General features: G+C 42.8%; 8 protein-coding genes and 1 long non-coding RNA gene across 17 annotated transcripts; 7 read left to right on the top strand and 2 right to left on the bottom strand.

Moving 5' to 3' along the window:
- Positions 1-73666: 73666 nt before the first annotated feature.
- On the bottom strand, positions 73667-94816 carry epm2a (EPM2A glucan phosphatase, laforin). 2 transcript variants are annotated; one of them, XM_029741908.1, is made up of 4 exons: positions 94292-94816; positions 81796-81970; positions 75029-75278; positions 73667-74861 (listed from the first exon to the last, which is right to left on the bottom strand). In XM_029741908.1, the coding sequence occupies exons 1-4, from the start codon at positions 94536-94538 to the stop codon at positions 74691-74693; spliced, it is 843 nt and encodes a 280-aa protein (XP_029597768.1). In that variant the 5' UTR covers positions 94539-94816; the 3' UTR covers positions 73667-74690. The 2 variants fall into 2 exon arrangements, with proteins under 2 accessions (XP_029597768.1, XP_029597680.1); XM_029741820.1 differs by having other exon boundaries at positions 75034-75278; positions 94292-94813.
- LOC115180078 (uncharacterized) lies at positions 92482-93752 on the top strand. Its single transcript, XR_003873039.1, has 2 exons — positions 92482-93459; positions 93597-93752. It is a non-coding gene; the product is annotated as an uncharacterized LOC115180078 (long non-coding RNA).
- Positions 94817-104357: 9541 nt separating the features above from the next.
- LOC115179646 (hydroperoxide isomerase ALOXE3) lies at positions 104358-119335 on the top strand. Its single transcript, XM_029741330.1, has 15 exons — positions 104358-104796; positions 105210-105374; positions 114228-114432; positions 114538-114619; positions 114751-114873; positions 115200-115303; positions 115417-115589; positions 116057-116200; positions 116466-116669; positions 116832-116918; positions 117009-117175; positions 117300-117421; positions 117524-117624; positions 117811-117981; positions 118169-119335. Exons 2-15 carry the CDS (start codon positions 105228-105230, stop codon positions 118346-118348), a joined length of 2010 nt encoding a protein of 669 aa, XP_029597190.1. The 5' UTR covers positions 104358-104796; positions 105210-105227; the 3' UTR covers positions 118349-119335.
- Positions 119336-119384: 49 nt separating this feature from the next.
- LOC115206553 (hydroperoxide isomerase ALOXE3-like) lies at positions 119385-122764 on the top strand. The gene is made up of 8 exons (XM_029774014.1): positions 119385-119857; positions 120738-120942; positions 121125-121206; positions 121353-121475; positions 121648-121751; positions 122007-122179; positions 122525-122668; positions 122753-122764. The coding sequence occupies exons 1-8, from the start codon at positions 119696-119698 to the stop codon at positions 122762-122764; spliced, it is 1005 nt and encodes a 334-aa protein (XP_029629874.1). The 5' UTR covers positions 119385-119695.
- A 661-nt stretch (positions 122765-123425) lies between these two features.
- On the top strand, positions 123426-129476 carry LOC115179723 (hydroperoxide isomerase ALOXE3). The gene is made up of 6 exons (XM_029741450.1): positions 123426-123656; positions 126601-126986; positions 127111-127232; positions 127327-127427; positions 127594-127764; positions 128965-129476. Exons 1-6 carry the CDS (start codon positions 123528-123530, stop codon positions 129157-129159), a joined length of 1104 nt encoding a protein of 367 aa, XP_029597310.1. The 5' UTR covers positions 123426-123527; the 3' UTR covers positions 129160-129476.
- A 64-nt stretch (positions 129477-129540) lies between these two features.
- On the bottom strand, positions 129541-134334 carry LOC115179517 (F-box only protein 30). Of its 2 annotated transcripts, none has more exons than XM_029741165.1 (3): positions 134143-134334; positions 130810-133562; positions 129541-130492 (listed from the first exon to the last, which is right to left on the bottom strand). In XM_029741165.1, exons 2-3 carry the CDS (start codon positions 133477-133479, stop codon positions 130292-130294), a joined length of 2871 nt encoding a protein of 956 aa, XP_029597025.1. In that variant the 5' UTR covers positions 133480-133562; positions 134143-134334; the 3' UTR covers positions 129541-130291. The 2 variants fall into 2 exon arrangements, with proteins under 2 accessions (XP_029597025.1, XP_029597072.1); XM_029741212.1 differs by lacking the exon at positions 134143-134334 and adding an exon at positions 133944-134009.
- Positions 134335-134346: 12 nt separating this feature from the next.
- LOC115179780 (protein DEK) lies at positions 134347-145350 on the top strand. 4 transcript variants are annotated; one of them, XM_029741668.1, is made up of 5 exons: positions 134347-134658; positions 139118-139289; positions 139409-139484; positions 144118-144269; positions 145025-145350. In XM_029741668.1, exons 2-5 carry the CDS (start codon positions 139242-139244, stop codon positions 145136-145138), a joined length of 390 nt encoding a protein of 129 aa, XP_029597528.1. In that variant the 5' UTR covers positions 134347-134658; positions 139118-139241; the 3' UTR covers positions 145139-145350. The 4 variants fall into 4 exon arrangements, 2 of the variants coding, with proteins under 2 accessions (XP_029597528.1, XP_029597441.1); XM_029741581.1 differs by lacking the exon at positions 134347-134658 and adding an exon at positions 137336-138775; XR_003873009.1 differs by lacking the exon at positions 134347-134658 and having other exon boundaries at positions 137336-139289; positions 139409-139544.
- Positions 145351-159391: 14041 nt separating this feature from the next.
- Positions 159392-203636, top strand: LOC115179270 (metabotropic glutamate receptor 1). 4 transcript variants are annotated; one of them, XM_029740687.1, is made up of 10 exons: positions 159392-159623; positions 160660-161527; positions 166241-166493; positions 189451-189686; positions 189980-189988; positions 191348-191594; positions 192476-192644; positions 194356-194482; positions 197912-198842; positions 200155-203636. In XM_029740687.1, exons 2-10 carry the CDS (start codon positions 160801-160803, stop codon positions 200984-200986), a joined length of 3531 nt encoding a protein of 1176 aa, XP_029596547.1. In that variant the 5' UTR covers positions 159392-159623; positions 160660-160800; the 3' UTR covers positions 200987-203636. The 4 variants fall into 4 exon arrangements, with proteins under 4 accessions (XP_029596547.1, XP_029596711.1, XP_029596789.1 ...); XM_029740929.1 differs by having other exon boundaries at positions 159393-159623; positions 200190-200445; XM_029740770.1 differs by lacking the exon at positions 159392-159623 and adding an exon at positions 159710-159799.
- Positions 203637-203966: 330 nt separating this feature from the next.
- Positions 203967-254613, top strand: LOC115179463 (ras-related protein Rab-32). The gene is made up of 3 exons (XM_029741042.1): positions 203967-204372; positions 239441-239718; positions 253369-254613. The coding sequence occupies exons 1-3, from the start codon at positions 204159-204161 to the stop codon at positions 253516-253518; spliced, it is 642 nt and encodes a 213-aa protein (XP_029596902.1). The 5' UTR covers positions 203967-204158; the 3' UTR covers positions 253519-254613.
- Positions 254614-288358: the final 33745 nt, after the last annotated feature.

The raw sequence follows: 288358 nt of genomic DNA, 5'->3' as shown, positions 1-288358 counted from the left end.
GCAGTGAGGCAGGCTGTTGTGTGTTGAGAGAGTGCTGTAGTCAGCAGGCTGCTGAGTGAGTGAGAGGAGAGCAGCGCCAGCACGTGCGCCTGTTGTGACAAGTGATGTGGGAACAATGAACTAGCAGCACTAGCTCGCTAAAGTGCCTTCAGAAAGTATTCATACCCCTTGACTTATTCCACATTTTGTTGTGTTACAGCCTGAATTCAAAATTGATTAAATTGTTGTTGTTTTTCACCGCTCTACACACACTACCCCATAATTACAAAGTGAAAACATGTTTTTAAACAGTTATTTCCTCCCTCGCTGGCTACTGAGCTAGGAATGAAGCCTGTATCTTTGTAGTGACTGGGTGTATTGATACACCATCCAAAGTGTCATGGGGCGGCAGCGTGGCCTAGTGGTTAGAGCGTTGGACTAGTAACCGAAAGGTTCCAAGTTCAAATCCCTGAGCTGGCAAGGTACAAATCTGTCGTTCTGCCCTTGAACAAAGCAGTTAACCCACTGTTCCTAGGCCGTCATTGTAAATAAGAATTTGTTCTTAACTGACTTGCCTAGTTAAATAAAGGTAAAAAACATATATATATAACTTCACAAGGCTCAAAGGAATTTTCAGTATCTGTGTTTCTTTTTTTACAGATCTACCCTTCTTTGTGTTTGAAATGTACAGCTCAACTGAGGGACCTTACAGATAATTGTATGTGTAGGGTACAGAGCTAAGGTAGTCATTCAAAAACATGTTAAACACTATAATTGGACACAGTGAGTCCATGCAACTTACAGTTTTATGTGACTTGTTAAGCACATGTTTACTCCTGAACTTGCCATAACAAAGGGTCTGAATACTTATTGACTCAAGACATTTCAGGTTTTGAATTATTTTGTAAAAATGTGTAAAAACATAATTCCACATTGACATTATGTCAGTTTAATCCATTTTAAAATCAGGCTGTAACACAACAAAATGTGGAAAATGTCAAGGTGTCTTCAGAAAGTATTCACACACCTCTACTTCATGTGGCAACTCCTCTCTTGCTGGGCTAGTTTCCTGGCCTTGTGGGTGGGTTTTGAGTTGTCATTGTATTAGGAATTTTAGCTTGACCTGGCAACCCTGAATAGAGCCGTTAAACGGAGAGAGCATGAACATTATGCATAAAGATGGAGCCGTCTTGAATGCACCACCAGTACAATTTCACACAAGCCACACACAGAAGGAAGAAGAAAAAAACCACTCCACATCTCTCCCATTTCTCACTTTTCTCGTGCCTTTTCTTGTACTCCCAGTTTGCTCAGCTTTCTATTATTCAAATGACGACACAGACACATGAATCATTGTAATTCAAATTCACAAACGCCTCCACTAAACAATACAGTGTATTCAAAACAAATGATGGAGAGCGTCTGCTAAATTATTGCTTAGAATTTCTGCCAGTGTCGAATCAATTCCTTTTAAACCCAAATTCCGAGGGTTCAGAAGTTCAAAGTTATTGTGGTGATACCGCTTACAGACTCCCCTTTTGTTTTGGATCACTTTAATATAACAAGTGATGCATTTTGGAGAACATATGAGATGGGACCTATGAGGTTAGGTCTGTAGGGAAGAGAGCGCTTTCTGGAAACCCTGAGGTATAACCCTAACAATCCAATTTACTGTGGTGGATCAGCGCCAAACTACGTGCTACGCAAAACACTGATTGCTTTGTGTCATTTTGTTTCTCTCTCCCCTCCTCCTCTCTCTTAGTCTTCCCTTTCATCACAATAATGAGGATTTTATCCGCACAGCCTCAGATCCAACATTTGTTGACAGTGTATTACAGTCTCTAAAACAATAATTCCAAATCACTCTGTTTTGTGGGAATCTACGCACTGTTTCTCTAAACTTCGTGGACATTTTCTGTCTTTAACCCCAGCTGGCAAACCATGTAATGGGCTGTCACTGTCTAAAACAGGCAGCCAGGCGGAGACCTCAGAACAATCCTCCATCTTGCCCAAGGCAGACAAACCTAGGGAGACAGCACCCCTGCATTTCTTTAAAACAGGCACATTACACACAGGACAGTTTTAGCCAGTTGTTATTCCAACCAATCTGTGACTCAGAGCTCCAATGCTTTGACTTCATATTTATTCTGCAGTGCAAGCTTATCTTCTCTATGTCCTCCAATCCTCCGCCACCTGCTTCTGATAGCATGGTTAAGTTGATCACGGTGTGTGAGATTACTGTGCTCTGAACTCAGCCTTTTAAACAGGGGTTGATGGTTTCATGTTAGCCTTCACAGCGCAAATCCCCCAGACTCCTCTAACATTCCAGTGATAGATGCTGTTTTTATGGCCTCCTCAAACCCTGTAGAATCCCACAGTGCTCTTCAGACTGTACAAATTAATCTCTCAAGCCATTACTCTTGATGTACTAAAGCATACCGTTTTATTGTGGGTCAATAGTGTGCTAGCTACATCATGTAAACAAACTTCAGTTAGTGCTAAATACGACTGCTAGAATCCTGACTAGAACCCAAAAATTTGATCATATTACTCCAGTGCTAGCCTCCCTACACTGGCTTCCTGTTAAGGCAAGGGCTGATTTCAAGGTTTTACTGCTAACCTACAAAGCATTACATGGGCTTGCTCCTACCTATCTTTCCGATTTGGTCCTGCCGTACATACCTACACGTACGCTACGGTCACAAGACACAGGCCTCCTAATTGTCCCTAGAATTTCTAAGCAAACGGCTGGAGGTAGGGCTTTCTCCTATAGAGCTCCATTTTTATGGAATGGTCTGCCTACCCATGTGAGAGACGCAGACTCAGTCTCAACCTTTAAGTCTTTACTGAAGACTTATCTCTTCAGTAGGTCCTATGATTAAGTGTAGTCTGGCCCAGGAGTGTGAAGGTGAACGGAAAGGCTGGAGCAACGAACCGCCCTTGCTGTCTCTGCCTTGCCGGTTCCCCTCTTTCCACTGGGATTCTCTGCCTCTAACCCTATTACAGGGGCTGAGTCACTGACTTACTGGTGTTCTTCCATGCCGTCCATGGGAGGGGTGCGTCACTTGAGTGGGTTGAGTCACTGACGTGGTCTTCCTGTCTGGGTTGGCGCCCCCCCCCCTTGGGTTGTGCCATGGCGGAGATTTTGTGGGCTATACTCGGCCTTGTCTTCGGACGGTAAGTTGGTGGTTGTAGACATCCCTCTAGTGGTGTGGGGGCTGTGCTTTGGCAAAGTGGGTGGGGTTATATACTGCCTGTTTGGCCCTGTCCGGGGGTATCATCGGATGGGGCCACAGTGTCTTCTGATCCCTCCTGTCTCAGCCTCCAGTATTTATGCTGCAGTAGTTTATGTGCCGGGGGGCTAGGGTCAGTCTGTTTCATCTGGAGTATTCTCTTGTCTTATCCGGTGTCCTGTGTGAATTTAAATATGCTCTCTCTAATTCTCTCTCTCTTTCTCTCTTTCTTTCTTTCTCTCGGAGGACCTGAGCCCTAGGACCATGCCTCGGGACTACCTGGCATGATGACTCCTTGCTGTCCCCAGTCCACCTGGCCATGCTGCTGCTCCAGTTTCAACTGTTCTGCCTGCGGCTACGGAACCCTGACCTGTTCACCGGACGTGCTTGTTGCACCCTCGACAACTACAATGATTATTATTATTTGACCATGCTGGTCATTTATGAACATTTTAACATCTTGACCATGTTCTGTTATAATATCCACCCGGCACAGCCAGAAGAGGACTGGCCACCCCTCATAGCCTGGTTCCTCTCTAGGTTTCTTCCTAGGTTTTTGGCCTTTCTAGGGAGTTTTTCCTAGGGAGTTTTTCCTAGCCACCGTGCCTCTTTCACATGCATTGCTTGCTGTTTGGGGTTTTAGGCTGGGTTTCTGTACAGCACTTTGAGATTTCAGCTGATATACGAAGGGCTATATAAATAAATTTGATTTGATTTGATTTGATGTAGTGTCTTTGTTTTTGACCCAAAGCGAAGGCAGGATAGCGTTAGATCTATGTAGAAATGGTTGTGCCTAGTGCCTACACACTGGACAGAACACATCATTTCAACGTGGATAATTGGGTAATATTTTGTTGAGAGTTGATCAATGAGATTACAAGCTATATTCACCCAGTCAAAAATACAGCCAAAAGTTAGTTGAATGTCCACTGTGTTATCACTATGCTTTCAACCGGTTAAAAGCACAGCAAAGTTCAAATGGGAATACAATGTCAGATATTTTGTTTATTTATTGAACAATTAATGTGTTATCACTGCTCTAATAGCAGAACCAAATGACCTGGATTGCAGTTGAGATTCCATTAAAATGACATGGTGCAGGTGATCAATGCCGTTCGAGATTCTGCGCAGATTATTACAGCACTGGTGAAGATCTCCACAGACATGTGACGACCTATGCATGCTATCTTGAACATGATATGATTACATAACAAGATATTTAAAGTTACAGTAACCTCAAAATGTGGCCATGGATGTGTTACTCATTTTAAGGTCGAATGCTACATTATCTTGTATTACAAAAGTAAAATTGAATTGTATTTGGTTGACAACGCCTTAACTTTAGGCTATTTACTGTACTACAAAAGTAATATTGAATTGTGCTTGGTTGACAATGCAACCGAATATCAACATTTAAAGGAGATATATCTTTTGCTTGAATAGTTCCATCTGTGCCACTGATTTAGTCGGGCTTTAATTCCAGTTTGTCTACAAATTAATAATTGATATGTTAGATTCAAGTCTCCATCTCAACCAAAAATGGAAGTTAAAGAATAGGACTAAATTAAGTTAAATCATACTTAAAATGGACTTTCAATAAAGTTTGTTTTGATTTAGTCCTATTCTTTTACTTTGATTTTTGGTTGAGATGGAGACATTAATCCAACATATCAATTATTAATTGATCACCAAGCACAATTCAATATCACTAAATATGATTCCATTTGAAATCAACCAGAGCCTGAAACCCTAGGCCTATGTGTTAATATGATTCCATTTGAAATCAACCAGAGCCTGAAACCCTAGGCCTATGTGTTAATATCATTCCATTTGAAATCAACCAGAGCCTGAAACCCTGGGCCTATGTGTTAATATGATTCCATTTGAAATCAACCAGAGCCTGAAACCCTGGGCCTATGTGTTAATATGATTCCATTTGAAATCAACCAGAGCCTGAAACCCTGGGCCTATGTGTTAATATCATTCCATTTGAAATCAACCAGAGCCTGAAACCCTGGGCCTATGTGTTAATATCATTCCATTTGAAATCAACCAGAGCCTGAAACCCTGTGTTGTCTATTTTTAGTTGGATCCTGGGTTGAATTGAAATAATAGCTGGTGATGACTTTGTAACTGCTATATAGGCCTTAACAGCATCATTGATAACAGATGAGTGAGAAAGTATCATCACATTTAATTTGCTCAGTTAAACCTACCCTTTGTAAGGACTTCCATAGCAACAGTGAATCTACTTAGATTTCTCAACAATCATTGTCACAATAGCACATTGGTAATAGTCAGTGACCAATATCATGGCTAGGCTTGGTTAAAACCCATGGATGGGAGACCAAAGGGTAGCTGTAGATAGATACATACATTCTCCAGAAGGAGGTGCTGGCCAGCCTATAGTTTTTTTTCTTCTAATAGTGTTTATAATGTTGTTATAAAGGTACAAATTCAACATATTTTATACAAGCTTTGTTTATGTTGAAATTTGGTTACCATGATGACATAATCCTGTGGTTGAAATGTCAGTTGACGTTGATTACTTTTCTCAAATCCAATGTACATTTTCCATGTATTTTCCACGTCCCAATACATTGACAAATTACGTTGAATAACATTGAATCAACCAGTTTGTGCCCAGTGGGTAGTGCCTACAACAACTTGATACCACGAAATCAGGAAAACCAATGTGATCCATTTAATATGATAATGTACCTTCAAACACAACAAAGGGACACATAATAATGCTCTCAAAATGTCTACCCTCCAGAATGACTGTTTACCTGTCATTTCCTGTTGAAAAGGCCACTGCTTTGTCCTCAGAGTTAAGTATGTACCGCAGGGTGGACGGTCGATAACTGACACAAACAAAAACAAAGGTAAATGTCTTCTGCTTCTGTCCACTCCCTTTATTGAGCCGTTTGAAGCCATTTTTCATCTGTTTAAGCCCTTCAATGTCCCTCATCATCTACTGAAGCGCTGGCATTACCATACACTTAAAGAAAATATTTTTCTGTTTACGTCTGGTCGTATTTATTTCTATATAAATCCTCGGCAGCCATTTTATTAGATGTGGGAGAGTGGATGAATTGCTTCCATTAGATTTCATGAATAAATAATTAGGTTTGATGGTGCTGTGCTGGAGGTTTCCTCAGGAAATTGGATAAACATGAGTGTGTTCACCATGCACGTACACACACACACACACACACACACACACACACACACACACACACACACACACACACACACACACACACACACACACACACACACACACACACACACACACACACACACACACACACACACACAGCAGGTTATTACCAGTCTAGGGTTATGGTTAGGGGACATCGCCTTAGGTTTAGGGCTATGGGTTAGAGTTAGGACTAAGGTTAGGTTTAGAATTAGGATTTAGGGTTGTTACTGTGTTATTTCCATGTTGATGATCACTATGTTGTTGGTAATCCTAACCATATGATTGGCCTTAACTCTAACCCTAAACCTAGATTCATGTCCACATCCTGGCTCAACCCTAACCCTATCACACACACACACACACACACACACACACACACACACACACACACACACACACACACACACACACACACACACACACACACACACACACACACACACACACACACACACACACACACACACACTGCCCCACAGTAAGAGGCCTACTAGAGTGGAGATAATCAAAAGACCTTGTGACGGAGCACACGTCACTCTCACCAACGACAGCATCTCTCACATCTCTAACAGATATTAGGAAAAGCTAGAGACAAATGTCACCCAGTGGTGTTCTCCATTTCAGGGCCAAAAGTAGACCATCTGACAACTTAACGAGATTCCCATGGATTGGCTCCACTGGGGCTAGACAGGGTCGTCCACCCCTGTCACCTAGCGTCTGGCCAGGGATGGGGTGAGGCAGAGAAATAAAGACTGGGGGTTTTCACAAATAGAATGAAACCTTTTTTGCTGTGACTGCCAGCCATTTGGATGAACGGAATTAGATTAGCGTGTCAGTGGGCTGTAACAAGAGCGTGTGTGTGTGTCTCACAGCAGATGCTCCTGCCCCAACCATGGCCAAATAAAGTCAGTTCCTACCCCATATGAATCATATGAATGCTCTCACACACCAATCTGATATTCATGTTCATATTCATCATATTCATAGGATGAAAACCAGCCAAGACTAGAGCAACAAAAAAAACTAAAAGGAAATGTCAGCCAGTGCTGAATTCAATTTACTTAAGGTGGTAAAGGCCAGATGAAAAACAGAGCAGCAGTGTATTAAATAAAACAATAACCATTTGTTTTGGTTGCAGTTTTTTTCCTCTTCCTTGATTAGGAAATTGGGACATTTCAGTGGTGGAAAATTGTGAGATGAATGATGTCGAAAACATGTAACATGATTCCTTGGAAACAGTGGAAGCAACAGGTGTTTTCCAGCTTATGCTAATGAATGCTTAAGGCTGATGAATGCTTAAGGCTGATGAATGCTTAAGGCTGATGAATGCTTACTGTAATGTTACACACCTCTTTAGGGCCCTAATTTAGATATTATAGATTATTCAGGTTTTTTCATCTCCAATATTGTGTGCGTGTGGATCTGTGTTGTGTTTTGGCTGCGCCCGTATATAAACAGTAGATGTGTCTATGTCCATATAATGCTAGATTTGGTTGTGGTTCATAGAGAATGAATACGATGTCATTGAAGTATCTCTGGTCCGAAACAAATAAGAAATAGATTTTTTGTTAACTTCTTATGGATGGTGGCAGTATTGAGTAGCTTGGATGACTGACGTGCCCAGAGTAAACTGCCTGCTACTCACTCCCAGAAACTAAGATATGCATATTATTAGTAGAGTTGGATAGACCAGAGCCTGAAACCCTAGGCCTATGTGTTAATATGATTCCATTTGAAATCAACCAGAGCCTGAAACCCTGGGCCTATGTGTTAATATCATTCCATTTGAAATCAACCAGAGCCTGAAACCCTGGGCCTATGTGTTAATATCATTCCATTTGAAATCAACCAGAGCCTGAAACCCTGGGCCTATGTGTTAATATCATTCCATTTGAAATCAACCAGAGCCTGAAACCCTGGGCCTATGTGTTAATATCATTCCATTTGAAATCAACCAGAGCCTGAAACCCTGTGTTGTCTATTTTTAGTTGGATCCTGGGTTGAATTGAAATAATAGCTGGTGATGACTTTGTAACTGCTATATAGGCCTTAACAGCATCATTGATAATAGATGAGTGAGAAAGTATCATCACATTTAATTTGCTCAGTTAAACCTACCCTTTGTAAGGACTTCCATAGCAACAGTGAATCTACTTAGATTTCTCAACAATCATTGTCACAATAGCACATTGGTAATAGTCAGTGACCAATATCATGGCTAGGCTTGGTTAAAACCCATGGATGGGAGACCAAAGGGTAGCTGTAGATAGATACATACATTCTCCAGAAGGAGGTGCTGGCCAGCCTATAGTTTTTTTTCTTCTAATAGTGTTTATAATGTTGTTATAAAGGTACAAATTCAACATATTTTATACAAGCTTTGTTTATGTTGAAATTTGGTTACCATGATAAAGGATGGACATAAAGGATGGACTTTATCGAACAAAACAAACATTTATTGTGGACCTGGGATTCCTGGGTGTGCATTCTGATGAAGATCATCAAAGGTAAGTGAATATTTATAATGCTATTTCTGTCTATTGTTGACTCCAACATGGCGGATATATTGTTTGGCATGTTTTTGTGTCTGAGCGCCGTACTCAGATTATTGCTTTTTCGGTAAAGCTTTTTTGTATTCTGACACAGCGGTTTCATTAAGGAGAAGTTTAACTAAAGTTCCATGTATAACACTTGTATTTTCATGAACATTTATGATGAGTATTTCTGTAAATTGATGTGGCTCTCTGCAAAATCACCGGATGTTTTGGAGGCAAAACATTACTGAACATAACGCGCCAATGTAAACTGAGATTTTTGGTTATAAATATGAACTTTATCGAACGAAACATACATGTATTGTGTAACATGAAGTCCTATGAGTGTCATCTGATGAAGATCATCAAAGGTTAGTGATTCATTTTCTCTCTATTTCCGCTTTTTGTGACTCCTCTCTTTGGCTGGAAAATGGCTGTGTTTGTTTTGTGTTTAGGCGCTAACCTAACATAATCATATGGTTTGCTTTCGCCGTAAAGCCTTTTTGAAAACAGACACTGTGGCTGGATGTCACGCCCTGACCTGAGAGAGACGGTTTATTTCTCTAGGTTGTTAGGTCAGGGTGTGGGGTGGGCATTCTATGGTTTATATTTCTTTGTGTTGAGCCGAGTATGGTTCCTAATCAGAGGCAGCTGTCTATCGTTGTCTCTGATTAGGAATCATACTTAGGCAGCCCTTTTTTCCACCTTTTAGTTGTGGGATCTTGTTTTTGTGCAGCTGCCTTTGAGAAGCCCCAGTTCTTTCTGTTTAACCTGTTTATTGTTTGGTACAGTTTTCCTTTAATAAAGTATGTCGAATTACCGGCACGCTGCTCCTTGGCTTATTTACGACAGGGAGTTTGAGGACAGTGACCGTGACATTGGATTAACAAGAAGTAAAGCTTTAAAATGGTGTATAATACTTGTATGTTTGAGGAATTTTAATTATGAGATTTTTGTTGTTTTGAATTTGCCGCCCTGCACTTTCACTGGCTGTCGTCATATCGATCCCGCTAACGGGATTCAAGCCATAAGAAGTAGGTCATTTACTGTACCTCCAGAGTGGTATTGGATTTCTCCTGGAACTTGTCCTTTCCTACAACAATAACAAAACCTCACCAACATCTGGTAAGCAAATATAGTGTAGCCTTAACACAAGCCCTCAAGACTTATCATGTACAATATTTTAGTAGAAGATATGGGTAGTGAATACTACGTGCACACGCACGCACATTTAATGGATGTCACGCTGCTTGCTTAGCGAGTACCACTTCCTCCTGATCCGACTCACTCTGAGGCTCAAACTCAGGACCTCTGCCTTGCTAGCACACGTGACCACTCTCCCAAAGTGTCTTACCAGTCAGCTGTGCAAGTGGCGAAACTGCAGGCTGAGGAGTAAGTTTCACACATCCCCATGTGCCACACACACACACACACACACACACACACACACACACACACACACACACACACACACACACACACACACACACACACACACACACACACACACACACACACACACACACGTCTTCTGTCTAAGATACATTTACAGCAAAGCACCTGTACGTATTTCTATTAAAAGTGACAATGTCAACTCTCACTCTGACTTGGTCTGGCTCTGAGGCAGATGTCAGTTTGAACAGGGAGAGAATATCAAATGAGTCAGGGACATTGCCATGATGAATACTGGTGACAGCAGGAGCTGGAGGGGAGAGCAGGGAGAATTGAAAGTGTAAACTCTGGAAGTGGAAAATCTTAAGTCTTTCCCACGATGTGGTCCTGCTGCTGGAGAGGATGCTATGCTATGATGAGGTAGGCAGATCACACGGAAGAGTTGGGCCCTTTTTAATCAATCTGTTTCTCTCTCTCTGTCTATCACTGTGCTTTGGTCTGTCTCTCCCATCACTTACTCTGGATCTGGCCATCTGTCTCTCCCATCACTTACTCTGGATCTGGCCATCTGTCTCTCCCATCACTTACTCTGGATCTGGCCGTCTGTCTCTCCCATCACTTACTCTGGATCTGGCCATCTGTCTCTCCCATCACTTTCTCTGGATCTGCCCGTCTGTCTCTCCCATCACTTACTCTGGATCTGCCCATCTGTCTCTCCCATCACTTTCTCTGGATCTGCCCGTCTGTCTCTCCCATCACTTACTCTGGATCTGCCCGTCTGTCTCTCCCATCACTTACTCTGGATCTGCCCGTCTGTCTCTCCCATCACTTACTCTGGATCTGCCCGTCTGTCTCTCCCATCACTTACTCTGGATCTGCCCGTCTGTCTCTCCCATCACTTACTCTGGATCTGCCCGTCTGTCTCTCCCATCACTTTCTCTGGATCTGCCCGTCTGTCTCTCCCATCACTTACTCTGGATCTGCCCGTCTGTCTCTCCATTACTTCCTTTCCTCTGTCCTTCTCTGTCTCAGTCTACATTTTTCCCGTTGGTGTGAGGGCAGTGTGAGGAAGTAACCCCAATGCCATCCATCTGCCCCCTCTCATAGCGATCCTCTCTTAATGAACACGACCACTCGTTAAATCTTGAGAAATGGAGGCTCCAGCTCTTAACGAGGAGAGGGGTCCGCATTCATTACCGGCCGCGCATATTCACTGAGCTAATGCTGATATGAAGAAGGCTTTAATGAGGGTTGTCTTGACAACTTAAAGGCTGTTATACAGCGTCCAATAGCCCGACATGAATTCATAACAAGGCTGATCCCCTCTCTCTTTTTCTCTCTCTCTCTCTCTCTCTCTCTCTCTCTCTCTCTCTCTCTCTCTTTCTCTTTCTCTCAGGTTCATCTTGTGTGAAATAAAGACAATCGTGCAAAAAGCACAACCAATGCATGTCATTTTCTCTCCATCTATGCCATGAAGCAGCATTTCATACAAACCAACCCACTTTACCTTCATGATTAAAAGTCAAGCTCACAGGGTCATACCGCCCTGAATCCTTCACACCCACACAAAGCCCTGACCCACACAGTTATTCAGGATGAAATTAATTAAAGTGGCCCTCTGATGAAACTGGCACAGGGTTTGAGCCAAGATGATAATCGCTGGTACGGAATGAGAAGTAGGGCAGCAGCTGGACGGAGGGAGAGGACTAGAATAACAAGATCCTGCTCTGGGTCCCGGGGAGGAGAATGGATCCACCCTCCCTGAATGGAAAAGCTGCCAGGGGGACGGGAAGCCCCCTTCTCCTCTCATTTGGGTGTTGAGAGATGGGGAATGGACAAGGACAGAGAGTCCGGGATAGAGACTTGAAAGGGACCTGTCAAATGGGGGCCATAACACCAACTTCTCCCTAACTAACAAAGAGAGTCACCTAGCTATATCATCTCTAATTAAATAGCACTCCAACCACTCATACTGAACATTAGTGATTCATACTGATCAGTCCTTTAAATACAGGACCTTAATTACAGCAACTGGCATTTTCTCTCTGCTACCCACACTGTCTAAAAATGAGCTTTTAGTCACTGAAGTCATGGGTTTTTAATGAGTGACTGTAATTCCACTGGCCTTAATATTTATCTCAAACATCACCTTATCAGCCCTATCAGACAGGACTGTTTAATCTAGTAATTACTTGAAGTTGTAGCTGCTTTTTAAGAATTCTGCAGCCAGGAAACAAGGACTAAATTACCATTTTAACCTATTGTAATATATTCATAAAACTGCCTTGAGCAAATGAGCACTGATAGCCTTAGGGCCCCTCTACCTCTGTGAGGCGCTCTACCCTTGCCTGCCGGTAACATCACAATGAACCCAGTGTGGAAGGGACAGCAGCCAATTAGAAAACAGTATTATGTATCTCTAAGGCCTTTTAAAAGATAGAGAGAGTCAGAGGGAGAAAGAGAGGAGGAGAGAGAGAGTCAGAGGGAGAAAGAGAGGAGGAGAGAGAGAGTCAGAGGGAGAAAGAGAGGAGGAGAGAGAAAGAGTCAGAGGGAGAAAGAGAGGAGGAGAGAGAGAGTCAGAGGGAGAAAGAGAGGAGGAGAGAGAAAGAGTCAGAGGGAGAAAGAGAGGAGGAGAGAGAGAGTCAGAGGGAGAAAGAGAGGAGGAGAGAGAGAGTCAGAGGGAGAAAGAGAGGAGGAGAGAGAGAGTCAGAGGGAGAAAGAGAGGAGGAGAGAGAAAGAGTCGGAGGGAGAAAGAGAGGAGGAGAGAGAGAGAGAGTCAGAGGGAGAAAGAGAGGAGGAGAGAGAGAGTCAGAGGGAGAAAGAGAGGAGGAGAGAGAGAGTCAGAGGGAGAAAGAGAGGAGGAGAGAGAGAGTCAGAGGGAGAAAGAGAGGAGGAGAGAGAGAGTCAGAGGGAGAAAGAGAGGAGGAGAGAGAGAGTCAGAGGGAGAAAGAGAGGAGGAGAGAGAGAGTCAGAGGGAGAAAGAGAGGAGGAGAGAGAGAGAAAGAGGGAGAAAGAGAGGAGGAGAGAGAGAGAAAGAGAGCAGCAACATTTGTGTCTTGTTGCCATGAGAAAAGGGCAACCAGTGGAGCACAAACAACATTGTAAATACAAATTATATTTATCTGTTTATTTAACTACTTGCAAATTGTTACAACACTGTACATAGCCAATAATATAACATTTGAAATATCTATATTCTTTTAAAACTTTTGTGGGTGTAATGTTGACTAATGTTTCCCTTGTTTATTTCCCTTTCGTTTATTGTCTATTCCATTTGCTTTGGCAATGTAAACAGATGTTTCCCATGTCAATACACCCCTTTGAATTGAACTGCTATAAGTGGTACAGTGTGTTGTTCCTTCCAGCTGTTGTAATGATTCAGCAGGAAGTACTCTGAGTCTCTTATGTACTGAGACCACTTAATGCAGACGGAGAGACTTGCTGTGTAATGGTGTCTCTTTATGATGTATGAGAATAATGGTGGGTAGGTTATGTCTCTAAGGTAAATAACACAGTAGGACACTAATCTTTTTTTGTATCCACACTACAAAATGGGTAGATCAGTGTAGCAGTGAAGCAGTGTACAGTAGCATAACTTGTAGCTTGAAGTGATATTAAAGGCAGTAGAGAAATAGCAGGTTTAACGTTATAATTTTTTCCGTTGATTGATAATGTAAATCAGTAGAGATTGGTGTGACTTGTTAACTTCCCTAGCTATTCATGAGGGCAGTACAGTAAACTCACATCCAAAACCCTAATTGCTCCTCGTAAGTTGCTCTGGATACGAGTGTCTGCTAAATGACGTAAATCACAGGAGGTTGGTGACACATTAATTGGGGAGAACAGGCTCGTGGCAATGACTGGAGCGGAATTAATGGAAGGCTAAAAAATACATCAAACACATGGTTTCCAGGTGTTTGATGCCATTCAATTTGCGCAGTTCCAGATATTATAATGAACCATTCTCTCCTCAGCAACCTCCTGTGATGTAAATGGAAAAATACTTATTCTGCAAATGGTAAAAGTGGGGAATACTAGATGCAGAAGAACATATGCAAACATTGGATCAGCTCAGTTGAATGTCCCCTCATAAATAACCCAGGCAGTGCAGTAATGATAATTGTCCATTACTCTGCACAACACAAAAGGTAGATCGATGTCTTGTATGATGTCATAATTGACGCCTATCGACCGGGTGCGGACTCAGAGCAGTGTCATTAGGACAGAATCCCTGGTAGGGGCCCAATCGCAATACCATTAAAACGCAATTGTCCTAAATTAAAATGGGAAATCCAAAGCTGCAGTAGCCAAATAGGCCTGTCTAGCAGACAACAATCTGAATTGGATGCCTCCCTGAAGATAAGACATTTTACTGCAGAACATGATGATGTCTTTATCGGCGTGACGATAAACAATAGGCTTTTCACAGCCAGGGGACGCAGACTAATTCAAGTCTTGAAGAAACATCAGGAAGATGTGCAGTGCTGCAAATCCCACAGGGACCAGAGGGAAGGGCCTTTAAAGGGGCTCTGCAAGTGAACATGAAAACAAGGATATGGCCCAGGCAAAACAAAGGTGACATTCACTGTCGTTGTGTACAATTTACTATCGTTGTTGTCGTGTCTTTGGGCACCATTAACTTGAAGACATGTTTATCAAAATAACTCCCTGTAATTATTATCACGCGATTAAACTGATTAATCGTTTAACTGTAATTAACTAGGAGATCAGGGCACCAAGGAAAATATTCAGATTACAAAGTTATAATTTTCCTAATATAACGTTCCTATATTATAACATTATATATTATATTATAGTATAGGCCGATTATCTTCTGGTTTAAATGGTGTATTTTACCTCGCGTCCAGTCTCATTCCAAACATCGTAAATTGTTGTATCTGCACAAACCCAGTCTTCACTATGTCATCCATACATCAACTGTCTTAATAAAATCATTTATTTACTAAACAAAGTAATTCACATAAAGCATAAAAACAGTTATCGTTACAAAGAAATGGTGGAGGAATGTGCCCTAGTGAGCTAAATCGGCATGGCTGGTGTCTTGTTAAAACAAAGGGTCATAAAGGGCAGCTGAGAAGACCCTACAGAGTTGATAAATATTAACAATTGATATGCTAATCCTTTGCACATGAACGCTCACTCATTCGGGAACAATTGCAATCAATATTTATATTTACTCTCAGTGTGTCGTTGGGATCCTTGTTGGAGAGTTTTTGTCCTGTTGGAGAGTTCTCTCTCTCTCTCTCTCTCTCTCTCTCTCTCTCTCTCTCTCTCTCTCTCTCTCTCTCTCTCTCTCTCTCTCTCTCTCTCTCTCTCTCTCTCTCTCTCTCTCTCTCTCTCTCTCTCTCTCTCTCTCTCTCTCTTGGTTAGAATGGATCTTTCAAAGCGCCATTCATTAATGCCGTTATAGAATGGATGTTTCGTCGGTCTTCGCATTCAATGATACCGAATTCTAGCTGCAGACTAGTACTTAATATCAAAGACTTGTTCTTATTCTGTATCGATAGTTTAACCACGTGGTATGGTTAAAGTTCAGTAGAGGAATGTATGGTCAAACCTATTGGCCAACTCGTAATGGAGTGGAGGCCTGGTCTGAAGAAAGTAACCCTGGGTGGGGGTTTTATTCGGAATGACAGAAAAAGGCTGTCTCATGACGCCAGGTCTTGTCTGTGTCCCTGGGGGCGTGCCGATGACTGAGTTAAGCTTTGAACAGAAATACAATTCTATCACATTAACATCAGTACATAGCCTCTCAACATATTCCAAATAGCTTTAATCTTATTAAATCATTTTATACAACCATTTAGATGCAAGTCCCATAGCTGAGGCTATTATATAAACCTTAGTATGGTAATATGGTACTATTGTCTCCAATGGGTATCACAAAATTGTACCAAGCGGACCAGTTCGTAGCTGGATTCTTCACCGATCTTTTATACCTTCTCCAGAACATAAATGTCGTTTGGTTCCCCAATTCTGTGAGTTGGAAGAATTTCCTTTGTCTCTCTATGAAACCCCTCTCTGTCTCAACTGGGCCATGCGGCAGGACATTCTCCTTTAGAATTTTATGACCACCTTCACAAGGCCTGGGTAGGGAGAGGTAGGTAGGGGGATGGTGCAAGGGGGAGGGGGTCAACTGTGCTCCCTGTTCCCAGAGAGAGGGCAACGTCATGACATTGTGTTTTGCCTATTTTTGTTTCCCCAGCATTGCAGTTATCATGTAAAGTATGTACAGTCCTTGGGAGAACAGTCTCAGAGTATGTTTATTCTCGCACTGAGACCAAGTATCTCTTCAAGGAGACCAAGAGCAGTGCTGAACAATAAAATATGTTTAGTGGTAAATTGCACGGTTTGTGTTAAATCCACTCTCCACTCCTTTAAAGAAGAAAAAGTTCCTTCCTTTCTTGTCTGTTCTTTCCCCACCATGGTCAATTGTTTCTGTGAAGTGATGTTATGCCATTGTTCAGCCATTGTTTCCTTGTACTGTGCCTTCCACTGAATCCCTTCAGTACATTTTTCGGTGACATTTAAACCACAATGATAGATAGAATCCTCGGGGTTGTCTTGATGACATGTCTGTTCAGATCTATTCAACTCTTGACAGGTACAGAATATGAGTACCAATAGAACAAATAAATTGCACCGTTGTGGTGACGTGGTTGTATTGTGAGGTCTGTCTTTAACCTCTCTCGGGCCGGCGGGACGAAATCGTCCCACCTACGTAACAGCCAGTGGAATCCTGTGGCGCGTTATTCAAATACCTTAGAAATGCTATTACTTCAATTTCTCAAACATATGACTATTTTACAGCATTTTAAAGACAAGACTCGTTAATCTAACCACACTGTCCGATTTCAAAAAGGCTTTACAACGAAAGCAAAACATTAGATTATGTCAGCAGAGTACCCAGCCAGAAATAATCAGACACCCATTTTTCAAGCTAGCATATAATGTCACATAAACCCAGAAGACAGCTAAATGCAGCACTAACCTTTGATGATCTTCATCAGATGACAACCCTAGGACATTATGTTATACAATACATGCATGTTTTGTTCAATCAAGTTCATATTTATATCAAAAACCAGCTTTTTACATTAGCATGTGACGTTCAGAACTAGCATACCCCCCGCAAACTTCCGGCGAATTTACTAACAATTTACTAAATTTCTCACGATAAACGTTCACAAAAAGCATAATTATTTTAAGAATTATAGATAGAGAACTCCTCTATGCACTCGATATGTCCGATTTTAAAATAGCTTTTTGGTGAAAGCACATTTTGCAATATTCTAAGTAGATAGCCCAGCATCACAGGGCTAGCTATTTAGACACCCAGCAAGTTTAGCCTTCACCAAACTCCGATTTACTATTAGAAAAGTTTGATTACCTTTGGTGTTCTTCGTCAGAATGCACTCCCAGGACTTCTACTTCAATAACAAATGTTGGTTTGGTCCCAAATAATCCATAGTTATGTTCTAACAGCGGCGTTTTGTTTGTGCGTTCAAGACACTATCCGAATGGTAAATAAGGGTCATGCGCACGGCGCATTTCGTGACAAAAAAATTCTAAATATCCCATTACCGTACTTCAAAGCATGTCAACCGCTGTTTAAAATACATTTTTATGCCATTTTTCTCGTAAAAAAGCGATAATATTCCGACCGGGAATCTGCAATTAGGTAAACAGACGAAAGAAAATAAAGCACAGGTCGACTCGGGCACGCGCCTAAGCCCATTGTCCTCTGATCGGCCACTTGTCAAAGGCGATAATATGTTTCAGCCAGAGGCTGCCTTGATATCGTTCAGCTTTTTCCCGGGCTCTGAGAGCCTATGGGAGCCGTAGGAAGTGTCACGTTACAGCAAAGATCCTCAGTCTTCAATAAACAGAGGCAAGAAGAACAACACCTTGTCAGACAGGCCACTTCCTGCATGAAATCTTCTCAGGTTTATGCCTGCCATATGAGTTCTGTTATACTCACAGACACCATTCAAACAGTTTTAGAAACTTTAGGGTGTTTTCTATCCAAAGCCAATAATTATATGCATATTCTAGTTACTGGGCAGGAGTAGTAACCAGATTAAATCGGGTACGTTTTTTATCCGGCCGTGTAAATACTGCCCCCTAGCCCTAACAGGTTAAGAAGAAGTTCTCATCCATCCGACCAGGTTTCATGCTTTGTAAGCACTTCAATTAAGTAGTACAGGCTTTGTTTTTCTTAATCCTCTTCCTCTTCCACCATCTCTTTTCTGCTTACTTTGTAAAATTCGATTCTCGTTTTGGAAGCCTCTTGCTAAGTACTCTTGTGAAATGCTATCAGCCAAAGATAAGTTTGGCGAAGGGAGAGTATTTGGAGGGGGAGGGGGGTTGTTGGCGTACAAAAACAGTGATAAAGGCAAAAAGCACTGTTTGTGTGTGGTCCAACTTCATGAGATGAAATAGGGGGTTGGAGGAGGAGTGGTGCATGTGTGTACTTGTGTGTGTTTGTTGCAGGCTGTGTTATACATTGGTAATGGCCAGTCTAGTAATGGGTAGCTGCTTATGTGGTGTATTTTGGGGCCTTTTCTCCTGAGGCCATTTGGTCTGTGTAATTAAAGAGCCCTGTGCTCAGAGCACCTAAGTGGAACGCTTTGCCATATCCAAAGTCAGGTGCCATTAATCTTGCTGCTTCGCTCTCAGACGGTGTATGTGTGTGTATGCTCATTGGTGTGTGTTTAGTATCATGCTGTAGAAGACTAGCCCGTGACACCCCCCCTTCCCCTCCTCACACACATAGATACAACAATACCATTAAGCAGACTCTCATTACGCACATACACAGACACACTCTCTCACACACACAATCACGCATGCACGCACACAATCACACGCACGCACGCACGCACGCACGCGCGAGCACACACACACACACACACACACACACACACACACACACACACACACACACACACACACACACACACACACACACACACACACACAATCCTCCTGAAGTTATTACACCTCTACGGCCAGATGGTCTCAGTAAGGGTGACCTTCCTCCCAGCAGATACAATTAGGATTAAATGGATTTCTCATCTTCCTCGCCTTGCTCTTGCAAGCAGAATCACTTTGCTACCACAAACAGAATATTTACAATATTGGTTTACTTCCACAGATATTTCTTTCACAAATTGTAGAGTTATACATTTTCTCTCTTTTTCCATCTCTTGCAGATTAGTGATCTCATTGTATATTTCATAATTGTTTTTACATCTGTGCTGTTGTTTCTCAGCACAAACTAATTATTCCCCTTTCTATACGAAACTGTATTTTTTTGTGAAATGAAGACAGTGAATTGTATTCCGCCTGTATGTTTCAGTTAATTGTGCCATGTTACATTTAATTATGCAAGTCAGCCAAGTGGAATTTCGTTTTTTAGAATAAATCCATGTTTGTGTGTTGGTGCTTTGCAGTGCTTGGTTCTGATACTAGATGTGTCCGTAACAGTGCATATTAACACAGTTACAACAACATGTAGGCCTGTAATTATTTATAGACACACATATGATCCAGTCACACAGAATTATAGCAGCCAATGGGTGTAAGGTGGGTTTGAATGTATACTAGTAGTGGGGTTAGCGTAGTGAATCCCAGGTCTGACGGTAAAAGTCTTGTGGGAAGTGAGCTGGCAACCGGGAGTGAGCTGGTAACTGGAGGGTTGCTCGTATCCAAGATGCCATTTCCTGCTGTTGTGCTCTCGAACAAGGCATTTAAGCCCCACAACAACAGCCCCCTGGGCGCCCAGTGTGGCAGCCCTTTGTACCTCTCCACCCCGCAAAAACCAAAAAATCCATCCTGGTTGGACAATAAAGTTCTATTCTATTCTATTCTATTCTATATGTAAGTATCTGTACAGTAAGTCTCAAGCCTGTCTCAAGACTGTCTCAAGACAGAAAAAAAGCTCTTTACCTGACTCGTTTTCAAAGAACGCCTAGAAATGTACATGTTTGTGCTCTTGTAGGAGGCAATCACTCCCCTATTGCTGACTACAAATGATCTATAACTAGGTTAATAACTCATTAACTGCACAGGATATGAACAAAATGTGCACAGGTGGCTACATGCAGGTCTCGCTTTGATCTCAAAACAAGCGCATCTACTCACAACCACTCATGCTGTAAACACAGTCCAGTTCAAAGTAAATGGCACAGATCCATATATGGCAATGGTCTATTTGCATATAGGCCTACTGCAGCTCTGATTGTTTATACTGCACCGATCTGTGTAGAATATGAGCTGAGTAGTGCGTGACAATGCAATAGAATCCTACTCCGATGCCAGGTAGGTAGGACTGGCCCGCCAGCCAGCCAGGTAGGTAGGTCCGGCCAGCTGGACAACCAGGTAGGTAGGTTTGGCTAGATAGGACCGACTGGCCGGCCAGATGGGATGGGCAGGCCGACTGGCCAGGTAGGCGGGTCCGGCCGCTGGCCTGCCAAGTAGATCCAAATGTCCGATTTGCCAAGTAGGTAGGTCTAGCTGGCTGACTGGCCCAATCTGGTCGGTTGGGCCAATCTACCAACCTGACCTAATATACCTGGCCAGCCGGCCGGAACCAATTGGCCAGCTAAGTAGGCAGGTCCGGCAGGCCAGCCAGCCAGGTATTTAGGTCCAGCCGGCCAGCCAGAGAGCTATGTCCGGCAGTCCGGCAGGCCTGAGAGCTAGGCCCGGATGGCCGGCCAGAGAGCCTGGTCCGGCCGGCTAGCAAGATAACTAGGCTAGGTCCGGCCAGAGAGCTAGGTCCGGCTGGCTGGCCAGATAGCTAGGTCCGTCCGTCCTGAACTACCCGTCTGGCCGGCCTGCCAGATCTACCTGTCTGGCCGGCAAGACAGGTAGGTCCATCCGGCCGGTCAGATAGCTAGGTACAGCCAGCCGGCAAAAACACTTAGGTCTGGCCAGCTGGTCAAAAAGGGCATTGAGCATGGTGATCTAAGGCTTGTGTGCGGCTGCTTGGTCATGGAAATCCATTGTATGAAGCTCCCGACGAACAGTTCTTGTGCTGACATTGCTTCCAGGGGCTGTTTGGAACTCGGTAGTGAGTATTGCAATGTGATGTGAGCTTGTGTGGCCTACCACTTTCCGGCTGAGCTGTTATTGCTCCTAGACTTTTCCACTTAACAATAACAGCACTTACAATTGACCGGGGCAGCTTTAGCAGGGCAGAAATTTGATGAACTGACTTTTTGGAAAGGTGCCACGTTGAAAGTCACTGAGGTATTCAGCCATTTTACTGCCAATGTTTGTCTATGGAGATAGCATGGCTGTGTGCTCGATTTTATACACCTGTCAGCAAAGGGTGTGGCTGAAATAGTTGAATCCACTAATTTGAAGGGGTGTCCACATACTTTTGTATATATAATGTATATTGTGTGCCAGTAAAAAGAGCTCTACAGTACTATTAGGCCTATGATATGAATTACGGTGCCCTCTGTCATTATTGGGACAGTGAAGCATTTTGTATTCTTTTGGCTCTATACTTCAGAAGTTTGGATTGGAAATCAATGAATGACTATGAAGTTAAAGTGCAGACTGTCAACTTTAATTTTAAGGTATTTTCATCCATGTCAGGTGAACCATTTAGCAATTACTGCATTTCATTGTACATAGTCCCCCATTTTAGGGGAGCAAAAGTATTGGGACAAATTCGCTGTTCGTTTTGGTTGTGTTTCAGATTATTTTGTACCCAATAAAAATGAATGGTAAATGATTTATTGTGTCATTTTAATTGTACTTAAGAATAAATTATATGTTTTTAAACACTTCTACATTAATGTGGATGCTACCATGATTACGGATAACCTGAATGAATCGTGAATAATGATGAGTGAGAAACTCAAAGAAATGCTAACCTCGACTGTTATTGTAATGGTGAGAGGTTAGTTTAATTCTTTCAGGTGGGAGGTAACAGAGCTAGCTATGGGAGCACTGCCTCAGCTAGGTAATGATAGGGGAAACAGTGCTTGTTGCGGGTGGGATGCCTTTGAGAGCTGGCATTCTTCTTCACCAGATCCAGGACTTCATTGGTGAGCAAGAAGAGCTCGGGACGACAGTGAGGATATGTTCATCATGGGTCAACGTTAAATAATATACAGTATGTGCAGGAATGAAGTACAGTACACTGAGTATGTTTCCTCAGTAATTGTCCCAGTAAGCATGGTGTGGTACTTTAAATACCACACACTCAAAATACAACATTTGGTTGGTGTAACGCCCTGGCCATAGAGAGGGGTTTTTAGTTCTCTATTTTGGTTAGGCCAGGGTGTTACATGGGTGGGCGTTCTATGTTTATTTTCTATGTTGGTTTGTTTCTTTGGTTGGCCGTGTGTGGCTCTCAATCAGGAACAGCTGTAGATCGTTGTTGCTGATTGAGAGTCATACATAGGCAGCCTGTTTTTCCTTTGGGGTTTGTGGGTGATTGTTTTCTGTTTAGTTTGTTTCCTGACAGAACAGTGGCTGGTCGTTTTTTGGTTTGGTTTTGTATAGTGTTCTCTTTTTTCATAAAATTCTTGTAAGATGAACACATCCTCTGCTGCACCTTGGTCTCATTTGAACGACGGCCGTTACAGAATCACCCACCAAAAAACGGACCAAGCAGCGGAGGAAGGAGAAGCACCAGGAGAGGAGCTATCGGGAGTCGTGGACATGGGAGGAATTACTGGACGGTAAAGGACCATGGGCTCAAGCTGGGGAGTATCGCCGCCCGCAGTGGGAGATCGAGGCGGCGATAGCTGAGAGGCGCTGGCATGAGGCAAGGGAGCGCAACAGGCACGAGAGGCAGCCCCCCCAAAAGAATTTGGGGGGGCATCAGGGGAGTGTGGCAGAGTTAGGTTGGAGACCTGAGCCAACTCCCCGTGCTTACAGGAGGCAGCGCAGTACTGGCTGGTCAGGCACCATGTTATGCGGTAAAGCGCACGGTGTCCCCAGTACACGTTGATAGCCCGGAGCGCTACATGCCAGCCCCCCGCAAGTGCCATGCGAGAGTGGGCATCGAGCCAGGTCGGATTGTTCCAGCTCAGCGCATCTGGTCTCCAGTGCGCTGTCTCGGTCCAGGCTATCCTGCACCGGCGCTGCGCACTGTGTCTCCGGGGCGCTGGGAGGGCTCAGTTCGGCCTATGCCTGCGCTCCGCCCGTGCCGGGCAAAAGTGGGCATTCAGCCTGGAGTTTGGGTGGCAAGCCTACGCACCAGAACTCCAGTGCTCCCCCACAGCCCGGTTTATCCTGTGCCTCCTCCTCGGACCAGGCCTCCAGTGGGTCTCTCCAGCCTGGTTTATCCTGTGCCTCCTCCTCGGACCAGGCCCCCAGTGGGTCTCTCCAGCCTGGTCTATCCTGTGCCTCCTCCCAGGACCAGGCCTCCAGTGGGTCGCTCCAGCCTGGTTTATCCTGTGCCTCCTCCCAGGACCAGGCCTCCAGTGGGTCTCTCCAGCCTGGTCTATCCTGTACCTCCACCCAGGACCAGGCCTCCTGTGGGTCTCCCCAGCCTGGTGAGTCCTGTGCCTGCGCCCAGGGCCAGGCCTCCTGCATGTCTCCCCAGCCTGGTGAATCCTGGGCCAGAGCCGCCCGCCAGTCCGGAGCCGCCAGAGCCGCCCGCCAGTTCGGAGCCGCCAGAGCCGCCCGCCAGTCCGGAGCCACCAGAGCCGCCCGCCAGTCCGGAGCCGTCAGAGCCGCCCGCCAGTCCGGAGCCGCCAGAACGCAGCCAGGGTCGCCCGCCAGCCGGGCGCAGCCAGGGTTGCCCGCCAGTCCTCCGGCACAGCTAGGGGCGCCACCTAAGTGGGCTAAGCCAAGGGTGGAGCGGGGTCCACGGCCCACACCAGAGCCGCCGCCGTAGGAAGGCCCACCCGGACCCTCCCCTTTAGTGTCAGGTTTTGCGGCCGGAGTCCGCACCTTTGGGGGGGGGGGTACTGTAACACCCTGGCCATAGGTTTTTAGTTCTCTATTTTGGTTAGGCCAGAGTTTTACATGGGTGGGCGTTCTATGTTTATTTTTCTATGTTGGTTTGTTTCTTTGGTTGGCCGTGTGTGGCTCTCAATCAGGAACAGCTGTAGATCGTTGTTGCTGATTGAGAGTCATACATAGGCAGCCTGTTTTTCCTTTGGGGTTTGTGGGTGATTGTTTTCTGTTTAGTTTGTTTCCTGACAGAACAGTGGCTGGTCGTTTTTTGGTTTGGTTTTGTATAGTGTTCTCTTTTTTCATAAAATTCTTGTAAGATGAACACATCCTCTGCTGCACCTTGGTGTCATTTGAACGACGGCCGTTACAGTTGGGTGTAACTCTGTAACTAAAAATGCGATTGGTTGCGTGTAACTCTGTAAAAAAACATGCCATTGGTTGGGTGTAACTCTGTAACTAAACATGCCATTGATTGAGTGTAACTCTGTAACTAAACATACCATTGGTTGGGTGTTACTCTGTAACTAAACATGCCATTGGTTGCGTGTAACTCTGTAACTAAACATGCCATTGGTTGGGTGTAACTCTGTAACGTAACATGCCATTGTAGTGAACATGCAGTACATGTGATTGATGTCGTGGAATGGTCTGAGGAGTTTGAGGGAACCTGTCTGAATTATAGTGTGTATGTGATTGTTTGTGTATAAGGTGTATGAGTAAGCTGTGTTAGCTAGCCCTCATTCCCTTCACCTTCTGCAGAGCCTCATCCATAGTCTTCTGGCTGTACTCTACACTCTTACTGACGTCCAGAAAGACCCATACAAGGTCAAAAGTTCATCACGATAACATATTACAGGCCCACGCCATGCACATTTGAATATTTTCCCTATTTATTTTTGGGCCGGCCGACTGGTCCCATCTAGCCGGCCAGGCGACTGGTACTATCTGACCGGATGACTGGTACTATCTGGCCTGCTGATTGGTCCTTTCTGGCTGGCCGATTGGTCCTTTCTGGCTGGCCAACTGGTCTTATCTGGGATGCCAACTGGTTCTATCTGGCCTGCCGACTGGTCCAATCTGGCCTGCCGACTGGTACTATCTGGCCTGCCGACTGGTACTATCTGGCCTGCCGACTGGTACTATCTGGCCTGCCGACTGGTACTATCTGGCCTGCCGATTGGTCCTTTCTGGCCTGCCGACTGGTACTATCTGGCCTGCCGATTGGTCCTTTCTGGCCGGCCAACTGGTCCTATCTGGCCTGCCGACTGGTGCTATCTGGCCTGCCGACTGGTGCTATCTGGCCTGCCGACTGGTGCTATCTGGCCTGCCGACTGGTCCTATCTGGCCTGCCGACTGGTACTATCTGGCCTGCGGACTGGTACTATCTGGCCTGCGGACTGGTACTATCTGGCCTGCCGACTGGTCCTATCTGGCCTGCCGACTGGTACTATCTGGCCTGCCGACTGGTACTATCTGGCCGGCCAACCGGCAATGTTCCCTCTAATTTTTCAGACACTGAGCGAATTTCAGGTCTGCTGAGCGCAAACTTGAACATTGTGAAAATTCTGTGCAACTTCCAGAGCGCGTTTACTGTGAACACTGAGGCTGTACCCGCTTTAAATTATAGCTGTTCTATCATTCCGCCTACAGTAGCAGCCAATGTGTGGTGTTCAATGTAGGCTTACATTCCATGAGACTTTTGAAAAAAAACATGCAGGGCTTGACATTAAGCTGTTTATTCACTTGTCCTTCAGACAAGGAGTTGACTGAAAATGTTTTTGTGTTGTTTGATGCAAGAAACCAATTTGGAAAATAAAATACATTATTGTTCCCATGCCATTATTACAGAGAATCGGACAAAGTATGTTACCCTCTGCCCATTTCCAATTCCCCATATATATTCTTTGTAAATATACAGTGCCTTAGGAAAGTATTCAGACCCCTTGATTTTTTTCCACATTTTATGTTACAGGCATATTCTAAAATTGATTAAAAACATTTTTTTCAGCAATCTACACACAATACCCCATAATGACAAAGAAAAGATAGCTTTTTAGAAATGTTTGCAAAAAAACAAAAAACAAGTTGAAATAACTTATTTACATAACTATTCAGACCCTTTGCTATGAGACTTGAAATTGTGCTCTGGTGCTTTCTGTTTCCAATGATCATCCTTAAGATGTTTCTACAACTTCATTGGAGTCCACCTGTGGGAAATTCAATTGATTGGACATGATTTGGAAAGGCACACATCTGTCTATATAAGGTCCCACAGTTGAAAGTGCAGGTCAGAGCAAAAACCAAGCCATAAAGTCGAAGGAATTGTCCGTAGATTGTGTCGAATTACAGATCTGGGGTAGGGTACCAAAAAATACCTGCAGCATTGAAGGTCCCCAAGAACACAGTGGCCTCCGTCATTCTTAAATGGAAGAAGTTTGGAACCAACAAGACTCTTCCTAGAACTGGCCGCCCGGCCAAACTGAGCAATCGGAGAGAAGGGCCTTGGTCAGGGAGGTAACCAAAAACCTGATGGTCACTGTGACAGAGCTCTAGAGTTCCACTGTGGAGATGGGAATACCTTCCAGAAGGACAACCATCTCTGCAGCACTCCACCAATCATGCCTTTATGGTAGAGTGGCCAGACAGAAGCCACTCCTCAGTAAAAGGCACAACAGCCCACTTGGAGTTTGCCAAAAGGCACCTACAGTACTCTCAGACCACGAGAAAGAAGATTATCTGGTCTGATGAAACCAAGATTGAACTCTTTGGCCTGAATGCCAAGCGTCACAACTGGAGAAAACCTGGCACCATCCCTACGGTGAAGCATGGTGGTGGTAGCATCATGCTGTGGGGATGTTTTTCAGTGGCAGGGACTGGGAGATTAGTCAGGATCGGGAGAAAGATGCACGGAGCAAAGTACTGAGAGATCCTTGATGAAAACCTGCTCCAGAGCACTCAGGACCTCAGACTGGGTCGAAGGTTCACCTTCCAACAGGACAGCAACCCTTAGCACACAGCCAAGACAACGCAGTAGTGGCTTCGGGACAAGTCTCTGAATGTCCTTGAGTGGCCCAGCAAGAGCCCGGACTTGAACCCGATCGAACATCTCTGGAGCGTCTTTCTTCATTATTTGGACTGTATAGATTAATGAGCCAAACAACATATTTAAAATAATCCTTCTACCTTGCGGATCTGTTTCAACTATTTGCACATCCAGATCAAAATGATTGTTCATTAATATCGTCACACTTTTTTTGTTTTTTTGCCCATGGGATCACTTGATGTGCGAATGCATATACAGTTGTAGCTGTTTGAGAAAGAATGCAAAATTAAGCAAGAATGGGGAGATTTGATTAACCAATGTCAAGTCCAATGTCAAGTCCTGCTCAGATACAGTGAGGGAAAAAAGTATTTGATCCCCTGCTGATTTTGTACGTTTGCCCACTGACAAAGAAATGATCAGTCTATAATTTTAATGGTAGGTTTATTTGAACAGTGAGAGACAGAATAACTACAAAAATATCGAGAAAAACGCATGTCAAAAATTGTATAAATTGATTTGCATTTTAATGAGGGAAATAAGTATTTCACCCCCTCTCAATCCAGGGCCACAATCATTTGCCCCCTCTCTGATTGTCCGAGTGTGACCTTCTCCCCATGGGTTACTGCAGCTAGTGTTGCTAGTACTGCCATTACCTGGGTGGGGGCACTAGATATAAGGTCATCAAGGTTCTCATTAGCAGCTTTGAGAAATCCCTTGTATATTATGCTCACCCATCTGGGTGCTTTGGCTTTGTTGGACCAACCCTGCCAGGCAGGCTGAGGCTCTTGAGGGGGCAGTGCTGCTTTAGTGGGTCTCTGACCACATTAATCTTTCTGTCTTGGCTGCATATAAGCTACTTGCAGTAGGACTATAAAACAGATAAGGACTTCTCCTTAGTGTGTGGGTCGCTCAGGTGGGTGTCTAGGGTATATGTTTGGGGACCCGTTCCATCATGATAGGACAATAAATAAATAAACTATATTTATAATCTATTTTAAAATGTATATTCCATATCTGGCTCCCGAGTGACACAGCGGTCTAAGGCACTGCATCTCAGTGCAAGAGGCGTCGTACAGTCCCTGATTCGATTCTAGGCTGTATCACATCCAGACATGATTGGGAGTCTCATAGGGCAGCGCACAATTGGCCCAGCATTGTCTGGGTTTGGCCAGGGTAGGCCGTCGTTGTAAATAAGAATTTGTTCTTAACTGACTTGCCTATTTAAAAAGTTAAATAAAAAATCTGCACAAAATGTAAAGCTCTCTCTGTCACAACTCCTGCTCGCAGAGACACACACATGGGCTCTGGCATTTGCAACCATTTTCCCTTTTCACTCACTTAACTCCACACTTTTCCAAACACAAAAACACACCCCACATTCCATCACAATACACCCGCACATACCCACATACTGTGCCTTCTATGTCTTCTCTTTGCTGTGTTTCCGCCGAAGTCGGCTTCTCTCCTTTTATCTTGTTCAGGCGGCGCTCGGCGTCGCCGGTCTTCTAGCCATCATCGATCCACTTTTCATTTTCCATTTGTTTTGCCTTGTCTTCTCACACCTGGTCTCAATTTCCCTCATTACATGTTGCGTATTTAACCCTCTGTTCCCCCCATGTCTTTGTGCGGAATTGTTTATTGTGCATGTGCACGTTTTTTCTGGTGCTCGACGGGTTTTGTACCCATGTGTTTATTGTTCTGGTTTCCGGTGGTTTTATTATTAAAAATGCTCCGTTGATTACCCAGTTTTGCTCTCCTGCGTCTGACTTCCCTGCCGCCAGCTACGCACTCCCTTACAGTTTCTATCCATATCATGTTGATTCCTATCTAATTTCCAGCTTTTAAGTACTTTTGTGTTCCAGTTCCTTATATTTGAAGATGTACTGTATTATTTCAATCATTATCCTTTCTTCTAATGCTGTCTTTTATCTATTTATAAATACTATGAATAGAAAGTCGAGTACTAATTATTTTACAACATTCCCAATCTTGAATGCTATAGTGTATTTGTAGTTTATTTCCTTAATAACTGTTGTATTTTATTGTTTTCCTGTTTTTTTTTTATTACAATCCCTACCATGTATAGTATTGGGTGTTCCGTTATTCAACTACTCTATGGAAACTTTGTTTTATTTAGAATAACCATGGAGTAGTCTTTGTGTCTCGGAACAGTTGGTTATCAATGTACAGTTTATTGACTAGGAGAGCTACACGTTTCCCTTTAAGTCTATTCACCTTGAAGAGTGGCTACAGAACTTTCATTCATTGTTATTTTGTGCCAGCGAGTCTTTTGCCCAGGCTTTTGCCCATTATTTTATCTTTAAAGAACGCAAATTTGCCAACGATTGGGCGCTCATATCGCTGTACTCTCTGTCCGAAACGGTGTACACGTTCAAGTTTGATTCAATTTTGATTTTGTCGACAGTGTCGTCTGGGATCTGTTGCGCTTTAAAGAGGAATTCTTTCACCATGCTTTCAGGATCTTCACCCTCATTTTCTTCAATACTAGTAACTACCAGTTTTCTCTTGGAGTTTGGTTCTCCATTTTTTCCCTGGTTCCACTCCTACATGTTTTGGCCTTGACTGTGTTCCTAATATTTATCAATGAACTTCTGTAGCCTTATATGTTTTTGGGGGTTATTATCCAGCTTGAATGTTATTGCCCACGAGTAAATGGAAATGCTACTATTTAGTCCGATTTAGAGATAATTAATAGTGCGATTTCTCATGAGGCATTCTGCACCACCATCTTCAGTCCTCCAACACATTTTCTCTTCCTCTCCGTCTGTTGGCTACTTAGCTTATTTAAGCGTTTCTCAAAATACAACACTGCCCCTTTAAGACAAAAAAAAGCTCTTTACCTGACTCGCTTTTCAAAGATGTCTAGAAATGTACACGTTTTGTGCTTTTGTAGGAAGTAATCACTCCACCATTGCTGACTACAAATGATCTATAACTGGGATATTAACTCACTAACTAGCAAAGGATATGAACAAAATGTGCACACGTGGCTACATGCAACTCTTGCTTTGATCTTAAAACAAAGGCATCTACACAAGAACACAGCTGTAAACACAGTCCATTTGAAAGTAAATGGCACAGATCCATAAATGGCAATGGTCGATTTGCATATAGCCATACTGCATCTCTGATTGGTAATGCTGCACCGGTTTGTGTAGAGTACAGGCTGAGTCCTGTCCAATAGAATCCTACTCCGATGTGTTTTGCCTACAACAAAATCTGTTGCATAGTTTGTTTTGTTTCGGTATGTTGAAAGTGGCTAACACTGTGTTGATTCGATCACAATTGCCACAGCAGAGGGAAACATTGATAGTGTTGTTAACTAACAGGGAAAACTCTAGAAAGTTGAGTGAAGTTTAATCTTGTGCTTCTCTCCATGGGCTGATATTTCTTCTGCGCTCTGCACGGCAGTCTTGGGAGCTGCATGGCATCCTCAGGTTACTGCTTGCCCAAGCACGCAAGCAGCTTAGAGGGAACATTGCCTATCTGGCAAGCCGACTGGTCCTATCTGGTCAGATGACTGGTCCTATCTGGCCTGCCGACTGGCCTTATCTGGCCAGCCAGCCAACCAGTCATATCTGTTTGGCCGACTGGTCCCATCTGATAGAACCAGTTGGCTGGCCAGATAGGACGAAGACTGGGTTGTCGCTCCACTGTTATTACCTGAGTCATCTGTGATATTATATTCAACTGATTTCCTTCATTCATACAACTTCCTCTGCACCTCTCACGATGGCTGTGTAGCTTGTAAGTCTTCTTTGCAAAATAGATCACTCAGTCAAGTAAGAATCAAATACAACTTAATTAAATATCACAGAAGCTTTTGTATTTGAGTGTTATCTCAGTGAACGTCGCTACTCGCTAGCACTGTCACGTAACAATGTTATTGTCATATCTCTCTTGTTACAGATGTCCTGCTTAAGCCTGATATTAACATATGGTGTCTCAGTGACGCGACTCATGTTGCCATGTGAGAGATGGCGGCTAGAACTGTTACATGCTGATGTTATTGTCATATCTATAGGAAACTTGTTGAAGAGGTTTTCCTGTTCTCTTGTATTGTTACAGATCTCCTGGTCCAGCCTGATATCTCCCTGACTCAATGGGAGGGGTCTCCAGGGGCCACCTGGAGCCTGAGGTGTTCAGGGGCCACAGCTTCACCCTCACTTATTCCACTCAGCCACAGTACCCAGGAGGCTCCTTCCACCTCACGTTCACCAGCTCCAACAGAACCCAGACAGCTGTAAATCACTCTGCTGCCTTCCTCTTCCCTGCTGTAGATGACTCCCACCAAAGGAATTACAGCTGTGTTTATGAGAATTATGTTTTCTCTCATAACTTCTACTCTGAGAGTGAGTTCCTCTCCCTCACAGGTAACTGAATTTGAATCAGACTTATAACTTTTTCATTGACAGTTTTCCCACAGACCTATCTGATGATGATCAGTCCCTTCATCAAACATGCTTCCGTTTGCAGCCTCTCCTCTGCCCACCTTCATCATCAGACATGTTGTAGTGCTGCTGATCCTACTGACAGCCATCACTGCCTTCTACCTGTACTTCAAGGTAATGACATTTACTCAGACAAGTCATTTGAACTAGAAGGGGGGGGGGGGCATGGGGAGGGGGAGAGGGAGAATGAGAGGGAGAGGTCTGACTCTTGGTGCTGTGTCTCCCTAAACCACCAGAAGGCAGAAGAGTGAGTGACTCACAGCAAGGTCTGACCAACACAGGAGGGAAAAACAGAATACACAAATACCAAAAAGTTCTATTTTTTTATTTTGTTTGTTTTTTAATACAAAAATCCAATAGAAATCACATTGGAACCCAAATAAGAGAGGGGAAAAAAATATGTAAAGGGTTAACCCTAAAAAGAAGAAAAAACAGAAAACCGAAAACATTTGCCACTCATACTGCACTCCTGGTAACCTTTTGACCTCTTGTCACCGTGGGCAACAGGCTTCATCTGATCTTTTAAGGAGCTCTTCTGATTGGCTGAGACAGAGCCCAAGCAAAGAGAAAGCATGAAGTATGGACCAATTCCATATCGAGATGAGTCCCAAGATGGCGGTTACGCCCGAATGGTTGTTGGACTTAGAGATGGAGTCAGGGGAACCCAGAGAGCACGGTAAGAAGGTGGGAGGAAAAAAGGAAGAAAGTGGAACATAATAAGAGTAAATAGAGTGCTGCAGAAGGAAATTGAACATAACGAGAGAGAGGATGAATTAACTGCGGTGGCAGGTGCGTTGAATAACGCTGAGTTTGAGCCTCATTTAGATGGTGATAAATATGTTTTTTTCCCCAGTGGGAGTGAGATTTTTGGAGAGAATGGGTCTCTGCCTTCTGGCTGATCTATATGTGGTGTCAGGTTGGTTGGGGAATGTTGGGTCGGTGAAAGTGACTCGAAGTGGAATCGTGTCGATTTTTTGCATTTCTGCCATCCAGAGGGAGTATGTACTCTGCACCACACCACTGGGGAACTGTGACTTGCTTTCCTCTCCGGAGCAGGGCACCATTGAAAACACTGATAACTCGAGTGGCGTTAAAGGGGTATATCACCCTGGGGGAATCTGGCCTTTTTTCATCATATTTGAGGCATTTCTAGGTCAGTGAAAAGTGTTTCACACATAATTGCCCAGGAGGAAGGCAGGTCTGGGCTTTGCGCACTGAATGATACACCATATGCGGCTTCTGGTGTATTGATGGGAGGCTTTTTTGAAAGGGAGGGGGACACTAACAACACAATCCATTGGGAAAAACTGAAAGAACTGACCAGACCACAATGGCTTCAAGTGATACCTCTCATCAACACAAATTCGAAGATGACATTCAACCATACATGTTTCAACCTGAATATAGCGAAGAAGATTCGAAACAAAGAATTGGATTTAGCTAGAAGCTCAGCTAAAGCTGATGCCAGTACCTAGAAGGCAGATGACAAATAAGGTGGCTAGCTAAGTACGTTATTTTTCCTGGAAGCCACCTAGATAGCTAGCTAACTTTAGTTTATTTACTGAAACCTATATGGTGTATTGCTGGCTAACATACTACTGTGTTACAGTGGGGATAAATCTAATTCTAAGTAGCTAGCTAGCTAGTCTGGCTAAGTTAGCTAAACAACTACAGGTAGCCATATCTAGGCCAAAAAATAGAAGGGGTTTTACAATCAGAGATATATTGTATCTTGATTGTAAAACCTCTTCTGTTTTTAATTGTAGATATGGCTATTAAACAGCAAGCTATAATGTTACAACCAGCCACCTAAAGCTAGGTTACCAGTAAATGTTAGCACATGACTGGTGTTGGCTAGCTAGTTAGCCTGTGTCAGGCCTCCTATTTGTAACTTTTTAGCAAATGCAAATAGTCAGCAACTGTAAATAGTTTTACTAGCTAGCTATGTAACATAATTGACAAGGGTTGACATTGATTATGATTATGACCGTGGATGCATTTCAAAATCACAAAATTATAGGCATGACGCAATATAGGATTCCAAACAGATGTAAATAACAATGATTGACTATCCAGCAAGCTAGCTAGCTAAGTTAACCATCTAACAGTGAGGAGAAACAATATACAAACATTTAACTGTTTGAAAATCCCTAAAACTGATAAGCTAGTTTTACTATAAAATATTTACTTATGCATGCCTGTTAGACATGGCTGTAGCTAGATATTGTCTGCCTATCTACCTAGGTACATATGTACAGCCTGATCACTGTGCAAAGCTTGAGGGTTATGCCATATTTCTTTCTATTAGGCTAGATATTGTTCTAAACGTCATCTCACATGTATGCATGTTCAACTAGTCTACCCTTCAACTAGTCTACTGCTGGCACAGTTCAACTGTCGTTCAAACCTTGCAATGAATATCATTTCTATTTTTTTGTCTTACAGACAATAATGTTGGAAGTGAAAAATAAACTTGGAGTGAAAAATAATTCCTTTACCTACGTGTCATTGTAGTAGAACTGTGAATTTAGAAAATGCTCCGTTATTAAAATAAATGTTTTTCTCCATGAAGTAATCCATCAGTGCACCCCACCATCTTATCTGTTTCTTCTCTCAATGATCAAGACAGGTGAGTGTCCACCCCAAAGTGCTGCATGTCATGATGATAGACACCTGTCTCGATCAATAAAATACTTGAAATAGACAAGATGGCGGCATACTTGGATTACTTCTTGTAGCAAAAAACTTTATTTCTAAATTCAAACTGACCCCCTGCAACTGGACACAGACATTTTATGAGACTCCTGTTTCCAAGACAGTGTTGCCAAGCTAAAGTTGGTCAAATTCTCTGTGCTACACCCAACAGTAACCATCCTGTAACTCCCATTAATGGATACAAAAAAATCGTAGTTTTTTTTTAGTCCTTTTTCCGGCAATGGTGGGGTGTGGAAGCAGAGTGCTTGTGGCAAATGCTCATGTCACTTCTGAGGTGTACAGCCACCTGGATAAGACTGCCGAAAGCGGTGTAGGGCTCGTAGAACTTAACCACCAACTGTTTGGACCTCTTCCAGAAGATTTGCTGGTACTGCACATGTCCTGGAAAGACATGGTTGTGGTGTTACTATTTTACACTTTTTGTGGTAGGGTCGTAGGGCAACACATCTTTGTTGGTAAAGATGTCAACCGATTGGGACCTAAGTGTTTTGATAGACTAGTGCATTGTTTAGGGACAATGAGGGACATTGGGAGCTGCTTTTGAGAAGAAAGATTAGTCAACAAAGCAAATAGGCTGGGGGACTGCAGAAGTCATGAAAAGTCTTAGGAGGGCAGTTCTTACACATTATGTATTTCTGTGTATGGAACATTTAGATTAAATGGCACCTTTAAATTGTCCTCATACACAACAATATACTTACTATCTCTAAGCACAACCCCCTTCCTCATCTCAAAGACCTATCTGTAAACCTCCCCCAGCCCATTGGCTTTGATAGATCATTCTTGTCAATAGTAGCAGGGGATTTTTGTAGACGTGTCTTTGTATTGTCTTTTGAGAATCTGCAGAGAAAATAATGAAGTGGTTGTGTCATTACTGTGTCTTGATTTTATACCTTTTGTGTCGCTCTTGTTTTTGTCTCCATAACAGCAAGGTGGGTCACCTCCCTCATGCCACCACTTTGGGGTATTTTTCAGCAGGGCCTGTGGAAGGACTCCAGATAACCTGAGTGTTACAAAGGGAAAAGGTAAGAAGAGAAAAGGTTTAAACTAAATTGATTACATGTTCTGGAAGGTACTCTGTGGTCCTCAGGCTACATCTAACCCCCTGTAACCCCATAACACAAAAAAACTACTTACAAATACTACCCAAATCACATTTATGCCATGCTTACAGTAAATGGAGCTATTTTAACCGTCAGCTTGTAAACATTTTTACCAACTTACCTTCACCTTGTGCATTGCTTCAGGTTGGAAACATGCTGGTTGAATCAGATTATGTACCACCTCCAGTACAACAAAACACACAACAATACACAATTTAAGCACCCTACTAATTGTATTGATCTCTATTAGACTAGCTAGCTTAGCACATCTAACATGGACATTTCAATATTGCCAGCTTGCTGTTAGCTAGTTAGCGTCACTAAATTAGCAACAAGATTGCTAGCCAGCTGAGAACCAACTAACCAACCATAGACAATATATACAGATTCATCATTACTACCGTCATACCGAGAGTGTCACACCCTGATCTGTTTCACCTGTCTTTGTGCTTGTCCACCCCCTCCAGGTGTCACCCATCTTCCCCATTATCCCCTGTGCATTTATACCTGTGTTCTCTGTTTGTCTGTTGCCAATTCATCTTGTCTTGTCAAGCCTACCAGCGTGTTTTTCGTACTCCTGTTTCCTTGAGCCCCTGTTTTCTAGTTATCCCGGTTTTGATCATTCTGCCTGCCCTGAGCCTGCCTGCTGTTCTGTACCTTTTGCCACTGTCTTGGATTGCTGACCTCTACCTGAGCCTGCCTGCTGTTCTGTACCTTTTGCCACTGTCTTGGATTGCTGACCTCTACCTGAGCCTGCCTGCCGCCTGCCTGCCGCTCTGTACCTTACGGACTCTGCCCTGGACTACCGATCCCTGCCTGCCCTTGACCTGTCCGTTGCCTGCCCCTGCTTATATAATAAACGTCCGTTATTCGAACTGTCTGCATCTGGGTCTTTTCCTAAGCCGTGATAGAGAGGGAGTTAGATTTTTAGTAACAGTGTTTTCCAGACAAGCGTGAATAGATGGCTACCAGATTGTGTTAGTCATATTTGCTAACATTAGCCAGCTTATGTTAGCTAACGTTTGTCAACGTTATAACAAACAGACAAACATGTTTACTCTGCTGAAGGTAGCTACTGTACCAATCTAGCAGTGACTACCAGGACTGTAACATTAGCTAACATATCTAATTTACCTAGTCCAGCTAACATTGTTACATCTAACTGAGAATTGCGTCACTTCTCAGCTGTCATTGTTAATAATTAGCACAGCCAAACAGAACACCACACAGGCATGATGACAAACATTACTGAAAAACAAACATTTTAAAAATAAATTGCTTAGAGAAATTATGAGATTACTATGTGCTGGTCATTTGAACTAAACAATGCCATGAACCAAGTTTGTGGTTGATGGCAAACTGGCTCTCATTAGGATCACCACAGGAAAATAAGACCCAGAGTTACCTCTGCTGCAGAGGATAAGTTCATTAGAGTTACCAGCCTCAGAAACTGCAGCCCAAATAAATGCTTCACAGAGTTCAAGTAACAGACACATCTTAACATCAACTGTTCAGAGGAGACTGTGTGAATCAGGCCTTCAATTGCTGCAAAGAAACCACTACTAAAGGACACCAATAATAAGAATAGACTTGGTTGGGCCAAGAAACACGAGCAATGGACATTAGACCGGTGGAAATTTGTCCTTTGCTCTGGAGTCCAAATTTGAGATTTTTGCTTCCAACCACCGTGTCTTTGTGAGACGCGGTGTGGGTGAATGGATGATATCTCCATGTGTATTTCCCACCATAAAGCATGGAGGAGGAGGTGTTATGGTGTGGGGGTGCGTTGCTGTTGGCAATGTCTGTGATTTATTTAGAATTCAAGGCACACTTAACCAGCATGGCTACCACAGTATTCTTTTTTGGTTACTACATGTGTTATTTAATAGTTTTGATGTCTTCACTACTATTCTACAATGTAGAAAACAGTAAAAATAAAGAAAAACCCTTGAATTATTAGGTGTTCTAAAACTTTTGACCGGTAGTGTATGTGTTGTGATAATTGCGTTGTTTGCAGTATAACAGGGGTTCCCAGACTTTTTTGGCCTACGACCCCATTTTTATATCTGAACATTTTCGCGACCCCAACCACAGCTCCGTGGGTGCCCAGTGTGGCAGCCCTCCGCACCTCTCCAAAAAAAAGAATGTATCTGTGTCTTTCGGAGGGGTTGGGTTAGAAGCGGAAGTCAAATTTGTTTCGACCTGTGTGCAATTGACTAATGAAGTAATCTTAGTGTTCGTTGTAGAACTGCTGAGCAATGTTAAATGGGTGTTTGTTGTTGGTCTTCCTATACTAAGAGCTATTCAAAGACATACCAACCACTGATGGTTATTTACATTTAGAGCAAAAACACTTGTTAACCCTGGTATTGTACTAATAAGGAAACAGTCCCCAGGTTGCTAAATATACAATTATCTCTAAATTATCTCATTTGAAAATTATAATATTCATACACACCTTTGGGTACAACCCACTGGGCACACACTGGTTGAACCAATGTGGAATAGAAGTTGAATTGTCTGTGCCCAGTGGGAAGGTAGACTACATCAGACTGCAATAACTGTATCAGACATGGACTGGCTAGCTGTCTGGCTGTCTGTCTGGCTGTCTGGCTGTCTGTCTGGCTAGCTGTCTGGCTAGCTGTCTGGCTAGCTGTCTGGCTAGCTGTCTAGCTAGCTGTCTGGCTGGCTGTCTGGCTGTCAGTTGTTCTGGTATGGAGTAATATACACTGCTCAAAAAAATAAAGGGAACACTTTAACAACACAATGTAACTCCAAGTCAATCACACTTCTGTGAAATCAAACTCTCCACTTAGGAAGCAACACTGATTGACAATAAATGTCACATGCTGTTGTGCAAATGGAATAGACAACAGGTGGAAATTATAGGCAATTAGCAAGACACCCCCAATAAAGGAGTGGTTCTGCAGGTGGGGACCACAGACCACTTCTCAGTTCCTATGCTTCCTGGCTGATGTTTTGGTCACTTTTGAATGCTGGCGGTGCTTTCACTCTAGTGGTTGCATGAGACGGAGTCTACAACCCACACAAGAGCCTCATTTTGACTTGTTTTAAGGACATTACATCGAAGTTGGATCAGCCTGTAGTGTGGTTTTCCACTTTAATTTTGAGTGTGACTCCAAATCCAGACCTCCATGGGTTGGTAAATTGGATTTCCATTGATTATTTTTGTGTGATTTTGTTGTCAGCACATTCAACTATGTAAAGAAAAAAGTATTTAATAAGATTATTTCATTCATTCAGATCTAGGATGTGTTATTTTAGTGTTCCCTTTATTTTTTTGAGCAGTGTATATGCTGACCAACGACTGCACATGATGTTAAATCTACTCTTTTAATCTCTCTTATGCACGTTACACTGTTTTAAAGAGTCGATTGACCATCCCGCAAGTCAATCTAATGAACATAATTACAAAAATTCCCATTGAAATCCATCTGATTAGCTAGAGATATGTTTATTTGTATAGGCTGCATCTCAAGGCCTATGTTGGCCTACCACGTCTCTGGCGGAAGGTGGCAGAACCAGCCTAGAGCTCTTTTTGTCAGACCAGTAGACATCCCGGAAATCCGTCTTCTCATGAAAACCTCTGTAACATCTGAACGGTTAATACTACACACTAATATGACCACTCTATGGAAAGATGAGACTGTCACGAACACGATGGTGTTCTTTGTTTTGCTCCCCACACGGGACTCTGAAGTTCTGAAGGTCAGTAGCGGTACGTGGGTAAAATCACTTGGGATACCAAGGCAGAAAATATTGTCATATTACAACCTATGTGTTGTGATAATTGCGTTGTTTGCTCAATAACAGAGGTTCCCAGATTGATTTGGCCCATGACCCCATTTTGACATCTGAAAATTCTTGCGACCGCAACCATGTGAAAAAAATGATGTAATTAACAGCCAATGTTTAATTTCTTATTTGGTGTTATGGCAGTCAATTGAAAACCCTTCTAACAGCATTTCTGACTGACTTCTCAACTCACCATCACATGCTTTTAATGTGGGGCTATGACAATCACTGAAGGGGCTTTCAATACAACTGGGAACTCTGAAAAATACGAGGTCAAATCATGACATGATCTTCAGGTCGGAAAGTTGGCGCTCTAGAAAGAGGCCCGAGTTCCCGAGTTGGAATTCCGAGTTGGATGACCGTTCAAAACAAGTGACCAGTTGTCTCGAACGCACTGAAGTTGAAAGTCTGAGATTTCCAAGTTCCCAGTTGTTTTAAAGGCAGCATTAATGCTCAGAGGGAAACGGCAGGAACCAAAAATCCTCCGCAGTGACCCTTGAATTCACTTGGTCACATGACAGCTCGATCAGCTTTTCGATTTCACTTACCGCCATGTCAGCTGAGCCAGGATCAGTCAAACAAATCAAATCAATCAGATTTTGGTTTGGGAAGTAGTAGTGCTCTTCCAAGCGTTGGAGGTGAGTAGTCATCCCTCGTGTGGGACACTTACTGATGCTGTTATCTGTTAGAAACATGCACAGCCGAGGGAAGTGGGCATGGTTCGCTTTTGAAAGACCCTCTCCAATAAGACTTTTTTCATCTGGATGTACTGATTTGGTCACTCATCTGTAGAATGTTTTTGTATTTGCCCTGCATGTTTGTGTTCAGTTCGTTCAGATTCCCAAGCACGTTTATTACATAGGTAAGGAGACACATTTTCTGTTCATTACACAGTAAGTCAATCAAGTCTGTTTTTTTTAGATATTTTTTTTACATCCATTGTGAATGACAACAGCTTCTATCTCAATGCGAAAAATCTTTCCAACACTCCCCCTCGATAACCACCAACCCTTGGTGTGAAAGAGAACAGTTATTTTGCCTCCAGTTGCTCTCAGTGTATCATACAATAGAGAGGGAGACACATTCATAACCAGAGTGCAGAGGCATGCCCGCCGTCTCTCACTCCCACCCTCTCTCACCCCTGTCTAATCATCACTCCCACCCTCTCTCACCCCTGTCTAATCATCACTCCCACCCTCTCTCACCCCTGTCTAATCATCACTCACACCCTCTCTCACCCCTGTCTAATCATCACTCCCACCCTCTCTCACCCCTGTCTAATCATCACTCCCACCCTCTCTCACCCCTGTCTAATCATCACTCCCACCCTCTCTCACCCGTCTAATCATCACTCCCACCCTCTCTCACCCCTGTCTAATCATCACTCCCACCCTCTCTCACCCCTGTCTAATCATCACTCCCACCCTCTCTCACCCCTGTCTAATCATCACTCCCACCCTCTCTCACCCCTGTCTAATCATCACTCCCACCCTCTCTCACCCCTGTCTAATCATCATCTCTCGTCCAGATGACTGAAATCAATCAGGGGGCTTGTTCAAGAGATCTCCTCTCTGGACTCATATCACCATCACCACCACCACCACACAGATGGGTCTCACTCTTTCTATACTACCTTACTGTGTAACTCTATATGAACCATCCCACAGATACATGTTGCAGTTCAAGTCAATAAATACATTTTCAAGTGTGGTAATTCATAACCGTGTAATACTTTTTGACACTTTTATAGTGGCATATTTGTTATGAGAGATGTCATCCTACGTACATCAACAGAACTTCTGATACACTCAAGACGTCACAACTCGAGTTTATCTCCCATCAATCTCTCTCCCCGCACAATACATTAAGTAATTGAAAGCTTCATAGAAAGTAGTCAACAGGCTTCAGCTGTAAACTCCAGATAAAGATCTGTGCTCAGCTCACCCACTCTACACCTACGGTGTCTATCTAATTGGAAAGAGGAGGCGACAGCGGCAGCATGCTTTTAATATAGCCTAAAACGTTGTCTCTTATCGAACGCTGCTCTGTTCTGTTTCTATACATCCCTCTCTTAGAGAGACATATAGTTGTGATTAAAGACTCCATTGTGCTTCTGAATACAGCAGCATGGGGAATACAATCACTTACAGTGCTGTCTGGGTCTGAAGCATGGGGCTGCATAGGCGTCTGGTCTGGTTACATTCGGCTGTATATTAAATAAAGAGAGACGGAGTAGAGGCCTGTTCATGATGGTTATATAAGGCCTTGGATCTCCAGAGCTCTTGTTTAAGTGCCCAGGGCTCTGGGCTGTAAAGGGCTGAGGAGCTTCTTCCTCTAATGTGTTCGTGACGTTGTCACAAACTCTCTCTGTCTCTCTCTCTCGGGGTGGGGGCGTTAGATTGGAGGAGCTGGAAGAAGGGCCATTGGTGAGCAGAGAGAGGATGAGAAAGAGAAGTGGCTGTCAGTGCAGGGCACTGAACCAGCCAAACCATTCCTCAGCGCTGGAAAGGAGATGGCTATTAGAGTGAATAAGTGCCAGGTCACTGCTGAACTGTGACAGGCGTGCGGGAGGGCTGAAGTGTTTACTGGCCTTTATAGTCAGGACCACTCACTGGACGCTCCGGGGTCCTCACAGGGATGACTGTTCAAATTATAAGAGACAGATTTACTACGTGTTTACACTGGGCAAAGTTCTCACCTGGATTTTTCGGTTGGGAATATATCAAATTTGTCATTCTAAAATGATATATTAAGGCTAAGAGAAGGATTGAGACCTCAAATGGAGGTAAGACTAAAGAATGGTTTGGCTTTGTTTTTTCATTATTTTTCATCTCTGAAAACAAACTTTGGACTGGTGCAAAAGCTTAATGTTCCTATTGGTAGTTTGGAAGAGAGATGATTTTGGACAGGGAGTGTTCTGAGAGTACTTTGAGCTTACTTTGAGTCTTCTTAAACTTGGCTCTCAAAGGTCTTCCGCTCAGAACAATCATTAATGGCTGAAGTAAACAAATCTATTTTCTTACAGTTCTTGTCAGGGAGCTTCAGTTGGGTGCAAATTATTTTTGGGCACCAAAGATTGACAGGCAGGCTTTTATAAAGAACCACAGTGGATATATCTAGCCCTCAGAAAGGGATAGGATATTGTGCCAAAACATTGCATAAGAGACAAGGAAAGGAAAACATGTTTATTGATGTTGAAATGTTTGGGACCGATTGATATTGGTGGAATATCAAAATTGTATGTACAAGCTGGTAGTAGAATTCTAAGTGTTGTTTTCCATTAGTTTACTCCAATTAGGGGAAGGGTGGTAGGGTTAGGGGGATATATATATATATATATATATATATATATATATATATATATATATATGGAGGATAGGACATTATGCAGACAATTACATTGATGGAAGCCACAATCTATCTGTAATATTAAAGCTGATCTACACCCTAAAATAGATTTTGTGTTATTCCTCCACCATGAAAGAACAACGGGGCCCCCACACTCATGGTTTCATATCCGAACACTGAGCTGAGGTCTCTATTCATACTCCTTTCATTTGCTACACATCACTGTTTTAATCTCTCTCTTCCCCCCATTAGTTAACGAGTTCAAACACAGCCTCTCTCTTGGCAAAATTGCAATAGTTTTTTTTGCATCACAGCCCTTTCTTTTCTGAGTGTGCCAAAGCGTAAAGGCTTTATCGGCTTCTACGATCACGTGTCCTACGGCCCATTGTGTGAGGAAGATGTGCCATTTATCGTGCCCGCTGAAGCATGGCACCAAACACATTCTAATTTTCTGCCTGTGGCGATGCCAAACTAAATTAACCGCAAATACACAAAACAAGACAGTCATCAGCCGAGCCATTTTCTAAAGCAACCAGCGTTCTTGTGTTTCCTCTTTGTGGCTCTGCTCACCACTAATATGCTTTATAAATCATGGTTGTTTTCAGAATACACTCTGAGAACAGAGAAGCCAACAGCCAAACATTCAGAGTAGAAAATGGAGTGAAGTACACCAGAGATGGAGAGGAAAGAAGGAGTGAGAGAAGGACTTAAAAGGAGAGAGCCAGGATAGAGAGAGTGAGAAGAAGAAGAGAGGATGAGGGTATGTTAAGAGTGAAGGGGAAGGAGAGGTTAGAGAGGATGAGGGCATGTTAAGAGTGAAGGGGAGGTTAGAGAGGCTGAGGGAAGGAGAGGTTAGAGAGGATGAGGTGATGTGAAGGGGAAGGAGAGGTTAGAGAGGATGAGGGGATGTGAAGGGGAAGGAGAGGTTAGAGAGGATGAGGGGATGTGAAGAGTGAAGAGGAAGGAGAGGTTAGAGAGGATGAGGGGATGTGAAGGGGAAGGAGAGGTTAGAGAGGATGAGGGGATGTTAAGAGGAAGGAGAGGTTAGAGAGGATGAGGGGATGTGAAGGGGAAGGAGAGGTTAGAGAGGATGAGGGGATGTGAAGAGTGAAGAGGAAGGAGAGGTTAGAGAGGATGAGGGGATGTGAAGGGGAAGGAGAGGTTAGAGAGGATGAGGTGATGTGAAGGGGAAGGAGAGGTTAGAGAGGATGAGGGGATGTGAAGGGGAAGGAGAGGTTAGAGAGGATGAGGGGATGTGAAGGGGAAGGAGAGGTTAGAGAGGATGAGGGGATGTGAAGAGTGAAGAGGAAGGAGAGGTTAGAGAGGATGATGGGATGTGAAGGGGAAGGAGAGGTTAGAGAGGATGAGGGGATGTGAAGGGGAAGGAGAGGTTAGAGAGGATGAGGGGATGTGAAGGGGAAGGAGAGGTTAGAGAGGATGATGGGATGTGAAGAGGAAGGAGAGGTTAGAGAGGATGAGGGGATGTGAAGGGGAAGGAGAGGTTAGAGAGGATGAGGGGATGTTAAGGGGAAGGAGAGGTTAGAGAGGATGAGGGGATGTGAAGAGGAAGGAGAGGTTAGAGAGGATGAGGGGATGTTAAGGGGAAGGAGAGGTTAGAGAGGATGAGGGGATGTGAAGAGGAAGGAGAGGTTAGAGAGGATGATGGGATGTGAAGAGGAAGGAGAGGTTAGAGAGGATGAGGGGATGTGAAGGGGAAGGAGAGGTTAGAGAGGATGAGGGGATGTTAAGGGGAAGGAGAGGTTAGAGAGGATGAGGGGATGTGAAGAGGAAGGAGAGGTTAGAGAGGATGAGGGGATGTTAAGGGGAAGGAGAGGTTAGAGAGGATGAGGGGATGTGAAGAGGAAGGAGAGGTTAGAGAGGATGAGGGGATGTTAAGGGGAAGGAGAGGTTAGAGAGGATGAGGGGATGTGAAGGGGAAGGAGAGGTTAGAGAGGATGAGGGGATGTTAAGAGGAAGGAGAGGTTAGAGAGGATGATGGGATGTGAAGAGGAAGGAGAGGTTAGAGAGGATGATGGGATGTGAAGAGGAAGGAGAGGTTAGAGAGGATGAGGGGATGTGAAGGGGAAGGAGAGGTTAGAGAGGATGAGGGGATGTTAAGGGGAAGGAGAGGTTAGAGAGGATGAGGTGATGTGAAGGGGAAGGAGAGGTTAGAGAGGATGAGGGGATGTGAAGGGGAAGGAGAGGTTAGAGAGGATGAGGTGATGTGAAGAGGAAGGAGAGGTTAGAGAGGATGAGGGGATGTTAAGAGTGAAGGGGAGGTTAGAGAGGATGAGAGCATGTTAAGGGGGAGGAGGGGTTAGAGAGGATGATGGGATGTGAAGAGGAAGGAGAGGTTAGAGAGGATGAGGGGATGTGAAGGGGAAGGAGAGGTTAGAGAGGATGAGGTGATGTGAAGAGGAAGGAGAGGTTAGAGAGGATGAGGGGATGTTAAGAGTGAAGATGAAGGAGAGATTAGAGAGGATGAGGGGATGTGAAGGGGAAGGAGAGGTTAGAGAGGATGAGAGCATGTTAAGGAGAAGGAGAGGTTAGATAGGATGAGGTGATGTGAAGGGGAAGGAGAGGTTAGAGAGGATGAGGGGATATTAAGAGTGAAGATGAAGGAGAGATTAGAGAGGATGAGGGGATGTGAAGGGGAAGGAGAGGTTAGAGAGGATGAGGGGATGTTAAGGGGAAGGAGAGGTTAGAGAGGATGAGGGGATGTGAAGAGGAAGGAGAGGTTAGAGAGGATGATGGGATGTGAAGGGGAAGGAGAGGGAGAGGTTAGAGAGGATGAGGGGATGTTAAGGGGAAGGAGAGGTTAGAGAGGATGAGGGGATGTGAAGAGGAAGGAGAGGTTAGAGAGGATGAGGGGATGTTAAGAGTGAAGTTGAAGGAGAGATTAGAGAGGATGAGGGGATGTGAAGGGGAAGGAGAGGTTAGAGAGGATGAGGGGATGTTAAGGGGAAGGAGAGGTTAGAGAGGATGAGGGCATGTTAAAACCTCTTTGGACTAGGGGGCAGTATTCGGAAGTTTGGATGACTGATGTGCCCAAAGTAAACTGCCTATTACTCAGGCCCAGAAGCTAGGATATGCATATAATTGGTAGCATTGGATAGAAAACACTCTGATGTTTCTCAAACTGTTAAGATAATGTATGTGAGTATAACAGAACTGATATGGCAGGCAAAAACCCGAGGAGAATCCATCTGGAAAATTTTGTTTTTGAGGTCACAGGCCATTTTAATGCTTGTCTATGGGATATTCAAAGAAATTCCTCCCAGATTGCAGTTCCTATGGCTTCCACTAGATGTCAACAGTCTTTAGAAAGGGTTTCAGGCTTTCTTTTTGAAAAATGAGCAAGTAGTTGTAGGTTTTCAAGGTGTCTCTCATTTGGACTCTAGTCTTGTCGCGTGCGTGGATGAGTGCACGCACTTCGTTATTTATCTCCGGAATTGAACATACTACATTCCGTCTTAAATTTGATCATTTATTTACATATTAGGGTACCTGAGGATTGATTAGAAACATTGTTTGACTTGTTTGGACAAAGTTTACCGGTAACCTTTGGGATTCCTTTGTCTGCATGTTGAACGAGTGTAACGGTGGATTAATGAATCAAATGCGCCAACTAAACTGACTTTTTTGTGATTTAAAGAAGGACTTTGTTGAACAAAACGACCATTTGTTGTGTAGCTGGGACCGTTGGGATTGCAAACAGAGGAAGATCTTCAAAGGTAAGTGATTTATTTTATCGCCATTTCTGATTTTTGTGACGCCTCTGCTGATTTAAAAAATATTTTAATGCTGGTGTATGCTGGGCGCTGTCCTCAGATAATTGCATGGTATGCTTTCACCGTAAAGCCTTTTTGAAATCTGACAACGTGGTTGGATTAAAAAGAAGTTACGCTTTTAAACGATGTAAGACACTTGTATTTTCATGAATGTTTAATGTTACGGTTTTTGTATTTTGAATTTCGCGCTCTGCAATTTCACCGGATGTTGTCAAGGTGGGACGCTAGCGGTGTCAAGGTGACCCAAGGACACAAAAACACCACAGAGAAAGATTCCAATCACCCCTATTAGATAGTCATGAAAAATGTTGTCTAAATGTACACAAAGTAATCCATGCAAGGCTCAAGATGTAGTGACAGTGTGTTATTGGCTAACGTGGCTGAAACAGTCAAGCCAGGACGAAAAAAAGCAGTAGAATTCAGAGAAAGGTGTAATTTCCTTCCTCGTATTCAGATTTGTTGAACGTGAAACAAATCTAAATATCTCTGAGCAAATTCGCGATTAAAAAAATTACACAGAACAAAAATATAAAGTCAACATGTAAAGTGTTGATCCCATGTTTCATGAGCTAAAATAAAAGATCCCAGAAATGTTCCATATGCACAAAAAGCTTATTCTTCCTAAATTGTGTGCACAAATTTGTTTATATCCCTGTTAGTGAGCATTTCTCCTTTGTCAAGATAATCCATCCACCTGACAGGTGTGGCATATCAAGAAGCTGATTAAACAGCATGATCATTACACAGGTGCACCTTGTGCTGGGGACAATAAAAGGCCAAATTGCATGCTGACTGCAGGAATGTCCACCAGAGCTGTTGCCAGAGGATTTAATGTTAATTTCTCTACCTTAAGCCGTCTCCAACATCGTTTTAGAGAATTTAACAGTATGTCCAACCGGACTCACACCCGCAGATCATGTGTAACCACGCCAGCCCAGGACCTCCACATCCGGCTTCTTCACCTGCGGGATCGTCTGAGAACAGCCACCCGGACAGCTGATGAAACTGTGAGTTTGCGCAACCGAAGAATGTCTGCACAAACTGTCAGAAACCATCTCAGTGAAGCTCATCTGAGTGCTCGTTGTCCTCACCAGGGTCTTGACCTGACTGAAGTTCGGCGTCATAACCGACTTCAGTGGACAAATGCTCACCTTCAATGGCCACTGGCACACTAGCAAAGTGTGCTCTTACCGGTTTCAACTGTACCGGGCAGGTGGCAGACAGCGTGTATGGCGTTGTGTGAGCGAGCGGTTTACTGATGTCAACGTTGAGAACAGAGTGCCTCATGGTGGAGGTGGGGTTATGGTATGGACAGGCATAAGCTACAGCAACGAACACAATAGCATTTTATCAATGGCAATTTGAATGCACAGAGATACCCATTGAGGCCCATTGTGTGTGTGACGGTATACCCTCCCCTATGTTCATGCAGTGATGAACTGACTTTAAAAGTCAGCAGGGAATGGAACATTCTCTCCGGAGTGATTGAGCATAACTGCAGACCTCTCTTTACAGGCTGATTTGCAAGGGGGTGATGGACTCCTTACATATTTGCAGAGTGATTGGCAGGGTAAGTAACTTGTACTTTTATGAAATACTTTATGAACTTTGTGAACAGATTTATTCTCTCAACTTAGTCTGACAGAAAGCATCACACTATCCATGGTAGAAGTATACCTGACCGGGTATCAAGCCTGTTGAGCTAAAGCCTCTAGAAGCTTACAAGTTTCAGGACTCAGGAAAGGTTGTCATATCAAGAGAACATTGCCCAGTAAGTTACTTCCACCACAGAAGCTTGAAAGACTGACTGGTGTCCGATGGGCATGGAGTAGATGGATGAGTTTGTGTTGTGACTGGATATTGAAGACATACTTGGTCCCCAGCAGTGGTGGAAAAAGTACCCAATTGTCATACTAAAAGTAAAGATACCTTAATAGAAAATTACTCAAGTAAAATACTATGTGAGAAAAAGTCTAAAAGTATTTGGTTGTAAATATACTTATGTATCAAAAGCAAAAGTAAAAGTATAAATCATTTCAAAATCCTTATATTAAGCAAGCCAGACAGCACCATTTTCTTGTTTATTTAATTTACTGATAGCCAGGGGCTATCTCCAACACTCAGACATCATTTACAAATGAAGCATCTGTTTAGTGAGTTCGCCAGATTAGAGGCAGTAGGGGTGACAAGGGAAGTTCTATTGATAACTGCATGAATTGGTAAATTTTCCTGTCCTGCTAAGCATTCAAAATACAAAGAGTACTTTTGGGTGTCAGGGAAAATATATGGAGTAAAAAGTAAATAATTTTCATTATGAATGTAGTGAAGTAAAATTAAAAGTAGTAAAACATATAAATAGTAAAGTACAGATACTACAAAAAACTACTTAAATTGTACTTTAAAGTATTTTTACTTACTTTACACAACTGGTCCCCAGCCTCTGGATGAGCCTCATCTCCCTTCATCTGTCTGTGTGTGACGGGCCAGATGTGCTGTGGATGGATGATTATGAAGGGTAGAACAGATAGAGAGATAGCTTAGCAACAAAAGCTCCCAGAGAGATACAGTGCTTTCGGAAAGTATTCAGACCACTTGACTTTTTCCACATTTTGTTACGTTACAGCCTTATTCTAAAATAAATTAAATTGTTTTTTCACTCATCAATCTACACACAATACCCCATAATGACAAAGCGAAAACAGATTTTTACAAATTTTTCTAATTTATTAAAAATAGACAACAGAAAGACCTTATTTACATTAGTATTCAGACTCTTTGCTATGAGACTTGAAATTGAGCTCAGGTGCATTCTGTTTCCATTTACCATCATTGAGATGTTCCTACAACTTGATTGGAGTCCACCTGTGGTACATTCAACTGATTGGATATCATTTTGGAAAGGCATATCCCTGTCTATATATTGTCCCACAGTTGACAATGCATGTCAGAACAAAAACCAAGCCATGAGGTCAAAGAAATTGTCCGTAGAGCTCCAAGACAGGATCGTGTCAAGGCATGGGTCCGGGAAAGGCTACCAAAACATTCAAGGTCCCCAAGAACACAGCGGCCTCTATTATTCTTACATTTAAGAAGTTTGGAACCACCAAGACTACTTCTAGAGCTGGCCGCCCGGCCAAAATGAGCAATCGGGAGAGAAGAGCCTTGGTCAGGGAGGTAATCAAGAATCCAATGGTCACTCAGACAGAGCTCCAGAGTTCCTCTGTGGAGATGGGAGAACCTTCCAGAAGGACAACCATTTCTACAGCACTCCTCCAATCAGGCCTTTATGGTAGAGTGGCCAGACGGAAGCCACTCCTCAGTAAAAGGCACATGACAGTCCGCTTGGAGTTTGCCAAAAGTTAGCTAAAGGACTCTCAGACCATGAAAAACAAGATTCTCTGGTCTGATGAAACCAAGATTGAACTCTTTGGCCTGAATGCCAAGCGTCACGTCTGGAGGAAACTTGGCACCATCCCTACGGTGAAGCATGGGTGTGGCAGCATCATGCTGTGGGGATGTCTTTCAGCGGTAGAAACTGGGAGACTAGTCAGGATTGAGGGAAAGATGAGCAGAGCAAAGTATAGAGAGATCCTTGATGAAAACCTGCTCCAGAGCGCTCAGGACCTCAGACTGGGGTGAAGGTTCATCTTCCAACAGGACAACGACCCTAAGCACACAGCCAAGACAACGCAGGAGTGGCTTCGGGACAAGTCTCTGAATGTCCTTGAGTGGCCCAGCCAGGGCCCGGACTTGAACCCGATCGAACATCTCTAGAGAGACCTGAAAATAGATGTGCAGCAACGCTCCCCATCCAACCTGACAGAGCTTGAGAGGATCTGTAGAGAAGAATGGGAGAAACTCCCCAAATACAGGTGTGCCAAGCTTGTAACATCATACCCAAGAAGATTCAAGGCTGTAATCGCTGCTCAAGGTTGTAAAGGTGCTTCAACAAAGTACTGAGTCAAGGGTCTCAATACTTATGTAAATGTCATATTTATTTATTTTTTTTGTGAAATTTGCAAAAAGCTGTTTTTGTGCTGTCAAAATGGGGTATCGTGTGTAGATTGATGAGGGGAACGTAACGTAACAAAATGTGGAAAAAGTCAAGAGGACTGAATACATTGTGAATGCACTGTAGGTGCAAAAAATAAGGCTGTGTCTAGACTTGATAGTTCATGCAGCTATTGTATTGCTGATAATGGAGTTCTGATCATGGAATTCCAAACACGTCATGCATCTACATTTACTGTAGCTCTGTAGCTAGCTAGCAAGCAATGCTAAAGGGATTGCAAACGATTTAGCAAAAGTCTAACCAAACATTTTTTTAGGACAAATTTTTATTCGCTTGCTGGCTAGCATTTATGATGCACCCAATGCATCCCTGACCCCCTCCTGAAGTGGTCAGACAGATCTGAACACAATCAGACCACAAAGCGACTTTTGTGCGTCTAGACCCGTCTTTTCAGTGTTAGCTTCGTATTCTGATAGCAGAAGTCGCATGTACTGTAAGTGTCAAGTGTAGACACAACTTTAGAGACCAGAGTTTCCTTGACAGGCAACCATATCCCTACCCCACCTTTGTTCCTATTCCTAACCTTGATAATGTTACCTATTAAGCAGTGGCAGCTGCTGATTGGCTGAATACCCGGGACGTGAGGTGGTTGGAGTTGTCAACAAAGCAGTGTAGCCAGTGCAGATTGCCTCTGCATTGTGTTTTGATCGGCGTACATACTGAATGACCAAAGGATCAAGGTTGGTGTTGATCTTTAATTCTCTGATAGAGAAACAAACAACATCCATAAATGAAATGTTGTGCTGCCCTAATGCATCAACTCCTCTCTTCCACATGGATACAGTAGACAGGACAAAAATAAGAATACCAATCGTCTTGTTTGAAAATGATACAATTAGCGGAGGCTCCGATGAGGAAGGGGAGGATTATCCTCAGCGAATTTCATAATAATAGTGAAACATTAAAAAACAGTTATAATTTTTAGATAAAACTATACTAAATATATTCACGTCACCAAATAATTGATTAAAACACTGGTTTGCAATAAAGGTCTATAGTAGCCTTGTCAATGGTGTGCGTACTGGGAGCGGAGTCAGGTGCAGGAGAGCAGAGAGTTGTGAACAGGCGCACACTTTATTTAGACAGGAGAAACCAACAGACGGACGCCACTGCGTCAAAACCTCCAGCCAATATGCCAAAGTGCAAAACGCACAAACAGTCACAATAATATGTACAAGCGGAAGTCGGCAGAAGTCGTGACAAGCCTCAACAGCAGTCTGTAGGGTAGCACCATGGTGTGGGCGGAGGACAGCTAGTTTCCGTCCTCCTCTGGGTACATTGACAATAGTTCAACAGTTTCAAACAAACAAATTTATTTCAAAAATAAGGAGAAGGAAGAGAGAGAGAGAGAGAGAAAGAGAAAGAGAGAGAGAGAATGTACATGTGCACTTGCTAACTAACAGTAAAACATAGTCAAAATATTCTAACAAACAAAAACACATGACAAAGAAAATGCCTATCCCAACGTCCCAACACTGGGACCTGCTTGATTATTGGATGCATCATCCAAAGACACATTAAATATTCCAAATCAACTTTTAATGGCATCGACTATGAAATATTCCTCAGTTTCTCTCCTGACTCATCCGACATTACTCACCTAGCAAAACCCACAAGATGATGATTTGGAAGCAAATAAGCTATGTGTAGCAATTCTCTGGGCCTATTGCACTTCCCAAACTGCAACACAAAAAATGCCTTTTCGCTTTTCTGTGTTGAGCGTCCGCCAGCTTTGTATCAGATCATGTTAATGTAGTTATCACATTACACCTGAAGACGCCCATTCAGCTGGGACCACTCTCAATATTTCTCCCATTATGTTCAGTGGTTCATTATCTGTTTAGCCCCTTGCATACCATGGAGATGGTTAGCTGCACAGCATCAGGTTTGGGATTTCTCTGTGCTGATGTCTATAGCCCCGTTTATACCTGGTGCCAACACACGTCCCGTGTCCTGATCTTGTCCACATTCTGATTGTGCCCACATTTTCAGAAATGTGTCTACACATGGCATTAACATGTGTCTCATATCCGTCCACTGTGTCTGCACCGTGACCATATTTCCTGGTCCCTCCCTGTATGTGAATTATTTAACAGCTATTCTTTCATAATCATATTTAATTATTTATCTTAAAACACATATTGATTCTCATAAGTCAATGGTGTCACCTGCCAATGATTTTAGAGGGCGGGGTAATGATGATTTAAATTGTTTTACTGTCCAGATCCATCTACACACAATGCGTGCCTGACTACCTCCAGAGGTGGTCAGGAAGATCTGATCACAATCAGATAACAATGCGTCTTTTTATCATCTAAGCCTGTGTAAAAATGAGGGCACAATCAGAATGTGGACAAAATCAAGACAACGTTTGCAGGTTAGCACCAAGTATAAACGGGGCTTATGTGTCAGTGGCCCAGAAAACAACATTGACAGTGCTACCTCCTGTGAAGCGGTGCTGTGCTCATCTCTACTGTGCAGAGTGTTATCAGCATTGGCAGGGTCTCTGTGTTTAACACACTGACGGTGAGAAGGGTGAAGGAGAGGGGTGAGTAGGGTGAAAGAGGGTGGTAAGTAGGGTAAGGGGGAGGAGGGAGGGTGAGGAAGCTCCAAGTCCACTCTCTGTCCCTGTCAGGGTTCCTTACATCTCACTGTCTCTGCGGCCTCCCAACTCCATCACTGACAGAACAGGACAGGAAGGCAGGGAGAACATTGGGACATCAGACTGACTGGGGTCACAAGGTGGGCATGTTAGTTCCCTGAGGCTCTATCTCTGTGTGACACACATCCTGCTTGACAGGAAGTAGGTAGGTGTTGAGGGAAGAGAGACTACACTTTGCTTTGTGTGTGAGATAAGACTCTGGATAAGAATATGACAGAATATTGGATAGATAAATGCACTTTTCAAATCTAACCAGGATCAGAGGTCAATGCTCATTTCATTCAGTAGGACGTGTGTATACTTTATAGTAACTATTTTTAGTGTATTATGAACATTCAATAGGACGTGTGTATACTTTATAGTAGCTATTATTAGTGCATTATGAACATTCAATAGGACGTGTGTATACTTTATAGTAGCTATTATTAGTGTATTATGAACATTCAATAGGACGTGTGTATACTTTATAGTAGCTATTATTAGTGTATTATGAACATTCAATCACTTAACAGAAGCTCCTCCTAACCAGTGGTACTTTAAAGCTAGGACAATTGCCTTTTTTAAATCATATAAATGCTAATGTTTTAAAAGACTCCATGCTGACTATGATATACAGTGCATTTTGGAAGTATTCAGACCCCTTGACTTTTTCCACATTTTGTTACATTACAGCCTTATTCTAAAATTGATTAACTTGTTTTTTCCCCCTAGCAAAAACAGGTTTTTAGAATTTTTTGCAAATTTATAAAAACATGAAAACTTAAATATCACATATACATAAGTATTCAGAAGTATTGGACAGTCCAACCAATTGAATTTACCACAGGTGGACTCCAATCAAGTTGTAGAATCATCTCAAGGATGATCAATGGAAACAGGATGCACTTGACCTTAATTTCGAGGTTCATTACAAAGGGTCTGAATACTTATGTAAATAAGATATTTCTGTTTTTATTTTTAATACATTTGCAAAAATGTCTAAGAACTTGTTTTCACTTTGTCATTATGTTGTATTGTGTGTAGATTGATGGGGTAAATGTTTTATATTATCCACTTTAGAAGAACGCTGTAACGTAACAAAATGTGGAAAAAGTCAAGGGGTCTGAATAGTTTCCAAATGCACTGTATATCTTATTTTAGCTATCCCCTATGGAACTATAGCAGGATGATGGACGTCTCTCTCATTGAATTGTTTAGCTCCCATTGATCTCATGATTACCATATTAACTGAGCTGTCAGCTCTGGCATCTGGCGTCAGTGCAGGACCGTGTACAAAGCTTTCAGAGGGCAGGTGCTCAAAATGAAAATATTTCGAAATTCATAACACACTAACTGCCTCTGTAGTGAACATGTTATACTTTTTAACATAGGTCTATTTATTTATGCAACAACACACTCACTCATCACAAATTGTAAGCAAGCTAGTTCTGGTGCTTTCTAAAGACATGATTGACATCGGGAAAAGGGGGCAGGCTGTCAGTTGATCATTGATGTTCATGAGTGATGTAAATCCGCTAGTTAGCTAGCTCGTTTTTTTTTTGTTACTGATTGTGATTTATCTTCAATGCTCTTAAATAATAACTTCAAAGTCATAATTTTCTAACTCACCATATATCGCTAGTGGCTTGTGTGGATATTTTAGTATATGGTGGTTAGCTAGAGTCTACAGTGATTCAGCCAGGGAGAAAGAAAGAAGAGAGGTAAACACTTATCATGCACAGCCATGCAGCCTCTCTCCTTCCTCTCCTCTGTTTCTATACCTCAGCCAGCTCAATTACCTGGTCAAAACAAGCTAATGCTCCCAGAATACATGTCTGTCCAATTGTAATGTTCACTCTTTCATTTCTAAACTATTGTAGGGCCTAGCTGAACATTGAACAATGTGGAAAACCTCTGAAACACACACACACACACACACACACACACACACACACACACACACACACACACACACACACACTAGCATTTTAGTCATTTAGCAGAAGCTTTTATCCAGAGCGACTTACAAGAGCAATGAGTTAAGTGCCTTGCTCAAGAAAGCGAGAGTTAGCGAGAGAGAAAGCAAGAGTGAGTCCACCCACACCCTTGAGACTGTTTAATATGTCATTAAGATCCTGTGTGATGTTCCCAGCCATTGTGTTCCTTCCCAGGAAGGAGAGTGATGGATCAGCGGGACAGACAGGCCACAATATACCAAAATTAAGTGCAAAATTAAAATGCGAGAACTGATTTAGAGAAACATGACTGATGTGTTTTGATAAACCTGTCAAACGTCCGCCTCTCTCTCTCGCCGGGGCGGATGAGGCGAGGAGTTGTTTGGATTGGTAGCAGCAATAACAGTTTAATGATACCAACTTATAGCATCCAGGGTTTGGGATTTACACAGTAGTAAATCCAAAAGACTTGAAAATTCTCAAGGCCTACAGAGAGCTAGCACCTGATTCATTAAAACATCTTTAAGGCAGCCCTATTTGATTAATATTACTGTAATTTAAAGCCAGCTTTTAGTTGGATTAAAATGCAGAAAACAATGCACGTGGTTTGCTGTAATTTTGTCAAATTGCCCTTCACTGGAGCCCAGTGTTTTGTTCTCTGAAACACAGTATGAGATAAAAGCAACAGAGTATTTCATTAAAATAATTACCTTCTCCTCCCTCAGCTAATGTTTTTCTCTCAAGCCAATGTTCCAGCCGGCACCATTTCCGCTACTCTCTGGCTACTGAGCTGCTCGCTTTCAAAATAGAAAACAATGAATAATTCACTTCAAAATTTTTATAGGAACAAAACGCTTCGCCTTTTGAAAATAAAACACCATCATCCCATGCTTGAAATTTTAATTTGTTTCAAGTAAATAACTGATAAGGATTACCTAAGAAATCAAATCCCAAAGCACTTTGAGGACGCATATAAACTTTAAAAAAAAAATGTGTTACCTGTTTCATTCATTTAATTGATTACAAAAACATGGACTGCATCACATCCAAAGATAGATCTTTGATAGAAGATTGCGTGCCATTGAGCATTGTGTTTCACAGTTGCCCTTACAGGTCTCAGTTCTCTCTGAACACTCCATTAAGGTCAACTGGAGGTCAAGGTAATAATTTCTGAGGTCACCCTTTATCTCTACTTCCCTGTCTGTCTCTGACTGGCTATTTAGCCTTTTCCACCACTCAGGTCACAGAGAGAGAGCAGTGACTCAGCTGTACCATAGTCAACAACATCAGCAGCAAGCTTTCATCAGTTTATGGCCCTTCTTTTACAGGAGAAATTCAATAGCTTTGATAAACACCGGGCGGCCTTACGATCCACAGGGAGCAGAAGATGTAACGTAAGACAATAATAAACAGAGGACTCTGGGTCGTATAAACTGTACAGGGAGAGGAAGAGCTAGGACACTTATTGGATGATGCCAAATACAGTTATGGCTCCCAGGTAAGAAAAGGAATTCATCGATTCTTGATACATCTTTATTTTTAGAGACCAAGGTCAATGAACTGCAGCACAACCTGCAAAGTGAGAGTGCTGTCTAATCTGGCTTGGTGAGGACAAATGACATGTCAGCCAGAGTGAATGAAAACGTGATTCAACATAGCATAATTTCATTTCACATGCAAACTGTATACAGCAGGGGAAGGGTGATTTATCTAAATCTAGAATACCTGTCAAACTCATTCCACGGAGTTCCAAATGTCTGCGCTCCACCCATGTACTTGTTTGATGAATTAAGGTCAGTAATTAGCAAGGAACCCCTCTCCTGGTTGTCTAGGTCTTAATTGAAAGAAAAAAACCTGCAGACACTCGGCCCTCCATGGAATGAGTTTGACACCCCTGATCTAGACACTTGTTTTTGTAAATTCACATACACATCACACTCGAAATACACATTTAAGCCAACACATAAAGAATCTCTCTCCTAAAAACACACATACACGCACACACTCTCACACACCTACCTCTACGTAGGCACAACACAAACACACTAGTCACTGAAAACTGCAAGGATCAGTCAGTCGCCTCTCACGTCCATATAGGACATTTTGTGTAAGACGAAGAGAACCACAGACAGCTATTGAAGCACACACAGCTATTGACAAGACAGATTCTCCACAGGAGCCTAGCTGGGACTAACAGCAGTCAGCCACTGATTGGGGTAGACGCTTGTCAAAGAAAATGACTTGCTCTATTTATCCCCCCATTCTACCACACTCTTTCATTTTCCTTTGATGAACAGTTATGCACTTCAAATGAGCTGAGCACTTAAGCAATGAAAATAATCTTGGCAGCATAAAAATTCTGAAAACCTTCAAGAAAAGGTATTTTTCAACAATGCATCCTTTGTGTTGGACTATTTGCTGTAATATTTTTCACAAATGGTCCTCTTTAGAAAACAGGTCCTGTCATTTGTTCTGCAGAAGAGAAATGCATTTTGAAGTTCCTAGGCAGAAAGACAGAATATTATGTGCCTGGGCCCGGTTTCCCAAAAGCATCTTGAGGTTAAGTTAATCTTAGAACCATGTTTCTAAAATGAACTTAGAGGCTTTTGGGAAACCGGGCCCTGAACTTGTCATCTCCAGCTGTCCACAATAAAAAAAATTAAGTATTTGGATCTACTTAGTTCAGTTTTAGACAGTAGTTACCAGAGGTGTGGACTCGAGTCACATGACTTGGACTCGAGTCAGATTCGAGTCACAAATATGATGACTTGCAACTCGACTTTGACACCAATGACTCGTGACTTGACTTGGACTTGAGCCTTATGACTCGACCTGACTTGATACCCTCCCCAAGCCCAAATATAAAAAATGATGCTATTAAAAACAGTCTGCAGCGCATCAACTCTTCATTTAACGGATTACAGTTTGAATCGGACAGCAGCCAATCAAATTGTGCCAGCTGAGAAAACTCCGTCTGTAATTTTCTTCCCCCATGTTTTGCAAGTTGCCATCCGTTTTTTTGTTGATACGGCGTCGTCTTTATATCCGAAAATAATAATTTTGGGTATCATCTTTCCAAGGGCTCCATCTGAATTCATCCGCCGACGTTCCTCTGCACTGCCACGTACAACTTTTCTCAGCTGGCACAATGAAGAATTGATGCGCTGCACAGTTTTTTTAATAGCATCATTTTAATATTTGGGCTTGGGGAGGGTATCAAGTCAGGTCGAGTCATAAGGCTCAAGTCCAAGTCAAGTCACGAGTCATTGGTGTTAAAGTCAAAGTCGAGTTGCAAGTCATCATATTTGTGACTCGAGTCCAAGTCATGTGACTCGAGACCACATTGCCAGGCGGTGAGGCAACCGGTCAGGTTACTCTCGATGGTGCAGCTGTATAACTTTTTAAGGATCTGGGGATCCATGGTAAATCTCCTGAGGGGGGAAATGTGTTGTCGTGCCCTCTTCATGGCTGTCTTGGTGTGTTTGGACCATGATAGTTTGTTGGTGATGTGGACACCAAGGAACTTGAAGCTCTCGACCCACTCCACTACAGCTCTGTTGATGTTAATGGGGGCCTTCTTTTCCTGTTGTCCACTATCAGATTATTTTTATTGCTTACATTGAGGGAGAGGTTGTTGTCCTGGCACCACACTGCCAGGTCATTGACCTCCTCCCTATAGGCTGTCTCATCGTTATCGGTGATCAGGCCTACCACTGTTGTGTCGTCAGCAAACTTAATGATGGTGTTGGAGTCGTGCTTCTCCACTCAGTTGTGGATAAACAGGGAGTACAGGAGGGGACTAAGCACGCACCCCTGAGGGGCCTCAGTGTTGAAGATCATATTGGCAGATGTGTTGTTGCCTACCCTTACCACCTGGGAGTGGCCCGTCAGGAAGTCCAGGATTCAGTTGCAGAGGGAGGTGTTTAGTCCCAAGGTCCTTAGCTTAGTGATGAGCTTTGTGGGCACTATGCTGTTGAACACTGAGCTGTAGTCAATGAACAGCATTCTCACATAGGTGTTCCTTTTGTCCAGGTGGGAAAGAGCAGTATGGAGTGCAATTGAGATTGCGTCATCTGTGGATCTGTTTGGGCGGTATGCGAATTGGAGTGAGTCTAGGGTTTCCAGGATTATGGTGTTGATGTGAGTCATGACCAGCCTTTCAAAGCAATTCATGGCTACTGACACGAGTGCTACAGGGCAGTAGTCATTTGGGCAGGTTATCTTCATTTGCGAGCCCTGCCACATCCGACGAGCATCAGAGCCGGTGTAGTAGGATTCAATCTTAGTCTTGTATTGACGCTTTGCCTGTTTGATGGTTTGTCTAAGGGTATAGCAGGATTTCTTATAAGCATCTGGATTAGTGTCCAGCTCCTTGAAAGCAGCAGCTCTAGCCTTTAGCTTGTTGCGGTTGTTGCCTGTCATCCATGGCTTCTGGTTGGTATATGTACGTACAGTCACTGTGGGGACGAAGTCGTCTATGAACTTATTGCTGAAGCCAGTGACTGAGGTGTACTCCTCAATGCCATTGGATGCATCCCGGAACATATTCCAGTCTGTGCTAGCAAAACAGTCCTGTAGTGTAGCATCTGCGTCTTCTGATCACTTCCGTATTAAGCGAGTCACTGGTACTTCCTGCTTAAGTTTTTGCTTGTAAGCAGGAGGATAGAATTACGGTCAGATTTGCCATGGAGGGCAAGGGACAGCTTTGTATGCGTCTCTGTGTGTGGAGTAAAGGTGGTCTAGAGTTATTTTTCCTCTGGTTGAACATGTAACATGCTGGTAGAAATTAGGTAAAACAGATTTAAGTTTGCAATACACAATCAAATGAGGTACTATATCTACCCACCCCCCTCATGTCAATTGATCACGCATAGTAACCTTAACACACAAAACCCACCCCCAACAGATACCAGTCAATCACCCACACCGTTCCCTCCTTACCAATACCTCCTTTTCGCCAATTTAGACTTAAAGCCTTACATGAACAATTGTTGATGGGATCTGACTCTAAATAGAACACATAGTCAAGTTAGCCTCTGCGGTAGTTAGTTACCTAGCTAGCTAACAGTTTGCTAATGTAACCTAATGAAACTAACGTTAGCTTGCAAACTTACAAATCATATTCCCAGATAGCAGCTGGCTAATTACATTGCTATGCTTTAGAATGTCTAGCCAGCATATTATGAAAGCTAGCTAGCTAGATTTTGGTTTAGATAAACAAAATGTAGTTTGCTAGATAGCTAGTTAGATAGGTAACATTAGCTACGTTACCTCAGCTTGACTTCTTTTCTGTTGCTCTGATGTTGGCTGATTGGATGCCTTCCTCTTTGAAGTGAAGGGGGATAATAGATTGAATAGCATCCCTTTTTAACAGTCGACGACATGGCAACCCTATCAGTTGAGACTTCAGTTCGGTTTCGAAATCCTCTGGATGACAATGCTGGCTACAAACACAGACATGTTGATATTTCTCACATCCATGGGGCAGTACAACATCCTGAAATCACTATGAATTCTGGTTATTGTGGTTTGCTTACAACCAGGAAATGTAGCTGGCCCTTTCCTACCGGTGAGATGCAGAAATGCTCGTATTTGCATGTAGTGAGGAAATCCAAAATTGTTATGACACATGTTAATAACATATTAATGGACATATAGTGAAATAGAGCAGTGTTGAAATTTCCCTTTAAGGTAGGAAGGAGCGAACTAACCAACAGATCAGTATAACTAGGCCTACAATAACAAAACCACGTTTTACATGTGGTTGTTTATCTACCTTATCTAGTTGAATGCACTGACTGAAGTCGCTCTTGATAAAACTGTCTGCTAAATTACCAGAATGTAAATGTAAACAGGGCTGCCAGAAAACGTGTGGCGAGGCGGCACTTGCCACAGCACTTTTCAAATCAGGTGTGGCACACACTTTTGATTTAGATTCATAAAATATATAGATGCAAAGCCGGTATGAAGCATTTTGCAACATATGATGCTATGTTTTGAGCTGCATCATATGACGCAAAATGCATCATACCAGCTTTATTTCTGTATTTTGAAGTTATACATCTTGAAAACTTGATTACTGACATGCAAAACATTTTGGGACTATAAAACAATGGACTAATGAAACAAATACCAAAATAACGTTTTTGGGTGGAGTTTTCCTTTAAGGGCAGCCAAAATATTTTTAGGGAGTGGAGTCAGATTTGCAATTACGAGGCCTGCTTGTAAACTAAAGCATTCGATGGCTTTCATTACTACTCCGAATTATTGAAAATTAAGAACACATTACTTTCCTTAATTAAATTTCAGTATGGTTTAATGACAGTTACCCGAGCTTGCAGGTTCTTTGGCAGGATATCAAGCAAAGGGTGTCGCCTGTAACCTGCTGTAGCCTGTGCCTATGGAAAGTGGTCAAAGGGAAGCTATGAAAGAGAACAGAATCAAACAGGGCCACACATGACCGTGTGTCCATGAGATAAAAAGACAGACACATCGACACGTTTTGGATGCATTTTGAATGAGAACCGTCAACAGAAAGCAGGCAGTCTCTGTGTGAGGGTGATAATTTGCAGCAGGTCTTAAAGGGAAATGTCACAATTTTTCAACTTCATATTCATTTATATGTTTTGTAGTCAAATAGATATGAGGAAAATAAGGGTTTCCAATTACATCAACAAATTACAATTAGTAGGGAATACCTACTCATAATTGGTTAAAATCACATGATATCATTGGAAACACTTACCTCCCTCTATCTTTTTTTCCACAAAACATAGAAACGCTGTGAAAAACCTTTTGGTTACTAGCCCAAAGCTCTTAACCACTAGGCAACCTATCGCCCCATAGCTAGGCTTTTCATGGGTTAACTTATGTGACAAATACAGTATGACTTTATTTTCATAACCAGGCAGTAATGCAGCTACAGTATATTATGTCTTTTCAGTCCATGAACAGCTTTCCAAACTAAACCTAATACCTTTCTGTATGCAATATCTATTAGTGTAATAATGTGCCTCCTGCAGCCATTGTCTCCTCATCTCATAGCTCACTGACAATAATTGCATGTACAGTAGGCTACATCATCATGACGTGTCATAGCTGACGCACCAGCCTATTAATTAGACATAAAATAAACATGGATTTGCGTGTTTTCCTCAAGGAAGCAATGTCGACGTTATCTGACAATATAATTATTAATAATTCTCAGCTGTCATTTAACCTGGTCTCAGAGCATTTCGTATTATTTTGTACGTAAATCTGAGATGCTCCATTTACTATGATAGACTACATGACCAAAAGCATGTGGACACCTGCACGTTGAACATCTCATTCCAAAATCATGGGCATTAATATGGAGTTGGTCCCCCCTTTGCTGCTATAACAGCCTCCAGTCTTCTGGTAAGGCTTTCTACTAGATGTTGGAACATTGCTGCAGGGACTTGCTTCCATTCAGCCACAAGAGCATTAGTGAGGTCGGGTACTGATGTTGGGCGATTAGGCCTGGCTCGCAGTCAGCGTTCCAATTCATCCCTCTGTGCAGCCCAGCCAAGTTCTTCCACAACGATCTCGACAAAACATTTCTGTATGGACCTCGTTTGTGCATGGCGGCATTGTGGCGTTCTGCATTAGCATCGAACAGCCTCCGTGATATGCAACTTTTCAGGGAAGTTAGAAACCAATAAACACAGCCAGTTAGAAAAGCCAAGGCTAGCTTTTTCAAGCAGAAATTTGCTTCCTGTAACACAAACTCAAAAAAGTTCTGGGACACTGTAAAGTCCATGGAGAATAAGAACACCTCTCAGCTGCCCACTGCACCGAGGATAGGAAACTCTGTCACCTCTGATAAATCCACTATAATTGAGAATTTCAATAAGCATTTTTCTACGGCTGGCCATGCTTTCCACCAAGCTACCCCTACCGCGGTCAATAGCACTGCACCCCCCACAGCTACTCGCCCAAGCCTTCCCCTTCTCCCAAATCCAGTCAGCTGATGTTCTGAAAGAGCTGTAAAATCTGGACCCCTACAAATCAGCCGGGCTAGACAATCTGGACCCTTTCTTTCTAAAATTATCTGCCGAAATTGTTGCAACCCCTATTACTAGTCTGTTCAACCTCTCTTTCGTGTCGTCTGAGATTCCAAAAGATTGGAAAGCAGCTGCTGTCATCCCCCTCTTCAAAGGAGGGGACACTCTTGACCCAAACTGCTACAGACCTATATCTATCCTACCCTGCCTTTCTAAGGTCTTCAAAAGTCAAGTCAACAAACAAATTACCGACCATTTCCGAATCCCACTGCACCTTCTCTGCTATGTCATCTGGTTTCAGAGCTGGTCATGGGTGCACCTCAGTCACGCTCAAGGTCCTAAATGATATCGTAACCGCCATTGTTAAGAAACAATACTGTGCTGTCGTATTCATTGACCTGGCCAAGGCTTTTGACTCTGTCAATCACCACATCCTCATTGGCAGACTCAATAGCCTCGGTTTCTCAAATGATTGTCTCGCCTGGTTCACCAACTACTTCTCTGATAGAGTTCACCGTGTCAAATCGGAGGGCCTGTTGTCCGGGCCTCTGGTAGTCTATATGGGGGTGCCACAGGGTTCAATTCTTGGGCCAACTCTTTTCTCTGTATACATCAATGATGTCGCACTTGCTGCTGGTGAGTCTCTGATCCACCTCTATGCAGACGACACCATTCTGTATACTTCTGGCCCTTCTTTGGACACTGTGTTAACAACCATACAACTCTCCTTCCGTAGCCTCCAACTGCTCTTAAATACAAGTAAAACTAAATGCATGCTCTTCAACTGATTGCTGCCCGCACCTGCCCGCCCGTCCAGCATCACTACTCTGGATGGTTCTTACTTAGAATATGTGGACAACTACAAATACCTAGGTGTCTGGTTAGACTGTAGGCTCTCCTTCCAGACTCACATCAAACATCTCAAATCTAAAGTTAAATCTAGAATTGGCTTCCTATTTCGCAACAAAGCATCCTTCACTCATGCTGCCAAACATACCCTAGTAAAACTGACCATCCTCCCGATCCTCGACTTCGGCGATGTCATTTACAAAATAGCCTCCAATACCCTACTCAATAAACTGGATGCAGTCTATCACAGTGCCATCCGTTTTGTCACCAAAGCCCCATATACTACCCACCACTGCGACCTGTACGCTCTCGTTGGCTGGCCCTCGCTTCATACTCGTCGCCAAACCCACTGGCTCCAAGTCACCTACAAGACTCTGCTAGGTAAAGTCCCCCCTTATCTCAGCTCACTGGTCACCATAGCAGCACCCACCTGTAGTACGCGCTCCAGCAGATATATCTCTCTGGTCACCCCCAAAGCCAATTCCTCCTTTGGCCGTCTCTCCATCCAGTTCTCCGCTGCCAATGACTGGAACGAACTACAAAAATCTCTGAAACTGGAAACACTTATCTCCCTCACTAGCTTTAAGCACCAGCTGTCAGAGCAGCTCACAGGTCACTGCACCTGTACATAGCCCATCTATAATTTAGCCCAAACAACTACCTCTTCCCCTACTGTATTTATTTATTTATTTTGCTCCTTTGCACCCCATTATTTCTATTTATACTTTGCACTTTACCATTCTAATGTTTTACTTGCTATATTGTATTTACTTTGCCACCATGGCCTTTTTTGCCTTTACCAATGGCGGTGAACTTTACATCACTCCAGCCAAAGCTTGGAATTGTGCATGGTGATCTTAGGTTTGTGTGCGGCTCCTCAGCCATGGAAACCCATTTCATGAAGCTCCAGACAAACAGTTCTTGTGCTGATGTTGCTTCCAGAGGCAGTTTGGAACTCAATAGTGAGTGTTGAAACCGAGGACAGATGATTTTTACCCACTACACGCTTCAGCACCGTTCTGGAAGCTTGTGTGGCCTACCACTTCGCGTCTGAGCCGTTGTTGCTCCTAGACGTTTCCACGTAAAAAAAACAGCTCTTACAGTTGACTGGCGCAGCTCTAGCAGGGCAGAAATTTGACGAACTGAATTGTTGAAAAGGTGGCGTCCTATGACGGTCCCATGTTGAATGTCACTGAGCTCTTCACTAAGGCCATTCTACTGCCAATGTTTGTCTATGGAGATTGCATGGCTGTGTGCTCGATTTTATACACCCGTCAGTAACGGATGTGGTTGAAATAGCCGAAACCACTAATTTGAAGGGGTGTCCACATACTTTTGTATATATAGTGTATGTTTAGTTTCGTATGGTATGTATTCATGTGGATGTCCATCACCCATTTCGTATGATATGTTATGAATTACAATTTGTATTATATGTTACTAATTTGCAAAATGCGTTATACAGTGCATTTGGAAAGTATTCAGACCCCTTGACTTTTTCCACATTTTGTTACGTTACAGCCTTAGTCTAAAACGGATTAAATAGTTCATTTTCCTCATCAATCTACACACAATACCCCATAATGACAAAGCAAAAACAAATTTAGACATTTTTGCAAATTTACTGCAAATAAAAAACTTAAATATCATATTTACATAAGTATTCACACCCTTTACTCAGTACTTTGTTGAAGCCAATTTGGCAGCGATTACAGCTTTGAGTCTTCTTGGGTATGATGCTGCAAGCTTCTCACACCTTTATTTGGGGGGTCTCTACCATTTTTCTCTGCAGAACCTCTCAAGCTCTGTCAGGTTGGATGGGGAGCATCACTGCACAGCAATTTTTTTGGTCTCTCCAGAGATGTTCGATCGGGTTCAAGTCTGGGCTCTGGCTGGGCCACTCAAGGACATTCAAAGAGACTTGTCCCGAAGCCACTCCTGTGTTGTCTTGGCTGTGTGCTTAGGGTCATTGTCCTGTTGGAAGGTGAACCGTCGCCCCAGTCTGAGGTCCTGAGCACTCTGGAGCAGGTTTTCATCAAGGATCTCTCTATACTTTGCTTCATATTTCCCTCGATCCTGACTAGTCTCCCCACAGCATGATGCTGCCACACCCATGCTTCACCGTAGGGATGGTGTAAGGTTTCCTGCAGATGTGACGCTTGGCATTCAGGCCAAAGAGTTCAATCTTGGTTTCATCGGACCAGAGAATCTTGATTCTCATTGTCTAAGAGTCCTTTAGGTGCCTTTTGGCAAACCCCAAGCGGGCTGTCATATGCCTTTTACTGAGGAGTGGCTTCCGTCTGGCCACTCTACCATAAAGGCCTGATTGGTGGAGTGCTGCAGAGATGGGAGAACCTTCCAGAAGGACAACCATCTCCACACAGGAACTCTGAAGCTCTGTCAGATTGACCATCAGGTTCTTGGTCACCTCCCTTACCAAGGCCCTTCTCCCCTGATTACTCAGTTTGGCCGGGCGGCCAGCTCTAGGAAGACTGTTGGTGGTTGTTCTTGGGGACCTTCAATGCTGCAGAATTTGTTTGGTACTCTACCCCAGATCTTTGCCTTGACACAATCTTGTCTCGGAGCTCTACGGACAATTCCTTATATAGTGTATGTTGAATGTCCAATCAATTGAATTTACCACAGGTGGACTCCAATCAAGTTGAAACATCTCAAGGATGATCAATGGAAACAAGATGCACCTGAGCTCAATTTCAAGTCTCATAGCAAAGGGTCTGAATATTTATGTAAATAAGATATGTTTTTTATTTTGTGGAAAAAGGGAATGGCTCTGAATACTTTCCGAATGTACTGTATATTATGAATTTGCAAAACAAACAATATGTTAAGAATTTGATAACCGTGAAACGCTTACTTACAAGCCTTTAACAAAACAATGCAGTTCAAGAAATAGAGTTACGAAAATATTTACTAAATAAACTAAAGTTAAAAATAAAATAAAAAGTAACAATAACGGGGCTATATACCTGTACTGAGTCAGTGTGCGGGGGTACAGGTCAGTCGAGGTAATTTGTCCATGTAGGTAGGGGTAAAGTGACTATGCATAGACAATAAACAGCGAGTAGCAGCAGTGTAAAAACAAAGTGGGGGGGGGGGGGGGGGGTGTTAATGTAAATATTTTGGGTGGTCATTTTATTAATTGTTCAGCACTCTTATGGCTTGGGGGTGGAAGCCATAAGCCTTTTGGACCCAGACTTGGTGCTCCGGTACCGCTTGCCATGCGGAAGCAGAGAGAATAGTCTATGACTTGGGTGACTGGAGTCTGACAATTTTTCGGGCTTTCCTCTGACCGCCTAGTATATAGGTCCTGAATGGCAGGAATCTTGGCCCCAGTGCTGTACTGGGCCGTACGCAATACTCTCTGTAGTGCCTTACAGTCGGATGCCGAGCAGTTGCCATACCAGGCGGTGATGCAAACAGTCAGTATGCTCTCGATGGTGCAGCTGTATAACTTTTTGAGGATCTGGGGACCCATGCCAAATCTTTTCAGATCTCCTGAGGGGGCTTTTCCTTTAGTCCACGATCAGCTCTTTTGTCTTGCTCACGTTGAGGGAGAGGTTGTTGTCCTGGCACCGCACTTCCAGGTCTTTGACTTCCTCCCTATATGCTGTCTTATTGTTGTCGGTGATCAGGCCTACCACTGTTGTGTCGTCAGCAAACTTAATGATGGTGTTGGAGTCGTGCTTGGCCACGCAGTCGTGGGTGAACAGGGAGTACAGGAGGGGACTAAGCACACACCCCCGAGGGGCCCCCGTTAAGTCCCAGGGTCCTTAGCTTAGTGATGAGCTTTGTGGGCACTACCCGTCTGGTAGGCTCACGTCACTGGGCATGATGAAGCTGGTGACTGGGGTGGTAAACTCCTCAATGCCATTGGATGAATTCCGGAACATATTCCGGTCTGTGCTAGCAAAACTGTCCTGTAGCGTAGTATCCGCGACCACTTCCGTATTGAGTGAGTCACTGGTACTTTCTGCTTTAGTTTTTGCTGGTAAGCAGGAATAAGGAGAATATAATTATGGTCAGATTGCCAAATGGAGGGCGAGGGAGAACTTTGTATGCGTCTGTGTGTGGAGTAAAGGTAGTCTTGATTTTTTTCCCTCTGGTTGCACATGTGACATGATGGTATAAATTAGGTAAAACAGATTTAAGTTTGCCTGCATTAAATCAATCAATCAAATGTATTTATAAAGCCCTTTTTACATCAGCCGATGTCACAAAGTGCTATACAGAAACCCAGCCTAAAACCCCAAACAGCAAGCAATGCAGATGTAGAAGCACAAAGTCCTCAGCCACTAGGAGCGCCACCGTTTCTGGATGAGCATTTCCTTGTTTGCTTATAGCCTTTTTCATCTGTAAAAAAATATATATATTTATCCTTTCCGTGCGGCCCGGCAGCTAATGTGCCCGGTGGTTGGGGACCGCTGCTGTAGACTACACTATCTACCGAGAGGGTTTTCATCTATATTTTTCGTAGCTGTCTATTTAACACCACAAACCGATGCTGGGACTAAAACCGCACTCAACGAGCTGTATAAGGATATATATATATATATATATATATATATATATATATATACACATACACATACACACACACACACACACACACTTATAGGCTATTTGTGCAGTAATTACATTGAACTTGGTGCAGTCTGTTGGTCCTTTTCTCACCACTCTGATATCTCACGCCCACAACAGTTTACAGATTTTGAACTTGAGTAATGTGCACGCCGCGAGTTCATCACAGTCTGCGTTAGCTGTGTTACCTGACAACTTTGTACTAGCTTTGTACTAGCTATGTTAGGTGACATGAATAAAAACAAACAAACGTCACTGGAGAGTTTCTTCGGGAAGGGGTAAGGGAGATAAAAGGCCCAACAACGATGTCGATAATGCAGAGACAGCAGAGCCCAAAACTGCAACAAAAAAAAGAAAGCCTCATTCAAATATGATGAGTCCTACCTAAAATATGGCTTTATTGCAACAGGTGACTTGCATGCTCCAAGCCCCCTGTGCGGAGTATGTGGAGATAGGCAATCTAACGAGGCAATGAAGCCCTCAAAACTGTTTCGGCACATCGAATCCAAGCACCCTGCACTTAAAGACAAACCTGATGAATTCTTTGAGCGAAGAAAACGTGAACAAGAAGAACAGAAGCAAGTCTTGAAAGCCACCGCATCAACAAACGTGGCTGCACTGAGAGTGTCATACATAGTGGCTAGCCATATTGCTAAGGCCAAGAAGCCTTTCACTATTAGCGAGGAGTTGATTCTACCTGCTGCTAAGGACATTTGCCGTGAACTCTTAGGAGAGGCTACAGCTAAAAAGATAGCACAGGTTCCTCTTTCGGCTGCCACCGTCACTAGGCGAATTGATGAAATAGCCGAGGGCGTTGAGGCATAATTGTTAGAGGCTTAACGAGTCACGGTGGTATGCAATCCAGGTTGACGAATCTACCGACGTCGACAGCAAGGCAATACTGCTTGTTTATGTGCAATATATATTTCAGGATGATGTGCATGAGGATATGTTTTGTGTGCTTCCCTGCCGACTAACACAACGGCCGCAGAACTATTCAAGTCTTTGGATGATTACATGTCAGGAAAATTGGATTGGTCATTCTGTGTTGGCGTATGCACAGATGGGGCTGCTGCCATGACTGGATGGCTGTCTGGTTTCACTACCTGGGTTAAATAGGTTGCGCCTGAATGTGAGTCTACGCGCTGTCATTCACAGAGAAATGCTGGCTAGCCGAAAAATGTCACCTGAATTGAACTTCGTATTGAATGATGTTATTAAAGTTATCAATCACATCAAAGCACACGCCCTTAATAACTTGCGTCTGTTTGGGCAGCTGTATGAGGAAATGAACGCAGAGCACAAACGCCTTCTCTTATACACAGAAGTCAGATGGCTATCCAGGGGTAGATCGCTTGCCAGAGAGTTTGAGTTACGAGAGCCGCTGCAGAGATTTCTTTCAGAAAAAAAGTCACCACTGACTGTGTCGTGAACCCCCGACGGCCGGTCCGGGAAAATATTGTCTATATGAGACTGGTCCATGGTGAAAAAAAAATTGGTGACCACTAGTCTACAGCTTATTATGAGGTACTCTACCTCAGGTGAGCAATACCTTGAGACTTTCTTAGGCTGTTAGACAAATAGACACACCCCCATCCCTCGTTTTACCGAACGTTGCTGTTCTGTCCTGCTGATGCACGGAAAGCCCAGACAACTGTCTATTATCGGTTGGTAGGATAGTCTCGAACGGAGCTCATCCAGTTTATTCTCCAGTGATTTCCCGTTGGCCAATAGAACAGATGGTAGAGGCGGGTTACTCACTCGTCGACAAATTCTCACAAGGCACACCGATCTCCGCCCCCTGTACCTCCATCTTTTCTTCACATGAATGACAGGGATTTGGTCTCAGAGAAATAGTACATCCTTCGCGTCAGACTCATTAAAGAAAAAATCTTTGTCCAGTTTGAGGTGAGTATTCGCTGTTCTGATATCCAGAAGCTATTTTCGGTCATAAGAGACGGTAGCATCAACATTATGTACAAAATAAGTTACAAACAATGTGAAAAAACACAAAACATTTCCTTCTAAAAAGGGGTTAAAGTGAAGGGTTAGGTGAAGGGTTAGCTAAAAGAGGTAAGGTTAGGGTTAGGGTTAGCAAACATGCTAAGTAGTTGCAAAGTTGCTAATTAGCTAAAATTGTCTGTGATGAGATTCTAACTTGCAACCTTTGGGTTGCTAGACGTTCGCGTTATACGGTCAACCACCCACCCTACTTTTGTTTTTGCCTTAAGTAACCATCTGTCTTATGTAACCATATGAAACATAACATATCACACTAAATGGAGTGTCTCGGATTTACGTACAGAATAATACAAAATGAGACCAGGTTGGTCACCGCAACCCCGCTCTCCAAACACACACCATAGGACATACATGTGGGATCACTGAAGCAATAAGCCTGCTTTATAATCGATTCAGGAGTCCAGAAGTGAATGTGATAAATATAAAACATGGATGGCTTTTTGAGCGACAGGCAAGGAAGAGCCATTGCAGGTACGAAAGCTCTACATCTCGTGATGATGAATGACTGTCCCACAGAAGACAGACGCAAGCTAGGAGAGCCCAGTGAAAGATGAATTAGACATTTGTGAAAAGCTCATACTACCCAGCTAAAATGACCCAAATGCCCGTCAACAAAACATACCTTTCTCCTTACAGTCAGACTGAGGTTCAAATTAGAAAGTAACATTCACGTTTCATAGTATGGCAGCACCTTATACCATTGCTGTGTGACATATAGCCTATTATGTTCATTTGGTGGGTTAAGAGATCATTGATTTGTCACAGAAAACCTTTGAGATCCATCTTGTATTTAGTCTGCCTGTCAATCTCACAAGGACTGGGGACTAGAGGGTGAAAGAATCAGATAAAAAGTTAAACGATGGGCTGCTGAGCCATTGAAGTTAGTGGCTGGCTGTACCTTCCTTTCACACACAGGCAATGTGGTTCCCCTCAGGCCAATGACTTTTCTGATTTGCTGGTCGGTCTACAGCTTGAAAGAAATGAATACTTCACCAGCAGGTAATGACTGTATAGCCTAGGCCTATCCGCTGGCCAAGTAGTTATGATTCTACGGAGATATAATTTGTGAAATTTAAATTGTCATGGGATGAGAAGTCCTTAATTTAAATAGACCTACTGTGAAGGCATATATATTTGTATAAATTTGCCTGCCTCACACTAAACTACAAACCGTGCTACAGACTTTTGATTTTCTGAGACCATCGGTCGATGACAAAGTTGTTTTGTTTCACATGAGATTTAGGCTATAAAATAAGATACATGACAATATTATCGTCGACTTTGAACACAGTCCGTGTTCTGTCTGAGAAATGCAACCCTGTTAGACCAGTGGTTCTCAATCCTGGTCCTGGGGACCCAAAGGGGTGCACGTTTTTGCCATAGCAGTACACACCTGATTCAAATCATCAACTCATCATCAGGCTTGGATTATTTGAATCAGGTGTGTAGCGCAGGGTAAAAACTAAAATGTGCACCCCTTTGCGTTCCTAGGACCAGGATTGCGAACCTCTGCTATAGACACATTTCAGAAAAAGTTTTGTTCTATTTTGACCAATGACCAAAATTGAAATATAAACATGATCATCCTATAAATGTTAATGGTTGTGATATAAATGCATAATATTCCCTTGGGCTATCGTTGAGAATAAAGGTCAATTTCAACCCTCCATCTTACCCTCCCGCCTTGGCAATACCACCAAGCCCCCGTAAACACTGCTGGAGGGTTTGATTGGCCCATAAACTGTGTATTCGACCCAGTGGGTGTTTTCCGTCTTGAATTTGATTTAATAACATTTTACTGGAGCGCGAACAGGAAAGGATCCATCTTCACTGCGGCTCCACCACTAAATCATTTGGAAGGCGAATTAGAAGAATGGATATGTGTTATGGATTAAATCACATAAATGAATGCAGAAATAATAAATACATGCTGATAGCTGCCAGGGACAACTGCCTAGAACAGGCAACAGAAACGAGATAAACACAAACTCTTAATTTAAGCTATTTATGGATTAAATTTCACGAAAGCGTTACTATGATTTGCTCCACGCTGTCTCTCGTCCTCACAAACACACACAGCTTTTAAAATTCTAAATGTTTCTCTTGGCTCTCGTTCTCACTCACACACACTTCTGACCACTACAGTGCGATGCATTATGGCCCTATAACAACTGGTCTAAGGTTTTACTGTATAGCTTGGTATGGGTAAGGTATGGTCTAGGTAGGGACACCTGGGCTGCATTCAGTACGTTTTTAAGTTCTGGAATGTTCAATTGAACGAAAGTGATGCTGTATTGAACAACCAGTTGAAAAACGGGGAGGGGTTGGGTTGTGGAACACTGACAGCATGGCCACTGCCCATTTAATACACCACTCATTGCTTCAAGCCACATCTCGCCAGACCCACCAAACGGGAAAAAACATACCTCAAAATCTGTTCAAGAACATCCCAAAAACATTTGGGGAAAATGTGTTGTTCAATACAAACCGTTCCGCAACGTAGGAAATGTCAAAACAAACTCAACGCACCTCTGTTGCTTGTGCATTCTGTGCACCAAATAACCACTCAGTAAAATAACATTCTGTACCACAGAGCATTATGGGTAAACAACAACATTCAGCCCCTGGCGGCATCATGGGAGAAAGTTGGCTGCTTCAAACCTATCCAGCACTCTCAGCTCCTTTGAAGTTGGCCACAGAGAGGCGAGTCTCGACATGAACTCAGTTCTTATTATGCATGCATTAGAAGTGGTCTGGAGGAAATGTTGTTTTGTTACTTACACATAAGTAGGACCTGAATAATATTGCGTTGTTGGGATACGTAAACAAAGATGACTTCTAAAAAGAAGTTTGGAGGAGTCTTATTCTTCCTCTGGCAGCAGTCTCTTCTTTCAGATGGAGAGAAGGAGAGAGAGAGAGAGCAGGCCGGCTTTTTATTTATTTTTATTTTGCAGGATATTACATTTTCCTATTTGCAGCGGCATTAAGGCTTCTACATAACAAAAGCAACCATCATTTGTATTTGCAGGGAGCCACCATTGACTATGAAAAGACACAATTTCTCTCAGAAGGTAGCGGAGGTGACACAGCAGTAATCCCTTCTTACTGAGGAGTATAATGTGGAGAGAAGATAGGCTGAGAGCAAAAGAGGAGCAGTTTATAGTTCTTTTCTTTCCTAAACTCACCCTCATGACAGTGAAATTCTCACCTTGCCACCGACTTTGTGCCTGACCCAGTTTATATTTACTGTTGTCTGGATCCGCAACTCAGGCTGGATCCTGCAGGAGCTACAAGTCTCAGTCAGTCATAAGTATTCTATTAGCAGCTCTGCAGTCACCACAACAGCTTCAAGGTGCCTTTTTTGAAATGTCAGCTCTGTTCACTGATTAATTAAAACAAGGGTTGAACAAAAGGTCCTTCTAAAACCCCAGCAGACAACAACAGAAATCTACAGACAATGTTCTGGACTCAACTGCCTTTTCATGACGCAATTAGAAATAATACCTTCAATAAATAAATGAAAAACAACCCCAAAGCTGAAAAACAAACACATCACAATGAGAAGTATTAATAGCTTTCTGAACCTGTTGGCAGCAGCTAGTAGAATTCCCTCTGGGTACCTCATCATTGACCAGTTTATGACAGCCACTCAACTAAACTGGTCATTTGCATTGGATCAAATCAGTGCAGAGGTTGATATTCACTTAAGTTATTTCACCTTCTGGCATCTTCCGCACAAGTCAACTAAACATATTTTCTCCACTGTCTCTATGGCACACTGGCAGACAGCCATGCACAGCTAGGCAGCAACACTCCACACCACAGGGGGCTCTACCCTCATGTTTGCGGATAGCAAACAGAGGTGCGCAGGCGTCCAAACTTCTGCATGAAGTCCTCCTGGGCATTTACCAGTGCCTCCTCGTCGATGTACACCGCCGCCCTCCTGGCTGTCACAAAGTACTGCACCTTCCTCTTGCTCCAGCCCAGGACGTACATGAGAAGACCGCACACGGCTGCGGTGGAGCGCCCAACGCCAGCGTTACAGTGAACGTAGACCGTGTGACCATTCTCCAGGAGACCGTGCAGCAGGAAGACAGCCTGGGGAAGAACTCTAGTCCGGCCTGCAGGGGGCGACATACAAAGATATGTCAGAGGAGGGCTTTCTGACTATTCTTTACTACTCCTGGACATTTCCCAGATCCATAAATGAGGGCTTCATGACTGTCTACTTCACTCCTGGAGAGACACAGTTGCAGTGCTGAACACACCCCAGACCCCCCTCTCCTACCTCACCTTCAGTGCTCATGTCTGGTGTTGGGATCCACACGTACGCCAGGCCACAGTCCCTGTACAGGTGCATCATGGTCTCTGGGGTCATTTCTTGCCCGGGGTCGCGGCGACAGCCGGACGAGTTGTTGACCATATCCCCCTCCGTCTGAAAGTTCATCACCGCGGTAACACCCAGCTCTTCCTTCAGCTTGAGGGTCACATGCTCCACCTGGCGAGGGCAGCTACCCAGAAACACCCGGGGCAGGACTCTGGAAAACGAGCAGAGGGAACAGTGGGGTGAGGGAGACAAAGAGGGGGTGACAGAGTGACCTTGATGCTCAGCCATACCCGTTGAAGGACCCTGGTAGCAGATAGGGGGCACAGGATTTGAGGGAGTGGGGTTGATAGGGTTGAAGTGGTTGAGGGAGTTGGGTTGACGGGGTTGAGGGAGTGGGGTTGATTGAGTTGATGTGGTTGAGGGAGTGGGGTTGATGTGATTAAGGGAGTGCGGTTGATGGAGTGGGGTTGATGGAGTTGAGGGAGTGGGGTTGATGAGGTTGAGGGAGTGGGGTTGATGGAGTTGGGTTGATGTGGTTGAGGGAGTGGGGTTGATGTGGTTGAGGGAGTGGGGTTGATGGAGTGGGGTTGATGTGGTTGAGGGAGTGGGGTTGATGGAGTTGGGTTGATGTGGTTGAGGGAGTGGGGTTAATGGAGTGGGGTTGATGTGGTTGAGGGAGTGGGGTTGATGGAGTGGGGTTGATGTGGTTGAGGGAGTGGGGTTGATGTGGTTGAGGGAGTGGGGTTAATGGAGTTGAGGGAGTGGGGTTGATGAGGTTGAGGGAGTGGGGTTGATGAGGTTGAGGGAGTGGGGTTAGGGAGTGGGGTTGATGTGGTTGAGGGAGTGGGGTTGATGGGGTTGAGGGAGTGGGGTTAGGGAGTGGGGTTGATGTGGTTGAGGGAGTGGGGTTGATGGGGTTGAGGGAGTGGGGTTGATGGGGTTGAGGGAGTGGGGTTGACGGGGTTGAGGGAGTGGGGTTGATGGGGTTGAGGGAGTGGGGTTGATGTGGTTGAGGGAGTGGGGTTAGGGAGTGGGGTTGATGGGGTTGAGGGAGTGGGGTTGATGGGGTTGAGGGAGTGGGGTTGATGGGGTTGAGGGAGTGGGGTTGACGGGGTTGAGGGAGTGGGGTTAGGGAGTGGGGTTGATGGGGTTGAGGGAGTGGGGTTGATGGGGTTGAGGGAGTGGGGTTGACGGGGTTGAGGGAGTGGGGTTGATGGGGTTGAGGGAGTGGGGTTGATGTGGTTGAGGGAGTGGGGTTAGGGAGTGGGGTTGATGGGGTTGAGGGAGTGGGGTTGATGGGGTTGAGGGAGTGGGGTTGATGTGGTTGAGGGAGTGGGGTTGATGGGGTTGAGGGAGTGGGGTTGACGGGGTTGAGGGAGTGGGGTTGATGGGGTTGAGGGAGTGGGGTTGATGGGGTTGAGGGAGTGGGGTTGATGTGGTTGAGGGAGTGGGGTTGATGGGGTTGAGGGAGTGGGGTTGATGGGGTTGAGGGAGTGGGGTTGATGTGGTTGAGGGAGTGGGGTTAGGGAGTGGGGTTGATGGGGTTGAGGGAGTGGGGTTGATGGGGTTGAGGGAGTGGGGTTGATGGGGTTGAGGGAGTGGGGTTGATGGGGTTGAGGGAGTGGGGTTGATGGGGTTGAGGGAGTGGGGTTGATGGGGTTGAGGGAGTGGGGTTGATGGGGTTGAGGGAGTGGGGATGACGGGGTTGAGGGAGTGGGGTTGACGGGGTTGAGGGAGTGGGGTTGATGGGGTTGAGGGAGTGGGGATGACGGGGTTGAGGGAGTGTAGTATGGGGAGGTAAGAGAAGCGCATAGGGTTGAGGGGTTGGAATGTGGAAGGTAATATGCCCAGGGGGTGAGAGAGAGCTAAAAGGCACTAGTCTGATTCCTGGGGAGAGTGGTGGTATTTTTTTAAAACTCTCCCAGACAGACCACAGGCAAGTGATCTAAAGCTGTTTTCTCTCCACCCAAAAGATAAAAAAATTCCCCACTTCTCGGAAAAGCGATCTGTCCTTCATCTCATCGCTCTCTCCCTCTCCTGTCATTTTCCCCAGCTGTTTTTAACCCCTGACCTCCTCCCTTCATTTTCTGCCCTGTCATTCTCAGCCAGACTCCATTTAGAGCTCATTAGCATGCGTAAAATCAACAGTCAGTGGGAGGTGACACATAAAAGCATGGACAGCTTCACAGAGTGATGTCCTCGAGTGACACCAAAGATGGTGGATAAATGAAGATGGTTAACGGCCTGTGTGAACTATTGAAACAAAAAGTACGTTCTCGTCTACTTAACTGGGTGTGCCTCCCATAGACACCAATGCAATAGCAGCTGGTCTGGTCTAGTTAGTTCATTGACTTTTATTGAACCAGAAAAAAACAGAGATGGACACAGACTTCTGGGTTTTAATGGAAAACCAGGGCGGTGGCACTCAAAGACAGATGCTGCTGATTTGCTTAAGAGCTCAATGGAGATTATTCAGGAACTTTTGCCTCCACATTAGATTTAGAGCTGGTTGTTTTTCTAAGAAAGACTCTCTCTACATCCGGAAACTCTATTCAGTTCTGCTAAAATCCAGTGGAATTGAGTGATTCACAACTCTCATAGAAATGGGCATACTGATTCTACACAAGGATACAGTGTAAACTTCTCTCGAAAATCCCAAGTGTGTAGTTTTGTATTTAGTAGCATCTACAGTAGGTTTTCGTGTTCTCCACACTGTGTGTCAGCTTTAAAACATGGTTTAAAGGCTTAACTGGCCCATTTGGTACAGATGAAGGTGTGGGCTGGTGTGAGATCATCTTCTTTCCCACTGGGTAAACTTGGCCAGTCCTGGCATGGCAGTAAACAGAATATTACAGTAAACAGAAACAAACAGATCTAAACTATTGAAATAGCCCAACTGTACAAACATGCTGGGAGTTACCTCTGATCGACAATGCTCCTGGAAAGGCCATGAACCTCTCTTTCAGATAAACAATAATACATGTATTAGAGAATGAGGTGTATATGATACCAGTGGCTACACTGATACCAGCCTGGAATTCTCATTTAAAAAGCAAATTTGCCTCCTGCAGCACAGAGGTCCTTGACAAAAGCTTGTAAGGTCATGGGCCACAAATTACAAATTAAAACCAGCTGGACCTAGCCAGTGGCCACCCTCTCCCTCATTTTCATGCAAGGTGTGTGTCCAGAGCTTCAGGGGGACCAGGCTAATTTCTGCTGTGTCCTGCAGCTCACCTCAGCGCAGGGTGTGTGACCTGAGCAAAGAGGGCAAATGTGTGTGTGTGTGTGTTTGCTACTGTAATGGGTCTTTGTCATTTATTTCACCCCACTTTTTCCTATTGCCCTTATTCAGAGGGGTGGGGTTAAATGTGGAAGACACATTTCAGTCGAATACATTCAGTTGGACAACTGACTAGGTATCGCCCTTTCCCTTTCACCCATAATATCAAAGTCAAAGAATTACACATCCAGCACAAAAATGTACCGCTCAATTCTATTTCCAATCGCAACATTGAATAACTACATTGAATACAACCTCTCAATCTGCTGTTAGTAAATGACTTAATTTAGTCCAACGTGCCACTGAATTGTTATGACACAGCCAAATGAAATGACTCGCCATCTCTCACAGTTTGTGAAGAGAAGGAGGGAACAAAAATAAGGAAATAAATGATGGTGACAGTCTGGCTGTCACATTGGAAAGGATTATTATCAGTGACCTCCCCTAGGCTTTGCCCTCCTCTTTACAAAAATCTATTTAAGGTCTTTAACACTTTTAATCTTTTGTTACTCTAATGGATTTGGCGAGCTATCGTTAACGAAATGAGCTATCTATGAGGTGCCCAGAGGACATAGCTAAATATTGACCCCCCCATCTCTCCAACAAGTGAAAAGAGAAGGTCATGGGGTTAATGCGATACAACCACTAATGGTTTAACTTCTGAAGAGCCCTTGAATGCGTTGTCCCACTGAATTAATTGCTGAGTGCCTTACAAAACCCAGTTCCCATAGTAATTAAAATGGTGTGTGAGAGAGCAAAGCTTAAAAAGGAAGGAGGAGAGTAATCATGGCTGGCTGTCGCTGCTTGGAGATTGAAGAGGGTGAAGCATCACACTCATGACATGAGGATGTGGTGGGAGGAGCCATTCACCTCAGGATCAAAAACAGGTAACTGACAAAATAAAGGAAACACCAACATAAAGTGTATTAATTTAAAAACAAATATTTTAACCTTAATTTAACTAGGCAAGTCAGTTAAGAACAAATTCTTATTTATAATGACGGCCTACCAAAAGGCAAAATACCTGCTTCGGGGACGGGGATTAAAAAAATAAAATAATAACATATAAATATAGGACAAAACGCACATCACGACAAGAGAGACAACACTACATAAAGAGAGGCCTAAGACAACAACATAGCAAGGCAGCAACACATGACAACACAGCATGGTAGCAACACAACATGACCACAACATACTGTAGTAGCAAAACAACATGGTAGCAGCACAAAACACGGTACAAACATTATTGGGCAGAGACAAGAGCACAAAGGGCAAGAAGGTAGAGACAGTAAGGCATCACACAAAGCAGCCACAACTGTCAGTAAGAGTGTCCATGATTGAGTCTTTGAATGAAGAGACTGAGATAAAACTGTCCAGTTTGAGTGTTTGTTGCAGCTTGTTCCAGTCGCTAGCTGCAGCGAACTGAAAAGAGGAGTGACCCAGGAATGTGTGTGCTTTGGGGACCTTTAACAGAATGTGACTGGCAGAACGGGTGATATATGTGGAGGATGAGGACTGCAGTAGATATCTCAGATAGGGGGGAGTGAGGGGGGAGTGAGGCGTAAGAGGGTTTTATAAATAAGCATCAACTAGTGAGTCTTGCGACAGGTATACAGAGATGACCATCTATACAGAGATGAGGAGTATAGAGTGCAGTGATATGTCCTATAAGGAGCATTGGTGGAAAATCTGATGGCAGAGTGGTAAAGAACATCTAGCCGCTCGAGAGCACCCTTACCTGCTGATCTCCGTAATCTAGCATGGGTAGGATGGTCATCTGAATCAGGGTTAGTTTGGCAGCTGGGGTGAAAGAGGAGCTATTACGATAGAGGAAACCAAGTCTAGATTTAACTTTAGCATGCAGCTTTGATATGTGCTGAGAGAAGGACAGTGTATCGTCTAGCCATACTCCCAAGTACTTGTATGAGGTGACTACCTCAAGCTCTAAACCCTCAGAGATAGTAATCACACTTGTGGGGAGAGGGGCATTCTTCTTACCAAACCACATGACCTTTGTTTTGGAGGTGTTCAGAACAAGGTTAAGGGTAGAGAAAGCTTGTTGGACACTAAGAAAGATTTGTTGTAGAGCATTTAATGCACAATCCGGGGAGGGGCCAGCTGAGAATAAGACTGTATCATCTGCATATAAATGGATGAGAGAGCTTCCTACTGCCTGAGCTATGTTGTTGATGTAAATTGAGAAGAGCGTGGGGCCTAGGATTGAGCCTTGGGGTACTTAATAGGGTGTTGGGGCACCATAAGCTGCCAGAATAGCTTCAGTGCGCCTTGGCATAGATTCTACAAGTGTCTGGAACTCTATTGAAGGGATGCAACACCATTCTTCAACAAGAAATTCCATAATTTGGTGTTTTGTTGATGGTGGTGGAAATCGCTGTCTCAGGCACCGCTCCAGAATCTCCCATAAGTGTTCCATAGGGCTGAGATCTGGTGACTGAGACACACACACACACCCTTTAAACCCCCTATGATCCTTTAAGACTCCTCTCAAAGTCACTGAGATCTCTTCTTCTAGCCATGGTAGCCGAAATAATGGGCAACTGGGCATTTTTTTCATTTTCATTTTACGTCATTTAACAGACGCTCTTATCCAGAGCGACTTACAGTAGTGAATGCATACATTTCATACAATTTTTTTTTTTTTTTCTTTTCTGTGCTGGCCCCCCTTGGGAATCGAACCCACAAACCTGGTGTTGCAAACACCATGCTCTACCAACTGAGCTACAGGGAAGGCTTTTATACATGATCTTAAGCATGATGGGATGTTAATTGCTTAATTAACTCAGGAACCACACCTGTGTGGAAGCACCTGCTTTCAATATAGTTTGTATCCCTCATTTACAAAGTGTTTCCTTTATTTGGCAGTTACTGCACTGAAGTTACGGGGAGCACATTTTTGGAAACATTAAGTTAATAGTCATAAATTATTCCAAGACAAAATAATACCAAGACAAAATAAAATCTACATCTTATTGAAAGAAGCCCTTTTGCTTTGAAAGGGGCAACTTAATTGGCAGAATGTGGAAGAGAGCTCCATTAAAAAAGCTGTCCCACTTACCAGGGAAACACACCCCCTCAGGGGAACTCATTAACTTTTACAGCATTATCAAATTATGTACACACCAGTTTTCACATCACAAAAGGCAGGCAAACAATAACTTACAACAAGCGTCTCATTTCATTACTGGGGGAAGGGGTGCTGTAGTTAAACTCACTAGGATACAAGTCTGTCTCTAGTGTTTGCTTGGAGGCACAGCTATCCACTGATGCCTCAAAGAAAAAAAGGAGGAAGCTGATTATTTGAATAACGCAAATAGCCAACTCTCTCTCGCACGTGGGATGGCTACAGACAACCTCAAACACTCATGAGCGTTGCAAAGGAGTGATGCCACCTGTGGGAAGACAATTGGGTCAGGTATTATGTTACCTGTTGAAATGCATGGCCTGCTGGCCGGCCACGCCAAAGTAGAAGTCAGTCGTGTGCTTCATCTCGTCCGTATGACCTGTCTCCTCGATCCAGTGGCCAATAGGGTGGCAGTACACCCCGTCCACCAGGTTGCTCTGGTCGTACACACAACATCTGTCGTGGTGGGAACCATTGCCTGGGAACAAAGCAAATAAAGCATGTTTGTATTAAAGGCAAAGATTATCTATTATATTGACAAGATAGCCAAGTGACCGCTCTAACAATGGAAATACATGTCCTAAATGATTGAAGGCAGGTCGAGATCAGGTGGGACCATTCTAGCCAATGAGAGGTCAGATACCTGTGTGAACAGGCAGAACTAAGTTGTTTTTCTCAAAGTTGCCAGAATACCACTTGCATCCACTTATATTAGTACAGTTGTAACAGCCTAAACATTACGAAACTTCTATTCGATCAAATAAACCTCATGTAATTCGACACTCTCATAGAATAGACCTCTATACAAAAACATGCTTGTATCACGAAGACAGATTTTGGGCGGTGTAAATTCTCTTGCTTCTCCTCTTCTTCTCACTTTAAGGTGATGTGTACTGTAATAGCCCTTCAAGTAGGCTTACAACACCAAATAAAGAAACAGTTATTCATGAAGTTATTAGTCCTATTCACTGTTAATTCAATCATTTGCAAATAGGCCTAGAGGACTTCGAGCTAGGCTTCATGGAAACCATTCACATGTGTATCTTTATCAAGAAGATATAGCAGATGCCGGGGGCTGATCTACTGGTAGTGCTGCCGCCGGGACCCTATATGCAAGGGTTAGATCCCCCACTCACTTTCTGAACTCTGTCCCCCTCATCCATCTCATATTCTAATCTATCTTTCAACAAAACTTCAAAATACCCCCCAAAACATATTTATTTAAAGAAGATACAGCAGATGAGTGAGATTGCAGGGAATGATGGACGAGATATTGCAATTCGGTGGGCCATTGTAAGGCCTTCCTTCCGTCCTGGTATTCATTAAGGTGGTAATGGGACAAGCATGCTATAATCACCCTGCACCGCCCTTTCTGTCAGAAAGAGCCAAACCCCTGAGCTTGTGCAATTCAAAGACGTGCCTTTGCCGCCATCAAGTGGTTGAATGGCTTATTACAGATGAAAGAGAGGCAGAATAATTAATACTGAACTTGTAGTCTTCTAGGCAATACCTTGGTAAAAAAAAATTACATCGGATATTTGGTTGTCTCGAAAATAGCCATTTAACCAAGTATGCCATGACTATGAAGATGGTATATTCTGAATCGGGTGGTTGGAGAATCCACACCTAAAAAACATTATCTATTATACAGTGTATATATAAAGAGTACCAGTCAAATGTTTGGACACACCTACTCATTCAAGGGTTTTTCTTTATTTTTACTATTTTCTACATTGTAGAATAATAGTGAAGACATCAACACTATGAAATAACACATATGGAATAATGTAGTAACCAAAACAAGTGTTAAACAAATTCTTCAAAGTAGGCACCCTTTGCCTTGACAGCTTTGCACACTCTTGGCATTCTCTCAACCAGCTTCACCTGGAATGCTTTTCCAACAATCTTGAAGGAGTTCCCACATATGCTGAGCACTTGTTGGCGGCATTTCCTTCACTCATCCCACACTTTTGTCATTCTCTCAACCAGCTTCATGAGGTAGTCACCTGGAATGCATTTCAATTAACAGGTGTGCCTTGTTAAAAGTTAATTTGTGGAATTTCTTTCTTTCTTAATGCGTTTGAGCCAATCAGTTGTGTTGTGACAAGGTAGGGGTGGTATAAAGAAGGTAGCCCTATTTGGTAAAAAAACACATTGCAAGAACAGCTCAAATAAGTTAAGTCCATCATTACTTTAAGACATGAAGATCAGTCAATCCGGGAAATTTGAAGAACTTTGAAAGTTTCTTCAAGTGCAGTCGCAAATACCATCAAGCGCTATGATGGAACTGGCTCTCATGAGGACCGCCACAGGAAAGGAAGACCCAGAGTTACCTCTGCTGCACAAGTATACGTTCATTAGAGTTAACTGCACCTCAGATTGCAGCCCAAATAAATGCTTCACAGAGTTCAAGTAACAGACACATCTCAACATCAACTGTTCAGAGGAGACTGTGTGAATCAGGCCATCAAGGTCAAATTGTTGCAAAGAAACCACTACTAGAGGACACCAATAACAAGAGATTTGCTTGGGCCAAGAAACACGAGCAATGGACATTAGACCGGTGGAAATCTGTCCATTTGTCTGACGAGTCCAAATTTGAGATTTTGGTTCCACCCGCCGTGTCTTTGTGAGACACAGAGTAGGTGAACGGATTGAAGCATGGAGGAGGTGGTGTGATGGTGCTTTGCTGGTGACAGTGTCTGTGATTTATTTAGAATTCAAGGAACACTTAAACAGCATGGCTACCACAGCATTCTGCAGTGATACGCCATCCCATCTGGTTTGCTCTTAGAGGGACTATCATTTGTTTTTCAACAGGACAATGACCCAACACATGGTACTGTAAATTGAATGGTACTGATTTTTGATTTCAATCTTTAATAGCTCTTCACAAAGCATGCCATGACTATGAAAATTATTCTGAATCAGGGAAGGATGGAGATTTTTTTCCTGTTGTAATAAACAAACAACAAAAATATATCAAAATTTAAACAACAATAGAAGCCTTGGATTTTTCTCCAACCTTCCCTGATTCAGAATATATAATTGTCATAGTCCTGGCACACTTTATGTATCAGCTATTGAAGATTGAAATCCAAAATCGTATTATTATTATTAATTATTATTATTATTGTTATTGTTATTATTATTATATATTTTTCCGTGTGAATTGTTCTGCATCCACTCCTGTTTCAGAATATGCCATCTTCATAATCATTGCAGGCTTGGTTTAGAGGTCTGTGCTGCCATGAGGTTGAAGGAATCGTCCGTAGAGCTCCGAGACAGGATCGTGTCGAGGCACAGATCTGGGAAAGGGCACCAAAAAATGTCTCCTGCATTTTATGTCCCCAAGAACACAGTGGTCTCCGTCATTTTTAAATGAAAGAAGTTTGATACTACCAAGACTCTTCCTAGAGCTGACCGCCCGGCCAAACTGAGCAATCGGGAGAGAAGGGCCTTGGTCAGGGAGGTGACCAAGTACCAGATGGTCAGTCTGAAAGAGCTCCAGAGTTCTTCTGTGGAGATGGGAAAACCTTCAAGGAGGAAAACCATCTCTGCAGCACTCCACCAATCAGGCCTTTTAGGTAGAGTGGCCAGATGGAAGCCGCTTCTCAGTAAAATGACAGCCCGCTTGGAGTTTGCCAAAAGGCACCTAAAGCACTCTCAGACAATGAGAAACAAGATTCTCTGGTCTGATGAAACCAAGATTGAACTCTTTGGCATGAATGCCAAGCGTCATATCTGGAGGAAACCTGTCACCATCCCTATGGTGAAGCATTATGCTTTGGGGATGTTCTTCAGCGGCAGGGACTGGGAGACTAGTCAGGATTGAGGGAAAGATGAAGGGAGCAAAGTACAGAGAGATCCTCGATTAAAACTTGCTCCAGAGCGCTCAGAACCTCAGACTGGGGAGAAAGTTCACCTTCCAACAGGACAACAACCCTAACCACACAGCCAAGACAAAGCATGAGTGGCTTTGGGACAAGTCTCTGAATGTGCTTGACTGGCCCAGCCAGAGCCCGGACTTGAACCCGTTGAAATATCTCTGGAAAAACCTGAAAATAGCTGTGCAGCGACGCTCCCCATCCAACCTGGCAGAGCTTTAGAGGATCTGCAGTGACAAATGGGAGAAACTCCCCTATATCCGGTCGTGCCAAGCTTGTAGTGTCATACCCAAGAAGACACAAGGCTATAATTGCTGAACTGCTGCCAAAGGTGCTTCAACAAAGTACTGAGTAAAGAGTCTGAATATTTATGTAAATCTGATATACGTTTTTTATGTTTGATACATTTGCAAAAATGTCAAAAAAACTATTTTTGCTTTGTCATTATAGGGTATTGTGTATAGATTGTTTTTTCCCCTCGTCAATTTAATCAATTTTAGAATAAGGCTGTAACATAACAAATTGTGGAGCATGTCAAGGGGTCTGAAAACTCTTGGAATGCGCTGTATATTAGGCTGTTTGCATTACTGGGCTATATCAGCCAATATGCTAGATGTAGTTTGAAGAGAGCAGAGTTGGAGAGACTTGCACTCTCTTGAGCTATTTTTATAGCCTACCTTTTAGAAGTGGGACAAATTTCAGACAGAGAAATATGGGTGATCAATATTTATTTTTAGGCAATGTAGTAAACTATAGCCTAGTCATATTTAGGAAGTACATTTTCTTGGAAAGACAACTGCCCCTTGCATCTGCACCCATGTATAGGCTGTAGCCTACTCTGTTTAACTGAGACCAGATGCGCACCTGATCTCGCAGGTTTAGCTACTGAACAAGAAGCAGCAAGAATGATGACAGCGTCACTTGCTATGTTTTGCATATAGGATATAGTCTACCTTTTAGGAGGACAATTTGCAGGCAGAGACAAATAGGTAATCGATAGTTATTGAAAATTAGAAAACATTGTACCATTTCCTTTTCAATTATAAATTTTTTGATTGCACTTCAACTCACGTTGGTTGAGCGCCCACCACTTCTTTCTATTATCAATATGTATTTACATATTTAAATATTGTAGTTAATTTCATATTTAAGTTAATTGCCACGTGATTGCCCGCCCATGTAGGTAGCCTACTCTTATTTCAATGAGACCACACATAGGCACACTTGAACTCGCACCCCCAATTAGAAACCGTGGTAAAGACAGTTTCAAGTTGGATTTTCGAAGGATATTCGCGCTTTCAAACCTTAATAGCTTTCAAACCACTTGAGCCACAGACTCCAAATAAGTGTCATGTTGAAAAAAATTGCACACAACATTGCACAGGTCTTATTTTCACTATTTGGACATTAATTCGCTTTCCAAAGCTAATAAACATGTGGAAATGTGAGCAGCATTGTGTATTCCTAGATGAAAGTACAAACTTTTTTTACATTCAAATTTCAATAGCTCCTTGATAATGTGACCTAATGACTTCAAACAAGGTTCAGAATGTCCACTGACTATACCTTCATATCACACACTCTGATGTTTGTCTACTTTCATCTCATGCTATTAGACTTAAATCTGTAAGCTTTGCAGGCCTTCATTTTACATGGGTGTTAAACATTTTTTTTTTAAGTTAACAAACCAGCCTCGCAATAACTATCTTTCACATGGACACTGAAAAGATCTGCAAATGGCTGTATGTGGTATGGATCAAGGACAGGAGAGGTGTTCAAACAGAGGTGCTTAAAGGAAGGCGCACAGGTAGGCCTCATGAAAAGCAATGTTTCATATGCTCTTTTTTATCACAGTAATAGGCAGTGATATGTCAGTCACAGTGAGCTTGATAAGGTGAAAGAATCCTTTTCATAGCATCACTTTCATATACTGTACATTAACACAAAGAACGCAGTTTACATAACCTGATAATGACTTGATATTTGAGTGCATTCACAACAAGCCACCTGCATTCACAACAAGCCACCACTTACAAAATGCAATAGTGCATTTGAGGGTTAGTTTTTCGAATAAAAAATAGTTATTTAATGCATGGCTTACTATTTCTAACTGGAAAAATAAATTCCTACGTCTTTTGTAAGTAAAATCCTTTTTCCAAAATTGATTTAGGTATATTTTTGTAAAGAGGTATGAGGGTTGTGATATGGGTCATTTAATAGTAAAATCATTGAAGGGATCAATACCTTTCTATATTGATTCCCCAGTATCTGCATGAACCATCAGGCCAAGTGTTTTTGGTTGAAAGAGAAAGAGAGAAGAGGAATCTTAACACGCTGCATTCAAATTCAGGTCTCAGTTATTCCATTGCACTGGATCTAATACCTATTAGCATTTTACATACATTCATAAGTGTAATAATTTTTTAGGACATACTGTGAAAAGCTCTTGGCTGCTGGCTCTGTCACTTTCAGACATGTGCAGAGCAGACTGAAAAAGGAAGGGTAGCTCTTGACTTGAACCACAGGGGTTCACTGTAAAGAGAGAGTAATCCAAAAGGCACAGACACACCCCTTGACTTTCAATTGGCACCCTTGACCTGTATGTATTCTCTCCTGATTGGCTCTGTGGTGCACAGTCTGGCAGTCTGACTAAAGTGCCAGAGGTATGAGGAGAGACATCCTCCTTTGTATTTATGGGAACAAATATTTCCTAACACTTTGGATCCTATTCTTGGACAGTTAGAAGACACAATGCATCAATGAAAAAAATATATAATTACTAATTACTGTCCATGAGTAACCTCAACCTAGTGGGTCTATGGGTGTTTGGGCCAATAAAGTGCCAACTCAATTCTACCACTGACTAGTCTCTCATGCCCCTATGAACGGGGACACAGGGCAATAGTTTTTAATCTAAACCAGCCCTTTTTTACTGGAATACACTAACCCCTAATTGGGGCTCTTTTCTTGACACATAGTAGCAGTTTACCAGATAAGAAGTCAAGAAGATCAAAAAGTAGATTGTTGTAAGAGTGTATTACATCCTGTGCTGGCCCCATTGTCATATCCATTCTGGATTCTGAGTGGTTTGTTTGTGTTTACATTCTCCCCAAGACAGAACTGCCAAAGGGGGTGGAGCTGCAATCTACTGCAGAGACAGCCTGCAGAGTTCTGTCATGCTATCCAGGTCTGTGCCCAAACAGCTTCTAACTTTTAAAAATCCATCTTTCCTGAAATAAGTCTCTCACTGTTTCCGCTTGTTACAGCCCCCCCTCAGCCCCCACCTGCGCCCTGGACACCATATGTGAATTAATTGCCCCCCATTTATCTTCAGTTTGTACTGTTAGGTAACCTAAACTGGGATATGCTTAAAACCCCGGCTGTCCTACAATCTAAGCTAGATGCCCTCAATCTCACACAAATTATCATGGAACCTACCAGGTACAACCCCAAATCCGTAAACTCGGGCACCCTAATAGATATCATCCTGACCAACCTGTCCTCTAAATACACCTCTGCTGTCTTCAACCAGGATCTCAGCGATCACTGCCTGTGTCCGTAATGGGTCCGCGGTCAAACGACCACCCCTCATCACAGTCAAACGCTCCCTAAAACACTTCAGCGAGCAGGCCTTTCTAATCGACCTGGCCCGGGTATCCTGGAAGGATAAAGACCTCATCCCGTCAGTAGAGGATGCCTGGTTATTCTTTAAAAGTGCTTTCCTCACCATCTTAAATAAGCATGCCCCAATAAAAAAAAAAATAAACCGGGAACAGATATAGCCCATGACCAGCACAAAAACATCCTGTGGCGTAAAGCATTAGCATTGAATAGCCCCCGCGATATGCAACTTTTCAGGGAAGTTAGGAACCAATATATAAAGGCAGTTTGAAAAAGCTAACCTTTGCTTTCCTAACAGAAATTTGCATCCTGCAACACAAACTCCAAAAAGTTCTGGGACACTGTAAAGTCCATGGAGAATAAGAGCACCTCCTCCCAGCTGCCCACTGCACTGAGACTAGGAAACACTGTCACCACTGATAAATCTAGGATTATCGAGAATTTCAATAAGCATTTTTCTACGGCTGGCCTTGCTTTCCACCAGGCTACCCTACCCCGGTCAACAGCTCTGCACCCCCCACAGCAACTTGCCAAGCCTCCCCCATTTCTCCTTCACCCAAATTTAGATAGCTGATATTCTAAAAGAGCTGCAAAATCTGGACCCCTACAAATCAGCTGGTCTAGACAATCTGGACTCTCTCTTTCTAAAATGATCCACCGCAATTGTTGCAACCCCTATTACTAGCCTGTTCAACCTCTCTTTCGTATCGTCTGAGATCCCCAAAGGTTGGAAAGCTGCCGCGGTCATCCCCCTCTTCAAAGGGGGAGACACTCTAGACCCAAACTGTTACAGACCTATATATATCCTACCCTGCCTTTCTAAGGTCTTCGAAAGCCAAGTTAACAAACAGATTACCGACCATTTTAAATCCCACTGTACCTTCTCCGCTATGCAATCTGGTTTCAGAGCTGGTCATGGGTGCACCTCAGCCACACTCAAGGTCCTAAACGATATTATAATCGCCATCGACAAAAGACTTTACTGTGCAGCCGTATTCATGGACCTGGCCAAGGCTTTCGACTCTGTCAATCACCACATTCTTATTGGCAGACTCAACAACCTTGGTTTCTCAAATGACTGCCTCGCCTGGTTCACCAACTACTTCTCAGATAGAGTTCAGTGTGTCAAATCGGAGGGCCTGTTGTCCGGACCTCTGGCAGTCTCTATGGGGGTGCCACAGGGTTCAATTCTCGGGCCAACTCTTTTCTCTGTATACATCAATGATGTCGCTCTTGCGGCTGGTGATTCTCTGATCCACCTCTACGCAGACAACACCATTCTGTATACTTCTGGCCCTTCTTTGGACACTATGTTAACTAACCTCCAGACGAGCTTCAATACCATAGAACTCTCCTTTCGTGGCCTCCAACTGCTCTTAAATGCAAGTAAAACTAAATGCATGCTCTTCAACTGATCGCTGCCCGCACCTGCCCGCCTGCCTAGCATCACTACTCTGGACGGTTCTGACTTAGAATATGTGGACAACTACAAATACCTAGGTGTCTGGTTAGAGTGTAAACTCTCCTTCTAGATTCATATTAAGCATCTCCAATCCAAAATTAAATTGAGAATTGGCTTTCTATTTCACAACAAAGCATCCTTCACTCATACTGCCAAACATACCCTCGTAAAACTGACTATCCTACTGATCCTTGACTTCGGCGATGTCATTTACAAAATAGCCTCCAACACTCTACTCAGCAAATTGGATGCAGTCTATCACAGTGCCATCCGTTTTGTCACCAAAGCCCCATATACTACCCACCACTGCGACCTGTATGCTCTCGTTGGCTGGCCCTCGCTTCATATTCGTGGCCAAACCCACTGGCTCCAGGTCATCTATAAGTCCTTGCTAGGTAAAGCCCAGCCTTATCTCAGCTCCATGGTCACCATAGCAGCACCCACCCGTAGCACGCTCTCCAGCAGGTATATTTCACTGGTCACCCCCAAAGCCAATTCCTCTTTTGGCCACCTTTCCTTCCAGTTCTCTGCTGCCAATGACTGGAACAAATTGCAAAAATCCCTTTAGCTGGAGACTAATATCTCCCTCACTATCTTTAAGCATCAGCTATCAGAACAGCTTAGAGATCATTGCACCTGTACATAGCCCATCTGTAAATAGCCCATCCAACCTCCTCATCCCCATATTGTTATTTTATTTTTTTGCTCTTTTGCACCCCAGTATCTCTACTTGCACATTCATCTTCTGCACATCTATCACTCCAGTGTTTATTTGCGAAATTGTAATTATTTCACCACTACGGCCTATTTATTGCCTCACCTCCCTAATCTTACTTAATTTGCACACACTGTATATAGACTTTTCTATTGTGTTATTGACTGTACGTTTGTTTATTCCATGTGTAACTCTGTTGTTGTTTGTGTCCCACCTCTGATTTATCTTGGCCAGGTTGCAGTTGTAAATGAGAACTTGTTCTCAACTTGCTTACCTGGTTAAATAAAGATGAAATAAAAAATATTTTAAAAATACTGTATGTGGGAATGTCTTATGTCCGTCCTACATGTAGTGTTGGTACATGGAATATTCCTCAACTGAATATATCATGAATTGCTATTACAAATAGAAGTATTATGTTCAACAGCTGACATTTTCAGATATTATTTTGACAAACTCTTTGTGGCGTACAATTCATTCTCTATTGTCATAGATTTGGTGGGCACTGTCATCTTTGTGATATGACTTTCTTTATGCACATACTGAGGAAACTGTCACTTAATATTTTTTTCTTAAAGTCTACAAACGCTCTACATTTATTCACTCTGTGATAGATAGAGTTGGATCCTATATGTTACTTTTATTATTGTCCTGTAAATGGTTCAGTGCCTATAATTTAGGCTGTGTGTAGAATGGGGCATAAAGGAAATTACCTCTATTATTAAATTACTACTAGATTATAGTGATAAGGAAAACAGCATACACATTTGGCCTGTGTATTCATTTGCCTATAACTAATCAGAATTCCATTATGTTTACATTTAAAAAAAGAATACTTCAAAATGAGAAGATCCTGCCATGGAAAAGACGACTGGGTGGACATACAGTGGAAAGGAGGGGAAATAACTCACACCATGCAGCAGGACACCTTCAGCTGTGGGGTCTTTGTAATGCAGGTTTGATAGTTATATTTTCAATAATGAATGGTTAGCTGTTATGTGACAATTAGGTCAAAAACTCTATTTAATATTTTGGTGTAGATGGCCAAGTTGCACAGAACTTCCAACATCCCCTCCCAAATTGATATGAAACCTTCAAAAACACATGCAGCAACTGCGAAAAGAAATGGCTGAGGAACCACTAAAAATGTCTGGTATGTAATGACATTTAATTCAAAGTAAATGTAAATTCTTTATTTTTATGTAGTTGTGTGGGACAGCCATATGTTCAGTTCAGGCCTATGATTTCAGAGTTCAACAAAGCCAACAACTGATTCATGTGTGCCACTGATAAAGAACCTGGATGTGGCCCAAAGACTGACTGGGTTAGTAACTTTATTTAACATGTTCATAATCTTTTGACAACAGTGACAGCATGTAAGACAATTTATGATATAACACAATGGATGGCTAATTCGTCATACTACATTGATATTTTATATTATTTATAACGTGTTATGCTTTGTTTTGTTTTAGATTGAATGTTTTGCATGCCAACGGTGGTTCCATGTGCTGTAACTAGGAATGAAGACAAAAGAGTTCAGAGTGAAGAACACAAACTGGAAGTGCAGTCTTTGTTGTTGAAAATGTCTGCTATACCCCATCCACACTGAAGAGGCTATGAAATGTACATCAACCAGGGATAAAGAGAAAGTTAACACTGTGAAATATTTCATACTTATTTGAAGTTAAGTGTCTGGTGACATGTTGGAAAAGACTAAAGGTCTACAATTTCTGTTTAATTTGTCTATATTACATTTTTATTCATTTATTTACTGGCCACCATTACTGTGGTTACATGTTCAGTATATGTATTGACCAGCAAACCCACTGCAGCCTACCTCACTAGCTCACTCACCATCCCTGCTTTGGATAATTAATAGCATGACTCTCGTACTTTGCCCTTTTCCTTTATGGTTTATATTAACGACGAAAGGAAATATTATCTGTTTCTCTCCTATTGTGTAGCCCTATTAAATACAGTGGAAAAATAAAAAAACAGGGAAAATAAGTACTTAGAACTACAAATGATTATAGATAAATATTAAAGAAAAGGGTAAACACAACACTGGACTGAACCCCCTAATTGTCAAACTAATATTAATGTACAACAATATAGAAGATACATGACTAGAGGTTATGCAATATGGGTGTATATACACTGCACGCTTCTTAGGTGTGTAATTGACATGACCAAGGAGCTACTGAAATTTTGCAAACTAAAGGGTGTGCAATATAGAAGGGCAGTCAGTGGACATTCTGAACCTTGTTTGGAGTCACTAGGTCATATGACCAAGAGGCTATTGAAACTTTTAATCTTGAAAAAGTTATGTAAAATCAGATGAAAATGGACAAACTAAAGGGTGTGCAATATAGAAGGGCAGTCAGTGGACATTCTGAACCTTGTTTGAAGTCACTAGGTCATATGACCAATGAGCTATTGAAATTCAAAAATGTAAATAAATAATTTAAAACATATGTAAATCGACAAAAAAGTGTGTGCAATGTGTGTCTATGCCATCGGGTTAGCTACAACCAGTTTTTAAAACGTTTTAGGAGTATGGTTAAAGAGCTATTGGAATTTGAAAAATGTGATTTGTCACTATGTTGACGGTCCCTAACTGCTGTTGGTGGACTTAAGGAAAACTACAGGCCAACCTGAAACTGTCTTTACCTCGGTCCATTAGGAGAGGGAAAAGGCTACTGAAGTTGAAGCACCGAATTCTGATTGTGTGTGAATTATGCGAAAAATATGTACTTTTAATACAATGGGTAGGTTTAGGCTAACGCATACAAAGCAGAAAGTCAGTTTCCAAATAATCTGAGGGACAACTAAAATATTTTCATCCCTACATGTCTCGCTGCAATGATCTCCGCAGATATGCCACCCTCTAGCTTGGTTCAATAGCTATTGACGAGAGAGAACCGAATATTCAGCACATTTCCAGTATGAAACAAAATGTACCTCGGGCTCGGTAAATGGCATGGAAACAGATGGAAATAGTTCAGCATTGAGCATGGCCTACAGTAGCCTAAGTAATTCGATTATCAAAAACAGTTGTGTTGGCTATAAACCCAGTCACTGACTAAATGTTAACTATTCATTTCATAATACCTTCCCAGATGAAATTGCCCCCCACTCGTTTGATGAACTTCAACCACAGGCTCTCTTGGCATGGTTCTGCCAGATGCACGTCGGCGATCCAGAGGCAAGGTTCGCGCATGGACAAAACCACCTGCGTCCGTTTCATCAGAACCGCATTGTTTGGGTCCCAGTGACCCATCTCCGAACGGGACCCTAACACAAACACCTCTACGTCCGGGCATTCCGGAGTGAGAATGACGCCGAACCTGTATAACATCCCCCTAAATAAACTAAAAGGTCACTACGAGATACAATATTGTCGCGGTTTAGTAGCCTACTGGTAAATTACTAGGCTAAATCGCGGCGCTTTCATAGCTCACTCCCTTTGCGATAAAGGCTGCACAGCAATGCCATTGCGTACAATAGCATACACGTTGGAAACTATCTTTACTTGACATTACCACTGCGTTGAATTTTGGGCAGACTATCATATTCATTTGCCCTAAAAATAAACCTAGGTTGGGAAAAAAAACAGCTGGGACTATCTACGGTGGCTGGGTGAGGACAATTTTCCTTGGTGCGCTGTGTCATGTAAAGGTGCATGCAGAACCAATAAGTCGATATAATCGATAACAATTATCAGAAATCACGCGATATGAATCAGACACACTAGTTGGTCAGAAGGTTGAAATCAACGTTTCATATCGTACTTTCCGAGTAAACAAAAAGCATCAACCATTGCTGTTTTACTCCCCCGTATACGTTGGTGGCGGTAATGAACATTTTATTGTGCTGCAACTAAAACTAGAAGAAGATATTCTACATGATTTACAATGCTAATGTAATGATTTAAAAAATATATGTTTACCCCTGGATAGCCCGCAAATATGACCCATAGTAGGGGAGAATATTTATTGAGTGCAATTCGATCTGAATATATAATCCATTTAAAAGGATTTGCAATTTTGCATTAGCAGTCTTCGGCTTAACAATGGCACGGTGTCATTTACTGTTTTCGGTGCTAAGCTGCGTCTAATTTATTTTGCTGCGTCTCTTGTCTGTCTCATGAATCTCCATACTTTTACCGATGTGAGCACTAGTTCACTTTCTTGCATGGATTTAAACTCTCCAGCCAATGCTTACACCATTCATATAACCAGGGACCAATATCCAAAGTGGGTACTTAGAAAGACTAATTTCATATGATATGCCTACATTTAAAATGCATATGGGGGATACTATGGGCAGAGCAAGATGTGATTGGGCCTACAATAACCCCAAAAGGTTGAGAACCGCTGGACTAGGCAAGTATTAGATGGTACATTATAGCAATTCCAACTATAATCATCCATTAGCCAAGATGCCCAATATATTCCTGTCCCATGCTTGATGAAGCCAAAAGATGTCATCACCTGTCTGGAGCCATTTCAGACTACTTAATGTCCATGCGAAGCGCAACTTCCTACCCATAACTGTCTTTTAGATTCCCTATAAGAAAATAATAGAGTTTAAGCAAAGGAACTCCACTAGTCATGCATTATGATACAGTTGATAATTATGTGTCATATGTATCAGATCATTTAAATGTAATTAATATTATATCTTAATTTAGAATGCATCAAACGTAGTTGTTATTGTCTTGTTTTTCTTTATAGATGCCATCTTTTAGAAGAAAAAGAGCCACGCTGGTTTACAGAGACCTGACTAGAGGCGTGATAGCGAGTACACCCCTGCTATCAACTTGGATCGGTGAGAAAGTTGCTCTGTTCAGTTCTGTTCAACTTAATTTAACCAGGATAGTCCACTCAGTAACAATTGTCACTACTCTCTAGTCTAAGGAGTACTGGGAGAACAGAGCTGGTTCCTTCTGCAGCAGAAGTTGTGCCCAGCTACAGTGATGCACCTCCTCCATCAGAAAAATAAAGAAAAAGGCAGCGATGTTGAGGGAGCTACTGTACATGCCTGCAGTGGAGATGGAATGTCCTCCACCCAACTCCATCTGCATTGTGTGTAGAGTTTTGGAGGAGGCTGAGCTACTGTATGGCCCTGTGGGGATTGTGGCTCAGATAAATATTTCTGTGCCACTGTGCTGAGAACACACAGCACTCCTAACATTGTCCACTAGTTGGAGTTATGAATGGTAATGCATGTCAACAAACCTGTCAACTTCTTGCTTCCCAGTCAAAAATGATGATCATGTACATACAGTTCAGTTTCTATAAAAGTTACAGTTCCCTGCACCGGTTAGGGAAATGTGACAAAATCTGTTGTGCCAAGCACATAGTTGATTTTGGAGTTTTCTAACAACTTCTGCAATGAAATATCCCCTGATAGTGTAGTTTCAAATCTGTAGCTACTGTAGTCTGTTCTACAACAACTTTGTGTCCGTCTGTCTTAGTCAGGGCTTTTCATCCCATTTGTCCGGGTGGGCCTACGATGGGAGTGGGGGAGACAAGATGACCATGACTGTCACAGCCAGTACAACCGTCTTCTGACTGTTGTTGACGTTAGAGGTAGGCCTTATATCAAAATTGTAAACTAAGACATCTGGCTCCTTTACCGTCTTGCAAACTGTATCAAAGCATCAAGTGTAGCAGCACCATGCTCAGAGACAGTTTCTCCCTCCAAGCCATAAGACTGTTGATGAAAACTGAACTGAATCTTTGCTGCTTTGGCACCTACTGCACTGTACTTAATATCCAGTAGTTATCTACTTCATGAAACTGGTTGAGAGAATGCAAAGAGTGTGCAAAGCTGTCTTCAAGGCAAAAGGTGGCTACTTTGAAGAATCTCAAATATAAAATATATTTAGATTTGTTTAACACTTTTTTGGTTACTACATGATTCCATATGTGTTATTTCATAGTTTTGATGTCTTCACTATTATTCTACAATGTAGAAAATAGAAAAAAAATACAGAAAAACCCTTCAATGATTAGGTTTGTTCAAACTTTTGACTGGTACTGTATCTTAACTCAGTGTTATATATGGATCAGTATTCATATCACAGACTTCATATGAGAAGTGGACCATAATTGGGGTGGCAGCGTAGCCTAGTGGTTAGAGCGTTGGACTAGTAACTGAAAGGTTGCAAGTTCAAATCCCTGAGCTGACAAGGTACACATCTGTTGTTCTGCCCCTGAACAAGACAGTCTTAACTGTCTTAGCTGACTTGCCTAGTTAAATAAATAATCAGCTAAGAAATCATGAAGGCATATTACAAGATTACATACAAGGCAAGCCCTGTGGCAGATGATACTGACTTCACATTATTCACATCCAGTCATAGATGCAATAAGGCATGTATAAGCTTTGTGCCATTAACACACTAACAACCTACTCCACTGATTATTGTTAGGACTTACTAGTGAGGTAGTTACCATGATATGTTGGCTGATGCGGTACACTATTGTTCTGTTACTGTGTTGTTATTGACATGGTGATTTTGCTTGTTTGTAAATAACCTTGTAACAATGGGCTGTAAAATCAGAACATTGAACAAACAGAAATTTGACATGGTGCTGATATACAGTATATAGATTATAAGAACATAACAATATTACAAGAGCGTATGTATTCAAGTATGTTGTGCTGGAGTAGGGTGATGTTCAGCTTGTGAGTTGCACCAAAGAACTAGAGAAGGAGCTGGAAAATCAAACCAAATTTTATTGGTCACATACACATGGTTAGCAGATGTTAATGCGAGTGTAGCAAAATGCTTGTGCTTCTAGTTCCGACCATGCAGTAATATCTAAGTGAGTACAATGCAGATGGCTATATTTTGCCACACTGCTCCCCAGCTATACCCTCACGTTTTTGGCAATGGATGGTGACTTTAACTGAATGAAGATATGAAGCCACAATTTTACTCCTCAAAGACATGAGAGATCCATCGCACCACCTTCACGACCTCCCTCCACTCAGAGAGCACTGACAGTTCACAGCTTCTCAGTTCCACCTGCTATAGGACAAAGCCATTCCAACTATTTCCTACATTCTGCTATCAGACTATACTGGTAGAGATACATTTAACTTCTACATGATTCTATGATATATTCAAATCAAATGTTGTTGTTTGCATACACATATTTAGCAGATGTTGTTGCAGGTGTAGTGAAATGTTTGTGTTACTAGCTCCAACAGTGCAGTAGTATCTAACCATTCACAACAATACACACAAATATCTAATTAAAATAATGGAATTAAGAAATATTAGGACGAGCACTGTCGGAGTGGCATTGACTAAAATACAGTATATACATATGAAATGAGTAAAACAGTATTAAAGTGACCAGTGTTCCATGTCTATGTACATAGGGCAGCAGCCTCTAAGGTGCAGGGTTGAGTAACCGTGTGGTAGCCGGCTAATAACAGTGACTAAGTTCAGGGCAGGGTACTGGGTGGAGGCCGGCCACTAACAGTGACTAAGTTCAGGGCAGGGCACTGGGTGGAGGCGGGCTACTAACAGTGACTAAGTTCAAGGCAGGGTACTGGGTGGAGGCATTTTTCACCACGTGGGTGGACCATTTCAGATTTTCACTGACGTGTACGCCTTGGAACTTGAAGCGTTTCACCTTCTCCACTGCAGTCCCGTCTGTGGATGGGAGCGTGCTCCCTCTGCTGTCTCCTGAAGTCCACGATTAGCTCTTTTGTTTACGTTGAGGGAAAGGTTATTTTCCTGGCACAGCTGTATAATGTCTGTTTTTTTCATGTTGCTGTTCTATATTGTTTTGTCTCTTGCAATTCATAATGTGCCTTAAAATGTTCTACTTGTCTACTAATAAATTCAAACTTTGTGTGAGTTTTTGCCTATCATGCTGTACCAAAAATAATTACCACCAACTCTGTTTGGCAATAAAGTCTTGCTGCGACCAGTGTAACAGACAAATCTAAAGACACTACACACAGACGAGATGGGAGACCACAACATCATTCCTTTTTATCTTTCATGTGAGCAGTGGCAGTCTGTCTAAATTCATAAAGTACAATCTGGGTCAGTCAACGACCAATGCGGGAGACTGCTCTCTACACAAAAACAAAACTGAAAGTATAGAAGTGCAAATGAGCCATCGTGGAGCAGTGTGTCCACAAAAGCCTGGGACTTGGTTGGAGGCAACAGGGTTGTATTCACTAAACACTAAACAGAATGAAAACGGACTGAAACTGCAAGGGACTACCTGAACTTGTCCTATATGTTTTTAGTTTTCCATTGCAAAGGGGAATTTTGCTATGGTCCACACCAATAAATATAACCTAGTACTAACATAATTCATTTTTTATTTTACCTTTATTTAACTAGGCAAGTCAGTTAAGAACAAATTCTTATTTTCAATGACAACTAGGAACAGTGGGTTAACTTGTAACCTTTTGGTTACAAGTCCAACGCTCTAACCACTAGGCTACCTACCACCCCATAAGTTACAATAGAGCTACCTAACCCGCTTCATGGAGATCTACCGCCATTTCAGTCCAACCCTAACCTAACATACCTGATTCAGCAAGTTGAGGGTCACGTTCCAGGCCCTGACCAAATTACAGATAATGCATTGCATCAACCAATAGTTACATAGTACGTCATTTGCATGCCATGTCATCGACTGAGCAGTCGGCATTAGATTGCTATACCGCTATATCATATGGGTGGCATTCCTGCCGGACTACATTTCACACACCTGCCAGATCTCACAAAGCTTGGATAGGTGTTTATTTTTTATTTAACCTTTATTTAACTAGACAAGTCAGTTAAGAACAAATTCTTATTTACAACGACGGCCTACCAAAAGGCAAAAGGCCTACTACGGGGACGGGTGCTGGGATTAAAAATATAGGACAAAACACACATCACATAACACATCACATATCAGCTAACTACATCATATGATATAGTGATGTAATGCCTGATAGTCAATGACGTGGCGCACAACAATTGGTTGATGCAATGCAACGTCTTCAACGTAATCAGGCAGGAACAGTGATGCCAACTTAGCAATTTTGTTGCTAGATTTAGCAAGTTTTCAGACTACCCTGGCAACTTTTTTTTCAAACAGCACCTAGCAACACATTTAGCTACTTTAAAAAAATTATTTGGAACTTTTAGCAACTTTTGAAAAGTGACTCAAACGCTAAAATGCACGCATTTTCCCTCTAAATGACACAAAAATGATTTTCTCTGTCACACACTCAGTAACAACACACTTGCCTGACTGCAAAAGTGCATTGTGAGTGAAGTCAGCAGCAATTTCCGCAAATTGCAAATCATTGTTGGCTGACTGAGTAGCACGGATTCCACGAGCCAAACCCAATGAATATAGTTGGTCACTAATGTTTGATCTTGAACATTACTTACAACATCAATCAACATGAGCCAATCAAAAGTGTACAGAAAAGAGTGGGAGTCTGTACCTGAACAAATGTCAAATCATATTTTTTGCCGAGATGGCCAGTCACTTTGAGTAACGTTATTGTGTATTCTACGTAATGACGCAGTTTTACGTAATCACGCAATGATATCACAATGTAATTTAGCAACTTTTAGCAACAAATCAACCTGCCAATAGCAATTTACCCAGAAAATTAGTTTGCAACACTGGGCAGGAACACCACCGGTATGTGGTTAGTTGATATGTTCAACACTAGCCTTGCGTGGCCATCCTTCCAAATCTTGTCTCGTTGAATTGTGTTGGAAGTCTGGAGAAATCCATAATAGGATTCTGGGTTTGAATGGGAGTGTAGGTTTTTGTTCAAACCTTTATCTAGCGCACCTAACTAACTGGTTGATAAACTGAATCACGTTAGTTGCTACTGGGTTTGGAGCGAAAACCTACAGGATGGTAGTTCTCCAGGAACAGAGTTGGTCAGCCCCGCAATAGTGATTTGGGATTTGTAAAAAATAAATAAAAGTAGAGGCCAATAAATCATCAAATAATCAGAACAATTTATTCTAATATGTTAACCATTGTAATGTTAACCGTTGTAATACACCCATAAATTAAGGAGCAATCTGCAACGCGCCCGCAGCCTAGCAATGAACGCGCCCATGTTGACCGGCAACGCGCTCGAGGACTAGCAATGTCAGTCAAGCTAGCCAGCTGGGCCACGAGTTGCCAGAGTTCATTCAGAGGTGACATGTTTTTATTAATTTAGGAGCTGCAAATGCAATGCTCACTTATTATTACTTTATTACCATTTTGCTTCCAATGGCGGACAAGATTGTCGGCCATGCTTAAAATATGATCTCGCGTTATTGTGTCAGTCAATACAGTAGTACATCGACACCACGTTATGAAACGTTGATTTGAACCTGGCGGCGACTCACTGTCTGATTCATATCGCGTGATTTCTGATAATAGTTCTAAATTATATCGAATGATTGCAATTGTTTTTTCTTTACATAGTTGAATGTGCTGACAACAAAATCACACAAAAATAATCAATGGAAATCCAATTTATCAACCCATGGAGGTCTGGATTTGGAGTCACACTCAAAATTAAAGTGGAAAACCACACTACAGGCTCATCCAACTTTGATGTAATGTCCATAAAACAAGTCAAAATGAGGCTCAGTAATGTGTGTGGCCTCCACGTGCCTGTATGACCTCCCTACGCCTGGGCATGCTCCTGATGAGGTGGCGGATGGTCTCCTGAGGGATCTCCTCCCAGACCTGGACTAAAGCATCCGCCAACTCCTGGACAGTCTGTGGTGCAACGTGGCGTTGGTGGATGGAGCGAGACATGATGTCCCAGATGTGCTCAATTGGATTCAGGTCTGGGGAACGGGCGGGCCAGTCCATAGCATCAATGCCTTCCTCTTGCAGGAACTGCTGACACACTCCAGCCACATGAGGTCTAGCATTGTCTTGCATTAGGAGGAACCCAGGGCCAACCGCACCAGCATATGGTCTCACAAGGGGTCTGAGGATCTCATCTCGGTACCTAATGGCAGTCAGGCTACCTCTGGCGAGCACATGGAGGGCTGTGCGGCCCCCCAAAGAAATGCCACCCCACACCATGACTGACCCACCGCCAAACCGGTCATGCTGGAGGATGTTGCAGGCAGCAGAACGTTCTCCACGGCGTCTCCAGACTCTGTCACGTGCTCAGTGTGAACCTGCTTTCATCTGTGAAGAGCACAGGGCGCCAGTGGCGAATTTGCCAATCTTGGTGTTCTCTGGCAAATGCCAAACGTCCTGCACGGTGTTGGGCTGTAAGCACAACCCCCACCTGTGGACGTCGGGCCCTCATACCACCCTCATGGAGTCTGTTTCTGACTGTTTGAGCAGACACATGCACATTTGTGGCCTGCTGGAGGTCATTTTGCAGGGCTCTGGCAGTGCTTCTCCTGCTCCTCCTTGGCGGAGGTAGCGGTCCTGCTGCTGGGTTGTTGCCCTCCTACGGCCTCCTCCACGTCTCCTGATGTACTGGCCTGTCTCCTGGTAGCGCCTCCATGCTCTGGACACTACGCTGACAGACACAGCAAACCTTCTTGCCACAGCTCGCATTAATGTGCCATCCTGGATGACCTGCACTACCTGAGCCACTTGTGTGGGTTGTAGACTCCGTCTCATGCTACCACTAGAGTGAAAGCACCGCCAGCATTCAAAGTGACCAAAACATCAGCCAGGAAGCATAGGAACTGAGAAGTGGTCTGTGGTCCCCACCTGCAGAACCACTCATTTATTGGGGGTGTCTTGCTAATTGCCTATAATTTCCACCTGTTGTCTATTCCATTTGCACAACAGCATGTGACATTTATTGTCAATCAGTGTTGCTTCCTAAGTGGACAGTTTGATTTCACAGAAGTGAGATTGACTTGGAGTTACATTGTGTTGTTTAAGTGTTCCCTTTATTTTTTTGAGCAGTGTATATATATATATATATATATCACTAACCTACTTGTATTACATTAGCTTCCATTTTCAATAGGCTTACAGTCCTTAAAGGTATAGTTCACCCAAATTACAAAAATGACACTTTGGTTTCCTTACCCTGTAAGCAGTTATGACAGTAATCCATGCTTTGTTTTAGTTTCCCTGAAACTGTTTGTGGCACAGATTTCATTCAAGTCATGGGACCAATGTTAGCATTTTTTACGCATCATGTCTAAATCATCCAAAAGTATCTCAAATGAATTGTGAAGCTCAACAAAGTCACTGTTTTGAACATGATGTGTGAAAAATGCTAATTTCGGTCCCATGACTGGAATGGGATTTGTTCCATTAGCATGTGGAAACATGTACTGCCAAGGACACTAAACTAGAGCATGGATTTCTGTCATAACTTGTCCATAGACTGCTAACAGGGTAAGGAAACCTATCCCTAAGGACTATAGCCTGCTGTAGTGTGCTTGTCCTCTTGCTCAGTTGTGCTGCAGGGCCTCCCACTCCTCTTTCTATTCTGGTTAGAGCCAGTTTGCACTGTTCTGTGAAGGGAGTAGTACACAGCGTTGTACGAGATCTTCAGTTTCTTGGCAATTTCTGGCATGGAATAGCCTTCATTTCTCAGAACAAGAATAGACTGACGAGTTTCAGAAGGTCTTTGTTTCTGGCCATTTTGATTCTGTAATCGAACCCACAAATGCTGATGCTCCAAATACTCAACTAGTCTAAAGAAGGCCAGTTTTATTGCTTATTTAATCAGAACAACAGTTTTCAGCTGTGCTAACATAATTGCAAAAGGCTTTTCTAATGATCAATTAGCCTTTTAAAACGATAAACTTGGATTAGCTAACACAACGTGCCTTTGGAACACGGGAGTGAAGGTTGCTGATAATGGCCTCTGTACGTCTATGTAGATATTCCATAAAAAATCTGCAGTTTCCAGCTACAATTGTCATTTACAACATTAACAATGTCTACACTGTATTTCTGATCAATTTAATGTCATTTTAATGGACAATTTTTTGGCATTTCTTTCAAAAACACGGACATTTCTAAGTGACCCCAAACTATGAATGGTATTGTAATTGTTTCATGATGCTTGTACAAGCCCCTGTTGAGGATTTACCCACCAGCATTAAGTGACAACAGCAGGCTAGGAAAGGAAACTGAACACCATTATTTAAAGCATTCTCTAACACAACTCACTTGCCCAGACAAGAAGAAGTTGTTTCTGCAAGACGTAAAACCCTTGGAAATACTGGAATAGGGGAAGGACACATCCCCAAAGGGATTTGGCTGTACCCATCATTACATGCTGTATTGGTGATGAGCTCAATATGCATTGTTTTTCTGTTCTGGTCTTGCTGATATTCTACATTCTGGATTTAAAAATAGATGGATTGTTGATTGTTTGTACATTATCAACATTTGCACACAAAATCCGCTGCTTCTAACCGAATAACCTGTTAGACCAATGCGGTCTGCTGGTTGTAACTGAGGAACCTGTTTGACCAAGGGGATCCGCTGGTTCTAACCGAGGAACCTGTTAGACCAAGGTGAGGGGGCAGCTCTTAAAATACAGTACAGGTAACCGGTGAGACAAAGTCCATACAGAGAGAGAGGGAGAGAGAGACTCCATAATCTACATTCGTTGATAAGGTATGCTGACTTTAAAATATTGCATTTTGCCAAAAGCTTGTATGTAGAACCGTACCATAGGCCAGTGGTTCACAAACTTCTCCTGAGGACCCACAACCATCCCATGTATTTGATCTACTCCAGAGCTAACACATCTGATTCAAATTGTCAACTTATTATCAAGCCCTTGGCTAAGTGAGTCAGGTGAACTAGTTCAGGGCTACAATAAAATTGTGAAACGTCTGGGGGTTCCGAGGATGTCTTCATTTGGATATTATCTAGAAAACAATGCTTGTGGTATCCTCTATAACAAAAATCACAAATTCCAGTATCTCAGAAAATATTGTAACGATTATATTGTTTGGCAAAAAGTGTTTATTGCATTGAACGATATAACTCCTTTGTCTGTGTTGTCTTTTTTTGGCCTTTTCCAGTTTTACCGTTGGCTCACCATGGTTGAATACAAAGTAAAGGTGACTACAGGGGACGCTCTGTTCTCTGGCTCATCTGACTACATTTATGTCACACTGATTGGAACAGAGGGGAAAAGTGAGCGCACTAACCTTGACAACTATGGCCTAGATTTCATGACTCGGATGGTAAGTTACCAGTGAGCAATGAGGGGAAATGCTTAAAGCTGCAATATGTAACTTTTTGGCCAACCTGACCAAATTCACATAAAAATGTAAGTTATAAATCTGTCATTCTCATTGAAAGCAAGTCTAAGAAGCGGTAGATCTGTTCCATATGCGCTATTTCTTTGCTTCCCGTTCTTAAGTTTAGTTTTTGCCTCTTTTACTTTGTGTTGTACACCAGCTTAAAAAGGCTGAAATACTATATTTTTGGTTATTAAAAATATATTTCACTGCGGTTTAGACAGTACAATGATTCTCTACATTATCTATGTTTATTTTTTCACATAAACTTAAATTAGGTGAACTATTAGAATTTTAGCAACCAGGAAGTGGATAGCAATTTATGCGTAGTGCACCTTTAATATAGTTAATGAATAAATATTTTATAATAAAGTATCAATTAATTGATTAATAATAATGTATCCCCTCAAAACAAAATGTTATATATATATATATATATAAATTACAGTACCAGTCAAAATGATTATATATGTGTTATTTCATAGTTTTGTTGTCCTCAGTATTATTGTACAATGTAGAAAATAGTAAAAATAAAGAAAAACCTTTGAATGAGTAGGTGTGTCCAAAGTTTGGCTGGTACTGTATATACAGTGCATTCTGAAAGTATTCAGACCCCGTCACATTTTCCACATTTTATTACATTACAGCCTTATTCTAAAATAGATTTTTTTAATATTCTCATCAATCTACACACAATACCCCATAATGATTAAGTGAAAACAGTTTTTTAGACATTTTTGCAAATACCTTATTTACATAAGTATTCAGACACTTTACTTAATACTTTGTTGAAGCACCTTTGTCAGCGATTACAGCCTCGAGTCTTATTGGGTATGATACTACAAGCTTGGCACACCTGTATTTGTGGAGTTTCTCCCCTTCTCTGCAAATCCTCTCAAGGTGGGGCAGCAGGTAGCCTAGTGGTTAGAGCGTGGACTAGTAACTGAAAGGTTGCAAGATCAAAGATCTGTCGTTCTGCCCCTGAACAAGGCAGTTAACCCACTGTTCCTAGGCCGTCATTGAAAATAAGAATTTGCTCTTAACTGACTTGCCTAGTTAAATAAAGGTAAAATAAAAATACATTAAAAAAAGCTCTGTCAGGTTGGATGGGGAGCGTCGCTGCACAACTATTTTAAGGTCTTTCCAGAGATGTTAGATCGGGTTCAAGTCCGGGCTCTGGCTGGGCAACTCAAGGACATTCAGAGACTTGTCCCGAAGCCACTCATGCGTTGTCTTGGCTGTGTGCTTAGGGTCGTTGTCCTGTTGGAAGGTGAACCATCGCCCCAGTCTGAGGTCCTGAGCGCTCTGGAGTAGAGGTCGACCAATTAATTAGGGCCGATTTCAAGTTTTTATAACAATCGGTAATCTGCATTTTTGGACGCAGATTATGGCCGATTACGTTGCACTCCACGAGGAGACCACCTGTTACGGGAGTGCAGCAAGGAGCCAAGGTAAGTTGCTAGCTAGCATTAAACTTATCTTATAAAAAACAATCAATCTTAACATAATCACTAGTTAACTACACATGGTTGATGATATTACTAGATTAACTAGCTAGTCCTGCGGTGCAAATAATCAATGCGGTGCCTGTTAATTTATCATCGAATCATAGCCTACTTCGCCAAACGAGTGATGATTTAACAAGCGCATTCGAGAAAAAAGCACTGTCATTGCACCAATATACCTAACCATAAACATCAATGCCTTTCTTAAAATCAATACACAAGTATATTTTTTTAAACCTGCATATTTAGTTTAAAGAAATTCATGTTAGCAGGCAATAATAACTAGGGAAATTGGGTTCTGTGCAAGCAGCAGTTTGGGACACCTGGCTCGTTGCGAACTGTGTGAAGACCATTTCTTCCTAACAAAGATCGTAATTATTTTTCCAGAATGTTACATAATTATGACATTACATTGAAGGTTGTGCAATGTAACAGCATAATTTAGATTTATGGATGCCACCCGTTTGATAAAATACGGAACGGTTCCGTATTTCACTGAAAGAATAAATATTTTGTTTTTGAAATTATAGTTTACGGATTTGACCATATTAATCACCTAAGGCTCGTATTTCTGTGTGTTTATTATATTATAATTAAGTCTATGATTTGATATTTGATAGAGCAGTCTGACTGAGCGGTGGTAGGCAGCAGCAGGCTCTTAAGCATTCATTCAAACAGCACTTTCCTGCATTTGCCAGCAGCTCTTCACAATGCTTGAAGCACAGCGCTGTTTATGAATTCAAGCCTAGCAAATCAAATCAAAGTTTATTTGTCACGTGCGCCGAACACATTACAGTGAAATGCTTACTCTAACCAATAGTGCAGGCTCTAACCAATAGTGCAAAAAAGGTATTAGGTGAACAATAGGTAAGTAAAGAATTAAAAACAACAGTAGAAAGACAGTGAAAAACAGTAGCGAGGCTATATACAGTAACGAGGCTATAAAAGTAGCGAGGCTACATACAGACACTGGTTAGTCAGGCTGATTGAGGTAGTATGTACATGTAGATATGGTTAAAGTGACTATGCATATGTAACCGATGAGAAATGGCTAGTTAGTTAGCGGTGGTGCGCGCTAATAGCGTTTCAATCAGTGACGTCACTCGCTCTGAGACTTGAAGTAGGGTTTCCCCTTGTGTTGCAAGGGCCGCGGCTTTTGTGGTGCGATGGGTAACGATGCTTCGTGGGGTGTCAGTTGTTGATGTGTGCAAGGGTCCCTGGTTCGAGCCCGGGTTGGGGCGAAGAGAGGGACGGAACCTACACTGTTACACATATATGATGAACAGAGTAGCAGTAGCGTAAAGAGGGGTTGGTGGGTGGCGGGACACAATGCAGATAGCCCGGTTAGCCAATGTGCGGGAGCACTGGTTGGTCGGGCCAATTGAGGTAGTATATACATATGTACATGAATGTATAGTTAAGTGACAGAGAGTAGTAGCAGCGTAAAAGAGGAGTTGGGGGGCACACAATGCAAATTGTCCGGGTAGCCATTTGATTACCTATTCAGGAGTCTTATGGCTTGGGGGTAAAAACTGTTGAGAAGCCTTTTTGTCCAAGACTTGGCACTCCGGTACCGCTTGCCATGCGGTAGTAGAGAGAACAGTCTATGACTGGGGTGTCTGGGGTCTTTGACAATTTTTAGGGCCTTCCTCTGACACCGCCTGGTGTAGAGGTCCTGCATGGCAGGCAGCTTAGCCCCAGTGATGTGCTGGGCTGTACGCATTACCCTCTGTAGTTCTTTGCGGGCGGAGGCAGAGCAATTGCCGTACCAGGCAGGGATGCAACCAGTCAGGATGCTCTCGATGTTTCAGCTGTAGAACCTTTTGAGGATCTCAGGACCCATGCCAAATCTTTTTAGTTTTCTGAGGGGGAATGGGCTTTGTCGTGCCCTCTCCACGACTGTCTTGGTGTGTTTGGACCATTGTAGTTTGTTGGTGATGTGGACACCAAGGAACTTGAAGCTCTCAACCTGCTCCACTACAGCCCCGTCGATGAGAATGGGGGCGTGCTCGGTCCTCCTTTTCCTGTAGTCCACAATTTTCTCCTTAGTCTTGATCACGTTGAGGGATAGGTTGTTATTCTAGCACCACCCGGCCAGGTCTCTGACCTCCTCCCTATAGGCTGTCTCGTTGTTGTCGGTGATCAGGCCTACCTATCAACTCCTGAGATTAGGCTGGCAATACTATAGTGCCTATAAGAACATCCAATAGTCAAAAGTATATTAAATACAAATGGTATAGAGAGAGATAGTCCTATAATTCCTATAATAACTACAACCTTAAACTTCTTAACTGGGAATATTGAAGACTCATGTTAAAAGGAACCACCAGCTTTCATATGTTCTCATGTTCTGAGCAAGGAACTTAAACGTTAGCTTTTTTACATGGCACATATTCCACTTTTACTTTCTTATCCGACACTGTATTTTTGCATTATTTAAACCAAATTGAACATGTTTCAATATTTATTTGAGACTAAATAGATTTTTATTTATGTATTATATTAAGTTAAAATAAAATTGTTCATTCAGCATTGTTGTAATTGTCATTATACTCAAATATATATATATATATAAAAAAATCGGCCTATTAATTGGTATCGGCTTTTTTTGGTCCTCCAATAATCGGTATTGGTATCGGCGCTGAAAAATCATAATTTGTCTACCTCTACTCTGGAGTCTCCCAGTCCCTGCCGCTGAAAAACATCCCCACAGCATGATTCTGCCACCACCATGCTTCACCGTAGGGATGCTTGCAGGTTTTCTCCAGATGTGGCGCTTGGCATTCAGGCAAAGGAGCTCAATCTTGGTTTCATCAGACCAGAGAATCTTGTTTCTCATTGTCTGAGAGTCCTTTATTGCCTTTTGGCAAACTCCAAGCGTGGCTTCCGTCTGGCCACTCTACCATAAAGGCCTGATTTGTGTAGTGCTGCAGAGAATCTGGATGGTACTCCCATCTCCACAGAGGAACTCTGGAGCTCTGTCAGAGTGACCATCGGGTTGTTGGTCGCCTCCCTGACCAAAGCCCTTCTCCCCCATTTGTTCAGTTTGGCCGGGCGGTCAGCTCTAGGAAGAGTCTTGATGGTTCCAAACTTCATCTATTTAATAATGATGGAGGCCACTGTGTTCTTGGGGACGTTTAATGCTGCAGAAATGTTTTGGTACCCTTCCCCAGATCAGTGTCTAGACACAATCCTGTCTCGGAGCTCTACTAGCAATTCCTTCGACCTCGTGGCTTGGTTTTTTCTCTGACATGCACTGTCAACTGTGGGACCTCTACATGTGTGTGCTTTTCCAAATCATGTCCAATCAATTGAATTTACCACAGGTGGAGTCCAATCAAGTTGTAAAAACATCAAGGATGATCAATGGAAACAGGATATACCTGAGCTCAATTTCGAGACTCATAGCAAAGGGTCTGAATACTTACACTACCGTTCAAAAGTTTGGGGTCACTTACCAATGTCCTTTTTTTTGAAAGAAAAGCACATTTATTTGCCCATTAAAATAACATCAAATTGATCAGAAATACTGTAAAGACATTGTCAATGTTGTAAATGATTTGTCACGTTCGTTGTAAGAAGGAGACCAAGGCGCAGCGTGTGTATCGTTCCACATTTGATTTAAAACTGTGAAATTATGCAAGACATACAAATAAACTACTAAACAAAATAACAAACCATGACGAAGAGTTGCAACATACACTACCTCAAAATAATCTCCCACAAACCCAGGTGGAAAAAACAACTTCTAAATATGATCCCCAATTAGAGACAACGATGACCAGCTGCCTCTAATTGGAGATCATCCCCAAAAAAACAAGATAGAAAAACAGAAACTAGAACCACACAACATAGAAAATATACAGTGAGGGAAAAAAGTATTTGATCCCCTGCTGATTTTGTACGTTTGCCCACTGACAAAGAAATGATCAGTCTATAATTTTAATGGTAGGTTTATTGAGAGAGTGAGAGACAGAATAACAACAAAAAAATCCAGAAAAACGCATGTCAAAAATGTTATAAAATGATTTGCATTTTAATGAGGGAAATAAGTATTTGACCCCTCTGCAAAACAGAGGGGTCAAATACAGAGGGGTCAGACGTTTCTTGTAGTTGGCCACCAGGTTTGCACACATCTCAGGAGGGATTTTGGCCCACTCCTCTTTGCAGATCTTCTCCAAATCATTAAGGTTTCGAGGCTGACGTTTAGCAACTCGAACCTTCAGCTCCCTCCACATATTTTCTATGGGATTAAGGTCTGGAGACTGGCTAGGCCACTCCAGGACCTTAATGTGCTTCTTCTTGAGCCACTCCTTTGTTGCCTTGGCCGTGTGTTTTGGGTCATTGTCATGCTGGAATACCCATCCACGACCCATTTTCAATGCCCTGGCTGAGGGAAGGAGGTTCTCACCCAAGATTTGACAGTACATGGCCCCGTCCATCGTCCCTTTGATGCGGTGAAGTTGTCCTGTCCCCTTAGCAGAAAAACACCCCCAAAGCATAATGTTTCCACCTCCATGTTTGACGGTGGGGATGGTATTCTTGGGGTCATAGGCAGCATTCCTCCTCCTCCAAACACGGCGAGTTGAGTTGATGCCAAAGAGCTCCATTTTGCTCTCATCTGACCACAACACTTTCACCCAGTTGTCCTCTGAATCATTCAGATGTTCATTGGCAAACTTCAGACGGGCATGTATATGTGCTTTCTTGAGCAGGGGGACCTTGCGGGCGCTGCAGGATTTCAGTCCTTCACGGCATAGTGTGTTACCAATTGTTTTCTTGGTGACTATGGTCCCAGCTGCCTTGAGATCATTGACAAGATCCTCCCGTGTAGTTTTGGGCTGATTCCTCACCATTCTCGTGATCATTGCAACTCCACGAGGTGAGATCTTGCATGGAGCCCCAGGCCGAGGGAGATTGACAGTTCTTTTGTGTTTCTTCCATTTGCGAATAATCGCACCAACTGTTGTCACCTTCTCACCAAGCTGCTTGGTGATGGTCTTGTAGCCCATTCCAGCCTTGTGTAGGTCTACAATCTTGTCCCTGACATCCTTGGAGAGCTCTTTGGTCTTGGCCATGCTGGAGAGTTTGGAATCTGATTGATTGATTGCTTCTGTGGACAGGTGTCTTTTATACAGGTAACAAACTGAGATTTGGAGCACTCCCTTTAAGAGTGTGCTCCTAATCTCAGCTCGTTACTTGTATAAAAGACACCTGGGAGCCAGAAATCTTTCTGATTGAGAGGGGGTCAAATACTTATTTCCCTCATTAAAATGCAAATCAATTTATAACATTTTTGACATGCGTTTTTCTGGATTTTTTTGTTGTTATTTTGTCTCTCACTGTTCAAATAAACCTACCATTAAAATTATAGACTGATAATTTCTTTGTCAGTGGGCAAACATACAAAATCAGCAGGGGATCAAATACTTTTTTCCCTCACTGTAAACTAGACAAAACCCCCTGTCACACCCTGACCTCTCTACCATAGAAAATAAAAGCTTTCTATGGTCAGGACGTGACATGATTATTGTAGCTGGAAACAGCTGATTTTTAATGGAATATCTGCATAGGCGTACAGAGGCCCATTATCAGCAACCATCATTCCTGTATTTCAAGGGCACGTTGTATTAGCTATTCAAAGTTGATCATTTTAAAAGGCTAATTGATCATTAGAAAACCCTTTTGCAATTATGTTAGCACAGCTGAAAACTGTTGTGCTGATTAAATGAGCAATAAAAGGGTAGTGTATGTAAATACGTTTTTTTCTGCAAACATTTCTTAAAACCTGTTTTCACTTTGTCATTATGGGGTATTGTGTGTAGATTGATGAGCAAGATGTTGTATTTAATCCATTTTAGAATAAGGCTGTAATGCAACAAAATGTGGAAAAAGTCAAGGGGTCTGAATACTTTCCGAATGCACTGTATATATATTTACATATTTTGTGTTTTTTTTATCAATATATACAGTGGATAAATGATTGAGATGAGGAGAGAATGGAACATAGAATCAAATCAGATTTATTTATATAGTCCTTCTTACATCAGCTGATATCTCAAAGTGCTGTACAGAAACCCAGCCTAAAACCCCAAACAGCAAGCAATGCAGGTGTAGAAGCACGGTGGCTAGGAAAAACTCCCTAGAAAGGCCAAAACCTAGGAAGAAACCTAGAGAGGAACCAGGCTATGAGGGGTGGCCAGTCCTCTTCTGGCTGTGCCGGGTGGAGATTATAACAGAACATGGCCAAGATGTTCAAATGTTCATAAATGACCAGGATGGTCAAATAATAATAATCACAGTAGTTGTCGAGGGTGCAACAGGTCAGCACCTCAGGAGTAAATGTCAGTTGGCTTTTCATAGCCGATCACTGAGAGTCTCTCTACCGCTCCTGCTGTCTCTAGAGAGTTGAAAACAGCAGGTCTGGGACAGGTAGCACATCCGGTGAACAGGTCAGGGTTCCATGGCCGCAGGCAGAATGGAGCAGCAGCACGGCCAGGTGGACTGGGGACAGCAAGGAGTCATCATGCCAGGTAGTCCTGAGGCATGGTCCTAGGGCTCAGGTCCTCCAAGAGAAAGAAAGAAAGAAAGAAAGAAAGAAAGAGAGAAAGAAAGAAAGAGAATTAGAGAGAGCATACTTAAATTCACACAGGACACTGGATAAGACAGGAGAAATACTCCAGATATAACAGACTGGAACATAGAATGGAACATATAATGGAAAGAATGGAACATAGAATGGAACATATAATGGAAAGAATGGAACATAGAATGGAACATAGAATGGAACCTAGAATGGAACATATAATGGAAAGAATGGAACCTAGAATGGAACATATAATGGAAAGAATGGAACCTAGAATGGAACATATAATGGAAAGAATGGAACATAGAATGGAAAGTTGTGCAGTCTGTGTTTCAACCCATGCCTCCAGGAGCAATGTGTTGTTTTGGGGCGGCAGCGCTACCGTCAGCACCGGACACATTCTAGGGATATTTACATGTGAATAGATATTTTGAAGTGATCTTATCTATGGCTTATCTTTGAGGGCCAGCAGAACCAGTTTACACTGCTCACTGGTTTCCCTTTTAAGAACATTCGTTTGTCCAGATTGTTAAAAAAAACATAAAATCCTTTCTGTCAACTTACCTGTATATGTCCTTATCTCTACATTACCCCCTAAACATTCCATTTCATGTTTAGGGGATAATCATAATGAATGTGATCTTGCTCTTCAGCCCAAGCATGTAGCTAGCTATTCAACACCCTGTACTTCTCCATTCTCTACAGACAGGGACCTACACTGTGACCAACCCTTCGTCTCTGGGGCGCCTCCTCCTGGTCAAGCTGGAGAAAGAGCAGTACCTGTTCCTGCCAGAAAATGAGTGGTTCTGCTCCAAGGTTATCGTGACGACGCCTGAGGGTGACGTAATCCTCTTCCCTTGTTACAGATGGGTGTCCAGAGGGGAAGTTGTGGAGCTGAGAGGAGGAAAAGGTGTGTCCTGAATCAGCATTTGTTCCGAGGAAACTCTAATGTTATTTATAATCCTGCTGCTACTACAAGTGTGTAATACATCTTGTCCTCCTCTCCACTTCACAGCCAGGAAGATTTTTGAGGATGAGCTCCCTCTACTGGTGGACCATCGTAAAAAGGAGCTGGCGATTCACAAGAAACTGTTCCAGTGAGTGTTTTTACCAGTTGTTTTTGTAGGACTGTCTACAGCTCAACACACAGCAGACAACAGTCAGTCAACTTGTCTGTACAACACTTTTAGATTGATTGTGTGTGTGTGTCTTCTTGTCTCACCGTTAGGTGGATTGTGTATGCCGAGGGAGTCCCCCACATCAATAACGCCACTGAACTCTCAGCCGTCCCTTCTGAAGTTCAATTTTCTTTCTCCAAAATGTCAGAGTTTATCTACACCAAAGCCGCAGCGTAAGTTCAAAGCAGACGGCACACCTAAAACAGTTTAAATTCAGACAACAGTACCAGTGTAACATACTGTATGTTCGACAGAGGAGGCTGGTGAGGGGAGGACAGCTCATAATAATGGCTGAAATGTAGTGAATGGAATGGTATCAAACATATGGAAACCAGGTGTTTGATGTGTTTAATTCATTCCATTCCAGCCATTACTATGAGCCCATTCTTTGATTTTAAGTGCCACTGCTGATGCTCATCCAGATGCACAGAACCTTTCCTATGACTGTGAGGGAATAAGCATGGCCTATAACCTGTCTCTTCCCATCTGCCCCTACCAGTATAGCTGAGCTCAAACTGAAATGCCTGGTGGACTCCACCGAGCAGTGGAAAGACCTGAACGACCTGAAAACTGTTTTCTGGAATAATAGAACACCCATTTCAGGTAAGAGACCTGATCCATTGAATTGTATATCAACTATAAGGGTCATTTTGAGATATCAGTAAAAAGTAACTCCTACAAAAATAAGGGATTTTTTTTAAATTCCTCCCTTCTAGAATATGTCTCTGAGCACTGGAAGGAGGATGACTTTTTCGGGTCCCAGTTTCTGAATGGAACCAACCCTAATGTGATCCAGCGCTGCACAGCGCTTCCCTCCAACTTCCCCGTCACAGATAAGATGGTACAGCCCTTCCTGAAGGACGGGAGTTCCCTGGCGACGGAGATGAAGGTATGAATTATGAGCAGTTAGATTGTAAGTAATCTTGCAACTCTGAAGTGGGATGTGATGTTCCCTAAGGTTCAGTGCTTGGATCCCTTCTGTTCACTTTATACATGCTACCCTTTTGTAACATAATCCTTGAACATCCGTTCTTTTTTTTCTTTGTCATGTTATAGCATGAGCTACTGCTTAACTACCCACAGGGAACAGACGTCAGTTCAACTTCTACTTTTGGTTGAGTTGTCAACTAACGTGAAATCAACAAACAATTTCACCATGTCATTGGATTTAAGTTGCAAGTTGGGTGAAAAAATACAAAAATACCCTATGTTGATGACTTTTCACGTTGGTTCAGTGTCATCCTACAGAATATTTTTGTTGAAACAACATTTATTCAACCAGTTTTTGGCCAGTGGGTACTTTAAATTCCATGTTCCCACAAAGTCTTTAACATCTGTTTTCTTTCCTCCCTACAGGAAGGAAACATATTCCTTTGCGACTACAAGAGGCTTGAGGGTGTGCCAACCCGGGTGGTCAATGGTAAACCATTGTCCCTCACGGCTGCCCTCTGCCTGTTCTACAAGAACCCAGAGGACAAACTGCTGCCTATCGCCATCCAGGTACAGTACACATACCTGGAAAAAGGGGCAGATGTTACAATGTTGCAAATGCTTAGTAAATATGTTCCTCAGAAGTGATGATTACTTCTGACCTCTGGGTTTCTCTGTTCCGGTCCTGTATGGCTCAGTTGGTAGCGCATGGTGCTTGCACCGCCAGGGTTGTGGGTTCAATTCCCAGGGCCACCCATACGTGAAATGTATGCATGCATGACTGTAAGTCACTTTGGATAAAAGTGTCTGCTAAATGGTATGTATTATCTCACAGCTGGAGCAGCAGCCCTCTCAGCAGAACCCTATATTTCTGCCTAGCGACTCGAAGCACGACTGGCTGCTAGCCAAGATCTATGTGAGGAACGCAGATTTCTCCGAGTTCCAGATCAGCTACCATCTACTGGGCACTCATTTACTGGCAGAGGCCTTCACTATGGCAACCTTCCGGAGCCTTCCTGTCATGCACCCTCTCCACAAGGTATGACAACCTGACACAGACTGGGTCCCCACCAAACAATGAAGAGCAAGAAAATGCATTTTATAGTCCCTGAGCTGTAAATTCAGTCATGAAACAAATTGTTCACCTTCTCTTTGCTTATTTTTCTTTTGTTGTTTCTATTTCTCCTCTGTTTCTGCATAGTTGCTGATACCCCACTTCCGTTACACCCTGCAGATCAACCTTCTTGCGCGAAAAAGACTGATTAGTCCTGATGGACCCTTAGCAAATGTACGTACCTTAAATGCACTGATTCAGCCGATACAATTCCATGTTTACCACTTGGCGTGCTGTATTGACGGAAACGTTTCCTTTCTTTAGGGTGCTATGGGACTGGAGGGGTTGAAGGAACTCTTGAAAAGGGCACACTCAGAAATCACCTACAGCTCCCTCTGTCTGCCGGAGAACATTGTTGCACGAGGACTGGAGTCCATCCCCAACTTCTACTACAGGGAGGACGGCCTGAAGCTGTGGAACATCATCAACAGGTGGAGCTATGGCTACACTGATGGAAGTATCAGTAATACCTTAGTAACCTTAAAGGCCAATTAAATAATTGTATTGTAAAAATAACACAAACATAGATAAGTGCTTGATTGTTGTGATGTGAAGCTTTGTCCAGGGGATGGTGGAGCACTTCTACTCCTCTGACAGTGAAGTGTCCAGAGACTCTGAGCTTCAGGACTGGATCAACGAGATCTTCATCCATGGGTTCCTTGGAAACAAGAAGTCAGGTACGTTACTTATGAAGTATCAGTCAATAAAACCAAGAAAGCTAGACTGTTGTGACGTGTTGTATTACCTATCCTTCTCATCCACTGATGTTGCCTCCACAGGAATCCCTAAGCGATTTAACAAAGTGAAGGAAGTTGTCAAATTCATTACCATGATTATCTTCACTGTGTCAGCCCAACATTGCGCCCTCAATATGGGGCAAGTAAGTTAAGGAAGAGAGCAATTAAAGTAGCCACCTACACACTATAGAATATCTCATCAAAAATTGAATTTAGGCTATAATCACATAGTTCATGTTTTGTTTTAATATAGCTTTGCTACTTAAACTCAAAGTTACTTATTTTGCCTTCTGACCATTGGTTTTTACAAGGATGTCTCTCTTTCCTAGTTTGACTACGGTGGTTGGGTACCCAACAACCCCCTGTTGCTGCGCAAAGCTCCTCCCACCACGAAGGGGAGATCTAGCATGAACACCATTTTGGAAGTACTGCCAAACATCGGCACTACTGTCAACAACATGGCTTCCACATGGCTGCTCAGCAAGAGATACTCAGACACAGTGAGTTTGTCCCCTAATTGTTTCACCTTGTAAGTCAAGATCCGCTATGTTTTTAGAGTCATGTCTGTAATATGGTGCAGTCACTGTTGCTTTTGACAAGCCCATTCATAAATACAAGTCTGATTTGTTCACTTCTTCTAATCTAAAATATACGTCAATTAAATCATGTTTGTTCTGTCTTCCTTAGATTCCCCTTGGTACATACCCAGATCAACACTTTGATGAGGCTGTCCCCATGCAGATGATTAAGCAGTTCCAAGCACAGTTGTCCTACCTCAGTCAATCAATCATTAAGAGGAATGCCACACTTACACTACCCTATAACTACCTGAACCCTGCCGAGATGGAGAATAGTGTATCCATATGATTGAGCTTATGCCCATATCATTGCAACCGGCTTTACCTGCTGGGCAAATCAAATGTACAACTGCACTGAGCAGGGTATTCAAATGATTACTGTTTACTTAAAGATGCAGTCTGGGATCTTAAGCACAACAAATTAATAACATATTGTACTGTTGGATTCTGAGAAAATGAAATATACTTATTCATGTCATTGAGGGAGAGAGGGTAATGTATAACTTAAATATTATATCAGGTATCCTATTGAAATATTGAGTGCAGGGAAGCAATCACATGTTGCAGGCATTGATAAGGGGAGAGAGCCATGGATTAGTGATAAAGGGGGGTCGAGGTCAGGTCAGGTCACTTTAAGGGAGAAATACAAGTTTATCACTTAGTGTCCTGCCTAGCAGTAAAGATACAATGTTTGTACAGATGTGTAGGAGGAGACTCCTAGGAGTGCTTCTGTGAAAATGTTTTTGTCTAATGCAGTTGTATTGATCCTCTGGGAAGAATTCAACTTGGTTAAGCTTTCATAGTGTCCGTAGAGTTTTTTACTCTGATAATTAGAATGTAACAGTACAAATTATATTGGTTGCTATACCCATTAAATGTTTGGGAGCATAGAGTGTGCGACTTTCTTTCTTTTTACGAACTGGATTCGTAACATATCATACGAATTGTACAAAACATAACATATCATCCAAAATGGATGGTGTAGTAAACAATTTGATGACGGAGTACACGAAAAATGGGACCTGTTTTGTCTTGTGAGCACCTCTTTCAAACCTACTGGCTGAAATTATACAAAGGCTCTGGAGCATCACTTCAATCATCAATGATAGCCAAAATGGATAACCAAATTGAAGATCTTGAAGGCAGCTGAAGTCCTAAAGTCACTGAGTACCACAGAGTCCTGGATTAAAGTCGCAAGAAATGGCTACCAACTTTAGAAAATCGAACTTTGCAATTGTCTTTATAAGGAATGCATTAATAAAGTGGATTACAAATGCAATTTGTCCTCTTTGTATCTCATTCCATACTGAGTAGCATTGTATTGTTAATCAGAATGCAGCCCATATTTGAGATGAATGATGATTAAGGCCCAAGGACATTGAAGATATGGAAAGTTTTGAAAGATAATCCTCATGCTATAATTTTACCTGTCCACTTGCATGGAACCATACTCCTGTTTGATTCAGACACAGGCACACCCCCTTAAGATAGTCAAATGAATGTTCAGAGAGAGAGAAAAAGAGAGCAAAAGAGAAACATATTCCACCTGCACTTGTCTACATTCACGAAAGAGTGGTATATTTTCTAGTACATTTTTGCCTATCTCAGGTTTGTTTGTTTTTGCCGTTGACTCACCATGGCAATACTAGTACAACACCAGTACAAAATATATCTGAATACTGGTGACTTTCTGCACTCTTCTACCTCTGACAGTATATATGCCACACTGATCGGAACGGACGGGACAAGTGAGCGTACAAACTTGTCCAATTCTGTCCTAGATTTCATGACTGGAAAGGTGAGTAATGAGCTTTGCGTACCTCACATTGATTGACAGTGATAGATTGTCTTTTTTTGTCTGTCTTTTTTGCATATTTTTTTTTTAACCCTGCAGTGAAACAAATATAAAAGCGAATTGATAACTGAGTTGTTGCAGTTAAGAATTGCAAACATGTGTAATAACCCTTCACTGAAAGTATAGACGACTGATTGTGGTAGAGGCACCATGAAGATGACAGACCATTCTAAAATATCACTTTCAAGGCTGCTTTTAAAAGTGTGATTTCACCTAAAACAAAACTGGCAACTTCAAACAATATACAGGATTATGCATAATGTCGATAGGAAGATGTTCACAGAATTGGTAAAATCATTTTGGCAACACTGCTGGAGACTAACACGGTGTGCAATATCATGCTGTATGTTCATTCATTAGAGGTAGACTGCAGTATGTATGTCAAATATTGATAAGGTGAGACATTTGGGTATCTTAAGCACATGTGGGACATTTGCATCAGCCATTTTCTCTGACCGTGACTGGAAATGAAGACTGTCATGCAAGTGAGTTGGAGTGTTTTTCATATTCACTCACCATCATTGTAGTATCTCGAGGATGATGGCATTCTATACTAGTAGTGACATGTACAAAGTGACAGGCCTCAAGGAGGATAGTCTCCTAAAACATTTTTATAGTATTTTTAAAAGGTTAGTTCACTTCCAGGTGCCACCTTGACAGCCCCAAAAGTGAACTTTTTTGCTCATGTGGATTTTTACACTGTTTGGCTCTGCTGTGAAAATGGCATGTGGGACAAAAAGGCTTTTGGGCAAAATAAAAAATATGTTGGTCAAAATGACTTGCCTGATGTAGGCTTAAACTGCCACATCTCCATTCTTTACAGACAGGGACCTACGCTGTGACCACCCCCTCAACTCTGGGGCGCCTCCTCCTGGTCAAGCTGGAGAAAGAGCAGTACCTGTTCCTGCCAGAAAACAAGTGGTTCTGCTCCAAGGTTGTTGTGACGACACCTGAGCATGATGTCATCTACTTCCCCTGTTACAGATGGGTGTCCAGAGGGGAGGTTGTGGAGCTGAGAGGAGGAAAAGGTGTGCCCTGAATCAGCATTTCTTCTGGGAATATAATACCCTAGTCAATGTTATTTATCATATAACTTCTGCATAGCTGTATAACTTATATTACAAGAATGTAACTAAGATGTGATACATTTGCCTACTTTGACCTTCTTTGCTCATCCTCTGTCATCCTTCAATGCCTCTCCACTTCACAGCCAGTAAGGTTTTTGAGGATGAGCTCCCTCTACTGGTGGACCATCGTAAAAAGGAGCTGGAGCGTCACAAGAAACTGTTCCAGTAAGTTTTTACTTCCCAGCTCAACACACTGACATAACTGTCCATCTGTATAATGCTGTAGATTCCTGTGAGTATATGTACACATGTCTGTGTAACTGTCCACATTTCTTTGTTTCAATAAGTGTGTGTTCTCGTCCCACCATCAGGTGGAATGAGTTTGCTGAGGGACTTCCCCACATTAACAGTGCCAAAGAACTCTCAGACCTTCCTGCTGAAGTTCTCTTTTCCTTTTCCAAAGAGGTAGAGACAATCTACACAAGAGAATCAGGGTAGGTTCAAAGCAGTGCATAAAACCCACCAGTGTAGCATTCTTCCATCTGAAGATGCAAACACAGAACCATCCCTAAGACTGTGAGATGGTAATGACATAACATGAAGGAAATATCCCTTTCACCTTTCACCTTTCGCCTTTCGCCTTTAACCCCATCTACCCTCTTCCAGAATGTTTGAGCTCAAACTGAAGGGCCTTGCAGACTCCACCAAGCAGTGGGAAGACTTGGATAAGATTAAAAAAGTATTCTGCTTCAGAAAGACACCGATCTCAGGTAAAAGAGCAGACCCCTCAAGTTAAAACATCAAACATAGGGTGCATTATTAGATGTAATTGCAGTAAACAGCAACTTGCTCTTGCATCATTGGGCCCTACCAGCTTAAAAATGATACCACATGTCCTTGCTCTTCAAAACCATACACTTATTTGGCTAGTGCATACTGCCATAACTCTGTCCTAGTAAGACTTGTTTGTTGAATCAATCTAGAGATTTGTTTAAACTTACATGGACGTAATACCTCCACCCTAGAATATGTCTCTGAGCACTGGAAGGAGGATGACTTTTTTGGGTCCCAGTTTCTGAATGGATCCAACCCTAATGTGATCCAGCGCTGCACAACGCTTCCCCCCAACTTCCCTGTCACAGATAAGATGGTACAGCCCTTCATGGAGGACGGGAGTTCCCTGGCGACAGAGATGAAGGTATGAAAAACAAGTTGGTAATAGCCACGCCTTGGATCTCTAAATATGCTGTATAGATTTGTATTTTATCACAAGTGGGTGGTGCTAGTTAACAATACAAGGGAGTTAGAGGAAGGGTTTCTTCCCCTAAACTGGTGATAAAATTGAATTTGGTGTTGCACAGGGTTCATTGCTTGTGCCCCTGCTGTTCCCTTATACAACTCCTTGATACCTTAAATCGTAGATTTTGTCTTTCTGCTAGTAGGAGCCATTGTGTGAGTGGCATGAGCTACTATAACTACTTTAAGTAAATTAAATGTAGACCACAAATGCCTTAACTTCCATCTTCTTTTGTCCTCCCTACAGAAAGGGAACATATTTATTTGTGACTACAAGAGGCTTGAGGGTGTGCCAACCCGGGTGGTAAACGGTGAACCACTGCCTCTCACTGCTGCTCTCTGCCTGTTCTACAATAACCCAGAGGACAATCTGACACCTATTGCCATCCAGGTACACACACCTGCACCAATGGCATACTTAAGTGACATAGACATTAGGGTCAAATGGTAAACTAAAACATGCAACTGTCTTCAGAAAATTTTCTAGACAATTCAGCATAAAGCTACAAATTTGATCACCCTGTTGCAGGAAACCTTTTAGTGTATTTGAGGTTTAAAAGGACTTCTGAAGTTTGTAATTTCCATTTTGAAATTTCAGACTGGATTTTCCCTTACAAAAAATGTATAAAAAAACCCTACAAAATGTCCATGAATTATAATCCACTTAATAATTCACATTTCCTGTTGCTGAAGGATTATTTTCCTCCAGTAGCAAACTCGCTCAAATTAAGATCCTACATCTGTAGTACCATCCTAACTGTTCCACAAAACTCAACCAAATGTCGTTATAAAAAAGAAGAATAAAACAACCATTAAAAAATCATTTAAAAACAAGAGAAAGAAAGTCTTGTTAACAGAAAAGAAAGGAAAAAAACATGTTAAACGCTTCTACTCAAAACAAAGCTACTTTCCACAGTTATCATTACATCACAGCCCCTAATCAATATCATGTATGTACAGTATTCAAGGCTATTTAAATTATAGATCTGAGAAGGGGGAGTCAGTCCATGTTTGGATCCATATTTGAATGTTGATATGACATTAATATGTTTTTTTGCCAAAATGCTACATGTTTGTGTACTGAGAATTGTACCTGAACAATGTTGTCATAAAAGTTGTATTTTTGTTAAAACTTGCCTTTATTCCTTTGGATCTGGGTTTCTCTGACCTCACAGCTGGAGCAGCAGACCTCTGAGCAGAACCCCATATATCTGCCTAGTGACTCTGAGCACGACTGGCTGCTAGCCAAGATGTTTGTGAGGAACGCAGATTTCATTGAACACCAGAATAGCTACCATCTGCTGGGCACCCATTTACTGGCTGAGGCCTTTGCTATGGCAACCCTCCGGAGCCTTCCTATCATGCACCCTCTCCATAAGGTATGACAACCTGACACAGACTGGGGTCCCACCAAACAATCAACTATCACAAAGTGTCTTGTTTCAAGATGGAATCCTCATTAGGGGAACTAGCACCACTGTCTGCCCAGCACCTTTGTTATTGTTTTTGTTGTGTGGACGAAACGGACGTGAAGTGCGTCGAGCAGTGTGGTAAAACAAATTGCAGTACATATTCTTCTGTTCTGTGTGCAATGATATTCGAGGGAAAAACACAGTGTTCGTTGTTTGCAGTAACTTCTTTGTTGTTATAATATCCCAAACGGATGTGGCAGTTTCACCATTAATGATTACATTTTTTACTTCAATTTACTATGTTAGAATAATGGGATGTCAATATGTTAAATGTGGCCCGGGGCAGTCAAAAACATGATTATCCTGTCTTTTATATATATTCCCACACTATGAGGTTGGAATAATACTGTGGAATTGTGAAAATGGTGATAATGCCCTTTAAGTGTAAGAGGTGTTTGAAAAGACAGACTGAAATTTCAGTTTGTTTTGATGGGAAGGCGTTTCGACCTGCCTGGTGACATCATCAAGTGGTGAATTAATTAATAGACCAATAAGAAAGAGCGTTCCAAACCTTTTTCGTTTTTAATTTCCCCCTTCCCACTCAGACCGCTCCCAGACTGTCCTAGCAAAATTCTTGCTTGAGAAATTGCTCTTTGCTAAGAAGCTACTTGTGTTTCTTTTTGACCATTTTAATTGAAACAATCACAATAGGGTACTTAATTGTAACTCAGAAATGATTTGATATTGGATAAAAAATGGCTGCGTTGGACCTCTTAAGGATCCGCCCCTTTTTTTCAAATTTCGCCTGAAATTACATACTCAAATCTAACTGCCTGTAGCTCAGGCCCTGGGGCAAGGATATGCCCCAGGGCTATGTGGGACGCAAGCGTCCCACCCCTGGTACACCCTATCAACAACAGGTGAAATATCAAGAGCGCCAAATTTGAAAACAATTAAATGTCATAATTCAAATTTCTCAAACATACAACTATCTTACACCCTTTGAAAGATAAACATCTCTTTAATCTAACCACGTTGTCCGATTTCAAAAAGGCTTTACGGCGAAAGCATAAAGTTAGATTATGTTAGGACAGTACATTGAAAATAGCTGTGTGTAATGTTTTGTCAATGCAAAGACATGCGTCACCAAAAGCAGAAAACCAGCTAAAATTATGCACTAACCTTTGACAATCTCCATCAGATGACACTCCTAGGACATTATGTTAGACAATACATGCATTTTTTGTTCTATCAAGTTCATATTTATATCCAAAAACAGCGTTTTACTATAGCGTTGATGTTGAGGAAATCTTTTCCCTCCAATACCGCCAGTCAAATCAGCACAACAAATTAAATAATTACTATTCGAAAACATTGGTAAAATATTATATTGTCATTCAAAGAATTATAGATTTACATCTCTTGAACGCAACCGGATTGCCAGATTTAAAAATAACCTTACTGGGAAATCACACTTTGCAATAATCTGAGCACTGCGCCCAGAAAAATACGCTTTGCGATACAGACTAACCGCCATGTTGGAGAGATCTAAAATCGAAAATACTATGTAAATAATCCATTACCTTTGATTCTCTTCATCAGATGTCACTTCCAGGAATCCCAGGTTCATAACAAATGTAGTTTTGTTCGAAAAAGCTCATAATTTATGTCCAAAAAGCTCCGTGTTGTTAGCACATGATCTATGCCCGCCGGACTTGTCTTCATGAACGAGGGGGAAAAAAATATTTACGTTCGTTCAAACATGTCAAACGTTGTATAGCATAAATCATTAGTGCCTTTTTCAACCAGAACATGAATAATATTCAAGGCGGACGATTGCATTCTCTTTTAAAACGTATTGGAACGAGAGTACCCAACATGAACTCGCACGCCAGAGTCTTATCGGCCACCACCGTTCCAAGGCTCTTGTTCGGTCAGATCTCACAGTAGCAGATTCAAACCACTTTGTAAAGACTGGTGACATCTAGTGGAAGCCATAGGAAGTGCTCAACGATTAATAAGCCCCTGTGTGTTTCAATGGCATAGGCTTAAAGGTAATTCAACACAGCAGGTATCCACTTCCTGTCAAAATTTGTCTCAGGGTTTTGACTGCCATATGAGTTCTGTTATACTTACAGACACCATTCAAACAGTTTTAGAAAATTCAGAGTGTTTTCTATCCAAACCTGAACAATAATATGCATATTCTAGCTTCTGAGTTGGTGTAGGAGGCAGTTAAAAATGGGCACATATTTTTTTCCAAATTCTCAATACTGCCCCCTAGCCCCAACAGGTTTTAAAGGAACCACTTTGAGGTTTGTGGAAATGTGAAAGGAATGTAGGAGAATATAACACAATAGATCTGGTAAAAGGTAATACAAAGAAAAAAACAACCGTTCTTTTATATATTTTTTTGTACCATCATCTTTGAAATGCAAGAGAAAGGCCATAATGTAGTATTCCAGCCCAGGTGCAATATACATTTTGGCCACTAGATGGCAACAGTGTATGTGCAAAGTTTTAGACTGATCCAATGAACCATTGCATTTCTGTTCAAAATTTTGTATCAAGACTGCCCAAATGTGCCTAATTTGTTTATTAATAACTTTGTTCAAAATTGTGCACTCTCATCAAACAATAGCATGGTATTATTTCACTGTAAAAGCTACTGTAAATTGGACAGTGCAGTTAGATTAACAAGAATTTAAGCTTTCTGCCAATATCAGATATGTCTATGTCCTGGGAAATGTTCTTGTTACTTACAACCTCATGCTAATCGTATTAGCCTACATTAGCTCAACCGTCCCGTGGAAGGGACACTGATCCCGAATAAGTTTTTAACAAAGATTTTTCGATGTATATTTGTAACTTTCTTTACTTCCCTCTTCCTAATTGTCTGTACTCGGTCCAGTTGCTGATTCCCCACTTCCGTTATACCTTGCCGGTAAACACCATTAGCCGTGAAATACTTTTTGGACCTGAAGAAGGCTTAACTAAGGTATTTAAATACAGTAAAAGTATACACAGCTTAAAAGCTAACCCAATAGACATTGCTACCCTAACGATAACAAATGCATATTTTATTGAAGTGTCCCAAAAAATTACAAAAAAGCGAACATTTATCCAGGACACCACTTTAGGACTGGAGGGGTTGAAGGAACTCTTGAAAAGGGCACACTCAGAAATCACCTACAGCTCCCTCTGTCTGCCGGAGAACATTGTTGCACGAGGACTGGAGTCCATCCCCAACTTCTACTACAGGGAGGACGGCCTGAAGCTGTGGAACATCATCAACAGGTGGAGCTATGGCTACACTGATGGACGTATCAGTAATACCTTAGTAACCTTAAAGGCCAATTAAATAATTGTATTGTAAAAATAACACAAACATAGATAAGTGCTTGATTGTTGTGATGTGAAGCTTTGTCCAGGGGATGGTGGAGCACTTCTACTCCTCTGACAGTGAAGTGTCCAGAGACTCTGAGCTTCAGGACTGGATCAACGAGATCTTCATCCATGGGTTCCTTGGAAACGGAAAGTCAGGTATGATGACTCATCAAATTAACAGATGAAATGTCACTGTTGTAGTTCTATTGTTTAAGATCTTTCTCCTCATCCACTGATGTCGCCTTCCCAGGAATCCCTCAACGATTTGACACAGTGAAGGAGGTCATCAAATTCATCACCATGGTGATCTTCACTGTGACAGCACAACATTCCGCTGTCAGCATGGGACAAGTGAGATGAGGAAGAGAGCAAAACAAGTTAACAAATTACATTGCAGGACTGATAAGTATATATATATATATATATATATATATATATATATCTATATATATATATATATATATATATATATATATATATATATTTTTTTTACATAATACTGCTTTCTCTTTCCTAGTTTGACTACTGCAGCTGGGTACCCAACAGCCCCATATTTCTATGCAAAGCTCCTCCCACCACTAAGGGGAGCTCTAGCATGAGCACCATTTTTGAGACACTGCCAGATGTCGGCTCAACAGTGAGGGGAATGGCTTCCATATGGCTGCTCAGCAAGAAATACTCAGACTTTGTGAGTTTTTACCCCAATGATTTGACCCTCTTAGATATGCTATTTTTAGAGTCATGTCTGTGATATGCTGCGGTCACTGTTGCTGCAGTCATTGACCCTGTTCAAATACAATTGCTTCCTTCCTTTCTCTCTTCCCACCCTATTTGCTTGAGGTAATCACAGGTCTGTGTGTGGGTTAGGTGAAAACATTGTTTCCACCAGAGGAGGCTGGTGGGAAGAGCTATAGGAGGATGGGCTCATCGTAATGGCTGTAATGGAATGGATAGAACGGAGTTATGTGGTTTGCATATGTTTGATGTGTTTGATAATGTTCCAATTATTTCATTCTAGCCATTACAATGAGCCCGTCCTCCTATAGCTCCTCCCACCAGCCTCCCCTCGTTTCCACCCCATTGCTTCCACCCCATCTTACAGATTAGCTATTTCCTCAAGGAAATAAGAAAAGAAGAGTGCATTTTTAAAGTATTCAAACAGAGATATTGTTGGTCTAGTCTAGTCTATACCCAACACCAATGAAGTGGTGGGAAAAGTAGAATGGTCATACTTGAGTAAAGATACCTTAATTGAAAATGACTCAAGTAAAAGTGAAAGCCACCCTACAAAATACTACTTGAGTAAGAATTTTAAAGTATATGGTTTTAAATATACTTAAGTATCAAAAGTAAATGTAAATGCAAAATATAATAGGCAAACCAAATGGCACGATTTTTTATTTATTTTTATTTAGTGATAGCCAGGGGCATACTCCAACGCTCAGACATAATGTACAAATGAAGTATTTGTGTTTAGTGAGTCTGCCAAGTCAGAGGCAGTAGTTATGACCAGGGATGTTCTCTTGATAAGTGTGTGAATTGGACCATTTTTCTGTTCTGTTAAGCATTCAAAATGTAACAAGTGCATTTGGGTGTCAGGGAAAATGTATGGAGTAAAAAGTACATTATTTTCTTTAGGAATGTAGTGGACTAAAAGTAAAAGTTGTAAAAAATATGAATAGTAAAGTAAAGTATAGATACCCCAAAAAACGACTTAAGTAGTAAACTAGACTTAAGTATTCTTACTTAAGTACTTTACACCACTGCTCCAATGACCCGACAGGTCTAATCATCACAAATACATGACTCACTCATTTGCTTCTTCTTATATCTGGATATTTTCTTCTCCCACAAAGTAATAAATTGGAATATCGTCTGTTTTCCTCAGATCCCCCTTGGCTCATACCCAAATCAATACTTTGACGAGACTGATGGATACTTTGACGTGACCAAGCAGATGATGAAGCACTTCCAGGCAGAGTTATCCTACCTCAGTGAGTCAATCACTGAGAGGAATTCCAGATTTACACCACCTTATAACTACCTGAACCCTGCCGAGATGGAGAATAGCGTATCTATGTGAGCCGGTTCATGTTACCATAATGATTGAGCATGCAAAGATGCTCGCAAGCCCTGTAGTACAGGGCGTAGTAGTGTGTCCAAGGAATATACCCTGCTACCAATGACCAGAGCTATGCAAATCTGTTACTAATTATGAGCATTTAAGTGAACATTTTATTTAACCTTTGGAAAGATGGAGAATGTAAATACTCCCATCTTGTCTTCTTTGATCTCAATGACCATGTTTTATTGCACTTCCTCTCAAGTTAACATGTGGTAGTGAGCAGCTTTATGTACTTTTAATTATCAAATAAATTAAAGTTTGTCTGATTCACTGAAGCTCTATGGTGCTGATGAAAAAAATATCGAAGAGCTATACAAACACAAGGAAGATCATGAAAGGTGTTATTGAAGATTCATTTTATTAAACAGCAACAAAATCACATGCATTGTTGAGACAGCTCCATGTGACCACGCATGACTTCCCTTCCTTTGTTTTGTGTGTTGTGGTCACTTTCTGGTCCAACCCACTGGTCCTTCAAGTCCAGTTTGCACATATCACATACTGATCCCGCCATATTCATTTAAATGAGGATGCTTTTGGTACATTGGTGTAAGAGTGACCAGGGACTTGCACATTTCATTAAAGTGCTATATGGAAAATAACTTGCTGGAAGGCAAGACAGTGAAAATATTTATATTTCTTTCTATGTATAGTCAGTATTTGTCCAAGAAAATCATGTTACCAAAATAGGGGCACGATTTAAACACCACCAAATCATGCAAGTTAAATTGTTAAATAGTACTAATTTACATCTAGTATGGATACACTGCAGGTCAAGAAACCTACTGTAACCGTGTGTCAAGCAGATCAAGTATTATTTCATACATTAAGGCTCTTCAACCGTCATACAACACGGACACAGGGAGAATCTCAATTGCATACTGCTGACGTCCTCTCCTCCTCAAAACCCATTGGATGAGAAAGCCAGAGGTCCCTCCTCTCTGACCTTTTCATCCAATGGGTTTTGAGAAGGCGAGGAGAGGACACGAGTAGTAAGCAATTGAGATTCTCCCACATTCTTTTCCAATATAAAAAATACATGTAACATCAAAACCTATGGTATTAAATTACACAGTGTAGCTAACAGAGGTTAGGTCATGTGTTGCTCCTGGAGTTTCAAGACGGAGAGGAGGGATCTGTCTCTGGCTGTGCACATGGACGGCAGTGGAACGGCCTCCATCTTGCGCTCGACGGTGTTGTAGCGACACGTCCTCAGGTGGTCGGACATGCTGGAGACTTCGGCGAACCGCCACTCACTAACGGTGCTGAAGGCAGTGCTGAATCTCCACACCTGCCCAAACAGAAGAAGAGAGTATTGATAAGAGGGCAAGAGAGTTCAATCTAGTAGTATTAGCCTATACATGCAAACATTTAAATGGGGTATAGGGTAAGGGATTTAACATCAGTGCTATTGTACATGTGTCAGTGACGAAATAAGAAGACCCTATGGTGGCAGTGGCACGCTAAAATCCTAGACTGGGAATGTAAATCCTCAGATGTGGGTTGTAAATATGGCTGTAAACTATAATACTGGCGGTTTAAAAATCAAACTTTTGCACATCTTACACCTGGTGGTCCAGTTTCAGCCAACAAATGTGAGTTATTTACCCTGTCTTTGATCTGCCATGAGAAGGTTCCGTTTGGGTACTGCCTCCTCTCCCACCGTAGTTCCACTATCCCCCGGGACTGCAGCAGGCTAGCACACACGTCCCTCATGGTCCGCGACACCACGGACAGCTGGCACAGGCTGAAGCCGTCTAGGAAGCGGGCCACATGTTCCAGCACCTCAAAGGGAAGCCCACTGAACTGGTCTGATTGGGACTCGCCCAATGGTTCCCCCCCAACGGGGCTTGGCTGCACCCCAAATGACCGAAGGTTCCGGTCATGGATGACCTTTGAACCCTGGGATGAGGGGCAGAACCTGCGCTGGGAGTAGGTGCAGCCGTAGTAAGCCAGGGGACAGCGGTGCTCCATCCAACCGTTGAGGCCCGCGTGGATGTCTTCGTGGACGTTCTTGAAGTGGGAGGAGTACTCATCCCTGCGGAACAGCTGGCCACAAACGAAGGAGAACATTTGCTGGAGCCGATTACATGGCATGTTCCGGATCTGTGGAACCTCCTCTAGAACCAGGTCCAGGCGGAGGGTGCGGAAGGGGCTAGGGTAGGATAGTTGGGGCGCGTGGTCGCAGGCAGCCGCAGACGCTACGTCGCCCACCCTTGTGCTGGTCACCAAGATGGCCGCTGGGAAAGTGAAGGTCTGCGTGCCGAAGTCAACGTGGAAGCCGTCTACATAGGTTGTTTCAGAGATCCTGCGGCACTTGCGAGACTCCTCCAGGCAGAAGAGGAGGGCTGCGGTGATCAGGTCGATCTCCCCCAGGCCCATGGGGTCGTCCTCCTGTTCCAGGTCTGACGTATCCACTGCCTTGTCCTCCATTTTGGGTCTAAACCTAACCCGGACCCTTCGTCCGTTGGACAGAGCAAACTGTCCCAAGCCTCTGAGCAACTGGTGGTTCTGGAACTTCCTCTCCAGCCCTCTGTCCTCTAGCACCACGTGGCTGGCCCTGTGTGCAATACCCTGGTGGATATGTAGGGGTGGTGCTAGTGGAGGGTCTGGGTGAGACTGGGGTTGTGGCTGTGACTGAAACCCACAGGACCCTTGAGGCACAGGTGACAGATTCAAGTCATCTTGCACCTTGATTAGGCATACTGTTTCACTGGAGGACCAACTGGAGGTTCCAGGCTGTTGCTGGTCTGCTGAATCTGAACCTAAGACCTGCTCCTGTGGCCTCTTCTGGGAGCCTTTCCCACTCAAACAACCATTACATAGGCTCTGTCCATCTATCCCCTCAACACTCTTTGAGGCCCTACCTAAAAGCTCAATCTGCATGTTGCCATCAACAACAACATTCATGGCAACCTCACTGTCGGTTCTGCTGACCACTCTCAGCGGTCCGACTGATGACCCTGCCTCAGCATCTTTCATCTCAACATTCATTGAGTCTGCATCTTCCAATTGGTGGAAGCTGCTGTTAGGTTCTGCCTGAGGGTGAGAGGGTGCTCCGTTGATTGGGTCTGTGTATTTGACTGTGTTGCCGAGGTCACCCAGGGCTGTGACCAGGCTCCTCCTTAGCTGGATTGTAGCCTGGTGGAGTTGGTGCAGCTGTCCGTAGCACTCCTTCAAATCCACACCCTCTGCTACAGGACCTTTGACCTCCAGTCTGTTGTGAAGCAGCAGCTCCTCATTCCTGTCACTGCTGTTCTCGCTACGCTGAGGCTCCAGCACTGCTCCTCCATTGATGTGTTGCTCTGTGTTGTTGTCAGAGGTGTTGTTAGCGCTGCTGAGGACGTCCAACGCGGCGGCAAGGCTCCTCGCTGTCTCCACTGTGGCCTCGTACAGCTTGCTATACCGCTCCTCGTTCAAACCATTTATTCCGTTGGCAATTTTATCCTTTGCTGAGCCCAGCGGTGGTGTCAACGGTGGTGGTGACTGCGGCGTCAACGGTGGCGGTGACTGCGGCGTCAACGGTGGCGGTGACTGGGGCGTCAACGGTGGCGGTGACTGCGGCGTCAACGGTGGCGGTGACTGCGGCGTCAACGGTGGCGGTGACTGCGGCGTCAACGGTGGCGGTGACTGCGGCGTCAACGGTGGCGGTGACTGCGGCGTCAACGGTGGCGGTGACTGCGGCGTCAACGGTGGCGGTGACTGCGGCGTCAACGGTGGCGGTGACTGCGGTGTCAAAGGTGGCAGTGACTCAGAAGTGGCAGCTATTGGGTCGGCCACCACCAGCACAGCTGAGTCCGAAGCAGTGTCCTTCTCGCTCTCTACGGCGACAACCGTTGGCTGTCTTTCGACCGTGGGCGCCATGGCGACCACCTTGAGGGACTCGATCAGCGTGTGTTGGTCCTGCAGAGCGAGCGCCATGTCCAGCTGCTCTGTCTCCTCCACCCCCCAGCTCAGGCTCTCGTATGAGGTGTAGTCCAGGCAGCTGATCGGCCACCTGTTCCACTCCATGGTGCAGCACACCACGCCCGCTGGGCACACCTCCAGGTGCGCGGGAATCCGGGTCCGCACCAGGGTGGCAGGGCAGCCAAAGCCACTGTTCAGGCAGGGCACCCTCTCCAGGGGGCAGAGGAGGCGGTGCTCGGGTCCTTTGCAGGTGTGGAAGATGGCCCCGCAGACCAAGGGGCAGGTGACCAGGTCACAGGAGATACCAGGTTCAGGCCTGGTCATGCACCGCTGACTCAGGCAGGTCACACAGTGGGTATGTTGCAGCTCCATCTTTAAGATGGGGAGTGGAGTTTCTGGAGGGGTGTAAGGTGGAGCAGGGAGGTGTGGTGGTGGGAAGGGGAGAGTCCGCAACACTGGGAGGGAAAAGGAGACAATTTACACAGGAATTAATGTTATTTCGTGTGTACAAGCGGGTGCATACAATACAGTACACTAATCATTTCAATTTGGTTGAAAAAAATATCAAACCCAGCCATTCATTCCTCAAGTAGCAACAGTGTAGCAAGGAATAATTTGGAAAGGAAAATGGGTTATCTACAGTAGCTTAGCTCAGTTCAATACCTAAGCTAAAGAGCGAGGTAGTTTAGCTATGTTGAGTCATTGTAACACCAATAGCCTAATAATAACTTGGCTGACCAGCTATTTAGCCTAAGTTAGCCGCTAGCTAGCCAGCTTTGTCAGCAAAGGAAAACAAGACAGCTAGTAAGGTTCAGCTTGATAAACCAAAAGCAAACCTAATGAATGAAGAAATACTATCTGAGGGACTGATTTCACAGACTGGTCATGCTGATGGTGGGATTCAGAGTAGCTGTTAAGACAACTCCTAACATAGCAAGAAGACCGTGTCGCGGTCTGAGTGACGAAAGAGCCACTAACTTTCAGCTGTCCCATGAACAACAACTCCGCAAGAAACTTCAATTCTTGGCTAATTACCGTAGCGTTGACGTGACTCGATTGCTCAAACTCCACGACTATAGTAATCCAGCTACTTGTCCGTTTATATTACAGTTACAAATGGATGTAAACTACTTTTTTCCTACACATCTCTCCTCTCGTCTTTCAATCAACCTCCCTAAGCGTTGTCCGCTGTTGCTTCTCCCTCTATTCTAAACTGAGAGATGATCCTAGGGATGTGTGTTCCCATTGGACAATGGTTGTCATGTGGGTCGGGGTGTTCCTTCCTTATACATCTTCAATCTAGGAAGTTTGGCCTGTGAAGTTTTCATAAAACTACTCTTATTACATCTCTAAGTAATCGTATACCATATCTTCATGCCACTTTTTGATATTAGGTAGTAATGCGATTCTTGATTAGCAACTTGAAATTAGCAACTTGTATCATTTTGATATCGTTAGCTGAGACGCTAGTTGATGTCGTCTTCACGCAGCAGGCACGTAATGATAAAATAGTCAACATCCGATTCAGGAGCGGGCATGGCTTTTTGCAATGTAAGTACAGTGATCAATTAATTATACAAAAACTTTAAAAAATTGCATGTCGAACTATCAATCTACCGATAAATAAATTCATTTTGAAGGATTAGGAAAAAATAAAGGCTAGATCTACACGATAGTAATGAATGCAGCTTTCTATAGTCTTGAGAACGAGTCTGTCTGCTAAACGTTAGTCGAGCGAGCTAATTCAGGAAAGCCAGCAGCCCAATTGCAGACTTTCATAGTCAAATCTCTACAGAATAGCCTATTGGATTTTAAAACATCTTATTCTATCTTTTTTGTTTACTAGCGGTATACCAGACCACGTGATAAGCAAAACCACCTCCAGAGAAGAACAGACAGCCCTTGGTTCACAGATATAGCCCTTGGTTCACTCCAGACCTGACTGCCCTCGACCAGCACAAAAACATAATGTGGCGGACTGCAATAGCATCGAATAGTCCCCGCGATATGCAACTGTTCAGAGAAGTCAGGAACCAATACACACAGTCAGTCAGGAAAGCAAAGGCTAGCTTTTTCAAACAGAAATTTGCATCCTGTAGCTCTAACTTCAAAACGTTTTGGGACACTGTAAAGTCCATGGAGAACAAGAGAAGCTCCTCCCAGCTGCCCACTGCACTGAGGCTAGGAAAAACCGTCACCACCGATAAATCCACGATAATCGAGAATTTCAATAAGCATTTCTCTACGGCTGGCCGTGCTTTCCTCCTGGCTACCCTACCCCGGCCAACAGCTCTGCACCCTCCGCAGCTACTTTCCCAAGCCTCCCCAGCTTCTCCTTCAACCAAATCCAGATTGCAGATGTTCTGAAAGAGCTGCAAAACCTGGACCCGTACAAATCAGCTGTGCTAGACAATCTGGATCCTCGCTTTCTAAAATTATCTGCCGCCATTGTTGCAACCCCTATTACCAGTCTGTTCAACCTCTCTTTTGTATCGTCCGAGATCCCTAAAGATTGGAATGCTGCCGCGGTCATCCCCCTCTTCAAAGGGGGTGACACCCTAGACCCAAACTGTTATAGACCTATATCCATCCTGCCCTGCCTTTCTAATGTCATCGAAAGCCAAGTTAAACAGATCACTGACCATTTCGAATCCCACTGTACCTTCTCCGCTGTGCAATCTGGTTTCCGAGCTGGTCATGGGTGCACCTCAGCCACGCTCAAGGTACTAAACGATATCATAACCGTCAATGATAAAAGATTGTACTGTGCAGCCGTCTTCATCGACCTGGCCAAGGCTTTCGACTCTGTGAATCACCGCATTCTTATTGGCAGACTCAACAGCCTTGGTTTCTCAAATGAATGCCTCGCCTAGTTCACCGAACAACTTCTCAGACAGGGTTCAGTGTGTCAAATCGGAGGGCCTGTTGTCCGGACCTCTGGCAGTCTACGGGGGTGCCACAGGGTTCAATTCTCGGGCCGACTCTGTTCTCTGTATATATCAACGATGTCGCTCTTGCTGCGGGTGATTCCCTGATCCACCTCTATGCAGACGACACCATTCTGTATAAATCTGGCCCTTCTTTGGACACTGTGTTAACAAACCTCCAAACGAGCTTCAATGACATACAACACTCCTTTCATGACCTCCAACTGCTCTTAAATGCTAGTAAAACTAAATGCATGCTTTTCAACCGTTCGCTGCCCGCACCCGCCCACCCGACTAACATCACTACTGTGGACAGTTCTGACTTAGAAAATGTGGACAACTACAAATACCTAGGTGTCTGGCTAGACTGTAAACTCTCCTTCCAGACTCACATTAAACATCTCCAATCCAAAACGAAATCTACAATCGGCTTTCTATTCCGCAACAAAGCCTCCTTCACTCACGCCGCCAAACATACCCTAGTAAAACTGACTATCCTACCGATCCTTGACTTTGGCGATGTCATTTACAAAATAGCCTCCAACACTCTACTCAGCAAACTGGATGCAGTCTATCACAGTGCCATCCGTTTTGTCACCAAAGCCCCATATACCACCCACCACTGCGACCTGTATGCTCTAGTCGGCTGGCACTCGCTACATATTCGTTGCCAGACCCACTGGCTCCAGGTCATCTATAAGTCTTTGCTAGGTAAAGCTCCGCCTTATCTCAGCTCACTGGTCACGATAACAACACCCACCCGTAGCACGCGCTCCAGCAGGTATATCTCACTGGTCATCCCCAAAGCCAACACCTCTTTGGCCGCCTTTCCTTCCAGTTCTCTGCTGCCAATGACTGAAACGAATTGCAAAAATCGCTGAACCTGGAGACATATTTCCCTCACTAACTTTAAACATCAGCTATCCGAGCAGCTAACCGATCGCTGCAGCTGTACATAGCCCATCTGTAAATAGCCCATCCAATCTACCTACCTCATCCCCATATTATTTTTATTGATTTTCTGCTCTTTTGCACACCAGTATTTCTACTTCCACATCATCATCTGCACATCTATCACTCCAGTGTTAATTTGCTAAATTGTAATTACTTGCTACTATGGCCTATTTATTGCCTTATCTCCTCACGTCATTTGCACACACTATATATAGACTTTCTTTTTTTTCTATTGTGTTATTGACTGTACGCTTGTTTATTCCATGTGTAACTCTGTGTTGTTGTTTGTGTCGCACTGCTTTGCTTTATCTTGGCCAGGTCGCAGTTGTAAATGAGAACTTGTTCTCAACTAGCCTACCTGGTTAAATAAAGGTGAAATCAAAAAATATATATTTTTTTTTAAATCACTGCATTAAATCTCTGCAAGTCGTTCTATTTTATTTATTTAACTAGGCAAGTCAGTTAAGAACAAATTCTTATTTACAATGGCGGCCTACCGGGGAACAGTTCTGCACCTGCCTTGTTCAGGTGCAGAACGACAGATTGTTTACCTTGTCAGCTCGGGGATTCAATCCAGCAATATTTCTACCCTTTCTAACCACTAGGCTATCTGCCGCCTCTATAACTCCAACCTAGCTATGTATTTGAGGTATATTGTTATTTTATGACTTGGGGTTGTTGGTAATTGTTTCAATAGACTTTGCGTTACATTACAGAAAGAAAGCACACTGCACCCAAAGGAAATATCTTAAATTGACCGATTGCGGGAAGTACTATAGTATGACTACTGTTAGCTCAAGGGACGAAGCACTCTTTACCTCTCCTCTAGTCACCCGCTACTTCAAACTCCTTGATGTGACCCTAGAGTCATACAATTTAAAGCTAAAACCCAGACAAATCTATAGCTGTAAAGTATGTTGATGGTTAGAGGTCAAGCAGACGGGGCAAATGTTCACTAATGGCCGGCTACAACGCTGCTGCAGCTGCTATACCATCCAGTGTCTTCTTCAAAGGGTCAGACCAAATGTCTAGCCTCAACTTATTTCATTCAGTTTACCCTGATGAAGTGTTCCACTACTCATCTGAAACTGGGGATTTGGACAAAATGTTTTTCAAAGGGTGGTATCATTTTTAAAATTGCATTTGCCGTGAAGGACCGTCCGCTTGTGCTGTTTGTCAAAGGAGAAACAGATCTACTGGACTCTGATATTATCAATGAAGCAGGCAGTGAGGGTGTGATATTGTTCAGTATCTACCTGCCACCAGACTTTCCCCCTGTCCTGCAGCCACTAAGCATGGAGTTCTTTGGGCTCTTCAAGGCTGAGTTTTTCAGGGATGCTTGTGACATCCCCCCTCCTTATAGGGACTTTGTCCATAGGCACATAGTTGCCACAGTGTTGAAGCAGACGTAGGGTGCTTTTGAAACTGAGAGGACTGTGATGGATGGGTTCAGAAGGACAGGTATCTTTCTATTTGACCACCATGTCATGGCTAGGTCCGTATGGTGTGGGAGGGGAAAGATGAGGCCCGAGGTTGGTTCTGCTGGACCCTGTGATGATGGGCCAAAGGAAAAACAACCCGAACTTGTGACAGACAAGTGTGACAAACAGTTCTTATGACAATAAGAAGGCATTAAAGGCAAGTTCTCTATAATAATTACTTTGACTCTCGGAATATCCCGTGATTAATTTACACAAAATGAATATAACATCATGTCACCATTGTATTGGTACATGTTGATCTTCTGATTCACAGGTGGAATCTGACGCCAAACCGGTGCTGCCTGGGTTAGTTCTGCCAGTTTCTCTGCCATCAGAGTCTGTGGTGAAGAAAGAGGAGATATTAGATGTGGTGGTTAAAAAATAGGAGGAAATTAAGGAGGAGTTGAATGTCGTCACGCATATCTGCGATAGACCCAAATATTTATAATAATGCCAATAATCAACATTAGATGATCATTATCAAGGAAAGACTGTCATGCTCCACTTTTCATATACCCACCCAGATCACAAGAGCCAGCTATAGTTCAACTGAAGTGTGTTTGTCATTTCTATTATGTTAGCAGTTTGTAATTAGCAGTTTTACATTGAAGACTTCATCATTTTTCTGTTCTGATGACTTCATTGCAGCATTTTCCAAGAGATCACAGCCATGACTCCATTGAGAGATGGGATGAGACTTCGGGCCCTGACGATATATCGGAAGCGTCCCAGGAGATAACAGACGATTCTTCAAACTTATCAGACGGCCCGGATGAATTGTTGGACATCAGATTTAGAATACGTTGACGAAGAAGGAGAGGTACTGATCATTTGGCCTTATATGGAACAGAATTCCAAGACCAACATCAGAATCTATTGTAAAACAGGGGGAGACTGTAGCCTCTGTTCATACACGTGTTTATCTCTGTTTTGCTGCAGTTACCTGAAACTTCACAAGCTGTGAGAGGAAAAGCATCTTCTAAGTCACTGCTGCCAGAGAAACAGTCACCTCATGGTGAAACATTTTTAATTGCACTATTGGGCCCAATCTGAGTGTCTAACCACAGAAACACAGGTTAGAATGGTCTCGTTTGAATTTTTAGCAAATCTATGCCTTTACTACAGAGATTTTAGTTGTGCTTCAAATATAGTTTTTTCATGCTGACAAGAAGTGAGTAAACAATACATACAGGGCTCGACACATGTCAAAAATGTTTTAAATTGATTTGCATTTTAATGAAGGAAATAAGTATTTGACCCCTCTGCAAAACATGACTTAGTACTTGGTGGCAAAACCCTTGTTGGCAATCACAGAGGTCAGATGTTTCTTGTAGTTGGCTACCAGGTTTGCACACATCTCAGGAGGGATTTTGTCCCACTCCTCTTTGCAGATCTTCTCCAAGTCATTAAGGTTTCGAGGCTGACGTTTGGCAACTCGAACCTTCAGCTCCCTCCACAGATTTTCTATGGGATTAAGGTCTGGAGACTGGCTTGGACACTCCAGGACCTTAATGTGCTTCTTCTTGAGCCACTCCTTTGTTGCCTTGGCCGTGTGTTTTGGGTCATTGTCATGCTGGAATACCCATCCACGACCCATTTTCAATGCCCTGGCTGAGGGAAGGAGGTTCTCACCCAAGATTTGACAGTACATGGCCCCATCCATTGTCCCTTTGATGCGGTGAAGTTGTCTTGTCCTCTTAGCAGAAAAACACCCCCAAAGCATAATGTTTCCACCTCCATGTTTGACGGTGGGGATGGTGCTCTTGGGGTCATAGGCAGCATTCCTCCTCCTCCAAACACGGCGAGTTGAGTTGATGCCAAAGAGCACCATTTTGGTCTCATCTGACCACAACACTTTCACCCAGTTGTCCTCTGAATCATTCAGATGTTCAATGGCAAACTTCAGATGGGCATGTATATGTGCTTTCTTGAGCAGGGGGACCTTGCATGGAGCCCCAGGCCGAGGGAGATTGACAGTTCTTTTGTGTTTCTTCCATTTGCGAATAATCGCACCAACTGTTGTCACCTTCTCACCAAGCTGCTTGGCGATGGTCTTGTAGCCCATTCCAGCCTTGTGTAGGTCTACAATCTTGTCCCTGACATCCTTGGAGAGCTCTTTGGTCTTGGCCATGGTGTAGAGTTTGGAATCTGATTGATTGATTGCGTCTGTGGACAGGTGTCTTTTATACAGGCAACAAACTGAGATTAGGAGCACTCCCTTTAAGAATGTGCTCCTAATCTCAGCTCGTTACCTGTATAAATGACACCTGGGAGCCAGGAATCTTTCTGATTGAGAGGGGGTCAATGCAAATCAAAAAATGCAAATCAATTTCTAACATTTTTGACATGCGTTTTTCTGGATTTTTTTGTTATTTCGTCTCTCACTGTTCAAATAAACCTACCATTAAAATTATAGACTGATCATTTCTTTGTCAGTGGGCAAATGTACAAAATCAGCAGGGGATCAAATACTTTTTCCCTCACTGTACATAAAAAAATAAACATGGGTAAACATACCCGTCGCACACCTATACAAATACACGAACACAATAACCACTAACAATCTCCGACAAGGACATGAGGGGAAACAGAGGGTTAAATACACAGCATGTAATTAATGGGATTGAAACCAGGTGTGTAGAAAGACAAGACAAAACCAATGGAAAATGAAAAATGGATCAATGATGGCTAGAAGACCGGTAACGTCGACCGCCGAGCACCACCCGAACAAAGAGGGGCATCGACTTCGGCAGAAGTCGTGACACCACCGACCAAAAGCCTAATCCGACTAATTAAAATATCATAAAAGCATTAAGACAATTAAAATGAGTATTTTCCAAACTATTCTAATACAGTGTTTAATGCCCTAAAGTTTTAGCTTTTAAATGGGAATAATAATGAAAGTCAGAGTCTATACTATTCTCAATCAGATTTATTTTGAATTACCAATAGTTTTAGGCCACAAGAAGGGAAATTGAGCAAACGATACCAAGATGGAAAAATCGAATGAGTCAAAAGAAAAGTTAACCTACTGCTGACGAAAGCTTATGAAATAAATAATGCGTAGTTGGCCTAGGGCTAGGCCAATTTTCATATTATTCTATCAATGGGCTACCTACAACGCATATAGTAGCTTAGGCAAAAATGTGAATCAATTTATAATTATCCAGTTCTGAGGACAGCACAATTGCTCTGCAGCCCACGATGATTTACAACCCATAAGACACACAACCAGCGAGGCTCGTTGACTGTGAGTCACTCGTTCCATCTGCGACCTCTTCAGCACACATACACACAGATAGCCAATGCAACCTGGTCTCAGAGCATTTCGTATTATTCTGTACATAAATCCGAAACATTTGATTTAGTGTGTTATGTTTTGTATGGTATGTATTAACTTGTGATTACAATTCGTATGATATGATACGAATTGAAATTCGTACAATATGTAACATTCGTATACATTTTGCTAAATTTGTGAAACGTAGGACATGTTACGAATTCCAATTTATTGTTGCTTTGGTTAATTAAAGGGTTAAGGTTAGGGGAAGGGTTAGCTAAAAGGGTTAGGGGAGGTTAGCTAACATGCTAAATAGTTGCAAAGTAGTTTAAAAGTATTTGTATAGTTGCAAAGTTGCTAATTAGCTAAAACGTTAAAGTTGTCCATGATGAGATTCGAACACACGACCTCACGACAATTTCATAAATGTGTCAAGTGCAGCGTCTGGTTGCTCTTCATTACACACCACGGACCAACAAATATTCTTTACATCTACAACATAGGAATCACTACAAAACTTGTATGACCTCTTAAACACTATATTAGGCCCAGACTTTGGTTTTCATAGACATGGCTACTATATTGTGATCACTACATCCGATGGATTTGGATGCTGCTTTAAATTACATTTCTGCAGTGTTAGTAAAGATGTGATCAAGACATGTTGATGATTTCATTCCTGTGCTGTTTGTAACTACCCTGGTAGGTTGACTGATAACCTGAACCAGGTTGCAGGCACTAGTTACAGTTTGAAGCTTTCTCTTGAGTGGTAAGCCTGATGTAAGCCAGTCAATATTTAAATCACCCAGATAATATACCTCTCTGTTGATATCAGATACCTTATCAAGCATTTCACATATGTTATATACTGACTGTTAGCACTTGGTGGTCTATAGCAGCTTCCCACCAGAATGGGCTTTAGGCGAGGCAGATGAACTTGTAGCCATATTAGTTCAACAGTATTTAACATGAGATCCTCTCAAGTTTTACAGAAATGTGGTTCTGAATATAAACGGCCACAGCTCCAACTTTGGCATTTCCGTATTTTCTGTAGCTCTTATAACCATGTATTGCTACCACTGTATCATCTACGTGAGTTTAAGAGGTTGTCAGAATATGAATGTCACCTGTTACTAGCAAATGATTGATTTCATGAACCTTGTTTCTTCAGCTACATATTTTAACGTGGGTTATTTGTTGCACTTTTCTTGGATGCTTGATTGTTTTTATTGCTTTACTGGGAAGCTTAGCAGAGGTAGACATGCTCATGTTATTTATGTTGGTGCAGGATGAGCTACACACAGTGGACTTCCAACTAGAGCACACCACCTCAGTGCTAACAGTATCACTCTGGTTCATAAGCACATGATTACTGCATACATAAGCTGTGGGTTCAGCAGAGGCATTCAGGGCAGTAAGAGGGAAATAAATTAGGTTACTTACATTGTGTCTTCCAACGCCCCTGGGATAATGTACATTTGCTGAAGCATTATGACAACTGGTCTCGAAGCCAGTTATGGAGGGCTAAAAGTCTGCTGAACCATTCAATGCCACGATTTAGGCAGTGAGACAGATATTATGGGCCGTTTGTTGGTGTCAAGTAGTGGCCCAATCAGTTCTTTAAAATCAATTTTCAGCTGTTCTGAGCTGCCCTTCATAATGTCATTGAATCCCACAGGAACTATGATAGACTCAATTTCCTGATGCTGGTTTAAAATGTTTGGGAGCTGCTTATTGATGTCCTGCACTCATGCTCCTGGATAGCACAAAGTGTGTGCTCCAGGGACTGAGACATTGAACTGCCCAATACAATGTCCAGAGAAGGGAATGGTGAAATCCGCACATTCTCACCCATCACACAATTCGTTGAGTATTTCACAAGCCCACGAGAGGCAGGATAGCATACGTAACATGCGAGCTCAACTTTTATTGTACGGAAATAAAATAAAATTGGGATGGCCGCTAGAGGCGATAACATCGTCAATGGGCAAGCACAAAAAATGATTTCAGATCCCTCCTATGTACTTCACAAATTTTCAATCACCCTTGTGGCCGTTGGCGTTACAGACCTTTTGTTTCTTTGGGACAAGTAACTTCAGCTTTTGTCCTACTTGTCCGATGGACAAGTGGCTAAAAATGTTCATGTCAAGCTCTTGACATACCCCTGTGTCAGTCAGAATACAGTGCACATCCCATCTAACATTTTTCCCCTTGTAATCTCAAATAAGGGGACTTTGTCTTTGTCCCATCCCAGACCAGAGCCAGGCGTGCTTTGTAGGAATTAGGATTAGGCCTGTGATTTAGAAACTATGTCACAATATACGAATTTGCAATCTAATTTGATTTAATTCTGTAATTTGATAATCAGGCTTGGTGGATGAGTCTGGTGACAGCTTAGACGACGAGCCATTGGTTAAGATGATCAGGAAGCCTCCAACAGACTGCCAGCTGAGCGAGAGAGAAACACTGCTGAAATACACAGACCTGGCGGATGTGACAATGAAGCAAATCTACAATAGAGTAAGAGGACATATATCCAACGTTATTAAAATTGCCCGCTTTTACTTGTTTAAAATCACATGCTGCACACCAGATTATGTCATCCTTCTCTCCGGATGATGTCATCGGAAACACTTATCTTCTTCTATCATTTTTTACTACAAAACAGAAATCTGCTGGTGGGGTGGTGCTGGAGATGATATGTTAATGTTGGGGTGGTGCTGGAGATGATATGTTAATGTTGGGGTGGTGCTGGAGATGATATGTTAATGTTGGGGTGGTGCTGGAGATGATATGTTAATGTTGGGGTGGTGCTGGAGATGATATGTTAATGTTGGGGTGGTGCTGGAATGATATATTAATGTTGGGGTGGTGCTGGAGATGATATATTAATGTTGGGGTGGTGCTGGAGATGATATATTAATGTTGGGGTGGTGCTGGAGATGATATATTAATGTTGGGGTGGTGCTGGAGATGATTTATTAATGTTGGGGTGGTGCTGGAGATGATATGTTAATATTGCGGTGGTGCTGGAGATGATATGTTAATATTGCGGTGGTGCTGGAGTTGATATGTTAATATTGCAGTGGTGCTGGAGATGATATGTTAATATTGCGGTGGTGCTGGAGATATGTTAATATTGCGGTGGTGCTGGAGATGATATGTTAATGTTGGGGTGGTGCTGGAGATGATGAATTTGATGTTGAAAAAGGGTGGAATTGTCCTTAAAATATGTTTGTGTAGATCATTATCTTCCATTGTGTGATCTCTCTTAGGTGTTTGAGATGTGCCACCGGTATGACCTGTCTAACAAGAAGGACATCATCAAGCAGACAGTGAAAGAGGGGATTTCTTTACAACCCAGGGTTTTAATCAAGCCATATTCATAGCTTTGACAGATAACATTATAATCAATGATCTCAGGAAAACATAGTTGATATCGTGACAAAGACTCTGGGATTCCTGTATATGCCTTTCCAGGACTTTTCATTTATATTTTTTACATACATGTTCAGACTGTTTAAATACTATACAATTTCATACCATTTATTTGTTTTACTTGCCTAAGTTTGTAAATAAAATATTTATTGTACTGCACTAATTTGGTTTATGGTGCTCCTCTCTACTGTACAGTGTATACACATTGCATTATTTATAAGCACTACCCAAATAAGATTTTGAGAAATCCCCACAGAGTGAATTTTCATTGTGATCCACAGAATGTTATAGATGTTTACTAATCAACTGTAAATGACACACCTTTCGAGACTCAATTTGGATTTGTTGTGGATAAGTACAGCAGATGAGACGAGGCAATTAGCTTGCCCAGCAGCCCTGCCCTTAGGCCCCACTGCTTGGAGTAAGGCTCCTTTGCTCTCCCTTCATCTCCCATAACAAGATGACGCATTCTCTTCATTTCGTCAGATGCCATGTTCCCAATCTAAGAGCAGAATGACTCACTCTTCATTTGCATATGATAATACAAATGTTTAATGCTTAACTCATGTCCCCTTGACTAGGACGAAAGGCGGTTTCACCAAAAGAGTTGGCAGTACCTCTGGAGCACTTTCTGGCATGGCAAGCAGAGGTGGTATGCCTACTATAAAATGCATTGGATGTTGTCACCACCAGCTAATTCAAAAGGAACAGGGAAGGCTGTCAATGATATCAGTGCATAACTACCATGAATGAGACCGAATGTCCATATAGGGTTTTCCATTTTTTTCTCATTGACAGAAAATTCCTAAAGTTCCCAACAACTTTTTAAAGTTTTGACTTCATGCAAACTTGCACTCGAACGGTTTTGTTGAAATGTTAGGTTTGCCAACAACAACTTCACAGCGGGGAGTTGCTCCATTTGATTTAATCCACTGTTACATTGTATCTGGTAGGCCTACCAGTAGCGGTGCGTGGGGAAGCCAGAAATAAAGCCATATGACAACTTATGTGTTGTGATAGTTGCATTGTTTGCTCTATTACCTGTTAGTTCAAATGCCTTGCGACCGTGATATACACTGTGCGCACAATTATTAGGCAAGTGAGTATTCTGATCTTATCATTGTTTCTATTCACATTTTCGAACTCCAAACCATATAAACTTGAATGCTTATTGGATTTAATCATTTTCAGGTGATATGTATTTGTGTAATGAGGGAGGGTGTGGTGAAAGTGTGCATAATTATTAGGCAGCCTCATTACCTCAGGTAAAATGGGCCAAAAAAGAAATTTAACTGACACTGAAAAGCCAAAAATGTAAAATGCCTTTCAGACGGATGCAACACTCTTTAAATAGCTAAACTATTGAGGTGTGACCACCGGAAATTCAAACGATTTGTTGTGAATAGTCAACTGGGGCGCAAAAACGCATGGGGAAGAAAAGGCGCAAATTAACTGCAAATGACTTGAGAAGAATTAAACGTCAAACTACCAGGAACCCATTATCCTCCAGTGCCACCGTATTCCAGAACTGCAACCTACCTGGAGTGTTCAGAAGTACAAGGTGTCAAGTGCTCAGAGACATGGCCAAGGTCAAGAAGACTGAAACAAGACCACCACTGAATAAGATTCACAAGTTGAAACGTCAAGATTGGGCAAAGAAATACCTGAAGACAGATTTTTCAAAGGTTTTATGGACAGATGAAATGAAAGTGACTCTTGATGGACCAAATGGATGGGCCCATGGCTGGATCAGTAATGGACACAGGGCACCACATTGAGTCAGGTGCCAGCAAGGTGAAGGAGGGGTACTGGTATGGGCTGCTATCATTGAGGATGAAGTAGTTGGACCTTTTCGAGTTGAAGATGGACTGAAACTCAACTCCCAAACCTACTGCCAGTTTCTGGAAGATTCTTTCATCAAACAGTCGTACAGGAAGAAGTCCTCAGCATTCTAGAAGGCCATGATCTTTATGCAGGACAATGCTCCATCACATGCATCCAAGTACTCCACTGCTTGGCTAGCCAGCAAGGGCCTCAAAGATGCCTGAATAATGACCTGGCCCCCTTCCTCACCTGACTTAAATCCTATTGAGAACTTGTGGGCCCTTCTCAAACGTGAGATTTACAGTGATGGAAGACAATACACCTTTTTGAACAGCATTTGGGAGGCTGTGGTTGCTGCTTCAGCGAAAATTGATCGTGAACAGATCAAGAAACTGACAGACTCCATGGATGGAAGGCTCATGGTAGTTGTTGAAAATAAGGGTGGCTATATTGGTCACTGAATATTTTTGAAATGCCAAAAATGTTATATAATTGTCATTTTGTGTTACTTATCTGTTACACTTACTCTAAAAATTGAAAATCAACAAGTGAGTTGAGAGAAATTATTTTTGTAATTTAGTTGCCTAATAATTCTGCACACTAATAGTTGCCTAATAATTGTGCACACTTATATATTTCCCTGAGAAAGACAAAACTCACTTTTCCTTTATTAAACATTCAGGTTTGAGGTTCAATGACATTTTGGATTGACTGAGAGCACTGTGTTTGTTCAACAATAAAATGAATCCCGAGGAATACAATTTGCCTAATAATTGTGCACGCAGTGTATAGGCCTAAGGCTGAGACAATAAGGAGACACACTGGCATAATAAGTTCAACCACACCTTTATTTCATCACAAAAGCGGAGAGCAACCTCTGTCCAGTGAAGTCCACAAAGCATATTGCATATACCAAACAGTTACATCACCTACAGCATGGGCAAGTAAGTTAATGTTGCCAACATTTTCCCAACTACTAAATAACTATTGATTTAGAACCACTAAATAACTATTGATTTAGAACCACAGTTACCGCAAGTCGCAAAGAAAACAGGAACTGCCTCCACTATTCCAGCACCATTTCAACTTCAACATTTCAACATCATCAAATGTTATTTCAATTTTATTTAACCAAGTTCTTATTTACAACTGCGACCTGGCCAAGATAAAGCAAAGCAGTTTGACACATATAACAACACAGAATTACACATGGAGTAAAACAAACATACAGTCAATAATACAGTAGAAAAATAAGTCTATATACAATGTGAGCAAATGAGGGTGAGATAAGGGAGGTAAAGGCAATAAATAGGCCATGGTGGCGAAGTAAATACAATATAGCAATTAAAACACTGGAATGGTAGATTTGACAGTAGATGAGTGTGCAAAGTAGAAATACTGGGGTGCAAAGGAGCTAAATAAATAAATACAGTAGGGGAAGAGGTAGTTGTTTGGGCTATTTATAGATGGGCTATGTACAGGTGCAGTGATCTGTGAGCTGCTCTGACAGCTGGTGCTTAAAGCTAGTGAGGGAGATAAGTGTTTCCAGTTTCAGAGATTTTTGTAGTTCGTTCCAGTCATTGGCAGCAGAGAACTGGAAGGAGAGGCGGCCAAAGGAGGAATTGGCTTTAGGGGTGACAAGTGAGATATACCTGCTGGAACGTGTGCTACGGGTGGGTGCAGCTATGGTGACCAGCGAGCAGAGATAAGGCGGGACTTTACCTAGCAGGGTCTTGTAGATGACCTGGAGCCAGTAGGTTTGGCGACGAGTATAAAGCGAGGGCCAGCCAACGAGAGCGTACAGGTTGCAGTGGTGGGTAGTATATGGGGCTTTGGTGACAAAACGGATGGCACTGTGATAGACTGCATCCAACTTGTTGAGTAGGGTGTTGGAGGCTATTTTGTAAATGACATCGCCGAAGTCGAGGATCGGTAGGATGTTCAGTTTTACGAGGGTATGTTTGGCAGCATGAGTGAAGGATGCTTTGTTGCGAAATAGGAAGCCAATTCTAGATTTAACTTTGGATTGGAGATGTTTTATGTGAGTCTGGAAGGAGAGTTTACAGTCTAACCAGACACCTAGGTATTTGTAGTTGTCCACATATTCTAAGTCAGATCCGTCCACAGTAGTGATGCTGGACGAGCGGGCAGGTGCAGGCAGCGATCGGTTGAAGAGCATGCATTTAGTTTTACTTGTATTTAAGAGCAGTTGGAGGCCACGGAAGGAGAGTTGTATGGCATTGAAGCTCGTCTGGAGGGTTGTTAATACAGTGTCCAAAGAAGGGCCAGATGTATACAGAATGGTGTCGTCTGCGTAGAGGTGGATCAGAGACTCACCAGCAGCAAGAGCGACATCATTGATATATACAGAGAAGAGAGTCGGCCCAAGAATTGAACCCTGTGGCACCCCCATAGAGACTGCCAGAGGCCCGGGCAACAGGCCCTCAGATTTGACACACTGAACTCTGTCGGAGAAGTAGTTGGTGAACCAGTCGAGGCAATCATTTGAGAAACCAAGGCTGTTGAGTCTATTGATGAGGATGTGGTGATTGACAGAGTCGAAAGTCTTGGCCAGGTCAATGAATACGGCTGCACAGTACTGTTTCTTATCAATGGCGGTTAAGATATCGTTTAGGACCTTGAGCATGGCTGAGGTGCACCCATGACCAGATCTGAAACCAGATTGCATAGCAGAGAAGGTACGGTGGGATTCGAAATGGTCGGAGAAATGGGGAAGGCTTGGGCGAGTTGCTGTGGGGGGTGCAGTGCTGTTGACCGGGGTAGGGGTGGCCAGGTGGAAAAGCATGGCCAGCCGTAGTAAAATGCTTATTGAAATTCTCAATTATAGTGGATTTATTGGTGGTGACAGAGTTTCCTATCCTCAGTGCAGTGGGCAGCTGGGAGGAGGTGCTCTTATTCTCCATGGACTTTACAATGTCCCAGAACTTTTTTGAGTTTGTGTTGCAGGAAGCAAATTTCTGCTTGAAAAAGCTAGCCTTGGCTTTTCTAACTGCCTGTGTATATTGGTTTCTAACTTCCCTGAAAAGGTGCATTTCACAGGGGCTATTCGATGCTAATGCAGAACGCCACAGGATGTTTTTGTGTTGGTTAAGGGCAGTCAGGTCTGGAGAGAACCAAGGGCTATATCTGTTCCTGGTTATACATTTCTTGAATGGGGCATGCTTATTTAAGATGGTGAGGAAGGCATTTAAAAAAAATAACCAGGCATCCTCTACTGACGGGATGAGGTCGATATCCTTCCAGGATACCCGGGCCAAATAATTTAGTCTAATACAGTGACAACTAAAAGATACCGAAAACTATTTAGTCCAATCGACGTAAGCTACGCTGATCAAAAATATAAACACAACATGCAACAATTTCAAAGATTTTACTGGTTCATATTGGGAAATCGGTCAATTGAAATAAATTAATTAGGCCCTAATCTACGGATTTCACATGACTGGGCATACAGATACTTTTATTAAAAAGAAGTAAGTATCTCGTGTGATCAACATTTGTCTCATGCAGCGAGACATCTTCACATAGAGTTTTTTTTGGGGGGCACTCTGTTCACATCACCATCAGCAAACCGCTCGCCCACTTGACACCATACACCACGTTTGCCATCTGCCTGGTACAGTTGATACTGGGATTCATCCATGAAGAGCACACTTCTCCAGCGTGCCAGTGGCCATTGAAGGTGAGCATTTGCCTACTGAAGTCGGTTACGATGTGGAACTGCAGTCAGGTCAAGACCCTGGTGAGGATGACGAGCATGCAGATGAGCTACTTGAGACGGTTTCTGACAGTTTGTGCAGAAATTATTCAGTTGTGCAAACCTACAGCTGTCCCGGTGGCTGGTCTCAGATGATCCCGCAGGTGAAGAAGCCGGATGTGGAGGTCCTGGGCTGGCATGGTTACCCGTGGTCTGCAGTTGTGAAGCCGGTTGGATGTACTGCCAAATTCTCTAAACAAACTGTTGGAGGTGACTTATGGTAGAGAAATGAAGATTAAATTATCTGGCAACAGCTCTGGTGGACATTACTGCAGTCAGCATGCCAATTGTACGTTCCCTCAATTTGAGACATCTGTTGCATTGTGTTGTGTGACAAAACGGCACATTTTAGAGTGTCCTTTTATTGTCCCTAGCACAAGGTGCACCTGTGTAATGATCATGCTGTTTAATCAGCTTCTTGATATGCCACACCTGTCAGGTGGATGGATTATCTTGACAAAGGAGAAATGCTCACTAACAGGGATGTAAACAAATTTGAGTGCAAGGTTTGAGAGAAATAAGCTTTTTGTGCGTATGGAACATTTCTGGGATCTTTTATTTCAGCTCATGAAACATGCGACCAACACTTTACATGTTGTGTTTATATTTTTGTTCAGTGTAAATATGTGGCTGTCCATGGTTATGATGTCTCTGTGTGTGTGTGTGTGTGTGTGTGTGTGTGTGTGTGTGTGTGTGTGTGTGTGTGTGTGTGTGTGTGTGTGTGTGTGTGTGCGTGTGCGTGTGCGTTCGTTCGTGCAAGTAGAAAGAAACATGTTGACTCACCCTACTTGTAGAGAAACTTCAATGCCATCCTCCTCTCTTTCATGTTGATGAAACGGTCTATGACTCTGTCATACAGTACAAGTTGAGCCAGCTAGTTAACATCAGCCTTCTACATTTTGCTACATATTGAACTTCCATCCTACCAGGCCAGGGGCACAATGTATGAATTTATGGTTGGACCAGAATCGCCATTATAATCATTGGCCAGTACGGAGAATGAAGTAAAACTACAAGTCCAAATCCATATCTCCATCCATAGCTAATTTAGGAAATAGCCTATTTTAGCTAGCTAGCTATCGACCGGAGGACAACAACACAACAAGGTGCCACAATTCAAGTTGTTTCTGTCAATGATGTTTGGCTCTTGATGTGATTGGAGTAAAGCCAAATCCAAACTGTCTTCCCTTGACACTATTTTGGTGTGCCAGGACTGTTTATAGAGTTGAGCTCACTCATTTGAGCTATTATTTGATACTTTTTTATAAAGTGAGGCCAGATGCCCGTAGGCTTCCATTGCATTAAATGCCATACTTATTTTGACCAGACAGCATCAGATATGTGGCCTACACATTCAGAGACATATGCTTTCTCAGGTGAGATACATTCAGCCTCTTGCGAATTGAAGGGAAATTATGAAACGCAGTGAGACGAAAGATACGTTTTTTGGGGGGGGGGTTCGTCATTTTTGGGTGGAAGGATGGCTTTCCTTGGCATCCATGAATACACGTAACTGCAGCCTACATAGGGACACAGCGAGAAGTGTGGTCGACTTCGAAATGGTGGTTAGCTCTAACAACTCCTTGTTTGTGCAGCTAGCACAGTACGTGTTCTGTCTGGCCACGATGCTTGAGCAACAGGCTGGCACTTGGGCATTTATTATTCTGGCGATGAAACTAAAGTACCCTTAAAAGGCCTATTTGGTTCAGCAGTTGGCCAGCTCCGATGTCTTGTATTGCAACGGAGCTGTTCATTGTAGCCAGTGCTGAAACATTCGCATTTTTGCATATTTTGGCGTATTTTGCGTATTTTTCCAAAGTGTTTTACAGTGTGATATAAATAAAGTAATGTTGGATCTTTGATTGAAATGCAAGTAAACCTATTAAATAAATTACATTTTGTAAATCCCAATTCGCTCTCGATGACAAGCTACATAAACTCTTCATTATAGTTCTGATGGGCCATCAATCTCGTTGCAGTAACTTTGATGGATGGGTGTAGACCACCCGTTTCAAGACAGTTCCAGCTGTCACCAATGACGTCAGGCCGAACATGAAGGGTTGTCCTCTCAAAAGGTGAAAGATTGATTGATGGGTCCTCACTTCACACGAGGACATAGATCGGCAACATATGACTCGTTTTGAGATCACACCATTTGTCACAATGTCCGGTCATGATAGTGACATCAATATTGTAGAGGGATAAAATACAACCAAGGCTTGGCAATAACATTCAGTTAGACATTGCCTAATGAAGGCACTCTTAGCTATTATCCTTGGACATAATTTGCACCTTGCAGAGACCGCATGTAGCCCAAGCTATAGCAGGAGAATGTTTAGGGAGACCCTTCTAAATAGTAGGACCTGTATCTAGGCTACGTCCGACTTATACCTCAAATTAACTCCACGAAAAACACTGAGGTCCCCCCAAGCACCTACTGCCCGACGTCTCCCTACCCCTCAAAATGTCACTGTTAGTCTGGATCAATATCAGCTTCACGATCCTGGGGCAGCAGCAGAGGCAGTTTCATAGTGTCTAGTCTCCATAAATGTTTATTTGTGTTGTGGAGCGCCGGATGGACTTGACTCACAACTCGACCCTATAATGTACAGAGGCCGCGTTCATGCCCCAGGGTCCGGGTCGCATCTGTCTAGGGTCTGCGTGGGATGCTCGCGCGGGTTGCAGACTGATGTACTGATGTAGCCTAAAAATATATATATATTCAAAGTTACTTCGTAAACTTGGTCGAGACAAACCACAGACCCAGAGTACTTTTCGATAAGGACTAGCAAGCAAAGAACTATCTGTCTGTAGTCTATTTGATGTTTAGGCGTAGGCCTACTTTTTCGGTAAAAACTGGTTTAATTCGACCTCACACATTTTCATGACATTCATGGGCTAGGAATACATAGGCTGCATTTACACAGGCAACCCAGTTCTGTTTTTTTACCCAATTATAGGCAAAAGATCAGATCTGATAGGTCAAAAGACTAATGGCAAACATAGCAAACATTGCCACTAGTCTAACATATCAGAATTAGCCTGCCTGTGTAAATGAAGCCTTAAACACCTGCAATGTCAGATTGTGAGACCTATGATGATTTTTATCATGTAGGCCTACATGCTGGTTGAAGCTATAACCACAAGAGGGCGAAATTGTTTCATAAACGATTCTTTGCTCAGACACTTTACACTACAAAGTTATTAGACCTACAGTGCCTTCAGAAAGTGCACGACTTGACTTTTTCCACATTTTGTTGTTAAAGCCTGAATGTAAAATGGATTGTATAGATTTTTTTTGTCACTGGCCCTACTCACAATACACACAATTTTTTTTTTTTACAAATTCATTAAAAATGAAAAGCTAAAATGTCTTGAGTCAATAAGTATTGAGCCCTTTTGTCATGGCAAGCCTAAATAAGTTCAGGAGTAAAAATGTGCTTAATTAGTCAAATAATAAGTTGCATGGACTCACTCTGTGTGCAATAATAGTGTTTAACATGATTTTTGAATGACTACATCATCTCTCTACCCCATTCATACAATTATCTGTAAGGTCCCTCAGTCGAGCAGTGAATTTAAAACACAGATCAACCACAAACACCAAGGTGGTTTACCAACGCCTCGCAAAGAAGGGCACCTATTGGTAGAAGGGTACAAATAAAAAAACAGATATTGAATATCCCTTTGATCATGATGAAGTTATTAATTACACCTTGGATGGTGTATCAATACACCCAGTCACTACAAAGATACAGGCGTCCTTCCTAACTCCGATTCATGGAGAGGAAGGAAACCACTCAGGGATTTCACTATGAAGCCAATGGTGACTTTAAAACAGTAACAGAGTGTAATGTCTGTGATAGGAGAAAACTGAGGATGGATCAACAACATTGTAGTTATTCCACAATACTAACCTAATAGACAAGGTGAAAAGATGGAAGCTTGTACAGAATACAAATATTCCAAAACATGCATCCTGTTTGCAACAAGGCACTAAAGTAATACTGCAAAAACAATTGGCAAAGCAATTCACTTTTTGTCTTGAATACAAAGTTTTATGTTTGGGGCAAATCCAATACAACACATTACTCAGTAGAACGCTCCATGTTTTCAAGCCTAGTGGTAGCTGCATCATGTTATGGGTATGCTTGTACGTGTTAATCGTTGGTCCCGTGTGGCTCAGTTGGTAGAGCATGGTGTTTGCAATGCCAGGGTTGTGGGTTCAATTCCCATGGGGGACCAGTACAGAAAATAACATGTATGAAATGTATGCAATTCACTACTGTAAGATGCTCTGGATAAGAGTGTCTGCTAAATGACTAAAATGTAAAAAATGTTAAGGACTGGGTAGATAAAAAATAAATGGAATGAGCTAAGCACAAGCAAAATCCTTGAGGAAAACCTGGCTCAGTCTGCTTTCCCCCAGACACTAGGAGATGAACTCTACCTACATGTAAATTGTCCTTAAAACTTCTTAAAGCATTGTTGGTTAAGGGCTTGTAAGTAAGCATTTCACTATAAGGTCAACACCTGATGTATTCGGCGCATGTGACAAATAACGTTTGATTTGAATTCACCTTTCAGCAGGACAATAACCCAAAACACAAGGCAGTGAATGTTCCTGAGTGACAAAGTTACAGATTTCACTTAAATCTACTTGAAAATCTATGGCAAGACCTGGAAATGGTTGTCTAGCAATGATCAACAACTAATTTGAAATGTCTAAAAACATGTTTTCACTTTGTCATTATGGGGTATTGTGTGTAGATGGGTTAGAAAAAAATATATTTAATCCATTTTGAATTCAGGCTGTAACACAACAAAATGTGGAATAAGTCGAGGGGTATGAATACTTTCTGAAGGCACTATAAGAACATTTAAAAAGATATTCGGCAAACACCAGAGGGCAGTCTGTTGCTTTAAAAAAAGGTTGGTTGGAGTCACTGTCCTTGGTGCTGAAGTTGTCCAATGCATGATGCTGTGTGCTACTTATTTGAATTTGTGGATACGTTTATTAATTCATTATTTTTACCATTGACGCAGGCTATATTTTCCCATCAAGTCTATGTGAATTTATTTCTGATTGAGGGGGGTTGCAATAGGCCTACATTGCTCTCTGGCTCAACATACAGTACCAGTCAAAAGTTTGGACCCACCTACTCATTCACAGGTTTTTCTCTATTTTTACTATTTTCTACATTGTAGAATAATAGTGAAGACATCAGAACTATAAAACAACACATCATGTAACAAAAAACATGTTAAGATTCTTAAAAGTAGCCACCGCTTTGCCTTGATGACAGCTTTGCAAACTCTTGGCATTCTCTCAACCAACTTCATGAGGAATGCTTTTCCAACAGTCTTGAAGGAGTTCCCACATATGCTGAGCACTTGGTGGCTACTTTTCCTTCACTCTGAGGTCCAACTCATCCCAAACCATCTCAATTGGGTTGAGGTCGGGTGATTGTGGAGGTCAGGTCATCTGATGCAGCACTCCATCACACTCCTTCTTCGTCAAATAGCCCTTACACAGCCTGGAGGTATGTTTTGGGTTATTGTCCTGTTGAAAAACAGTGCAAACCAGATGGGATGGCGTATCGCTGCAGAATGCTGTGGAGCCATGCTGGTTAAGTGTGCCTTGAATTCTAAATAAATCACAGACAGTGTCACCAGCAAAGCACCTTCACGCCATCACACCTCCTCCTCCATGCTTCATGGTGAGAACCACACATGCGGAGATCATCCATTCACCTACTCCGCGTCTCACAAAGACATGGCGGTTGGAACCAAAAATCTAAATTCTGACTCCTCAGACCAAAGGACAGATTTTCACTGGTCTAATCTCCATTGCTTGTGTTTCTTGGCCCAAGCAAGTCTCTTCTTCTTATTGGTGTCCTTTAGTAGTGGTTTCTTTGCAACAATTCGACCATGAAGGCCTGATTCACGCAGTCTCCTCTAAACAGCTGATGTTGAGATGTGCCTGTTACTTGAACTCTGTGAAGCATTGATTTGGGCTGCAATCTGAGGTGCAATTAACTCTAATGAACGTATCCTCTGCAGCAGAGGTAACTCTGGGTCTTCCTTTCCTGTGGCGGTCTTCATGAGACCGAGTTTCATCATAGTGCTTGATGGTTTTTGTGACTGCCCTTGAAGAAACTGTCAAAGTTCTTAAAATTTCCGGATTTATGTCTTAAAGTAATGATGGACTGTTGTTTATCTTTGCTTATTTGAGCCTTTCTTGACATAATATGGACTTGGTCTTTTACCAAATAGGGCTATCTTCTGTATACCACCTCTACTTTGTCACAACACAACTGATTGGCTCAAATGCATTTAGAAGGAAAGAAATTCCACATATTAACTTTTAAGAAGGCACACCTGTTAATTGAAATGCATTCCAGGTGACTACCTCATGAAGCTGGTTGAGAGAATGCCAAGAGTGTGCAAAGCTGTCATCAAAGCAAAGGGTGGCTACTTTAAAGAAATCTCAAATATAAAATTGATTTTGATTTGTTTCACAATTTATTGGTTACTACATGATTCTACATGTGTCATTTCATAGTTGTGATGTCTTCACTATTGTTCTGCAATGTAGAAAATAGTAAAAATAAAGAAAAACATTGAAATGAGTAGGTGTGCCCAAACTTTTGACAGGTACTGTAAGGGACTCAGGTTGTCTTGACTGTTAGGCATATTTGGATATGTTTGAGGGGGACAGTCAGTGATTTATAATGTTATTCTAGTGCGTTTTCACACGGTTCTATCTGGCCTATGGTCACGTTTGTCATTGTGCTCAGGTAACATCTGCTATAGCCTTCAGTATCTTAAATTCCATTCAGTGGTGAAAAAGTACCCAATTGTCATTCTTGAGTAAAAGTAAAGATAACTTAAGAGAAAGGGACTCAAGTAAAAGTGAATGTCACCCAGTAAAATACTACTTGAGTAGAAGTCTAAAGGTATTTGGTTTAAAATATGCTTAAGTATTGAAGGTATAAGAATAAATCATTTCAAATTCCTTATGTTAAGCAAACCAGACGGCACCATTTTTAAAAACATTTTTACGGATACCCAGGGGCACACTCCAACAATCAGATATAATTTACAAACGAAGCATTTGTGTTTAGTGAGTCCGCCAGATCAGAGGCAGTAGAGATCAGGGATGTTATCTTGATAAGTGTGTGAATTGGACCTTTTTCATGCCCTGCTAAGCATTACAAACGTAAAGAGTACATTCGGGTGTCAGGGAAAATGTATGGAGTAAAAAGTACATTATTTTCTTTATGAATGTAGTGGTGTAAAAGTAAAAGTAGTCAAAAATATAAATAGTGAAGTATAGATACCCCCCAAAAACGACAAGTAGTACTTTACAGTATTTTTACTTAAGTACTTTACATCACTGATCCCATTGACTGTTCTGTAGGCTATCAAATAGGGTATTGACTATGTGGTATACCACTACGACCAGAAGTGACTTTTTCATAGCAGATTAGGAAAATTAACGTAGTAAGTTAGGATAATTAGGTTAAGGTTAGGAAAAGGGTACGGGTTAGCTAAAATGCTCTCCTAACCTGCTACGAAAAGTAACTTCCGGTCGTTGATGGTCACAACCACCAAAGAGGTAGGCAGGCTACAACAGTAGGCTAACGCCGTGTGTCAACCATTCCTAATACGTGTTCTCTCTCTCTCTTTCTCTCTCTCTCAGACACACACACATAATTATGCGCGGTGTCCATATTCACACTCCACGGGGTGCGTGTCAGTGAGACATGTCCTAGTATGCGCTCCGGTTGTTTACTGATTAAACGCCTTCTGCTACTGGCTCCCCGCGTGCCCACGGAACACGCCCCTCTCTAGCTTTGTGGAGTCCTTGTTAGTTCTAATTATTTTTCCAAACGCTGTTTGATATTATGTACAGTTCTTCCTCTGCTGTCGCCCAAACCCTTTTGGGCACAGAAATAAGCCAACTCTAAACCAAGCACCCCTCCAAAATGTGCAGAACTTTCGCCTTTGCAAAATACCAGTTGACTTTGACCAATTAACTAAATCGACCTATTCTGCTTTACCAGTTAAGGTCTTCAACTTCAAATATAGGTGGGAAGCCCAGATTTTTCGATCCTTGATGTGCTTCCTTAAAAGGTTACTACTTGGATTTAAGTCAGACTGCAACCAGCAGCCATTTCTGGCATCCATCCAGTGCCCTCCGCTTTTAAAGGTCAGATAGTGTGGATCAAAATGTACAATGTATAGCCTATAGGTGGATTAGCTAGGGTGGACCACGATGATGGTCTCTCAACCCTTAATAGAAGCATTTACATTTGACTGATTATTCCTCCATTACCTGGTCAACTATTTACAAAAAAATGGGGGTATTCTCACACTGAATGTGTTTTTGCTGTGAGACGGGTCCCGTCGTGGCATGGGGTAATGGCAGGGTCACAATTCTGTAGACAAACACCATTTAGCTTACCTGTCTAAGCGGCTCGCGCACTGTTCAACTCTCCAATGCGGCACCACTGCTTGAGGCTGATTAACCCTCGTGTGAAGAATGATACGATTGTCTATTGTCTAAGAATAAGTGACCTGTAGTGGGGTTTTAAACGTTCAGCGTTTTGCCATATTAAGGGTGCAGCTTTTATGACCCGGTTTATGAAATGTGGTGAGAAACTGTCAGAGCGAGAGAAGAAGAAGAGGAGGGGTGGGGGGCTCTCGTGCTCTCACTGGAGGAGCGTGAAAAAAACGTCCGTTTGAGCGTTACAAATTCAACTATCAAAGCCAAGGACCGCGCTGCACAGAAGACGGAGCAAGGCACGCGATATGTCTCGCGGATTCAGGTACGTCCCAAGTTTTTCTACCAAATGAATTTCTGAAAGAAGAGATGTACAGGTTAGGGCATGTGTCGGTTTTGATATGCTCGTGACAAGGACAGCTAAAGTGTAAGGAGAATGTATCTGCTTCTCTCCGGTTCGATAATGCAATATCATTGAATGTTTGGAATCAGGCCACTGAGGTTTGTGAGCAATGAATTCGGGCAGATGAGTGTATAAAATATTGCATGCTGCGCGTTGGATCGTACAGAGCATGATATATGGCTTATATACCTAGAGACAGCGTGGAAATCTGATGTATGTTCAAATAGAATTTCACACCACTCAGTGCAACGATGTTCCATGTCATCAGACTGGGTATCAAGGATTTGTTCAGTAGTGTCTGATGAAGGGAATATAAATGAACCTTGATTGGTTTAGGAACTCAATTAGATACTTTCTAAACCGTGGAAATATCAGCACATAGCTTCACTAGGCAGTAGCCTACATCAGCAGCACCTGTACGAAGCCGTTTCCTCAATTATCTCATGAGTTCGTTAGTACGCTGTCCATTGTGCTGAAATGGCCTTCTCGGTAACTCGGTTTCTCAATGGACGGAGGGAGCGATGCCATATGCTCTTATGGGGAAATGGGGGGAAACGATGATAAACTGTCTCGAATTTTAAGTATGCTATCATTTATGTTACCTGTCTGCGACAATCGAACGACAAAAAAAAATTGACTTCAGTGTTATTCTCAATGAACGTGTAAAGATAATTGCCCCCTGTGGGATAAATAAAGTATATTGAATTTAATCGAATTCTTGTTTTATGTTCTGCAGTTCATGTTTGCAAAGGGATACTGCATTAGCCTTATTTCTGTTAGGCATGTTGTGTTTGGGCTATGAACCTAGTCAATTTAATAACAATGTGCTGGTGTTTATTGCGATGGCCACCATTATTTTTAAACCCATGTAATTTAAAGACTATATGATAACTGTAAGACGTTGCATATCTGTTGCTGCCTTCACAATCTTGCTTGATCTTTTATGATCTCTCTCCAGGTCTGTTTGGATATGCTCAGGGCGCTGTGTTTCCAAACTATGGTCACTGGGTTAAACGTGGATATACTGAGAGACAGTCAACGTTTCTGCTCAACTGCCCGGAGCGGATAGTATGCCCGTGCAGCTGGCACCGCTCACGCGATGTGGAATATGGCACGAGTAAATATGGGTTTCCTCGCGCTCCTGTGTCTCCCGACGCTGTTCTTCGACGTCCTCGTGCTGTCCCACAAAAGCAACATCTATGAGCGGTCGGCAGTCCCGCGAGCCGCACCCCGCTCCGTGGCCCGGATGGATGGAGATGTGATAATCGGTGCCCTCTTCTCCGTCCACCACCAGCCGTCTGCTGAAAAAGTGGCTGACCGAAAGTGTGGGGATGTTCGGGAGCAGTATGGCATCCAGCGGGTAGAAGCCATGTTCCACGCCCTGGACAGAATCAATGCCGACCCTTTCCTGCTCCCCAACATCAGCCTGGGCTGTGAGATCCGGGACTCCTGCTGGCACTCCTCCGTGGCCCTGGAGCAGAGCATTGAGTTCATCCGGGATTCCCTCATCTCCATCCGGGATGACAAGGACGGCTCCAAGTGGTGCATAGATGGCACGCCGTCCAACCAACCCCCGCCCTCCAAGAAGCCTATTGCGGGGGTGATTGGGCCGGGTTCCAGCTCCGTTGCCATCCAGGTACAGAACCTCCTACAGCTCTTCAACATTCCCCAGATTGCTTACTCAGCGACCAGTATCGACCTGAGCGACAAGACGCTGTTTAAGTACTTCCTGCGGGTTGTGCCCTCTGACACGCTCCAGGCCCGGGCCATGCTGGACATAGTCAAACGCTACAACTGGACCTACGTGTCTGCGGTGCACACGGAGGGTGAGTCACTCAACCCACTCAACACAGGGGTTCTGAAAGCTGTGTGTGGGGTAGGATAGGATTAGGCCCAGTAGGCATATTAGGACCGGCTCGGCTTTGGAGAGGGTTTTTACATGCTGTCAAGTTGATTTTGTCTCGTATGTGTTTGGGTTTGAGATAAGAAATCAATGCTTAAGATAAATATGCCTAGCTATAGAGGTGGTGGATAAATTGTTAATGTGGTTTGTACACAGTTAAGTACTTGCTAGCAACTATGTGTGTCCTCCTCCCTGTCCTCCTCCCTATGGGTGTGCTCCTATGTGCAATATTGCGTTGGAGGGAAACTTGCTGTGTAGTGGAATTCCCTCTCTCCAGACAGAACTATACATCTGGTGCAGTATAAGTATTCACACACCACAGGCAAAGTCGGTTCTTTTGCCGTCCATCACACCCACACCCCAGCAACACATCCAATCTCTCAAGCCACAATTCAGTCAAATTGTTGTCAATGTTATCAGAATGGAAATGCATTTTGGTGTTTAATTGTATCTATTTATATTAAAAGGAAATTAGATGGGATGCTAGATGTTCTGTCTCCCAGGACGTTACATTTGATGCTAATTCTATTCCATTAGAAAATAACAGGCATGCTCTATCGTCTTCATTATTTCTAAGCATGTCTTAATGAATGAATCAGCCTATCCATATTCAACAGGGGCACTACTGGACTGTTTCTTCTGCTCTGTGCGGTGTAGCCTACATTCAGGCTGGGGTTACAGGTGGCAGACCACATCATTAAATAGTCATTTAAAGTATCTCTGGGCGGAATCATAGAAATAGAATCCCGCTGGTCCATCCATACCAGTAATTCTAATTCTCTGTATGTAACTAATACATCCAAAAGTTCCCCCGTTATGTGTATTGATAGAAATCAACTCCCACCTGTGTTATTGCTATTCAGATGTAGCGGAATTACTGTGTTGAGTGTGTTTCCATGAAATCTAACCCCTGGTTGGGAGGGATGTGTAGTCTAAGCACAGCTTGCAAAGGGGTTCTGGCAATGCCCCTCAATACCTGAAATACCAGCACATCAGTACAGCAGCCCACATAGCTTCTCAGCAGCACCTGTGTGAAGGTGTTATCGTCTGTGTGTGAGTGCGCTGTCCAGGGTGCTGAACTTGTTAATTTACCAGTAGAGTACTCCACAATGCAAACACACACCATGTAACTCAATCATATAAAACTCTTTCACCAGTTTACCACTATTGTAAGTGGAAGAGGGTAGAATGAGATGTGGAGATAGCTAAACTGTGGTTACTACAAGTAAATCTCTGCCATTAGCAATTAGCCAAGACTCCTCAGCGTAAAGCTCAATGAAATGTACCTAATGATGAGAGTAGGTAATGATTGACAGGCGGAGTGTATGGCCACTAAGGAATTCTGGGAGTTGTTAGAGGGATATGTGATAGACAGGCCCTAAAGGGAGGGTCGAACTTTGGATCAGCTTGTAAAGGTGGAACCTAGAAACCAGTTAGTCTGGAAAACCAGACCCTAGGCAACACAGTGACTAAGGTCTGGTTTCAATGATGGAATCTTTTGCATAGAGGAACTACGTCACTGCCTCAATGCTACTACTTTATCCGCTTGAATAAAATGTAAAATAGTCGCTAGCAAGATGGAGATCACAGAGGTTATTTTTAATGAGTGCTTTTCACAAGTGGCTAGTATGCATCAACTATCTTAACCAAAACCACTGTAAAGGTTTTGCCTGAAAACGTCGCATTTCAATCAGGACGTTCTGGCATGTCTGCATCATGATTTGTAGGGAGATTCCTCAGAAGGTTTTTATTCCCCTTATTGGCGTAGCATTGAGGCAGTGACGTAGTTCCTCTATGCCAAAAGAGTCCATCATTGAAACCAGACCTTAGTTACTGTGTTACCTAGGGTCTGGTTTTTCGAGACTAGAAACCTGTAGGGGAGTCACAAAGTTCTCAGGTCCCGGTCAGGTTGAGGGGCAGGCAGGGCCAGAAGAGAGTGGAGGTGAAGTGCCATGAGGCTCAGCTAGGGGGTGCCAGGTATCTGACTGTCACAAGACCTGGTAGGTAGCAGTCCATTGGGACCAAAGTTAACCTCTCTAGGGCAGGTGGCACCAAATCGTCCCACCTACGTAACAGCCAGTTGAATCCTGTGGCGCGATATTCAAATACCTTAGAAATGCTATTACTTCAATTTCTCAAACATATGACTATTTTACAGCATTTTAAAGACAAGACTCTCGTTAATCTAACCACACTGTCCGATTTCAAAAAGGCTTTACAACGAAAGCAAAACATTAGATTATGTCAGCAGAGTACCCAGCCAGAAATAATCAGACACCCATTTTTCAAGCTAGCATATAATGTCACAAAAACCCAGAAGACAGCTAAATGCAGCACTAACCTTTGATGATCTTCATCAGATGACACACCTAGGACATTATGTTATACAATACATGCATGTTTTGTTCAATCAAGTTCATATTTATATCAAAAAACAGCTTTTTACATTAGCATGTGACGTTCAGAACTAGCATACCCCCCGCAAACTTCCGGCGAATTTACTAACAATTTACTAAATTACTCACGATAAACGTTCACAAAAAGCATAACAATTATTTTAAGAATTATAGATACAGAACTCCTCTATGCACTCGATATGTCCGATTTTAAAATAGCTTTTCGGTGAAAGCACATTTTGCAATATTCTAAGTAGATAGCCCGGCATCACAGGGCTAGCTATTTAGACACCCAGCAAGTTTAGCCTTCACCAAACTCCGATTTACTATTAGAAAAGTTTGATTACCTTTCCTGTTCTTCGTCAGAATGCACTCCCAGGACTTCTACTTCAATAACAAATGTTGGTTTGGTCCCAAATAATCCATAGTTATGTTCCAACAGTGGCGTTTTGTTCGTGCGTTCAAGACACTATCCGAATGGTAAATAAGGGTCACGCGCACGGCGCATTTCGTGACCAAAGATTTCTAAATATTTCATTACCGTACTTCGAAGCATGTCAACCGCTGTTTAAAATCAATTTTTTATGCCATTTTTCTCGTAAAAAAGCGATAATATTCCGACTGGGAATCTGCAATTAGGTAAACAGACGAAAGAAAATACAGCATGGGGTCAACTCGGGCACGCGCATAAGCCCTTTGTCCTCTGATCGGCCACTTGGCAAAGGCGATAATGTGTTTCAGCCGGGGCCTGCCTCGATATCGTTCAGCTTTTTCCCGGGCTCTGAGAGCCTATGGGAGCCGTAGGAAGTGTCACGTTACAGCTAAGATCCTAAATGTTCAATAAACTGAGCCAAGAACAACAACACCTTGTCAGACATGCCACTTCCTGCATGAAATCTTCTCAGGTTTTTGCCTGCCATATGAGTTCTGTTATACTCACAGACACCATTCAAACAGTTTTAGAAACTTTAGGGTGTTTTCTATCCAAAGCCAATAATTATATGCATATTCTAGTTACTGGGCAGGAGTAGTAACCAGATTAAATCGGGTACGTTTTTTATCCGGCCGTGTAAATACTGCCCCCTAGCCCTAACAGGATAAGAGTGTTGGCATAATAAGGGTGTTGTATGTGAAGGAAAACAGTGGAGGATAACAGTATGTGTAGTAGCCACAGTCAGAGTACAGGGCCACTGTTTTGATCTCCAACAAGGACCATTTTGCCCAATGTGATGGCCACAACATTGGATTCATTGGATCTAACTAAACACATCTCTTCAGTTTGAACTATAGGCCTACTTGCCTATTAGACGTTTAGAATATTAAGTGTATTGGGTAAATGGTGTTTCTGCACTTTGGGAATGCTTTTGTATTGGTTAAAAGTGTGGTATCTGCGGTGAGATGAAAATTTAGTGAATGTGTTAACTGATATGAAAAATTGGACTGAAATACAACACTGAAATCCTTACATTGAAATGCTATGAATCTAAGGGGTTTATAATTGATCAACCATTATGTGAATTCACCTGTTCAGATAGAACTGCTATACTGGCAAACTAACAATTGGCGCCTAGTCTATAATATCATGCCAGAGTAATGCATTAGTGGGCTGCCAATTGAGCCCTTTCTCATTTTTCAGAATAAGACAGGTGTGTATGAGGACAATGATTGTGTAAACAAAGGCACTGCATTAACATTGCAGACACATCTTTGATTGAAGCCAGCACTTTGAATATACATAATCCTCTATGCAGCATCCTCTATGCACTACTCGGACTATGTCCCAAATGGCACCCTTCCTCTACAGTGCACTTCTTTTGGCCAGAGCTTCATCAGGTCTGGTCAAAAGCAGTACACTACATAGGGAATACGATGCCATTTCAGACACAGTCTATGTATGTAAAATAAGACAGCATTGCAAAGCTTGTACAACTGATTAGGATGTCATCATGGGAAAATGTAGCGCAGTCCTCTCCACCCCATTCAGCATCCCTGATTGCAATCAGTAGCCACTAGACTATCTGCCTATATCAGAAGATGGATCAGGACAGCAGCACAGTCACAATACACTCATGGCCTGACGACTCAAAGTCATCAGACTACCACAGTTGTTAGTATGGCTGAATCCAGTCACTATCAGCCTGGAGGGACTTAAGCATTTTCTGTTCCAAAATGGTGACTCCTCGTTGGCCATTTTGTGTCTGCAGTGGTGACTTACCCCTCTGTTTCTCTCTGAACCCTAGGAAACTATGGGGAGAGTGGCATGGAGGCCTTCAAGGAGCTGGCCACCCAGGAGGGTCTGTGTATCGCCCACTCTGACAAGATCTACAGCAACGCTGGGGAGAAGCACTTTGACCGCCTGCTTAAGAAGCTCCGTGAACGTCTGCCCAAGGCCCGCGTGGTGGTGTGTTTCTGTGAGGGAATGACCGTACGCGGCCTCCTAATGGCCATGAGACGTCTGGGTGTAGCTGGAGGAGAATTTCTCCTCATTGGCAGGTAAGGCACAAGCCTTTAAGGCACTGATTTCTGGGTAGTTTTTGGCGAAGGGTGGTTTTGTGCCACCTGCTTCCTGACACGCATGTCACCAAGGCAACCAAATCAAATCAAGTTTATTTGTCATGTGCACCGAATACCTTACAGTGAAATGCTTACTTACAGGGTCTAACCAACAGTGCAAAAAAGGTATTAGGTGAACAATAGGTAAGTAAAGAAATTAAAACAGAAAAAGGACAGTGAAAACAGAAGTAAGGCTATATACAGTAGCAAGGCTATAAAAGTAGCAAGGCTACATACAGGCACCGGTTAGTCGGGCTGATTGAGGTAGAATGTACATGTAGATATGGTTAAAGTGGCTATGCATATATGATAAACAGAGAGTAGCAGTAGCGTAAAAGAGGGGTTGGCGGTTGGCGGGACACAATGCAGATAGCCCGGTTAGCCAATGTGCGGGGCACTGGTTGGTCGGGCCAATTAAGGTAGTATGTACATGAATGTATAGTTAAAGTGACTATGCATATGATAAACAGAGAGTAGCAGCAGCGTAAAAGAGGGTTTGGGGGGGGGCACAATGCAAATAGCCTGGGTAGCCATTTCATTACCTGTTCAGGAGTCTTATGGCTTGGGGGTAAAAACTGTTGAGAAGCCTTTTTGTCCAAGACTTGGCACTCTGGTACCGCTTGCCATGCGGTAGTAGAGAGAACAGTCTATGACTGGGGTGGCTGGGGTTTGACAATTTTTAGGGCCTTCCTCTGACACCGCCTGGTATGGAGGTCCTGGATGGCAGGCAGCTTAGCCCCAGTGATGTACTGAGCCGTACGCACTACCCTCTGTAGTGCCTTGCGGTCGTAGGCCGAGCAATTGCCGTACCAGGCAGTGATGCAACCAGACAGGATGCTCTCGATGTTGCAGCTGTAGAACCTTTTGAGGATCTCAGGACCCATGCCAAATCTTTTTAGTTTCCTGAGGGGGAATAGGCTTTGTCGTGCCCTCTTCACGACTGTCTTGGTGTGTTTGGACCATTCTAGTTTGTTGGTGATGTGGACACCAAGGAACTTGAAGCTCTCAACCTGCTCCACTACAGCCCCGTCGATGAGAATGGGGGCGTACTCAGTCCTTTTCCTGTAGTCCACACTCATCTCCTTAGTCTTGGTTACATTGAGGGATAGGTTGTTATTCTGGCACCACCCGGCCAGGTTTCTGACCTTCTCCCTATAGGCTGTATCATCGTTGTCAGTGATCAGGCCTACCATTGTTGTGTCGTCTGCAAACTTGGTGTTGGAGTTGTGCCTGGCCATGCAGTTGTGGGTGAACAGGGAGTACAGAACGGGACTGAGCATACACCCCTGAGGGGCTCCAGTGTTGAGGATCAGCATGACAGATATGTTGCTACCTACCCTCATCACCTGGGGGCGGCCCGTCAGGAAGTCCAGGATCCAGTTGCAGAGAGAGGTGTTTAGCCCCAGGATCCTTAGCTTAGTGATGAGCTTTAAGGGTACTATGGTGTTGAACGCTGAGCTGTAGTCAATGAATAGCATTCTCACGTAGATGTTCCTTTTGTCCAGATGGGAAAGGGCAGTGTGGAGTGCAATAGAGATTGCATCATCTGTGGATCTGTTTGGGCGGTATGCAGATTGGAGTGGAATTAAACCAAGTGGAACTAAAGCAGATACCACTAGTGCCAGTGAGAAATGTTTACCAGTAATTAATAATTTATGTCTGTTAAAGACACAAAACTGGAGAGGAAGCGCTGTCTCCTCATATGTTGTTTCAATGTGTAGCTTTTGGAGACCTTAAGAATTGGCAAGGGCATTGTAATCACCTATATCCACTACATAAAACATTCCACAGACTATGAGGAACTACCAGTATCCCATTCTAGGTACATACTTTAGCTATATGCATACCGGTACGAAAGAAAGATTTGTTGAAAGTGATCTTTACAAATACATCCACAAAGCCTTCAAAGGTGTTACACGGAGTGGAACAGGGGAACCCAAGAGCAGACTCAGATGAGGAGACTGGGATGAAGTAACCAAGGTATTTATTGACACACAGGGGGAGATGGAGTGCAGGTCAGTGGAAGCTCGGGTGGGTTGCTGGAAACCAGGTGCGGAGGCTGAGGCTGGAGCGAGAGGGGTTGAGACAGGGTTGTCGGTGGTGAACTGGCAAGAGAGGCCATCAGGCTTGCTATTCTTCAAACCGGGGTGATAAGTGAGTGTGAACTTGATTCTACCAAAGAACAAGGCCCACCTGGCTTGACGGGAGTTCAGACATTTGGTGGTCTGGATGTAGGACAAGTTTTTATGGTCAGTCCACACGATGAAGGGGGTTACAGAGCCCTCTAGCCAGTGACGCAATTCCTCTAGAGCCAGCTCAACTGCCAGGAGTTCCCGGTTTCCGATGTCAGAATTCCTCTCTGCAGGTGAGAGCTTACGGGAAAATAAGGCACATGGGTGGACATTCTGTTCAGAGGGGGAATATTGAGACTAAACAGCACCTACCCCGGTGTCAGAGGCGTCCACCTCCACGATGAATTGGAGTTCTGGGTCAGGCTGAGTAAGGACGGGAGCGGAGGTGAAGTGACGCTTGAGTTCCAGGAATGTTGCCTCTGCCTCAGGAGTCCAGTGGAATGGAGTGGAGGTGGTGGTGAAAGTTGTGAGAGGTGCTGAAAGATGGCTGTAGTTGCGGATGAAACATAGGTAAAAATTAGCAAACCCTAGGAAACGCTGTAGCTGCTTCAGGTTGGAGGGCACAGGTCACTCTGACTGCCATGACCTTGGCAGGGTCCATACGCAACTGTCCCTGTGCAATAATATAACCCAGGAAAGACACTGTGGCAGCATGGAACTCACATTTTTCAGCTTTAACAAAAAGCTTATTTTCCAACAGCCATTGAAGAACGTGTTGCTGGTGAGCCTCAGGGTCCTTGGGAACGAAATCAGGATGTCATCTAAATAGACAAAATCAAAGCATCCAATCACATCCCTCAGCACGTCATTGACTAGGTTCTGGAAAACAGCATGGGCGTTAATAAGACCAAAAGGCATTACCAAATACTCAAAGTTACCAAGTGGTGTGTTGAACGCAATCTTCCACTCGTCCCCCTTTTTTTATGCGGACAAGGTGGTAGGCATTCCAGAGGTCGAGTTTGGTAAACACCATGGTACCTTGGAGGGGGGGGGGGGGGGAAAGCAGAGCTGATGAGTGGCAAGGGGTACTTGTTCTTAACAGCGATATTATTCTGCCCACGGAAGTCTATGCACGGCCTCAGTGACCCATCCTTCTTCTTCACAAAGAAAAACCCAGCACCCACCAGGGAGGAAGATGGCTTGATAAGTCCTGCAGCCAGAGAATCCTGGATGTACCTCTCCATAGGCTTTTGCTCGGGGCAAGAGAGGTTAAACAACCGGCTACTGGGGAGAGGAGCTCCAGGCTGGAGGTCAATGGCGCAGTCGTACAGCCGATGAGGCGGTAGCGACAGGGCGTGATGCTTGCTGAACACAGGAGCTAGATCGTGATACTCGGGAGGAACTGATGACAGGTCCAGAGGTTCTGGAATGAACTTGGGCACAGACAAGGCAGGGGGAAGGACAAAATGTAAACAATTCAAGTGACAAAATGAACTCTTCAAAATGAAGTGGTTACCTTTCCGGTGGTCCAGTCAATCTGTGGGTTGTGTAGCTTTAACCATGGATGGCCAAGAACCAGGGGACAGTAAGGACAGTCGATTATGTGGAAACTTATCTTTTCCTGGTGATTTCCAGAGAGACGCAGGATGACGGGTACGGTTCCCTCACAGACACAGGGCGAGGAGCTGTCCATTGAGAGCGTTGGCATCGAGGGGTGAATTGAGTGGGACAGTGTCCAGGCCCAACTGGGCAACAACACTTTGGTCCAGGAAGCTTGGTCATGTTGCTCGAGCAGGGCGCCTTGGTCGACGAGGGGTGCTGGAGAGTAGCAGAGTCTGCTGGGTTCATCTCGTTGGCCAGATCATACTGTTACGCGGAGTGGAACAGGGGAACCCAAGAGCAGACTCAGACGAGGAGACTGGGATAAAGTAACCAAGGTATTTATTGAAACAGGGGGAGATGGAGTGCAGGTCAGGAGAAGCTCGGGCAGGTTGCTGGAAACCAGGTGCGGAGGCTGAGGCTGGAGCAAGAGGGGTTGAGACAGAGTAAGCAGAGGAATCCAAGGGAGTAGTAGTGTGGAATCCAGGACAGAGTAGCAGGATGACAAGACAGGGACCAGAGTCAGAGCGGGCAGAACTGTAGCGGAGAGGAAAGCAGCGTCAGGCAGGGCTGAGTATTTGTAGAAGTCTTGATTATGAAACAGGTTGCAGCTGGTGGGGATCTGCTCTGACTCCAGCACACCTGTCTCCGCCCACACAATCACACACACAGAGAGAGAGAGAGGGAGAGGGAGAGAGTACTGGGGGAGTGGCGGCAGGTCAAGGAGACACAGCATGAGCAGTAGAGGGCGTTGCAGGAGCAGATGTGACAAAAGGGCTTTCTGCTGCTCTTTTGAAGTCAAAACAACCCTTCCCCCTCTCTCTTCCTCCCACTTTCTCGTTCCTCCCCCACCCTCTCTCTCTTCTGATGGGCCCATCCTGGTGGCAGAGGGCACAGCCATCGTTGTCTGAGAGGCTCTCTGTGTGTCAACGCTGGGTGACTCCAGCTGTAATCTCTCCCATTAGAAGAAGAGGAAGGGGAGAAATGGAGAGATACATTCACAGTGTGACAACCATTCAGTACACCCTAAAGACTAGGGTTGCAAAGGGAGGTTATATTACTAAAAACTTTAGTTTAACAGTAAAGTACCCTAATTTTGGTAACTTTCAAGTTTTTTGGGGGAATTTTACAAGATGATATCTGTCTTTTTGGTTACTTCAGATGATCACAGCTGTCTGTAATTATCTCTGTCCCTTTGTGTGGCCTTATTACATGTAAAATAGATCAATATAATAAAATAAGATGATTTAAAAAAAGAAATAGCCATGAATACATTTATTAAAAGTTATTCAAGTTCAAATTACCAAAGTTACCATAGATTGCCATAGATTACATGTTAATTACCAACATTTCAGAAGATTCCGGTAACTTTGGTATATTATCGGTAGCTTTGCAACCCTAATCAAGACCTCAAAGGACAAGGACAATCCTCTGTTGTCATCAAAAGTGATGTCTCAAACCTGACCTCCTGTCAGGCTTATGTCTGAGGAGGAGGACATTGATGAGACAGGCAGAGTGATAGGGGGGCAGTAGACTCTAAGCCAGGGTAAGTACCGTTCTTAGTGGATTTGACGAGCGCTTCTCAAAACATTGCCCAAACGCTGCTCCATCATCAGGGCCATCTTCTTGGAGAGCCCTTCTGTTGCTCCTCTTTTCTCTCACGGCTCTAGAGATCAGTTGCCTTCATCAGGTTCTCTTTGTGTTGTTTGTGTCATATCCTATTCTATGGGAATTCAGTGGTTTTTGGAGGGGAAACAGAGGCACTCTCTCTTTTCCATATTAATTATCCATCCTAATGAAGCTCCAGTGTTTCCCACTCTCTCTCCTCTCTCCTTCCCTATTCCTTCCTCTCTCTCTCTCTCGCTCTCTCCTCTCCATATGAGAGTGGATCTTTTTTTAACTGGTGTGGAGGTCTCTATGGGAGAGAGAATGAAACCGTGGCTGAGCTTCACATGCTTCTGGGTCAGAGAGAGCGAGGAGTGAGAGAGGAAGAGAGAGAGTGAAAGAAAGAAAGAAAGAAAGAGAGGAGTGAGAGAGAAAGAAAGAGGAGTGAGAGAGAGAGAGGAGTGAGAGAGAGAGAAAAAAGTGAGAGAGAGAGAGAGTGCGCGAGAGGAGATTGAGAGAGAAAGGAGAGAGAGAGAGAGGAGTAAGAGAGAGAGAGGGGAGAGAGAGAGGAGTGAGAGAGCGAGAGGAGTGAGAGCAAGAGGAGACAGAGAAAGAGGATTGAGAGGAGTGAGAGAGAGAGGGGAGACAGAGAGGAGTGAGAGAGAGACAGGAGAGAGAGATGAGTACGAGAGAGAGAGGAGAGTTAGAGAAAGAGGAGTGAGAGATAAATAAAGTGAAAGAGAGAGGAGAGAGAGAGGAGTGAGTGAGAGAGAGGAGAGAGAGAGATGGGTGAGAGCGAAGAGACGAAGGAAAGAGGAGTGAGAGATAGAAAGAAAGTGAGAGAGAGAGAGAGAGAGTGAGAAAGAGAGAGAAAGTGTGAGAGATAGAGAAATAAAGTGAGAGAGAGTAGTGAGAGAGAGTAGTGAGAGAGAGAGAGAGAGATGGAGTGAGAGAGAAGGGAGACAGAGAGGAGTGAGAGAGAGAGTTGTGAGAGAAAGGAGTGAGAGAGAGAGATGGGAGAGAGAGATGAGTAAGGGAGAGAGAGGAGACAGAGAAAGAGGAGTGAGAGGAGTGAGAGAGAGATAAATAAAGTGAAAGAGAGAGAGGGGAGAAAGAGAGGAGTGAGAGAGAGGAAAGAGAGAGATGAGTGAGAGCAAAGAGAGAAAGAAAGAGGAGTGAGAGAGAGAAAGTGTGAGAGAGAGTGAGAGAGAGAGAGGAGTGAGCACAGTGAGTGAGCACAGCCTTGCCATTGAGAAGGGTAGACACAGGAAAATCTGGCTCCCTGTAGAGGAAAGGCTGTGCAACCACTGCACAACAGCAGAACCTGAGATGAAGCTGCATTTCCTGACAAAATGTGAAAAATATAAAACAATTAGAGAGTGTCATTTCCCCAAATTTGAAACTCTTATTAAAGGTTTCAAAGACCTCTCTGATGAAAGTAGGCTACCCGTCCTGTTGGGGGAGGACGCAGAGAGCTGTGGGTTGGCAACACACTACATTGCTGCCTGCCATATGTTGAGGGACAGTGTCTGACAGACCAATCAACCTGCACATGTCCTCTACTGTATGCTCATTGTTATTGTTCAATGTATGGTTATTTTGACCCTTGATTATTGTTGTTACTGTTGTCCCATTGACAATATGGATTCTTATTATTTTAGTATTGTAAATATCCAAAGTAAGCTTTGGCAATATGTACATTGTTACGTCATGCCAATAAAGAACATTTAATTGAATTGAATTGAGAGAGGAGTGAGAGAGAGAGGAGTGAGAGAGAGAAATAAATAAAGTGAAAAAGAGAGAGCAAGAGAGAGAAAGGAGTGAGAGAGAGAGGAGTGAGAGGCGTGAGAGAGAGAAATATAGTGAAAGAGAGAGTGAGAGAGTAGAGAGAGAGAAAGAGGAGTGAGAGAGAGATAAATAAAGTGAAAGAGAGAGACAGGAGTGAGAGAGAGGGGAGAGAGAGAGGAGTGAGAGAGAGAGGAGTGAGAGAGAGAGAAGTGAGAGAGAGGAGTGAGAGAGACCGGAGAGAGAGATGAGTAAGAGAGAGAGAGGAGAGAAAGAGGAGTGAGAGGAGTGAGAGAGGAGTGAGAGAGGAGAGAGTGAGAGAGAGGAGTGTGAGAGAGGAGTGTGAGAGAGAGGGGAGAGATAGAGAGAGAAAGGAGGGAAGTAGAGAGAGGAGTGAGAGAGAGAGCTAGGAGTGAGAGCGAGAAAGGAGTGAGAGAGAGAGGAGTGAGAGGCGTGAGAGAGAGAAATATAGTGAAAGAGAGAGTGAGAGAGTAGAGAGAGAGAAAGAGGAGTGAGAGAGAGATAAATAAAGTGAAAGAGAGAGACAGGAGTGAGAGAGAGGGGAGAGAGAGAGGAGTGAGAGAGACAGGAGTGAGAGAGAGGGGAGAGAGAGAGGAGTGAGAGAGAGGAGTGAGAGAGGAGTGAGAGAGGAGAGAGTGAGAGAGAAGAGTGTGAGAGAGAGGGGAGAGATAGAGAGAGATAGGAGGGAAGTAGAGAGAGGAGTGAGAGAGAGAGCTAGGAGTGAGAGCGAGAGAGGAGTGAGAGAGAGGAGGGAGAGAGAGAGGAATGAGTTAGAGAGTAGTGAGAGAGATAGAGGAGTGAGAGAGGGAGCGAGGGAGAGAGAGAGGAGAGAGAGAGGGGAGTGAGCGAGATAGAGAGAGGAGTGTGAGAGAGAGAGAGAGAGAGAGAGAGAGAGAGGAGAGAGTGAGGGAGAGAGGAGAGACAGAGAGAGAGGAGTGTGAAAGAGATGGAGAATGGAGTGAGAGAGATAGGAGTGAGTGAGAGAGATAGATAAGGAAAGACTGATGGAGCATCACATACGCCAAACCTTCTGTGTGTGTGTGTGTGTGTGTGTGTGTGTGTGTGTGTGTGTGTGTGTGTGTGTGTGTGTGTGTAAAGCTTGGCTACAGTGTCATGGTCACAGGCTTGGAGGTTGGCTGACAGATATTAGCTCATCAAAACACAGCCTGCTATTCCATGCTAATTTGTGCCCTCGCCTGCCAGCCGAGTGAGAAGCTGATGTGTATGTATGTGAGAGAGAGAGAGAGAGAGAGAGAGAGAGAGAGAGAGATTGAATTTAGAGCGTAGGGTTTTAGAGGGAGTGTGAAAGACGGGCAGAGATACAGAGAGAGACAGAGATGAAACAAGGTTAGGAGGGCTCATAGTTGAAATAGGGAGCGTGATAGAGGGAGCGTGACTTGAGTGAGACATAGAGAGGACAAGAAATGGAGAGAGAGAGAGAGACAGAGAGAGTGAGGGGGTAGAGGATCTCTCTCTATGGCTGACAGTAATACATAACATCACAGAGTGATAGAGAGAAAGGGCCTGAGAGAAAGAAGGAGAATCAGACAGAGAGAGATACAGACAGGGAGATGAGCAGGTTTAGAGTCTGAAAACTCTTGTTTTACATCTCTGCTGTTGAACACTCGCCTGCTCTTCAGATGAGGGCCAGGTGCACTCTCATACGGGAACACTTTATTCCTACAGCCCTAGGCCTGCCCCACAACCCTACCTCCGCAACTCACTCTCCTCTGCTCTTCTATTCTATTCTCAGTCATATGGCTCGTCCTTTGTCTCCGTCTCTCTGTGATGTTGCAGAGGGTAGCTAGCGGGGGAAGGAATCAGACTGTTGCAGATTGATCGTCTCCATGGTTTCGCTACAGAGCGTTGTATCTTTTGCTCTGGCCATTTATGTCAATCTTTTGGGTCCTGTCGCAATCTGTGCATGACAGGTCTGTCTGTAGAGATCTCTGGGGATTAAACAAATGCCTTGGTCTGTACTTTGAATCAAAGTGTTTTTCATGACTTCAGCCAGTTTCATATCAGCATAGATAGATAAATGTATTCAGAAAGAGAATGTGATTTGTAAGCAATTGTATCATGTGTCAAGGCACAGCTAAGCAAAAGTGGAAGGTAGTTAGATTGGGTGGGGTGTTGCATGCCATGTCACTATGGTGAATGGCTCTCATTGCCTAGGAGCTCTTTGTTACATACTTAATATCCCCTGCTATCTCTCTCTTCTGACTGTCATACACTTATGCAGCACTAGATCACAATAAATTAGCAATTCTTCGTTGATGACATCCGACAGCCCAGAAAATGAGTCTTCCCCCTTTCTTTTTGGCTGAACATTAAAACGCTACTCAGGATCATCTTAGGTAACTCAAGTATTTACTTTCTTAAAAAATGTTTAGTGGAGCAGCGTTTACATGCAGCACTTTTGCTGAAAATGTGCCACCCATGGATTTCCCATTAAACGTCAATAATCCAAGCAGGTATTTTGAATGCCTGGTTCCCTACCTTAGATTGTCTGCATTTAACATTTACATTTAAGTCATTTAGCAGACGCTCTTATCCAGAGCGACTTACAAATTGGTGCATTCACCTTATGATATCCAGTGGAACAACCACTTTGTCATTGGGTTGTCATTGTGCCTAGCAATAGCATGAACAAGTGATTCCTTCAAATAAAATAAACCAAAACAACTCTCTCTATCTTACAAAACACAATCCTCAAAAACGCTCACAGGGGTTAGTGAGTTTGAGCCGATATTGAAGCGAGGAGGAAATTTGTGAGTTGCAGGCCATTGCAGCATTCAGGATGCTTGCAGGTTTCCATTGAGCTTAAACAAGAATGAATGCTCCTCCTTTGCTGAATGGATGAAAGCATATTACTTGCAGCATTATTTATTAAATTACATTTTGTTCCCTGGCCGTCAGTAGATAGAAAAATAAATGAATTTGACGCTGCCTGCTGTGTGGTTGGGTTTGTCTAAATAGATGTGTGGTTCAGTATTAGTTCTATCGTTCTTATCACAGCCATGGGTCCCAGGTTCAGACCAGACCTTCGGGGTTTAGGGTTCTGATTAGTGACTTGGCGGCATTAGATTTATTTGATGTCTGATGGCGTGATTTCTTGGGTGGTGTTGGAGGCATGTGAGAGGAACTGTATATTCGAACCCAGGATGTGGTTGGGTGTGAATACTGAACAGGTGTCGCATCACAAGGGCGCACTAACACCTCATGTCAGGACAGGGGGACGTCCCGTAGAGGGAATCATAGATCTGGGGAGAAGGGACTATTATCACACGTTGAGCTCTGGCCCTGGAGGGAGCTACAGACACTGGTCTACTCTACACAGCCTCCCAGCATAGCGGACTGAGCTGTGGAGAGAAGCACATCTGTGACTCTAGAACCCTTGCGAGCTGTCTCCTCTCACTCATAGTATATCTCTTTCTTGTATGGTATAATATGCCTGACCTTCTTACTGATTTTACTTCATTATCCATGAGCCTAAAGTACAGTTCTGTTAACTCAGCGGTGAATCTGTCTGTTTGATCATGATTGACACACAAAGTAGCGATTAGTGGGGTGAAGAAACACTACTAAGAGACTATTTCCCTCAACAGTGTTGGCTGTTAGTCGCATCATATCTACCTTTAGTCATCACCACCAGCACCTGTTCCATCCATTACCCAGCCTCCCCTATTAGAATGACTGTGTGGGGAGCAGAGTCAGTCCCGCCCACCTGCTCGCAATTAGTACCATTCATCTCCTATATCTCCCCCTCTAATGCTGCCTGCCTCAATGCTGTTATTACTACATACATTTGCATAAGCTGCTTTTCCACTTGTTGTACTCACTCATTTTAGCCCCAGTCTTTTGTACATTTAGATTTTTGTCTGTTTCCTATTTTGTATGGCAACCATAAATGCCTCACTCTCTTCAATATTATTTTGCAAAATGGAGATAGGCAGGCAGAGAGACAGACAGGAAGACAGGCACATTTGCAGCCCAGGGACTTTTGTGTCTGAGAGATGGAGGTGAATCAGTATTTTCTGTCTCTCTCTTCTCTCTCTCTCTCCCCTCTCTCTTTTCTCTCTCTCTCTCTCTCTCTGTGAGGCAGTGCCTTTTCCATTTCCTTAACGACTGGGCTCTGGTTTTTCTCCCAGCTTAAATAAATGAAACATTTAAGGAGCCAGAGAGAGGGAGAGAGAGAGAAGTACGACGACATATTTAGCTGTGTCCTGCTTTTCACAGGCTTTTATCTCTCCTCTTCCCTATCTCCATCTCTGAGGAATGAAAGAACAGGAAGTAATTCCTGCATATTCATTATTGTACAGCCAGAACAGAATGGAGTGAGCAGATTCATTATCTCCCTAAATTAATGGGCTACTTCCTCACTAGATTAGGACTTGGCTCTGCAATCACTGATAATGGTTCAGATTGAATAAGGACCTAGGTAGTCAGGTAATGTAGGGCTACATTATGAACATTTGATAGGGAGACTTCTCACCTTCTTGGTAGATTTACGCCTGTACTGGCATCCCTCATCCCCAGTGTTGCTTGGGAAGGCCTAGGGCAGCCTAGGACAGCCTGGGCTACCAGCATGGGGTGCATTATAGTGAAGTAGGTCAGTATAGTGGGACAGAGGAGGCCTGTGATTCCTGCCTTACAGCTTATATTTATACCCTTTTCTCAGAGAAGGCTGTGAAGTGAAGGGTGCTGTTTTTCCTACAATTTCCTACAATTCTACACATTTTGCCATGACTTATGCCATGTTAATATGATATCTGAGTGAGAATGACTAACAAAATCAATGTGGGCCCCCTGGAGGTTAAGGCCCCTGGGCACGTGCCCTGTGTGCCCGGTCGGTAATTCGGCCATGATTACTACAAGTTTAGACAGCTGGCTAGACTAACTAGACTAATTTACCAGTCCAACATTTTTTAAAGGTAGACTCAGCAGGCCTCCCGAGTGGCGCAGCGGACTAAGGCACTTCATTGCAATGCTTGAGGCATCACTACATATCCGTGTTCGATCCCAGGCTGTGTCGCAACCGGCCACGCCTGGGAGACCCATGAGGTGGCGAACAATTGGCCCAGCATCGTCCGGGTTAGGGGAGGGTTTGGCTGGCCGGGATGTCCCATCACGCTCTAGCGACTCATCTGGCGGGCCGGGTGCATGCCCGCTGACACGGTCGCCAGTTGTATGGTGTTTCCTCCGAAAACATTGGTGCGTCTGGCTTCCGGGTTATGCAAGCAGGGTGTCAAGAAGCAGCGCGGCTTGGCAGGGTCGTGTTTCACAGGATGCATGGCTCTCGACCTTCGCCTCTCCCAAGTCCGTACGATGGGACAAGACTGTAACTACCAATTGGATATCACGAAATTGGGGAGATGACGTTGCCAAACAACGTTGCTATGAGCAGCACCACAGATAATGAGTGAGATGCAAGACTTTACTCTCACACAGTCACACCCAGTATCTGCGCATGTGTACAGGTTCACTTCACAGTGTGGAAGCCACGGGACCAAAACAGCAGAGAAGTTGAGCCTCACTCTATTTGAAGAAATTACCAAGGTCGGGACCTAGTTGTCCTCATATGTAGCTACGGCCCTGGATAGAGGGAGAGGGAGGGAGGGAGAGAGAGGGGAGAGGGAGAGACAGACAGACAGACAGATAAATAAATACATCTCTACTCCTCTCCTCCCTGTGCCATGTTGCTACCCTTTTTACCCATTTTACAAATCTGGGTTTTGAATCTGGGTTTAGAATCTGGGTTTAGATGTAGTTTATTAGGGCATGTTGTGGGGGCGTTGGCTAGTTGAGTGATATTAGATTCAGTTTATTAGGGCATGTTCTGGGGCGTTGGCTAGTCGAGTGATATTAGATTCAGTTTATTAGGGAGGCGTTGGCTAGTCGAGTGATACTAGATTCAGTTTATTAGGGAGGCGTTGGCTAGTCGAGTGATACTAGATTCAGTTTATTAGGGCATGTTCTGGGGCGTTGGCTAGTCGAGTGATACTAGATTCAGTTTATTAGGGCATGTTCTGGGGCGTTGGCTAGTCGAGTGATACTAGATTCAGTTTATTAGGGCATGTTCTGGGGCGTTGGCTAGTCGAGTGATACTAGATTCAGTTTATTAGGGCATGTTCTGGGGTGTTGGCTAGTCGAGTGACACTAGATTCAGTTTATTAGGGAGGCGTTGGCTAGGCGAGTGATACTAGATTCAGTTTATTAGGGCATGTTCTGGGGCGTTGGCTAGTCGAGTGATACTAGATTCAGTTTATTAGGGCATGTTCTGGGGCGTTGGCTAGTCGAGTGATACTAGATTCAGTTTATTAGGGCATGTTCTGGGGCGTTGGCTAGGCGAGTGACACTAGATTCAGTTTATTAGGGCATGTTGTGGGGCGTTGGCTTGTCGGGTGATACTGCAGAGATATGTACACTACAGCATATCCCTTTCCTGTTATAACTGGGATATGTGATTTTATAGAGAAAGTAAATTTTGCTCCCTGACTTTAGCATGTTGCTAACGTTACAATCACCATGGAGATTTGGTTTCGTTTGATGAGAGGCTAGGAGGCTTGGCTGATTGGCTCTGAGTCTAGACCTGTCAGTCAGTCAAACAATAGCCTATAAGGAAAATAGCTCAATACTCTGAAAGTCCACAGTTTTAATTCTAGCATTTATCACATAAAATGTTACAGAGAAGGCAACGATAGGTTTTCTGGGTGATTATACTCAATATTAGTTCCACAAAGTCTTTAACAATTGACTTATGCATCTAAATTGTATCTCTTTATGTTTCACTGAACAAGAGGTTTTACAAGATGAATTTGAATATTCCTAACGTATCACAGACTTTAATTGAGAGCAGAAAAACATTGTCAAGGATGTCTTGTTTTTTTTCTAGTATGAAGGACTGGTGAAGGACATTGAGATGATCAGAAGAGCATTCCTGGGTTGGCATCTGGATGTACAGAACACGCTGAGGTTGAACCAATGTCCCTGTTGTGATGGCCCCCTTGCTTATTTTCTGTTTTTATAGTTTGCACACATATACAATTAAGCAATTACACACAGTTACACACACACATACACACACACACTGTAACTGTAAAATGTTCTCTCCTTATGTGGGAAATGTGTAGAGTTGCAGAAAATTTGCTTTAAAATAGCAAAATGTTGTCTCTTTGGCCAAGAACACAGACTCTTACGTTTTTGGTGGGAGCCGCGCCATTGGCCATGCCCACTGTCTGATTGTGTCAAATGGGTCAAAACAAGGGAACGCATAATGAATCTCTTACTTTTGCACTTTTTTGGAAACTCTTGTACAATCCATTCTTTCCTTCCCTCAGGAGACGGTGCATGTGATTAAGATTCTACCCCGCCAATTAATTCATGGCTTCATAAATATACAAATGCGTTAGCTATCCAACTGGAACTAGATCATCTGAAATAGTCAGGGGATTCGTTCGTTTGTTCTCTCTCCTGGCACTCGGCTGAAAGCTCTGTTGTGTTTTAGACATGAATTATCTAACTGTTGGTTCAGCAGCTCCCCCACAGCAATGTCTCACAACACTGAGGATCAGTCAATCATCTAGCCAGTGTTCACACACACACACTGATCTCTAATTGACCACTTGATGCATGAGTTAATTTGGACGTGAATGAGAAACAGTGCATTCAGTATTCAGACCCATTGACTTTTTCCACATTTTGTTATGTTACAGCCTTATTCTAAAATTGATTAAATGATTGCTGTTCGTCATCAATCTACACACAATACCCCATAATGACAAAGTGAAAACAGGTTTTTAGAAAAAACAGAAATACCTTACATAAACAAGTGTTCAGGCCCTTTTCTATGAGACTTGAAATTGAGCTCAGGTGCATCCTATTTCCATTGATCAACCTTGAGATGTTTCTACAACTTGATTGGAGTCCACCTATGGTAAAGAATAAGGAGGAGGAAGGCACAGTGATGCCGAAACGTTGGTAAATACCCATTAAATTGCTGGGAGATTATACATGGAGAGTGCGACTTTCTTTATTTTGATAGTTTATAGGAAAAATGACTTGTGTCATGCACAAAGTAGATGTCCTAACCGACTTGCCAAAACTATAGTTTGTTCACAAGAAATTTGCGGAGTGGTTGAAAAACGACTTTTAATGACTCCAACCTGAGTGTATGTAAACTTCTGACTTCAACTGTATTTTAGTTTTTAATCCATTTTAGAATAAGGCTGTAATGTAACAAATGTGAAATAAGTCAAGGGGTCTGAATACTTTTTGAATACACTGTATTTAAAGGTATGTACAGCAGGGTACAGTGACAGCATGAAGACAGAGAGTGTCATTTTTGTCTTTATTACAAACTCCAATGTGAAGGTAGCAATGCATGTCTACCTTGGCAACAGCTCATTAATTATTTATGGGGGCGTTAAATAAATGCTCCACACACACAGTCTATTTCCCAAACGCACACAAGTACACACACACACACAGTCTATTTCCCAAACGCACACAAGTACACACACACACACAAGTCTATTTCCCAAACCCAATCTGTCTCTGCCATAGCCTGCTGTTGCACTACTCCATGTTTCTGTGGGGACACATGTTGGAGGTCCCTGTATAACACTGTATCAAATATAGCACTGCAAATGCAATTAGCTACCTCGGCCCTGAGCATGGACTATTGATGGCAAGGGAGGGAGGGGTTTGAGGGTGGGGTAGAAGGCACAGTGCACAGTACTGATGGTTGTTTTGATTGTGAATATCTGATGGGAGGAAGGGTGATGGTGGTTTGGGATACGCAGGGAAATGCACATAGAGCCTCAGAGACAAAAGTAACTGTGACTAATCAATTTCATGTGTTTCTGGCCTGAACTCAATTAAGAGAGGGGAAGACAGGATTCTGTTGGCTAACCTTTCTAAAAAATAGACCAAAAACACCCAGAATTCAGAAGCGAGTAGTGGAGGATAATTAGGTGTTAACAATATTGGTGTGGTGAACCTAAGTGAGCTCGAAAATGTGGGGAGACATTTCCCTGTCTCTATCAGTGCTAAAAACATTAACACTACGAAATATTCGAGCAGCCAACTATATCACTCCTTATGCTTCATTTCCCTTAGATATAGACCCTTAAAATGGTTGGACATGGCACCCACACACACATTCCTCTCATACAGACTCCTCACACACACACACATACACACTGAGTATGCCAAACATTAGGAACACCTTCCTAATATTGAGTTGCACCCCCTTTTGCTCTCAGAACAGCCTCAATTCGTTGTGGCATGGACTCTACAATGTGTCAAAAGCGTTCCACAGGGATGCTAGCCCATTTTGACTTCAATGCTTTCCACAGTTGTGTCAAGTTGACTGAATGTCCTTTGGGTGGTGGACCATTCTTGATACACACGGGAAACTGTTGAGCGTGAAAAACCCAGCAGCGTTGCAGTTCTTGACACAAGCCGGTGCACATCGCACCTACTACCATACTCCGTTCAAAGGCACTTAAATATTTTGTCTTGCCCATTCACCCTCCGAATGGCACACACACACAATCCATCTCTGAATTATCTCAAGGTTTAAAAATCCTTCTTTAACCTGTCTCCTCCCCTTCATCTACACTGATTGAAGTGGATTTAACAAGTTACACCCATAAGGGATCATATATTTCACCTGGATTCACCTGGTCACTCTATGTCATGGAAAGAGCAGGTGTTCTTAATGTTTTGTACACTCAGTGTTTGCTCTTGTCAGGGGTAATTGGCTGCTGGCTGACTCACTCTCTAATTGGAGGATAGCTGTCAACAGTACAGGTATTCAAGGATGTTGCAGCCAGCAGCACAGAGAAAATAAGAGCCAATGAGTCTAGCCACATTACAGTTGGAGAGAGAGACAGTATAGCCACCGCCTCTCAAACACGGACAGCCACACCAAAACCAACACGCCAGAGAAGAGAACAGCACAGCTTAAGAGGAGCTCTGTATATCTAGTCATTTATTTTCTTCGTCTCTGTCTCTAGTATTTATTCTTCATCCCTCTAAGGGTCTCCAGGCTTCAGATGCATGTCTAAATGAGCTTCATTTAATGGGGAATCTGACACAGAGGGAAAGAAAACAAACAAAGAGGCAAATTGGGGGACTGTAGTAGACAGTGGCGGTCAATGCCGTTTAAGATGAGGGAGGATTATTACATTTTTAATGAGCATGGCCTTGTTTCTATTACAACATGTTGGATGACTGTCATTCATATTCCATTCACCCAGTTAAATGTAAGATAGGTTTAGGCTACTACATGATACTCACATTTTCCCTGTAGCCATCAACCTAGCCTATGACTGAACGTTTACAACGAAGGTCGAGAGAATTTTGAGTAATCAATGTGGCAGTGAAACATTCAATACTGCCTTGCACACACTTTCCTGCACCTAGCTGATCTAGGGTGCAATCATTAGTCCAACAGTTGCAAACAAAACTTTCTATTGGACAAATTCAGGTGTGTTTATCCCTGTTTCGTTCCGTTAGAGAAACATTTTTCAACAAAATCGGCGCAATGAATACACCCCTGATCACACACCCACAAAGTTAACTTTCATAGCAACCACATACAAACAGCTCGTTGTATACAGTGCCTTTGGGAAGTACATAGACCCCTTGACTTTTTCCCCAAAAAATGTACGTTACATCCTTATTCTAAAATGGATAAAATAATATATATATATCCTCAGCATTCTACACACATACCCCATAATGACAAAGCGAAACAGGTCTTTTGAAATGTTTGCAAATGTATTAACATTAAACAGGAAATACCTTATTTACAAAAGTATTCAGACCTTTGCTATGAGACTCAAAATTGAGCTCAGGTGCATCCTGTTTCCACATCCTTGAGATGTTTCTACAATTTGATTGGAGTTAACCTGTGGTAAACACAATTGATTGGACATGATTTGGAAAGTCACACACGGACTTGAACCCGATCGAACATCTCTGGAGAGACCTGAAAATAGCAATGCAGCAACGCTCCCCGTCCAATCTGACAGAGCTTGAGAGGATATGGAGAGAAGAATGGGAGAAACTCCCCAAATACAGGTGCGCCAACCTTGTAGCGTCATACCCAAGAAGACCTGATGCTGTAATCGCTTCCAAATGTGCTTCAACAAAGTACTGTGTAAGGGATCTGAATAAATGTGATATTCTTTTTATTTCTTTTTTATAAATTAGCAAAAATTGGATGATCAACAGAAACAGGATGCACCTGAGCTCAATTTCGAGTCTCATAGCAAAGGGTCTGAATACATATGTAAATAAGGTATTTCTGTTTTTCTAAAAACCTGTTTTCACTTTGTCATTATGGGGAATTGTGTGTAGATTGATGAGGGGAAAAAAACAATGTAATCAATTTTAGAATAAGGCTGTAACGTAACAAAATGTGGAAAAAGTCAAGGGGTCTGTATATCATTCCTTCTCACATCTATCTACGCGCTCTTGTCCTCTCACCTTTTCCCTTTGCTTGTGGACTTCCATGCACAACACATCAGCTGTCTGTGACCAGGCGAAAAAACCTTTCCAAGCCAAACCTTCATATCATGACTGCTAACCCCTAAAACACAGCCTACATTGTTGTCACATCCTAGTCAACATAGCTACTAGATCTAACACGTTAGTAAATCCGCTACAATCATTCAGGACAGTGACACTGTACAGTCAGCAGCAATCAGTTTAGCAGTTACACTGCCGGGCCTCGGTGGCAATAAATTAATTAAACCAAAAGCTTACCTTGTCTTGGAAGAGTTCCAGTGCTGGATAGCCATAGGCAGCTAGCTAACATAGCATCCATCTCTGTTTGAGCTGGGTGTTTGATTAGGCTAAACTAGCTAGCTGCATTCGATGCTAGCTAGGTAAGTGAAAGTGAAAAAAATATACTATGAAATATAGCTAGCTCTCTCTTCTCTCTCTGTCTCTCTTTCTTACTTCTCCTTGATTTTGGAATACATTAATTTGTTCAAACTGTTCAACTTTTGTCTTTCTCTCTCTTTGCGTCAACTACTCACCACAATTTATGCACTGCAGTGCTAGCTAGCTGTAGCTTATGCTTCCAGTTCTAGATTCATTATCTGATCATTTGATTGGGTGGACAACATGTCAGTTCATGCTGCAAGAGCTCTGATAGGTTGGAGGATGTCCTCTGGAAGTTGTCATAATTACTGTGTAAGTCTATGGAAGGGGGTGAGAACCATGAGCTTCTTAGGTTTTGTATTGAAGTCAATGTACCAAGAGGAGGACGGAAGCTAGCTGTCTTCCGGCTACACCATGGTGCTACCCTATAGAGTGCTGTTGACCAGTGGCGGTCAGTGCTGTTTATGATGAGGGAGGACAATTTTTTTTCATGAGCTTGGCCTTATTTCTATTACAGGATATTGGATGACTGTCATTCATATTCCATTCACCCAGCTCAATGTAACATCAACAGGTTTAGGCTACTACATGATACTCAAATTTTCCCTCCTCTGTGGAACCTCCACTGCTGTTGATGCTACTATACAGTGGATTTGGAAAGTATTCAGACCCCTTCACTTTTTCCACATTTTGTTACGTTAGCCTCATTCTAAAATGTATTAAATAGTCCCCCCATCAATCTACACACAATACCTCATAATGACAAATCAAAAACTTTTTTTGTTTGTTGCTAATGTATATATATTTTTTTATAAAACTGAAATATTACATTTACATAATTTGTTTGTTGAAGTGCTTTTGGCATCGATTACAGCCTCGAGTCTTCTTGGGTATAACGCTACTAGCTTGGCTCACCTGTATTTGGGGAGTTCCTCCCATTCTTCTCTGCAGATCGTCTAAAGCTCTGTCAGGTTTGATGGAAAGGGTCGCTGCACAGCTATTTTCAGATCTCTCTAGAGATGTTTCGATCGGGTTCAAGTCCGGGCTTGTTCCGAAGCAACTCATGCATTGTCTTGGCTGTGTGCTTAGGGTCGTTGTCCTGTTTGAAGGTAAACCTTCGCCCCAGTCAGGTCCTGAGTGCTCAGGAGCAGGTTTTCATCAAGGAGCTCTCTGTACTTTTCTCCGTTCATCTTTCCCTCAATCCTGACTATTCTCCCAGTCCCTGCCACTGAAAAACATCCCAACAGCATGATGTTGCTACCACCATGCTTCACCGTAGGGATGGTGCCAGGTTTCCTCCAGACGGGACGCTTGGGATCATGTCCAATCAATTGAATTTACAACAGGTGGACTCCAATCAAGTTGTAGAAATATCTTAATGATGATCAATGGAAACAGGATGCACCTGAGCTCAATTTCGAGTCTCATAGCAAAGGGTCTGAGTACTTATGCAAATATTTCCCCAAAACGGTTTTCACTTTGTTATAAATTTGCAAACCTGTTTTCGCTTTGTCATGATCATCATGTGGACTCAATTACTTGCGTAATTTCCTTCCCTATATCTGTCTTTTTCCTAGCTCTGTTCCCTGCTTCGGGATTGGTTGTCATATGTCCTTGTTTTCCCGTGTACTGACGCTGTTCCTGTCGTGTACTATGTCCGTTCCGGAATAAATGTTTGACTCCCTGTACCTGCTTCTCCTGTCCGGCGTCACTCCTTACAGAATCCCGAAGCCATCACACAAAGCATCGGGGAGTACTGGCGTTCCGTTTGGTGGTGACGTCGGTTCTGGGTCGCCGCCGATGGAACCCGGGGGTGTATAGCTAGCTCGTCGGGCTTCCACTCCCTAGCTGGCTCGAGAGGTTTCCTTGCCCCGGTTGGCTCGGAAGGAGCCCATCCCACGTCGGGCCTCAGCCGGATCATCAGGTCCTGTTCCCCCAGCCGGCTCGTCAGACTGTCACGTCTCCATCGGATCATCGGGCTTCCACATCGCAGCGGGATCGACAGGCGTTCATGCCTCAGCCGGATCGTCAGGCTCCCATGCCTCAGCCGGCTCGCCAGGCTCCCACGCCCCTGCCGGTTCATCGGGAGTTTACCCCCACCCCTTGCCCGGCTCCCATGTCTTGGTCAGCTCGCCAAGGTGGGAGGCCGGGTAGCGCCCCGGGGGGGGGGGGGGGGTAATTTCCTTCCCCATATCTGTCTGTTTCCTAGCTCTGTTCCCTGCTTCGGGATTGTTTGTCATATGTCCTTGTTTTCCCGTGTGCTGACGCTGTTCCTGTCGTGTTCTATGTCCGTTTCTGAATAAATGTTTGACTCCCCGTACCTGCTTCTCCTGTCGGAGATTAATCCCAATGTGTCGGTCCTTACACATTGGGATTAATCAATGGCCACAGAGCTAAAGCTAAGGGGCTGGTGATCCCTACAGAGACCATAGAAACTATAGTAGACTTGAAGGTCACTGCCTATTACCTTGAAGAGCAAAGGATGGACCCTTGCAGTGGAATCTGATTGTTGGGAAGATTTGACACATGGCCTAAGCTCTGCTACACTTTTTTCCCCTTCTCTCTTATTGTGGCCTGGTCTGAAAGGATATTGCCAGTGAACTTAACAATGACAAGACAGTGAGACTGTTCTAAATTGCTCACCTCAGAATGGTAAGCAGCCAGAATGTAGCAACACCATTGCTACGGCTAGCAGTGTCACTGGATGAATGCTGGAAGTCCTCCTTATGAATTAATGTGGAAATGTAACACAGACATCATTCTTTAGTAAATTATTTTATTTGTTTTCTGTTGGGTTGAAAGCTTTTTTCTTCAGAACGAACTTGCTCTTCCCTCTCCAAAATATTGAACTGACTGTGCATCAGTGCCCTGATTGAACTATTACATTAAACATTCATTATACTGTAGTATAAATAGCCTTTCTTGATAATTGATTAGTTAAACCTGTTAGGGACAGACGTTCCGCTAGCGGAACACCTCACCAATATCCAATGGTAGAGCGTGGCGCGAAATACAAATACCTCAAAAATGCTATAACTTCAATTTCTCAAACATATTACTATTTTACACCATTTTAAAGACAAGACTCTGGTTAATCTAACCACATTGTCCGATTTCAAAAAGGCTTTACAGCGAAAGCAAAACATTAGATTATGTCAGGAGAGTACACTGCCAAAAATAATCACACAGCCATTTTCAAAGCAAGCATATATGTCACAAAAACCAAAACCACAGCTAAATGCAGCACTAACCTTTGATGATCTTCATCAGATGACACTCCTAGGACATTATGTTATACAATACATGCATGTTTTGTTCAATCAAGTTCATATTTATATCAAAAACCAGCTTTTTACATTAGCATGTGATGTTCAGAACTAGCATACCCACCGCAAACTTCCGGTGAATTTACTAAATTACTCACGATAAACGTTGACAAAAAACATAACAATTATTTTAAGAATTATAGATACAGAACTCCTTTATGCAATCGCGGTGTCAGATTTTAAAATAGCTTTTCGTGGAAAGCACATTTTGCAATATTCTGAGTACATAGCCCGGCCATCATGGCTAGCTAATTTGACACCCACCAAGTTTGGCCCTCACCAAAATCAGATTTACTATAAGAAAAATTGGATTACCTTTGCTGTTCTTCGTCAAAATGCACTCCCAGGACTTATACTTCAACAACTTTAGAGTGTTTTCTATCCAAATCCACTAATATATGTATATTCTAGTTTCTGGGCAGGAGTAGTAACCAGATTAAATCGGGTACGTTTTTTTATCGGGCCGTGAAAATACTGCCCCCTATCCCAAACAGGTTTTAACCATGTACGATTTAAGTGTAATTGGGTGTTAAGTGCCTGATTAGCTCCATTTTCATTGTTTTACAAAAGTCTCTCTCTCTCTCCCTCCAGTGATGGATGGGCAGATCGTGATGAGGTGGTAGAGGGGTATGAACAGGAGGCTGAAGGTGGGATCACGATGAAGCTGCAGTCAGAGGAAGTCAAGTCATTTGATGACTACTTCCTGAAGCTGCGTTTGGACACCAACTCACGGAACCCGTGGTTCCCAGAGTTCTGGCAGTACCGCTTCCAGTGCCGTCTGGCCGGACATCCACAGGAAATGAAGAAATACAAGAAAGTCTGCTCCGGTGAGAATCACTAATGAACTACATTACCCAGAGTCATGAGGAATTAGCAGGGTTTACGTTGGGAGGAGGAAGGAAATACATCTTTAAATCAACGAAAGCAATCGGAAGAAAATTATCTAAAATCATCACAAAAAGGAGGTTATATATTGACTGCAATTTCAATACATGATGAGATAGGCCAAGATAACATGAATAGTTAATCTTAATGTTTTGAAATAGCAATTGTATGATAATGATATTGATGTCTCCCTTTTTCCCCCTTTCCAAATACTCTCTCTGCTTTCGAACAAAAGGTGATCTAGGTAAACTGAGTTGTTGCCCCACCAAAATCACTAACACATTTTTATGGATATTATTCACAACAAATCACAATTAACATACCGATTAGATGTATCACCTGAAACAATGCTCAATAAGCATGCTTTCAAACATTTTGTTAGAAAAGCTTTTCCAAGTATCGATGCTGTTGTGAGTATATTCACCTCAACATTTAGGTATTATACATGTACTACTTTCTAATACCTGACTCTCTTAAGACTTATTAAACCAATATGGGTTGATCTATGATAGTTTGCTGTATCTCATGTTATGTTCTCTTCCTAAAGATCTCCAAGGTGGTAAGTGTATATTTCAGGATTAAGAAGATGATGACTTTTCCTGCTCTTGCATCGTACTGTATAAGCACATCACTTCACTTCGGCAAGACTTGTAGAGTTTGACTGGTGTCATCTCTGAGGATCATGTTGGCCCCTTGTTCTACCTCTAGACCAGTGAAATAAATAGAAAGCTTCAAATTGGCTGCTGTGTTCGGAGAAAGCCTGGGGTAGGGTCAAATCAGTCAAACTCTACTGTATAAGCTCTTGGGTTGTTTTTTTTAAAGTACTGCAATGTGGAGGGAGCACAAGGAAGAATGAGTCACTGAAACACACTGTTCACGACCCCTTTCAGTAGAACACCAGAGTATGAGAGCGATTTGTTCTATATAGAATACCCCAATGCTGCCTATCTGCATGATCACCACAGACAAAATACGGCCATTTTGTAAATGAATAAAGAAACAATAGGAAAATATGTCGAGAAAATTGTTTGAGATTTAAGCAGTTAAACATTTCACGGAGTAGCACCTCAGGTACAGTATGATTACAAGGTGAATGAATGTATCTTTTAAAAAATGCCACTATTAGTGCTATGGTTACCCTATTCCCTGTGCTTTGTTAATGTCCACCTTTGCTTTGCCAGTTGTATTGCCTGAAAATGCTTTCAGCTGGCTGACCAAAAATGCCTGTTACACAATATGGTGTCCACAGACCTAACTCTTTCTCCCTCAAGATTCCTCCAAGTTCTGTATCCTTTGGAAAAAATAAGCCTCTGGACACCTTATTGTGATATACTGTATGGTGTGTGCCAATTCTATTGTGCTGCAAAAGAGAGAGAGGTTTTTGTTGTACGTTTTGATCCAATTATAATTCAAAACTCAGTTCTTCATGGGTTGGAGAAAGAAGTTGTATAATTCTCTTGTAGTACAATATTCTGTGTGATAAAATGTTCACATTGATACGACACTGTAAATCCAGCACAAACAAACAAAATGTTTGCCTCCTTAGAAAAACATCAACCAATCCCCCATTTTGACATTCTGTAAATTTCTCACCAATCCCTAGGCAACGAGAGTCTTCATGAGAACTACGTCCAGGACAGTAAGATGGGCTTCGTCATTAATGCCATCTATGCCATGGCCCACGGTCTCCATGACATGCACAGTGAGCTGTGCCCTAGCCAGCCAGGCCTGTGTGAGGCCATGGACCCCATCGATGGCAGTAAGCTGCTGGATTACCTGCTCAAGACCACCTTCAGAGGGGTATCAGGGGAGGATGTGTATTTCGACGAGAATGGGGACACTCCTGGCAGGTGAGGGAGATGGATGGAGTAGGAGGAGAGGAGGAGGAGAAGGATGCAGGGGAGGTGGAGAAGGAGAAGGAGGAGGAGGAAGAGGGGGATGGGGGTTGCTATGGAGAATTGTTGGCGAGCAGATTTTGTGTGAAATAACTATGAAAACATATGCATGGACACACACACACACACACACCTTAACCACTCAGAATGAATGCATGAACTGTTAACCTTTGAATTGTTTTTATTTTAACCCTGTAACCACACGGATTTAACCCTTTAACCACGTGGAATTAATGCCTCGAAAATAATATGTTGAATTTCGAAGGGAGAATATGAGATCTTGTTGCCAGTCAGCTATAGACAGTCCCTGAAAGACAGGTGAAAAACACCCCCAGTCATCTGTTTTTCAGCCAGAGGTCAGAGCTAGTACTTAGGCATGGCCTCATAATCAAAATAGATCTGGGTTCTAAGCCCAAAGGTGATGTTCTGTACCCCTCTGAGTGGCTTTACCTGAAATTGCTTGGCAAAACTTCCAACTATATAGTCTGTAAACTGTTAGTGATTTTGAATAAAGGGGTATTTAGGGGTTATCATTAAATCACCTGCCACTAATTCACTCTTAATTTCTCCCTTTCTCTCTTTCTCCATTTTGTCCTTGCTCTGTCTCTCTCTCTCTCTCTCTCTCTCTCTCTCTCTCTCTCTCTCTCTCTCTCTCTCTCTCTCTCTCTCTCTCTCTCTCTCTCTCTCTCTCTCTCTCTCTCTCTCTCTCTCTCTCTCTCTCTCTCTCTCTCTCTCTCTCTCTCTCTCTCTCTCTCTCTCTCTCTCTCTCTCTCTCTCTCTCTCTCTCTCTCTCTCTCTCTCTCTCACCCATTCACCCTCTCCTCTCCCCCTCTCAGGTATGACATCATGAACCTGCAAAGTGTGGGAGACGGTAGCTATGACTACCAGCAGGTGGGCTCGTGGCACGAGGGCATTCTGAACATCGATGACTGGAAGCTGTGGATGAACAACAGTGACATGGTCCGCTCCGTCTGCAGCGACCCCTGCTCCAGGGGACAAATCAAGGTACAGACACTGAAAAACCATGCTGGGCCAGGCTGGATTGGGATAGTGTCACGAGAATTTTGCTATCTCAATGGTTGAACTCAACTATCACTCAAGCTTTGTCTATTTCCCAGAGGTCGTAAATCTCCGGTTAATAAAGAATTAGACAAAGTCTCAGATTCTGCAATAGATCAATATTTTATTCAGAGAGCGCTCTGTCTTCAAAATGAGAACACAATCTTTTTATAGCACACACACACACAAATGAACTCACATCAGTAGAAACTCCACCTCTCTTTATGTGGGCTGTATTTTTCCAAAGTTCACATACATTGTTTATCACCCTTCTGCAACATGTTTCATCATCTTCTGCAAGCCTTGCGAAATAGTAACACAATGGCCTTGTCACACACATTATTGAATTATGACTCTAAAACATTTCATACAAGTATATGGTTTCAGGGTGGAATACTTTAGTCATTATCTTAAACATTCAAATTATTCTATCAGATAGGTCCTGAAAAAGTCCGTCAGGAATACCCAGAACTCAGTTTAGTGCACAACTACTTTGCCTATTTTTCTGCTTTAATGCTTTTGTTTAATCTTATTTGAACTAAGTTTGCTCTGTAAATTGATCCATAGCTTAGGAATTGATGAGCAGATTCCATTCCTGGTTGAAAAGGTATAATTTCAATGTGTATTAACAAAATGCAGTGGAGCCTATATTATCTTCAGGAAACACAAATCAAGTCAAATCAAACCAAATGTATTTATAAAGCCCTTCTTACATCAGCTGATATCTCAAAGTGCTGTACAGAAACCCAGCCTAAAACCCCAAACAGCAAGCAATGCAGGTGTAGAAACACCTTGAGTCTCTTCAACCTGGGCCAGTATTATTCAGCCTGGCCATAAGCCTACCATAGGGAGCATGCACACTCTCCTGTCTGCTTTAGTTGGGCCTGCTACAGCGTTGTTTACAGCCCTGTGCTGTGCATCACCCTGTTGTACATATCACTGCTCTGGTAACATACACTCTGGGAACAGGACAAAGTAAATGCAGCTGAGCTTGTCTTTTGGAATATAATTTGTGTACCGCTAAGGAAAAACTGTTACACCATATAGGTTCTTATAAAATGGGCTCCCGAGTGGTGCAGCAGTCTAAGGCACTGCATCTCAGTGCTAGAGGCATAACTTGTGGCTCAGTTGGTAGAGCATGGTGTGTGCAACGCCAGGGTTGTGGGTTCGATTCCCACGGGGTGCCAGTACAAAAAAATGCATGAAATGGTATGCAATGTATGCATTCAGCCGCTCTGGATAAGAGCATCTGCTAAATGACTAAAATGTAAATGTAACTACAGACCCTGGTTCGATTCCAGGCTGTATCACAACCCTGCTGTGATTGAGAGTCCCATAGGGCAGCACACAATTGGCCCAGTGTCATCTGGGTTAGGGTTTGGCTGGGGTAGGCCATCATTGTAAATAAGAATTTGTTCTTAACTGACTTGCCTAGTTAAGGGTAAAGGTTAAAAAAAAAAATTATAATTATGCACTTGACTTATTCATTTTAGCTACTAGTGGCGCAAAGGGCCTAAACTTGCCCCATCAAAGCCATATTAGACACTAATACCCATCTTTATATCTGATTGGGGTTAGTGGTGTGGGGGTTGTGATTTGTTATGGTTTGGGTATTGTTATTGTTTTGACTGATAGCCTCTGACCTCTGTGTGATCAGGTGATCAGGAAAGGTGAGGTGAGCTGCTGCTGGATCTGCACTACCTGTAAGGACAATGAGATTGTCCGGGATGAGTTCACCTGTCAAGCCTGTGACCTGGGCTGGTGGCCCGATGACGATCTGGAAGGTAATTAACTAACTGGGAACTATGTATTTATGAGCCATGATGACTGACTACATGGATCTACCTGGCTGTAGCTCCTCCAGGTCCTACCCCCTCTAACCCTAACATCTTCTCTAACCTGTATGTCAGTCCCAGCCACTATCCCCTCTATCTATACCTCCCCCAGCCTTGGCCCGCCGTCATCTCCTCTAACACCCACCTCCCTAGTCTCCCAATCCACCACCACATACTGACAATATATCCCAGGTTTCTGCTTAAACCCAGTCCCCAACTCCCTGCAGCCTGCACTCTGCTTTGTTCTCCCTGTGAAGGCACTGCCAATTTCTGTCTATTCTTCCCCATTCCTTGCTAATATACTGATTTATTTTGTGATCAAATATTTTTTTATTTAGTAATTCTCTTGTTGGGGGGGGGGGGGGCTACAGACAATACACAAATTCATATAATTTCATAGCTTGCACCCACTCGTGGAATGCCACTCAAAAATAAGAAGTTTTAAAAAGTACACAAATACCAATGATCATACCACAGAGCCAAAAAGCAACAATACATTTAGTATATAAAAAAAAAAAATAAGTGACATTCTATTCTTGACAAAATACATTATTTACCATTCATTTCTTTTGGGTACAAAATAATCTGAAACACAACCAAAACAAACAGCACATGCATTCAACAAATTTGTAGAGTCATAAGCTTGATGTAGTCATTGTATGCTATGAATACGGGACCAAATACTTACGTTTTTACTACTTTAGTACACACAAATGAATTTGTCCCAACACGTTTGGTCCCCTGAAATGGGGGGAACATGTACAAAAAGTGCTGTAATCTCTAAACAATTCACCTGATATGGATGAAAATACACTCAAATTAAAGCTGACAGTCTGCACTTTAACCTCACAGTCATAGTATTGTAACAAAAGTGCTGGAGTGCAGAGCCAAACAACAACATAATTGTCACTGTTCCAATACTTTTAGAGCTCACTGTATTTTTCCATATTCTATTCCAGTTACTTTTTTAATGGCTAGCTCAGAATGAGATTTCCAAAAGTTGTTTATATATTATAGAGAGCACATATAATTTATATAAAAACTAACATCATTGGATGGTTTAGTAGTTGGGTTTACTGTCCATGATATCAGGATACGGATTCCACATTTAGACCATTGGGGTGATGCTAAAGGCTGCCCTGCAGATCACAAGACATTATTGTGAATTATTGGAGTGTGGGCATGCCATTTTGATTCCCAGTTACATTGTTTTTAAATTTTCCACCAAATAGAGATTGTGTAAGCAATAATAGAACCAATCCGTAGTTTACATTGTTTAAGGGATATATCAGTGAAGACCACTGCTTCCAGGGCAATAGGAGACACCATACTTCTTGCTATACTCAGCCAGGGGGTGGAAGAATCATGTCTAAACAATTCAGGATGGGATTAAATGCCTGGAAACAGATTGAAAATGTTGGTACGGATTTTGGCTATGTCTTTCCCTCTTTGTAAGTTTGATAATTTTATCCGGGATCACTTACTTTGATATATACATTTTTAAACCTAACTATGGATTTTATCCCAATAGCCAGAAGGGGGAGACAAGGGAAACATTGAACTACAGAAATTCAGCCGTGGCAATATATTCATTTTGACAATCGATATTCTGCTGGTTAAAGCAACTGGGATGTTATCCCATCTGCTGAGGTTGGATTGAATTGATTTGAGCATTCTGTTAAAGTTTCTAACAATGGTTTTATCTAAGGTCTAGATAAAGTAAGATATTGTCAGCGTATAATGAGATGACGTGATCTGTAGAATTTAGAGATATTGGTGTAATTTATTTTGATTGTCAAATTGCCTGGGCCAGGGGCTCCATAAACAATAAAAATAGCAGAGGTGAGATGGTATCACCTTGCCTGCTACTTCTAGTTGTTCTGAACGGAACAGAGCAGGTATTGCCCGTTATTACTATGGCTGAGGGATTGGCATATATTATTTTAATCATATTATTGAAATTGGAGCCAAGTCCCATAGGTTCCAAAACCAACCAAAGATATGAACATTCTAGTCTATCAAAAGCTTTTTCTGCATCGAGAGATAGAACTGCCCAAGGAGCGTTGGTTTCTGATGAAGGATATAACATATGTAATAGACAACGGAGGTTCTGAGAACAATAGCTTTTTACCAATTTAGGTTAGTAAGTTTCGAGAAGGGATGACAGAATTAAAAAAAATATTTTAATATCTGATTTCTATACTCTTATCACCTAAAGACATTACTCTCTCCGTCATGTGCTCTGCCTTCCCCAACTCCTTTCATCTCACCTCCCGCTCTCTTACCTGCTGTCTATCAGTCTGTCTGTCTCATCTTCCCCTCCCTCTTGCCTTCTCTTCTCAGCTCTCTCTCTCTCCACTGTCTTCCCCCTTCCTCCTCGGTGCCTTCTCCCTGACCCAGGAGTTGTTTTGTCAGCGATTCGAGCTGAGGGGAGCTCTCTTCTCTCACAGCTGCTAGGTGAAAAATCCCATTAGCTATTTTAGAGGACACGGGTAGATTTCCAACAGTTTGTCGTCTGAGATGAAATTGCTCCCTTTCCTGTGAGTTCCTAAGCATGTCTGGGGAATACTAATAGGGAATATCCTTCCCACATCCGAATGGAAAAGTGGAAAGGTGGATATTTTTATGACTCGTTGTTTTGGTTCCCATAGCTCTGTCATTCTTGGTTACTGGGGAAACCAACGTTTAGAGGAGGGAAGATGTTGTGAACTTGAGGAGGGAGGGAGTCTTTTATAAGTAATGTTGGAATTATTCAAAGGTCTTCTTAAAGCTCTGACAGGATTGTGTAGGGAAGTGAAATATGGGATTTGAAGATTTTTGAGAGAGATGATGATGATGATAAGTGCATTTCATATTTGCCTCCCTTTTCCATTGGCGGTGTGTGAGCCTGATTAACTAAGCTTGGAGGCCAGAAATGTTAAAGTTCTTGTGATTTGGGTTTGAGGACTAAATTATGCTGGTTGTGGTGGCATAGACGTAGCCAGGCCTAGCCTGTGGTGGCGCTGTAATACTATTAGCTAGGAGCGCTGTGTAATACAGGGGTTTTAAGCTGAATCTGGGGACGTCACTTTCCGCCCTTGCGACTTTCAGTGTGAGTCAGATGACAAATCACCACCAATGATGCATGATGGACAGCCACACACCCAGAGACACACATACACACACACACGCACAGGCACACACAATTTACGCTGCAGCATAAGCATGAGAGGAAAATCTGACAGATTTGGAGCATATGTGTGTGTTCTTCAGTAATTCTTCAGTCTACCCATGTTCCCCTCTTTTCTATTTACAGAGCTTTCTATTTATTTTACACAATTTACACGCTTCAATGATTAGATAGACAACAGCATCTCTCCTTTCCTCTGTCCTCTGCAGGTTGTGTGCCCCTGCCTCTGAATTACCTAGACTGGTCAGATGTGGAGTCCATCGTGGCAGTGTGTTTGTCCTGTGTGGGCATCCTGGTCACCCTCTGGGTCATCTTAATCTTTGTGGTGTACCGCGACACGCCCGTGGTCAAGTCGTCCAGTCGTGAGCTGTGCTACATCATCCTGGTGGGCGTCTTACTGGGCTACATCTGCCCATTCACCCTGATCGCCTATCCCACTGTGGCATCCTGCTACCTGCAACGCCTCCTAGTTGGCCTCTCGGCCGCAATGTGCTACTCTGCTCTGGTCACCAAAACCAACCGCATCGCCCGCATCCTGGCCGGCAGCAAGAAGAAGATCTGCACCAAGAAGCCCCGCTTCATGTCGGCCTGGGCCCAGGTATTCATCTCCTTCTTCCTCATCAGCCTGCAACTCATCCTGGAGATAACCCTGATCATCCTGGAGCCTCCCTTGCCCGTCAAGTACTACCCCAGCATCCGTGAGGTCTACCTCATCTGCAACACCAGCACGGTGGGCATGGTGGCCCCGCTGGGCTACAACGGCCTGCTCATCATGAGCTGTACCTACTACGCTTTCAAGACGCGCAACGTCCCGGCCAACTTCAATGAGGCCAAGTACATCGCCTTCACCATGTACACCACTTGTATCATCTGGTTGGCCTTTGTTCCCATCTACTTCGGCTCCAACTACAAGATCATCACCACGTCCTTCTCCGTGAGCCTGAGCGTCACCGTGGCGCTGGGGTGCATGTTTTCGCCCAAGATGTATATCATCATCGCCAAGCCAGAGAGGAACGTGAGGAGCGCCTTCACCACGTCCGATGTAGTCAGGATGCATGTGGGAGACGGCCAGGCGGCTCAGCAGAGCAAGAGCATTCTCAACATGTTCCGTAGGAAGAAGAACAAAAACGGAAGCACCAAGTGAGTAACCTTCAGTGATGTTCAGAACGCAGGGCCTAAAGAGGAGGGCATATAGAAGGATAGAATAGGGCCTGCACATTTATTTGGATCCAAAAGTTGTCTTGTGACTACAATTAACAATTTTTTGTAGACCCTACTCTTTCATTCCACAGTTTTCTGCCCAAATATGATGACATATAATGTGTGTTTGACTATACATTTTTTTGGTAGATTAGCCAATTAAAAGCAAAATGTGATTCACAGATGTAATCCTGAGGTAATATATGTTGATTTAACTCAGAACTGGGCGTATCTTCAAAGCTAGTCCGATTGCAAGATTAGCACTAAATAATGGGAGCGTATACTTTATGTATGATGATTAAAGAATAGATTGTATAGATTTAAAGTGGATTCCTAATAGACTTTCCACAAAGACACTGACAGTAAGGATTGAGACGGAAGATGAGAGAATGTTGTCTTTGAGTGTTGTCTCTCACCATTGCTCTAATATGCTCCTCTCAAACTCTTTCAACGGACAGCGGTTGACTCTGACAGGCTAATGTTTAGAAAAAGGGCTTGGCAAACTCCTATTCTTGAGGGCTGCAGTGTCTTCGGAAAATAAGGGCTCAGTGGTTAGTAGGAGGGTCTACTAATCTTTCTTTATAGCTCCAGACTGGTTGGTGATTACAAGGTATGAATGACAGCCAGTAGACACTGCAGCCTTCAAGGGTAGAAGATGTGCACACCCCTGGTTTAGGCACTTTTGGTTTTTCCTGAATTGCCCTCACATTTATCCCAGTGTCAAAGCATGAATGCCTCTCTGTCTTCCTCTCTGTCTCCCTCACTAATCACATAAGAGAGACAAATCTAACCTAGCCAGCTATGCACACCACTAAAACCTTGTGTCATTACTTTGTGTCAGACAGTACAGGCACCACATTTTGCAAGTGCATGTTGCCCATCTCAGCTTGAAAGGAACTTACTGGAGATAGACATGTCTACATTTGGTGGATGGCTCAAAATACTTTGAATTCAGCCATCTAGGGTTCATAATTCTGTTCGAACAGAACATTATGAAATGATGAATCACTAAGTATTTAGTTAAGTGCGCAGAATGATTATTAAAAGCATTGGCTCTTAGAATCAATGAATGACCCACAGTATTGTTGCCTCTTAATGTCGTTAAAAAGTCTTTAAAGTATTTTAACATGCATAGAGAAATGTTGAAATGCTGCTGTTATGTTCTATTGTGCTACGTTGTTGTTGTTGTTGTTGTCTAACCCTTCCCCCGGGTTGTCTCAGTTAGTAACTGCAGTCTTTATCTCGTTCATAGTTCTAATGGCAAGTCTGTGTCATGGTCTGAACCAGGTGCAAGACACCCTCAGAGGGGGGGGAATGTGTGGCACAGACTGTCTGTGCATGTGAGGAAACAGGAAGCCGGCTCGAATCAGACGGCGGTCATCAGGCCACTAACTAACGCCACCGTCGACCCCCACAGCTGCGACCCCCACAACCACCACCATGGCCCTGGCACAAACCCCCACCTCCCCCACCCCGGCACCAAGGCTCTGTACAACCTGGCGGAGGAGGAGGATGAGGGGGGGGAAGCACGCCCTCTCTGGACTCCCCCCCGCTCTCACTCTGGAATGCTCCACGGGCAGGACACGGAGGAGCCACCCTCTTATTCTCACTTAACGGACTGTACCACAGAGCATTTGCAGGGGGCGATGGTGGACACGCACAGCTCCAATGTCCCTGGATTTAATGACACAATGGGTGCCTCCGGCATTCAGGCCAGCTCCACCAACCAACCCCAAAGTTTCACCTTCTCTCAGCTTTCCCATCCCCTGCAAGGGGGGGCTTCTTTTGGAGAGGAGGACCACATCTCCTCCCTGGAGGGGGCTGAGGGGGAAGCACTGGACCTCCTACACAGCTACACAGAGGAGGAGGAAGAGGACGATGAGAAGGAGGAGCTGGCTCAGAGTAAGCTGACTCTGGAAGACTCCTTGGCTTTGACTCCCCCCTCCCCCTTCAGGGACTCAGTGTGTTCTGCCGGGTCGGTTCCCGGCTCCCCTGTCTCTGAGTCGGTCTTTTGCAGCCCCCCGAGCTCCGCTTACTCCTCCGTCATCCTCCAGGACTTCAGACAGAGCTCCTCGACACTGTGAGAGCTACCAGGCACTGACACACACACACACACACACACACACAGACACACAGACACACCATGTTACTAAGAGGTAACATCAACAATTGTATTATTTATTTATTTATACATTTCTCCATTTGCTCTGTCATTCGCTTGCTTGGATTATACGATACTTTTTACATCAAGGGGGAGTCTTAGTGAGAGAAAAAAATAAATAAATGAAATAGTCCAGTAGCAATCATGTTTCTGAAGGGCTGTGAGTCCCCACCAGCCTTTCAGCAAACTTTGAGACTGGAAACAGTGCCCAAACTACCTGGCTCTTGAGCCAAATGGATTGGCAATCACAATGATGGCTGTAGCTATATGGTTTGGTTTTGCAATTGTTGTGCATTTAACATATCCTATGAAACAAATGGAGGGAAGCCCTATTACTGTGTATAAGGTGCTTGGGACTTCTATGATTTCAGTGAGATACAGGGACAAAGCCGGCTAAAGACTACAGATCACAGAATGCACTGCCTGTTTGGTCCAATACTGTACCTGTGCAGCTCATAATATTATGTGTAGCAGACGCAGCTGTTTCAAGACTCTTTGCCTTTTTTCATAGACTTAGTCGTCAATAAGAAGCATTCACCTCAGCTTACCAGTACTTTTACTACTGACCTCATTGCAGCTAAAACATTTGCTCTCTGATAGGTAATAAACTTTCTTTATGAACCGCAGGATATGCTACAGTATATTATATAAGACTGATGTTTTCATGCAGTATTATGTGTCTCTGACATTGCATACAGGGCCCCAAGGTACTGTAACATAGTATACTTTAATTGGAGATTGGGTATTTGCGCTGTGAGATACTTTGCAACATGTTTTGTTATTGTACCAATGAAAGTAGTTTTCCAGTTCTCTGCATTAATGTTTACTGTATAGCTCTTTGATGGCACTTTGCAGAGACTGGTGATAAGGCATCTTCAGGAGATTCTGAGATTGTGTACAGTATTCTACATTATATGGTGGGTTTGATTGTAGGCAACAGTAATGTTATGATATAAGTTTAAACATATTCTATGAAATCCTGAGACATGTTTGGTTCACAGAGAACGCTTTGAAGATGTGGTTCTGTTTTCCATACTGTGTAGGGTGTCCACCCACATTGCCCAGAGTGTTTGAAAACGTGTTTTGGTAAGGAAATGTAACTTCCTTATGTTATAAAATACATTTTACCAAGACAAATATTATTCTTCATGTTCTGAATAATTCAGTGGGGTCTGTCTCTAACATATCATTAACATTATTACCAAAAAGCCGGATTTCTTAACCTAATACATTCGATAATAAGCACAGAGCTCCGTTGACATACAGTAGCGTTGCAAGTTTCTCCTAACAACTTTTGAGGATTTAACATTTTGTGGAGGTCGTCTTCAAAGTTGTTTCCGCAGGTCGCAAAAAGCAAAATATGCATGACGAGCTGAATTAAACGTAAAGGGCTTTGAAAATAAAAAGCTTGGTATACGCTCTGTGCTTCATTGACATTTCACAGAGATAAGCATGTTTTGGTGACACATTTTTAAAAATTACAGGAATTTTGAAATAATATGAAAGGCGTATACTAAAATATGAAAATACTACATAACATGTCTCAAAATCGATATCCATCTTACCTCTATATTTTTTAAAGACCCTGCGGATTGGAGAAGAAAAATGACGAGTTCAACAGGAAAGTGAACCTGTCAGTTAACCATAGCCTTAATTCTAGCACATAATCCAGCCTCTCTGACACAATGTACATTTCTTGATTTTTGTACCACTTTTTTCTCTAGCCTCCATTGATTTAGTCATCCTAATTCTGGCCATCCTATAAGGGTAAATATTCCAATAACATTTGAACGGATTATGATAGAGATATGAGGTTTGGACCATTGGTTTTCTTTGAGGATTATTTACACAATTAACATATTTTACCCATTGGTCAAAAGATGCGTTTCTGATTGGACACCCTATACTGTGTGTGTGATGATATATATTTTTTTCTGAGGTCGCTGTGTCATTGTAATGGGAATCTACTTGTGTATGTTTTCAAAGTTTGTAATACTGTTGAGCCATCTCTCGTTTTTTTCACACGGATGGTATGTTTGTAATATCAGTAAATGTTTATATATTTAGAATGTTAAACTATTTATACATTTTAAAAGTTGTCTTACAGATGCTTGTGGAAGAGCTGTGTGTTGACATTGATTTTGGGTAACTTTTCAGATAAACTTTACAAGTCAACTGTATCCACTTGAAAATATTAAGATGTAAAGCTTACCAATGGGTAGTTAGTTGCTTCTTGTGGTAAGATTATACACGCTTCAATCTCGCTTAGATCTTGTACTATAAAATTGCAGTTGGTTTACTTGATCATAAGTTTATTAGTACTTTATCTGTAAGAATGAAAATCCAAAGTATATAAACATGAATATAAAGTATGTATAGTACTATAGTATTGTAATTGCTATTACAAAATGTTATATTTAGTCTATTAGTGTAAGTTGATTAAAGATTTTAACATTTCTTAAATGTAAAGTAACAGAAAGATTACGTTTTACACAGTCTCAGCTTGAATGAGATAGTCCTACATGTTTTTGGTAAGGTGAACAATGCTGTAAAATAAAACTATTTTATAGTAAGATGACTGTTGATTGCATGATTTCATTATGCTTTAATTTGGGTTAATCGGTGCATTTTTTCACCAGTTAAATGGCAGTCCCGATAAACTTTATAATGCATTTGGTCCAAATAGGTCCCTACCATTTGTTTGGACGTTTTGATTACAGGTCAAATGTGCTTGAATAGGAAACATCATATATTAGGAGCAATTCGTGCGTTTGAGGAATCAGCATGAGCAGAGCCGCTCAAAATAAAAATAAAGTGCAAGTGCGTCTCTCTGTCAGACTCACCCTGGTTACCACGTAAACACTGGAGTAGAGAAAAAAAAGTTGAACCGAAAATAAACATTTCCGGGTCCTATGACTTATCAGGTGGTTTTGAGCAACTAGGAGGAGGGAAGTAGAGCACTTTCTATTGTAGTTACCATATTTCCAAACAACACAGAAACAGAGAGGACAGTTTCATATTTTCCTCATCTAGTGAGAAAAAAAGGAAGTTGTTGAGTTTGAGAAAGTTGTCACTGTCACTCAGAGTTTTACACCATGGCAGGCGGCTCGGTATCGGAGTGTAAGGAATACTTGTTCAAAGTCCTAGTCATCGGGGAGTTAGGTGTGGGGAAAACCAGCATCATCAAACGATATGTCCACCAGCTATTCTCCCAGCACTACAGAGCGACTATTGGGGTAGATTTTGCACTCAAAGTGATCAACTGGGACAGCAAAACGTTGGTGCGGTTACAACTATGGGATATCGCAGGTAGGACATGGATGCACATTTTCATTAATCAATATTTTTGAGATTATGTTACAAAAAATTGAGAATTAAATGTTATGCACTGAAAAGTGATTGAGTGCAGTGACTGCGCACTTTCAAAAGGGGAAGTTTTGGAAATCACAGGCGCTCGTGAAATCACGATGTTCGCACAATCGCAATACGTTTATTTGTTTCACTTTTTACCTAAGTACGTAGGAGAACATTCAGATTGGATTTAAAATTCCTGTATAGACTGGTCTGTTTTGTTCCCCCCGTGGTATGATGATCAGGTTAGCGCATATAATTGACAACGGAATGTAGGTCATGGGCTGGTCGCCTGAGTGCCCACCCAGTACGGAGAGAGGAATCCAACCTTTGCCAATTGGCAACACATTTCTACAGGTTGAGTAAGTTTCAGTTGGCCCAGTCCACATACAGAGTGAGAGAGAGACTTAAGAATAGCCTACAATCTAGTCTGTGGGGTGTTTTCCAAACTCAGTCATGCATGCCAGCACATTTTCTCTGTTCTCTTTCCAGTCTCTCTAACCCTCCATTCTTCTTTTGTCAACCTTATGACAACCCATTTTGGAAACCTCATGAAAAGTCCTCCATTCAGGATCTTAAAATTAAGATTCAAAAATTAGATTGGGAGGCAGATTGCCACAGGCCACTTGAAACTGTTTACACTGTGTTTAAAAAGATCCTCATCACACTTTTGAGTTGTAACTCTGTAAACATTTACAATGGGTTTTGATTCTATGACCTCAAGGCACTTCACTGCCATATGAGGCCTTATTTCTAGCGGGGGGCATTCGGTCAGGGATTCACGGGAAGAAATCATCATCCATCATCACAATAAATCAATTAGTTTGACTTAAAGGCCAACCTCAGCCTCCTACCATGACCAATACACAGCTCACATGATCCTATATGTAATTATGTTTCTTCTCACATTTCTCCCCCCCAGTCCGACACAAAGACTCTTCTGAACTGACGGTAATGCAATCTGCCAACAGGACTCTCAGTGAATGGATACATTTAGTATTGGCTTCCACTATGCGTCACATGTGAGTGCTTTATTAGGCCAGGCAGGAATACAGGCAGCCATATGGGCACAGCTGACTCTGTTATACACCTAGCAGCTGAGAGAGAGGCTACAAGCTAATCATTAGCCAGCGGTCAGGCCAGGAGTAAAAGCTCTGTGATTCAGTCTTAAAAAGGGGTGTGTGTGAGAGAGAGATAACGGGAGAGTGATCTATTGGTTTTATAGCCAATCATGAGCTTGTGGGATTGGGATTAGGACATGCACTGTAGTCTAACTGTCATGATTAGAATTTGTGAATTATGTTGTGACGGATGTTACATTTACTATGAATGAGGTTGAATTTGAAACTAGATATAGGACTAGGGAAAACCACTCCGAGAAGACAAGTCTGACATGTAGGGTGGCAGACTGACATGGACAGAGACAGACCGGACACACAGTCTTCACAATAAAACAGCCTTCAACAGTCTTTGTGATCTCATCACACACTGGCAGAGCTATGAGACAGGTCGTCACGACAACCATCGTCTGTCACTAGCTCTGATAGGTGACACCATTGTCTCAAATCAGATGGCGTCACTCCTCCGTAATGCTGGTCCCTCAACTGATCTGTCTTCTAAGACTTTGAACTGACATTCAAATATTGAGCATCCACCATTAAAAAATTGCAAACATCGTTCCACGTTTTTGATATCACTGCTCTCGCATGAAATAGGCAGAATAACTAGCTTGCTAAATTATGTGATTTAATAGTTTTTATTTTCTCACAATTGCAAACTAACCAGTGGCTATCTCCTGCACAAATTCTGTGCAGGGACGTTGGTCGCCAGTCAGTGGCTTGATCAGCTGTGTAGCTAACAGTTGTAGCTAGCTAGCTTACTGACATAGATAGCTAGGTAGCTCTTCCTTCACTGACATGGATAGCTAGGTAGCTCTTCCTTCACTGACATGGATAGCTAGGTAGCTCTTCCTTCACTGACATGGATAGCTAGGTAGCTCTTCCTTCACTGACATGGATAGCTAGGTAGCTCTTCCTTCACTGACATGGATAGCTAGGTAGCTCTTCCTTCACTGACATGGATAGCTAGGTAGCTCTTCCTTCACTGACACGGATAGCTAGGTAGCTCTTCCTTCACTGACATAGATAGCTAGGTAGCTCTTCCTTCACTGACATAAAAAGCTTGCTTAGCCTGTTTAAATTACCCTGAAGTTGTAGACGTGCAGCCCATGCACAATTAAGAGGCACTGGCAGTTATCAGAAATCAGTACGTAGATCAGCATGTTTCTCCACGATCGTATCGTTGGGTCGGCTGAGCACAGCAGCTGACTCAGGAGGCTACTGTAATGCCTCGTGGCAGAAGATAATCTGCTTCATGAAAACCAATAATAATGTAAGCATTAGCACTACTAGCTACAGTAGCTTGTTAGCTAGCTTTTGTTGGAAGATTCAACATTGTGTGTGCAGCACTAAGTAGGTAGCTAGTTGGTCAGCAGCAGCATTTCAGATAAAGATGATTTCAGTGACTGGCACAGCTGTTAGACATGTTTATGCTAGCTTCCGTGCCCATAGTCAAACTTCAGAAATACTGCTATTTGAAGCACAATAATCCTTAGCTAGATGTAAAATGGGGTGACACTTTCTCACCAAAAAAACATAATTATTGACATTTTTATTGTTTTAACAGATTCATTCAAACAGTTTTGAGGCAGAAATGGGGTTCAGCAGATGATGTCACCTAGGTAATATTTTTGAATGTTATGGCAGCCCATTGTCGCCAGACTACTTTTTGTCTATCCCATTACCCTTTGCGAGATACGAGACAGTCTATTCTGCCTGCATTATCTGATCTGATGTAAGACAATAAGGTGACACAGAGAGAGTAGGACAGCGTGCAGATACCCACCGACATGGGTGTTAGCTCATACTAGGAAAGGCGGCCTGTCACAGCTTGACCGCAAAGGAGCTTTGCGGGCAAAACACACACACACACATTTCCGCATTCATATTTACTGATTGTATCATTGCTAGAGACAAGCTGTGAGAGAACACACTCACATCACATCAGATGAGCTCTGAGGGGGATCACACACACACACACCATTATACACACCCTCCCACACACAGACATATACAATATACACACCTATACACCAAGGCCTACTCTGGAGACATTGAGGATGACAATGAGTTAGAGAAGAGAAGGAATGAGGGAGTGAAATGGAGAGAAAGTGAGAGTTGTATTGCCAAGTGTTTAAAAACATTTTTTTAACCTTTTATTTAACTAGGCAAGTCAGTTAAGAACAAATTCTTATTTACAATGACGGCCTAGGAACAGTGGGTTAACTGTGTCATTAAGAACAGTGGTTAAGCCTTTTAATTGTGCAGAAAAAAGGGGTGGCTTGTCCTCATGGCAACGATAAGGGCCAACCAACGTCAAACCAACATCGTCTTCACTCTCCCATAATGATTACAATCTGGGATGGAATGATGGTAATCAGGGCCTAGTGGAAGATGGATGTACGTTGGAAGTCAGCGTGAAGCCAGGGCCTCGCCCGCCCCTGTGGCCCAGAATAGCTGCCCCTTCTCTGGGCTTGTCTGATCTTGGGGACAGGATAATTACAACCATGAGGTGATGGTAGTGAAGTAAATAAGCCAGCACCTTGTGCCAAGGATTTAGACATCCTGAGAGAAGGGCACCTCACTGGTTCACTAGAGGGGGGAGGTGAGGAAGGAAAAGCAGAATGGGTGAAAGGGAGGGAGGGGCAATTGTCCAACAAGGGTATTACCATATTACAGTATTGGATTATGTGGCAATGTTCATAGTCTTAAAGACTGTAGAGAGTAACGCTTAGGTTTGCATGCTCCATAGTGGAGTGTGAGTCATGTGGTTTAGTTATGGTCTTTGTTTTACAGCTTCTCTTATGCAACTCACTCTGCATGTTGCAACTTCCTATTGGCTCTAGCTGTCTCGTAATAACCACCATATGTACAGTATCTCCGCCAGAGAAATGTTTGGCTGGCATTTGAATTTAATTCTGTGGGGGTTGGTTCACAGCCCCGAGCCTCCAAACAACTAGAATGGGTCTGTAATGGAAAGCAGCCATTTTATGGGCTCCTGAACAACTCTGCTGTTTTGTGTTGTTTTGCGCTAATCACATTTTTTGGGGGGACATAATGTTTCCACCATGACCGAAAGAGCTTCTGGACATCAGAACAGCAGTCACTAACCTTGATTTGGATGAAGATTTCTACTTCAACGAGTTGGAGGCGCACTTCATACTGCTCACCCCGGACCAGGCCTTAATCCCCTAGACTCAAAAAAGAAAAATGCGGTTTAATAGGATAATCTCGAACGGAGCTCGTCCAGTTTGTTCTCCAGTGATTGTACGTTCGCCAATAGAACTGAGGGTAGAGGCGGTTTATGCACTCACCGACGTCGTTTCCTCAGCGTGCCCGCCGGTTTTTCTATGCGTCGGCAGGACAGAACATCAGTGTCGGGTAAGCTCAAGGGGAGAGGTGTGTGTGTCTCTTTGTTAACAGTTGGTGCGCCATCTCTAATATTAAGGAAGTCGTCTGCTCGTCTGAGTTAGAATACCTCATAATAAGCTATAGACCATATTATTTACCAAAAGTGTTTTCATCTATATTTTTCTTAGCTGTCTATTTACCACCACAAACTGATGCTGGCACTAAGACCGCACTCAATGAGCTGTATAGGGCCATAAGCCAACAAGTAAATGCTCACCCAGAAGCAGAAGTGCTGGTGATGGCCTGGTGATTTTAATGCAGGAAAACTGAAATCCGTTTTACCTCATTTTTAACAGCATGTCACCTGTGCGACTAGAGGCAAAATAACCTCTAGATAACTTTCAACCACACACAAACGCATACAAAGCTCTTCCTCGCCCTCCATTTGGCAAATCTGACCATAACTGTATCCTTCTGATTCCTGCTTACACGCAAAAACTCAAACAGGAAGTACAGTTGAAGTCGGAAGTTTACATACACCTTAGCCAAATATATTTAAACTCAGTTTTTCAGAATTCCTGACGTTTAATCCTAGTAAAAAGTCCATGTCTTAGGTCAGTGAGGATCACCACTTTTATTTTAAGAATGTGAAATGTCAATATAATAGTAGAGAGAATTATTTATTTCAGCTTTTATTTCTTTCATCACATTCCCAGTAGGTCAGAAGTTGCTACCAAATACTAATTGAGTGCATTGGCTTTAAATTGTTTAACTTGGGTCAAATGTTTCGGGTAGCCTTCCACAAGCTTCCCACAATAAGTTGGGTGAATTTTGGCACATTCCTCCTGACAGAGCTGGTGTAACTGAGTCAGGTTTGTAGGCCTCCTTGCTCGCACACAGTTTTTCAGTTCTGCCCACAAATTTTCTTTAGGATTGAGGTCAGGGCTTTGTGATGGCCACGCCAATACCTTGACTTTGTTGTCCTTAAGCCATTTTGCCACAACTTTGGAAGTATGCTTGAGGTCATTGTCTATTTGGAAGACCCATTTGTGACCAAGCTTTAACTTGTTATGGATAGGGGACAGTATTTTCACGGCCGGATAAAAAACGTACCTGATTTAATCTGGTTATTACTCCTGCCCAGAAACTAGAATATGCATGTAATTAGTAGCTTTGGATAGAAAACACCCTAAAGTTTCTAAAACTGTTTGAATGGTGTCTGTGAGTATAACAGAACTCAAATGGCAGGCCAAAACCTGAGAAGATTCTGTACAGGAAGTACACTGTCTGACCATTTCTTGGCCTTCTTTGTCATCTCTATCCAAAACAAAGGGTCTCTGCTGTAACGTGACACTTTCTAAGGCTCCCATAGGCTCTCAGAAGGCGCCAGAACGTTGAATGATGACTCTGCTGTCCATGGCTGAAAAACAGTAGCCCATTTGGTAAGTGGTCGATCTGAGAACAATGAGACGGGCGTGCACGTGAAGAGTCCATTTTACTTTTTCAGTCTTTGAACGAAAACAACGACTCCCGGTCGGAATATTATCGCTATTTTACGAGAAAAATTGATTTTAAACAGCGTTTGACATGCTTCGAAGTACGGTAATGGAATATTTTGAAGTTTTTTGTCACGATACGCGTCCGCGCGTCACCCTTCGTTACCCTTCGGATAGTGTCTTGAACGCACGAACAAAACGCCGCTATTTGGATATAACTATGGATTATTTGGAACCAAACCAACATTTGTTGTTGAAGTAGAAGTCCTGGGAGTGCATTCTGATGAAGAACAGCAAAGGTAATCCAATTTTTCTTATATTAAATCTGAGTTTGGTGAGTACCAAACTTGGTGGGTGTCAAATTAGCTAGCCCGTGATGGCCGAGCTATCTACTCAGAATATTGCAAAATGTGCTTTCACCGAAAAGCTATTTTAAAATCGGACATAGCGAGTGCATAAAGGAGTTCTGTATCTATAATTCTTAAAATAATTGTGATGTTTTTTGGGAACGTTTATCGTGAGTAATTTAGTAAATTCACTGGAAGTGTTCGGTGGGAATGCTAGTTCCGAACGTCACATGCTAATGTAAAAAGCTGTTTTTTGATATAAATATGTACTTGATTGAACAAAACATGCATGTATTGTATAACATAATGTCCTAGGAGTGTCATCTGATGAAGATCATCAAAGGTTAGTGCTGCATTTAGCTGTGGTTTTGGTTTTTGTGACATTATATGCTAGCGTGAAAAATGGGTGTCTGATTATTTCTGGCTGGGTACTCTGCTGACATAATCTAATGTTTTGCTTTCTTGTGAAGCCTTTTTGAAATCAGACAGTGTGGTTAGATAAAGGAGAGTCTTGTCTTTAAAATGGTGTAAAATAGTCATATGTTTGAAAAATTGAAGTTTTCGGATTTTTGAGGAGTTTGTATTTCGCGCCACGCCTTATCATTGAATATTGGAGTGGTGTTCCGCTAGCGGAACGTCTAGATGTAAGTTAACTTCCTGACTGATGTCTTGAGATGTTGCTTCAATATATCCACATAATTGTCCTACCTCATGATGCCATCTACTTTGTGAAGTGCACCAGTCCCTCCTGCAGCAAAACACCCCCACAACATGATGCTGCACCCCTGTGCTTCACAGTTGGAATGGTGTTCTTCGGCTTGCAAGCCTCCCCCTTTTTCCTCCAAACATAACGATGGTCATTATGGCCAAACAGTTCTATTTTTGTTTCATCAGACCAGAACACATTTCTCCAGAAAGTACGATCTTTGTGCCCATGAGGAGTTGCAAACTGTAGTCTGGCTTTTTTATGGTGGTTTTGGAGCAGTGGCTTCTTCCTTGCTGAGCGGCCTTTCAGGTTATGTTGATATAGGACTCGTTTTACTGTGGATATAGATACTTTTGTACCTGTTTCCTCCAGCATCTTCACAAGGTCCTTTGCTGTTGTTCTGGGATTGATTTGCACTTTTCGCATCAAAGTACGTTCATCTCTAGGAGACAGAACGCATCTCCTTCCTGAGCGGTATGACGGCTGCGTGGTCCCATGGTGTTTATACTTGCGTACTATTGTTTGTACAGATGAATGTGGTACCTTCAGGCATTTGGAAATTGCTCCCAAGGATGAACCAGACTTGTGGAGGTCTACAATTTTTTTTCTGAGCGGTTGGCTTATTTATTTGGATTTTCCCATGATTTCAAGCAAAGAGGCACTGAGCTTGAAGGTTGGCCTTGAAATACATCCACAGGTACACCTCCAATTGACTCAAATGATGTCAATTAGCCTATCAGAAGCTTCTAAAGCCATGACATCATTTTCTGGAAATTTCCAAGCTGTTTAAAGGCACAGTCAACTTATATGTAAACTTCTGACCCACTGGAATAATGATAATCTGTCTGTAAACAATTGTTGGAAAAATTACTTGTGTCATGCACAAAGTAGATGTCCTAACCGACTTGCCAAAACTATAGTTTGTTAACAAAAAATTTGTGGAGTGGTTGAAAAACGAGTTTTAATGACTCCAACCTAAGTGTATGCAAACTTCCGACTTCAACTGTATCTACCTCAATTACCTAGTACACCTGTACATTGACTCTGTACTTGTACCCCGTATTTTGCCAAGTTAACGTTACTCGTGTATTTATTATTATGTATTTTACTTTTCTATTTTTTCTCTATTTTCTTTCTATCTGCATTGTTGGGAATGGCCCGTAAGTAAGCATTTTACTGTTAATTTACACCTGTTGTTTACAAAGCATGTGACAAATAAAATGTGATATGATTTGGGGGGAACAGACTGTTGAGACTGTCTCTGTTGCCCCAGCAGCATCTGGCTTGGACAGTTTCCATGGTAACCCACTCACAGATAGCATCTCAATGGAGACCGTAGAGCAGGAATCAACTACAATCAGCCACGGGCTGTTTTAAAAAAAAATGTATTCTTGAGTTGATGGTTGGGGGGCCGGAAGGTAATTACAAATAATTTGTAGACTGCAAATTGACCGCAAGAATCCCAAAGAAATATTATAGACTAAAATAATCATTTCAAACCTTGCTTACATTTGTATATGATCACGTGTCTCTCTATTATGCGTGGGAATACTTAGGAATACATTTCCAAAATTAAAATCAATTGAAGCTGATTTCCTGGTGTTTTTAGTCTTTTATGTTCAACAATATATATTTTTAAATAAATAATTACATTGCCAAGATTCAGCCTATGGCCCGCCAGTTGGGGAACCCTGCCGTAGAGGAATCTTAGTTTCCTAGGGTGCAGGATGATGAATAGATTCTCATTCTGTGTTTCCCTCTTTCATGAATACAACTCCCACAAGGACCATGGAGAAGATGTACACACTTCCCATTATGTGTCTGTAGAAAGAAAAGTTGACTTTCCCTCTCTGACTACCACTGCATGACCTAAAGTATCTATAAAGTGTGTGGACACCTCCTTGTCGAACATCTCATTCCAAAATCATGGGCAACAATATGGAGTTGGTTCACCCTTTCCTGCTATAAAAGCCTCCACTCTTCTGGGAAGGCTTTCCACTTGATGTTGGAACATTGCTGTGGGGACTTTCTTCCATTCAGCCACAGGGGCATTAGTGAGGATGGGCACTGATGTTGGGCGATTAGGCCTGGCTCGCAGTCGACGTTCCAATTCATCCCAAAGGTGTTCTACGGGGTTCATGCCAAAGGTGTTCAAGTTCTTCCATACCGATCTCAACAAACTATTTCTCAATGGACTTTGCTTTGTGCACGGGGGGCATTGTCATGCTGAAACAGGAAAGGGCCTTCCCCAAACTGTTGCCACAAAGTTGGAAGCACAGAATCATCTAGAATGTCACTGTATGCTGTAGCGTTAAGATTTCCCACCACTGGAACTAAGGGGCCTAGCCCGAACCATGAAAAACAGCCCCAGACCATTATTCCTCCTCCACCAAACTTTACAGTTGACACAATGCATTTGGGCAGGTAGCGTTTTCCTGGCATCCGCCAAACACATATTCGTCCATTGGACTGCCAGATGGTGAAGCGTGATTCCTCACTCCAGAGAACGCTTTTCCACTGCTCCAGAGTCCAATGGCGGCGAGCTTTACACCACTCCAACAGACGCTTGGCATTGCGCATGGTGATCTTAGGCTTGTGTGCGGCTGCTCAGCCATGGAAACCCATTTCAAGATGCTCCCAACGAACTGTTCTTGTGTTGACAATGCTTCCAGAGGCAGTTTGGAACTCGGTAGTGAGTGTTGCAAACGAGGACAGACGATTTTTACATGATACGCACCTCAGCACTTGGCGGTCCCGTTCTGTGAGCTTGTGTGGCCTGCCACTTCGTGGCTGAGCCGTCGTTGCTCCTAGACATTTCCACTTCACAATAACAGCACTCACAGTTGACTGGGGAAACTCTAGTAAGACAGAAATTTGAGAAACTGACTTGTTGGAAAGGTGCCACGTTGAAAGTCACTGAGCTCTTCAGTAAGGCCATTATACTGCCAATTTTGTCTATGGAGAATGCATGGCTATGTGCTCTATTTTATACACCTGTCAGCAACAGGTGTGGCTGAACTAGCCGAATCCACTAATTTCAAGGGGTGTCCACATACTTTTGTGTATATACAGTGCATTCGGAAAGTATTACAGCGTTATTCTAACATTGAGTCAATCGTTTTTTTCCTCATCAACCTACACACAATACACCATAATGACAAAGAAAAAATTGTATTTTCTAAATGTTTGCAAATGTATAAAATAAAACTGAAATATCACATTTGCATAAGTATTCACACTCTTTACTCAGTACTTTGTTGAAGCACCTTTGGTAGTGATTACAGCATCGAGTCTTCTCGGGTATGACGCTACAAGCTTGGGGAGTTTCTCCCATTTTTCTCTGCAGAGCCTCACAAGCTCTGTCAGGTTGGATGGGGAGTGTCGCTGGACAGCTATTTTCAGGTCTCTCCAGAGATGTTCGATCAGGTTCAAGTCCGGGCTCTGGCTTGGCCACTCGAACATTCAGAGACTTGTCCCGAAACCACTCCTGCATTGTCTTAGCTGTGTGCTAAGGGTCGTTGTCCTGTTGGAAGGTGAACCTTCGCCCCCAGTCTGAGGTCCTGAGCGTTCTGGAGCAGGTTTTCATCAAGGATATCTTTGTACTTTCCCTCGATCCTGACTATTCTCCTAGTCCCTGCCGCTGAGAAACATCCCCACGGCATGATGCTGCCACCACCATGCTTCACCATAGGGATGGTGCCAGGTTCCCTCCAGACGTGACGCTTGGCATTCAGGCCAAAGAGTTCAATCTTAGTTTCATCAGACAAGATAATCTTGTGTCTCCTGGTCTGAGAGTCCTTTAGGTGCCTTTCGGCAAATTCCAAGTGGACTGTTATGTGCATTTTTACTGAGGAGAGGCTTCCATCTGGCCACTACCATAAAGGCGTGATTGGTGGAGTGCTGCAGAGACGGTTGTCCTTCTGGAAGGTTCTCGGATCTCCACAGAGGAACTTTGAAGCTCTGTCAGAGTCACCATCGGGTTCTTGGTCACCTCCCTGACCGAGGCCCTTCTCCCACGATTGCTCAGTTTAGCCGGGCGGCCAGCTCTAGGAAGAGTCTCGGTGGTTCCAAACTTCTTCCGTTTTAGAATGATGGAGGCCACTGTGTTCTTTGGGACGTTCAATGCCGCAGAAATGTTTTGGTACCCTTCTCCAGATCTCTGCCTTGACACAATCCTGTCTCGGAGCTCTACGGACAATTCCTTCGACCTCATGGCTTGGTTTTTGCTCTGACATGCACTGTCAACTGTGGGACCTTATATTGTTGTGGAGGAGAGCTCACGACTCCTAACTGTGGCCCTTCAGTCCGTTCGGGTTGAGCGACACCGCGTCTCTTACTTAAGTTCTGTGGTGTGTGCCTTTCCAAATCATGTCCAATCAGTTGAATTTACCACAGGTGGACTCCAATCAAATTGTAGAAACATCTCCAGGATGATCAATGGAAACAGGATGCAGCTGAGCTCAATTTCGAGTCTCATAGAAAATGGTCTGAATACTTATGCAAATATTTCCCAAAAACTGTTTTCGCTTTGTCATTATGGCGTATTGTGTGTAGATTGATGAGGAAATGTTTTTAATATAATACATTGTAGAATAAGGCTGTAATGTAAGAAAATGTGGAAAAGGTCAAGGGGCTGAATACTTTCCAAATGTATTGTCATGTAGCTGTAGCCTACACTACACAGGCATTTAAAGTGGATCTGACAGCGTTTTAGCACAATGAAACCCTCTGATCATATTCACCCCAGGAAGAAAGACACTTCTTTTTTATTTATATATTTTTACATTTTCTGACAAGCGAGCGCTTAGATAATTCATAGAATGTTTGGGAATGACGTATAATTAGGCATTTGTGAAACTTCTAGTGGGAAAGTGGCTGTGCGTTTGGACAACTACTAGACACTGCAGTAAATAAAACCTAATAAAAACATTTATCTTGTCCAGGACCGGAGTCTACCCAGACTGGTGTGCCATAGCCAATCAGAGCTACAGTAGTTATTTTGTGCAAATAAGCCATTTGCCACACAGGCCTGCCATCATTCACTTTGTACTGGACTGTGTATTTACCGGCAGTAGGAACATCGGGACTTTAGATTTTTTTTAAAGCCACAAAATACACCTAAATGGTTTTCTGCAAATATGTAAATACCACGGGAGTCCTCTTACACTTGATAGCTTCACAGTGCTATCGATCAAACAACCATGAAAAGGTAGGCTCTCTCTCTCTCCCTCAACTGCCTATGCACATCAGCAAGATCAACAACTAGCTAATGCTAGCTGGAACAGCTGGAGGGAACATTAGATAAACCCTCCAAACTTTTCAGCTTGTTGTCTGTCAAAATTGTACTGATAAACGATGGGAAATGGTACCCTGCTCGTCCTTCTGCAGCTTGCCTGCCACTGCATGCGTGTCCCAACTCACGTTTTGACAACTGAATGGGAACTTGCCTGCCTGCCCATTTTGATAGTTGTCAATCAAATGTATTTGGCATCGAAGAAATCTGCTACCTCTGGATAAGTCATTCAAGTTCAGCATAGCTAGCTAGCACAACGATTGCATTTCTTGCTAGCTAACCAAATGACACCTGCATCTCTAGCTGTACAGTTGAAGTTGGAAGTTTACATACACCTTAGCAGCCAAATACATTGAAACTCAGTTTTTCACAATTCCTGACATTTAATCCTAGTAAAAGTTCCCTGTCTTAGGTCAGTTAGGATCACCACTTTTATTTTAAGAATGTGAAATGTCAGAATAATAGTAGAGAGAATGATTTATTTCAGCTTTTATTTCTTTCATCACATTCCCAGTGGGTCAGAAGTTTACATATGCTCAATTAGTATTTGGTAGCATTGCCTTTAAATTGTTTAACTTGGGTCAAATGTTTCGGGTAGCCTTCCACAAGCTTCCCACAATAAGTTGGGTGAATTTTGGCACATTCCTCCTGACAGAGCTGGTGTAACTGAGTCAGGTTCGTAGGCCTCATTGCTCGCACACACTTTTTCAGTTCTGCCCACAAATTTTCTATAGGATTGAGGTCAGGGCTTTGTGATGGCCACTCTAATACCTTGACTTTGTTGTCCTTAAGCCATTTTACCACAACTTTGGAAGTATGCTTGGGGTCATTGTCCATTTGGAAGACCCATTTGCGACCAAGCTTTAACTTCCTAACTGGTGTCTTGAGATGTTGCTTCAATATATCCACATCATTTTCCTTCCTAATGATAGCATCTATTTTGTGAAGTGCACCAGTCCCTCCTGCAGCAAAGCACCCCCACAACAGGATGCTGCCACCCCCGTGCTTCACGGTTGGAATGGTGTTCTTCGACTTGCAAGCCTCCCCCTTTTTCCTCCAAACATAACGATGGCCAAACAGTTGTATTTTTGTTTCATCAGAATGCGTCTCCTTCCTGAGCGGTTTGATGGCTGCGTAGTCCCATGGTGTTTATACTTGCATATTATTGTTTGTACAGATGAACGTGGTACCTTCAGGCATTTGGAAATTGCTCCCAAGGATGAACCAGACTTGTGGAGGTCTACAATTTTTTTTTTCTGAGGTCTTGGCTGATTTTCTTTTGATTTTCCCATGATGTCAAGCAAAGAGGCACTGAGTTTGAAGGTAGGCCTTGAAATACATCCACAGGTACACCTCCAATTGATGCAAATTATGTCAATTAGCCTATCAGAAGCTTCTAAAGTCATGACATAATTTTCTGGAATTTTCCAAGCTGTTTACAGGCACAGTCAACTTAGTGTATGTAAACTTCTGACCCATTGGAATAGTGATACAGTGAATTATAAGTGAAATAATCTGTCTGTAAGCAATTGTTGGAAAAATTACAAAGTAGATGTCCTAACCGACTTGCCAAAGCTATAGTTTGTTAACAAGACATTTGTGGAGTGGTTGAAAAACAAGTTTTATTGACTCTAACCTAAGTGTATGTAAATTTCCGACTTCAACTGTAGCTACCAAAAAATGATCTCAGGGGAAAAAGTCGGTCACTCAACAACACATCCAATGACATGACATCATCCTAGCAGCTTGCTAGCCTGTTGAGGATCTTATCCCGATCTTATCCCGGTATTGGGATTCATTGTCATGTGACCATGGCGGGGAATTCAAAACTGCAAGAGTAATCATTTCAAAAAATCAAATAATCAACTATTTTCCTCCATTTGAAAGATATATCTCCTAAATCTAACCACGCTGTCCGATTTTCAGAGGCATTACGGAGAATGCATAAAGTTAGGTTATGTGAGGAGAGTACATTGACAATAGCTGCGTGTAATGTTTAGCCAATTCAAAGAAGGGCATCAACAGACAGAAAACTAGCTAGAATTATGCACTTACCTTTGACAATCTGCATCAGATGACACTCATAGGACATTATGTTATACAATACATGCATTTTTAGTTCCATCAAGTTCATATTTATATCCAAAAACAGCATTTACAGTCGCGGTGAAATTCAGAATTTTTTTCGGCTCGAATGCACCCAGTGAATCCAGCATTACAAATCACGGAATTACTATTCGAAAACATTGGTAAATTATAATATTGTCATTCAAAGAATAATATATTATCATCTCGTAATTGCTACCGAAGGGCCAGATCTCAAAATAACTTTACTGGGAAATCACATTTTGTATAAACTGGGTACTATGCTAACAACAATAAGCTATATGCTAAGCTAAGCTAAGCTATACCGTTAGCATTAGCATCATCTAATATCGATAATAACATTCTAAATATCCCCTTACCTTTGATTATCTCCATCAGAAGGCGCTGCCAGAGATCCCAGGTCCAGAACAAATGTGGTTTCTTTTGACAAAGTTCATAATTTATGTCCAAATAGTTAGCGTTCAGTAGGCTCCCACAAAATGAGGTGGGCAGTGTAAAGTCACGTCGAAAAACTAAAGAAAACCTAGTAAATAATCTATTTACGTTTGTTTAAACATGTCAAACGTTGTTTAGCACTAATCTTTTGTTCCATTTTTAACGTGAAACATCAGTAAACATCAGTAATATTTTCACACAACCTATCAAGTGTCTAGAATAAACGATAATGACAAAGGCACTCTTCTCAGATTCATGCGCAGGCGCAAAAAATGAAGTGATGACGTGTCAACTTGTAAGCTTTCTAATTCGGTGTGTATTTATCACAGATGCTTCAAACAACTTTCTAAAGATCGTTGACATCTAGTGGAAGCAGTAGGAGTTGCGAACTGAATCCTTTCTCACTGTGGTATCTTTAAAACAATGACACTAAATAGTACAGCCACAAAATTCTCATTTTTTTTAATCTATTTTTCTCAGGTTTCTGCCTGCAATATGAGTTTTGTTATACTTACAGACACCATTCAAACTGTTTTAGAAAATTCAGAGTGTTTTCTATCCGAATGGGTTAATAATATGCATATCCTAGCTTCTGAGTTGGTGTAGGAGGCAGTTAAAAATGGGCACATATTTTTTTCAAAATTCTCAATACTGCCCCCGTGGCCCGTAGAGGCTAGCTAATGTTAGGCTCTGTGTTTTTAGCTTGCTAAATAATTATATAAAATAATTTTAGCTTGCCTAGTTAATTATTTAACTAGGCAAGTCAGTTTAGAACAAATTCTTATTTAAAATGACAGCCTACCAGGGAACAGTGGGGTAACTGCCTTGTTCAGGGGTAGAACAACAGATTTTTACCTTGTCAGCTCAGGGATTTGATCCAGCAACCTTTGGGTTACTGGCCCAACAGTCTAACCACTAGGCTACAGCATTGCTGTATAGTGGACTCAATGTCTTGTACTGTAGTTGAGTAGCCAGCCTATGCTACCGCTCAGTTGTTGCTGTAATAGGCCTACATGTTTCTCCTTTGCATGGTGTTTGGATGCAGGTTTAGTTTTTTTTTGTTATTCATTTTCAAGCTTTAAAAACCGAAGCCAGACTGCAACATTTTAGTAGTCTAGCTAGGACTGTGGTATGTACACTTTCCCTCTACCATGCGCTGTAAACGGGACACATGAAAGCAGCACAATTGAAGTTGAATTCACTGCATCAGGCTGTAATTTCATAAACTGTTGACTAATTTATACTGGCATGTGTGTCCTGATGTCTATTGTCCTTCAGTAGTAATTTAAAAAGAATTCAAGAAATTATTCAGATCCCTTGACTTTTTCCTAATTTTGTTACGTTATAGCCTTATTCTAAAATTTTGTAAATTGTTTTTTTCAATCTACACACAATACCCCATAATGACAAAACAAGAACTGGTTTTAATTTATAAATAAAAAAACTGATGTCATATTTACAACCTGTACCCTTGCACATTGACTCGGTTCAGTACCCCTTGTATATAGCCTTGTTATTTTGTGTTTTTATTTTATTTTCTACTTTTAGTTTATTTAGTAAATATTTTCTTAACTCTATTTCTTGAACCTCATTGTTGGGCTTGTAGGTAAGCATTTCACAGTAAGGTCTACACCTGTTGTATTTGGCACATGTGACAAATACAATTTGATTTTATTGCATTTTCTGTAGGCTACAGCAATGAGCTGTTGGAACCCGAAACTTGGCATGGATGTTTAGCCTACAACATGTTTAAACTGTCGGTCCGGTAGAAGATTCGGTCAGTGCTATTAGTGATGATATGATAGAGTGCACTGGCTTGCTCATGTGTTTGTGGCTCTGGGAGGAGGGTTGTGTGTGCGTGTGGCAACGCTCTGCCGTTTGGTGTGCAGCATGTTGGCAGAGCTTGCTGTGACTGTAGTGCAACGCTGGCTGTATGGTAGGAGGCCATAATGAATTGACAACCCAAATCATTGTGTGGGACGGATAGAAACACGTGCGCTAGACTATTACCCATGTTATGACTGACTTGTGGTCATGGTCCTTGCTAGTTTGATTGTATTCACATTCCCAGCCTTAGTTACAGTTGTCCATTTTTGTTCTGAATATTGAGTCATTAAAACTGAAACAGTGTGTCATCCTGAATGGGTGGAGGTAGCAAACATTGTACCAGGCCAGCTGGGATTTCCAACCTGATGGCAATATCTTTTGGACTATCAAGAAATGTATTGGTGAATTATATTAATCATGCATTGAACTGCATCCATCTATTCTGCCAACAATGCCTTAGAGTACGTCATGGAATTTTGAGCTAAATATAACCTATTTTTATAAAGTTGGTTTTGAAGCATAAACTGGGAATTTGACATTTTTGACTGATATTATGATTATCTGTTTGTTTCATATCTGCAAAGGTGTTAAAACGCAGTCATTTCCACTTTAAAATATATTAAATTACTGACATTGATGCTTGGAATAAACATTGCGTAAGTTCTATGAGAATGGTCTCATAGGATCTTAAGCAATGAATGCTATTTTATTTTGCTTGAGTTTTATTAATATCCATCATCTCGTAGAATTTCCCAAGCAATGCAGTTTCACTTTTAATTCCCTAATGATATTCTCTCCTCACTGTTTGTTTTTGTAAATATTCCAGTTTTAAAGACTTGGCATTCATTCCTTCACTTCAGCAAGTGATAAACGTGTGTGTGTGTGTGTGTGTGTGTGTGTGTGTGTGTGTGTGTGTGTGTGTGTGTGTGTGTGTGTGTTTTATCAGTAAATGGCAAAATGGCCGACCTGTCTTAACTCACTATTGTCATTACAGTTTCCAGCTTTAATGTAGCCTACACAGCGAGCCACTCATACCCTTTGCCTGTTGAATGCTAATTAAGTTAACATTACACACAGAATTTCTCTTACAGCACATGATTCTTATTTCTCCCCATAAGCTCAGTGTTATTAGGGGGAATTTTGGGGAATATTCAGAGGTGGAAACTTTCCGTGTGAATTAAGGGGAATGTATGGGAATTAACGGAAATGTATGCAAATTAATATTAATACCATTTTAAATGTAGATGTTTTTTGCAGTGTGTATATATTTACCATATCATATGGAGAAAGAAACATAAACCTTTTACCTTATCATAAGTAGAAAATTGCAAATGATTAAATCCTTCCAATAGAAATATAAAAACTATTTAGTTACGATTTTAACTTTAATTTAAAAAGTTGACTCTTTACATGGGATGATTTCACTGAACAACAAAAGAAAGGGAATATTGAAGGATCCCCAATGATCCATCGCTTCTCCCAAAAACGTTTCCAACATGCATCTGTAAAATTATAGTCTAGAAACTAAAGCTTTGGTTGTCTTCCTCTCAGGCTTCTGTGTCTTCTCCCTGGACCTCCTCAATGTCCACCTCTTGAACATCAGACTCTGTGAGGCCTTATCTTCACTGTCACTTTCCAACCTTGTTGAGGATGGCTCGTTTTCAGGCTCAAAAAGCCTCAAGTTTGCCTGGATTTCCACCAATTTTTCAACCTTTGTATTGGTCATCCTGGTGCGTGCTTTGGTGTGTGTGGATTTGGAGGATGATGGAGGCAACAGGGGAATGGGCCTCGGATCCACAAAGTCCCTTCCATCGGGTGGCTGATGAGATATGTTGGCACAACTGCCATATTGCATCTCCATCCCAAAGCCCTCATCTCCATCCCCGCCAGACTACCAAGAACCTTGCCCTCATCCAGGCCAAGGTGGCGAGACGCAGTAGTGATGACACCATAGGCTTTGTTGATCTCTGCCCCAGACAGGATGCTCTTGCCAGCATACTTGGTGTCCAACATGTACGCTGTGGTGTGTATGGCCTTCAGGCAGAAGTCTTCATGCTTTTTGATTTATTTCAGAACTGCAGTTTCCTCTGCTTGGAGCAACAGTGAAGTGGTCAGGGCAGTACGGATTTCTTCTCTTACGTCTGCAAGCAGAGTCTTAACATCAGACAGGATGGCATTGTCTCCCTCAATCTGTGCAATTGCTACTGCTATAGGTTTCAGGAGTTTCAGGCTGCTTACCACTCTCTCCCAAAATACATCATCCAGGAGGATCCTCTTGATGGGGCTGTCCATATCGGCAGACTGTTATATGGCCATTTTTTGGAGAGACTCCTTCCCCTCCAGGAGATTGTCAAACATGATGACAACACCACCCCAACGGGTGTTGCTGGGCAGCTTCAATGTGGTGCTCTTACTCTTCTCACTTTGCTTGGTGAGGTAGATTGCTGCTATAACTTGATACCTAACCATTTTCTTGGCTCTCTTGTAGAGTGTATCCATTGTTTTCAGTGCCATTATGTCCTTGAGGAGCAGATTCAATGTATGAGCAGCACAGCCAATGGATGTGAGGGTAGGACTCCTCCACATTAGACCAAGCAGCCTTCATGTTCGCAGCATTGTCTGTCACCAGTGCAAATACCATCTGTGGTCCAAGGTCATTGATGGCTGCCTTCAGCTCATATACAGTGTAGAGACCGGTGTGTCTGTTGTCCCTTGTGTCTGTGCTCTTGTAGAATACTGGTTGAGGGGTGGAGATAAAGTAGTTAATTATTTCTTTCCCACGAACATACGACCACCAATCAGATAATTGCAATACAGTCTGCTTTCTCTATGATTTGCTTGACCTTCACTTGAACTCTGTTGAACTCTGCATCCAGCAAATGAGTAGATAAAGCATGTCTGGGTGGAGGGGTGTATGCTGGGCGAAGAACATTCAGAAATCTCTTCCAATACTCATTGCCTGTGAGCATCAGAGGTGAACCAGTTGCGTACACAGCTCGAGCAAGACATTCATCAGGATATCTCTGACTACGTTCCTCCATTGAGTCAAAAATAACTTCTGATTCCAGAAGGACCATGAGCTGTTTCTATCGATAAGGTGTCTGAGTCATAATTTTCACCTCGAATAGAAGTAGAGGGACTTTTGTCAGAGCTTGCTTGTTGTGAGCGCTGAGGGAACTTTGTGCACTTTTCCAGATGATTCTGCATCTTTGTTGCATTCTTCACTTGATTTGGCACAGTATTTGCAAATGTACACAGCTTTTACTTCAACATTAGCTGCAGTGAGATGTCTCCACACATTAGATAGTGCCCGTGGCATTTTCCTGTAACGATTAGAAAAATGTGTAAAAAAAACATACAATTCCATGTACAGATAAATAGTTAAGCAGTTAGATTAAACAACTCCTTTGTAAGATAAATGTTTTAAAATGAAACATGTATGGAAAAAGGTGAATTAACACTCAGTTAGCAGGCTCAAGCAAGGTAAAACCCACATGGTAGCAAAAAGTAACTAGCAGAAATTGTTAGGAAGTTAGAAATTATTTAAACACACTTTGCTGTAGGCTACTATTTACTAGTTAACATACATGAATTTATGTCATATAAAATATTTTCACCCCACCCAGTATTCTAATCAGAATTTACCAGAAAGCATATAATCCTTGGCTCAGACAGTGTAGTAGTGTGGGCTCAATAGCATCTCATTCGTGTGCAAGATCTTGAGAATCAGCTGCACATATGATGGAAGAGTGCACTGCACATGTGATGGAAGAGTACACTGCACATGTGATGGAAGAGTGCACTGCACATGTGATGGAAGAGTGCACTGCACATGTGATGGAAGAGTGCACTGCACATGTGATGGAAGAGTACACTGCACATGTGATGGAAGAGTACACTGCACATGTGATGGAAGAGTACACTGCACATGTGATGGAAGAGTGCACTGCACATGTGATGGAAGAGTGCACTGCACATGTGATGGAAGAGTGCACTGTACATGTGATGGAAGAGTACACTGCACATGTGATGGAAGAGTACACTGCACATGTGATGGAAGAATGCACTGTGCATGTAGAGGGTTGCAATTCCATTGAATTGGAGATAGTTTAACCAAAATATGCCACAAGACCTAGAATTGCCTTATGTGTATCCCACAAAAAAAAGGTTCACTCTAAAAAGCTAACTTTCTTTGATGAATTTAAGCAAAATTCCCCAAATTCCCGGGCTCAACTTCCCATGGAAAATTTACCGGAAAGTTTCCGACCCTTTGCAACCCTAAGTGTTATCCTGTTCTACCTCAACAATGTTGAATTGCTACCTACATCGAATCCCATTGGGGATTAGAGCTATTTACAAGACTGCCTTGGAGGTTGCAGTATAATAAATAGATAGCAAGTCATCTATTGTCTAACCATTGAACCTCATCCTGCCTCTAATGGCCTAACACCTCAGCACAAACTAAAATCATCACTATGGTGTGTGTGTGTTGGATTTATTGAACGCTTTAATCAATCTCTATGAAGCTTTGACTTTTTTTTTCCTCCCCTGAGAAGGTGAGGGCTACTAGTCTGGCTAACACTTAACTAGAAGTCCTCCTGACTTCAGAGTTTTGAAAGGCTGTTTTGATGTTGTCGGCATGATGCATTGATAATGAAGGGGGCTGTGATTTTACTTGATGGTTCCCCTTCGTGTCTTTCTCAATCAAACACCCACAGGCACAGCCACATACAGCCTCCAAGTGCCGCCCCCTTCCATTACAACTGTTGGATTTTCAAATCCAAACAGCGAGAGGTCTCAATCTCCCAGAAAAAAATGTTTGAGAGAACCAATCAATGCGTCCGCTCAATTTCTGAACAAATATTGCATTAACAAACAGCCTTCTATCCAGACCAGTCACAGCTCTTCCTCGCTGTGTGGTCACATGGGTTGTGTCAGCAAGGCTAGAGGGCTACTCCAGCAGAATAGCAACGCTTACATATCGAACACACCATCTGAGTGGCACTGAATATTGAGCCAGGTGTTGAAGGAAGAAGGTTACATTTCCTTCTGACATCGTCTTCCCCTAAGCTTTGTCCTCATTTTATGATTGCATTGAAGAAATCAATTTCCAATGGCTTTCAATAAAGTGAAGCTTATTAAGTCGGCTCCAGGTTGATCCCATGCCAGCATGACACCTTCAGTGTGTAGGCACACACCTTTTTCATTCAAAGCAATCGATGAGCACCAGTGTTGCTACTCATCTGCCAATCAGGGATTTGGCTTCCCTTGTCTACAAGTTACATTCACAAAGAAGTACAGAATTATAGGGTATTGATGCGGGCACGAAGGGTAATTGGGGGTCATCAGGTGCGAACTGTTAATGAATGAATTGGCTTTGGTGTCTACTCACTTCGATAAATTATATATATTTATGAGATAGCTTACCACAAAGGACCTCCGCATCGGCCGTTCATAAATATGTGGGGCTGACTCATAAATGATATGCAAAATATGATATGTTCACTGTTCTTGTACAACGGTCTAAATTTGGCCTGTAGGAAGGAGATAATATTGTTGTTTAAAACGGGGGGATACAGAGTTGAATTTATATATTCACATGGCTTCTCTTTGGAGTAATTTGTTGTCGTAATCAACTCCTCTGTGTGGTGGATTTCTTTCAATCCCGACGCAACATAATTAATGATTAGAGTGATTTTGTTCTATAAAGTGTTTCACAACACGGCATACTTTCAAGGCGCGGGATGTTTTTCCAATATACATATTATTGCAAGAACACTAAAATATAAATGACTTCTTTGGTAGTGAAAGTTATACATTACTTTAATTCAGAGGTCCTAGAAGTCTGAGGGCATACAAGTACATTTTATGGTCCTACATGAGGTACATGATCTACCTGGGAAACATCCTTTCATGAAGGCCCCTTTTCTCTCTCTGACCACATCTGATTTGACCAATATGTTTGCTAGATTTCTTGATAGATTTCTTTATCGTTTTCTAGGTAAATAAAAGGTGGATTCTGGAAGGCAGAATGTAAAGAGGAGTCTGATAGTATATGCCAGTGCTTATTGACGAAGATGTGATGCCATTAGGGCTGTTGTTGAAAGTAAGTAAACAGTTTACAGAAAACTGTTTCTTCGGTTTTTGTTGGGATTTATTAAGTAACTGGCTTCAGTTCAAGCTTTTAACTTGTTTTGGAGCTTCATCAAGCCAGGTCTCGGGGTGTCCTCGAGCTGAAATGCTCAAGGAGAGAATTTGATTGATTGTCTATCATATTCTTCCTCTGTGTCACAGATATGCAATGCAGTCTCTGAAGTTGTCTGACTAGTAAACCTCTTTTTAGGGGGAGAGGATGGTACAGTAACTATCATCTGTCAGTATAGTATTTTCATCCGTAGGTTTTCTGTAGTATTTAGAGATTATACATTTCTTAGGTTACAAAAATGGGACAGAGTTTATGTTCTTTTCTATAGCAAAGGAAATTGATTGTACTCTAGAGTTAATATAGTTAAGAGATTCATTTTAATTTAATTTCGGAACCCGTCCAGATAATAAAGAAATCGTCTACATCGGGTGGGCAACTCCAGTCCTCAGGGGCCTGATTGGTGTCACACTTTTGCCACAGCTAACACACCTGACTCCAATAATCAGCTTATCATCATATTCATTTTAGAATGCAATTTGTTTAATCAGTTGTGGATGCTAGGGATGTGGATGCTAGGGATGTGGAAAAAGTGTGACACTACTCCTGCCCTGAGGACTAGAGTTGCCCTGAGGACACCACTCCTGCCCTGAGGACTAGAGTTGCCCTGAGGACACCACTCCTGCCCTGAGGACTAGAGTTGCCCTGAGGACACCACTCCTGCCCTGAGGACTAGAGTTGCCCTGAGGACACCACTCCTGCCCTGAGGACTAGAGTTGCCCTGAGGACACCACTCCTGCCCTGAGGACTAGAGTTGCCCTGAGGACACCACTCCTGCCCTGAGGACTAGAGTTGCCCTGAGGACACCACTCCTGCCCTGAGGACTAGAGTTGCCCTGAGGACACCACTCCTGCCCTGAGGACTAGAGTTGCCCTGAGGACACCACTCCTGCCCTGAGGACTAGAGTTGCCCTGAGGACACCACTCCTGCCCTGAGGACTAGAGTTGCCCTGAGGACACCACTCCTGCCCTGAGGACTAGAGTTGCCCTGAGGACACCACTCCTGCCCTGAGGACTAGAGTTGCCCTGAGGACACCACTCCTGCCCTGAGGACTAGAGTTGCCCTGAGGACACCACTCCTGCCCTGAGGACTAGAGTTGCCCTGAGGACACCACTCCTGCCCTGAGGACCAGAGTTGCCCTGAGGACACCACTCCTGCCCTGAGGACTAGAGTTGCCCATGTCTGGTCTATAGCGGGTCCAATATTTGACATGTTCTTTTAATGGATTATTTTCATAAATTAAAATCCAAAGACATTTGCGTAGTTAGGGGCTAATGGGGTTCCCTTCGCTTTTCCAAAGGTCTGTAGGTAGTAATATTTGTCAAATACAAAATAGTTTTTAGTGTGCACTAGTTGCTCAAGTTCAATTATATAATTTGAAGGCACAAGGCTTCTGTGGTCGGAGAGGAAGAATTTGAGGGCCTCCATCATTCGTAATATTGGTGTATAATGATGAGACACAGAGTGACTGGCCAATTTCCTTTATTAATAACTGGTATACTTTGTAGTTTCGATATAAAGTCAGTGGTGTCTTTTAAACAGGATGGCAACTGCATGTTGGAAGGATGTTAAACATGCTTTTTACATTTGTATCACCATTTTCTTTGAAAATTATTCGAGTTTGTCCGACGACACACTGAATTCTAACACTTTTCTATCTATCTCTACATACTTCAGTCTGAATCTGCCATCATTGAAGTCGTTTGTGTTGACGAGGGGCGTTGTTCAAAACAGTCATCAGCGATTAAATTGTCTAACCAATCAGAGTATCAGAATTTTCAAAACGTTGCTTTACTTACGTGTGTTGTGCCTTTGGTCCAACCCATCAGTTTCTGGGACCAATCAGACAATTCATTTTCCCATTCACTGTTTTGGTGGTGTTCATAAAATGTATCTGTACTTTAAAATTAGCACAGAGCTCACTGTACTCTGACTACGTTGAATAGTCAGAGACAAGGCCATGTGCAGGGAACATTTCATAACATCTTAATTGACTTTTGCACAGTGGTGAGAAGAGGAATAACATTGAAAAGGAGAGTTTCACTGCTTTGTTGTCACTCCCAACCTGGAAACAGGTTCACATACTATACATACCAAACTTTGAAAGTTATGTTTTTGCGAAAACAGACTTCTAAAGTTCGGTATGTACAGTATGTGAACCTGTTTCGAGGTTGGGAGTGAAAACCACATAAAATCAAAACGTTTTGTCACGTGCTGAATACAACGTGCTCTTCCCAACAATGCAGAGTACAAAAAATAGTAACTCAGAGGAAAAGCATACACAAGAATGGGGCTATACAGGGAGTAACAGTACCAGATCAATGTGCAGAGGTATGAGGTAAAGTGACTAAGCATCAGGATAGGTAATAATAAGAGAGTAGCCTTCAGAAGCGTCTCAATGTACCAAACCTCTCTCGTCTCTCATCAACAAATAGCTGACATTTTGAAAGTATTAGAGCACTTCTGTCAATATTTGACTATTGACTACCCAGTTCACTAGTTCATTCGATTCACACTGAAAAGTATTTTTCCTTCGAGGTCGTACTGAGCCTGAGCCTTAAGTGTGTGTGGAGCCTGTCCAATAAATGGTAACACTTTATTTTAAGGGTACCTAATTAACCAGTTATCAGGCATATATAAATGGCGTATTCACCGTTTATTAATCATTACTCCCACAAACAATTTACTAATCATTTAAGTATTTTTGCAGTCCCTAATCTAAAGTGAGTGCTTTATACTTTATAAATGTTTAGATTGACCAGTGTGATTTCTCACAAAGGATGGGCATGTCATTGGGATACATTCCTGCAGTATCTATATATACATGTGTGACTAACTAGCTTACTAACATTTTACAAATGTGGTTAATAAATGGTGAACACCATTTATAAATGTGTTTATAAATGGTTTATTAGGTACCACCCCAAAAATCTGAGGGGGCATTTTCGAAACACCTGAAACACATTTTTACTGCAATCTAGAGACATAATCATTGTGCTTAATTCGATGTAAATTTTTTTTTCTTTTTCTACATATCTAAGCATACCTCTTGAGCCGTCTGTATCCACCTGACGTGTGTGTGTGTGTGTGTGTGTGTGTGTGTGTGTGTGTGTGTGTTGTATAATATATATATTTTTTTACTGAACCTGCTTCTCTGAATCTGGGTAAAAGATTGAAAGGAATGTGAGTCTTTATTTAGTAATTGCTTTCTTTTCAGAGAAACGACAACATTTTTACCCAAAAATTATATTTATTTTAAAAAGGACATCTGAGGGCTTGACACCTGTGTTAGTTACCCTTAAAATAAAGTGATACCCAAGAAATATGCTCGGAAAACGTTTAATAAAGTGAGGTTATTTTGTTCTGTGTTTTTTATTTCTGTATTCCACTTCGAAGACTTCTTCTCTTGGATCTCTGGGCACCGAAAGGCCTGAAAATGAAAGCCTTTATTTCAATCCATCATCTCGCCTTCCCACTGTGCCGTGTCCCCAGTGAATTCACCTGGGGTTAAACCAACTAAATTTAGACCCTCAATTATGAGCAATTACTGAGCAGGCCTGTAGGCCCCTCAGTGTATTGACTCCCTCACTCACACCCGCACTGCGACACGCCACTCAGTTTCCATATGTAGCTGGGTAAGTACCTGTAATGAAGTGAAACTGCAGGGGGAGAAACTGCCGTCACGGTTCCTGAAACAGCTCTCTTTATTCAGTGTTTAACTTGGATGCAGTGGAGACTAGTGCTGTGCAGTGAGGTGAGCTAGTTCTCATTCTTTAATTGGATTGTGTGCTGCAGCAGCAGCAATGTCCATTTCTGTTGTAACTTACATGTGTTCCGACATTGCAACCATTTTTAAACACTGCCACGGCATTATCCTTCTAATTTGATGTCCACATTCCAACACAAAGTTATTTCTTGGATGGTAATTTTAGAATTAGGTGAGTAGGTAACCATGAGTCATGCAACCCCTTAAAATATCTGTGCATTGGCCACCTGCTCTCAGAGCTGGTACATACTGGTTTGTGGAACTGGCAATTAGACCATAAATCAATCATTCACCAGGCTCAGTTAGATGTATCAAAACCAACTGAGCTGTTGCCATATTAGCATAGCAACCTGCCAGATCTCTTCAATAACATACCATGGGTGCTCTGTCATCTTCTGAGACTTTTCTGTCATAGTGAAAGGGTAAAGAACCCAGAGTGATATCATTAGAATAGATCATCTCTGTCTGTATCCTCTCTCTGCCAGCCTGTCTCTACATCCATTTTCGACATTTACATTTTAGTCATTTAGCAGACGCTCTTATCCAGAGCGACTTACAGTAGTGAACGCATACATTTCATACAATTTTATACATCCATTTTTTTTCTGTGCTGGCCCCCCGTGGGAATCGAACCCACAACCCTGGTGTTGCAAACACCATGCTCTACCAACTGAGCTACAGTTCCCACATGGTTGTAAACATCCATACAGACACGTGGACATGGTTTTAAACATCCGTACAGACACGTGGACATGGTTGTAAACATACGTACAGACACGTGGACATGGTTGTAAACATACGTACAGACACGTGGACATGGTTGTAAACATACGTACAGACACGTGGACATGGTTGTAAACATACGTACAGACACGTGGACATGGTTGTAAACATCCGTACAGACACGTGGACATGGTTTTAAACATCCGTACAGACACGTGGACATGGTTGTAAACATACGTACAGACACGTGGACATGGTTGTAAACATCCGTACAGACACGTGGACATGGTTGTAAACATCCGTACAGACACGTGGACATGGTTGTAAACATACGTACAGACACGTGGACATGGTTGTAAACATCCGTACAGACACGTGGACATGGTTGTAAACATCCGTACAGACACGTGGACATGGTTGTAAACATACGTACAGACACGTGGACATGGTTGTAAACATCCGTACAGACACGTGGACATGGTTGTAAACATCCGTACAGACACGTGGACATGGTTTTAAACATCCGTACAGACACGTGGACATGGTTGTAAACATACGTACAGACACGTGGACATGGTTGTAAACATCCGTACAGACACGTGGACATGGTTGTAAACATCCGTACAGACACGTGGACATGGTTGTAAACATCCGTACAGACACGTGGACATGGTTGTAAACATACGTACAGACACGTGGACATGGAACTGAGAGCCTTCTAGCATTCTAAAAATGATTCCTGAACATTCTGGGATGCTTGAACAGAACACCCCAGAACAATCTGAAGTCTTGTATGTTCCATTCCGACTAAGTACTCTGCTGAGAGACGGCAGAGGTGTGGATTCGCAAGAGCTCAGATATGGGAGGATGATCACAGCTCTGTCTGTTCCACTTTATTCCTCTCTTTTTGGACTGTGTCTGTGAGGCAGTGGGGCAGGCAGCAGTGTTCAGGGTTCAGTGGAGTGCAGAAGCTCTTTCATCCCCTGATATTTTTATTATTATTATTAAACCTTTATTTAACCAGGAAGGGCTCATTGAGATTTAAAATCTCCTTTTCAAGAGCATCCTGGCCAAGATAGGCAGCACCAAGTCATTACAAAAATTACAGACCAACAACATGAAAAACTACAAATAATCTAGTAAAAACCATAGAATTCACAAGAGTATAACAAAATCAAAAACAGCAAATTAAAAACATTGACAGGTCAGGGAATCAGTCTCAAGATCATTCATCAGTGATTTAAAAATACCAATCGGGACAAGTTCTTCCAGTTTAAAAGTATTTTGTAAGGCGTTCCAAGACGATGGCGCAGAGTACATAAAAGCCCTTTTACCAAATTCAGTTCGGACATTTGGAACAGTTAGCAGGATAAAGTCCAGCGAACGAATAGAGTACCCACCACAAATAAAACGGTAGTAAACCCAAAATGGCTGTCAGTCTCACACACAACCTGCCTGACTCAACTGTAGGAAGCCTTATGATCTGCAAATGACGTAACATGTAGAAGAGGGCTGGATCAGCGAGAGAGAGAGGGAATTGCTGCATGGGTGTGATCCTGGACCCCAGACAGGTTAAGCAGAGGTCGGGGGATTGAGTCTTCCCATTAATCCCCCGACCAAAGATTCACCTTTAATTTGAGGTACGCCTCAGTGAACAATCACTCACAGGTTGATTGATTTCAGCAGTCTTGAAGGTTCTATAAGTTCTTGTCCTGGAAATAGTTTGTGGAAGATGGGGCTCCACCTCAAATCTGTTTTGTCCAGTGCTCATTAATGTACAGTGGATTTAAAAAGTCTACACACCCCTGTTAAAATGCCAGGTTTTTGTGATGTAAAATAATGAGACAAAGATAAATCATGTCAGAACTTTTCCCACCTTTAACGTGAACAATTCAATTGAAAACAAACTGAAATCTTTGAGGGGGAAAAATTAAAAATTAAAAACTCACAATAACCTGGTTGCATAAGTGTGCACACCCTTAAACTAATACTTTGTTGAAGCACCTTTTGATTTTATTACAACACTCAGTCTTTTTGTGTAGGAGTCTATTAGCATGGCACATCTTGATGTGGCAATATTTGCCCACTCTTCTTTGCAAAAGCGCTCCAAATCTGTCAGATTGCGAGCACATCTCCTGTGCACAGCCCTCTTCAGATCACCCCAGAGATGTTCAATTGGATTCAGGTCTGGGCTCTGGCTGGGCCATTCCAAAACGTTAATCTTCTTCTGGTGAAGCCATGCTTTCGTGGATTTGGATGTGCTTTGGGTCGTTGTCGTGCTGAAAGGTGAACTTCCTCTTCATCTTCAGCTTTCTAACGGACGCCTGAAGGTTTTGTGCCAAAATTGCCTGGTATTTGGAACTGTTCATAATTCCCTCCACCCTGACTAAGGCCCTGGTTCCAGCTGACGAAAAACAGCCCCAAAGCATGAAGCTGCCACCACCATGCTTCACTGTGGTTATGGTGTTCTTTGGGTGATGTGTAGTGTTGTTTTTGCGCCAAACATACCTTTTGCAATTATGGCCAAAAAGTTCAACCTTGGTTTCATCAGACCTTAACACATTTTCCCACGTGCTTTTGGGGGACTTGATGTTTGTTTTTGCAAACTTCAGCCGGGCTTGGATGTTTTTCATTGTAAGAAAAGGCTTCCGTCTTGCCACCCTACCCCATAGCCCATTCATATGAAGAATACAGGAGATTGTTGTCACATGTAGCACACAGCCAGTACTTACCAGAAATTCCTGCAGTTCCTTTAATGTTGCTGTAGGCCTCTTGGAAGCCTCCCTGACCAGTTTTCTTCTCATCTTTTCATACATTTTGGAGGTACGTCCAGTTCTTGGTAATGTCTCTGTGGTGCCATATTTTCTCCACTTGATGATGACTGTCTTCAGTGTTCCATGGTATATGTAATGCTTTGGAAATTCTTTTGTACCCTTCTCCTGACTGATATCTTTCAACAATGAGATCCCTCTGATGCTTTGGAAGCTCTCTGCGGACCATGGCTTTTGCTCTGAGATGCAACTAAGATAATGTCAGGAAAATCCTACTAGAACAGCTGAACTTTATTTGTGATTAATCAGAGTTTGAATGTAATTGGTTATTTCTGAACACAGCCACATCCCCAGTTATAAGAGGGTGTGCACACTTATGCAACCAGGTTATTGTAAGGTTTTTATTTTTCATTTTTCCCCCTCGAAGATTTCAGTTTGTTTTTCAATTGAATTGTTCACATTATAGGTCACATTAACAGTAGAAAAAGTTCTGACATGATTTATCTTTGTCTCATTATTTTACATCACAAAAACCTGGCATTTTAACAGGGGTGTGTAGACTTTTTATATCCACTGTAATTTGATGGAACTTTGTGAGAATTAAAAAAAATAGTTGCAATATCCCAAACAAATTGCCACACATACAATAGAGCAAATGCTTGAAAGCATAATTTCAATTTTATTGTACTTGTCATCTGACAAAATGTGTAGTTTGTTCAGTTCTATTTAAGGTATACATGGAAATGAAGTGAGAAACTGAAGGGGGTGATAGGAGGAGAATCATCGTCATATTATTGATTACAACCCATGCTCCATGTCAACATATTATTGATTACAACCCATGCTCCATGTCAACATATTATTGATTACAACCCATGCTCCATGTCAACATATTATTGATTACAACCCATGCTCCATGTCAACATATTATTGATTACAACCCATGCTCCATGTCAACATATTATTGATTACAACCCATGCTCCATGTCAACATATTATTGATTACAACCCATGCTCCATGTCAACATATTATTGATTACAACCCATGCTCCATGTCAACATATTATTGATTACAACCCATGCTCCATGTCAACATATTATTGATTACAACCCATGCTCCATGTCAACATATTATTGATTACAACCCATGCTCCATGTCAACATATTATTGATTACAACCCATGCTCCATGTCAACATATTATTGATTACAACCCATGCTTCATGTCAACATATTATTGATTACAACCCATGCTCCATGTCAACATATTATTGATTACAACCCATGCTTCATGTCAACATATTATTGATTACAACCCATGCTTCCATGTCAACATATTATTGATTACAACCCATGCTCCATGTCAACATATTATTGATTACAACCCATGCTCCATGTCAACATATTATTGATTACAACCCATGCTCCATGTCAACATATTATTGATTACAACCCATGCTCCATGTCAACATATTATTGATTACAACCCATGCTCCATGTCAACATATTATTGATTACAACCCATGCTCCATGTCAACATATTATTGATTACAACCCATGCTCCATGTCAACATATTATTGATTACAACCCATGCTCCATGTCAACATATTATTGATTACAACCCATGCTCCATGTCAACATATTATTGATTACAACCCATGCTCCATGTCAACATATTATTGATTACAACCCATGCTCCATGTCAACATATTATTGATTACAACCCATGCTCCATGTCAACATATTATTGATTACAACCCATGCTCCATGTCAACATATTATTGATTACAACCCATGCTCCATGTCAACATATTATTGATTACAACCCATGCTCCATGTCAACATATTATTGATTACAACCCATGCTCCATGTCAACATATTATTGATTACAACCCATGCTCCATGTCAACATATTATTGATTACAACCCATGCTCCATGTCAACATATTATTGATTACAACCCATGCTTCATGTCAACATATTATTGATTACAACCCATGCTCCATGTCAACATATTATTGATTACAACCCATGCTCCATGTCAACATATTATTGATTACAACCCATGCTCCATGTCAACATATTATTGATTACAACCCATGCTCCATGTCAACATATTATTGATTACAACCCATGCTCCATGTCAACATATTATTGATTACAACCCATGCTCCATGTCAACATATTATTGATTACAACCCATGCTCCATGTCAACATATTATTGATTACAACCCATGCTCCATGTCAACATATTATTGATTACAACCCATGCTCCATGTCAACATATTATTGATTACAACCCATGCTCCATGTCAACATATTATTGATTACAACCCATGCTCCATGTCAACATATTATTGATTACAACCCATGCTCCATGTCAACATATTATTGATTACAACCCATGCTCCATGTCAACATATTATTGATTACAACCCATGCTCCATGTCAACATATTATTGATTACAACCCATGCTCCATGTCAACATATTATTGATTACAACCCATGCTCCATGTCAACATATTATTGATTACAACCCATGCTTCATGTCAACATATTATTGATTACAACCCATGCTCCATGTCAACATATTATTGATTACAACCCATGCTTCATGTCAACATATTATTGATTACAACCCATGCTTCATGTCAACATATTATTGATTACAACCCATGCTCCATGTCAACATATTATTGATTACAACCCATGCTCCATGTCAACATATTATTGATTACAACCCATGCTCCATGTCAACATATTATTGATTACAACCCATGCTCCATGTCAACATATTATTGATTACAACCCATGCTCCATGTCAACATATTATTGATTACAACCCATGCTCCATGTCAACATATTATTGATTACAACCCATGCTCCATGTCAACATATTATTGATTACAACCCATGCTCCATGTCAACATATTATTGATTACAACCCATGCTCCATGTCAACATATTATTGATTACAACCCATGCTCCATGTCAACATATTATTGATTACAACCCATGCTCCATGTCAACATATTATTGATTACAACCCATGCTCCATGTCAACATATTATTGATTACAACCCATGCTCCATGTCAACATATTATTGATTACAACCCATGCTCCATGTCAACATATTATTGATTACAACCCATGCTCCATGTCAACATATTATTGATTACAACCCATGCTCCATGTCAACATATTATTGATTACAACCCATGCTCCATGTCAACATATTATTGATTACAACCCATGCTCCATGTCAACATATTATTGATTACAACCCATGCTTCATGTCAACATATTATTGATTACAACCCATGCTCCATGTCAACATATTATTGATTACAACCCATGCTCCATGTCAACATATTATTGATTACAACCCATGCTCCATGTCAACATATTATTGATTACAACCCATGCTCCATGTCAACATATTATTGATTACAACCCATGCTCCATGTCAACATATTATTGATTACAACCCATGCTCCATGTCAACATATTATTGATTACAACCCATGCTTCATGTCAACATATTATTGATTACAACCCATGCTTCATGTCAACATATTATTGATTACAACCCATGCTTCATGTCAACATATTATTGATTACAACCCATGCTTCATGTCAACATATTATTGATTACAACCCATGCTTCATGTCAACATATTATTGATTACAACCCATGCTTCATGTCAACATATTATTGATTACAACCCATGCTTCATGTCAACATATTATTGATTACAACCCATGCTCCATGTCAACATATTATTGATTACAACCCATGCTCCATGTCAACTAAAGCTTGCAGATCGAAATCCTATGCATGCAAATTGTTAATCAATGCCGCAGGCTTTTGGCCATTCATTATCAGTGTTTGCATTTTCACTCCTCTCTCAGATTAATAGCTAATACACAGACTGATAATATGGCTATGGAATAATAGTCTTGCCTTCGTTGTGACTGTATTTTGAGTAGTGCCTTGCTTAGATTGATCGTGACACCCAGGATCCCGGTGGTAATTCCCCTTGCTTTCACTTTGTAAAGCATCATTCCAGATTTCTCCCAGCAAGACTGGAGAGAATGGGTTCATTATCGAGGAGGCAGATTTCTTCCTTGGCTTGAGTCTTTGACAAATTAGAAAAGTGGGTCAAGATCCGTTTTGGTCATTTGGTGGTGAAGGGGAACCAAAATGAAGGCAAAACACTACTCTCACACAGCACTTTAGAGCAGAAGAATAAAATATGTTCGTCTTCTGAATGCAGGCTCAAGATAACACATTTATTTTACCTGAGACAGAGACTTTTACCTTCCTCTGTCATCTGATGAAACACTGGCTAATCCTCACTCAGTTTTATATCCATGTCTAAAACATGTACATATTCCTGGTAAACTGGGCTAATTCTCCCCAAACTGGCACCTTTAAATGTCTCAAGTGGGAGTGATTTAGTGGAGTAATCGATCTCACAAGTGGTCCTTGTTGTGCTGTACTCACTGCGCTGGGTAATGGGGCCTGTGGAATGTCCTGTCACAGGTCTATCTGTGTGTGTACAGAAGGAACAGACCCTGCTTTGCTGTCTCATTAGCAACACTCAAAGGCTAAGTCGCTTCCACCCCTCTATAGGCCTGCTCCTGTGTTTTGTACATTCAGATGTCTTGTTTTTCCTTGACCCCTTTCTGATGTCCTCTTATGGGCTGTAACAGAATCTCTGCATCTGGTAACCCATTGAGCATTTGACCCAATAGCCTTTTGTTTACTAACTAGTCCATCTCCTTAGTTACTTTGACGCAGGCCTACTAGGTTTAATTGTGTACTGTGCCAATGACCCATTGAGTTACTGATCGTGTTCCTTCCCTGTCCCCATGCAGGTCAGGAGCGATTTGGGAACATGACGCGGGTGTACTACAAGGAGGCGGTGGGGGCATTCGTGGTGTTTGACGTGACGAGGGGCTCCACATTTGAGGCCGTGTCCAAATGGAAACACGACTTGGACAGCAAGGTGAAACTGGCCAATGGGAGCCCTATCCCCTCGGTGCTGCTGGCCAATAAGTGTGACCAGAAAAATGAGACCTCCAACAACACTTCCCTCATGGACAACTTCTGTAAAGAGACTGGCTTCCTGGGCTGGTTCGAGACCTCGGCCAAGGTAAGACACACGCACACGCACACACACACAAATATGCCTACACCATAAGACTATAACACAGTGGTAGCTGGTGGTACTTTACATGGGGAGGACAGGCTCATAGTAATGGCTGGAATGGAATGGTTTCAAACACATCAAACACCTGGTTTCCATGTGTTTGATACTATTCCATTCACTCCATTCCAGACATTATTATGAGCAGTCCTCCTCTCACTAGCGTCCTCTGCTATAACAGTGTGCTTTGTTGCCATTAGATCTCCCCTAATCAGGAAGCATTAACTACAGTGATAGTACGACGAATACTATTATAACTAGTGTGTGCATTAGGCTTTTTTTATCAGCTTGAATGGAAGGTAAATGTAGGTCTTTGTTTCCAAGGTTGTTTCCTAATGTTTTACAGGTTGCTTTTCAGTAACAAAATAAGACAACAGGTGTAGACCTTACTGTGAAATGCTTACTTTTACAAGCCCCTTACCAACATTGCAGTAAAATAAATAGAGTTAAGAAAATATTTACTAAATAAACGAAAGTAAAAAAAAAAAGAAAAGAAAAGTGACAAGAAAATAACATAACAATAACGAGGCTATATACATGGGGTACCGGTGCCGAGTCAATGTGCGGGGTACAGGTTAGTCTAGGTAATTTGTAAAGTGACTATTTATAGATAATAAACAGCGAGTAGTAGCAGTGTAAAAACAAGGGGGGTGTGTCAATGTAAATAGTCCAGGTTGCCATTTGATTCATTGTTCACAGTCTTATGGCTTGTGGGTAGAAGCTGTTACGAAGCCTTTTGGTCCTAGACGCTCCAGTACCACTTGCCGTGCGGTAGCAGAGAGAACAGTCTATGACTTGGGGTACTGGAGACTGACAAATTTTGGGCCTTCCTCTGACCATGCCTAGTATATAGGTCCTGGATGTCAGGAAGCTTGACCCCAGAGATGTACTGGGCCGTACGCACTACCCTCTGTAGCACTTTACGGTCAGATGCCAAGCAGTTTCCATACCAGGCGGTGATGCAACCAGTCAGGATGTTCTCGATGGTGCAGCTGTAGAACTTTTTGAGGATCTGGGGACCCATGCCAAATCTTTTCAGTCTCCTGAGGGGGAAAAGGTGTTGTCGTGCCCTCTTCACTACTGTCTTGGTGTGTTTGGACCATGATAGTTTGTTGATGTGAACACCAAGGAACTTGAAACTCTCGACCCGCTCCACTTCAGCCCCGTCTATGTTAATTGGGGTGTGTTTGGCCCTCCTTTTCCTATAGTCCACGATCAGCTCCTTTGTCTTGCTCACATTGAGGGAGAGGTTGTTTTCACCTCCTCCCTATAGGCTGTCTCATCATTGTCGGTGATCAGGCCTACCACTGTTTTGTCGTCAGCAAACTTAATGATGGTGTTGGAGTTGTGCTTGGCCACGCAGTTGTGGGTGAACAGAGAGTACAGGGGACTAAGCACCCACCCGAGGAGCCCAAGTGTTGAGGATCAGCGTGGCAGATGTGGTGTTTCCTACCCTTACCACCTGGGGGCTGTTTGTCAGGAAGTCCAAGATCCAGTTGCAGAAGGAGGTGTTTAGTCCCAGGGTCCTTAGCTTAGTGATGAGCTTCGTGGGCACTATGGTGTTGAATGCTGAGCTGTAGTCAATGAACAGCATTCTGACATAGGCCTTCCTTTTGTCCAGGTGGGAAAAGGCAGTGTGGAACATTGAACACTGAATAGATGGGGAAAAGTCAAAGGCAAGAATAGCATGAAAAGGTAATGTAACACACGTGTTAAGTCACTGGTGATTTAAGCCCTGACTGGGGGGAGTTAAATCAAAACATTTTGTAGCAGTACTCCTCGTGCTACCAAATATAACTATTTGTACTGTGGGTCATTGTGCTGTTGAAAGGAGCAGAGTTGGGGAAACACAAGCATACCCCAACGTGCCACTCTGAGCACTTTTAGTTAGGAGAGACAGAAGCGCTGCTCGCCAACAGTTTCAGCCAGCATCACAATAACAACGATAATGGAAGCTGTCTTCATTGCCATTCCAAGATATGTTAAAGGCCTTAAATTGAGTGCTTTTCCTCATCTGAAAACACTATTTTGTTTGACAACTTAAAGCTTTTATTGGAGGTTGTTAGGCAAGGTCTTTTGGGAGAAATTAAATTAGGGAACAGTGAGCAGGATTTAGTTAGTTTGTGTGTGTATGTATGTATGTATGTATGTATGTACAGTATGTATGCTGAACAAAAATATAAACGCAACATGTAAAGTGTTGGTCCCATGTTTCATGAGCTGAAATAAAACATCCCAGAAATGTTCCATATGCACTTATTTCTCTAAAATGTTGTGCACAAATTTCTTTACATCCCTGTAAGAGAACATTTCTCCTTTGCCAAAATAATCCACCCCCCTGGCATATCAATCCATGTGGCATATCAAGAAGCTGATTAAACAGCATGATCATTACAGAGGTGCACCTTGTGCTGGTTACAATAAAATGTACAGTTTAGTCGCACAACACAATGCCACCTGTTTTCACTTTGTCATTAATGGGGTATTGTGTGTAGATTGATAAGGAAAAAAATATAATTTAATCCATATTAGAATAAGGCTGTAACGTAACAAAATGTGGGAAAAGGGGTCTGTACACTATCCGAATGTACTGCAATCGGCTCTCTGTGTGAAAATTAGGTCAACTGGGGTCTGCCTGTCATGAAGCATTGGAGGGAACTCTCTCTCTCTGTTTGTGTGTGTGTGCACCTCAATTCACTGGGTCTTTAGGTTTCTGCTTGCCCCTGTCACCTCAATTTCAATGCCCCCACGAGCCCCTAACCCTGGGTAAATGACAATTACCTCTCACACATGTCCCCCTGCAGTGCCCCTGTCCCCTACACACAGTAGCACCTTTCCAGACAGACACTGTACCAGGTCTGAGCAAGGGGTCACACACACCAATGAAACAATATTGTGTATGTGTTTGAGCAGGATTTGTTTAGACAGTTGTAGCATTTACGCGTGTGCGCACACACACACACACACACACACACACACACACACACACACACACACACACACACAGGGACATCCCCATTCCCTAGCCCAGTGGTTTCCAACCTTTTTTGGTTACTGCACCACCAACAGATGTTTTTCTCTGCATGGGGAACCCCTGAGGTTCCCCTTCCTGTGCATTTTACCAGTAGGCCTATGGTCTCATGAGTCTTCCACCCCCAGTGGATAGGTAGTCCTGGTTGGGAACCACTGCCCTAGCCCATGGGGAGATCTTTCAGAGCCACACAAACTCTGTCTTTATCAGCTTTGAGGATGTGATAACCTCAGCGTTTCCCAGCTCTAATCCTGAGCTGTTAGACCTGTAAGAGCTTAGACATGTCCTTTGACTGATCATAGCGTGTGCCACTAGAAACCAAAGTAGGCCACTGCTATTTCAGCCCCATCTCTGCTATAGGAGAGAATTCCTCCCTGCAGAATCGGTCAAGCCCAACCTTTTACAGATACTCATAATAGGCCATCGTGTTGAATCTTGTAGCACAATCTATATTCATATCCAAAGTAAAATGGCCTTCATAAAGCCACCCTGATTGTTGCAACAGCTTGATGGTCAAATACTGATGTACTGTAGAAGATTCTGTGCTTTAAACTTGATTTCCTGTGTAATTTCTCATAGGATCACCTATTAACCTTAATTGTGAGAAAGACTTTATCTATGTCTGTTCAAAGCCTTGAGAAGTGTGTGTGTGTGTGTGTGTGTGTGTGTGTGTGTGTGTGTGGGATTGTATGCAGTGAGCACTTCTGTCAAACAGTTCTACAGAATGGCAAACATTAGCCTTCAGGAAATCTCAGCCTTTGTGAAACGCAAAATGTCCCTGCTGCTGAATTCACTTTTCTGTCATCACCTGCAGCTGTGCATACGGATGTGAGTGTGTGTGTTCATGTGAGTGACAGAAGGTGTGCTAGTACCCAGCATGCACCAGCACATGTTCCTGAGATAAATAACTCTATTAGGGGACATAACTCAGATGGTTGGCATGGAACTCTGGCTGTGAAGGTGTGTGTGTGCACGTACCACACGTGTGTTTTAGAGACATGTCTGCTCTTATTTTGTGCTGAACCTCTATTCTAACAACCATCTCCTTAAATATGAGACTCAAGGGAAATATCACTCTCTCTCTTTCTGCTTCTCACTGTCTTTCTCTATTTACCTCTCTCCCTCGGTCCCCCTCCTTCTCTCCCTTTCTCCTTCCCTTCCTCGTCTGTCTTTCTTTCTTTCGCTCTCTTTCTCTCCCTCTCTAACATGAAAGGCTCTCACCGGCCTCATGTTTCTGAATTACTGAGGAATTCTGAAAAAACGACTTGGCTCTAGGGAACCGACCAGCTACACAGCAGATATACTGTAGCAACCAGGAAAAATAGACTCAAAACAACAAACAAAATGCTAGTTGAACTTGTTACAAGACAAAGTATACCACGCCACATTCATGGACACACACGCAGTTTGCACAATCATTTGCCCTAGACATTCACACTTCACACATTTGATGCTCAGTAATGTGTTGGCCACATTAGCCATACAGGATTAATCTTTTTAATATACATTTTTTTTGTATTGAATTTTCAAAACATACAATCTACCTGCAATGTAGCCACTCAACAATTACATTAAGTCATCTAGCAGACACTCCCATCCAGAGCGACCCACAGGAGCAACCAGGGTCAAGTGCCCCCCCCACACAGTTCACCGAGAGATGCCCCTCAACCGTCCGAGAACCCCCCCCCCCCCCCCCCCACCAAAGGTCCCACCCCCCCTGAAAAAATCTCCCCCTTCATTTCTATATGGACCTCGCTTTGTGCACGGGGGCATGCTGAAGCAGAAAGGGCCTTCCCCAAACTGTTGCCACAAAGTTGGAAGCACAGAATCATCTAGAATGTCATTGTATGCTGTAGGAACTAAGGGGCCTAGCCCAAACCATGAAAAACAGCCCCAGACCATTATTCTTACTCCACCACTCTTTACAGTTGGCACTATGCATTGGAGAAGGTAGTGTTCTCCTGGCATCCGCCAAACCCAGATTCGTCCGTCGGACTGCCAGATGGTGATGCGTGATTTATCACTCCAGAGAACGCGTTTCCACTGCTCCAGAGTCCAATGGCAGCAAGCTTTATACCACTCTAGCCGATGCTTGGCATTGCGCATGGTGATCCTAGACTTGTGTGCGGCTGCTCGGTCATGGAAACCCATTTCATAAAGCTCCCAACGAACAGTTCTTGTGCTGACGTTTCTTCCAGAGGCAGTTTGGAACTCGGTAGTGAGTGTTGCAACCGAGGACAGGCAATTTTTACTCGCTTCAGCTCTCGGCGGTCAAGTTCTGTGAGCTTGTGTGGCCTACCACTTCACGGCTGAGCCATTGTTGCTCCTAGACGTTTCCACTTCACAATAACAGCACTTACAGTTGACCGGGGCAGCTCAAGCAGGGCAGAAATTTTACGAACTGACTTGTTGGAAAGGTGGCATCCTATGACGGTGCCACATTGAAAGTCACTGAGCTCTTCAGTAATGCCATTTCTACTGCCAATGTTTGTCTATGGAGATTGCATGGATGTGTGCTCAATTTTATACACCTGTCAACAATGGGTGTGACTGAAAATAGGCGATTCCACTAATTTGAAGGGGTGTCCACATACTTTTGTATATACACTGCTCAAAAAAATAAAGGGAACACTAAAATAACACATCCTAGATCTGAATGAATGAAATAATCTTATTAAATACTTTTTTCTTTACATAATTGAATGTGCTGACAACAAAATCACACAAAAATAATCAATGGAAATCCAATTTATCAACCCATGGAGGTCTGGATTTGGAGTCACACTCAAAATGAAAGTGGAAAACCACACTACAGGCTGATCCAACTTTGATGTAATGTCCTTAAAACAAGTCAAAATGAGGCTCAGTAGTGTGTGTGGCCTCCACGTGCCTGTATGACCTCCCTACAACACCTGGGCATGCTCCTGATGAGGTGGCAGATGGTCTCCTGAGGGATCTCCTCCCAGACCTGGACTAAAGCATCCGCCAACTCCTGGACAGTCTGTGGTGCAACGTGTCGTTGGTGGATGGAGCGAGACATGATGTCCCAGATGTGCTCAATTGGATTCAGGTCTGGGGAACGGGCGGGCCAGTCCATAGCATCAATGCCTTCCTCTTGCAGGAACTGCTGACACACTCCAGCCACATGAGGTCTAGCATTGTCTTGCATTAGGAGGAACCCAGGGCCAACCGCACCAGTATATGGTCTCACAAGGGGTCTGAGGATCTCATCTCGGTACCTAATGGCAGTCAGGCTACCTCTGGCGAGCACATGGAGGGCTGTGCGGCCCCCCAAAGAAATGCCACCCCACACCATGACTGACCCACTGCCAAACTGGTCATGCTGGAGGATGTTGCAGGCAGCAGAACGTTCTCCACGGCGTCTCCAGACTGTCACGTCTGTCACATGTGCTCAGTGTGAACCTGCTTTCATCTGTGAAGAGCACAGGGCGCCACAGGCGAATTTGCCAATCTTGGTGTTCTCTGGCAAATGCCAAATGTCCTGCACGGTGTTGGGCTGTAAGCACAACCCCCACCTGTGGACGTCGGGCCCTCATATCACCCTCATGGAGTCTGTTTCTGACTGTTTCTGACCGCAGACACATGCACATTTGTGGCCTGCTGGAGGTCATTTTGCAGGGCTCTGGCAGTGCTCCTCCTGCTCCTCCTTGCACAAAGGCGGAGGTAGCGGTCCTGCTGCTGGGTTGTTGCCCTCCTACGGCCTCCTCCACGTCTCCTGATGTACTGGCCTGTCTCCTGGTAGCGCCTCCATGCTCTGGACACTACGCTGACAGACACAGCAAACCTTCTTGCCACAGCTCGCATTGATGTGCCATCCTGGATGAGCTGCACTACCTGAGCCACTTGTGTGGGTTGTAGACTCCGTCTCATGCTACCACTAGTGTGAAAGCACCGCCAGCATTCAAAAGTGACCAAAACATCAGCCAGGAAGCATAGGAACTGAGAAGTGGTCTGTGGTTACCACCTGCAAAACCACTCCTTTATTGGGGGTGTCTTGCTAATTGCCTATAATTTCCACCTGTTGTCTATTCCATTTGCACAACAGCATGTGACATTTATTGTCAATCAGTGTTGCTTCCTAAGTGGACAGTTTGATTTCACAGAAGTGTGATTGACTTGGAGTTACATTGTGTTGTTTAAGTGTTCCCTTTATTTTTTTGAGCAGTATATATAGTGTATCTTTCAACAATGCTGTGATGTTTAACATACAATTTGAATCTATCAAATAATAGAATCCACAGATTGTGAGTTGAAGATAAATACTTTTACTAAGAGTATTAGTAATTTACTGAACAGGTCTCTCCAAATCTCCCAACAATGCTATTTCTACGGTCAATTTTACATTTAATATTATGCTTTTTCAGCCATTCCTGAAACTGGAAACAGGCTACCTAAGGGCAATACCAGACAAATGGTCTATTGATTCTGTACAACAAAATCTGCAGAGCTGCGATGATTCTATGCCCCAAATATTCAAGAATTTTCTATACATAGTTTTAGCTGAAAAGCACGAAGTCTTGAATCTTGCGTCATTTTATATATCAACTCATACACCCTGTGCTATGTAAATCGGTACATCAAAAATCTCTTCCCAGCTATTTTGCAATCTGTATGGCACAGCCGTCAACATCCTGGTCCTCAAAAATGAAACCGGTATACTTTCCTATTTATTATATTTTTGTTTTTCTGACAGTTTTTTGGGGTGTAGTGCTGTAATCAGTTGATTGTAATCTTGGATTGAGCAGACCTTCCCATACAATTCCGATAGCTCCATGAAAGACAGAAGTCTACCATTCTAATATCATTTAAAAACAAAATAATTATTTGTTCAAATATATTTTATATGACATTGCTCTGCATTGCTGGTTTGAAAAAGAGATACTTTGAACAAGGTTTCATTTTCAATTAATCGAAAATGAGACATAGCAATTTTTAAACAAGGGATGAGCTTTTCTTAGTATCTACTTGAGAACCATTTTGGGTTAAAGTAAAACTTTTGTATAAGTGAAGCTTTTAGAGAGGTTTCGTGCTTTTACATTTAATAATCTCAGCCCACCCAGTTCATATTCATTATATAGATAGGCACGCTTCATCTTGTCTGGTTTAGCATCCCAGATAAAGTGAAATATGATTTTAAAAAGAATCAGGAGTAGGCAGCGCCATAAGTGAGTAAACTGAGATATGACTAAGGAGTTAATCTGTGTAATTTTCCCATTAAATAGACTGGTATTTACCTCAGGATCTTGTATATTTGTACTAGTTTTCTATTGAAATTCATTGTAGAGAGCTTATTTATAGCTTTTGTGATATGAATACCAAGTACGTCTACTTGACCGTCAGCCCATTTATAGGTAAGCTGCAGGGTAATATAAAAGTTGTGTTTTTTACAGATACAATACATAATATGGTACACTTATCATAATTAGGTTTTAGTCCAGAGAGGCCAGAAAAGTTATCTCTTCAATGAGACATTTCAGAGATCTTGCTTGCAGACTTAATATTGAACTTCAGTCATCGGCATACATGGACATCTTTGTTTTTATTAAGCCTTGTATTTCTAATCCTCTGATATTGTTATTTGATCTGATTTTAATAGCTAGCATTTCGAAGGCCATAACGAATAGATATGGTGACCACGGACACCCTTGTTTAACTCCTCTTCACAGTTCAAAACTATCTGAGAAGTAGCCGCTATTTACTATTTTACACATGGGTTTGCTATACATTTGAAGAAGAGACTCACCAAAATTAGAAAAAAATCCAGGCATTTATATATAACATTCATATATAAAAAGCCTTTTCAAAATCTTCTATGAATACCAGGCCTGGCTTCTTAGATGTTTCTTCTTCTATTTCTAGTAGTTGTCATATATTGTCTCCAATGTATCATTCATGTAAAAAACCTGTCTGATCAGGATGAATAAAACCTGGTATAACCTCTAATTCTGAGTGTTAGGCATTTCGCTACCTTGAACATTGTGAAAATTCTGTGCAACTTCCAGCGCACGTTTACTGTGAACATTGAGGCTGTACTCGCTTTTAAGTTAGTTTTAACAGTGGCCAAGTAGGCGACTGTGGCTATTTGATCATAATGTAGGCCTAACAGAGTGTTGCCTATCATCAAAAACAATGGCTAAATGCAAATGCATCCCATAACTTTTTAACATGGAAATAGCTGTTCTCATTCAGCTTAAAGTAGCAGCCAATGTGTGGTGTTCAATGTAGGCCTACATTCCATGAGACTTTTGAAAAAAACAAAACATGCAGAGCTTGACATTAACCTGTTTATCCACTTGTCTTTCAGACAAGGAGGTGACTGAAAATGTTGTGTTTGATGCAAGAAACCACTACAAAATAAAATGCATTATTCCCATACCATTATTACAGAGAATCAGACAAATTATGCTAACCTCGTCCCATTGGCTACTTAGCTTATTCAAGCCCGTCTCAAAATACAACACTGCCCCCTTTAAGAAAAAAAAGCTCTTTACCTGACTCACTTTTCAAAGATGTCTAGAAATGTACATGTTTTGTGCTCTTGTAGGAAGCAATCACTCCTCTATTACTGACTACAAATGATCTATAACTGGGCTAATAACTCACTAACTAGCAAAGGGTATGAGCTAAATCTGCACATGGCTACATGCAGCTCTCGCTTTGATCTTAAAACAAGTGCATCTACTCATGACTGCTCATGCTGTAAACACAGTCCAGTTCAATGTAAATGGCACAGATCCATATACAGTGGATTTAAAAACTCTACACACCCCTGTTAAAATGCCAGGTTTTTGTGATATAAAATAATGAGACAAAGATAAATCATGTCAGAACTTTTTCCACCTTTAATGTGACCTATAACGTGAACAATTCAATTGAAAAACAAACAAATCTTTGAGGGGGAAAAATAAAAAATAAAAACTCACAATAACCTGGTTGTATAAGTGTGCACACCCTTAAACTAATACTTTGTTGAAGCACCTTTTGATTTTATTACAACACTCAGTCTTTTTGTGTAGGAGTCTATTAGCATGGCACATCTTGATGTGGCAATATTTGCCCACTCTTCTTTGCAAAAGCGCTCCAAATCTGTCAGATTGCGAGGACATCTCCTGTGCACAGCCCTCTTCAGATCACCCCAGAGATGTTCAATTGGATTCAGGTCTGGGCTCTGGCTGGGCCATTCCAAAACGTTAATCTTCTTCTGGTGAAGCCATGCTTTCGTGGATTTGGATGTGTGCTTTGGGTCGTTGTCGTGCTGAAAGGTGAACTTCCTCTTCATCTTCAGCTTTCTAACGGACGCCTGAAGGTTTTGTGCCAAAATTGCCTGGTATTTGGAACTGTTCATAATTCCCTCCACCCTGACTAAGGCCCTGGTCCCAGATGACGAAAAACAGCCCCAAAGCATGATGCTGCCCCCACCATGCTTCACTGTGGTTATGGTGTTCTTTGGGTGATGTGCAGTGTTGTTTTTGCGCCAAACATACCTTTTGGAATTATGGCCAAAAAGTTCAACCTTGGTTTCATCAGACCTTAACACATTTTCCCACGTGCTTTTGGGGGACTTGATGTTTGTTTTTGCAAACTTCAGCCGGGCTTGGATGTTTTTCATTGTAAGAAAAGGCTTCCGTCTTGCCACCCTACCCCATAGCCCATTCATATGAAGAATACGGGAGATTGTTGTCACATGTAGCACACAGCCAGTACTTACCAGAAATTCCTGCAGTTCCTTTAATGTTGCTGTAGGCCTCTTGGAAGCCTCCCTGACCAGTTTTCTTCTCATCTTTTCATACATTTTGGAGGTACGTCCAGTTCTTGGTAATGTCTCTGTGGTGCCATATTTTCTCCACTTGATGATGACTGTCTTCAGTGTTCCATGGTATATGTAATGCTTTGGAAATTCTTTTGTACCCTTCTCCTGACTAATATCTTTCAACAATGAGATCCCTCTGATGCTTTGGAAGCTCTCTGCGGACCATGGCTTTTGCTCTGAGATGCAACTAAGAAAATCCTACTAGAACAGCTGAACTTTATTTGTGTTTAATCAGTCACTTTAAATGATGGCAGGTGTGTAATAACTTCTATTTAACATGAGTTTGAATGTGATTGGTTAATTCTGAACACAGCCACATCCCCAGTTATAAGAGGGTGTGCACACTTATGCAACCAGGTTATTGTAAGGTTTTTATTTTTCATTTTTCCCCCTCGAAGATTTCAGTTTGTTTTTCAATTGAATTGTTCACATTATAGGTCACATTAACAGTAGAAAGAGTTCTGACATGATTTATCTTTGCCTCATTCTTTTACATCACAAAAACCTGGCATTTTAACAGGGGTGTGTAGACTTTTTATATCCACTGTATGGCAATGGTCTATTTGCATATAGGCCTACTGCAGCTCTGAATTGTTTATGCCACACTGGTCTGTGTAGACGAGTATGGGCTGAGTAGTGCATGTCAATGCAATAGAATCCTACTCCGATGCGTTCTGCCTACAACAAAATCTTTTGCATAGTTCATTTGTTTCGGTATGTTGCTTTGAAAGTGGATAACATTGCGCTGATTCGATCACAATTGCCACAGTAACTAGAAGTGGTCACCAACCTTTTCTGAGTCAAGATCACCGAGTCAAAACGCAAGCCGAGATCTACCACTCAGATCTTTTTTAACATTATTAAAAACGTAAGCCTATGCAACATTAACTAATTCAAAACAGTACTGTTGCAATGAAGTTTGTGCAGTAAGCTATAGGCACAATACATTACCACCGCATATTGGCTTTGCTTGAATTGCCCTGCCAATGCATAGTTGTTCGGGCCTTTGAAAAAATGATATTACAACATTTGAGGTAGGGTATATGATCACACCAGTAATAGATCTTATGTTGTATTACTTATGAAGCACAGCTGAGTCAGCATACATTTAAATAATTTGCTTTTTATTTAATTTTATTGGGCTGATTGTGCCTGTATCTCAGCAGAGGGTGAGACCACCACCTCTCAACTTCCCTCCGCTCTCCCTTACCATATGATGGTGAAACTCGAGTCGCTAATTCATGCTACTCCTATGAACAGAGAAAGTTAAATATTCCTCCATATTAAAAAAGACCCAAGTCGCTAATAATAACAACAATGCAAGCTTAAAAGATACACTTTTCTACTTTCATTACTGCTGCAGTGCTTGTTGTAGTGCTGAGTGTAAAGAGGAAGAACGTGCATTTTATGGTTTTTAGCGTGATCGACCGGTTGGTGATCACTGCTCTAGAAAGTTGAGTGAAGTTCACTGCTCTAGAAAGTTGAGTGAAGTTCAATCTCGTGCTTTCTTTCTATGGCAGTGGCAGTTCTAGCTTGTATGGCTCCCTGGGCCAAAGCCCCCCCTTCAGCACCCCCGCCGCCGCAAAAAAACCCCGCCTTTCTGCATTAACTGTAATTTTTATTCAGACATTTGGAACACAAATAAATAATCATAACATTTATAACTATACAAATATATTCATAAAGACTCATATCAAAATGAAACAAATTGTAGTATATAAATACAAATAAAAAAGCAAATCGAATTATTACACTTACCCTATTGCTAACAAAAAACACACAAATAAAACTAAATTGCACAAATCCTATATCACACAAATAGAATAACACACTTATAAAGAAGAGAACCTGATTATTCCACTATTGCACTTCAAACAAGAAACACAAACTAAATTGCACAACTAATTGCATTACTAATTGCATTTGTACTGTACAAAGTTAGAGGTGTGCTATTTAATAGATTCCCCCGCTCCCCCACCTCTAATGGCAACCTATCCCCGCCCCCCTCCCCATCTCATACTTCTGAGTGGGAGACCTTCCCAGGTAGTAGCCTGCCTAGCTCACAAACTACAATCAGGGCGCCCACTCCAACAAGGTTAATTGACCCACAGTCCCACACGGTGACATGATATCATTGACATGACGTGCAAATGAGTGATAGAAAACCGATCACGCAAATTTTTTGTGTGGGGACCCTGTGCCGCCCTCGGCAAGATGCCACCCTGGGCGGCTGCCCATGTCGCTTATACCTAAATCCGCCACTGCTCTATGGGCTAATATTTCTCTGCGGCAGTCCCGGGCTACGGTCCCTAAAGGTTGGGGAAGGCACACAGGTCACATGACTTTCTGTGACATCTTGTGGTCAGGACATCAACTGTTGGACAGCTCAGAGAGAGACCCTGCATCGTTCCATAATTCTTTTCAATTTCTCTACCATAAACTTCATCCATATATCATGGGGAAGGCGGTCATCTTGAGTTGACAGCTGAGAACATAACCTCTTTTGCTTGGGTAGAGGAGAAAGCTAGAGAAATAACCAGTGGTTTATATATTTTTTATAGACTAATGTTCTGTGTAACAAATGGATGCGGCCAAACCGGTTTCACCAATGTTGCACCTCGTTAGGTAACTGCCTAAACCAATATCCCCCAGCAACTGTATTCATGTTTTCATGTGAATTGATATGACCTTTAACCTTAAGCCTGTTTTTTTTTTTTTTTTTTACCTTTCCCAGGACAACATCAACGTGGATGAGGCAGCTCGGTTCCTGGTGGAGAACATCCTGCTGAATGACAAGGGCCTGCCGTACGAGGAGAGCAACGGAGACCGCATCAAACTGGACCAGGAGACGATGGCTGCTGAGAGTAAGTCAGGCTGCTGCTAGCAGTGAGGACTTCTACTGCGTCCACCCTCCGGCTCGCACCCCAGCCCGCCTCACACAGAAGGCCTAGAGGTCAAAGACTGGGTCTCCGAGCCCCCACCCCCCACCGTAGCCCCATCTTCTGTCTCTACTATCACAACAGGGGCTGCTGTTCAGGGAGGGTGTGACCCTGAACCCAATATCTCACTCCAAGCTGTCGTTACCATGGACTTCCTAACTTCTAACCACCCCATGCGGAAGGGGTACTGTCCAGTGAGTGGGTCCCGGCAGACCCCAACCCACTGACTCTGGACCCTGCCAACCCCATCCCAACACCCACGTTTCCCCTCTCCCTGCCCCCAGACGTGATCTAGTGCCCTCCCTGATGCCCTGTGTTATCAGGCTCTGGTTGTGGAAGACAGAGGAGCACCCTGGTGGAGGTGACACACTAGATTTTAAGGTGTGAACAAAGGTGGGACTAAGGCTGTGCCATAACTAATACGTTTTTGTCTGTTTTTTATCATGATGATCTGTGTAATGTTTGAGTGTTCTAGACAATGCTAGTGACACACATGGACACAAAAATAAGTCTTGAAAGAAAAAAATAACATAGAAGGTACCATAGGATAGATCAGTTTTAATATTGCAGATAATTTGATAGAACCTGAAATCTAATCCCCTTTATTTTTACCCAACACTACCACCCCTCCCCAGATTGGAGTAAACTAACAGACAACAATACTTTATCTGCTCAACAATACTTTTACTGCTACTTACAGCTTTCACATGTACGGTGCATGTAGTTAACTAATTATACATATACTCCTAATTTCCTCTTTTTGCAATTGCTGGATTTTCACTTGCTGTCTTTGTGATAGATGTACTAAGAGGTGTATTTTTTAAAACATTGTGTTTGATCATGGATGTATAATTCCTTGTGAGGTACAAAAAGCATCAGACGGGGGAGTGAACCCTCCCTCTGCCCAAGAAGTTGAGTATCATAGGCAAGTGTCAATGCTTTTTTTTTAAGTGCTGGGTCTATCAAATGTATATGTGACAATATACATTGAATCTACTACAAGAACAAAAAATAAAGCATTTTAATTGCATGTTTTGTCATCTTGGCTTAATCCTTTATTAGTGACAATATTTAACAGAATGGAATTGAAAGTGTGTGTTAATGAAAACACTAGTAGGATGTGATCCTTCAAGGCTCAACATAGGAGGAACTGAATGTGATCAGAGAAATGGAAATTCACGTTATAAAATGTTTCGCAACATAATTCCCTGGTCTCGTGTGTGTGTGTGTGTGTGTGTGTGTGTGTGTGTGTGTGTGTGTCAGGCATGGCCATGCGGTGTCACTTAGGGGAGGCTGTGTGTGTGTGTGTGATAGTCATCAGACTGTTCTGCTCACCGCTGCAGCTCGTGCTCTCCCATGCTCCTATTATTACCAGAAAAGAAACCAACGTCACAAAGGCCTCCAGGACACAGACACACTCAGCAATGTCTACTACTGCCCATTCACTTTCTCACTACTGACTTCCGCTCATTTATACTGTAAAACAGTATGCATATGCAAATTGAGTACTGGTCTATCAGTGCCAGTTCAACAAAACTAAGCCACTGATTACTTTTATAAAATGGACACAAGTGGAATTTTATAAAGGCAAAATGTACAGTAGGCCTACTTGCTACTTCCCCCATATGCAGTAAAGCTGTTTTCACATTATGCCAAGTTGGCTAATACTTAAACACTTCAGCAGTGTCCCTTAATTTAGTAACAACAATAATGCTTTTAACTACCCAATGTAATGTATACAAAAGGAAATGTTGCTACATTCCCTTCTGTTGGGATTTGAATGCATCACTTTGGCTACTCAAATAGTCAAGGTTATCTTTATAGGATATGTTTAAAGTAGCCAATGAGCTATTTATTTAAGAAATAGCAACAGTCAACTTAATCTCATTAATGACAATACCCAGAAACAGACAAGGAAACAGTATTTATATTTTGACCAGTGGCATTACTTTAGTCAGCAGGAGCCAAGCATAAATGGAAAATTAGATTAGGCCTGCACACGAGTACAATAGGCCTATATAAATCTGATTCAAATACAGAATTTTAAAAAGCAATTTTATTTTAATGCACACTACTTTTCTTCTCAGTGTATCTAATTGTCTGTGTATGAAAAGTAAAATCCCCCATAAATGGTAAAGGGAAGAGTGGAAAGGGATATTGCTGAGTTTTACAAAAATGTAAACATGCATGAGGGCAGATGCAGGTCATTTGACAAGAAGGGGTAACTGCTCCCAATATGGCAACCGGAGTATGGACAAGTGGGTGTGTCGAAAGGAAAGTTGTGCGTGTGTTGAAAGGAAAGTAGTAGTGGGTGTGTTAAAAGCATTCTAGATGGTTTTGATTGAGTGATGTTTTATTTATTTTTTACCATACTGCAAGAGTTTGTCATCTGTTTTGAGACTAGAGACTAGAGGATGAGTCTGAGTACTGTTAGTTTTACACATAATTGTAAATGTTCAGTTATAAAACTGACAATATAATTTTTTAAATAAAAACTACCGATGAGGGGTTTACTGTTGCTTCATGCGTTGTATTCATGTGCTTACTGTGACTGTCAGACATACTGCTTATGGGCTACTACTAGGTAGCTACTTCCCTCACTGTTGCCGGACAGTAGTGCTTGTCAAGCGGGAGCGAAGGGCACTGTGTCCCGGTGTTGTTGTTGTCCTCCCAGTTTAGTAGTAGACTGTATACATGTACGTACTGTAGCAAGGTGAAAAATATAAACACAACATGCAACAATTTCAACGATTTTATACCTGTAGCCTAATCTGATTGACTGTTACCTTAGATCGAACGCATTCTAACAACAGATTTGTTGGTATTTTATTAGGATCCCCATAAGCTGTTGCAAAAGCAGCAGCTACTCTTCCTGGGGTCCACACAAAACATGAAACATAATACAGAATGACATAATACAGAACATCAATAGACAAGAACAGCTCAAGGACAAAACTACATGCTGCTGATGGCAATTGCGATATCAATTGTGATCATGGTCACAGTTCTAACTTCCAATTTCATTAACTAAACATGGCCATTAATAATTGCTTAATAACACAAGGCTACAAGAACAATAACCTGAAGTTCTAGGATTTTTATTAAATCAGTTTGCCAGCTCCAGTTAGGCTACACAAGTGGCACAAATTGATTTGCAATGACTCCAGTGATAGTCATTTCAACGTATTTATTGTATAAAATGGAAGACAACGGTAGTCTGCATACGCATATAAATTAATAGGATAATTGATTGCCAACAGATGTAAATGTATCATTGTCCACATTTAATGTCAGTTTCCTTGTGGACTTTTCCCCATAACAGAAGACTGCCAGGGAGTTCTACAACTTCTATTTTAAATTTCCACACGCGCAGCGCTCGAGGCCCAAGAACTAAGCATGCCTAAAACCCATGGCTTGATATAGTCTTCCATAAGCAAAGTCGATGTTGGAATGCAGTTTAAACCACCTCCGAGCGAATTTATGTAATGTGCTCTGGAGTGCCAAAATCGCTTTTCTGTGCTTTGTCACCGTTATTTCTTGATGCGCATCAGTTCTAGCGCATTAATATGTTTTATCGAAAAAGGGTTTGAAATAGGTTTCTCCATAATGACAATTTAAATAGCCTACCTACAACTTGGTAAAAGATTGTCACGACGTGTGCTCGTGCTTCTCTGTCTCCTTTCACTCACGAGACTAAGCTGCCTGCTGCAGCCCACAGTCTCAACACACACATCCGTCCGGGCCTCCCGCCCTCCCCACCACTCACTCACTCAGAAACAGGCTAACTCACTGCCTGATAGTCAGCAGCGGAAGGGCACAGTGAAATTTCCATGGCGGCCGGGAAACCTTCAACCCGCGACCAATGCATTTTTGCCAGCGAGATCGTTTTCAACGTCGTACAAGGTCGGAAATACAACGAACATGGCAACCCTGTCGTCACTAGTTACCACAGCCACAAAATCATAAACCCCGCCTATTTCAAAAATGTATATTCTTAAAATCAGATTAAGTCTAACCCTAACCTTCACCACACTGCTGATTTTTTTGTTAAAGCCAACTTTGACATTGTGGCTGTGGTAACTAGTGACAACCTAGGGACCAGGGAGGCTCCAGCCAAAGGTCTCCTTGATCTTCTGTGGCTGGGGCTTTGTCGCTAAGAAACATATCAAACTTTCTCCAGCTTCCCAGTCAAAAGAAACTGCTCTCTAAAGTCATGTAACGTTAACATTAGCTAGCCAGCTAACACTGTCACTTATTTTAGGTACTAGCTCAGGAGAGACAGCCGGAATGTCAAAAGCTCCACCAAAGAAAAAGGTGTAGTCCTCCAGCCGAGTCACATCACACAATGACAGACATCAAAAAGAGTGAGGGTGTGTTTGTAAATTCAGAGTGCTCAAAGTGTGCTCTGGGCATTTGTAAATTCAGAGCATTGTCAGCTTGTCTATTCATAAATTCAGAGCGTTTCGCTCTGGAAGTATTCAGAGCGCACACTGGACGCTCTGGCGGAGGAGTAGGGTTGATCTGAGCGTTCGGACCTCACAATGGCAGTCAAGCACCCAAGCTAACCGGCTAAAGTTGGCCAACTTGGTAGCTAATGCCAGACAAATGAGAGAACACCTCACTCTGACCGTTTTACTTGCTCTAGCTGAGCTGGTTGGGCTGTTTTCATGATATCTAGAGCATTGGTGACTGTAACTGTGCTGCTGGCAGTATTTTATCAAACGGGTGGCAACCCTAAGTCTAAATATTGCTGTTACATTGCACAACCGTCAATATGTCATAATTATGTACAATTTTGGCAAATTAATTACGGTCTTCACACAGTTCGCAAACGAGCCAGTTGGATATTCCCTGACTCTGCTTGCACTGAACGCAAGAGAAGTGACTCAATTTCCTTAGTTAATATTGCCTGCTAACATGAATTTCTTTAAACTAAATATGCAGGTTTAAAAAAAATATACTTCTATGTATTGATTTAAAAAAAAAAAGGCATTGATGTTTATGGTTAGGTACATTTGTGAAACGATTGTGCTTTTTTCGCGAATGCGCTTTTGTTAAATCATCACCCGTTTGGCGAAGTTGAAGTATGCTGTGATTTGATGATAAATTAACAGGCACTGCATTGATTATATGCAACACAGGACAAGCTAGTTAACCTAGTGATATCATCAACCATGTGTAGTTAACTAGTGATTATGTGAAGATTGATTGTTTTTTATAAGATAAGTTTAATAGAATAAGATGTCCACATTCACACACACATCTGACCACTCAGGGTTCAGATAACTGAGAATCATGTCCAGTGAGAGCTGACATAAACTATGTGGTCCTGAAAGAAAAGAGGTGAAAGAAAACAGGCCATAGCACTTCTATAATATGAATGACATCGCTGTATAAGCTAGCACAGGTAACTATAAAACAGCAAAGTGTAATAAGGGTCGTCTAAAGGAGACCAAAATGTGGAGTGTGAAGTGCTCATAATTTACTTTTAATGAAAACACTTTGCAAAATAACAAAACGACCAACAACAGTCCCATCAGGTACAAACAACGAAACGGAAAACAACCACCCACAAAACCCCATGAAAAAAAGGCTGCCTAAGTATGGCCTCCAATCAGAGACAATGAAAAACACCTGCCTCTGATTGGAAACCATACCCAGCCACAACATAGAAAATACAACATAGAACGACAATCTAGCCAACCCACATAGAAAACAGAAAACCCAAAATACATAGACTAAAACCCACCCCCCTGTCACACCCTGACCAATCTACTATGGACAAATGACCTCATTCTAAGGTCAGAACGTGACACAAGGGGTATACACTACAGCAGGCATAAGGCCTAGTCACATGGCAATAGACTAAACAACCTATTGAACTCAGGCAAATGCGCTCAAATAAACATTCATGTTGAAATGTAAACATAATATAATTGCAATGGGCATGCGTGATATATATAGAATAGAAAATAGCCTAGCATCATAAATGAGCAATGCTAATAAACGGCTAATCACTAACAGTCATGCTAAAATGCTCATGCATTCCAATGCAAAATGCTAACAATAGTGCTAACGCTAGCGGGAGCGCGAGCTAGCTAACAAGCTCAACACACGATAATTGTACACAATAAACCACAAAACTTAGCTCCACATAATGACACAGATCGCAAGGCACGCACGTTTAGATGCACGCACAATTAAACATCAGACATACAGGGACTCAATCCACAGGAGGAAGTTCAACAGGATGGGAAAACTGCGGAAGTGCTCATCAGCATGGGGAAAGCAGGTTTCTGACCACACAGCGTGCTGGGGTCATATACTAACTGAAACTGTAGTCCCGCAAATCAAGGCCACTGATAGGCTGAAGGAGATGTTGTGATAATTATTTGGTGTGACCTTGACCAGCAAGACACTAACAAAAGTGGGGGTCCTCTGAATGGGAGACTAAACTGTCCGACTAGAACTAACCTGAAGGGATGGCTAGAATAAGCTGACTGAAGCTGGCCGTTTTAACAGGCTATGCTATATAATTAGTCTGTCATTGTTTCATAGGCTACCTGCTGCTGAAATGTCTCTCTCTCGCTCCTCTGACAATGGCCCATTCGCACTGGCACACATGCAGATGATACACAGCACACACAGAGAGACACAGGGTATAGGCCTCATTCTGATTATGGGTGATATGTAGATGTTTAAGTGATTGATGATATATTTATAAAAGAAAACACAATATTAAAATTGCATTACTTTTCTAGGATTTTCATAACCATAAAAACCCTAATTTGACAATTTGGAACAGCGCATCCTGCGCATTCAGGCTTGCGCATTTTCAATCTGCGCATTCTCAAACTCAAACAGTCTACTGGTGCGCATAGACCAGATTCACAAACTAGTGGAAATTAAACTTGATTTAGGATTTGAATGCCCACTCTCCATTGCTATTCAATGCAGATCCTGCATTCATTCCCCATTGATCAACCTTTTTTTTGACGCTGTGTGTGAATCCGGGCCAGTGATAGGTCACTTTGTTTTATAGAGGAGCTGGTACACAGTTCCCCCAAAAATTGGAGGTGCCAGTACTGCTCTGGCACCTCCAAGTCAAGCACTGGTAGCCAGCAGATCCGACCCGCTTACTTACCCGCACTATGGTCAGACAGCATTCCTGTGTAGATTAAGACACAGAGGCTCGGAAACATATACCTCAATCCAGGGATAAGAAATGCGTTGTTCTCCGAATTGTCCCATTATCCAAACTGTTACACCTAGAAGATTTAATGACTGCTAGTTTTTAAGTAAACTGCTGTTTTTGTCCTCATACGAGCTAGTACTAGCCACAGCATCGATTATGGAATGGCACTTCGTGTTGAACAATAAACGAGTTGATTGGCTGACTGCCACTCCAAAATGGCTGCTTTGGCTTCTGCTACCTAGTAGTGATGTGGGGAAAAAATCAATACAGTTACGTATCGGGATATTATTTTTGACAGTGTATCGTTTTGACCATATCTCAATATTGTTTTTGCCTTAGTTGGCTGTACATGCACAAAAACTCCTTTTTCCTTCATAGCTTGTTCTCCTTCTTTTTAATTAGGGAGCCAATTTGTTTTTAGCACTTCTATTTCGATGACTGATCAAAACTAGTTTTCTCATGGCTCTCTCTTGTCACTCTGCAGCAGGCATATGGTGAGAAATATGTTTGGACCATTGAATCGCAATATAATCACAGTAATGAATCGCAGTACATATAGAATCGTGAGAATTGCAATACATATTGTATCGGTACCTAAGTATCGTGATCGTATCGTGAAGTTTCTGGCAATTCTCAGCCCTACTACATGGTATGAGGATGAACATGGTCCACCCACACAGACAGTGTGGTGAAGAAGACACAACAGCTCCTCTTCAACCTCAGGAGACTGAAGATATTTGGCTTGGCACCTAAAACCCTCACAAACTTTTACAGATTGAGAGCGTCCTGTCGGACTGTATCACAGCCTGGTATGGCAACTGCACCGCCGCAACAGCAGGGCTCTCCAGAAGGTGGTGCGGTCTGCCCTACACATCACCGTAGGCAAACTACCTGCCCTCCAGGACACCTACATGTCACAGGAAGGCCAAAAAGATAATCAAGGGCAACAACCACCCGAGCCACTGCCTGTTCACCCCGCTATCATCCAGAAGGCGAGGTTAGTACAGGTGCATCAAAGCTGGGACTGAGTGACTGAAAAACAGCTTCTATCTCAAGGCTATCAGACTGTTAAATAGCCACCAGTAGCATCTTAGAGGCTGCTGCCCTATATACATAGACTTGAAATCACTGGCCACTTTGATAATTGGAACACTAGTCACTTTAATAATGTTTACATATTTTGCACTACTTATCTCGTATATACTGTATTCTATTCTACTGTATTTTAGTCTATGCCGCTTTGACATTGCTCATCCAAATATTTATATATTCTTAATACCATTCCTTTACTTTAAATTTGTATGTTTTGTGTGTATTGTTGTGAAATTGTTAGATATTACTTGTTAGATATTACTGCACTGTTGGAGCTAGAAACACAAGCATTTCGCAACACCCGCAATAGCATCTGCTAAACATGTGTATGTGACCAATACAATTTTATTTTATTTGAAAAATACAATTTTCCGTAAAACTAGCAGCATTTCAACTGCTCGTGTAACAGTTAGGATATGAGGACAATTCGGAGTACAAGGCATTTTTCATCCCTTGATTGAGGAACGTTTGTCAATCAATCATCATGTCCCCTTCAGTTAATGTAGTGTGGGAGGGGCGACCGGGGCGGGGACTCCAACCACGCTTACTGCGTTACGTGATTCGTCACTTCCGTCTTCTTTGCGCTTAAGCCCTTGAAATTTGAACCTCTGCCAGAAGAAATGTAGTTAAAGTTGCATATTTTTTAGACACAACAAGTTTAGACAATTTTCAGCATCTTTCTCACTAGCTAGGTAGCTTTCTCTAAAATAACTGCTTCTTGTTATTTTGGACATGTAGCAAGCCTGCAAGCTGCCATTAGTTTTCTCTAGCTTCAGGGTTCGCTTTGCTCTCGATTTCCAAAACGCCCAACCACTGAATTCATGCACCAGCTGTACAGGGGGCAACTTGCCAGGGTTCTGCTTTGAAATCCCTGCCCATCGGCTCTTCCCATCCAAGCTACTGACTGTGTGGGGAAGGGGTCAGATTATTGTGTCAATACCACCACCAAGGAAAATGTACCAGTCTATATCAGAAGTAATATGCATAGCCTAAACAGTGCTGTGGGTAGAATTTCAGCAACTGTGAGGTCAGAGGAAAGCTATTCATCATCAGTTGAAGATAGGCCTATGCCCTGCTTCCACAAAGCACTGGAGGCCTATGCCAGCGAAGAGAGGAGTTACTTGAGCAGGATGGATAAATATAGGCATCCCTTTTCTTTCATCTTGGGTTTATGGATCCCACAGCATGGCTGGCCTGGCACTACACACACACACACACACACACACACACACACACACACACACACACACACACACACACACACACACACACACACACACACACACACACACACACACACACACACACACACACACACACACACACACCCTCCCCCCCGTTTATTGTTTCAAACCTAAATCATGCTATTTCTTTTACTGATTGTGATTTACTTCTTTGTCTTTCTGCCTCTCTTTGCTGCACGTATCAGCCAATGTAGGTGATGTAGGTTAAATCAAGTGTTATCAAGTGTTAATCAAATGCTGTGCTGCTGTTGCAGTACTGTTGATATTTAAACTAGGTACAGTGCCTTCAGAAAGTATTCACACCTATTGACCTTTTCCAAATTTGAATTGAAAATGGATTACATTTAGATTGTGTGTCACTGATCTACACACAATACCCAATAATGTCGAAGTGGAATTATGTTTTTAGACATTGTTACAAATGAATAAAAATGAAAAGCTGAAATGTCTTAAGTCAATAAGTATTAAACCCCTTTGCTATGGCAAGCCTAAATAACTTCAGGATTAAAAATGTGCCTAACAAGTCAGATAATAAGTTGCATGCCATGGACTAGCACTTTGTGCAATAATGGTGTTTAACATGATTTTTGAATGACCACCCCCTCTCTGTACCACACACAAAATTATCTGTAAGGTCCCTCAGTTGGGCAGTGAATTTCAAGCACAGATTCAACCACAAAAACCAGGGAGGTTTTCCAATACCTTGCATAGAAGGCCACCAATTGGTAGATGGGTAAAAAAAAGAAGCAGACATTGAATATCCCTTTTAGCATGGTGAAGTTATTAATTACACTTTGAATGGTGTATCAATACACCCAATCACTAGTGAAAAGAAGGAAGCCTGTAGAGTATGTATCCTGTTTGCAATAAAGCACTAAAGTAAGTTTTTAGTGGTAAAGAAATACACTTTTTGTCCTGAATACAAAACATTATGTTTGGGGCAAATCCAACACAACACATCCCTGAGTACCATCACTGATATTTTCCAGCATGGTGGTGGCTGCATCATGTTGTGGGTATTCTTGTCATCAGCAAGGACTAGAGAGATTTTTAGGATAAAAATAAAAAGAATAGAGCTAAGCACAGGCAAAGTCCTAGAGGAAAACCTGGTTCAGTCTGCTTTCCAACAGACACTGGGAGACAAATCCACCTTTCAGCAGAACAATAACCTAATACACAAGGCCAAATATACACTAGAATTAACTACCAAGTCAACATTGAATGTTCCTGAGTGGCTTAGTTGCAGTTTTGACTTAAATCGGCTTTAAAATTATGGCAAGACTTGATACCGGGCGCACGCAATCTCAGATCAACAGGCGCAACCAATGGATGGGGTGGGGGGGGTGTTGAACTTGACGACGACTTGCGGGTAGTGGGTTCCGAACGATGATGACAAAAAAATTATAAAATGTTTAAAAAAAATTGGGAATCATACCTCCACTCAAAAGAACACTTTGGAGAATGGAAAGACAAAGGGGCATGTGCTCTGCATGTGCCTAAGGGTATCCATCTATGGAAGGATTTCATAGACGCTGTAGGCCTGCAGTGCTTCTCATGTTTCTTTGGCTCTTGTCCACATCTGGTTACATCGTACACAATTAGGGTTCACATCCTTGTAAATGTTGGATAATCTTGCTTTGGTCCAGTGGATCCTATGAATGAGTTTGCATTGAATGAGACCATCTCGAGCTTAAATAGAAGAAGTATGTACCCTTTTGAGTGCCCCTTCCCATAGTTCATCAGATATTTCCTCACCCAGTTCCTCCTCCCATGAGGATTTAATATTGTTTAATGAGGTGGTTTCTAGTGAGCAAATTTGACTATAGATTATTGACACGGTGCCTTTCAGAGTAGGAAGTGGTATAAGAAATGTGTCAAACTGTGTTTCACCAGGAAGGGTCGGGAATCATGGATCTATGCTGTGGATGTAACTCCGAACTTGTAAGAACCTAAAGAAATTATGTCTGGGGATTCCGAATTTAGCTGGTAATTGTTCAAACGTACTAAATGTATTATTAATATAGAGATCTCTGAATCTTTTAATACCGAGACTAGACCATGTTGAGAAAGCACCATCAACCATAGATGGGGAAAGCTGAGTTTGAGGCTACCGGAGCCAAAGAAGAGGTTGTCTGAAACCCAAAGTGGTGCCTAAATTGATTCCAGATCTTCAATGTTGTTTTAACACATATATTTTTGGTGAAGGAGGAGTAAGGGCCTGTAACGGAGGACTGAGCGAGGGAAGATGATGATGCCGGTATAGACGAGGCGGCCTCCATCTCTAGCCAAATTGGGGGTGGGAATATCTCTCTGCTCTGTAACCAGTACTGAATGATCCTAAGGTTAGCGGCTCAATAATAGAATCTGAAATCTGGTAGAGCTAGTCCGCCGTCTGGTTTGGGCCTCTGCAAAAGCTGTTTTCATATCCTAGGGGGCTTTTTGTCCCATGTCCACATCCATTCTTTGAGGATCCAGAGGTAAAGGTTGAGCTGCCGCCGTCGCTGAAAGCGTTCACTTGAAAGCACCCTTCAGAGCACATACTCACCAAGATAAGGGTACTTCTTCAGGACATGGCCTTGGATGGTGCATGCATCAAACAGTCTGCATCCAACATAGAGGACACAGCATACTGTCAAAATAAAGGAAACACCACGATAAAGCGTTGGGCCACAACGAGCCGCCAGAACAGCTTCAACGTGCCTTGGCATAGATTCTACAAGAACTCTGTTGGAGGGATGCAACACCATTCTTCCATGAGAAATTCCATCATGATGGTGGTGGAAAATGCTGCTCAGGCGCCGCTCAAGAATCTCCCATAACTCTCACACACACGCACGCACGCACGCACGCACGCACGCACACACACACACACACACACACACACACACACACACACACACCCTTTAAATCCCCTATGCTCCTTTGAGACCCCTCTTTCAAAGTCACTAAGATCTCTTCTTCTAACCATGGTAGTGAAAATAATGGGCAACTGGGCATTTTTGTACTTGACTCTAAGCATGATAGGATGTTAATTGCTTAATTAACTCAGTAACCACACCTATGTGGAAGCACCTGCTTTCAATATACTTTGTATAACTCATTTACTCAAGTATTTCCTTTATTTAGGCAGTTACATGAGGATGCACAGTACTAGATATATCCAGGGCCAGGGCATTCAGTATCCCTCTCAACATACATACTGTATTGCCCTTTCAAAGTTTTGGTGATGTGATGGCTCAACACACTGCAAAGAGACTGCACAAGAACACAATGTTCTACTATACCATGGCTATGGCCCATGGATAATCTCAGTGGATTCTCCATTCACCAGGTGGACAGGACAGTGGAGTCGGGGAAATCGAGGGGGGGGGGGGGGGGCTAATTCCAGCACGTTGGAAGTGTCGACCCACTGTTCACCCGTCTTGGAATACCTGCTGGTCAAATGCTTACCCATCTACCTCCCGAGGCAGTTTTCAGCTGTTATCGTGAATGTTGTATACATTCCACCTCAGGACAAGAAAAATAACAAGCTGCCACTTAACGAACTGTACAAGGCTATAATCCAGCAAGAAAACCTACATCTAGAGGCTGCTTTTCTGGTTGGTGCTAAACTAAAGGACAGGACTACCACACACAGAGCTATCGTAGGCAACCCTCAGGCTACGGCCGAGGTCAGGAATAAGTACAAGAAGTCTCGCTATGACCTCAGCAGAGTCATTAAATGAGCAAAAGGAATAAGGTGGAATCATATTACACAGGCTCCGATACCCACCTCATTTGGGAGGGGCTACAGTCCATTACAGATTACAAAGGAAGACCCAACCGTGATCTGCCCAACGATGCCTCTCTACCAGATGAACTCAATCCATTTTATGCACGCTTTGACAACAACAACATCGTGCCGAGTGTGAGGGACATCACCAACCCAGATGATTGGGTGATCTCGCTCTCCGAGGCTGACGTGAGGAAGGTCTTTAATTAGGTCAGCACCCACAAGGCCACGGGGCCCGTTGGTATTCCAGGGCGTGTTCTCAGAGCGCAGAACAGCTGGCAGGCATACTCACGGTCATTTTCAACCTCTCCTTGTCCCAGTGTTTTAAGATGACCACCATCATTCTTGTCCCCAATAACTCTAAGGCTTCATGCCACAATGACTACTGCCCATGAAGAGCTTTGGTTATGGCACACATTAACTCCACCATCCCAGACACCCTAAACCTACTCCAATTTGTATTCCACCCCAACAACTCCATAGATGACGATGTCTCACTTGCTCTTGACAATGCCCTCACCCACCTAGATAAGAGGAATACCTATGTGAGAATACTGTTCATTGACTACAGCTCAGCGTTCAACACCATTGTCCCCTCCAAGTTCATCACCAAGCTTAGGACTCTGGGTCTGAACACCTCCCTCTGCAACTGGATCCTGGACTTCCTGACGGGCTGACCCCAGGTGGTGAGGGTAGGCAATATCCCCTCCCCAACGCTGACCTTCAACACAGGAGCCCCACAGGGGTGTGTGCTTAGTTCCCTCCTGTACTCCCTGTTCACCCACGACTGCGTGGCTGCGCATGACTCCAACACCATCATCAAGTTTGCTGATGACACTACGGTGGTAAGCCTGATCACCAGCAACGATGGGTCAGCCTACAAGGAGGTGGTCGGTGACCTGGCAGTGTAGTGCCAGAACAACAACCTCTCCCTCAACGTCAGTAAGACCAAGGACCTGATTGTGGACTACAGGAAACAGGGGGGTGAGCACGCCCCCCTTCCACAGTGGAGCAGATCGAGAGCTTCAAGTTCCTTGGTGTCCAAATCACTAAAAACTTGTCCAAACACGTGAAGAAGGAGCGACAGCACCTCTTCCCCCTCATGAGGTTGAAAAAGTTTGGCATGGGCCCTCAAATCCTCAAAAGTTCTACAGCTGTCCCAATGAGAGCATCTTGACTGGCTGCATCACTACCTGGTATGGCAATAGCACCACCCTCGAACGCATGGCGCTGCAGAGGGTGATGCGGACAGCCTGCTACATCACAGAGGCCGAGCTCCCTGCCATCCAGGACATCTATATCAGGCGGTGTGGAAGGAAGGCCCGGAAAATTGTTAAAGACTCCAACCGCCCAAGCCATAGACTATTCTCTCTGCTTCCGCACGGCGAGCGGTAGCGGTGCATCAAGTCTGGCATCAACAGGCTCTTGAACAGCCTCTATCCCCAAGCAATACAACTGATAAATAGCTAACAAAGACTATCTGAGTTAACCTTGTATCTTTATTGACCTTTTATATGCACACTCATATGGCCCTACACACTCACACACACACTCACTCCATTATCTGCTCAGTCACACATAATATGCACATACATTTATACTGACTCTTCACACACACACACACACACACACACACACACACACACACACACACACACACACACACACACACACACACACACACACACACACCACACACACACACACACACACACACACAAGCTGCTGTCACTGTTTATCTCACATCCGGTTTCCTAGTCACCTTACCCCTATACATATCTACCTCCATCACTCCAGTATACCTGCACATTTTAATATGGTATTGGAACTGACCCTGTACATAGTATGCTTACTTACTTATTGCGTTCTTCATATTTCTTGTGTTTTTTCTAGTATAGCATTGTTATGGATTATTGCATTGTTGGGTTTTGAGTTTGCATGAAAGGCATTTCACTGTACTTGTGCATGTGACATTAAAAACATGAAACTTGAAACTACTAGCCCATATCACAAAGTTCAGCAGAATGCCATAGATAGCCAGGCCACACCACCATGTAGTGAGCAGGAATGTGTGTGTTAACAAAGAGTAATTCTTTTCCACCCTGTAACACGGCCTAATTAACAGCATCCGCTCTCTGTGTCTCTCTCAAATGTAGTCCCACTGTAGTGACATCTCTCCACTTTACTCTTTACCCCCTCTCTTTCACTCTCTCTCTTGCTTTCTTTCTTTATTTCTTCCCCTCTCTCTCTCTCTCTCTCTCTCTCTCTCTCTCTCTCGCTCTCTCTCTCTCTCTCTGCAACACTAAGCAATTAAGCTTCCTGCACTTTGAATTAGTGCTTACCAGCACAGGTCATGGGGCGTCTTCCACTCAGCCATGTCAAAAGGGTTTCATTAATTTCCTAGTAAAAGGAAATGCACAGGAATAATCACTAACGCAATCAGGTACAGATACTGTTCTGTCTCTTCCTTCCCCTTTCCACGAGTCGCATTCTAGAACCCCTTAACTGGCGGAATGAATCAAAGGTTTTGACTTTTATGTACGGTAGCCATGACAATGGAAGGGCGCTCCATGAAGGGAGAGAGTGTGAGAGAAAAAATGAATAACAAATCCCCCTTGACCCAAAGCGATAGGTGATCGGTGGGGTCTTTCATTCGTATTTGATTAGTTGCCTTTTGGAGTCTATTAACTCCCTAATCAAATATTCATTGAAAACATGCCCTCTTGAGGAGTCCTGGATAGATTCTGGCAGGCTCTTTAAGAGAAGCATATTTGAAAAGTAAGATTATTGAGTTTCATGAATATTTCAATTTTAAACAGGTGACCTGTTTATCAGAGGGTAATCTAGTAAACTTCCCAATGCCGTTTGACAAAGATTGTCTGTGTCATGTTGCATTTTGAAACAGATTATGCAGTTCAGTAACATTCAGAGCATCATCGACTGCACAGAGCCCAATGAGCACCTGCTCTGCAGTGAGGTGAGCTCTCGCCACACACTGTTGTACTCTACCTGTGTGATATCTGAGGAACAACAATGAATGAGATAGGGACACTCATAGATTAAGTGATCGATTTGGTTCATTCAAGTAATTGATTCATTGATTTATTAATGAATTGATTGTTTTGTTATTAAACCATTATAGGTCTCTGTTCCTTCGTGTTTTCCATTATCTCTCTCCCCAGCTCTTCAAGTGGATAGTGAGTGAGATTTACATAGTGTGGAAGATCTGTAATGGACGTCAGTAGAGCAGGGGTCTGACGTCTGGAAGCCTTGGGAACACATCTACTCACTGTGTAAGGTGGTCAAGGGCCACAAGCCTCTCTATAACGTCTATGGGAAGAATGCGGTCAAACTATACTGGATGGTGAGTCATAGAGATATCCTCTTGGGTTAGTATGAATACAGTAACCAAGTATGAATACAGCCAACATAAATGTCATTTTCAGCCAGTTTCATAGACCCACATTTTTAGTCTGTGAATCTGGGTCTGTGAAATCTCTTTACAAGATGCAGTGAATGCTACTCTATTTGTTGCTTCCAGATGTTTGAATTTACCCTCATGTTCATACCATGTTAAATCATGGAACGTCCCCATACCCGAAGACATCCTCGCTGCTTCTGAACTCCGCCGGTCAGATAATTTCCACCGGGGCAACTGGGAGAAAAAGACAATCCATAATTCATTTCAGTGGGCTGCACATAGAATGGAGGACGCAGTTGCAGGCAGCCTTATCCACTCAGGCACAAATCAATCAGTCTCGCAGCTGTGCTAATGCGAAGGGGTTTCGCACGTCGTCTGATGAATAGATAGGGCTTTACAGGAGTCATCAGCCTCGGGATATCACCTTTAAGACAGCAAGGTGGTGGCACTCCGAGTCTTGCTATGGGGCGTCCTGAATTGGATCATTCCAAAGCAGTGTCAGTAGTCAATAAGGTATGACGACACATAGGCCTTCCACACACACTGTTTGCTCTGTGTTAGGTCTGTGACGGAACTCACTTCTGTCAGACTGCATTTGCAAATGGTATTTAGGAATATGGTAATCTATTTCCTGTACTTGTGTTGTGGTGAAGAAAGGCCTATTCCATTCTTATCAAATTGTTGGATGTTCGATGTGAAGTAGATGTTTCTGAAAATGAAAACACTGGACTATGTCAATGCTCAAACACAGTAATAACAGAGAGATTGTGAGATATAGATATAGGAAGAAAGAACCTAACAGTTAAACTCACTGACACGCATGACAAGATTGGAAGTAGCAGCTCCCGTGGCAACACTGACATGCCAACAGATGGATATGGAGACACAAAACGGCCTAGGGTACTTTCTCTTTCTCCCCCTCTGTCCTTTTTCATCTTTCTATCTTCCTCTCTCTCTCTCTCTCTTTCTATATATATACACAGTAAATCTATCTTTCTCTATTCCCCTCTCTCTTTCCCTCTGCCTCTCTCTTTACCTCTTCTCCTCTCTCTCGCTCTCTCTCTCTCTCTCTCTCTCTCTCTCTCTCTCTTTCTCTCTCTCTCCCTCCCTCTCTCTAATGTTCTCCCCCTCTCTCTCTGTTCTCCCCCTCTCTCCTCTCTCTCTCATCCCCCCTCTCTCTTCTTGTTTATCTCTCTCTCTCTTCACTTCCCTCCCGCTCTTTCTCTCCCATACTCCTATGCATCTTTCCGTCTCTTAATGAAGTTAGCTCCTTCACAGCACGTCCAGTCTCATCTGCAGAGAGGTTGAGCAGCTCCTGAGGGTGATGATTAGGATGGGGGAAGGAGAAAGAGAGACAGAGAGAGCAAGAGAGAGAGAGAGAGAGGCACAGCTGTGATCAGTCAGTCAAATTACAGTGTGTGTCTAAAGACTGAAGCTGCACATCACTGTATAACACTGTGTAACTCCCAAAGACAACCAGTGGACATGGAGAACATACACTGACAGTCTGCCACTGGTTGGAAGGGAAAATATGGATGCCTTGAAGCAGATAGGCAGGGTAAATGGAATGGTGGGAGTAGGAATCTCCTTCATCAATATCTATTTAATAGGCTAACTATAGGAATGGAAAATATATGGGGTAAAAAGGACAATTTTCACTTAGCAACAGTGCTGTGCGAAAGAGTCCCAGCCCACCACTTCATCTATTCCCTTCTGGATTTAGTAACTGTAGTGGTGCTCTCAGGTGTGTGTGAATCAAACTCAAGGGTGCTGCAATCAAATACAGTACTTACATGACAAATGGACAATGGATGTAATAACGACCGCTTATAGAGCTCCGTTTCAAAAAGCATTACTTACACAGCGCTCTTACAGAGCAGGTCACTATTGGTCCTTGATGTTTTAAACAGCAAATCTATTGAAGTAAACACTTCCATATTATGTCGTCATCTCAATGTTAACTGCCTGGCCAGTGAAAATGAGATTATATGTAGCTATTAAACGAATCAAAAAAATTATGAACAATACATTGCAGGCATTGCTCCTGTAATGGTCTGGGAAATGAAACTCCCTGTTCTCACTTTGTTAATTTCCAATTTCCCTCTATCTCTCCCTTGCTCTCTAACTCCCCTCCTCTCAATTCAATTCAAGGGGCTTTATTGGCATGGGAAACATTGCCAAAGCAAGTGAAGTAGATAATATACCAAAGTGAAATAAACAATACAAATGAACAGTAAACATTACATATATACAGTGTTGTAATGATGTGCAAATGGTTAAAGTACAAAAGGGAAAATAAATAAACATAAATATGGGTAGTATTTACAATTGTGTTTGTTCTTCACTGGTTGCTCTTTTCTAGAACAGGGCTCCGGGCAGCCGAGCGGAAATGGAGGAAAACTCGCCTCCCTGCGGACCTGGCATCCTTTCACGCCCTCCTCTCTACATTTTCCTCTTCTGTCTCTGCTGCTAAAGCCACTTTCTACCACTCTAAATTCCAAGCATCTGCCTCTAACCCTAGGAAGCTCTTTGCTACCTTCTCCTCCCTCCTGAATCCTCCTCCCCCTCCCCCCCCCCTCCTCTCTCTCTGCGGATGACTTCGTCAACCATTTTGAAAAGAAGGCTGATGACATCCAATCCTCGTTTGCTAAGCCAAACGACACCGCTGGTCCTGCTCACACTGCCCTACCCTGTGCTTTGACCTCTTTCTCCCCTCTCTCTCCAGATGAAATCTCGCGTCTCGTGACGGCCGGCCGCCCAACAACCTGCCCACTTGACCCTATCCCCTCCTCTCTTCTCCAGACCATTTCCGGAGACCTTCTCCCCTACCTCACCTCGCTCATCAACTCATCCTTGACTGCTGGCTACGTCCCTTCCGTCTTCAAGAGAGCGAGAGTCGCACCCCTTCTGAAAAAACCTACACTCGATCCCTCCGATATCAACAACTACAGACCAGTATCCCTTCTTTCTTTTCTCTCCAAAACTCTTGAACGTGCCGTCCTTGGCCAGCTCTCCTGCTATCTCTCTCAGAATGACCTTCTTGATCCTAATCAGTCAGGTTTCAAGACTGGGCATTCAACTGAGACTGCACTTCTCTGTGTCACGGAGGCTCTCCGCACTGCTAAAGCTAACTCTCTCTCCTCTGCTCTCATCCTTCTAGACCTATCTGCTGCCTTTGATACCGTGAAACATCAGATCCTCCTCTCCACCCTCTCCGAGCTGGGCATCTCCGGCGCGGCCCACGCTTGGATTGCGTCCTACCTGACAGGTCGCTCCTACCAGGTGGCGTGGCGAGAATCTGTCTCCGCACCACGTGCTCTCACCACTGGTGTCCCCCAGGGCTCTGTTCTAGGCCCTCTCCTATTCTCACTATACACCAAGTCACTTGGCTCGGTCATATCCTCACATGGTCTCTCCTATCATTGCTACGCAGACGACACACAATTAATCTTCTCCTTTCCCCCTTCTGATAACCAGGTGGCGAATCGCATCTCTGCATGTCTGGCAGACATATCAGTGTGGATGACGGCTCACCACCTCAAGCTGAACCTCGGCAAGACGGAGCTGCTCCTCCTCCCAGGGAAGGACTGCCCGTTCCATGATCTCGCCATCACGGTTGACAACTCCCTTGTGTCCTCCTCCCAGAGTGCTAAGAACCTTGGCGTGACCCTGGACAACACCCTGTCGTTCTCCACTAACATCAAGGCGGTGACCCGATCCTGTAGGTTAATGCTCTACAACATTCGCAGAGTACGACCCTGCCTCACACAGGAAGCGGCGCAGGTCCTAGTCCAGGCACTTGTCATCTCCCGTCTGGATTACTGCAACTCGCTGTTGGCTGGGCTCCCTGCCTGTGCCATTAAACCCCTACAACTCATCCAGAACGCCGCAGCCCGTCTGGTGTTCAACCTTCCCAAGTTCTCTCACGTCACCCCGCTCCTCCGCTCTCTCCACTGGCTTCCAGTTGAAGCTCGCATCCGCTACAAGTCCATGCTGCTTGCCTACGGAGCTGTGAGGGGAACGGCACCTCCGTACCTTCAGGCTCTGATCAGGCCCTACACCCAAACAAGGGCACTGCGTTCATCCACCTCTGGCCTGCTCGCCTCCCTACCTCTGAAGAAGCACAGCTCCCGCTCAGCCCAGTCAAAACTGTTCGCTGCTCTGGCACCCCAATGGTGGAACAAGCTCCCTCACGACGCCAGGACAGCGGAGTCAATCACCACCTTCCGGAGACACCTGAAACACCACCTCTTTAAGGAATACCTGGGATAGGATAAAGTAATCCTTCTACCCCCCCCCCCCCCCCCCCGAAAGATTTAGATGCACTATTGTAAAGTGGTTGTTCCACTGGATATCTTAAGGTGATTTGTAAGTCGCTCTGGATAAGAGCGTCTGCTAAATGACTTAAATGTAAATGTAGTGGCAACAGGCCACACATCTTGCTGCTGTGATGGCACACTGTGGTATTTCACCCAGTAGATATGGGAGTTCATCAAAATCAGGTTTGTTTTCTAATTATTTGTGTATCTGTGTAATCTGAGGGAAATATTTGTCTCTAATATGGTCATACATTTGGCAGGTTAGGAAGTGCAGCTCAGTTTCCATCTCATTTTGTGGGCAGTGTGCACATAGCCTGTCTTCTCTTGAGAGCCAGTTCTGCCTATGGCGGCCTTTCTCAATAGCAAGGCTACGCTCACTGTATTTGTACATTGTCAGCGCTTTCCTTAAGTTTGGGTCAGTCACAGTAGTCAAGTATTCTGCCATTGTGTAATCTCTTTTTAGGGCCAAATAGCATTCTAGTTTGCTTTGTTTTTTTGTTAATTCTTTTCAATGTGTCAAGTAATTATTTTTTTGTTTTCTTATGATTTGGTTGGGTCTAATTGTGTTGCTGCCCTGGGGCCATAATGACCAGGACCAGCTTGCTTAGGGGACTCTTCTCCAGGTTCATCTCTTTGTAGGTGATGGCTTTGTTATGGAATGTTTGGGAATTGCATTCTTTTAGGTGGTTGTAGAATTTAACGGCTCTTTTCTGGATATTGATCATTAGCGGTATCGGCCTAATTCTGCTCTGCATGCATTATTTGGTGTTTTACGTTGCACAGAGAGGATATTTTTGCATAATTCTACATGTAGAGTCTCAATTCACTTTGTGAATTCTTGGTTGGTGAGCGTACCCCAGACCTCACAACCAAGTATGTTTTGCCAGAACTCTCTCTCTCTCTCTCTCTCTCTCTCTCTCTCTCTCTCTCTCTCTCTCTCTCTCTCACCCTAATCTGTTTCACCTGTCTTTGTGCTTGTCTCCACCCCTCTCCAGGTGCCGCCTTTCTTCCCCATTATCCACAGTGTATTTATACCTGTGTTCTCTGTTTGTCTGTTGCCAGCTCATTTTGTTTGTCAAGCCTACCAGTGGTTTCCCCTTGCTCCTGTCTTTTTCTAGTTCACTTTTTCTTGTTTTCCTGGGTTTGACCATTCTGCCTGCCCTGAGCCTGCCTGCCGTTCTGTACCTTGTCACACCACCCTGGATTATTGACCTCTGCCTGCCCTGACTCCGAGACTGCCTGCCGTTCTGTACCTTTTGGACTCTGATCTGGATCACTGACCTCTGCCTGCCCTTGACCTGTCGTTTTGCTTGCCACCTGTTCTAGTAATAAACGTTTGTTACTTCGACACTGTCTGTGTCTTCTCCTGAAACGCGATAATCTCTCTGTCTCTCTCTTTCTCTCTCTCTCTCTATTGTTCTCTCCTAATCTGTTCTCTCTCTTCATCTCTTCCCCCTCCATACCTCTCTCTCCCCCTCCTGCATCTCTCTGTTCACATGTGCCGAATTCAACAGGTGTTGACCTTACCGTGAAGTGCTTACTTACAAGCCCTTAACCAACAATGCAGTTTGAGAAGAAAATATTTTCTAAATAAACTAAAGTAAAAATAAAATAAAAAGTAACACAATAAAATAACAATATAATACAGGGGTAATCGGTACTGAGTCAGTGTGCGGGGGTACAGGTTTGTCGAGGTAATTTGTACATGTAGGTAAGGGTAAAGTGACTATGCATAGATAATAGGGGGGGGGGGGGGGGGGGGGGTCAATGTAAATAGTCCAGGTGGCCATTTGATTAATTGTTCAGCTGTCTTATGGCTTTGGGGTAGAAGCTGTTAAGGAGCCTTTTGAACCTAGACTTGGCGCTCCTGTACAGCTTGCCGTGCGGTAGCAGAGAGAACAGTCTATGACTTGGCTGACAAGTCTTTGACAGTTTTTGGGCCTTCCTCTGACACCGCCTAATTAGTATATACAGTTGAAGTCAGAAGTTTACATACACTTAGGTTGGAGCTATTAAAACTCATTTTTCAACCACTCCACAAATTTCTTGTTAACAAGCTATAGTTTTGGCAAGTCGGTTAGGACATCTACTTTGTGCATGACACAAGTAATTTTTCCAACAATTGTTTACAGACAGATTATTTCACTTATAATTCACCGTATCACAATTCCAGTGGGTCAGAAGTTTACATACACTAAGTTGACTGTGCCTTTAAACAGCTTGGAAAATTTCAGAAAATGATCTCATGGCTTTAGAAGCTTCTGATTGACTCAAATGATGTCAATTAGCCTATTAGAGGTGTACCTGTGGATGTACTTCAAGGCCTACCTTCAAACTCAGTGCCTCTTTGTTTGACTTCATGGGAAAATTAAAAGAAATCAGCCAAGACCTCCTTGGGAGCAATTTCCAAACGCCTGAAGGTACCACATTCATCTGTACAAACAATAGTACGCAAGTATAAACACCATGGAACCACGCAGCTGTCATACCGCTCAGAAAGGAGGTGCGTTCTGTCTCCTAGAGATGAGCGTACTTTGGTGCGAAAAGTGCAAATCAATCCCAGAACAAGAGCAAAGGACCTTGTGAAGATGCTGGAGGAAACGGCCACAAAAGTATCTATATCCACAGTAAAACGAGTCCTATATCGATATAACCTGAAAGGCCGCTCAGCAAGGAAGAAGCCACTGCTCCAAAACCGCCAACAAAAGCCAGACTACGGTTTGCAACTACACAAGGGGAAAAAGATCGTACTTTTTGGAGAAATGTCCTCTGGTCTGATGAAACAAAAATAGAACTGTTTGGCCATAATGACCATCATTATGTTTGGAGGAAAAAGGGGTAGGCTTGCAAGCCGAAGAACACCATCCCAACCGTGAAGCACGGGGGTGGAAGCATCATGTTGTGGGGGTGCTTTGCTGCAGGAGGGACTGGTGCACTTCACAAAATAGATGCTATCATGAGAAAGGACAATTATGTGGATATATTGAAGCAACATCTCAAGACATCAGTCAGGAAGTTAAATCTTGGTCGCAAATGGGTCTTCCAAATGGACAATGACCCCAAGCATACTTACAAAGTTGTGGCAAAATGGCTTAAGGACAACAAAGTCAAGGTATTGGAGTGGCCATCACAAAGCCCTGACCTTAATCCCATAGAAAATTTGTGAACTGAAAAAGTGTGTGCGAGCAAGGAGGCCTACAAACCTGACTCAGTTACACCAGCTCTGTCAGGAAGAATGTGCCAAAATTCACCCAACTTATTGTGGGAAGCTGAAATAGCTGAAATAAATAATTCTCTCTACTATTATTCTGACATTTCACATTCTTAAAATAAAGTGGTTATACTAACAGACCTAAGACAGGGAATTTTTACTAGGATTATACGTCAGGAATTGTGAAAAACTGAGTTTAATGTATTTGGTTAAAGTGTATGTAAACTTCCGACTTCAGCTGTAGGTCCTGGATGGCAGGAAGCTTGGCCCAAGTTATGTACTCGGCCGTACACACTACCCTCTGTAGCACCTTACGGTCAGATCCCGAGCAGTTGCCATACCAGGCTGCGATGCAACTAGTCTGGATGGTCTCGATAATGCAGCTATAGAACTTTGTGAGGATCTGGGGTTGTTGTCCTGGCACCACACTGCCAGGTCTCTGACCTTCTCCCTATAGGCTGTCTCATCACTGTTGTGTCGTCAGCAAACTTAGTGATGGTGTTGGAGTCGTGCTTGGCCACACAGTCGTGGGTGAACAGGGAGTACAGGAGGGGACTAAGCAGGCACCCCTGAGGGGCCCCAGTGTTGAGGATCAGCATGGCAGATGTGTTGTTAACTACCCTTACCACCTTGGGGCGGCCCGTTAGGATGTCCAGGATCCAGTTGCAGAGGGAGGTGTATAGTCCCAGGGTCCTTAGTTTAGTGATAAGCTTTGTGGGCACTATGATGATGAATGTTGAACTATAGTCAATCAATAGCATTCTCACACAGGTGTTCTTTTTGTCCAGGTGGGAAAGGGCATTGTGGAGCGTGATTGAGATTGCGTCATTTGTGGTTCTGTTGGGGCGGTATGCGAATTGGAGTGGGTCTAGGTTTGCCGAAATGATGGTGTGGATGTGAGTCATGACCAGCCTTTCAAAGCACTTCATGGCTACCGACTTGAGTGCAACGGGGTGGTAGTCATTTAGGCAGGTTACCGTTGCTTTCTTGGGCACAGGGACTATGGTGGTCTGCTTGAAACATGTAGGTATTACAGACTCGGTCAGGGAGAGGCTGAGAATGTTAGTGAAGACACTTGCCAGTTTGTCCGCGCATGCTCTGAGTACATTTCCTGTTAATTCGTCTGGCCCCGCGTCCTTGTGAATGTTGACCTGTTTAAAGGTCTTGCTGACATCGGCTATGGAGAGCTTGATCACACAGTTGTTCGGAACAGCTGGTGCTCTCATGCATGTTTCTGTGTTTCTTGCCTCGAAGCGAGCATAAAAGATATTTAGCTCGTCTGGTCGGCTCGCGTCACTGGGCAGCTCGCGGTTGGGATTCCCTTTGTAGTCCGTAATAGCTTGCAAGCCCTGCCACATCTGACGAGCATCAGAGCCGGTGTAGTAGGATTCAATATTAGTCCTGTATTGACTCTTTGCCTGTATGACGATTCATAGCAAGCAGGATTACGTATAAGTGTCCAGATTAGTGTCCTGCTCCTTGAAAGCAGCAACTCTAGCCTTTAGCTCGTGCGAATGTTGCCTTGTAATCCATGGATTCTGGTTGGGATATGAACACACGGTCTCTGTGGGGACGACGTCGTCGATGCACTTATTGATGAAGCCGGTGACTGAGGTGGTATACTCCTCAATGCCATTGGATGAATCCCGGAACATATTCCAGTCTTTGCTAGCAAAACAGTCCTGTAGCATAGCATCCGCGTCATCTGACCACAATACGATATTATCAAGATAATTAGGTGCTGATCTGTATTCCGATTCTCAAAATTCTCACGATTCTATATGTTTATACAATCCGATATTGCGATTTTATTGTGATTCGATGTTCCAAACATATTTCTCACCATATGTCTGCTGCAGAGAGACAAGAGAGAGCCATGATACATTTTTCTTGATCAGTCAGGGAAAAAGAAGGTACCGGCGTTTTGGCACAGGTACAGCTGTCTAGATCTAGCAAACTCTACCTAGCAAAAAAAATCTAGACTTGGAGTCAAAGTATCGACATAATATCATTGAAAATGTTATTGCGATATGTAACTGTATACATTTTTTTTGCGCCATCACTAGTACAGGATTTTAATACTGTAATACTGTATTCCAATTCAGAATACAAATGAAACATGTAGGTATTACAAACTCGGTCAGACTCGGTCAGACTCGGTCAGACTCGGTCGGGGACAGCAACAGTTACAACCTAGATTTTACATGTACATGTACAGTAGGCCTGCATTTTTCATCTGTACTGTTACTTAGGGTTGCACTGTCAAAACTGAAAAGTATTTATTATATTTTAACAGCAACAGTTCCAACCTAGACAGTGTTTTTAATGGGGGTATTTCATTGTTATTTGTCCTTATTGCATTTGTTTTATGCTGGCATCAGGGCAATGAAATGTACCGATTGTCACGTGTGCTCCCTCTCCGGCCTCTAGGTCGTTATGGCGCACACCTGTCACCATCGTTACGCGCACCTGCCCGTCATCAGACTCACCTGGACTCCGTCACTTCCCTGATTACCTTCCCTATATATGTCACTCCCTTTGGTTCCTTCCCCAGGTGTTATTGTTTTCTGTTTCATGTCTGTGTGCTGTTTGTGTTTCTTGTTTTGTATTATGTTCCATTTATTTTATTAAAACACTCACTCACTCAACTTGCTTCCCGACTCTCAGCGCACATCGTTACACCGATATTTACATATAGTTGCATGTTTTCATAAGCTTGGGTCCCAGGAAAACAAAGAATTTCTAATATGGGTCCCAGGCTGAAAAAGTTGAAGAACCCCTGCTGTACACGCTGGGGAAGAAACGTTAACAAAGCACTACAGCAGCACACACTCAGACAGTCTAGTCACACATACACACACACACTCTCTGCTGGGCTCCTTTGCTAACATTGCAAAAACAGATACACCGGGTCGATTTCACAGTCTGTCACTTTATAATTTGGTGACTTGTGTATGTGATTATTGGATGTACACTACCGGTCAAAAGTTTTAGTACACCTACTCATGCAAGGGTTTTTCTTCATCAAGGCAAAGGGTGGCTATTTGAAGAATCTCAAATATAAAATATATTTTGATTTGTTTAACACTTTCTTTGTTACTACATGATTCCATATGTGTTATTTCATATTTTTGATGTCTTCACTTTTATTATACAGTGTAGATAATAGTAAAAATAAAGAAAAATCCTTGAATGAGTGCAGTGTCTTGCAAAAGTATTCACCCCCTTGGCGTTTTTCCTATTTTGTTGCATTACAACCTGTAATTTAAATAGATTTTTATTTGGATTTCATGTAATGGACATACAGAAAATAGTCCAAATTGGTGAGGTGAAATGAAAAAAATTAGTTGTTTAAAAAAATTCAAAAAAAATTCTAAACGGAAAAGTGGATGTATTCACCCTCATTGCTATGAAGCCCCTAAATATGATCTGGTGCAACCAATTACTTTCAGAAGTCACATAATTAGTTAAATAATGTCCACCTGTGTGCAATCTAAGTGTCACATGATCTGTCACATGATCTCAGTATATATACACCTGTTCTGAAAGGCCCCAGAGTCTGCAACACCACTAAGCAAGGGGCACCACCAAGCAAGCGGCACCATGAAGACCAAGGAGCTCTCCGAACAGGTCAGGGACAAAGTTGTGGAGAAGTACAGATCAGGGTTGGGTTATAAAACATATCAGAAACTTTAAACATCCCACGGAGCACCATTAAATCCATTATAAAAAATGGAAAGAATATGGCACCACAACAAACCTGCCAAGAGAGGGCCACCCCCCAAAACTCACGGACCAGGCAAGGAGGGCATTAATCAGAGAGGTAACAAAGAGACCAAAGATAATCCTGAAGGAGCTGCAAAGCTCCAGAGGGGAGATTGGAGTATCTGTCCATAGGACCACTTTAAGCGATACCCTCCACAGAGCTGGGCTTTACGGAGGAGTGGCCAGAAAAAAGCCATTGCTTAAAGAAAAAAATAAGCAAACACGTTTGGTGTTCGGCAAAAGGCATGTGGGAGACTCCCCAAACATATGGAAGAAGGTACTCTGGTTAGATGAGACTATAATTGAGCTTTTTGGCCATCAAGGAAAACGCTATGTCTGGCGCAAACCCAACACCTCTCATCACCCTGACGAGAACAACATCCCCACAGTGAAGCATGGTGGTGGCAGCATCATGCAGTGGGGATGTTTTTCATCGGCAGGGACTGGGAAACTGGTCAGAATTCAAGGAATGATGGTTGCCGCTAAATACAGGGAAATTCTTGAGGGAAATCTGTTTCAGTCTTCAAGAGATTTGAGACTGGGACGAAGGTTCACCTTCCAGCAGGACAATGACCCTAAGCATACTGCTAAAGCAACATTGAAGTGTTTTAAGGGGAAACATTTAAATGTCTTGGAATGGCCTAGTCAGCGCCCAGACCTCAATCCAATTGAGAATCTGTGGTATGACTTAAAGATTGCTGTACACCAGCGGAACCCATCCAACTTGAAGGAGCTGGAGCAGTTTTGCCTTGAAGAATGGGCAACAATCCTAGTGGCTAAATGTGCCAAGCTTATAGAGACATACCCAAAGAGACTTGCAGCTGTAATTGCTGCAAAAGGTGGCGCTACAAAGTATTGATTTTGGGGGGTGAATAGTTATGCACGCTCAAGTTTTCAGTTTTTTTTGTCTTATTTCTTCTTTGTTTCACAATAAAAAATATTTAGCATCTTTAAAGTGGTAGGCATGTTGTGGAAATCAAATGATACAAACCCCCCCAAAATCTATTTTAATTCCAGGTTGTAAGGCAATAAAATTGATAAAATGCCAAGGAGGTGAATACTTTCGCAAGCCACTGTAGGTGTTCTAAAACTTTTGACCGGTAGTGTACAGTCGTGGCCAAAAGTTTTGAGAATGACAGAAATATTAATTTTCACAAAGTCTGCTGCCTCAGTTTGTACGATGGCAATTTGCATATACTCCAGAATGTTATGAAGAGTGATCAGATGAATTGCAATTAATTGCAAAGTCCCTCTTTGCCATGCAAATGAACTGAATCCCCAAAAAACATTTCCACTGCATTTCAGCCCTGCCACAAAAGGACCAGCTGACATCATGTCAGTGATTCTCTCGTTAACACAGGTGTGAGTGTTGACGAGGACAAGGCTGGAGATCACTCTGTCATGCTGATTGAGTTCGAATAACAGACTGGAAGCTTCAAAAGGAGGGTGGTGCTTGGAATCATTGTTCTTCCTCTGTCAAGCATGGTTACCTGCAAGGAAACATGTGCCATCATCATTGTTTTGCACAAATAGGGCTTCACAGGCAAGGATATTGCTGCCAGTAAGACTGCACCTAAATCAACCATTTATCGGATCACCAAGAACTTCAAGGAGAGCGGTTCAATTGTTGTGAAGAAGGCTTCAGGGTGCCCAAGAAAGTCCAGCAAGCGCCAGGACCGTCTCCTAAAGTTGATTCAGCTGCGGGATCGGGGAACCACCAGTACAGAGCTTGCTCAGGAATGGCAGCAGGCAGGTGTGAGTGTATCTGCATGCACAGTGAGGCGAAGACTTTTGGAGGATGGCCTGGTGTCAAGAAGGGCAGCAAAGAAGGTACTTCCCTCCAGGAAAAACATCAGGGACAGACTGATATTCTGCAAAAGGTACAGGGATTGGACTGCTGAGGACTGGGGTAAAGTCATTTTCTCTGATGAATCCCCTTTCCGATTGTTTGGGGCATCTGGAAAAAAGCTTATCCGAAGAAGACAAGGTGAGCGCTACCATCAGTCCTGTGTCATGCCAAAAGTAAAGCATCCTGAGACCATTCATGTGTGGGGTTGCTGTGTGGGGTTGCTTCTCAGCCAAGGGAGTGGGCTCACTCACAATTTTGCCTAAGAACACAGCCATGAATAAAGAATGGTACCAACACATCCTCAGAGAGAAACTTCTCTCAACCATCCAGGAACAGTTTGGTGACGAACAATGCCTTTTCCAGCATGATGGAGTACCTTGCCATAAGGGAAAAGTGATAACTAAGTGGCTCGGGGAACAAAGCATCGATATTTTGGGTCCATGACCAGGAAAATCTCCAGACCTTAATCCCATTGAGAACTTGTGGTCAATCCTCAAGAGGCGAGTGGACAAACAAAAACCCACAAATTCTGTCAAACTCCAAGCTTTGATTATGCAAGAATGGGCTGCCGTCAGTTAGGATGTGGCCCAGAAATTAATTGACAGCATGCCAGGGCGGATTGCAGAGGTCTTGAAAAAGAAGGGTCAACACTGCATATATTAAGTCTTTGCATCAACTTCATGTAATTGTCAATAAAAGCCTTTGACACTTATGAAATGCTTGTAATTAAACTTCAGTATTCCATAGTAACATCTGACAAAAATATCTAAAGACACTGAAGCAGCAAACTTTGTGAAAATTAAAATTTGTGTCGTTCTCAAAACTTTTGGCCACGACTGTATGTAGTTGTTGTGGTTGTATGGATGTCAAAGGTTAGGACATAAACGTTTAATCCCAGCCTGGAAATCTTATAGCTCAGAGTGAAAGTTCAGAGGAGACAAAGCTCTGAAGGAACTTTCACCATGTCTGTCTGGACAGCTCCTCATAAAAAGTATTGTCTAAATCTGGAATCTTTCATATCCGTTTTGGTTGGTTTCCTTTTAATAGAAATCACAGTGAAGCACAGTATGGAGTTTTTGGATGGTTTATAGTTTTCAGTGTTAGATATTGAGTAAGGCCATACGGTAAACATCGATCAACTTCCATTTTGCGATTCATTACTGTCTACTGGACAGGTTGGGCACAGTGTCCCACGAGGTGCAATTAGACCCACGACCATCTGTTTGAGTACAAGAACACTACCAGGACACACACACACACACAGACTCAGACGCACGCACACAGAAAGACACAGACACACACATGCAGATATGAGAGTTTCTCTCATATCAACTTCTGTTTGTGTATTTCATAAACAGTCAGCATAAAATGACATTGTTTTCCTCTATATGCCTGAGAAGCTACTGTCCATCTCTGACTATCCCTTCTAATAGCTGCTGTGATACGGTGTGTGTGTGTGTGTGTGTGTGTGTGTGTGTGTGTGTGTGTGTGTGTGTTGGTGCGCACTACTGTAGTGCAACTGTGATTTACTCTAATGTGTGTAATGTATATTGTGGTGTAATGTATGTATGTGTGCTTGTGTTGCAGTGTCGTGTCAGGACGGAGCTGGGAGAGTTTACTGTCATCCACGCTCTGACCGGATCGATCCAAGGACATATAGCCACTACATCAGGAGACACACTTGCAGCTTTATTTTTTCACAGCCATACTTCATTAGACCCTTGTTTTATACAATATAATGTGTTCTCAACTATTGCTGTTGTTGCTAAAAAAACATGTAGTCCATTTTGCCCTATGATGCCTGGTACGTAAAGGCCTGGTACCCAAAGGCCTGGTGCCTGCAGCCTAAAGTGGATGCAGTGAGTCTTAACTTAAAGTAGAGAAACTGTGTTTGGGGAATTAGGAGGGTGTTGTTCTTTCTGCCTCAGTAGGTTAGCTGTGTTTATTGGACCCCTTGGGGACACTATCAGCCAACACAGTCAGAGAGGGTGTGGGTGTGTGCAGGGGCGGACTGGGACCAGAAATTGTCCCTGGAATTTCTAACACACCGGCCCATTTTTTGTCTCGAGGCCCGACACCGGCCCATTTTTTCCTTGAGGCCCCTATTATTATTAGCCAAATAATTACAATTTCTCTCTCACTTTCTTCTATCACAGACAGACACACAGACACCCACCAGGTGAATGTTAGTGCAGCAGCTCTACAGGGGGCTGTGGAAGAGTATCTCTACCGCTCCTGCTGTCTCTAGAGAGTTGAAAACAGCAGGTCTGGGACAGGTAGCACGTCCGGTGAACAGGTCAGGGTTCCTTAGTCGCAGGCAGAACCGTTGAAACTGGAGCAGCAGCACGACCAGGTGGACTGGGGACAGCAAGGAGTCATCAGGCCAGGTAGTCCTGAGGCATGATCCTACGGTTCAGGTCCTCCGAGAGAGAGAAAGAATAAAAGAAAGAGAGAAAAAGAGAGAGAATTAGAGAGAGCATACTTAAATTCACACAGGACACTGGAAAAGACAGGAGAAATACTCCAGATATAACAGGCTGAGCCTAGCCCCCCGACACATAAACTACTGCAGCATAAATACTGGAGGCTGAGACAGGAGGGGTCAGGAGACAGGCAGGGTATAACCCCACCCACTTTGCCAAAGCACAGCCCCCACACCACTAGAGGTATATCTTCATCCACCAACTTACCATCCTGAGACAAGGCCGAGTATAGCCCACGAAGATCTCGCCCATGGCACAACCCAAGGGGGGCGCCAACCCGAACAGGAACCCACTCAAGTATTCTATGAGGAAGTATTCTACTATTCTATGAGGAACAGGAGCTCAAGCAGTAGAACATTTGAGGTGCCGGTATTCAGCTCCAGTGAGCTCCTACCCAAGTCATGCACTGCTTCTTATCCCTTGTGCAAATAGCCTACAGCTGTGTCTGTCCCGAGCTCACTGGTGCAGGAAACTATACAAGTTCGCTAGCACAAGCTTCGGGCTGGACCCAAGTTAACAGTTGATACAATGTCTGAAGTTCGTTGCAGACAGGCCATGTATAGCCAATGTGATTTATAGGATATTTATTTTTACCAGGTTATTTTCTACTTGTAGGTTGCAATGTTTTATTTGTGTTACACCCTGATCTGTTTCACCTGTCCTTGTGCTTGTCTTCACCCCCCTCCAGGTGTTGCCCATCTTCCCTATCATCCCCTGTGTATTTATTCCTGTGTTCTCTGTCTGTTTGTTGCCAGTTCGTCTTGTATGGTTTTCCAGTCAACCAGCCTGTTTTCCCGTACTCCTGCTTCTATTCTCTTGTGCTATTCCTCTCGGTTTTCACCCCTGCCTGTCCTGTCTCTGAGCCCGCCTGCCTGACCACTCTGCCTGCCACCGACCCTGAGCCTGCCCGCCGACCTGTACCTCTGCCTCCCTCTGGATTACCGACCACTGCCTGCCTTGACCTGTCTACTGCTTGCCTCTGTTGGAACATTAAACATTGTTACTTCGACAGTCTGCATCTGGGTCTTACCTTGATCTCTGATAATTTGTTAGCTTTATGTAGGCTACTTTTACATAGTTGACAATGGCAATAGAAGTTACTTTTTAGGTTTGTATCATTTTCATTGAGATTTGGATAGAATTTTGATTAACCACTTGACAATGATTTTGAGATATAAAGACATTATTATAAATTAAATGAAACTATTTCATAAAAATGTGCATATGAAAACCATAACTGGCATGCAAATCGGTAGAAATGGTAAGATAAATTGGCATTCCACATGAGAAAGTTTGCCGACTTCTCATGTAGCCTATTACCAGCAACTATTACCAGCAACAAAGTAATGGTAGAATTTGCAAAAGCCAGCAGGAGCAGGAGGAGAAAAGTTTTTTTCTTCTGATTATCTAGATACTGTATCTGCTGCCCTCTTGAGGCATTTGTCTTATTTCATCAAACCGTAAGCTTTAAGCATCAGACACGCACAGTGCATAGAGTATGGATATTTTTTTTAAATGTCTGTCTATGTAAAAATACACGTTTAAAAATGTCGACCAATGGACAGACGACTTTCAGTCAACCAAGATTTTTTTTTAGTTGGGGACAGCCCTAACACACACACTGCCAGCTAATGTTACTGTTTTAACCCCAGGCACATCTTCACAGCGACTCCAGAGCAGGCAGCCAAGGCAGGAGGAGACAACAGTCAAAAGGCTTTTTATAAACAGCATTTTGCTGTCAACGAGTCATCATAAGCATAATGACAACCAAATCATTCAGTTAGCCTCATTAAAATGCCTGAGTTGGAATCACCAGCAGGAAGTCTCTAAATAAAGCCTGTAATTAATTAATATGGAACATGTCCAGAGCTAAATAACATTGATCACCACTCACAACAGACATCTATTTTTACATGTATTCTGTATCATTGTGGCTAATCGACAGGACTAAACCTACATAGAAGACACAAATAACATTTTAATTAGTCAGAAAGTGCTTTAATTAGCTCACTGTACCTTATGTTCCAACCCAGTACTAGCATGTCTAACTCTATAAATCTAACACACTTGGATAGGTGTTAGTAAGTGCTTTATTATAGTTTGATGTCTCCCCTCTCTCAGGTCCCGGGACCTGGGAAAGGTGTGGGATTTTCTGAAGGACACCAAAAATAAGAATTTGATCTTAACTGACTTGCCTAGTTAAAAAAAGGTTAAATAAAAAAAGTATGTGGAGGAGAGCTTGGTGGAGAAGGACCTGACCACAGAAAACACCAGAGGTAGGGGATCCAGACACAATGATTGTAAGAGCGAGTCTGTCATGGTAACCTGGACCTCAGAGAAAAGTTATCTCTCTTTGTCTGTCTGTCCCTCTGAACCTACCACAGATAACAATTACACATGCATTGATTAAACTGCTTTGATTACACACCGTCTA

The sequence above is a fragment of the Salmo trutta genome, chromosome 1, assembly GCF_901001165.1.
Source record: "Salmo trutta chromosome 1, fSalTru1.1, whole genome shotgun sequence".
NCBI classification, from domain to species: domain Eukaryota; kingdom Metazoa; phylum Chordata; class Actinopteri; order Salmoniformes; family Salmonidae; genus Salmo; species Salmo trutta.
Note: the sequence above shows the minus strand (reverse complement) of the source record. Positions and strands in the feature narration are given on the sequence as shown.

Bases quoted from the DNA above. Each gene is read 5' to 3' on its own strand.
- LOC115179517 (XM_029741165.1), bottom strand. From the start codon at position 133,479: ATGGAGCTGCAACATACCCACTGTGTGACCTGCCTGAGTCAGCGGTGC. The intron at 130,493-130,809 runs GTAAATAACTCA...CTGTTTGGGCAG, and splicing joins CATGGCAGATCAAAGACAGG to GTGTGGAGATTCAGCACTGC.
- epm2a (XM_029741820.1), bottom strand. From the start codon at position 94,538: ATGTTATACAGGTTCGGCGTCATTCTCACTCCGGAATGCCCGGACGTA. The intron at 81,971-94,291 runs GTATTATGAAAT...CTTTGTTCCCAG, and splicing joins GGGCAATTTCATCTGGGAAG to GCAATGGTTCCCACCACGAC. The intron at 74,862-75,033 runs GTGAGGTAGGAG...CGCCCCCTGCAG, and splicing joins ACCAGACATGAGCACTGAAG to GCCGGACTAGAGTTCTTCCC.
- LOC115179270 (XM_029740687.1), top strand. From the start codon at position 160,801: ATGTGGAATATGGCACGAGTAAATATGGGTTTCCTCGCGCTCCTGTGT. The intron at 166,494-189,450 runs GTAAGGCACAAG...CTCTCCCTCCAG, and splicing joins GAATTTCTCCTCATTGGCAG to TGATGGATGGGCAGATCGTG. The intron at 194,483-197,911 runs GTAATTAACTAA...TGTCCTCTGCAG, and splicing joins GCCCGATGACGATCTGGAAG to GTTGTGTGCCCCTGCCTCTG.
- LOC115206553 (XM_029774014.1), top strand. From the start codon at position 119,696: ATGGCAATACTAGTACAACACCAGTACAAAATATATCTGAATACTGGT. The intron at 119,858-120,737 runs GTGAGTAATGAG...CATTCTTTACAG, and splicing joins TAGATTTCATGACTGGAAAG to ACAGGGACCTACGCTGTGAC. The intron at 120,943-121,124 runs GTGTGCCCTGAA...TCCACTTCACAG, and splicing joins GGAGCTGAGAGGAGGAAAAG to CCAGTAAGGTTTTTGAGGAT.
- LOC115179723 (XM_029741450.1), top strand. From the start codon at position 123,528: ATGTTTGTGAGGAACGCAGATTTCATTGAACACCAGAATAGCTACCAT. The intron at 123,657-126,600 runs GTATGACAACCT...TACTCGGTCCAG, and splicing joins TCATGCACCCTCTCCATAAG to TTGCTGATTCCCCACTTCCG. The intron at 127,765-128,964 runs GTGAGTTTTTAC...TGTTTTCCTCAG, and splicing joins GCAAGAAATACTCAGACTTT to ATCCCCCTTGGCTCATACCC.
- LOC115179646 (XM_029741330.1), top strand. From the start codon at position 105,228: ATGGTTGAATACAAAGTAAAGGTGACTACAGGGGACGCTCTGTTCTCT. The intron at 105,375-114,227 runs GTAAGTTACCAG...CATTCTCTACAG, and splicing joins TAGATTTCATGACTCGGATG to ACAGGGACCTACACTGTGAC. The intron at 117,176-117,299 runs GTGGAGCTATGG...TGTGATGTGAAG, and splicing joins CTGTGGAACATCATCAACAG to CTTTGTCCAGGGGATGGTGG.
- LOC115179463 (XM_029741042.1), top strand. From the start codon at position 204,159: ATGGCAGGCGGCTCGGTATCGGAGTGTAAGGAATACTTGTTCAAAGTC. The intron at 204,373-239,440 runs GTAGGACATGGA...GTCCCCATGCAG, and splicing joins ACAACTATGGGATATCGCAG to GTCAGGAGCGATTTGGGAAC. The intron at 239,719-253,368 runs GTAAGACACACG...TACCTTTCCCAG, and splicing joins GGTTCGAGACCTCGGCCAAG to GACAACATCAACGTGGATGA.
- LOC115179780 (XM_029741668.1), top strand. From the start codon at position 139,242: ATGAATTGTTGGACATCAGATTTAGAATACGTTGACGAAGAAGGAGAG. The intron at 139,485-144,117 runs GTGAAACATTTT...TTTGATAATCAG, and splicing joins AGAGAAACAGTCACCTCATG to GCTTGGTGGATGAGTCTGGT. The intron at 144,270-145,024 runs GTAAGAGGACAT...GATCTCTCTTAG, and splicing joins TGAAGCAAATCTACAATAGA to GTGTTTGAGATGTGCCACCG.